The following is a 275,831-nucleotide window of genomic DNA, read 5'->3' as shown; positions in this document are numbered from 1 at the left end:
TGATCTTTAACATCCCTTCCAGCCCAAACCATTCTATGATTCTATACTCCGTGCCGGGGAGGCCCCACCTCAAGTACTGTGTTGCTGTTTTGTGCCTCTCCCTACAAGAAGGACATTGAGGTGCTGGATTGGGTCCAAAGAAGGGCAATAAAGCTTATAAAGAGTTTGAAGAACGAGTCTTAGGAGGAGTGGCTGAAGGAACTGAAGCTGTTTATCCCAGAGGAGGCTCGCGGGAGACCTTATCAGTCTCTGTAACTACCTGAAAGGAGGTTATAGTGAGGTGGGTGTTGGTCCCTTCTCCCAAGTAACTAGCAATAGGATGAGAGGAAATGGTCTCAAGTTCTGTCATGGGAGGTTTAGATTGGATATTAGGAAAACTTTCCTCACTGACTGAAAGAGCATTCAGGCATTGGACCAGGCTGCCCAAAGAGGCGGTGGAGTGACCATCACCAGAGGTGTTCAAAAAACATGTAGATGTGGCACTTCAGGACATGATTTAGTAGACATGGTGGTATTTGATAGACAGTTGGACTTGATCTTGGTGGTCTTTTCCAACCTTATGGATTCTATGATTCTATGATAGTATTTCACAGTTGGCTCACCTAGGTAGGTATAATCACAGCTTTGCAGGAATCTTATGCCTGCATAAGATTTTCTCTTATATTCTCTTTCTATATACCACAGAGAGTTCTATCTATCTTTCTGTAATACTCTCTCTCTGTGTCAAGTAGATAAAACCAGAGCAGAGCTCTGGAGGCCCTGAAAGAAAAATCTCATGGTCTTTTTTGGAATTTTTTGTTTCAGTTTGTTGGGTAGCAGTTCTGCATTTATCCAATGATCAGCATTATTTGAATACAGAAAAGCTGATGCAGGGCAGGAACTTCCTGAGTGATGAGAGGGTATTTTTGTGGTGAAGCTGAGCTTAAGGGATTGGAAAGGAAAGGTCTGCTCTGTGCTTGGGTAGCAACTCATTCAGCATACCTGTTCTGGGAGGATGTTTTTTGGTTGATTTGTTTTGGAACTGGGTGTAACTGGTTGCTTGTTTGTATGACTTGCTTTCTGAAAATTGGAGTTCTTGCACGTTACCCCATAATTAGTTACCTCTGCTCACTGTTCCCCATGAGGGCGAAAAAACCAGAGCAGTTTAAAGGCTGGTAGTGTGGGCTATGCTTACATTTTGTGAGTCATTTCCCTGCTCCCCGGGTCAGGCTGGTGTACACGGGCCCACAACTGCCCCACTTACAGCTCAGTCCTATACAGAGCAGGCTGTGCTATGGTTCCTCATAAGGAAGATCTCTAGTGTGAGCTCTGAGGTAGGTTCTTGCAGCTCTGACTGATGTGTGTCTAGGATGGTTCAAGCAATGCTGTCATCGTGGCCTAGTCAATGAGGCTTATATAGCTTTTTAGAAGCTGTAATTTATGTTTCCTATAATCTGTAAAGATGAGGAGAAAGCAGCCTCATGCTACCTTGTACTTACTTGTACTGCACTGCTTCGTGGGCAGAGGCATGTGGGGATGCCTGGCATGATGGAATAGCGCTCTATGATGATGCTTGACGGAGGGTGTGAGAAACCTCACATGGTCCTGCTGCCTGTTGGAGTGAACCCAGGAACAATCTGACCGCAAAAGCACTCCTGGGGTTTGCCTAGGGAAGGAATCTGTAGTTCCACTCCATTAAGTGATCCTGGCAGGGCTCCAGCATGCAGGCAATGCCGAAGGACCCCTAGGTGACAGGGAGGCCAGCCATGCTAACAGCGTGGGAAACAGCAGTAACTTACAAGGAGCCGCAACCACCAGACATCCACTGTTAAGATGACCTGAGGAGGAAGCCAGCAAAACTAGTGAAGCGAGGAAGAACAGCAGCAAGATGTCCTAAGGGCTGGGAGATGCATGGCCCACCCCACCCTGAAGGAATCAAAAAGGCAGAAGAGAAAGGCTGCCTCTACCAGCTTCACATGGTATCCCAGGGGCTGCGCGGCTTTGGTTCTCCCACTGCCTCTGTTGAGAGATTGCCACGGCCCAGTGGGGAAATCTATCTGTGGTCAGGACAGCGAGTCTCTGAGGGAGACAAACTGGACAACAGTGTGAGCAGAGTAGCTTAGGGACAACTGATCCTGCCTTGGGGGACAGAACCCAGATCAGGGAATGGCAGCGCTTTCAAGGTGTGTCCTTTATTTCCTAAAATAGAGCAGAAATTTGAGAGTTGGGAGTTGCTGCCTCCCAAAGAGGCCAGATGCTGACAAGCCTGGCAACCGCTATTATTACATCTTTCGGTGGGAAGTTCTCACAGGTTCCTCCTCTTAAGATGTCAAGATCTCTTTGTACTAGAGAAGGCAGAAGGTTTCTCTTCAACCCAAGATTTTTTCAAAATGGCACCAGGACCATTTTGAAAATAAAACCCAAAACCCCAGCAGCAGAGCAAATGCTTTGCCTCTTAGTGCAATTGTGTAATTCTACCTTTTTTTAAGTGTCATTTCTTTTTTTATTTGGTAGTGCCTTCGTCACCTTGGGACAGACCCTGGTGAGGGTGCACTCCTGGGCATTGCAGGAGCTCACAGTAGCTGAGATAGTGGAACGGCTTTTACTGCAAGAATTAACGTAAAAAGGGAGAGTGAGGGGTGTGAGCATGTGTCCCGTGAGAGAAACAGTTTAAATCCACTGGCACAGTGTGTATGACAGCCAGCAGCACCATCAGCTGGAGGAGATGTCTCGTAGAAGTGTTTGTTCTGCAGCTGGCTTGGGGTGCTTCATGATTTTGTGTGTGGAAGTTCTTGCTTCTTTCTGGAAAGTTACAGTTTCATTATCCTTTCTTTGATGTCCACTGTCATTGAGTTTAGTAAAGAAGAATAAAGAAACGGGGTTAAAACAGCCGTTATCAGAGCAGGCTACTGCATCAACAGCCATGAAATGAACCCCAGAGCAGCAAGCAGGGGGTTACTGTGACTGGAAAACCTCAGCGACTGCTATTTATCAAGGAAATAAAGGTAGCTAGTGTTTCCTCATTATTATAAAAGATCCACACCCCCCCACCTGCAACTTTAAAAAAAAAATTAAAATCAAGGTATAAAAGTAACTAAACGTGAGTATAGTCAACTCATGAAATCCATCAGTTGATGAAGACTGAGAGCGACTCTTCTTTATCAGGGTGTGTAGTGACAGGACAAGGGGCAATGGCTTTAAACTGAAGGAGGGAAGATTGAGATTAGATATCAGGAAGAAATTCTTCCCTGTGAGGGTGGTGAGGCCCTGGCACAGGCTGCCCGGAGAGGCAGCGTTCAAGCCCAGGTTGGATGGGGCTCTGGGCAGTGAGGTCTAGTGGCAGGTGTCCCTGCCTATGGCAGGAGGTTGGAACTAGATGGGCTTTGGGGTCCCTTCCAACTGAAACCAGTCTGTGGTTCTGTGATCTTCTCCGGTATCTGTGCTAGACTCTCCTGTTTCTGTATTGTGGTTCTGCTAGTCTTGTCTCTTGTTCCTGACTCGTCTTTCCCAGGCGCAGTCAGGAAACAGCATGGTTTTAGAGAAACAGCCAACCTTCGACTTCCTTCTCCCCTCTGCGTGATCAACAGCTCTGTCATAACACGTACACAGGGGCTTGGTATCACATGAAGCACCTGAAGCTCCCCCCCATCCCCCCCATCAACTCGCCTTATACACCCACTGCTACAAGAAATTCAGCCTCCGAGGTTGAAGGCTTTGCCTTCGCCGCGGTGGCCACCGTTACAGCCGCACCTTTCTAGCCCCTACTCCCTACGCCGAGAGGTCTTAGCCAGGGGTTACATCATTCTCGTAGGAGTTACATCACACAGCCCCAGCTAACACACGCGACTGCACCGCTCCAGCAGACGGGGGGCACACGGCGCTTCCGCAGCCTGGAGACGCGACCACCCGGGCTCCGGGTGTCGATCCAGCCTCCCTCGGGGCTGAGCGCGGCGGCCACCCGACGGGAGGCTTTTGCCCGAGTTAAGTGTAAAAGCCCCACACCGGCCCGGGCTGCCGTAAGGGAACTTGCTCAAGCAACGGCCGGGCCGAAGGCGCGATGAGGAAGCACCGGCAGGATGTTGCGGCAACTAACCGCACCACCCTGCCCCGCCGACCCCCGCTCCTGGCCGCCAGCGCTCACGGCCCCCAGAAACCCGCGCGGCAGCAAGGGCGGCCAGGGCCCGGGGCTTGCTCCTCGCCCGGGGGCGGCGGCGGCGGCGGCGCCCGGGCGCGGGCCGTGTCCCGCAGCGATAAGGGCACGGAGGAGCCGGGCGCCTCCCCCCCCCCCCCCCCCGGCACGGCACGGCACGGCGCGGTGGCGGGAGGCAGCTCGCTCGCTCCCGCCCGCCCGCCTGCGCGCGCGCGCGCCGGCGACCACGTGCTCGGCGGCGGCCGGGGGCCGAAGAGCAATCTCGCGCCGATGCTTCCCGCGCGCCCGCCGCCGGCGCCGCAAGGCGGGGAGTCGGAAGGCGCGAAAATCCCGCGCATGCTCCCTCCGCCCATGGAGCGGCGGGCGGTTGGCTTAGCCGCTCCGCCGTGTGCCCGTGCAAGGCACGCTACTCCCCCGTGACGTCAGCGCGCAGCGTCACGCCGGTGGGACGCACAAAAGTGTAAGTTTCAATTTTTTTTCCCCCTGGCAGCGGGGGAAGGGAGGGGGGGGGGGGGAAGGGGAGAAAGGGAGAGCGGCGGGGTCGCGCACGGGGCCCGGGGAGGGGCGGCTGCGCTCGCGTCCGCGCAAGCCCCAGCGCCCCCTCCTCACCCGCCGCCCCCCCCACCCCAGCCCGCCAACCCGCGGTAGCCCCCCGGCGGTCAGGGCGCGGGCCGGGGCAGTGGCAGCGGCGGGCAGGTGTGCGGGGCCGCAGGCGGGCGAGGCTGGCCGGCGGGGAAGGCGGGCCGGGAGCCCGCCAGGCTGGCGACCGGCGGTGGCAGAGGCGGGTTGGGAAGTGACAGCGCGCTGGGCGAGGTGCCCCCCCCCTCCCCCTTCACTCTTCGCCCCCCTCGCCTTTTTCCGCCCTCCCCCTCGCACCGAGCGCGGGGGGGGGGGGGGCGCTGACGGGGACCGGCCCCTCCCCTCCCTCCACCCCGCCCGAGCTGCCGTTGAGGGCCGCTGGTCTCCCGCCACCTCCCCCCGCGCCGGCTCCCTCCTCCCCTGCCCCCTCCCGCCGGGCTCGCCAGGCCCGCGCGCGCGCGCCGCCGCACATGTGCAGTCGGGCGCCTCCGCAGCAGCGCGGCGGCGGGCGGGGGGTGCTCCGCTCCGCGCTCCGGGTCCCTGTCTGGGGGCGGCGGCGGGGGATGGAGCCGGCTCTCTCTGCCTTCGGCCGCTCAGGTGCGGGCAGCCCGGGCCGGCCTGCCAGCGGGAGGAGGAGGATGGGGAGCGGCAGGGCGAGGGGATGGGATGGGGGGGGGGGGGCGCGGGGTGCCGCTGCTACCGCCGGCGGGGCGAGGAGGCTGGGGCCGGGGTGGAAGCGCCCCCCCCCCCCACCTCTCTCCGCACCACCACTCGCCGCCCTCTCCTTCCCGCCGCCGGCGGTGCCGCCTGGCGCGCGGGCGCGTCCCCCCTTCCTCGTGCCCCCGCCGCCTGTGAGGCGATTAGCGCGGCCCCTCGCAGCCGAGGGGAGGCGGCGCGGGGCTTAGGGCTTTGCCCGGGCGGTGAGGCCCTGGTCGGGGGGCGCGGTGGGGGGGGTGGGGGGAGGAGGCGGGCGGGCGCCGGGTGCCCGAGGCGCGGTGGCGGCGGCTGCCAGTCTCTGCGCCTTGGTGCAGCCGCCGGGGGGGGGGGGGGGGGGCTGCAAGGCCCGGGGTGGGGAGCTGGCCCCTGAGGCCTACTTGTGCCTGCTGCTGGAAATGGGGGTGGGGAGGAGGAGGAGGAGGAGGAGGAGGCGGCCTAGGGAGTGATCGCTTCCCCCGCCTCTTCTGCCCGCGCTTTGCTCTAGGGTGTTACAAGGGGCGCAGCTGGACAGGGACCGGCCCAGCGTGGGCTGCATGCTGCCCCGCTGGGATAGGGTACGTGCTGGGGGATGGGCGCTCCTGCCGGGGGAGAGCTCACCCCGGCTGTCGGAACAGGGACTGCTTCCCACGCGTGAAGGTGGTGGGGGGGGGGAGGGGGCGCTTAGAGAACGAATTGGTGATGACAGAAAACTTTTTCCCCTTAAAAAACGGGTTTTTTTTAAAAAGTAAATTGTATTTAGTGGTATTCAGTAATTTCAATTGTAGAAACTTTCCCTCCTTGCATTTTTATAGCTGATGTTGTCTTTGCTTGCTTTCTAGAAAACAGCATCATTGTCTGTGTGTCCTGCAGCTGTCAAGATTTTAAGAGGACTGGTTTCTAGGCTTTGGTAACATGGCAAAAGATGTAAGTATATTTGTAGCACATCATATGTGGAAGCATAGCTTGGAATATTCTTGGCTTTGTTAACAAAAGCAAACCAGGTCATGCTTTATAATAGCCGGCATTAATGAATGTATGAAATGTACTTTATCTACACTGTACGTCAAACCTAGGCTATGTTTTCCTGTGGATGTAAGGGCATAAAACAGCTTTAGGTCTGCAGCCATTTTTTCAGAACAATTAGTCTTAAGAATTCACTATGCTCATAAAAGCGGGGCCATTGGCATTATGTGTATTCACACCGAATGCTCTAACAGCTTGGTTTTGAATTGGAACTCAAAAAAACCCAAACAAACCAGGAAATACTATTCAGATGACTGGGTTGTCGTTGACTAGTCTTGTCAACTAGCATTGCCCTTCTCCTTCAAGGAGGCTTCATTTATTCAGTGGAGTAAAGATAGCTCAGTCTCCATATTTTTATGTTGTTTTGTCTCTTTCTACCAAGAGAGGCTAGTTAGTGCCCAAAAAAGCAGGCTTTGGGGACTTTAATCATAGGCTTCCATTACCATTGAAGTTAAGGTTAGTGGCTTTGATTCTGTGGCCTACTTTTTGTATCATGTTTGCTCTTTACCAATTCCAGTACTTCTGAAAAACCAAAATTTAATCAAGTTCTATATTTGAGCTGTAAGTCATTGTTAACACCTACTATAATTAGGCTTTCACATTCCCATATTGCAAATAACATAATATACTGCTCTGTATTCAAATTAGAAGGTATGTCCCCTTCAAAACCAAACCCAACCAAAACCCCAGCAGCATACAAGCTAAGGAAAGGCGATAAGCTTCAATTCTTAAACAGCAGGTTACGATCCAATGTGGACTGTTGTAGCTTTCAAATAGGGAGAGTTTCCATGAAATAGTGATTGGCTGAGCAAGTTAATCTTGTGGAGACTTTTAGTTGTTCAGAAGCAACTGAAAAACATCTTAATATGCAGAGAAGCAACCAGAAATACATAGTCACTCAGAGCTTGCCTGGGAGAGATAAGGATGGCCAAGTACGTTGCAGATAGCAGAGTTCAGGGAATGAAAGTCCGTGTAAGCGGGAAGAAAATGAAAGAGGAATGTGAGGCTGGGAGATGAAATTGAAACAGTTCAGAGTAATAGAGATATTAAAGTACGTTTGCTTAATATTAGCTTTTGGGAGAGAGAACAACTAGGTGAAGAAGTGCTAGCACCTGGAAATACAGATGAATATCCTGTAAGGTCTTGGGGAGCAGACTGAGGATAAAACATTTAGGAACGAACCTTATTTTTGAAAGGTAAAGCTTATTCTAGAAAAGAGAGTAAAGGGAGGAATAATAGTACGCATGATAATGAACTTCAGAAATTGGAAAAGATGCTGTAGATAGGAAAATAAATTGTTTTCAGTATCTTTATTGCAAGAAATAATAGACTGAATTTGGAAAAATTAGTATCTGGGTCATGTTTTAGGTAAAATTGTAAGTGTACTTGCGCACCGGAACAGGGTAGCTAGAAAGGGTATGAAATCTTAATTGAAGGATTGTCTAACCTGTTCTTAAAAACCTCTACACATACTTAATCCTGCCTCAGGGAAGCAAGATGAACTGCTTACCTTTTTGCAGACTATTACATACCCACCATTACATGATGTCTAGAACGTGTAGCGAATGCTGGGAAATTTTAAATTTCCAGGCCTGATTATGGGCCCTTTGAGGTTTGCCTTAATGCTAGGAAACAGAGATAGTAATTGGCATAACAGTTTTTCTGATTTTCAGAAGGGAAGAGAATGATTCCCCTATTCTTTGTCCAAAATCCAAGTTCTTTTTCCTAGTGAAATAATGTAATTAAACAGGATAGAGACAGTGTCACTCAGTTTCTGGGCACTGAATGTATGAAGGCCTGCGCCACTGGAAATAGAAACACTCTGAGGTGGAAATACTGCTGTGATTAATGTCCTGTGATCCTGCCATGTCACCTATCAACCACACTGACGGTGCGAGGCAGTGGTGAAGAAGGTGGCATAGTTGATGAAAGCCCCCACCCCTTCCTTTTTCCTCCAGCGGAGGGGAGATGGCTGAACTGTGGTGTGGCTGTGCTGCTCTGGTGCCAGGTCTGGGCTTCAGGTGGCATTTGCCTGGCCAAACACACTGGAGCGTCCTGCAGCTGAGGAGCACAGGCTCGGCGTGCTTCCCGCGCGTAACTCTGCGCTGCTGGGGCTGACGCTTCCTCTGCTGAGGGTGAAGCAGGCAGCCCCGTGGGAGAGGAAGGTGTGGAGGAGCCAGGGTGCCACAAGATAACATGCTCCTTACTTAACTCCTCCTCCCACAAGCCGCAGGAGAGCACTTTTCCTTCTCTTGCTCGCTTCCAGCTCTTCTTCTGCTACCTCTTTATAAAAAAAACCCTAACATTTGAAAAGTTAAATGCATGTAAAAGTTTGCAGACTGAGACTTTTACTGGGTAATTGAACTAATGGGGAGCATGATGGAGAATACCAGCAAACCTAATTAAGTCTTTTTTATAAAGGATTTAATAATTACAAAAGTATCGATCAGGTACGCTGGCAAGATAATGCTTACAAACAATTTGATCCAAGCCTAAATTCTGTTAAATATTAACTTCAAAATATATGTCTAATGCTTTTCAAAGTGTATAATAAAGAGGGGGGAAAAAGTCTTTTTTTTTTTTTTCTTCTCTTTTTTTTCTTTATTTTTACGAAATTCTTCCATTTCCTTGGCAGTGGTCAGAAGGCTGGGGGGTTGGGGTGAAGGTACATTCATATGTAGCACCTTGATTAAGAGCTGACAGGTGGAATTTAAGAGCATAATCACAAGTAATATTACAACTGGATAAGTTGAAAAAATAATACTGGAAAAAGAGATACTACCTTGTGAGGATTCAAGTATCTGGGTATAACAGTTCAGTTTTTTTAAGACTTACATAAAGGGTATGGGATCTGGAATGCAATAAATATACAGGGGAAGAAAGGAACAAACTAATTTTCCAGTGTGATCTGGTGGTAGTACTGAGCATAGCCATTTTTGGTTTTATGTAAGTCAGCATTGTGTGGAGCTGAGAAGCGATTCTAACACAATCAGGCAGATTGGCCTGTTAATATCACATTCAATTCAGAAGGTCTTATTTATTAGAAAGACTTTACTATTTATGTAATTTAAAGAAGCAATAGAAAAAAAAAAGCCTGGATGAGAGAAGGCCGGTTACAGTATCTCAAGGACTGGTGTACCTTGGGTGTGGGATCATTCTGTTGCTTGTTGGAGGCTGGATGACAAATTAAGTTGAGGTCAGTAGAGTTTGGTACAGTGTGACATGTATATTTGCACTGTATGGGAAGTTTACTTTGTCTGAAACAGCGGTAGTCCTTGTATGCAGAGAATCTCCAGAAACTCCAGCTTAGCCAGTATTATTCTTTCTGGATGATATCAGTGTCATTCTCTTAAGACTTCATTGAGTATACTGTAAACTCTTCCCCTGCTTATAAATGCAGCACCTTCCAGGCAGGGGCAGGAGGAGCCAAACATATGCACTGAGGTCCTCAGCTGACTTGAACTGCCCACTGGATTTATGGGATTAATAATTTGATGGGGAGCACAGTTCCCTAAGTGGTATGGTGACCTGTCTGTCCTTGGCATGCTTAAAACTAGGCAGGACACAGCATCAAAAGAAGGAAAGAAGGAACAGGAGTTACTGTAGCAAGAAGGTAAATTTGGTAACTTCTGTGCAATCTGACTGCCACTATAAAACTGAGAATTACTTGCTGGCCACTTCTACATTCAGTTATGTATTAGAATTCTCTGTATATTAAGTTGGTAAGTACTTTTTAGTATCAATGGTTTACATGCCTTCCACCACTAAAGTAACAGTTTCTGTAATGTGGCCAGAGATGCACGTTGTGATGTGACCCTGGTTGTCCTCTCAGTTAGTTCTGTTGCAGGTGCACTGCTGAGGCCTCTCAGGCAGCCATGAAGAAAGAGAAGCTTGTGGCTCTCTTACGGCCCACTGTTAAACAGAAGAGAAGAAGCAGGACTCACCTGCAGGAACTGGGTCTATTAGAGGGACTAGTCCAATGCATAGTGTTACAGTGAGTAGTGAGCAGAAAGGGGCTTGACAAAAGGAATGAGTAGGGTTCCTTCTGATCTTGAAAATTAAATATATCAAAATACATGAAATACATAAATGAAATAGTCCACATAGTAGCAGTTGCTTATGATTATTTTGGTTGTTCATTATTGTGTGGTCTATTTCCAATGATTAAAAAAAAAATTGTTTGTGAAGACATGTGGTTGAAAACTAATTTGGTGTTTCACAAACTTTTTAGACTGACACACCAATGTTAGCCTTCAGAATTTCTCACAAACTAAAATACCTTCCCTGAGAGCTGTTTGTGTGGAAAGCTCAATGTGTTTTACTGTTTCTTAGGTTGATGACAGTGCCATTGGCTTTGGAACCACTAGTTCTAAGATTGATTTTTTTTTTTTAATTGCATTTTATTCTGTCATCTTTTCCTTGAATTACTTTGAAGGATTTTTCTCTTGATCTCTAGTTTGCATACAATATAGTGTGTCCCTTTAGTATTTCATGGTGCTTTTTTAATTTCCTTGAGAAGTAGCTGTGGCCTGTGTATGGAACTTGGCAGAGGAAGTCTTGTGTGCATGTGTTATCTTGAGGACACTGTGAAAGGAGTTCTGACCACACAAAATTCAACACCTGATATAACATTACTGCTTAAGAGGTCTGGATTAGCACTGATGGTTTATTTCAATTGAGTATTCAGAGTACGTTCAGGTATGTAGTTTAATCCAATGAAGTTATTTCACAGTAGTACTTAACCATTCTTTGAACAAAATACCTATTAAAGAAACCCCACAGCACACTAATTTCTTACAGCGATTTTATTGGGTAGGCCAATAGATCCACTAGATTGGGGGAAAGAAGTAGATCTGTGCTTCTGTGTAGTAATTTTACCAGACCACCAAAAAAAGGTGTACTTTTTAATCCCTTTCATGTGGTGTTTCTACACCAGTTGTGAGCACATCTTTGTGGTCTGAAAAGGCTACACTTGGCATGTATTAAAAAAAAACCCCAAACAAAACCTTAATAGAAGTAGGAAAAAGGTGTATTTTGGATCTTTCTTACATGATGCGCTTTCATTGTCTAGAAAGTATTGAGAAGCCTTCAAAACATTTCTCAAACTTGTGAAAAATATCAGCATGTGTTTCTCCTTTTATGTTTATTTTTGGTTATGTACTGGGAATTTCAGCAAGGCAGAATGAAGATGTTAAATCTTTAGTGGATCTCAGGTGGTTCTCACACCTTTTTTGATATCATTTTAGTTCAGTGACTTCTCAGTAGCTTGATCTATTTCTATTTGCCTTTAGTGAGTTCTAAGGTATTCAGAAGTTTTCAAAGTGAAGATCAAATAATATTATGAAATTAGATCTTCTATAAAAGGCACATCAGTCTAGGATTTGAAGGGGTATTAATGTTTTTTTAAATATGCTTTTTAGAAGGAAATTGATTTTTGAGCCCTCCTTTTTTACCTGGCAAATACACAATAAGTGTTTCCTTTTATTTTTTTCCCCATGTTGGTTTGTATTTATGAGGCAAAAAATAGCAACTCAGAAGTTGCCTGTCACCTTGCCAATTTATTTGTGTAAATAAAGCATTTTCCTGTAGCCTTCAAGTGTTTAACTTCTTTATTAATTGTGTCAGTTAATGCTAGTTGCTTTATATAGATACGTATTTGTAGTATTACTGAGTAAATACTGTGTGCTGACAACACACAGGACAAAAATGCAGCTTTGGAAAGTTAGGTTACACTAGGGATCACTTACTTTACCGTTTGTATTTGCTTGCCTGGGTATCACTTAATGGAGATTTATTGTGGCTAATTAGAAGTAGGAGGAAAAATGGGCTAATCTTTCCTAAACATTCTCTGTGTTCAAGTGGTTCTTAGCTAGATAGCAGACAACTTTATTTTAAAGGTTGACAGTAGTCTCTATCCCCTAAAATGCTGCTGGCTAGTTCTGTTGCCTTGCATTGCATTCACTAAGCATCCCAGGAGTGCATTAAAGGTTAAACAGTCTTGCTTGAAAATAATGATGTGGGCTGCTGTAGCCTTACAATGCGCTGATAGGGAGGTTGGTGAGACAAATGGTTTTGGGATGAGTCCTGTTTAACATTACTTGTTGATTTCTGCTGTTGTGCAGATGCTGTTAACAAGCTGCTCTAAAGATTTGGTTGGGCTGGAAAAACAAAAGTCTATTTAGGTCAAATCTAGAACAAAACCAGAAGCTGGTTGTGGAAGTAGCTGCTGCTTGTACCTCTCTGCATTTGAGTTTTCAGTGCAGGAGGATACAAACAATGTATTTAATTTTAGGATCTGTTGATGTGGTGGAAGTGGCAAACTAATGCCTCCGTCCTGTTCACCCTAGAAATCTTGTCTTCAATTTTGCTTCATTCTTACAGCTTCACAGTTAGTTTTGGGGATGTCAGTTTTAAATTTTGCAAGAGTGTTATCACTTGGGCAACTGAATTATTGTAAGAAATAACTGAAAATTATTTTAACTCCTGTGGTATTTTGATGTGTGTGGTTGCTTAGACTGGACCACTGTTTGACTCATCTTCAAAGTCAATTCTTCATCTATGGTTCTAGAAAGGAGGTTTTTTGCTGAATTGTAGTTGTGTTGCTCTGTTCAGGAAAAAACAGCCAAGCAAGCTAGTGGTCTTGACGTATTCAGCAATAAGGAGACCTCAGGTGTCATTCTGCTTATACTCCGTGACCAACGCGTGCAGTATCAGTGGAGCCCATGTTCTGACCAAAGATTGACAGTGCTTAACTGAGCTACTAACCTGTGTTTAGTTTTTATTTTCACAGTTCTGTGTGATCCTGGTCTTTAATATGTAGTGCCTTGCTAGTTAAGGTTCTAACAATGCAGTTTACTTTTTGTAAAGCTCATTCTTACAGCACAGCTCATTGCAGAGTGCTTGGCAGACACATTAGTCTTGAAGATGCTGCCATGAACTGAGGATGTGGTATGATCTGTTTCAGAAGAAGGCTACTGAGACACAGTTAAATAACAAGTTTGAGAATTGTGCAGGGTCAGACTGCTTTAAAAAGTTATTTTATGTTACCTTATGCAGTAAGGAATAGTTCTTACTGACTTCATTTGCAAAATGAAATTAAAATATTCTAAATTTCAGAACTTTTGTTCCTTTCCTGCAATCCTCTATTTCTTATCTTAATTGCCATTTAATTCATGTGAAAAGTGAATTGGGTGTCCATAAAAATAGCCTCCTGCATTTACATGATGATTCATTCCCAGAGCATGTTTGCTGTGGTCCCTGAATGAGTCTGGTGGGAAAAATAGTGTATTATCATCTTGTTACAAATGACATTTGTGTATGGATAGGGGTGAAAGAAGAATTAAGGTTGTTTAAGCAGTGTTATTTCTGATTATAAGCTTTCCTCCGATTTGGAGCTGTGTTAATTTTCTGTTGTGGAGTTTTTTGTTGTTGTTGTTGCTTCCTGATACTAACATAAGGAACAAAAAACCTCCTACATTGTCAGTGGAGTGGCACATCATAAAATTGCAAAGCATTGTGGCCTTTCCATTTATTGCATATTCTTAAGAAGGAAGATGAATGGGAATTGTCATTGTGTATGGGATAAGTGAGGTGCAGTCTGCACAAGATGTGTGGTGGTTTTCTAGTAGGCTTTGCAAATACCTGTGGATGGCAGAGGCATCCTCCTGATGCCTTCGGCAAGCTCTGGGTGGACATGTACTCTTAACAGGAACACTTTTCCTTCCCCATTTCTTCATTTTCTGGTTCTGTCTTTATTAACTTCTTCCATTATTTGTTTTGAACTTCTCAGTCTGAGTCCCAGTTTACTTACCCTTTCAGTCATTGTTTAGAGTAACTTGTATCTGTCTTCCTAGTTCCCCTGTTCTTCTTCCCTTCTCCTCACAGGTTCTGATGTCCTTGTCCTGTTAAAGCTGTTTTTTAGGTTTTCATCAGTTCTGATGCCTGTACTTTTCCAGTGACGCCCAGTTTCTCTACCTCAACTCTTAATCTGCTCTTTCATCTGATTTTCTAGCTCACTTTCTGTCTCTTTCCAAGCCAGTACCCAAATCAACTGCTTGTTTTCCTATCTGTCCCGTTCTGGCTCCTGTTGCTTAACCAATGTTGTATATTTGGCAGCCACATCTCTTGTCAAACCCAGTCCTGTGCCTCAATTTAGTGGGCTTAATCTGCTCTTAGCAACTGAGAATTTCTATTCTGGGAAATACCTTTTGGCAAATACCTCTGTTTCCATTTATCTATACCCTTTCTGCTCTTCTTTCAGCTCTTTTTTCAGGGAGTGTACTTAAAATGGGTTCATTACATCAAAGCAGGATACAGTAGATATTTCTGTGGCACAAAAGCACCCTGCTGTTCCCCATATTTACTTATCTCAGTATTGGGTGGACCTTACTCCGGTTAAACGTGATAGACACAGCACATGTAGTTGTTCAGCCTTTTTTTATTCAAACTTCTTGCTCTTGCTTTTATAGGTTCCTTGCTCTTCAGTCTAAATTCAGCTTGAATCTGTTCTGTTTAGTGAATACTTTCATGCCAATTTTTATTAAGAAATTGAGCTGCAAGTCTGGAAAGGCGTGGAAGAAATGATAGCTTGTTGTAAGGGCATTGAATTTCTAGTGCATAACTAGCTTGTTAGTAATACGTGAAAATATTCTGTGATAGTCTGCACTAAGGGATTTTTTTTAATAGGAGAAATTCTTTGCATTTCTGGTAAATTTTGGTTCAGATTAACTTTAGTCCCAGCAAAAAGATATTTCCTGATTTACTGACTTCCAAGCTGAGGGCACTTGTGCTTTGTAAACAAAACAAAAATAGACTTCCCAGCCTTTATGTCTGCTGATGATCTCATAGCAGGCCAAAGCTAACTTCAGTTGATTTTTTTTATGTGTTTAGCCCATCATTTGATTTCTTTTCCTTAGCTCTGAATAGTGTGATGAGACAAAGTCTGGGTGTTGGTTGTGAGTCTCTACTCCACAGTTAAAATTACCAGATTCCCACAGTTAAAATTACCAGATTCCCACAGTTAAAATTACCAGATTCACGAATTTGTCCAGTGGTCTTTAACTTTCCTCTGATCTGTGGAGACCTTAAGTCATTTCAGTTTAGATGCTGTGTTGTGTCAAAAGCTGTTTGTTAAAACCTTTGTGGATTTTGTTGAAATGTGAAAAGGATAAAGGCTGAATCTGTATTTGTTGCCTGTTTAGAATAGTAGGAGTTTCTTCATGTAGCCTTAGAGAAGTATATGTAGCCAACATGTCTCTTTGAAGAGGAAAGCAGCGCTAAATCGTGAAGTTGTGCACACTTTGGAAAGCTTTCAGAATGCAGTATTAAGAGTGTGATACTATTTCAAGCAGCCTGGTGTTATCATCAAAGTAATGCAACTTGAAATTGAGAATCATGAGAAGGTAGGGAAAAAATGCAGAATATAAAAAAAACCCATCATCAGGTGGAAACTCCCCCCCCTCCGAACAAACCAGCTTGATAAGGCTTGAAAACTATGTGTATTTTCCCATCAGAAAACAGAATTTCCTTCATGTGTGAACTCTCCTTGACAGAATGTTAGTTTTCCACTGGGGAAAATCAGGTGGTACTTGCTGGTGTGGGTTATTTTTTGTTATTGTTGTTTTATTTAATTTGCTTGTTAGGGATCTGTGACTCTGCTATACCTAACGGGGGCTTTGGTCACATTTTCCTCTTATTTATTTACTGTATTTTGGGCCCTGCACTACACAGGGAGTGTATATTAATATGTAACAGAATATTATTGTTACATTATGGAGAAGTATTCCTGGTTTCTCATGCAGAATAACCTAGCTTGAAAAAATAGCAGGAATTTCTTTGAAGTACACTGAGTTTGTTCTGGTTTTGTTGTTGGGTTTTTTTTTGATTCTTTTTTTGCCTAGTATCTCCATTTTAGGCCAAAGACACCAGAATATTGTGTGGGATGGAATTTTCACTTTTTAGTTTTCTCTTCCCAAAAGCTTGTATCTGTGACTTTGAGGAGACTCAAAATTAGTGATAAATTTTGATATCTGTAGTATTAGTGTATCCAGAAGTGTGAATGAAGAGCAAACTGAGGCTGGAGTAACAGAATTTTCACCACCAGAAATTGGTTTTCATTATGAATAATAGCAGCTGAGGGTGTTATTTGCTGTGGGATTTGGAAGTTTCATTTCTAAGTAGTTTCTTGGAGTCTTTCCTAAGCATATTCTTATGAATTAGTTGAATATTTACCAGCCATTTTAACTGCTATAGCTGAACCTTTAGTAAGACACTGGCATGGAAAGGTGGTGAAACTGTAACTGCTGTATTCCTAATCAGTGTCATGATTCCTGAGGGGATTCTTCTTGTGGTTCAGTGATTGCTCTTCTCTGATTCTTCCTGAATGGTATTCTCTTAAATGCAGTATTTTCCCCACATGCTCTCCAGTTTGTCAATGAGTTGTGTAATTTCACAAAAAATGTTGTCACACAAAAGCATGGTCCAGGGCATGGAGGGCTAACCTGACCCTTTGTAGAGCTAGGTTAGATTGTGGATTTTGGAGTTGCATGTTGTTTGGGGCAATATTTTTCACTGTATATTTTAATCAAGGTGGAAGGAAGCTTGAAGCTTATGAAATTATTTGATACTACAGTATGGTGGTTGGTTGAGTACTGAATGATAAAATGGATTAATAATGGGAGACCATTCTAGTTTAAAAAAAAAAGGTACCGATAAGTGATTTATTACTGAATTGCCTAATTTGCTAATTGCTGAACTAATGATTTGTATTTAATACTTGAATTTGCTGAACATCACAGCTTAAATACTTGGGTTTCGATTGTCACTTTAACTTGCTGCAAGTTTGCTTTTGCATATTATACTGATGAATGGATTGAATAATTTAAAATTATTAAATTTGTGTCATTCTAAAATAAAAGCCATTATGGATTAAAACAGCTGTTTGCTTGGTGGACCACTAATCACAAACTTAAATATATGTCTCGTGTATCCTTTTGGTTCTCATAGAAAACAGAATTTGCAGGAATCCTTAACTACAAGCCTCTTCCTGCTGTTGAATAGAAACTCAAGTACTGCATTTAAAAAAATTATGACAATGAGATTGCACTTCCTGTGTGGTTTAGCACTTGTGAAATTGAGTATAATAATGTAACACCCAAAAAACTGATGTTCATATAAGGCATTGGGTTCTGGTGTTCTGGAATGTGGCGCTAGCAGCATCTTGGCAATGACACTGATGTCACATTGATGGCTGTACCTTCTCTGATACTGTCAGTTGCCCTTCTCAATTAGTATACCAGGAGTGGTGAGTTAGGCTTCTAAAAAGCTCTGGTGCCTGGGAATAGCCAGTAGAACTGTCGTTGGTTCACATGGACCTTCGAATCCCTACTGTAGGCAAGATGGAACAGGCAGCGTGTGTATGCACTGCAAGTTGTTGCAGTCTCCTAAAGACAGTGCTATTCCATTACTTTTGGGGGGAAATGGGGAGAATGGAGGACAGAACTGCCACAGGCTCTTCATCCTCCCCATGAGGTCCACTGTCTCCTCACATTTTGTTTGTGCCATCAGGTCCTCATTGCCACGCCGTTACAAGCCACTGCTCCTTATGCTTCCCTTAGCAAAACTTCTCTTCTGCTCACTTCTCAGTCTGTCCTCGGTGCTCGGTTATCTTCTTCTCCCCGCACTCCCCGCCCTTTCACTGAGGAGCGAAAGTTTCCCGTTTGGTAAAGTTCCCGGTCTGTCTTAAGAAGTCATTGCTGCCGTTCACCTGGGTAACAGCAGCCCCACAGCATCCTCTAGTGGTTCGCTGGGCTTGCTGAACTTCTGGCGGATCATGAGTAGGGCTCTTCAGGTAAACTTGTAAGGGAAAAAAAGCTTTGCTGCTGACGGGCAGCAGCCCAGCCAGTGGTCTCTTGGAGATGCGCCTGCAAATACCAGCTATGCACAAAATACAACTAGGGGCTTTCAGCCTCTGTCACACGACGTGCTAAATCATGGTTAAGTACCAGTGTTGACTTTCTTGCTGTTCTTTCTAAATGGAAACAGTCTGTGTGTCCTGTGTTCATTTTTTCCCCCCAAAACTGTTTGGAGATAACAAGGAATGGACTGTTTCTATCAAAAAATAAATACTTTTTTGTGTATTTTTTTTAACTTCTACTGTGAGCTTTCTCAAAGGATGGCAATTACTTTATAAACTTTTATATAATCCTATTCACTGAAAAGCTTTATATGCTGATCTTTAGAAAAATAATAATTTAAAAGGTCATGGTATTTCTTCTTAATGCCTTTTGAAACCATTGAAATGGTTTAAGGTTCTGTCTACCACCTCTTTTTTGCTATAATTAATTTCTGTGGTAGGTAAGTTGTATCTGCACAGAGAAAGGTGTAGTCACGGGTCAGTGCTTCTCATTAGAAGGGTCTCGAGCTCTCTGTTAAAGCAGTGCAGATATACTGTAAGAGCTTAGGACACAAAATAGCAAGGTAGGTGTAAACTACATTTTAAGAGTATGTCATTTATAAAATCAAGATTCTAAAATTTGGCAAATACTGTGCCACAAACCAGTGCCATTACATTTGTGACAAAATGTGAGTGGTAGTAGCAGAGACTTGTGGTATGACTTCTTTAACAATCAAAGGCTGTCTGTGTTTGTAAATTTAATACAAGTTACTTTCTTTAACAGGCTGGACTAATTGAAGCCAATGGAGAGCTTAAGGTGTTTATAGACCAAAACCTAAGTCCTGGAAAAGGTAGGTACATGATTTTTAGTAAGACTCCATTTCTTGATCTATAATTGTTATATTACTGGCTTTAAATTACTTCAGTAGCTTAAGTTATATCTTATATAATTGGCAAGCAAACTGTAGATTTCCTGTGGTTTATACTTGTCTTTCAACTGCATGTGAAGCTCAGTGGTGCTTCGTCATCCCATGTGTGATCTTCTCATTAGGGTAGCTTGTCTTCAAGTATGAAGGCCGGGATGGTCTGAACCCGCTTTTGGGGCACTACGTTTCAGCAGGTGGGAAGACTGTGTGATCGTATCACTTCAACCTGGGCTATGACAGAACTTCTTTGGACCTGCACATAATGGCTGTGCATGTGTAATGTAATCAATTTATTAAAACACAGGCTATAGACTTGAATTTGATACATAAGCTCAAAACCTTGAGTATGTAAATATGTGGAGAGTTACACGCTGCACTTCACAGTTAGCATAGTTGGGAGGGAGAAACAAAAGCACTGCTGAGTTCCAGTTGCCTGCAGTTCTGGACAGCTGTGTCATATAACCTGTTCTGTAAAGTGGTGATGCTCTACGTGAAAATGAGGTTTTTGTCCCCTGTATTCTTAGGGGAACGCTGTTTCCATAGTGAAACTGTAGAAATGGGCTTTTGATTTCCAGTTAAGTGTGGTCTTGCCAGTTTATGCACTTTGCTGGTGACAGTGTTATTTTTCAGCTTAATAGTTTTTTCCATGTTAGTATGGAGGTTTCAGTAATACCTCTGTGCAACCTCATGTTTGGTTCACAGCTATCTAACAATAGATTTTGGTGAAGTGGCAGTTTTGCTTTGTTGCTTCAAAATGATGATAGTCTGGTTTATTGTTGGGTGTGACAGATGGGTACTTGGATAGGCTGTACAAAGTAGGGTGAAATTCATTAGGACGGTCACCTATTTCTTGTCTGATGCTCTCATAAACTCTACTGTTGAAAAATCTATTGACTTTATGCACTGTTGGATTATGCTAGTCATCTGATTAAGCTGAAGTCCAGTTCAGGTGAACTCCATTGGTATTACTGCTCTAGTCTTCCACGTACTCTTTCAGGAAACCCCTTTAAGCATTTCATTTCACAGCTTGTGGAGCATCTAATTTCAGTCATCACCAGTTTAAGTCTTTGACATTCCCTTGTCTAAATTATATATTCCTTTATGAAAAGGGGCCATGATCTGCTTTTGATGGAGAAGGCACTGAGGGTTGAATAACTGACACTTAATAACTGGTTCACCTTTATGTTTTTTAAGCACTGTCACATACCCCTGAACAAAAAAGCGTGCAGGTAGGTTACCTGATCTTCAGCAGCAGCCAGACTGTTCTCCCCACTCCCTACGGGCAGTAAAACTGATGGGTTTGTCAGTGCAGATACTCAGCAGGGACGTTTTACATCCATGTAGGCGTCTGTGTCTAGACCTTGTTACAGTCAGCACAGGGCTAGTCAAAACAGTGCAGTCTAGATGGCAAGAACTGGAAATGTGACTCTTCTGTTATTACCTAACTTGTGCAAAACAGAAGACATGTCACTGCTTGTAGAATTTTAAAAATTGGTTAAATGGTTTATTAAAGATTAGCAGCTCCTCTGGCCCGAAGTCTAGCTTTATTCTCAGTGTATACTACCATGAATAGTACAAGCAAACTAAGCTATCCTCAGTAACCTCATTGCTTTTTGGAGAGTTCTGTAAAGTTAATGGAGAGCAACGAATTCTCAGCGTTGAGAAGATACAAGTTGCTTCTTGGCTTGATCATTATATGTTTCTTGCCTCTAACTTTTGTGTTTTATATGCAGGCTCTGTAGTCTTAATCAGAGCTTAAAATAACAAATATTTTATCACTAAAGCATTTGGATATCTATTGGAATTTATGCACCACAGCAGTACTTACTTCCTGTTGCAGCTCTTTAATGATTTTTATGGCTTTTGTGTAGTACTGTACTATGTTCTGTGTTGTGTAGTACAAGTACTTTGTTCTATCTAAAAGTAGCTGTCTACTTGACATGCCATTATATCAGAAAGTCCAATCTTCTGCTGTCTTGCTAGGCTTGTGCAAAATTTCTCTTAACTTCACAAAAAAACCCCAGCTGGACCTGTTGAAGTGTGTCCAGAGGAGGGCCACAAAAATGATGAAAGGGCTGGAGCACCTCTCCTATGAAGACAGGCTGAGAGAGTTGGGCTTGTTCAGCTTGGAAAAGAGAAGGCTCTGGGGGGGATGCTACAGTGGCCTTCCAGTACCTGACAGGTGCCTATAAGAATGCTGGGGAAGAACTGTTCACAAGGGTATGTAGCAATAGGACGAGGGGTAATAGTTTTAAACTAGAAAAGGGGAGATTTGATTGGCTATTAGGAAAAAGTTCATCTGTCTGAGGGTGGTAGATCACTGGAACAGGTTGCCCAGAGAGGTAGTGGAGGGCCCATCCCTGGAGATACTCGAGGTCAGGCTTGATGGGGCTCTGAGTGACCTGACCTAGTGAAGATGCCCTTTCTTACTGTAAGGGTGTTGGACTAGACCTTTAAAGGTCCCTTCCAACCTTACACATTCTATGATAAAAAGGATAAATTTGCATTATTGAAGACAGAATAGAGTGGTTTAATTGTGGAGTAAAATTTCAAATTGACTTGATGGTAATTGTTTGCTTCTTGCATACCTGGGTTATGAAGCAAGGGTAATCTTTATATATTTTAATTGTTACTTGTTTCAATTCTGAGCTTTACATTAAAAAAAGTTAATTCCAAACTTCCTTTTGGAATAGCCGTGTGGTTAATTGCTTAAACCTGTAATTGCTAAGATTCGCCCAGTATAAGGACTTGGGTAATTATAACAAAGAATAATTTTGAGGGTTAGAAATACTTCATTTGGAAAGGGATGGAAAGAATGCTTGGGAGGGATGGAAAGAATTCTTGATAGTCACTGAACCAGTAAAACTTCCTCACAAGTTTGTGTCTTCTAAGAGTTATTTAGAGACTTAGAAATTTTGGTGTTCAGGGAGGTTGCATTTTGGAGAAAACTAACTGTTGTAGTCAAATTAGCATTGATATTTAAGTATGAAATAGAATATTGTATAATAGTAATCAAGCCCCTTGCTTTTGAAGATGTTTAAATGAAGGAAATTACCTGCTTCAGATGAGTGCAAGGGAAAAGATAACGTATTTAATGTTGTGTTGCAGTTAAAGTTCTTAATTTTAAAATTACCAAGAAAGAAAGTTTGGATCTTCTGTCGTGCCAGTAGGTGGCATTATTGGTACATAACCAGAAAGTACTTGTGTAAAATGACCTTTAAATTATGTTTGCACATTTTATAGGCATAAAGAGCTTCAGTTTTGTTTTAATTTCAGATTTGGTAATTAAAAAAAAACCCTCAAAGTAAAATGTTGTAAACTTTTAGGGTGTATTTGGATGCTTACATTTCAACACTGCCCAACAGTAAGGTGCTCTTTACATGACAAGAAACTTCTGCATTGTAATGTTATTGTTAATTCTGTTTACAAACTCAAATTCTTCCTGATTTTTGGCAGTGATTCATACTTTAGCAAACAGACATATGTCTCAACATCAGTTATAAATTACTTGTGTATTATTGCAGCTGAGGTAGCTCCAAACAATTATTATTATCTAAAGTCAAGCTCAGGAAATAAAACTGTTACAAAATAGGAATGGTATTTGGAAAAGTCTAAAATGACTTTTGAAAGTCTCGGGGTAGACCACATAGTTTCTGTCAACAGAGACTTGGAAAGACGGTTTCGTGATAGCTGAAGTATTACTAGTCATGTCTAAGGATGATAAGAATCAGCCAGGAGTCTGAGTTGATGTCAGAAATTACTTAAACACTTGGTAGTACTACACACCAAGGAAGACCGATGTCTTTGTTAAAAGTGTTTAGAGTTCCTGTTTAAGCATGTTTTCTTAGCATGATGGTGGGACTTGTTCAGGAGGCAGAGATACTGTTACCTGACTTAGCCCACAACTTGGAGATAATCAGCTGTGTATTGTCAAAGCTTATGGTAGGCTCATACCCTCAAAGAGCTCAGTGTTTTCTGTTGTGAGAGGCACGTTACAAACTGCAACTTCACAGGAGTGACATCTAAGGAATCAGCTCCTAGAATATAATTGCCACCTCTATCTTGTTTCCCAGATCATCTAAGTGTGCACCCTTTGTATATATTACGTATGTATATGTGTAATCTAATAATCCATTCAAGCTGGTGCTTTTGTGGTAAGGAGTGACATTCTTTGTAGGTGGTTGGGACTGGTCCTCGTTTTGGCTGAGAGTTTTGTTTCTAGTAGCTGGTGTAGTGCTGGGGTTTGGATTTAGGATGAAAATCGTGTTGAGAACGCACTGATGTTCTTAGTTGTTGCTGGGTAGTTGTGTTCAAGGAGTTTCCAGCATCTCACACCCTGTCAGATGCACAAGAAGCTGGGAGAACACAGCCAGGACAGTGGACTCAGACTGGCCAAAGGGACATTCCCTAGCGTATAGCATGGTGCTCCCTACATAACTGGGGCAGCTAGCCTGGAGGGGGATCATTGCTTGGAAATGGACTGGGCATAGGAATGCTTTTTGTTCCCTTCTGCATGTGGTGAGCAATTACGTTTGTGCATCATTTGTTACATATGCATATTTTAATGCTGTTCTTGGTGTTGTTACTACTATCACTATTATTATCATCCTTTTATTATGCTATTAAATGGGCTTTATCTCAACCCATGAGTTTTGTTGTGGTTGGGTTTTTTTTTCCATTTTTCTCCCCATCCCTTTGAGGGTGGAGGATTGAGTGAGTGACTATGATGCTTAGTTACCAACTGGGGTAAACCATGACAGTCCTTTTTCTTGTATTACTTTTTTTTTTATAATAAGTTGTAGCTGCTTACAATGTTGTTTTATTTGTTCTTGGAGTTGTACTGTGTAACACCTTGCTTGCCATATATACTGGTTACAATTGTTGGTGTGGTTTATCGCCTCTGGGCGTTGGATTAGGGTTATAGCTCTGCTGTTTGTTGTAGCCTTATGGTATGATAAAATTATTGACAGTCAGACCAGTTTCTTATTTATATTCAGCAGTGGCTGAATCTGTATTCAGCAGAGGCGGAGTGAGAGCTGCAGTTTCATCTCCATACTTGAGAGCCATCTGTCAGAAGCAATTAATAATTGCACTTTACTTTGTCTCCTCAGAGAGCCAATATGTGGAGGAGACACCTTCCTTACCTTGCTCTTCTTCTCCAGACTAAATACAGTAGCTCGTCGAGAATGTTGAATATCCATCCTTGGGATGTTCAGATAACTTCTGTTATTCCATGCTTCTATTGCTAGGTCTCCAGAATGTGGTTCAGGTCTTGTTTAGGGTTACGTAACTATTAGAGTACCACCCAGAGGTTAACTGTGGGGATAGGCACTGCAGCTGAAACAGAGAGCCAATCCGTATAGGTACCAGTCACCCCAGTACTTAAGAAATGGACACAAAAGTCAGCTTGTTTAGTAAAGGATGAAGAAACAGGGTCATCACAAAAGGGATATTCCATACCATGTGACCTCATTCTCAGTATGTAAAGGGGCTGTATGAGGACCAGGGGTCACTGGTGGTGGATGGGCTGGGCATTGGGCTCAAGGAGGGTGAGAAAATTGCATTGTATATCACCTGCTTTGTGTGTTCTAAGTGGTGATGTTGGGTTTTTCCTCTCAAGTAAGCTGTCTTTATCCTAACTCATGAGTTTTATCTTTTTATTCACTGGTGAGGAAAGAATGAGTGAGCAGCTGCATTGCATGGTGCTTAGCTGCTGGCTGGGACTAAATGAAAACGTGGAGCCAGTTGCCTGGAATTAGGGATAGGGAAGCCAAGCAGCTGGTATCCCTTTCTGGGGAAGGGGGAATTGGCAAGGCAGTGGGAAAACGGATACAAGCCTATGGCCTTTGGTGGTGACTCTTTTCAGGTGTGAGGGAAAGGTATCCCTTCAAAGATGTTACATGTCACCCAGGCATATGCTACATGTCCACCCAGTGGACCATCATGGAGAGAGGTATCAAGTACTGAGGGAATTAGACGTGTGGGAGATGGTTTGTTATGGCATGGACAGTGTGCAGTTACCCACAGAGCCAGATGAAGTCCAGCGTGCCTGACCTGTGTGGTGGAAGTTTATACATCTAATCGTTGGCAGTACGGGCCAGGAAAGATGAAGAGGTGCCGACAGTGAATGGAGTGGCTGTGGCCAACTCTGGTGATACAAAGAAATTACTCTTCCTCTCTATGAGCCTTTGTGTCAGCTGTGGTGAGACTGTCCAAAAACTCCAAAAAAACATGTTTGAGAAGCTGCCTTGGGGAGGTCTGGCAACTCAAACAGGGTATGTCAAGATTCCCCACTTGTATGGAACAGTATCTCAGCTACTAGGAGTTCCTCTGCTCAAGTGAGAGGATATAGAGAGTACAGTACATAACATGAGGCACACCGTGGTTCTACTGGTGTGACCATGGGAGGGACGTAAGGAAATGGGATGGAAAAGTGATGACCCTACAGGCACAGGCATGTGAATTGCAAGGAAAAACAGTCTCAGAGAGGGGTGCTTCCCACTCTAGTCTCCAGTGGGCAATTCCCCAGACAGATTTTATGAAGTCTGATCTTACTTTTCTTATAGAGGGAGATTCTGTTTCATATTTACAAGAAGTATCAAGAATGAGATTTGAACCCACATGTGCCACACTCTTCTCACTCTGCTCTGTTGAAATAAATTTCAAAGCTTATGTAATGACAACAGAGGTTTGTAGCCTTTGTAAGAGTGGTTATAAGCAGTGTGCTGCAAAATGTCATCTGGAAGGTTAATTTTCTTTAGACTTTTCTTAAAATAACCCCCTGCTCAGCTCTTAACCTTTGATCATGTATTTACTTACAACTGGTCTGCCAGATGGAGTTTGGTTGAGGCTGTTGCAGTAGATGGTAGGATTTTCTTGGCATACCAACAAACAACCATCTTCTCATTCAGTTTGTTCTTGTGCTTTTTGTTTGTTTTGTTTTGTTTGTTGTTTGTGGGTTGGTTTTTGGTTAGTTGGTTTTGTTTGTAGTAATTCAGACTGCTTGCAAAATTACCTTCTTACCAAATTCAGCTCCAATACAAGAAAGATGTGGAACTGTTGGAGAGGGCTCAGAGGGCCACGAAGATGATTAGAGGGCTGGAGCAGCTCCCCTGTGAAGAGAGGCTGAGGGAGCTGGGCTTGTTTAGCCTGGAGAAGAGAAGGTTCTGGGGGGACCTCATTGCAGCCTTCCAGTACCTGAAGGGAACATACACTCAGGAGGGTATTCAACTTTTTAAAAGAGTAGAAAATGGCAGGACAAGGGGGAATGGATTGAAGCTAAAGGAGGGAAGGTTTAGATTAGATGTTAGGGGGAAGGTTTTTAGAGAGAGTGGTGAGGTGCTGCAGCAGGCTGCCCAGAGAGGTGGTGGATGCCCTGTCCCTGGAGGTGTTCAAGGCCAGGCTGGATGGGGCCCTGGGTAACCTTGTGTAGATCCAGGCCTGGAGGTTGGTGGCCCTGCCTGTGGCAGGGGGTTGGAGCTCTATGATCCTTGGGGTCCCTTCCAACTGAGACCATTCTGTGTTTCTATGATCATACACAATATTGCTTCTATGCTAGAAGTCAGACTGACAAGACTTCGGTTTTTAGAGACTGTTATCAGGAAATGGACTTGTTTTTCTGTTGAATTTTGTTGTTGGATTACAGCTGTTGCTCTCTCCTTCACAAGTAAAGAAAACAAAGATTGTGTCAGAAAATGGTACAGCACCTAGAACACATGGGGATCACCTCAGGCCAATCTCTGTGGTCTGAAACACCAAAGCCGCTACTGTTGGATGAACTGGAGCAGTCAGCTTTTAGAGCCATGTAATGCTTTGTCTGCAGAGGGCACTGCTTTCTCTAATTTTAGATGTACTGTGTCATCTTCTGTGGCATCTGAAGTTATTTAAAATGTTCATAATCGGATGCATTACCAGTCTATCCTACTGCTAAAATTCTGCAAGAGAATGTTTCTTTTTGGTAAAATTCTTGAAGGTCCAGTTGAAGGAGCTCTCTGTAATGCAGTCTGTGTCCAAAGAAGGCAATTTACTGTATCTACTGTATGAAGAGAGCACATATCTGGAACAGTTCGTTACAGGTTCTGTTTCAGGGAGCTGCTGCTTTTTTTGGTGCAGGTTTTATACAGCATTATTCCCTGATCCCATCTGTACGATTAGCTTCTGTTGGGAGACATTCTGGAACTTCATACTGATGAAGTTCTACTTCCCTTTAGGTTTAATGATTACTTAGAAGTTACTAAAAGTAGTCTGCCAAACTAGAGATGCTGGGGAGACTGAGAATTTAAGTAGAAATTATGTCCTTGATATATTTTTTTCTGCTTTACATGACTTTTTCTCATGGCTTTTGAAGTCTTGAGAAGCAGCAGGGGGAAAAAGTGTCAGGAACTAGCAGAATTAATAATGTGTTTGTTTTGAAAAGGAAGAAGCGTGGGTGCCAGGAGAACTGTTCACAAACATGTGGTTTAGCTTTTACATGCTGCTATGCACACCGTATGCTGGCCGCAAAGTACAGGATTATTTGGATTGCAGTGATTGCTGTAAGAGTAGTGGTAATTAACAAATGATTTGTAAAATTCCTTTGAGAAACCGAGCTGTCAGTCACTCTCAAAGTTGAGTGAATAAAATTATATTTCTGCTTGTATACTTAACAAATAAACAAGCCACACACACAAACCGACTATGAAACCGAAACATTATGAGGCTTTGATGGAAATACAGGGGGACATGAGAAATGTTTGCACAGCAGATAATGAGCAGATAGTGGGATGGGCTTGAGCTAGAGAGAAATTGAAACTACTGTTTTAAAAACAAAACCACACCTTAACCCGCACCCCACTGTTGGACAGCTGCATTCTTTCCTGCTCAGCATCACAGCTTTTATAGGCTGACTTAGGCTTGGTGTGGAACAATTAAGTGTGTGTTACTGTTTTTGTAGTAATACCTGTGTGGTCAGTTTGGGCTGCAGAGACAGATGTAACTTGCACATTTCTGTATGGAGTCAGGTTGGCTCAGTTGCATGAATTAACTCTGGCATGGTACCATGGGGAATGCTAATGTAATTAAAAACTTGAAAGAAGCATAGTGTGTACTCTTCCCTTCATGCAGATGTTCTAGTTGTGAGATAGCTATTTGTATTCATAGATTTAAATGAATGATATAAGGATGCTGGAGGCCATGTGATCTAACCTTAGAATCAAACTAGGGCTGGTTTCAAAGCAGAGCCTTCAGTAGTTGAATTTTTCTGTATATCTCCAGGGAATCCAGTAGATGACCTGTTGCTGTGCTTCACCATTCTCATTGTGATTTTTTTTTTTCTCCTTGTGTCTGGCTGGATTTTGCTGTGCAGCAACTTGTGACTACTGTTGCCTCTTTTCCTTTTGATGGGTCTTCTGTCATCTCTATAATTCTCCACTTGATAGTTGAAGGCAATGATTAGATTCCCACAAATAATACTTCTCACTTCACCTTAATCATGTCTTCCACAGGCTGCACACACCACCTTTTCCTTGTACATTGTATGCTCCAGTACCCTAGGCACATCAGTGTCTTTCTGCTGGAATCTCTCCTGTTAATGCCTGTCTTGCACTCTGAGCCCCAAAACCTAACAGAGTAACCCAGACACAGCTTAAAGAGTGTTGAAATACAAGGGAATAATCCCTTATTGCTGTGTTCTTCCAAATGTAGCTGAGGATGTGGTTGTCTTCATTAGCATAGGGGTGTACTTCTGAGTCCCATTCAGCTTGTTGTCTGCCTGGATCCCCAGGTTCTTTTCTGCACATCTGCTTCCTAACTGCTTGACCCCTGACCTCTGCTGTTGCATGGAGTTATGTTGTCACAAGTGTGAGATTTTTGCATTTGTCTTTGTTGTCTGCAGAAAAATTATTAAGAAACAACATTGATAGCATAACAAATTACTTTATCTTTAAACATACCAGAAGAACAAAATAGCTGAGTGCATTTGAAGAGTAGATAAATGATCAGAATACTTAGAAGAGTCTCATTGCAATACTGTTCTTCAAGAAGTTGTCCTACTAAAGTATTGCTAGGAGTTATCTTAGGAAAAAAACGATAATGTGAATGGTTAGAAACCATTGTGGGCAGAGAATTATCTACCTGCTAACTCCACATATATATAATTCATGTAGTACCAGAAGGATAAAAAGAGACATACCCAGCACCCATTTTTGAAGGCCTAAGATATCTACAGATGAGGAAGCCTGACTTCTGTTAGGCAAATTGGTTGGGTGCATAAGAGAGTAGTAGACATGGATAACTGTGGTAATGGGCAGGAGTTGATGGTACCTTTCCAGAGGTAGAAGGAAAGAGAAACTAGGAAATTAAGTCTTTTCAAAGTCACGCTTTGACAGAGTCAACAACCATGTGGATAAGGGTTATCTAATCAGTGTGATGTCCTTGGATTTCTTTAAAATAAGGACAAATATGCCTTGATTATCAAGGTCCTTAATCAGCCTGTTAAAGAAACTAAGGTTTAATAGAAGGGGAGGGTCCTCCTATGGGTTAATAATTGTTGAAAACCAAACTAGATACAATAAGGACCCCAAGTGAGCTATTAGCACTCAAGAAAGATCTTAAAGTCATTGTAGATTATATTATGAAAATATGGTATTGGTGTTTGGTGGGGAACAAGCAAATTGAATTTTGCTAATTATTTGGAAAGGAACAGGTAATAAAGTAGGAAATGTGCTGTGGAGTAACTTAGGGCATTCCTTTGTCATTAACATGTCCATCCCTGCCCCCTGCAAAAGTAAAGGGTAGAGCTAGAAAATGTATAGGAAACAGCAACTGTTGAAAGCAGCAAGGAAAGGAAATCAAATAGATGAAGTAAAGCAGTTACAACTCTTATTCTATACTGGAAATATAATCTTCAGATTGCTGTGTTGTTTTCAAAACAGTGAGGAGGATGTTAAAGACACTGACCTCCACCAAGCTGCAAAGAAGATAAAGAAGCGCTAATAGCCCGGGTAGTTTAATACCGTGTTACTGCTCTCTGGAGGGGAGGAACATAAACAGCAAGGGCCCTGGTAGCTGTGGGTGTAATTGAAGGAACAGGAAGGCATAACAAACTTAGGTTACCACTTTGATAGTTACTGGCTTTCTGAAAGGACACTGGGACCTGGTTAACAATGGAAGAATGACAGGATACTGCAACCTGTTCATATTTGGGGGAAGCTGTCAATTTGACATGGTGTAGTAATAGCAGCTATGAAATAGAAGTCTTCTGGAAAGCTAGGGTTTAAAGAAGATTTGGGTTGTCCCCAGCTTTCTGAAGACTACCTGAATGCATAAGAAGGGGGTGGTAGGCTTCTTGGGGCCCTTGCTGATACAGCTATTGTAAAAATGCTTACTTAATGCTTCTGTATTGGCTAATGGGAAAAAGGAAGATAAACGGGAATTCTGCCAGGTCCTTCTGCCCCCAGCAGTCCCTTTAAAAGTGATCTGAGGGAAAGAACTGCCAAGCCTCTCACCTGACAACCAAATGACACATGTTTCACCATAATAAATGTCTCTGATACTTTTAAGACTTGTTTGCCCCTTTACTCCTTTTCTGTAGTAATTTTTGTTGCTCCTTTTTTATTTTTTTGTGGGATTTTTGTGTTGTGGTGGTATTATTATTACTATTATTAAATTATGGCATGGAACATCAAATTACTGGAGGATGCCTTAGGATTTTTGTAGCTGAATTTTTTTGTTTTATGCCACTTAAGTCTTGCTTTCCTGACAGTATTGATTATGGGTGGCTTATGAACATGAAGAGAGCGGATTTCCTTGCAGGGTTGGTCTACTGTGTATATATTTTGTTCAGATATTGGATTCTTGAAGACTCCTCTTGTTTAATTCTCTGCCTTCAGCTTAGAGGAAAGATGGAGGTATTCTTTTGGAAGGGCCTGTACTAACCAAACTTTATCCTGCAGACAGCATCCCTCAGAACGATATCCCATATTCTAGGTTGTCAGGTATGTTTTTCAGGATGGCGTGGGAGAAGATTTCAAAAGCCACAAAGGATAAGGGTAGAAGAGGAGGGGAATATGCCTTCTGTCAGATGCCCATTACCTCTATTAACTCTGTTTTGAGAGAAAAACTGGAATACGAGGAATTAAAACATGTTCAAACTAGGTTGTTGACCTGTAAGGTTACATAGGAAGAAGGGTGAGAGAACATATCATAAGTCTTAAATTCCTTTTTAGCTTCAAATGTGTGAATTATCTGCTTACATTGACTCTGCAGTTCAGAACTAGGTTTTATTAATAAGCATTGGTAGTATAAATGCAATTGGAATTGCTAAAATGATACAGTGTGGCTGACCTGAAGCTCTCCCCTTGCATTTGTTTTAGGGGTTGTTTCTCTGTTGGCTGTTCATCCCTCTACAGTAAATACTCTTGGAAAACAGCTCCTGCCAAAAACATTCGGACAGTCTAACGTCAACATTGCACAACAAGTGGTAAGGAGACTCTGTGGGGTTTTTATTGCTTATGCCATTGCTTACACATACTGTAAATGGCTTGTATCTTGGTGGTCGGTATCACACGCTATGGGCAGATAGTCTAACCTTGTTTCTAATTTTAAATAGACTTATGTTAAAATAAGTTTCTTTTGCTTCAAGAAATACAAAGGTGACTGTCAAATCACTGTGCAGATACCTGAATATTCAGGTGGCGTTATCTTTTTGTAGTCTTGACACATAAAAATAGTGGCTCTTTCATATTCTGCTTTAAAATCTAGCATAGGGAAATGCAAGTGAAGTCCACTAGCACATTTTTGAGATTGATGTTAGGTGGAACAACACTGAAAAGGAAACTACATTTCTTAGTGCTTGATTTAGATACCATTTTGCTTAAGCACTTCCTACGAGCTTTGTGTGAGGTACAGGAAATCAGGTATGGAAGAGTCAAGTGATGCAATAGGTAATACACAGGTTATAAGAATTCACTTTAATAGTGATCAGATTTGTTCATCTGAAAAGACTTGGACTCAATCTTCTGGAAAGCAACGGTAATGTGTAAACATCTGAACCTGAGTCTTACATTTGGGTTTCTTCCATGTGCCTTTCCCAACTCCAGGCTCCAAGGGCTGCTCTGAAACTGAGGCTCTCTGAATCTAGGAGCTACCCCGATGTAACGGTGCAGTTGTTGCGATGGCCCAGCCTCTCTGCGGCAGGCAGTGTATCTGTGTAACTGCTGGTTAGCTGCACTTTGAAGCCGTTACCGTGCGCAGATCACTGCTCTGCTGTCACTGTCAGTTTCAAGAGGGAAACCAAAGAAAAATCCCCAAATCTTTGTATCTTCCCACGTCCAAAATTGAATTGCAGATCCAATAACACTGTTTAAATTTTGAGCTTCACACAGTTTGAGGAGACTGAGACAGACTGAGAACTATTGAGTAATGAAATGCCTGTCTAATTGCCGATCATTCTCTGTGCTGTGTTTCCAACCGCGGTGGTGAATTAACTACTTCCAGTAGCCACTTGGATGTTGGAGTGTAACAACATGAGTTTAACAAAATGAAATTGCTCCTTCAGCAGGAAGTGTTTCACCAGTAAATTTCCAAATAAAGAAATTCAGTCAAGTTAGGCATGCTTTTAAGCTAAAATGAGTTTCCAGCAGTAAAAGGAAGATGTTGTAACTGCAGATTGTAGGCTGCAATGACACAGATTGTGAGACTGTGGAGGTACTTAACATTGAGAATGAAATGTTCTTTCAGGTAACCTACAAAATCTTTTCTTACAGTACCAGAACTCGGGGATAGTAACAAAATTACAAATTATCTGATTTTTTAAAAAAACTTTCAGTGGTGTTTATATATAAAAAACAAATTATTGTGTCCTCCATCATAAGTTTAAATTGACAAAATCCTCATCTATATTATCTGTAGTTAATTTTATATGGTAACGTTATTTGAACATGAGCCAGCAGTGTGCCCAGGTGGCCAACAGCAGCAGAGATTAAAAAAAAATAATCTGCTAAAGTAGGAGCTCTGCTTCAGCTAGTTTCACAGGTAAGGTGAGAGCATGGATGAATTAATATATATATTACTCATGATGAGATTACCACATCTTCAGGACTACTTACCTGTAAGCCAGAACAGTGTGATCAGCCGAGTATGGGCTCCTAACATATTTGGAATGGAACTGTCTTGCATAACTTGGTTTCCTGGCAGTGATCAAGAAACTTGGCCCTTATTCTTCCGTACCTCGAACATACTTTGATTTGGTTTTGACTCTGCAGTGGTAGAGACTGCCGGAGAGAACTTGGCCTTTCTAGCAACAGCACTGCATTTTCTCTCTGCTTTTACTGATGTTCAGTTCTTCTTATTTTACATGTTCATATTTTAACTATAATTTACTGCAATATCTTTATATGGAGCCTGGTAGGGTTTTCTCCTTCTCCCCCTCCCTCCTTGCCCCCGCCTTTATTTTTTTCTCTGTCCTTTTTTGGGATGTGTGTGCACATACTTTGAGCTTAAGTTAGTGTAGAACAGTATTAAGAAATCCTGCAAACATGAAAAGCTTATTTAAGAAGGATAAAACATCAATGCTCATTACTTAAGGAGTCCTCAAACTATATAATAGGTAGCCTGAAGGGTTTTTTCTAGTATGTATAAATTTAATGCATCTAATAAAGTAGGTAGAAAAGCGTGTTTGGATAATGCATAATTTGAATAATGCAGTATCTGATTATCTTTGAATATTTATGATCATTTTATCTTTATTGTAGGTTATTGGTACACCTCAGAGACCTTCAGCGCCAAATACTATACTGGTAGGAAGTCCACATACACCTAACACACATTTTGTATCACAGAACCAGACTGCAGATTCTTCACCATGGTCTGCTGGGTGAGCAAAACAAAAAGTTACAAAGGAGTAATTGTTCTAAGTGTTTGTTGGGGTAGTGTATATGCTCTCCAGGCTAGCAGTGTGTGGCACACAGTCCATTTACCTTTCAATGAAGAACTTTAAAGCATACTGTACTGAACCCAGGCATCATCGCACAAGAATGAATGCCCCCTTCTTAGTTTTAAAATCAACTAGAATATTTTCTGCAAAGACTGGGTATTTTTGTGTTACTTGCTTAGAGAATTTAGTTCCTAAAAGGACAGGAATTCATCTGACTTGATTCAGTTTTTAATTTGGTATTTCTGTTTATTTAGTGTATTTCCAAAAAAATAAAACACATTTCAGATTGAAGAAATGTGTCCCGAATTATCATTTGAAATAAGAATGTAGTTTGTATGGGGGGGGGAAAAATTAGATGCAGTGAATGCATTCTTTTGGTGTCTTTTCTCATGCAAGCTTGTTTTCAGGGTGTCTTGTTAAATGTAGTTGCTTTAAAATTTCAGTGTCTTGTTACATGTAAATAGGTTTCTATTTTGGAATTGTACACTGAAATGAGATGGAAACAATTGAGAGGTTCCAGTGCTGATAGTAATTTTATTGATACTTATATTTTTCATCAAGTTACATTAAACTTTCTATTTAAGAAACATGCAGAAAATGTTGTTATACTTCTTGCATCTGTTGTAACTTTGAAGTTTTTGTAACAACTTCACATACTGTATAACCTCAAATCTGTGTTTCACTACTAATGTAATGTTTACTGAAGTCAACCAGTATCAGACATTGTCTGGTTTTAGTGATTATTTGATTTATGCAGAGCAATACCCAATTTAATTTTTTGTGGTCAAACTAGATGGGCTATTTAAATTAAACAAAAATAAAACAGCCATCCCCCCAAAACATTATCTGCTGTATTTCATTGCTCTTAGTTTGGCATTTATCCCCCTGTCCCTTCTTGTCTTGAAGATTGGAAGGTTTTATTTACTGACTTCTTCAAGGAATAAGCCTGCTGTTAACTTACTACCTGCTACTAGAGCTAGCAGAGCTGCCAAAAGGGTGAATTTGTACTGTGTTTCAGCATCAAGATGTTAGAATTGTTAATTATTGTAAATTATAGGGGGGAAATTAGAGGGGGGGGGGGGAGTAATTTTGGGAAGGGGTGAGAAGCAGAACAAAAGGGAACTCTTGGGTTTTGCAGCAGTATGCCTGTATTTGAGAAAGAGACATTAAATATTCCAAAGTTCAAATCTTCTTAAAATATATATTATACATCTATTTAGGAAGCGGAACAAAAAAGGAGAGAAGAATGGCAAGGGTTTACGTCATTTCTCTATGAAGGTTTGTGAGAAGGTACAAAGAAAAGGAACCACCTCATACAATGAGGTGGCAGACGAGTTGGTTGCAGAATTCAGTACCAGTGATAATCACATTTCACCAAATGAATCAGTAAGTATATGGGAGGTCAACTACATTTAGGAACTGAATTGGGGGAAGGGAAGCTTCTGTTGAGACTTTTGCATTTCTTGTCCTGCTGCTAAACAAAACAGCTCAGACATTACCCACGTTTACCCATCTGCTGTAATGCTTTTCTCTTAAAAGATCTTTGTCATGGTATGGTTTTGATTAATGCACTGTGTCTGCAGCAGGCTTATGACCAGAAGAATATTAGACGACGTGTCTATGATGCCTTAAATGTCCTTATGGCCATGAACATTATCTCTAAGGAGAAAAAGGAAATCAAATGGATTGGTCTACCTACTAACTCGGCTCAGGAATGTCAGAACTTAGAGGTACATGTATTAGGAAATTCACAATGCCTTTGTGTTTTGAGCAAATGTTTAGAGCTTGAGTATGTTCTGATCTTCTGAGATAGCAAGGTGGAATTGTATGGTCCCTTTTGACTCCTCTTTAAAAAATACTATTTGTATTTACAGAACACACATTTAAACAAGCAGGCTGCCTAAGCATATTTTCTTCTAATTCTATTTCAGAAATACAACTCTGTCACAGTTTTCTTTTACAGTGTAGGTGAAGTGGCTCTGAGTGGAAGTTAATCAAACTGAAAGATTAATGAGTATTTCCAACATTGCAGTAGTGGTGCTCAAGATTCAAGGAGATTTTTTTCCAGATGTTCTCCAAAGAATACATCTGTGATGGTAGACGTTGGTAGACAGGTGTATATTAGGCATCACTCTTCCTTTGTTGCTGCAGGTCGTATCTATTTTGGACATATGTCTTGTATGAAATGTGAGCCTTCTTTACTACATACCATGGGCAAGAAGTAAAATGTTCTACACTGAGAGGCATTCCTAAGTTCTGGCAGGACTTTTTGTTGTGTAACCTGAGATTTGCAGGATAATGAGGCCACTGGGGTTTATTGAAGTCAGTTTACTTTATCAGATTGCTGTTTTTTCAGGTAGGCAATGATGCAGTTGCAACAAGGTGTATGAGGACAGTCAAATTTTAGGGCCTTGGGACAGCTGGTAAAGGGATCAAGAGCACAACTGGTGTTCTCTGGCCCTCCAGTTGTGGGCAGTTATGAGAGGAGAAGCAAGAAGAGACAGCATATCAGTATCTGTCTCTGAGCCTCGTACCACCAGCAGGATTGTGAGTTTTTTGATCATGATTCAGTCTATGTGATAGCAGGCCTGCTGGCAACAGATGGGGTACACCTGTCTCAAAGGGAGGAAAGGATTTTTGCACAGGCTCATCAGAAGAGCTTTAAACTAGATTTGAAGGGGGAAGGGGATGAAAGCAGGCCAAAGATAAGCCTGGAGGCAGCATGCCATTGTGTGCTACTGAGATCCTTCAGTCTGCCATCTCAGTGATGGTAGGAGATGGAGAGCCACACAATAGCAAAGACATGAGCGTTATTGATCCCTTAGAGACCATGGAGGGTCAGGTAGGAGCTGGGGCTTCTCCCCTCAAAAAGGTGGCGAGATAGTAGTCCAACTGAAGTGCATCTACACCAATGCATGCAGCATGGGCAACAGATGGGAGAAGCTGAAAGCCACTGTGTACCAGGAGAACTATGATGTAGCTGCCATCATGGAGCCATGGTGCAGTGACTCACACGACTGGAGTACTGCAATGGGTGGCTACAACTCTTCTATCAGAAGAGACAGGCAAGGAAGGATAGGCAGTGGGATAGCCCTGCATGTTAAGGAGTGTTTTGATTGTTTAGAGCTTAATGATGGAGATTAGAGGGTTAAGTCTTTATGGGTAAGAATCAGGGAAGGCCAGTGAGGCAAATATTACAGTGGGAGTATTATAGACCACCCAACCAGGATGAAGAGGCAGAGAAAATACTCCATAAACAGCTGGGAGAAGTCTCATGGTCACTAACCCTTGTTCTCATGGAGAATTTCAACTTACACATATCTGCTGAAAACAAAATACAGCAGAGAGGAGGCTCCTGGACTGTGTGGAAGGTAAATTCCTGACACGGCTGCTGAGTGAGCCAGCTAGGGAAGGAGCCCTTCTGGACCTGTCACAAGCAGAGGAGGACTTGTGAGCGATGTGATGGTGTGAGGCCATCTTGGGCATGGTGATCATGAAATGATAAGAGGTCTTGGAGAAGGATAAAGAGGGGTCAGCAGAACCTGGAACTTCTGCAGGGCAGACTTTGACCTGTTTAAGAGACTGGTATACAGAGTCCCTTGAGAGAGTCCTGAAGGGGAAAGGAGTCCCAGAAGGCGAGATACTCTTCAGAAGGAAGCCTTAAAGCACAAGAGGAGGCTGTCCCCTCTGATGTATTTTTTTTTTATACATACCTCCCATGTTCTTCCTCATTATTTTGTTCTCCTTTCTGTAGAGTCCTATTTTATTCACCATTCCCTTGTATGTAATCTGTACCATTCATTACTCTGATTGCTCTTTTGTATGGGTGTTTTTTTTTAAATACAAACACTAGACCTATGGGCTTCAAGATGTAACGATTCTGGGTTCTTACACTGATATAGTGAATGTTTGACTGCTGTCACCTACTGAGCTGATTTTTTTGTAGATACTGTAATTTACAATCTCTACTGAATGTAACTTTCTTTTTAATATTTGCATGAATGGGATTGTGCTTTCTCGCACCACATTTACCAAAGTTAATTGTGATGATGTAATCAGTGCGATGAAAGACTTGGAGTGTGCTTTGTGATAAGCTCTCTTTTTACTATGCCAGGTAGCCCAACATTGTCAGCAGATTCAGTCACCTTGCTTTTATTTCATTGGTCTGTATTAATCTGTCACCTTCCCCTTATTCTGATCCTCTATACTTTGAATAATGGTCTGTAAATTAAGTTTTAGTGGAAATCTGTTGGTGAGGTACCTCCATTGGGAAAGCAGTTTATTTCCTTACATTTTGTTTCCTACCTTTTTTATTATTATTTAGTATGAATTTAATACTGAGGGACTTTACTTTTGGTTCCCCAGCAGCTTCATTTCTTTAAGCATCTTTGATGGTTCTTCTCCTATACCTCTAACATCAGTTGACTACATCAAGTGGATCCTTCTAGTTTACGTGTTCTTTGCCTCCTTGAGAGAATTTGGATAATTCCTTGAGACATAGTTTCTGTTTGCAAAGATGTTTTTACCCTCTCCCTGACTTTATATCACAGTGTTCTAATTTTGCTCTTTGTTATGGTTTCCATCAGTATTACTGATGTGAGTCTTGAGACTTCGATCTCTAAATTATCTGCAGAACCTCAGTGATTGACATAACTCCTAGCTCCAGTTCTCTGGTATTAGAATTATTTTAAAGGATGAAAATGTTGATACAAAATGGTATTAAAACTAACAAACTAACCATTCCTTTTTTCTGTCTTAAGGTGGAGAAACAGAGAAGACTTGAAAGAATAAAGCAAAAACAGTCTCAACTACAAGAACTCATTCTACAGGTACAGTCAAGGTACTCTTGTCTATAGGGCAAGGTAACTTATATCTATATTCCTGTTGTTTTATCCCATTGAGGGATGGGAAACTTGTTCAAAGATGTGGTTTAACCCATTTGGCAGCTAAAAACCACACAGCCATTCACTCACTCCCCTCATTGCAGTGGGGTGGAGGAGAGATCAGAAAGGAAAAAAAAAAGTAGAACTCATGGATTGAGATGAAGAGAGTTTAAGAGGACAGAAAGGGAAGATGATGATGATAAATAATATACAAAACAAGTGATGCACAGCACAGTTGCTCACCATCTGAAGCTGATGCTCAGGTAGTTCCCACACTTCCCTGTCTCCTGGCCATTCCCCCGGTTATATTTGGAGCATGACATCATACTGTATGGGATATCAGTTTGTGTGAGCTGTACTGGCTGTGTTCCCTCCCAGCTTCTTGGATGCCCCCCCACTTTCCTCTTGACAGGGCAGTATAAGAAGCTGGGAAGTCCTTGACTGTTTAGCCACAACTAAAACCATCAGTGTGTTATCAACATTATTCTCATCCTAAATCCCAAACACAGCACCATATAGCTACTGGGGAGAAAATTAACTGTATCTGTACTGAAACCAGGACAGAAGGTTAGAGGTGAATTTCAGGATAAGGCGTATGCAGTTTTAATTTAGCACTATAGTTTAGCTGGAACCATGCAGTTGGCCATTGCTGTTGGGGAAGCCAGCAACCTTACATAAGTTAGGATGAATTTTCACAGTTTCAAGTATGATTAAACAGGATTTCTGCTGATTGGAGCTGTACTTCATGCTGCATCCTCTCAATTTTCCAATGCAGTTCCACTATCCAGAATGTCTTTCTGTGGTGAAGTCCACAGACTCTGACTGTAGAGGTCATCTCATAACTCTCTGTGTTTTGTCTTTCTTGGCCATTGTTGCTATATAACTGGCTTAACTGTTGTGAAACAGTTGGTGAACTGCTTCCCAGATTTTCTCTAGTATACTGGGGGGTAGCAGTGGTCTGATCCAGGTCACCCTGCTGCTGGTTCACTGGAATGTGAACGGTGCAGCATTTTAAAAAGTTAACACACAGTGTTAACACACAGTCCTTAATAGTTGCATCACCTACACAGTAGGAATGAAAATCTCAGGGAGGGCATGCAGAAAGAAAGTACAGATAGCTGTAGGACAGGACAGCAGTCTCAACAGCTGCCTGGTTTTTATCAGCCTCTGTGTTGTTGGCTTTGGATTTTGTTTCTAATTCGTGCTAATTTCATTTGATTCCATGACCAGATAAGTGTTTTTTCTTAGTTTGGTGCCTTACTGTAAGATTTATAGCTTGGTTTGTAATAGTTAACTCAAGATTTTAGTTCTTAAAGTTGCTAATCTTTAAATTATGAGCATTTCATTCTGAAAAGAGGTTTTTAGGTAAGATATGAGAGTAAAGGCACTTACCTGAGTTGAGTAGTTCAGAAACCCAACATCAGACACTGAAACACCAAATGTCCACTGTTTTTCAGCATATAGTTATAGCAAAAGTACAGTTTTAATCATTGAACTGTCTTGTGGAGTGCAGTACCTAGCAGGGAATAGTAAACAAAGTGGAAGTAGAATGCTATATGAAAATTCCTCCTCCCTTCTGTCAGGGGTCTGTCCTTTTGCAGTTACTGGGACATACATTTTATTTCTCAGTGAAGTTTTGCTGCGTTGTGTTTTCAGTGCTACCGCTTGTGTGTCCTCTCGCATCCTAACACAGGAGTGTGCTGAACGCTCTGTCCTTCCCTGCATTTGCTTGCTGCAGCCACCTCTGGTGCTCTTCATTTGAGGGGTTTTTTCATCAGCAGGATCTGGAAGGTGTCATTCATACTCTGGTCTCACTATTGCCTTTTCTAGCAAATTGCCTTCAAAAACCTCGTTCAGAGAAACCGTCAAGCAGAACAACAAGCGAACCGACCGCCACCTTCCAATTCTGTCATCCATTTGCCATTTATCATTGTCAACACCAGCAAGAAGACAGTGATTGACTGCAGTATTTCAAATGACAAGTGAGTTCAAGTTCTTCATCTGGCCTCTGGTGTAACTATGAGTTGTATGTACTTGCCAAAGTGTTCGTCTGTCTTTGTTAAAAATGAAATACAAATGAATTTACTCATGCCTTTTGCAGATTGAGAACATGCGTTTCAGATAGGCAAAACTTTCTCATGTTGAATAGAAACAAGTTTTATAGAGCTTTTTAATAAACAGTAATTGTGCTTGCATTCAAGAACTTCTTTAAGACTTACTCTCTAGAGATGTTAGAAGCAAAGTAATGCAGCTCTGCTGAAGTTTGAGATTGTACTTTACCAGGTTTAACATGATGAAATGCAGCCAGCAGAATTGAAAATGCTTTCAGAACTGCTGTTCTGTACTTTCGGTTCAAAAAGTTAGGGATCTGCTAAATTACAGTTGAACATAGCAGTGGTTTATACTTGCACTATTAGCTTATTAGAAAGGCTTTAAAACAATTTTAAAATTACAAAATAGACACAAAAGAACAGTATTAAAGAAGAAAATATCAAACATGCAAAATGTTTAATTCTGTATCTACTAAACCTGCTAATGATTATATGATATAGTGTGTATAATTGCAGGTTTAGTCACTTGCTTCAAACACATAAATTTTGAAAAATGTGATTGCTTCTTGTAATATGTCACTAGCACTGTGTGTTAAGTTTTGCAACTGCTGCAATTCCTGAAACAGGAAATGTAGCTATAGTAACTGAAACTAATGGAGACGTTTTTCCTTCCCAGGTTTGAATATCTATTTAATTTTGACAATACTTTTGAAATTCATGATGATATAGAAGTACTAAAACGAATGGGAATGGCTTGTGGGCTAGAATCTGGAAGCTGTTCAGCAGAGGACCTAAAAGTTGCAAGGAGTTTGGTTCCTAAAGCTCTGGAACCATATGTGACAGGTTAGTTACTGCAGTAAGAGTTGCTGTGTTTTCTTCCTTAATACAAGAATCAAGGAAAAAAGATGAAAATATCTAAGATTGGTTCATTTCCACTGTTTTGTGATGAAGATTTCTAATGAGTTAGCAATTGTATATGCTTTTTAGTGTAACTTAGGGAAGAATTATCATAGAGATTCATAGGGAATGGACTGTTGCTCTTCCCAGAACGGTTTGCATCATACCACACAAGTAGATGTTAGCAGAGTGTAGTTTTCTAAGAGGACAGTATTATAGTTGACTTACCTTTTGCTTTTGCAGGTATCAAGGGCAGACATGGTCATTGCTTTATTTTATATTGTTTTATCATTTTCATTATGTAGGAATACTGAAGACATCTGACTTGCTTATTTTTTAATGTATTTTGAAATTTTGCTGTTGCACTAGTTTATTTGGGTTTAGATTGGGGTTTTTTTATTATGTTTTGGATACAGTACATCATTATGGTTTGTTTTGGTTGCAGACTCCTTTTTGGGTCTTGAAAATGATTAAACATTACTATTAAGCACTGACCTCAGTGAGTGTTTTGAAGTGTTCTTGAGATACGTGCTGTTCATTTTACAGAAATGGCTCAGGGATCAATCAGCAGTGTATATGTCACATCATCAGGTTCTGCATCGAATGGCACAAGATTTTCAGCCAGGTGAGATGAAATTTTCAATTAGTTTTAATACCTGTGATCACCAATGAAACTTAATCAGATGAAACACTTCATGAAACATGTTCTGTCCTGATTAAATGTGGTATGAGTATGTTTTAAGTTACTCTTAGACATTGCTTTTACTTTAATAGCGCTGCTCCTTACCAGTGTCATTAAAGAAATCTTTTCCTTCATAGTGGGAAAAAAAAAAAACTAGACTGGTGTTAATCTTGAATGTATTTTGTATTGGTTTGAGTTTGTGACAAGAAAACAGATACTTCTCAAAAGATAAAATTTGGGCAACATTCTCCTTGGTCATTAGTGTCTAACTTAAAAACAGATGTTCGTCTTCAGGTTTTAAAGAACATCAAAATCTCCTACAGTGGTAAAACCATAATGTTCCTTTAACTTTGTGAGGACATAGGTAATTTCTCAACTGCTGTTTTTTGTCTTGCTATATAAGACACGTTTCCTTACGTAATCTTTACTTGCTAGTTTTTTGCTGTTGGCATTAATCAAAAAGGTGTCCTTTGGTGAGCTCTATTAAGTTGTAAAATGACTCAAATATCATTGAAATGTTTAACATCATTAGCAAATATGGAATGTAGCAAGCTGATTAGCTGAACAAATTAGCTGCAAAAGTGTTCATTTTCCACCAGTTGTTTGTTGTGTCCAGAAACCTCGACTTGTCTGAAAAGTCAATTTCATTTCTGTTGTACAGGTCACACAACTAAACCAATCTGGGCAATTTTAGAGTCACAGGCTGGTTTGAGTTGGAAGGGATCTTCAAAGATCACTTAGTCCTCTTCCCCCCTGCCATGGGGGCATTGTCACTAGACCAGGCTTCCCAAAGCCCCATCCAACCTGGCCTTGAACTTCTGGCAATGGGGCATTCACATCTTCTCTGAGCAACCTGTGCCAGTGTCTTCCCACCCTTATCGTAAACAATTTCTTCCTTATATCCAGCCTAAACCTTCCCTCTTTAAAACTGCTGCCCTTTGTCCTTTACAAGCTCCCTTTACATACTGAAAGGTCCCAACAAGGTCTTCCCAGAGTTCCAGGCTGAACAACCCCAGCTCCTCTCAGCCTGTCTTCATAGGAGAGGTGCTCCAGCCATTTTCAAGGCCCTCCTCTGGAGCTACTCTAACAGCTGCGTTGTATTGGGATTACCAGAGTTGGAGACAGCACACTGGGTGGGGTCTCATAAAGAAGAGGAGGAGAATCACTTCACTTGACCCACTGACCTTTTGATGCAGCTCAGGATGCAATTGGCACACATTGCTGGCTCATGTCCAACGTTTTGTGCACCAGTGTTCCCAAATCCTCCACAGGGCTGCTCTCAATCCATTTCATGCCCCAGTCTGTACTGGTACTGGAGATTGCCCTGACCTTGTATGTGGCTTTGTTGAACATAATGAGGTTCACATGGACCCATTCCTCTAGCCTGTCAAGGTCTCTCTAGGTGATGCCCCTTTCCTCAGCTGCACCATTCATCCTGGTGTCATCCACAAACTCACTGAGGGTGCACTCAAATCCCACTGTTTGTCATTAAGGAAGATATTAAATGGTATTGGTTCCAGTATGGACCGTTGAGGGACACCACTTGTTTGAGGTTTTCATTTGGACATGGAGCTGTTGACTGTAACTCTTTGGTCCTGGCCATTCAGCCAATTTCTTACCCATTAAATAGTCCATCTATCAAGCCCTTATCTCTCCAGTTTAGAGGTAAGAATTTTGTGGAGGACTTTATCAAAGGCCATCCAGAAAACCATCTATATTACTTCTGTAGATCTTCATTTGTTGATGCATTCACTCCATTGTAGAAGGCCAGTAGGTTAGTTGGCACAGTTTGGCTTTGGTGAAACTGTGTTGACTGTCCCTAAGCACCTCCTTGTCTTCATGTGCTTCAGCCTAACTTCCAGAAGGATCTGTTCCATGATTTTAGTGGGGTGGGGTGAGGTGAGGCTGGAGAGCAGGCAAGTTCTAGATTATTTTGGCTCTTTCCAGAACAATGACTGTTCTGTGTCAGAATCACTGGCAGGCTCTGCCTTGTAAGTTATTTGGGAAATTGGTATACCCTGGGGATTCCTAAGGAAGTCCGAATTTTCAGGACCTTTAAGCCATTTGTGTTTAAAGGCAGAAATCTTCTATTGATGGGATTTCTTGACACAAGGAAATACAGCTTTATTCTTGTTCTCCGAAGACAAGTCTTCTGGCTTCTTTTTCTCACCCATCTGCCTTCTGTCAGGAGTGGAAGCTTCTCCTTCTCAAGACAGAGTATCTAGCTTACTTTAAAAGTTTAATGCAATTGACTTTTCCAATCATTTCTTTTTAAGGAAACACACCACACACCCCCCCAAACAAAACCAAAACCCTACCTTTTTGTAGATGAAAGAGTTACTTGAATGCAAAGGAAAAAGAGTAAGGAAATAACCCACAAGGGAAACAGTTAACTGTAGGGATGTGCATGACTAACAATGGTGAGGAGCATGGTTTGTGCTCCAGCCCATTCCTGCTACCCAAAAAAGTGTGGGGAATTCTGCCTGTTCTGTGCTAGGGAACTGAAGCCTGAGTGAGAACACTGCCCAAGTATATTTAGAGAAGAACTTACACGGTGCATAAAATCTCCTGTTTTTACTAAGGTTCCTTCTGTGATAATGAGCAGGGTGTTAGGGAAAAAGCTCATGGATTTTTAAGACTTTAACATTTTAATAGGCCACTGCTAGCTGGAGACCAACAGAAGACCAGAGGTGACTGTGGTTCATTGTCTTGTTGAGGGGCACAAGAACTACCACTTGTGTTTCCTAGGAGGTTGGGAAAAGGGAGTGACAAATTATATTTAATTATAGTACATATATAAATATTCAAGGCAATAGGCAACTACAAAATGTGTAGCTTTGCTGGTACCAAAAATTTTGCTGCCAAAGCAAATAAAGGCTGTAAGTTTCTTTAGCAAGCTGTCTGAAGAAAGTCTGCAGAAGACTGATACTGCTGCTTCCAGTGCCTTCATCCCAGGTTCTTTATCTTGCTAGGATACTCAGGTTATAAAATCCAGAGGGGAGCCAGTTTTTTGGGTTTGTACTTCTGAAGTTCACAGGAGCACAGTAATAATCTGTTCTTTGTTTTTAAAACTGCTTCTACAGTTAATTATGGAGAACCTGTTCTGAGTCATCCAGCTACTGCTAGACCATTTATCTTAGTATCTTCCTTTTGGGTAAAGTGTGGGGAACAGCAAAGGCTCCTGAAAGTGTCTTGCTGGCTGTTTTCCTTGTGAGCGTCTAGGGCGTGCCTGCCCCTGCAGTGTCGTCCTGACAGACCAGTGAATTAGCTCCGTAGAGCAGCAGTGTGTGTGAGTGAAGATGTGCACTAGCTGGATTAAAAAATGACCTGTGAACACGTTTTTGAAAGCAGTTTTCCAATGATGAATGTCTTTCAAGTTGGAGGTGCCATTTCTGCACTTTCTTCTGAAAAGTTTTGTCAAGAACTTGCGACCAAGTTGAATAGTTTAACAAACTATTGAGAAACTAAACAGTACAAAAGTTGGCAAAGTAACAAGTAATAATCAGGCAGGAATATTCTGACTTTATTGAAAGAAAATACTGCTGGGTAGAACCCAGGCATTTCAGACCACATCAACAGTGTGGGTAAATGCATGTAGGGTCTTCACTGAGAGGGTGGTCGGGCACTGGCACAGGCTCTCCAGGGAAGTGGTCACAGCACCCAGCTTGGCTGACCTCAAGAAGCATCTGGATGATGCGCTCAGTCCCGTGCTCTGACTTGGCTGGGCCTGTGTGGAGGAGCCAGGAGTTGGACTGGATGGGCCTTACGGGCCCCTTCCAACTCAGGAGAGTCTGTGATTCTGTGAAATACTGTGGTAGGAAAAAGAACAGATTTGAGTAAGGAAGTGGATACTCTGCATCTCCCTGCTGATCCAGGAGGTGAATTTTCAGTCTGGGGATACTCTTACAGAGGGGAAGACTAGGAGATGCTGAAGAGCTTGTTTAGTTTTTGTTTGTTGTTTTGTGGGGGTTTTTTTAATTAGAAAATCAAAGCGTGATGAGAAGAAAGTGTCCAAGTTACAAATGGAGCATATGTAGCAATGGTAGCTTACCAGGTAATGACAGGGGATTAAGGAGAAGCTAGTAACTCCTCCATTTTCCTGGGCTTTGAATCCATCCTAGCGCTCTGGGAGGCACCAGTCACTTGGGATGCCCGTGTTCAGTGCCACATAAAAGCGCGTTCAGGGGCGTAGGTGCTGTGAGGCCTGAACACTGAGGGAGCTTCAGAAGAAACCTGGAAAGCACACTTCTGAGGTGCCTGTGAGAGGATTTAACCTTTGTGTTGAGCAGTTTCTGCTTTTGAGAAACAGCTCAGACGTACATTAAAGGCAGTGTATGAAGTAGCAGAGGCAGGCTCGTTACAGGAATGGAATTGATACACGAGTATGCAAGAGAACAGTGAACTGGGGAAAAAAAACAATACCAACTGGCCTCTTTTTTTTTTTTTTTTTTTCCCCTTTTTTCTTTCTCTCTCCAGTGACTTTTCCAATGGTGGAGATGGGATGTTGGCTACAAGTTCCAATGGATCTCAGTACAGTGGCTCCAGGGTCGAAACACCAGTTTCTTACGTTGGGGATGACGATGACGACGATGACGATTTTAATGAAAACGATGATGACGACTGATGCCCTTTGCTTGTAGACTATTCTTTTTTTTTTTGTTAAAATTCAGCAAGCTTCAGGAATAAATTGTTCTAGGGAGAAGTGTCTAAATTACTTTGCCCCATCCCTCAAGGAGAATATTGGTAAGCAGTTCTGAGTTTAGAAATTGCACCTCTGATAAGCAAACAAGGATTGTTTTATGTAGGATATTTTTAAATGTGGTGTGGATGTGTGTTTTTGATACAAGTGTGTTAATGCAGAGCCTTTATTTACTCTTGTTTTAGGGGTTTTTGGTTTGTTGGTTGTTTTTCTGTTTGGGGTTTTTGGTTTTTTATTTTTACTTGAAGGAAAATGGATTTTGCCCCAAATGTTCTTGCAAAGTTTGCTAAAGAAAATGTAGACACATCATTGAGAAATAAAATGCTATCCTTCTGTGGAAAATGAATACACTGAATGGCAATTTATTTGGAGTGTATTTTGATTATGCCACTTTCTGAGGGATAGTGAGCTAATGTAGTAGTGTTTTTTTTGTTAATCACGCAGTGTCCAAAGAACCAAACAAGAAAGATACGTCCTACTTTATTACATGTTAAATTCCAGAAATGTTGTTGTGAACTTATTTTCCCTTAAATTATATCTAACATTATGATTCCATCAAGTTTATATACTTTTCACTGTATGTTGGGACATGTGAATTACAAAGTTTTTGGCAAATGTTTACTGCCAGTTGGTGCAGCTATATAAAATGTCTTGAAGGTTTGGAATGATTTATTGCTTATGGTAAAATTTGCCTGATTTCTTACAGGCAGACTTTGGAAACTTTTTATTATATAGTTGTTTACATACTTATAAGTCTATCATATAAAGACATGTACTGAAACAAATGTTTGTATTTGTTTCATAAGCATCTTCCTGTAATCTATTATAAAGTTGAAATTAAATATAGAGAATGTTTTAAGTTTTTTAACTCAAAATTTGTCAATCATTTTTAATAGTTCATTTTTATAAAAGGAATTTCAGGGCAGGTGGTAGTCTTTTTAAATTTATTCACAAACAATTAACTGCACAAATACTGTCAGCTGCCTATTCTAAGACAGTAGTCTTTTTATTGAAACACAAATAAACTTTTCTGTAATATTTTATGGAATATAAAGAGACTATAATTGTTTGACTTGTTTAACCTTGGCACTGTTAGTTTTTATTAATAAAACGCGCATGGGCATTTTTAACAAGCTCTGTGGTTTTTCTAATTTTAGGGTTATTTTAGAACCGTTTCGCTCCCCCTGGTCACCAGGCCTGGGATTAGCTGCCGCAGGACACTGCACCTACGCCAAGGAGGGCACGGATTCTTGCTTCGCTTTAGTAATTTGGCCTTAGAGCTCTTGGTAACTCACGATGCAAAACCCAGTATCTTCCCCCGTAGACTCTCTTCTTTCACATCTCCTTGTTTCAGTCCTGTTGCTCCTCAGCATGCCAGGCCGGCCTTAGTACTCCAGTCAAGCTTCTCTGTTCAGAATCCCACGCTCACTGCCCTAACTTCTCATCCTGTATTCCTCAGTCCTGGCTTGCCATCTATGTTCCCATGCCCACAAATCAGGTCTTCGTCTGCTTTCCGCGTACTTCCACTTAAACCTTTCTTACTAGGTGACATCCTCTGCTCTCCCCTGGAAGGGCAGGTTACTGAATGGGCTTGGTCACTCTGCAGGCTGCTGCCAGAGTCACCAACTCCAGGAAGTCCCTGCAAAGACAGCTTAGGGTAAGGATTTCCATGGGCACATGAACCCTGTGGTAAATACAGAGTGTGTTACGTGGGGTTTTTTTCCCTGAGAGATTTTTGTCTTGACAGGTCTGTGGTTAAGGGGATGTGGGTGCTGACTGCAGAGCAGTTGATACTCAGTGAACGTTTTCTGATTCTATCAAACCTTGCTGTAATACAAACGAAACAAGCAAATTATGGACTGAGAAAACAATTGAGGGGCTAATTGAATGCTTCGCTTCTCATTGAAAATATGTTATCCTTTGCCATGCTCATGCTAGGAGCAAGGTTCTTGTCACCCATTCAGATTATCATTGCTGTCGAACAGCACTTTGGTCTGCAGAGCCCACAATAGTATAGTTACCAGTGACCTTTTGGCAGTCCAAGGGGGTTATGCCAGTTTTCCCTTGCATTCTAAATCTCCCTTGTATGATCCAAGATTTAGCCACAAAGAGTGTGTGTGGGGATGTTAGGTAAGGAAGGCTGAAAGCATCTGCCAGTTTCCTTTTGATTCTTAACGGTGGGATAGATGTCAGATGGGACAAGGTTGAGGTGTGAGTGAAAGTGTGGCAAAACCTCATGCAGTGCTACAGGCTTGGGAGAGGCTGGCTAGACAGCTGCTAGACAGCTGCAAGGCAGAGAAGGACCTGGGGGACGTGGGTTGACTGCTGACTGAAGATAACAAGATTGAAACCTAAGAAGATAACAGATTGAAACCTATGTTCTTTACAGAGAGGCATAAAGAGAGAAGGTGGTCAAAGTTGGGAAGTAGGTCATGAGAAACAAGAGGACTACTAGTAGAAAATTAATTTTTTAAAAAAGCAGAAAAATGCATAGAACAGCTATAATAATGTCAGGCCTGGCATGCAAGGAACTGGGAAGGACAGAGAATGTAAAACTCTATGGTTCTGATGTCTGAAAAGGGCAGTATCCCATGTGAGATAGAAAGGAAGATCAGAAGCAGAAATGGAACCTAAGAGGCAGTCACAGACAGGAAACTGTTGGGGGAAATCTGTGGGACGAGGAGATACTGTGAGAAGTTAGTAGAATGCAGTTTGAGAAAGCTTAAGTTATGGTAAAGGTCATGGGGATAGCAGTAAGGGCTCGGTTCAGTGAAAAATGCCAGGGAAGAGATGTGCTGTTACTCCTTTCATTTGTCACCACCCTTGTGTGATCTGAAGAGAAGCTGTAAAGTGTGTGTGTCTGTACCTCTGGAGTGGTTCTGCAGCTGAAGCCTGGGAACAGCCTGCAAATTGTACAGTGTTCTCAAGTGATACTGAGCTTTGCAAGGCCGCCTCCCTGTTTTCACATGTGTCAAGTTCAGAAGGATTTCTTGAAATTTTTTTTTCCCACAAAAAAAAAGGAGTTCTCTTGTCTTTAATTAAGACAAGCAGTTGTGACTTTGGAAACCTTTTTTTTTTTTTTTTTTAAAGTATTCCTTCAATGAAAGGCAACTACTGCACAGAAGGAAAAAATAATGGGACTGATAGGGTACTGGCCCTTGAAGATGATAATTTAGGAGATTGTTCATGGAAGGAGGTGACTGTCACAAGATAAAGCTCATCAGATATACAGGTTGTGAAATCTTCACATTAGTGGGAAATCTGAACATTGGACTTTTTTAATATAAAAAGAACAAAACCCCCACATGCTGCCATATCACTACTGGAATTATCATCAGTAGGAGGGAGAGTGTAACAAATTGCTTTTCCCAGGCAGCAGTGCTGACAGCAGACTGAGGAAGGGCAGCAACCACCATGACCTTCCAACACTTGGCCATGCTGGTAATTCTGGTCACAATTTTGGACACAAACTCAGAGTACATCAGCACTCTGGGGGTTGGACCCGATGATCTCTTGAGGTCCCTTCCAACCCCTATGATTCTGTGATTCTAATAACTGGCTTTGAACAGGTTGAAATCCAAACCTAGGCTCAGAGATTGGATCTTCTGTTACGAGACGCCGGTGCGTACGCATCACGGCGCATCACTGTAGGTGCTGCAGTGGCACCAGCCCTGAGCTGTCAGGAGGGCTGGTCGGAGCAGAACGGAAAGCTCCCGCTGCACCATATAGGACCTTTGGAGACCGCAGAGTTGCAGGCTGTGGGAAGGCTCCTGTTCTTCATCACATCAACCTGAGAGAATCTCTTAAATGCAAAGGCACACACTTACAGTTCAACTCCTAATGAAGGTACTTTAAGCTGGGTAGAGAGTGGGTCTCTACATTTCTCATGTTGATTTTAACCTTGAATCCCTGAGTGAGTTCTTGTAAAGGAAACTAATGCTAGAGTGCATTACTTGAGGAAGTCCTGTGTAACCTTGGTCCAGGCAGCCTGAGATCAGCCCTGAACCTCTCATTAGAAAAACTGTTGAAGGAAACAGCTGAAAGACAATTAAAAATCTGGAAAGCTAATTATAAAATTAATGATAAACTACAGAGTAGACCTTACCAAATGAGTATGGTAGCAGATTGCAACTTTGCAGCTGATTAGGGAAACTATGGGAATATTCCAGCATCCCCAAGCCTTTGGTTTTTTATTGTGTTCCCATTCTTAAATAGGTGTTTCAAAATACCATTGGATCCTGTGTTAGCTGCTGAATCAAAAATAGGTTTTGTGGCGTTATTGCTGATTGAGCAGCTGCATCAAAGAAGACTGTACATCTGTTGAACATCTTCTTTAACCCAGAAGAAAACCAAATAGTGATACTGGTTAGAAAAGAAGAAAGTAAGGAAAAAGCCAGATTACTGGGGATTGCTTGGCAAGCAGGGCACAGCCAGAACCCGTTGTGCTTAAACTGCACGATTTTGAACAAAGAGTTCAAGTTACAGTCACAGGAGGTAAGGCAGTGCTGAAGATACGGGATCCTAAAAATGATCTGGGTGTCAAGGTGGATGAGAACTGACTCCAAGTCTCCTAGGAGGCGGTGTTCTGAGGAACTAGCTGCTCTGATGTTGGATGTATAGGTAAAACTAGTCCTGGATCAGAAAGTGGTTTTACATCTGAATATGTACAGCCAGACCAGTCGTTTGCAGCTATGTATTTGTTAGCATCAATGTTTAAAAAGGGTATCAGAAAAATTGGGAAACATTCAAAAAAAAAAAAAAAAGCCCTTCCCTCAGTTATTCAATCCCTGGTGTCAAAATCTTTTAGCAAGAGATCTGAGGAACTCATAGTTTCGTTTATAAGAAAGAAATGAAGTACTGCATTTATGTCAGCTCACATTAAAAGATACCAGTTTTAAAAGGCTTATCAACATAGGAGAGCAGTGTGAGATTTAAGGACTGGAACTTGACATCAGAATAACTAAAACTAGTTCCGTAGATAATAAAGATATTGATAGCCCCCTGAAGCATACTTTGATAGAACTGCTAGAACTCCCACATTGGTAACAGTAGGACCCCACAGAAATACACACATTAATGATGAAACACCTTATCCCAAGTGTCTCCCCAGAATTCCATTCCAATGAGAGAAATGTATTGGGAGCCTAAGGAGGGAATTCTCAACCCAATTTCTAATTTTAAAGAAGAAGGGCTGGGTATCTGTTGCTCTCTCTGGTGTCAAGAAATTAAGAGAAGAACAGTCTTCATCCCCAGTGAGAGTTTTTCAAAGGAAACTGAGGAAAAGGAGACCTGGACTTTTGTGCACACGTTAACTCTACAAAAGAGAGTCTTGTTTGAGCTTGAACCTTTGTATCTGAAACAGCTGTGCAGAGCATCAGGTGCTTCCTGTGCCTGTTACTGATGCAGCTGCTCCTACAGCCGGCTACAGAAAGCAGCACGTGCTCAGGCACCTTGATTTGCTGCAGAATCAATCGCTGCCTGATTTTTATTACAGGCAAGAGATTAAAACCAGGTATGTGAGATGATGAGAGGAACTCCCAAGTGCAATAGCAATGACATCCATGTTAGACCATTAAACAAAGATTTAATTATTAATAGGTAGTGCACAGCAGTTTGGAAAGGTAGAGGGGAAATGTTTTGAACTTGCTGTGGTCTCATAGCACAAAGAAAATGCTTAAGGCACCAGGGAGCTTGTGACCAGTGTTCTTCTGCACTCCTAATTTTTCTTCATTGGTCTTAGTAATGGGCATTGGGACTTTCCACTTTGGTCACTGGCTTTGCTGGCCATATGAGTAGTCATGAGAGTAGGTGGAGGTGCCGAGGGGAAGTTACATCTCAAAGCAATTGCTGTGTTTCTGTTCTCTCTGCGCTGATCCTTGAGAGTTCTGTTTAGCACCTTGGAGGGACAAGTCTGGAAACTAATGTTTATTTGATATAAAAAATCATGGCATCCATGAGACTGGTTTCATGGTATGTTGGTTATCCTGCCGATGCCTTTTCTCCCAGACTTCTCTCCAGAGCCTGGCACTGACAGCCACTCAGTCTCCTAGAAATACCTGCTGCCCCCCTGTTTGCTATCTGCCCTCTCTGACCAATGTCCAAGTTAGTCTGTATGGAGTGACAGGACAAGGGGTAATGGCTCTAAACTGAAGGAGGGCATATTTAGGTTAAGTATCAGGAATAAATCCTTCCCTGTGAAGGCAGTGAGGCCCTGGCACAGGCTGCTCAGAGAAGCTGTGGCTGCCCCCTCCCTGGCAGTGTTTGAGGCCAGGTTGGATGGAGCTTTGGGCAACCTGGGCTAGTGGAGGGTGTCCCTGCCCATGGCAGGGGGTTGGAACTTGATGATGTTTAACGTCACTTCCAGCCCAAACCATTCTGTGATGCTATGGATAATGTCAGGTGGCTGAAAGTTACAGAGAAATCTAAATTCAGGGTGACAGTCTTTGTACTTGAAGAACCAGATGTGGGGGACCTGCACACCCTTTTTTTAACCTCAGATCGCATCATCCTTTGGTCAACACAGGGACGCTTCAGTCCTTCCTTTGAATGAATTTATCACATCAAAGGTCTCTTTGTAAAGCTGGTCTGGGCTGTCCTGAAGCTGTAGCTGTGCAGATACCTGGCCAGTGGGAAATTCCCACATCTTCCTGCGTTGTGTGACCTGTAATACTGCACTGCCCGATGCAACGTGCAAGCTGTCGGTGCTCAACACAGGCAAGCAGAGGATCTGCCTGTGTTAGAGATGCCAAGGGAAGAGGTCTTGGTTTCCTTGGCCATATTTAAGGATATTAAAGTAGACAACCTTTAATTGCTTCTGAGAACAAATTACTATCTTGTCATGAAAAATATTTTATTACTTCATTGTTTTCCATATTATTTTGGAAAGATGCCAAGGGAAGATCTGTGTTCCAGCAAACACATAAAACTGGTTTTCATTCCATGTCTTAGGAGAGGCAAAGCCCCATTGTAAGAATCGAAACTAATTCTCCACCAGAACCCAGCTGTGCAAAACTGTGACACCAGAGGGGAAAAAATACCTCTCTTGGATGAGGATGAGGATGGATTTTCTTACTATTTCTGAAATGCAGAATGCCTAATTTTCCAAGAAAGGCTCAAGTTCCATTTCTGGATTAGCAGGCAGAGAATTCCCTTCCTTACTGATGGCTTTCTGCAAGCTGTCTACCTAAGCATCACTCTAGTAAGGAAGGTTGACCTGTTACCTCTTCCCACTTCCTAAAATGTCCAGGCAGTCAAGGTGTAAATGTATTTCTTCTCTTGAATATCTTTGCTTCTGTGCAATGTTTCTTTTCTGGCTGGAGCATTCTGGGCTTCACTCAACATAAAAGCACTGTACAGGCAGAGCAGTCCTGTGCATCTGTATCATCTGTGGTGGCATTCAGCTTCTCAAATTTCAGATTCACTGAAGGATTTAGTGTTACTTCAGCATCTTCCAGAATATTCCAGCGAACCCAAAATTCATCATCATGATATAAGCTACTGGGAAGAACACCCCAAAAACCTCTTAATAGTTAACAAACGGAGTTCTCCTGACTGTAACTGGGTGTTATGGTCTTACTGGTCGCTTTCATTACATTACACACCACACACAGGAGTTGTAAGTAGTAAAGTAAAACCCATCAACCGGAGGATGGATTCCATCTTGGCTTCTTTTTGCAGTCCTATGTTTGCCAAATAGAAAACTCTGACCAGGCCAACTAGTACAAAAACCCGACACACTGGGACACAGAGAATTTTAATATACGTCTGCAATTTATACATCTTACAGCAGAGAGATTGAGACTTATGTTACTTGCTAGGATTTCAAAGTACTGGTTTCTTTTCCCTAAGTACCTGCTTCTTGGTAGCCAAGATCTAGTATCATACATCAATTACTGGTTGTGGTTTGGAAAGCGACTGAAAATGATGGTTTGATCCTATGCTTATTTTTGTTGGAGGGGTGCAGCCACTCAGTTTAGAGGGAATTTGCTTAGTACAGATTCTTGCCCGAAGGCAGCAGCAGACCGTAGCCTTGGAACAGTAAGCTATGTACATCGAGATAGTCCTTGTCTCCTTCACGCGCTGAGAGCGGTACCTTGATTTGGAGCTATGTGGGTCATCTCTCAGTAGAAAACGTGTCTTTGCACCGGAATTTGCATAAATCTACATGAAAATCATGGAAAATAAATACAGATGGATGTGCTAATAGGTAAGTCGCTCTTCAGGCGTGTATTTCGGAAGTGTCTCTGTTGCCGCTCAGTCTTCTATTTTCAATTTAAATTCCACTTTTCCCTCATATGGGTCGTGAACGTTATCAAAGGTAATTCCAGCTCCAATGATTTTGCACACGATTCTGAGTTCTACGTTCCTCGTGATGTTGAGAAATTTCACAGCTACCAAAGGATTGCTGTAGCTGGGCTAGGAGGAAAGAAGAAAAGCCTGATGAGTCTTACGCTACCCCTTTAAAACCGAAGCCTTCAAACTAGCCTTCTCCCCGGCTTTCATATGGCTGTGGAGATGCCCTGTGCCTTCCATCCAACCCAGAGGAGGAAAACAAGATTGAGGTACAGGAGCAGCCACCCACCTGCGACTTTTTTCCATAGTAGGGGAAGTAGTGCAGGTTGAAGGTGCCATTCACAGGGTAGTAGTCCACCTCCAGCTGCCGAGCCTTGTCACCCTGTTTGTAACACAAGAAAGCAGCTCTGTTGGCCGGGCTGCCCCACACCAGCCCCCCACGGGTGTTTCGCTGCTGCTGCTAAAGGCTGTGCAGTCTGCGTTGTAACTCAGACTCAGCGGTCTGCTTTACTGTTTGCAAAGAGAAGTGGAGATCTCCCTGCTGTTCCTATTGCCCTGAATATCCCTGGGATATTCAAACTAGCATTTTGCTGTTGGTAGGTTTGGTGCAGATGGTTCAGTTTTCGTTATGTATTAAGCACAGGTTTATGAATACCACTCAAGAGTTTTCTCCAAGGCTGGATAATCATGAGTGGCAGGGCATGTGGCAGAGTATGGGCAAGTACCTAGGCACTTTCTCATTTGGCGAGTTGGGGGCCGGTTGAGGCGCGCAGGGCGCCTGAAGGAGCTGCCCTGATGGTGTGAGCTTCGCTGCTGGGAGCTGAACCCAAACAGCAAATGTTCTTCAGGGCATGAGGAAAAGCTATTGTTTTCTAGGCATTTTAAAAGAAAGTAAATGTGGTGGTGGTGGTGTTAAGATATCTGCTAGTGCAAGAAGTTGCACAGAGCTGAGAATATTCCCAGTACTGGGCCAGAAAGATCTGAAGAACTGTTCACGAGGGCATGCACCAAGAGGACAAAGGGTAATGGTTTTAAACTCAAAAAGGGGAGATTTAGTTGGATATTGGAAAAAAAGTCTTCAATGTGAGGATGTTAGATCACTGGGACAGGTTGCCCAGAGAGGTAGTGGAGGCTCCATCCCTAGACATACTCAAGGTCAGGCTTGATGGGGCTCTGAGCGACCTGATCTACTGAAGATGTTCCTGCGTACAGCGGGGGAGTTGAACTAGATGGCCTTTAAGGGTCCCTTCCAGCCTAACACATTCTGTGATTTCCAGAGCTGCAGGACAATCTTTCTGGTTGTAACTGCGCTTCACTTGCAAGAATAGCTGCAGTGCTTGAAATTTTTGAGACTCAGACCTCTTACACTTACTACATATGTGCAGTCCACTCGCGGTGCAGTGCCGTTACCAGGGAGAAACTTGATAATCTGAAATAGAAAACACATACCCGGGCACGTTGGGAAACTTTGGAGAGACAACCCAGCAAATGATTAACAGACCCTCAGATGCTGCTTAAAGTGTGTCCATGTGAGGTGAATGGGTCACCTCAGCTGTGTACCTGGGTGAAAACACCATGCTGTGGCTGGATATTTAAGAAGCTGGACTCTGTGCCACCCATGATGGGCACTGCAGGCAGGCTTTCTCCTGGTAAGCCCAGCTCTTCTCACCTGCCCATACTGCTTGCCCATTGCTGGGGGTCTCTTAAAGCATCCAGTGGCATGAAAATAAAGGAGTAGATGAATCCCTGTGCTTTTCATCACACACCTTCAGCTTTGGCAGAAACTCTTGGACCCATCTGATGTGACAAAAATAGCAGGGTTGCTTCCCATAGCAGCAAAAGTGGAAGGAGGTAAAGCAAACCCCACCCTCGAGCACTATCCCTGTGCCGTTCCCCCACAGTGCTGGTGTGCAGCCTCGCTGATGGAGGCAAAGACTTTGTGGGGAAGAAACAGCCCTGTGTTTCACCTGCCAAAAATCAGGGGCACAGCTCTCCTCTCACAGCTGGACCTTGCAGAGGTTCTTAAAGATGCTCATTGCTCGAGTCCAGGCACCCGAAAACAGAAGGTATTTTGTCTGTCAGGAACCAGTGGAGAAGGTGAACTCTTTGCTTTGTACTCAAATTGAACCAGAAGTCTCAGAACCTTACTTGGGAACAAAAATAAAATGCTTACACCTTCATGTATGTCCTGAAAAAAACTGAAAGAAGAGTGGAAGGCGCCCTTTTTCCAAGTAAAAGGGCTTTACTGTGTCTTTACTGAAGACACATCCATCGGGTTTGAGTTTTGCCTTTACAGGTTCTGCTGAAGATTTTCCTTGCAGCCTGGAGAAAAGAAGCATGTGACTTTCTTTCCCGTCTGTGAGATCACTCCAGCTACTGTCACGTCTTAACACCTTGGCTGAAGCCACAGGATCGGGGTATTGCAGAAGGGAAGCTGCTCTGCGCACTCAGTTTTGTCAGGCGAGAGCGCTACGGGGCTGCTGACAGAACTAACCAAACCCCAGCGCTTTGTAGAGTCTGTTCAGAGCTCACTTTACCTTAAGTTACATCTCAAGGGGTGGTGACCAAGTCTCTGTGGTCACTCTGGAGGTCTCTCAGGAAAAGCACATGAATTTGTCTTCCCAGTACAAAGCAGAGCCCGCAGCAGCAGACAGCACAGCAGCCCCCCGAGCTACTCGAGCTACCAGGGGTTCCCTACCCACTCAGCACCCTGAGCTTGTACTTACCCTGTTCATTTTTATAATAAAACAAGGTTTTCCTTCTGGAAACCCAAAAGTAGGGTCTGTGATGCCAGAGCAGTTTTGAAGCATATCTGAGGTGAATTTGCAGGACAGCTTGGTTTTATTCGGGCCATCGAAGGTGTCCTGGATGAAGTAGGTGTCGCTGGTGCAGTTGATGTTCGGACGCTGAGCAGCTGGGGTATATGCTAGATATGTGGAGGAAAAATACCCTGCTGATGCTTTTCAGATCTAAATTACACATCCTGACATCAGGCTGGAGGCTCTACCACGGGAAACCGTACTGTGAGTGAAGCTGGGGTTAGGAGGAATGAGGCAAGCTGGAATTGCTTGGGGGGAGGGGGTGGGTTTAGAATACCCAGGCAAAGCAAAGAAAGAGATCAAATTGAGTTAAGTCTGGGAATTTGGGATGATACCTCCATAAAATTTCATTTCAAATATATTTTTCTCTCAATATGCGTATGAGAACCACAGAAATTGGGTATTAAGGCTCACAAGGCAGATAGATGTATTGGGATGGGAACAGGCAAATGGAGCAGCAAGCCTGCTTTGCCTGTGCTCCCTGATGACACTGTGCAAGGGCTTTGGACAGCTTACATGGGTATGGATGGTATGCTAATTCAGCTAAGTTTTGAAGGCCGTTTTCCTTCAGCCTTCCTATTAGCCAGTTTTCATAGAATCACAGAATGGTCTGGGTTGGAAGGGACCCCAAGGATCATTGAGTTCCAACCCCCTGCCACAGGCAGGGCCACCAACCTCCAGGCCTGGATCTACACAAGGCTGCCCAGGGCCCCATCCAACCTGGCCTTGACAACCTGGCCATTTTATTACAGCTGTCCAATATAAAAGCCTCCCTAAAAGCCCCTAAACAGGGCTCCGCTTCAACGAACACGTGTGTTGGATTTATAGCTTCCTGGGGTGGTTTGCTCATCCCTTTGAGAAGATGCTTTTTCCACTCAAAACCCGCCGATTTCAGAAAGACAAAGAGAAAATGGAAACTCTGAGTTAAGGTACTCAGACCCAGTAAGGGAGAAACAACAACATGTTCCTTCAATATTAAGCAGGAACCCCCATTTTTACCTGTCAGAAACGTCCGCAGAGTGGTCACTAAGCCTCCCCAGGTTTTATTGTCGGATACGTTGTAATAAATTTGCAGTCCTCTATCCCCATAAACGTCAGGTCGTAACGTCACACCTTCATGGGGGAAGAAAAGGGAAGGCAAAGCAGAGGAGAGGTGCTAGGCAGGGATTTTATTTTTTAAATTTAAATGACAGTAGCGATTGCACTGCATCGGGACTCATTGGGTAAGTGTAGGAGATCCCCAGGCTTTGCTTGGGGGGGTGGGAGGGGTTAACCACGTTAAAACCTGAAGTGTCTGCTGCTGCTAAACTTTTCCTTGATATCCATGCTGTTAATAGAACAGCAAATGCAAAAGCATTCCAGCAATTGTGCTGCTTTTCCCCAGGACTTATTAAAAATAATAGTTCTCAGAGTTTTAGGCTAACAAAAGAGATCACACAGGAGCGTGAGAAACAGCTTCTGACAAAAGCCACTCTTGGAATTTTACAGGAGTAATTTTGCCAGCAAACATTGAGCTTGCTGAATATTGGGAAAGGGAACTTCAAAATCCAGCAGTGGGCAGGTGGAATATTTTCCAGGGCTACAGCTCCGAAGCAGTCCTTGCTTCCTTCCCGCTGCTTCCAAAAACAAGCCAGTGGGGCAGTGAAATTCTAGCAGTGTGTACTGATCATCCCTGGCTGAAACCATCTTGCTCCTTGCCAGTCCCACCCCGTGCCCCACAGGTCTTTATTTCCAACCCTGGGCATCTGTCGTATTTGTACTTGCTTGGCCACCGGCACAGTCTGTCTCCCAGGGGAGGGATTCCTGCTCTCCCAGGGACTTTCCATGCTGACAGCCAGCGTGGAAACACCCACCCCAGGCTGCTTGTCCCAGCACCCCTCTGTCTGGCCCGGCATCCCAAAACCCCCTGGGTGCTTGTGGGGGCTGGGCCAGAAACTAAGGTTTCCTGAGGGGAGAATCAACCTGATGTGTTCTGTGCCTGTCTCCCCTCACACCCAGACTCTGCTGATGCCCAGCCCAGCCCCACAAAGCCGTAGTGGGGACGTGGGAGGGTTTATCCTCCCCCCACCCAGGGCAGCAGCAGAGGGGACTGTGGCAGTACCTGGGGATTTCAGCTGGTCTTGGTAATCCGGCTCGTACGGATTCACTGTCCTCATTAAAGAATAAATGGAGAGCGCAAACAGCCCCGACATCACCACGTAGAAAGCCAGGTAGTACAGGCTGATCCACACTGTGGGGAAAACAAGGAGGGAAAAAATCTCATGTTTCAAGTGAGGCAGAGAGCGCGGTGAGTGTCCCAGCAGTGGTGGCCATCTCCTTTCTGCCCTTGGCCCAGGGAGGTTTCCCCTGTGAAGGGCCTTGGTGTTTTGTATCTTTTTTTCTCTACGCCCAGCAGTATGTTCCTTTAGAAAGCTTCAGCTGTGAACATGTTTGGTTTTACAACGGTTTGTGAAGTAGCAGGTGCTTAGCTCGGATTCTTTAAAGGCTAAAAGGTTGTGTGGCTTCCTGAAGTCACTTGACATGCAAAGACAATTTGCCTGCTCGTTACACACGGGCTGCACGGCACAGCCAAGGTGTTGCTTCAAAAAGCCAAGCTGCTCCTTGGCAGGTGTCAGTCTTCCAGCTGTGTTGATCTTTTAGACCTGTTATCACCTCACTGCCTTTTACACCTGAAGTCACCTTCCCCAAAACATGCCACCTCACAGTTTTATTCTGGTGTGAGACGTGGAATGTGCCGTGTTTCTGTCTGCCTGCGCACAGCGCGTCTCAGAGGTGGCTGGTGCCCTGCAAGCACCCAGGGAGCATTTTGGGGCTGCTGTCAGAGACCGATCCCTGTAATCATTTGTCACCTCATGGCACCACTTTCTCTTCAAAGTGGAAAGGTTCACATTTTGGTCTGATTTTCTGTAAAATCATGGTTCTAAGAATGGCTAATGAGCTACACCTACAGGCTTTGTGGCAGGGAAAAGAACCCCATCTGGAACCTCGCAGCTACTGGGAAGAGGAGGGACCTTCCTTACAGTGGTCAGGGCTGCCCATCCCAGAACGTAGATGAGAAAACACTTGGTCATCGTAGACACAAGTCCGTGTGAGCATGCAGTGACAAGATCTACTGAGCAGACAGTAATGTAGAAATGAATTTTGGAAAAGCAAAATGTGTTTCCAAAGAATTGGACAAAACCCACCACCCGAACAAAACTCTCCGTGTGCCAGAACCCCAGTAGCCAGCAATGTCAGAATGATACCACAAACGTCCCCCTTAGCTATTAATAAATTAATTGCTCATGTGTTACGTTTCATCCTTTTTATGTATTTGACCCCAAATCAGTTTAAAGCTTGCTTATATTTACAGGAGCTACTTGAATCAATGTTTTGATCTCACTGATTCAGCTGACAGGGCCACCCTAAAAGGAGCTCAGAAGGGTTATATGACAGCCGACCCCTCCAACAATCACAGCATGCCTGTCACCACGTTACATCCTATTCATTAGGCTAAACCCCCGACCTGAGACTGGTAAGTACATCAGAAGGAAGAGAAGACTCTTGTGTCTGCACACCTACCCCAGTTGATTAAGGTCCTTCCCATGAAGAGCTTTGTTTCTGGATTCCAGACAAAACGACGGAAATTTTCCATCCGCTCGCTGCAGGTCTTTTTTTCATTTAAGGTTGCCATTTTCTCACAGAACTCCCCCAAAACCCGTCCTCCTCAGAAACTAAGAAATTCAACCAGTGCCCAAACAGTTGCCCAAGAAGCTCACTTGGGTTTTTATACCTTATTGTCCGCTGAAGGTCAACGAGATTACTTTCCATACCAATGAAAGCCCCCTGCACACCATTATCAACCCGCAGCAGATACCATTCTTTACAAAGGGTGTTGATAGTGCTCAACGTTGGGGCTGGCAAAGGAGATTTAGCTCCTATCAAACGCCCTTCTCCTTTCTCTTGGCCACCTCAGCACATCAGCAGAGTTACGCAGTTCGCGAGTGCCTGTGGGGCTTGCGATACCCTCGCTGCGATAGCTGTTATCAGAGCAGATAAAGTGAAGGAGAACTTGCTTCTCTCTGGGTTTTCTTTTCTTTCCCCTTTTTTTTTTTTTTTGTTCCAATTAACCTCCAAATACTGGGTATAATTGTCCCATTACAACCCACAGCCATCTGTTGGGATATACAGGATTGTAGCGGGAGCGAGTGGAGGAAAAGCACCGTGTCCCAGCGTGTTTGTGGGGCTGCACAGTCGGGGGAATTAGGATCAACATTTTCCTGCTTTCTGCAGGAAATGTTTTGAGGTGATCTCTGATGATGCTAGTTAAGTTTCAGGGGGTATCCCCCGCTTTGTTTGCTGCCTGTGTTTGCCTCCCTGGTAGCACACCGCTGGAAAAGCCAGGAGAAAGATGGTGGAGAGGAAAAGAAGAAGAAATAGTATAAAAGTTTTGCCATACAGAGAACATACAAGTGATATTTGATACCTTTTCTACCTGCTTTAAGCTCTTCTATCTGCTTTAAGCCTGTTCTGAGGCAGATGCCTGAGCCTGCACTCACTCTGTGCGCGGAGGAGTGGGACTGAGGAGTGTCCTAAGCAGCCCCCACGGATGGAAAAGCACAGGGTGCAGGGCAAATGGCAGAGCTGAGGGGCTCTCTCAACACCCCTGCTGCAAGGGGACCTTGGGTTTCAGAAAGGCCTTCCAGGCACACTGGAGTCCTTGCTGCTTGTTGGAGTTGTTCACTAGTATTCTTGTTCTCTTCCTGAACCCCAGGAGTGCCTGAGCCCAAAATTGCCTGGTGGGGTTAGTAGTGCCAGTGGAGGGTTCATCCCTTTTAACCAGGTATATTGGTGTGCCCTGCCTCCTCACTTCATGGGATGCACAGTGGGAGCAAAGTCTTTAAAACAGGCACGTGGGAGAAGGTTCACTGAGAGCCTTTGGGTTATTTGGATGTTGAGACAGCTATAACTGAACCTGTCTGCTGGAGTAATGTGGCAGGGGTGTTCTGTCAGCCAAATTACACCGAGTTTCTGAACACAGAAAGAGATTTATTGTGCTTTTCTGCCTGAGATCAGACAGCGATAGTTTAGCCTAATAGCCACCAATTTGGGGTGATTTAACTTGTTTTCAGATGATGAAACAGGAGTCAGGCCAAGGAAAAGAAAAATAGGGTTTCCAGACATTTGCCCGATTTGTATGAGCCATAGAAAGGAGAGGAGGGTGAACAACAAAAGTCCATTCAGTCATTACACTGGGAGCTGACTGATGTCCGGGACAAACGGGGATTGTTTTGTTTTTAAAGTTAAAATAAGACAAGGAGATTGGGTGCTGACCTGAAAATGATGGAAATGAAACAGCTGCCCAGAGGTTAAAAGGCTTGTGGAGGCTCCCAGGTAGGGGGTTCAGAAATGAGGATGGAGGTGTGAGGGAGTTAGAGGGGAGAGCAGGGAGGGAAGCAGCAGGTCTCCAACGGGATCTAACTTTCTCTGTGCTGTGCAGGAGAGCTTGTGGCCTGTCTGATGGAGAGTGGCAACTGGGATCGGTTGAGATGTGGAGTTGGAAGCTTTATGAAGACTTGTGGAGTTGGAAGCTCTGTGCTGCTTGCAGAAAGGTGATAGTTTAAGAGCACATGGACATCAGTAGGTGACTAAATATAAGCAAGGAATTAACTATTAATGATGAAATTAAATCCCAAATTATATCCCAAAGGAAAATGTTGTTACTTCTGTTCACATGATGAAAATGATGCAGAAATCATCAGGGTGCACAGTGTCTATGCAGGAGGTGATGGGGAGCCACTCAAAACTTAGGAGTTTGAGCTCAAATGAAACTGAGGTCAAGGATTTCACATGATCTTCTTTTTGATATTACAAAGAGGGGAAAGGAGGGGAGGGGAGGATTGGATTCAAATGGAGGAGGAGGGCCTGGATGCTTTTAATGCTGCCCATGGTTGTACGTAATCTGCTAGTCTAGATTCAACAGTGCTGGCTGCATTAGGCAAGAGTAAGGAAGCAAAATGATTCAAGTGGAGGATGTAAATTAAATTTCCTTACTCCTAAACTGAGGTTAGTAAAGCTCAGTGAAAACTGAATACAAACATACACCAAGTTAACAGCAGCATCTACAATAAGAGGCAAAAATAAAGCAGACCAATATCACAGATGCAAATCTGTTCTGACTCAAAGGTCCAAAAACATAAATTAGCTAAATGCATTAACCACATTAATATAAAAGGGTAAATAGAATTAGTATAATTTTATTGTATCCTCATTATATTATAAGTTATGCACATAATTTCAACTGATGCACACATTAAATACATAAATATATTAAAACCAATCAATTAAAGAAATGCATTTACCTAAAAACCAGAAGTAAGAAAACCAAGGTCATGTAACAGTGAGCAGTTATACTAAGATGGTTTTTCTCTCAGATTTCTCCTCCAGTATTGCAAATTATTAATGAAAATGTCAGATATTGATTGGTCAGTGAAAAATAAAAGATGCCAACAGATAGGAGCTGAAAAACTTGCACTTCACGGAAGGATTTTGGAGGCAGCATTGAACTTGAAGACCAGACATGCTTTTGGGAGTGGTGCCCTGTGCGCCACCAGCCAACTGCTCATGGCACTCAGGGGGGGAGAAAGCAGGCATTTTCTATTCAACACTAACTAGGTGGATAACAGCAGAAACAGATTTCATTAAAAAACGCATTTTACTTGCACGATGTCTAAATAGAAGTAAAGGAATGGGGTTGCTTAGAAAATAAGTAGCCACTCGTTAAGTACACAACTCTGCTCCGAAGATATTTGCAAGCACTTTTGAAAGACAAGACGGGGGCTGGGATTTACTAAGGGCACACCAGACCCACCAGCCAGGTTTTTCTTCTCCTGTGAGATGTATGAGCTGGTGGGTAAAGGCAGAGGCTTTCCAATTTGACGTCATCCAGGGTGATGTCATCAGAGCTTGCGACACGGCAGACAGATGGGAGCTGCACACTGGCTCGGGGAGGGCTGGGGGATAGATGGTGGCTGAGCATCAGAGACCAGAGCGCAGTGGCCAAGAGGTGGACATCCAGCATGGAGCTGTGTCCCTCAAGGGCCAGCACTGGTGCCTGGGCTCTTTAACATCTTCATTAACCATGGACACCGGGGTGTGGTGGCTGACATCATGATGAGCAGCGTTGCCACTCAGAGAGATGTCAGCTGGCTGCAGAGGGGTCTTGCAGACCCTCCTGAGCTCTGCAAAGGCAGAGTCTGCACCTGGGACGGACAGCCCCATGACACAGGGCAGGTGGGCCCTGCAGACACCAAGACAAACATGTGTCAGCCTGCAGCCTTGCAGCAAGGCAAGCGAACCACATACCAGGGAACAAAGGAAAGAGCATCTGGGAGGCTGAGCAAAGCAGTTATTCCTCTTCATCTGGACTCACCAGGCCACATCTGGAGCCTTGTGTCTGGGTCTTGCTCAGCGGCAGGAGAAGGCTACAGGCAGATCCTGCTGTTCTCTTTGGTGGCCTAAAGGCAGATCATAGGATCGAGCTCTTCTCTGAGGAGCACAGCAAAAGGACAAGAGGCAGCACATGCAGACTGCAGCAAAGGAAACTTGGGTGACCTAGAAGGAGAAAGCCCTTCTCCAAAGGGGAGGTCACTGCAGAAACAGGAGCTCTGAGAGGCGGTGCAGTCTCCATCCTGAGAGACACTAAAGACCCATTGGGGTGCAGCCCTATGCAACCTGCTCTACCCTCAGGCCTGGCCCTGCCATGGGAGGGGGCTGGAGTAGGTGACCACCAAAGGTTCCTTCCTACACAGACCATCCTGTGCATCTAGGACACCTAACACTGAAAACCCATAGTAGTGCTGTCACATGGCAGCACTTTGCATTTCTGCGTTTGTCACTTCTGGAATGAATGAAAACAAGTGTACCCTGCGCTGCCTTCAGTGCATGGACATCCCCAGTGACAGCCCTGGGCAGCTCTGGTGCTCTGTGCCTCTGAAAGCTCTCCTGTCACACCAACCCAACGCAACAGTAGCTGTCAAACCCTTGGTGGCTGCTCTGCATCATGCCCACTGAACCTCAGCGATCACACACACGCCACCACCAGTACCTCATGGGGGGGGGGGGGTGGGGGGGTGGGGTGGGTTCTGCTTTCCTCCCCCTGCAGAGCTGCAGGCAGAACTGTGGAGAAGGGTCAGTTTTACACTCGTGTTTCATGGCCCCTGAGGTTTCTGGATGAACACCTCCCAGCCACTGTGGGAAGAGAAAATTGGGAAGACGGGCACTGTGCTCAGGAGCAGATGGTCTCTGCACAGGGAGGGACCCTGCTGAAAAATGCTTAGGTAAAGCTAAACCTCCCAGGTTGAGAAGGCAGCACCTGAGGGGTACAGCGTGTGTTACTGTGATCCTATAGGCACCACACCTGTCAGTCAGTAAGTGTTGGCTTTGCCATTATGTTATTTCATTCTCTGGTTCTAACTAATACAAAACCTGAATATTTTATTCCAGGCTGCTTCATGCAAATGAGAAGAATTTGTTGTTTGGGTTTGGGTTTATTTTTCCAATTTGATTTCTCAATAGGACAAACAACTTGCTTTTGGCTCAGGACAGATTCGTTGGCACCTCGGTTCGTTGGTACTCGGCATTGGTGAGGCTGCACCTCGAGTGCTGTGTCCAGTTCTGGGTCCCTCACTACAAAAAGGACATTGAGGTCCTCGAGCGAGTGCAGAGAAGGGCAACCAGGCTGGTGAAGGGGCTGGAGGGCAAATCCCATGAGGAGCGGCTGAGGGAGCTGGGGATGTTTAGCCTGGAGAAGAGGAGGCTGAGGGGAGACCTTATCACTGCCTACAGCTACCTGAAGGGAGGTTGTAGAGAGGTGGGCGATGGTCTCTTCAGCCAGGTGACAGGAGACAGGACAAGGGGAAATGGCACAAAGCTGTGCCAGGGCAGGGTCAGAGTAGATGTTAAGAAAAAGCTCTTCACTGAAAGAGTTGTTGGGACGTGGAACAGGCTGCCCAGGGAGGTGGTTGAGTCACCATCCATGGGTGTGTTTAAAAGACGGGTAGATGAGGTACTCAGGGATGTGGTTTAGCATAGGACAGGAACGGTTGGACTTGATGATCTTAAAGGTCTTTTCCAACCTTGCAATTCTGTGATTCTGCTTGCTCTGTGAGACCCCCAGGAGCAGTAATTCCCCAGACAGGACACTGATGCAGACTTTGCATGAATTTAAATGTGTTTTGAAGCATTCTTCTGCATAGCAGCACTGCTTCCATAAAGCTTCTCTTACTTTTTGTGTTGTGGGTGAGGGCATGGCTCAAACCTATTTCCAGGGGTGTCCTGATAGAGGGGAACCATATCTGCTTTGCAAGTATAAAATTTTAAGGTTTATGTTTATTAAACAGCTTGCCTTAAAAAACCCCAACAAACAACAGTGCATGGAATTCACCCAGTAAAGGTAGAATCAGCCAACAGGACTCCAGGTGTGCAACCACTGCTAAAGAAAAGCAGTAACAAGCCCAATCACCCACGTGGCTCAAGCCCATCTGAGCACACAATGGGTCCCTTCTGTTTCATGTCCCAAAAAGCCCCAAAATGGGCTGCCTGCTGCTCAGCCCTGCCTTTATCCAAGACCTAGAAAAGCATGCAAAAATACTATGTCCTTGGTGGAGCCAAAGAGGCACCACAAAGGGCTCAGAGGGGACAGAGGTCAGTGTGGTGCATGCTGTCTACACAGGCAACCTGCTCCTGAGCCAGGCACAGCCTTGCTGATGTCATGGTCTTGTCCCTCTGCCCTCTTCTGCTCCACAGCAGCAAAGACCATGAAAAGAGAAGGGCCATGAAGAGCTGCACCTCCTTACATGCATGAATACTGACTGCAGAAATCTCCCATCATGGGGGTTTCCACCTTCCTGTAAACAAGCTGTCACAGAACTCGGTATTTCCCTTGAAAGGCTGGAAGAGAAAAGTTTGGGATGAAAGGAGTAAATATTTGTAATGACAGATCTTCCTCTGGATTTTTTCTGAACAAAAAGTGATACCAGGCTGCATGGAGCTCACAAAAGGCCCTGATACCTTTATTTGCTCACTGAATTGCACAGAAGGTCTGAGGGACCTCCCTTTTCTTGTCTCCTGCTATATCAGGTGGATGAAATACTGGAGCTGGAAGGCTGTAAGCAGAGGGCACTGACACCTGTGTGTGCAGGTGCAGCAAACACCAGGGACAAGTGCATATGAGAAACCTGCTGGAAGGGGTTGGGGGACACAGAGGTGAAATGGGATCTCCTGCGACATGTTGGCTGCATGGGATAACTGAGCCATGGGCATGATCCATGCACAGCTGTGACAAGTACGGGATTCTTGTGGGAAGCTTTTGTGTGTGAGTGACAACAAGCACTGCCTGTCTGAAGGGGTTTATCAGGGTAGGGTGGAGCGATGGCTACTCTGCGGGCTCTGCTGAAGGGCCTCTGGCCACTGCAGGCATTTTTCAGGACACACATTACTGACTAGTGGACAATCCTTCGTGGCCCTAAAGGAGGGTTTCCTGGTCTAAGCTCCTTCCTGCTGTATAGTCCATCAAGATTCCATCAGTGCCCACTTTCCTCATCTGATTGTGCATCGCCCGGATGCCCTGGCCACACGGCTGTTGCAGCCAGCCCGTGTCCCTTTGCTGTGCCAACCCCTCGGCCTGGAGCCTTTTGTCATGTTTAATGCACCCTGAGCTGCTCCAACAGGGACTGCTGTTTGCTTTCCTCAGCTGGTATTTAATGCCTGCCTTGCTGACCTTGGGCTGACCACTGAAGGGAAGGACGGACAAGGGGGAAGGTCACGCAGGAGAGTGTGGGTGGCACAAGGCTGGAGGTGAGGCCATGGCCTGGTTTCCCCTCCCAGGGTGGGCAGTGCCAGTTCTGAGGGGAGCCCAGGACACACACTCCCCACCCAGCCCAGGCATGGTGATGGGCAGGGCTACACGGGCTCTGTGTGTTTTAGCTCTCTTGCTGATCTAGGCAAGGGCAGAGCAAAGCCTGGCCTCAGAGAGGCCCAGAATCTCCAAAAAAGTAATGGCAGAGGTGTCTGGGAAAGCCATGCTGCTTTAGCTGAATTTGTGCCTACAAAGAGGGGGGTAAAGCCCCTTTGTTTGCCATTGGCTTGCACAACTAGCAAGCCTGAGTAATAAGTTTGAAGGCCTCTTCTAGAGCACCATGTTTTAAAGGTTAGTTCCAAGCTGAGGTGTTAGCCCTTGGAGATGTTTCCCAGAGCAGACATGGGTGCTTCGGCCAGCAGAGGCTAAGCTTGCTTTACCCAGAGCTCCCTACAAGCCATACCTATGTGAGCTGCTTTAGGTTTGCCCAGCACCAAAGGGGAGCTCAGTGTCAGTGTTAAAGAAACATGAACTTCATTCCCTCATCATAACAGCACGGATTCCTGCCTCCCACAGCGGCTGTGCAGAAGCAGGTGATGGTGGCAGAGGAAATACCAGGAGGTTACTGCAGGTTTCCAGAGGCTCCACAGCAGAAATCACTGACAGCACCTCAGGCAGCAGAGTATGGTGAAGGGTCACTTTCACACCCAGGGTTGTGTAGGGATTTGAGGGTTTTAAGATTTTTTTTTTTGCTTTTTTTTTTTTTTTTAAATCTGGATTGTGTGTTTCACTGGCAGTCCCTCTGGTTTGCTTCCCTCCTGTGTTTTGTGGGTTGACCATAGAAAAACCTGTTGGCTTGGGGGACACAGAATAGCTGTGTTTGAGAACAAACACATCCGATCTGCAGCCTGAGAAATTCAGGGGAAGAAAACAGTGAAAAAAATCTTGGGCTTGAACCAAACTGATGTTCCTACTGTTTCCAGGAAAGTGATAAGAGCAAGGAGGAAGGTTGACAAAAACACAATGCTTGACTTAATGGTAGCACAGCATGAGCAGGGCTATGGAAATGGGAAAGCAGCCTCTCTTCAAGGCTGACCTACCACTCACCCCAGTTCTCCAGAAACATCTTGGCTGGTCTCTGCTTTTCAGTCCTGCTCCTGTTAGTTCAAAGGCTGCTGACCCCACCATGAGCCCAGCGAGCTCCGTTCACACCCCTCTCTGCTTCCTGAGACTCTAAAGGAAATTATTGCTATGAAAACCTGCTAAAATAAATGCAAAACCAAGCCTAGTACAACTCAATGATGTTCCTTTCAGACACGGTAGAATGCCATCACCTCCTGTTGTGGGGCCAACACACTATTGCTCGCAGTGTCTTTCAGATGATGGAGAGTCATGGGGTCCTTGGGAACATTAAACATCCCATGAAATATCTCCAGCAGTTCTGGCTTCATCAACGTTCATCAAAGGGATTTTTCTCTCTTCACAGTCTATCACAGGCCATAGAGTTCCATGCAGCGTAGCCAAACCTGCATCTGCAAAGCTGCACCCTCCCTAAAAATCACTCAAAACACTCCAAATCTTGTTCATGGACAAAAGGGGTGTTCATCAAGCAATCCCAAAAATTTATTGTTAGTATAATTGAAGTCTAATAATTTTTACTCCAAATCTAGCTGTTTTGGGAATGAATAATAATGCAGCTAAATCAGTGCACACACTTTTTATCCTCTATCTCCTTCCTTGGTGTTATGCTCCTGTTTCCCATGCTCCCTGGAGTCCTGACATCAGTGGGGTCCTGCTGGTGGGACAGGTGGGGGCTACAGTGAGTTGAGAGCATCTGCAGTCCTGTGCTGGGAGCAAGGTGTTGTCTGTGCTGATGGTTTCTTCAACCTTACTCAAGGAGTCATGTGGGGTCATTTCTATGTTTCCAAACACACTTTTGCACCTTTTTCTTTCCCCACTGGTCTGCAGCTTCACACTGCACCTGAATTTGCTATGCATGTTGCATACTGGTTGTCTTGTTACTGGTTATTAGGCCTGCTAGGCCTGGTTTCTCTGGTCTCATCCCAAAGCCCCTTCTGCCCACCTCTGGGCCGCATGTCCTCACTTGCTCCTCCGTGAGCTGCTGACAGCTGGCAGGACCCTATGTGGGAAACTACATCTGTATCACATAAAGGAAACAATAAAGTAAAACAAACATGCCAAGGACACCTGGTCTATGAGGAAAGCTGCTGCTACAACTAAAGCAATTAAGCCAGAGCTGCCAGCAGGTCGAGACAAGCCCAGAATCAGCATACCCTGTACGAGGTCACCCCCTCACCCCTGGGCAGACCAGTCGCTCCATGGGTGTGTGGCGGGGGGGGACATTGGAGGTGGTAGGGACAGCCGGAAGCATCCCTTGGCTGGAGGGAAATCCCATGGCACTGCAGTTAGAGCGGCTTCAGTCTTCAAACCTGTTCATGAGTGCTGGGCTGGGTTTGACCCCATCATGGCTGTAGCAGCACCAGTGCCTTGTGAGGTATTGCGTCCCCTCACCTCACTCTCCTTCCTTCACGCCTCCCTGCTTCAAGGACTGTTGAGCTACTGCTTAGCCGAGCTATTGCTTAGCCAAGCTATTAATAATTTAATAATTCTTAAATCTGCATTCCTAAGCCAGTTCTCCTGTGTCTGTTACCTCCATTTTCCTTTGAGCTTATCCCAGTTTGTCAGTCTCTTGGGGGCAATAAAGTGCCCAAAATTGAATACTGTTCAAGATGCGGCCTCGCCAACCACAAGCCCACTAAAATCAATGGCAACGTGCCCATTGGCTTAAATTTACTTTGGGATCTAGCCCAAAGAGAAGAATAATGCTTTTCGGCTTGATGTCTCAGCATGAGCCATTCAAAGTGCCTTTGGGTTTTGTTTGGTTTTTTGCTTTAACATAGCCCTATAAAATTGCAGATGTGTGTATATGCACTACTGAGAAAATTCCCCAAACCATTCTGAGTGCTGCTTCTTCTCACAGTCCTTCATCCCTTTTAATTTTATCTATTCATATATTTGCCCTCTGGCTTTGTATCTTGTACTCTGGCACATTGAAATCCAGGTTGTTTTCTACACAAGTTTCTAACCCTGCCAGACCTCCTCGTGCTCTTGCTCTGTTATCAAACTAAGTCCCCCATCTCTCTTGCATTGGTAGCAGATGTGCATTGATTTTCAGATTCGTTTTTAACTAAGATGAAGAAGTAACAACACTGTTACTTCTGTTAAGATGTTTGGAATGATCCTAGTCCATTTGTAAGGGGTACCTCCATTTTAGAGGACACCCAGCTCGATTTCTGGGCCTGGTTGTCAGAAATGAACTCCACACCCAGCAGACCAAAGGCAAACAGCTTCGAAGCATTTCTTCCCCAGCCTCAACATTTGCCTACATGCCAGGGACAAGATATTAGGGGACAAGATATTAGGAAAAATGTACGTAACAGAACTCAGACAACACCTGTCATTGTGCTGCTGCATCACTCCTTTGCTCTGGGGCAGAAGGTCTCTGTACTACAAGTGATATCCTTCAAATTCAGGCCTGCAGTCTTTACCCAGTCTCTGTCGATTATTAATGACATGGTCCTGTCTGACCTTACACATTCTATGCTTCTATGATTAAATCTCCATAGGCTTTATTCCCCCTACTGCTGCCAATGATATATATATATATGAATATATATAATACTTATATATGTGTGTATATATATTAAAATTATAGATAGATAGATAGATAGATAGATAGATAGATAGATAGATAGATAGATAGGTGGATGGATGTGCTTTTTTCCCACACTGATAGAAGGAAACGAGGCCAGCCAGGAAGTGTAGCATTATCTTCTAGTATAACCAGTGGCTGTTAATGAGCTCACTTTAGCATAAGATGTCCTTTTACATTCCCTGCCCCTCTGGAACTGCTCAGAGGTCTTTTAATTGGCCTGGCTCCTGCCGCTACATAAAGAGATACCTGTTTGTGTTGAATAAAGTACTCCAAGCCATCAAAAAGCATGATGTAATGATGCAATGCTACAGGGGACCCCAAACTCAGGCCAGGTTGTTTCTCAGAGTCAACTGTCACCTCCTCTTGCAGCAGTAGGGATGATGGTGGGGCTGTGCTGCTGCCATCCTGCATCCATACACCCAGCAGCAGCAGGAGGATGCTGGCACAGGAAGCCACCCACCGCAGCATCCCTCCAGGGCTGCTCAAGAGGTTGCATGGGGAGGGAACGGCCCCCAGTGATGTCCGTGGTGGCTCTGGAAAACACTATAAATCTCTGCTTATCTCCTGAACTGTGCATGCTGAGAGGCATTTCTAAATGGTGCCTCAATGATTGAGGAAATGGCAGAAATGATGGGTTGAGTCTTTGTCCAGAGGCAGAAATATTTCTTTTGTTCCAGCAGGTGTTGGTAACTGGGAGAAGATGATGAGGTTTTTCCTGACAGTGCGACTGTAAATGCTAAGGAGGGATCCTCAAGAGAAGAGAAGGTGAGAGAAATCTGAGGATGAGTCCTGAGCACAGGCAGGTCTCAGTATCAAATTATCTCCGTGTGCCTACTTGGGGAGCTGTTAAACCACTGGGCTAAGCTACGCTGTCTTTCGCTACAATCTTATATTTAGCAACCTGGCATTAACCAAGCATGTGGGCACGGATTAAACAGTTCCACTTTTGGCTTAGCAGGCTACAAGACTTGGAAAACCGTGTCTTCAGAGGGACAAGGTGAACAGTTCTAATGGAGGTACCGTAAAGACCAATACTGGCTGAGTCAACATTCCAGGGGAAAGCCAGGCTGAGAAAAATCATTCTCAACCTGAGTGTTTCACTGAAACAGGTTAGGACCATTTATGGCCCTTTTATGTCTAGTTGTCATCCTGCTGAGATGGGAACATCTCAGAATATAGCATCAGCCCATCTTTACATTGATCTGGGTGCCTGAGATCAGCATCCATAATAGATAATGAAGCTTGTAATCCCTAGGCACTGTTACAAAGTCCTGGCATTTGGAATTAACTCCTGCTATAAGCAGAAGATATCTGTGGAGATATTTGTGAATGCCAGGCCTGGCTCTCAAAATATATCCCAGTTGCTCTAAGGAACTTTCTCTGCTCCTAAATTGTAAGACTGGCACAAAGATGTAGTCGTTGCAGTTATTGATTGCCTTGTGCCTGTAGCTAGATTTATTCCTTCCTAGAAATAAGTATTTAAGATTGTCAGACCTGGCAGGATCCGTGCCAAAGATCACTGGCTGCTCTGCCAGACATTCAGCCTGATTCCCACCTGACCTTACAGCAATGCCAGAAAGTCAAATTTGTAACCCTGAGCCATCAAATGAAGAGAGGGAAAAAACTTTTTAATTTACCCCAATGGCTCAAAATACCCTTTTTGAGATTCACGATGCAGATTTCAATAAGAATCCCCTCCCCCTGCTGGGTAGGGCTCTTCCTGCAGAGGTTTTCAGTGGGCTATGGTGCATTGGTGGCAGGGCCAGCTTCTCAGCTGGCAGAGTCATATTTCAGTGGGTACCTTTTACTGGAGGAACAGCACATGGAACCACTGTTTGAGTAAGGAAGGAGCTTTTTGATGCTTTGTATTTGTGCTGTTCATGAGGAAATAAGCAATAGATTCAGGAAGGTCCATCGGAAACCAGTGTTGGGTGGTTCAATACAGGATAAAATAGAACCACAGATAGGTTTGGGTTGGAAGGGACCCCAAAGCCCATCTACTTCCACCCCTCTGCCATGGGCAGGGACAGCCTCCACTAGCCCAGGCTGCCCAAAACCCCATCCAACCTGGCCTTGAACCCTAGGTTCAGGTAGGGGGCAGCCACAGCTCCTCTGGGCAGCCTGTGCCAGGGCCTCACCGCCCTCACAGGGAGGAACTTCTTCCTGATATCTAATATAAATCTGCCCTGCTTCAGTTTAAGGACATTACCCCTTGTCATGTCACTATAATCCCTGATAAAGAGTCCCTCTTCCACCTTCCTGTAAGCCCCTTCAGGTACTGGAAGGCTGCAATAAGGCTCCTTGGAGCCTTCTCTTCTCCAGGCTGAACGAGCCCAACTCTCTTGGCCTCTCTTCACAGGAGAGGATCTCCAGCCCTTTTCATCATCTCTGGGACCCTCCTCTTGACCTGTTCCAAGAGTTCCATGTCCACCTTGTACTGGGGATGCCAAAGTTGGACTCAGTACTCCAGGTGGGGTCTCACTGGAACAAAGTAGAGGGGCAGAATCACCACACTTTGTGTAGGAATGTATCTACTGGCAGATTACTGGGGCAGTGAGAAGAGAACTCCCCTCTGCATAATGAGTGAGAGATGCTTGAATAATGATAATGTCCTGGGTTTGGCTATCATCATAGAACTGCTGATATTGGAGGAGAAATTACAGTGGAGACATGCAGGAGGGAAAGGAAGAGATCGTGGAATTATTCACTGGCATCTTTTAAATAAGGGACCTGGATACATTTATTGCTTAAAGTAATTTATGCAAATTGCAGATCAACCACAGTTGCACGATGGCCTACTGTGTTCCAGGCTCACATAGCATCTTTCTACAAGTCCAGTGTCCTCTGTGGTGTGTGCTGCCTACCCCATGACGAGGGGTCTCTCCAGCCAGACATCATGGGTCGTGCTCCCACTTGTGCCAGTGCACGGCAGGAGCCGGTGGCACAGCGGCACCTGACGCTGAGAAGCCGGCATTGGTGTCCTCCCGCCGAGGTCCCTGGCAAATCAGCCATTTTGCTAGACTGAGGAGCACACCCAGGGATCCAGTTTGCTTCCTACATGGGAACCCTCGCACGGCACCCACAGCTTGCTTTGCCTAAAAGGAGGATGTGTACGTGCTTTGGGGAGGGAGGCAGCGCTGGCATTTCACAAGCATGAGATAAACTATGCACTTACAAGCATGGGGTCACACCATGTCAGCTGGCTGCTTTTGGTCCCTCAACAAAGCCCGCCATTACCTTCACGAACCTGTGGAGCAAGATTTGACTCTGATTAATGAAGCTGCCTTAGTCCTAGCGCTCTGCATACTCTTAACAAGTAACAGCACCTCCTCACACACACAACAACAGAGACCCACTTGTGCAAGAGTCACAGACTCACAGAATCACAAGGTTGGAACAGACCTTTAAGATCACCGAGTCCAACCGTTCCCATCCTAAGCTAAACCATATCCCTAAGTACCTCATCTACCCTTTTTTTAAACACATCCAGGGATGGTGACTCAGCCCCCTCCCTGGGCAGCCTGTTCCAGGCCCTGACAACTCTTTCAGTGAAAAATTTTATTCCTAACATCTAATCAGAACCTGAAAGATGCTAAAGCATTCTCAAAAGGAGGGCCAGTGTCCTTCTGGCGTGCTTATAGAAGGGGACATGGAGATGAGGGACATTCATGAGACTTGCCAAAACCCATCTTTTAGACATGACTATGTTTGATAATTCTAGACAGGCTTTTTTCAGCCCTGAAATACACATGTCCAGAAATAGATTTTATCTAGTATTTTAATTTTTCTTCCTGGCCAGATTTTCAGTTGGGCATTAAAACTAAACATAAATTTATCTTTCAAGTTTAGAATGGCAATTTTAGGACTTCTGATGAAATTGTAAGAGTATTATTTATTTGCTCAGTGAGTCTGAGCAGGTAGTCATAACATTTGAATTATTTTTTTTTATCTTGCAGATATAAAACCGTGATGAAGGCCTCAGGCTGCAGTGTGGCAGTGAATCACATGGCATATAAAGAAATATGAGTAGGAAATGCCTTCAAAATCACTGATTTCAGCAGTGCCATAGGTTGATGTCCAGAGGAGTAACAGCATGGGTTCTGTGGTCAGATTGCCCCAAGTCATTGCCATATCTTTGTCATTGTTTTTTCCAATTTGTGTTTAACAATTCCTATTTTTCCTCCTGCCCTTTACATTCCAGTTTGCAATCCACCACTGTGAAACTGTCGCAAGTGAAGTCTGACTTCACACTCGGAATGCAGTGGTAATTAATTTCAATTAATTAATTATTACAAAAAATTTCATTTCAAAAGCGTCTCCTGTAATAGTGCTCAGCTGAAAACAGAGTGAGTGGGATGACACACAGCAGAACCAGGGGGAAATGGGCGCAACAAGAGAGGACATAGCGACTAAGATCTACAACAGGCAACAAGATGCTTCCCAATTAAAAACCCAGGGGATTAGCCAAAGAGTTTCTTCCCCTTTAGAAAGTCGTTAAGGCTTGCCCTAGGGTAGCCATATATACTCAGAAATTCACCAAAAATTATCTTTTCTTCAATCAGTGAAGTGCAGAAACACGGTAATGAGAACATGTGAGGGTATGTGGGGTGTGCTTTTTCATAAGCCTACTGTAGGATAGCAGAGAGGATTACTCTACTCTGCCCTCATGAGGCCCCATCTGGAGTACTGTGTCCAGATCTGGGGCCCCCAATACAAGAAAGATGTGGAACTATTGGAGAGGGTTCAGAGGAGGCCATGAAGATGATTAGAGGGCTGGAGCAGCTCCCCTATGAAGAGAGGCTGAGGGAGCTGGGCTTGTTCAGCCTGGAGAAGAGAAGGTTCTGGGGGGACCTCATTGCAGCCTTCCAGTACCTGAAGGGAACATACAAACAGGAGGGGATTCAACTTTTTAAAAGGGTATATAATGGTAGGACAAGGGGCAATGGACTAAAGCTAAAGGAGGGAAGGTTTAGATTAGATATTAGGGGAAGTTTTTTACAGAGAGAGTGGTGAGGTGCTGGAACAGGCTGCCCAGAGAGGTGGTGGATGCCCTGTCCCTGGAGGTGTTCAAGGCCAGGTTGGATGGGGCCCTGGGCAACCTTGTGTAGATCCATGCCTGGAGGTTGGTGGCCCTGCCTGTGGCAGGGGGGTTGGAACTCTGTGATCCTTGGGGTCCCTTCCAACCCAGACCATTCTGTGATTCTATGATTACAGAATTTCTCCAAGTGCTCCACTGTGGACTGACAGAGAAGAGAGACCCCAGTGAAGTCAGGCTGCTGAGTATTAGTCAGTAGCGATTTCTCTTCTCAGTTACCTGTGCCATATCCTTGGCTCTCCTTGCTCATGCACTGGATAAGCAGACCTCCAACTGGTCTAGCACAGACTCTGCTGTTATTGTGTTGTGTTTCCTATTTGGTGTCCTGCTCTTGCAGTGCTTCAGTGAAACTTACGTGCTTAGGTATCTCTGGGGATATGGATCTTAGGCACGTAGGTGCCCATGCCTTACTCCAAGCAGATAAAATGTGGGTGGCTAGAGGAGGCATCCATGCTGCCTCTCAGCTGGCACAGGGGTGGAGTGCCTACGTGACAGTCAGGGCTCCCTGCAGAGGCAGTGATGAAACCACGCACAATATATCTGCTCTGAAGCTGAGTATGATTGTTCCTGAATTCCCAAGGCTGGACAGAGGCCACCTCAGTTGAATCCTGGCCCTACTGCTTGCTCTGCTCGCTCAGGGTTTGCCCAGGCAGGAGGGTACCTGTGTGTATGCACACCGAGTGTGCCCACAGGGAATACCAATCCTGGGCAGGCATGAGAGGTGGGATCAGTGGCTTTATTCATAGGTTTCCTGAGTCAGATTGGGAAGTTTTCAAGTTCCCACACTGGGAAGCAAGCCCAGACTCAACCTGGTGGGATCCAGCCACGCCTTCCTTTTGCTCCAAGAGGCCTGTCTGACCCCTACATGAATGGCAGCTCCAGCTGGTCATACAGCAGTCATGATCTCTGTTATGTGTGCAGCACCAAAATGTGCTAAACCCCAGCCCAAAGTCTCCCTTCCTCAGCTGAGACAGCAATAGCATCAACCATTACTCAAGGACACTGGATCTGAGCGGGCTGTTCCTTCTTGTGGCCCCAGGAGAGCAGCACACTCTTCAGTAGGGATGCACAGGGCAGAAAGGCTCTCTGATCAGCTTTGCTTTCTGCCTGCTTTATGACTGTGCCCCTGTAAGCAGCATCTTTTTCTTGACTCAATCAAATCACTTTAAATACCAATATAGCAAAATGCTGTTACCTATACACGAGTTGCTAGTGGGCAGCCCTGAGGATGGGCAACAAGAGCATATGGAGTCCTTCAGTGAGAGGTCATAAGACCCGAGCTGAGGCCAAGGCGCTCCCAGGGTCGCTTCACACTTGTGTGGACACATGCTGGGCTCTGGAGCTGGTCATGTGGGGCACTAGGGTGGGAAGGCAGGCTGATGTCTGCCCCTGGAAACTGCGGCTGAGGGCAGGCACAGGCTGTGCTGAGCTGGAGTCCCAAGTTCCCCAATGTTTTGCTGCCCCCCTCCAGCCGGCCACCACAACTGCATGTGAGCTTCCACTCCTCAAAGACATACTGGACAGAAATGGGGTAGAGATGAGTATAAATATATCCCTATCACCAACTCGTCTGTGGTCTCATTCCATTGAAACACATACTGTCTACTTGTTTGAATCCCATGTTGCTGGGAGTTTCCAAGGGGAGGTGTAGATATAGCCTGACAGCACCTCTCTATGTTCATGAAGAACACACGTGCATGTCTCTGCTCCTTCCTAAGCACTGCTGCAAATCTATTTATCTATCCACTTTTAATTTTCCAAGTAGGTATCCATGAAATCCATAAAAGAATAGTGAGGACCATTAAAAAGGATTTAAGGGCTCTAGGACATATGGTGCAAGGATCTGGGGCACAGGTAGAGTAGGCTCTGGGGACATGTTATTGCAGCCTGCCAGTACCTACAGGGGCCTATGGGAAAGCTGGGGAGGGATTGTTTACAGGAGTGACAGGACAAGGGGTAATGGCTGGGACAGATGTCCCAAACTCACCAAAGGGATATTCTATACTATTTGATGTCATTCTCAGCACACAGAGCTGGAGGAATAAGAAGGAAGGGGGGCCATTCGAAGTGATGGTGTCTGTCTTCCCAAGTCACTGTTAGGCATGATGGAGCCCTGCTTTCCTGGAGATGGCTGAACTGCCTGCCCGTGGACAGCAGGGAATGAATTCTTGTCTTGCTTTGCTTGCACGTGCAGCTTTTGCTTTACCTATTGACCTGTCTCTATCTTAACCCACAGGCTTTTTCCCTTTACCCTTCTGATTCTCTCCCCAATCCCGTTGCAGAGAGTGAGCGAGCGGCTGCGTGGTGCTTAGTTGCCTGGCTGGGGTTAAACCACAGCAGTGAGATGGCAGATTGTAGTCAGGTTCTGTGTTTCCAGAACAGCATCACAGGCTCAAAGAGCCAGCATGAAGAATGGCAGATGGAGAACCCTGTCAGGGCATTTATTGAACATGGGAATAATAGCTGCTGTGGGAGGCCCCTCCAGCGAAATTAGACCTGCTTCTGAGGGTGAGGGCATGCCTGTGCACATCTCCTTAGCACACAGCAGGAGGCAGAAAGGAAGAGCATTTTGGTACTGATGTGTTTGACCATTCATCATTGGTCACCTTGCAGAAAGGACATGATTAATAGGAAAACTTCTTTATTCTAAAATAATATTAATGTTCCACTGAAGCTGGCTTTACTGATACTTAGGGGACTTTACTGGCTGGAAGCTAAGAAAATTAATTTTCTCCAGAGCTGGATGTGAAATACTGAGTATCAAGATTTTATGTTCTTACACCCTTCTTGGGAACAGACATCCAGAAAATCCAGGCCCTGGATGCCGCTGACTCCAGCAGGAGTGCCTTTCAGTGCTGCTTTTGCAGTGCTGCTCCATTTTGGCTCTTCGTTTGCCACCAAACTGATGGATTCATTAAATAATGCAAGTCTGGTCATTGTAAAGAGCAACCTGAAGAGGGAATATAAAGTGTCACCAGTGCACACGTGGGGTTCTGAACTAGCTTAATGTGCTCAGGGCCTCAGGAAGGGGCTTGGAGGCTGGGATGAGAAGATGGTCTCCCCAGAACACACACTTTGCTTTCAAATTACTTTTGTGAGGGTTTTTAGGACATTGCAGAACAGCTACAGTGGGTTTTTTCCCCAGCTCAAGTGGCTGAACCCTGCGGGGACCCTTAGTCCAACAGGAGCCAGACAGGGGAACTGCTCCATATCCTGAAACCACTCCCACAGCGAGATGCAAGAGGGGCTCCCTCCAGCCTCATCCAGCCCCACCATGTGCTGTGGGGCAGGAAGCCCCAGAGCATCCCCACATTCAAGCAGCCACCACAGACTGGGCTGGGGGTGGAAGGCAGCTGTGGAGCTCCCGGCAGCCTTTGTCCAGCTGTCTGCCATCATAAATGGTGCAGACCCAAAATGCCCCGAGGGGTAAGGGGACAGAGAGACACTTCTACCATCTGAACAAGTGGCAATGACCCTTTTTTCAGCAGGTCTGGGTGCTTTCTGAGCCCAGGTGGCTTTTTAAGGTACAGAAGGCCTCTGGTAAGGCAGCCCACAGATTAGCTGCACAAGTATGTTTCTGTCCTTCAGAACTGCTGTCTGACAGGCTCACTTGCTGCCTGGTGCTTCTTGGATTAGAACAGGCAACCAGAAACTGTGCCCCACTGCGTTTCCTCCTGCCATTCATGGTCTTACTGATATCCTTCATGCCAACCCCACTCATCTCCTCTTCAAAAACAAAAAGCCCTCCTTGATTTAGCAATTTCTGGTGCAGAGGCCACTTGGTACCTCTGATCACCCTCACTGCTGATGCATCCTGATGCACCCCCACACCTTTTCCAGTTTTGCTGTAGGTTTCTGGACGTAGGGAGAAGCACAAAGCATTCAACTTAAGAAACATCTCCTCTCCCTAAAATCAATCTATCTGTCCACTGCAATATTAACAGTGCCTATCAGTCATTCACAGAGCAGAAAGCAGGATGCATCCAGGAGAGGCAGACAGATATTCAATCCCATTAAAGCCCAATAAATAAATGATAGATTGCTTGGTAGAGCAATCTGGGCGATCAGATATCCTTTCATAATAAGCAAGTGTAAATAAAGCCTTGTTTCCTGCTGGGAGAAGGTCCCCCTGCAAGCAGCATGAATCTGCCTGTGGGGGTATTACCAGATACTGTGTGATGGAAAACTTTGCTTCTCCCTTCCTATACCTGCAGTCCATCATGATTTCCTTCCATGGGCTTCACAGTTTTACCAGGACATTGATGAAACATCATGACACAAATCAGCATGTTTGCTTTGTATTCAGGAGACCACCCAGTACACCATCACTTGTGTTCAGCATGACTATACCATCTGGACTGGGTGGAGAAGAAATGCTGTCTTCTTCTGTATAATGGCATAGACTGAGAAACACAATCCAGGACAGGTTATTTTTTACTAGATAGCCTTTGTCTGTAAGTGGCTGGCTATAAGCACTCAGTAATTGATTCTTGAAGGACACAGTGCCAGGGATGCCTCCTGGACACTGTCTATTAAAATTGTTTGCAGAAGAAGAACAGATCTGATTCTGCAGCTAAAGTAAAACTGATCTGGACAGGAGAAAATCAGCACACCTCATCAGTTTGTTCCTCCTTTGGGAGGCTGAAAGATGGAGGAGCAATTCATCTACCTGCAGGCGTGTGCTTGATGTTGTCAGTGCAAAGAGGCAATCCGGGTTTTTGAAGCTCACACTCCTCAAACAAGCTGCTTCATGATGAGCAGAGTTGGAAGAGGCTGTTTCCCATGTTTCTCTCACAGAATCACAGAATGTTTTGGGTTGGAAAGGACCTCAAAGATCATCTAGTTCCAACCTACACAGGTAACTTCTCCCCAGTGTAACTTCTCTGGTGCCTCCTGATGTGATTGATCTCTCCTCGAAACCCTGCTGCAGTGAATGCACTAACTTAAGTCCCTCTCCCTGCATCATCCTGTTGCTTCTTTCCCCAGCTGTGCTATCCTGGGGTCCGTCCCCCTGACAAGTGTGATTTCATTTGGTTGGTGGGTCCAAATGTTGTTACAGAGGATTGACAGGCAGCGCAGTTGGACAAGTCTCAGCTCCAGGGGAAACAGGGATAAAAATACCCCCAAGGGAAATAAAAAGGAGAGAAGTAACCTGAAAGAAACCCCCAAGCATTCATTGGCTAAAATGTGAGTTAAGCAGGGCTTTCCCAGGCAATGCTTGTCCTCATAAACGAGTGGGAGAACATTCCTGCATTGCAGACACAGTTATCACATGAGGCTGGACCTACAGATGTCACATGGACAGGTATGTTACCTGCATATTGCTTAGCAATAACCTGGAAAAGGGCCTAACATCAAGATTGTAAGATGTGTCACTTTGGTGCCTCTGATGTCCATTGTGAAGTGTGAAAGAGCAGGAGACATCATGCTTAAAGGGGCCTCTGTGAAAGGGGCCAAACAGACCCAAGATTTCAACAGGCAAACCGGTGGCATGGAGGGTTTTCGCTTCCAGCAGCACAGGCAAACCCCTGTTCTTCATTTACTGCATCTAACCCAAGCTCACCAGCCCTGGAACACGGTGCATGTGTGTGCATGTGTAGATGTACTGTTGACACCAGAGATGTACTTCTGCCAAGCACTGGCTCTTGTACCACAGGCCTCATCAGGATGCGTGGATTTGCTTTCTCAGCTCAGTGAATGCAGCTCTGGAATCCAGGGCCAAAGCACCAGAGCATTTCAATCAACTTTTTAAAAGGGTAGGTAATGGCAGGACAAGAGGGAATGGATTGAAGCTAAAGGAGGGAAGGTTTAGATTAGATATTAGGGGGAAGTTCTTTACAGAGAGAGTGTGAGGTGCTGGAACGGGCTGCCCAGAGAGGTGGTGGATGTCCGGTCCCTGGAGATGTTCAAGGCCAGGTTGGATGGGGCCCTGGGCAACCTTGTGTAGATCCAGGCCTGGAGGCTGGTGTCCCTGCCTGTGGCAGGGGCTTTGGAACTCTATGATGCTTGGGGTCCTTTCCAACCCAGAACATTCTATGATTCTATGATTTCTGTATGTGAGCTCTTGCAGCTTCTTGGTGACTGTCTTTCTGGGAGGTTGGGATCTCTGTTTTCACCCAGACAATCTCAGGTTCCTCCTGATACCGGATGATACCTCATTTTTTTCCATGCAACTGATTCCTGCTTTGTGGCTTTATTGCCTCTTTATGCAGTGATGCTCTTTTAGAGCGTGCAGCGTATTGAACCAAGCCTTTCTAAAGGAATGAGATATCATGCCGGATAGTCTTGGACCTCCCAACTGGCAACCTAAGCAACCCAGCATTATTTATAAATGAAAGCCAGGAAATCGATAGCAGCAATACAATCTTGGTATTCAGTTTCCCCTTCTGAAATTTCGTGCACTGCTGTACTCAGCACCATGGCTCAGAGCTGGCTGTGGCTGGGTATTTAGCAAGCTAATAACTCAGCCAATCTGAATTTGATTTTCATTCCATATTTGCTATCTAACTGGGCAGGATAATTGCAGTACTTAGGGATTTCAAGTCTCTTTGGTCCTCCAGAGAAATCTGGCTTCAGTCAAGCTCTTTCTTGCTTGTTTCCCAGCTTCCAGACCAGCTTCTTACACACCAGGTGCTTGCCAGTTTTTACCCTTTCATGATCTGTAATATGAATAGATGGAATTATTATCTCTTTCATTTATGCCTTTCTTCTGCTGCAGCCTCCAAGTGATGGCCTAATCATCTTCCTGGCAAGGAGGGCTGACTGTCTTCTTGAATTACAAAGAAGAAACGTATTTACTTCAGTGACTTAGAGGCAATTTCTGCCTGGCTGCGTGGAGGGTCGGTGTGAGGATTTTCAGAAGGCAATGACTGCATGTATGCAACAGTTCTCATGAGTGCATTTCACAACCTGTGCTGTACACTGCTTATGCTATGCCAATGCCTCTAGACCACAATGCAAAATCATCGCTTCACCTAATGCTGGTGGGCTGGCAGCCCTCTCTTTGTTTTGTATTTGCCCTGGTAGCATGGTACCAAACCTGTGATTCCCATTTTGTAGCTCACAGTACCTTCACTGTTGGGTCTGCTGAGCTATTTGAAGGCTGTCACCACATACAGGTTGTGCTGGTTCAGGGTCTTCATCCCTTGAGACTAGGTCACTAGCACCTGTAGGAATAGGTCCTGCTGTTGGCCAGCATCAGAACCCAAGAAGTCAGAGCTTCGGGCAAGAGATGAACAGCACTAAGACAAGTGGAGCTGCCAAAAATCCTCAAAACAATTTGTTGCACCCAAACATGATGGCAAGTAATTTGGGGCCATGGGACAGGTCTGTTGCAATTATAGAGAGACAACACAAAGGATGAAAAGCAGGTGAGGGATGAGATAGAGCACGATCAGGTGCAGTGGTTAATAATCAGATAGGATGCACAATTAGGAGCGACTGTTCTGTCATGCCAAGTGGGGAACGGGAGATAATCCAATTCCACAAGTGCTGCCAGAGCACCACAACTCTCTGCATGCTATTTATTTGGGCAGCAGGAGACCACAACCAAATGCACATTGTCATTACAGAAAAGAACCGTTCATTTCTCTCTTCTTTACTGTGCAATTAATTAAAAAGTTATCTTTTATTTATAAACTCACCATAAGGTTGAGGCCAATTTCTGTTTTGCTGGAAGCACAGTCACTGTCTGAGGAGTTAAAATGCCTCAGTGTTTACTACCTGTCTCCCTCATGGCTCTTGCTAAAACCTTTCTCTGGCTTTCTTCTTCCTCTGCTGAGGTCTTGCCTTGGCCTCTTGGTTCCATATGACCCTCTGTCCCTCACAGCGTGTCCCTCTGTGCCTGCCTGCATGCATATACACCCTAAACATCTCAGAGGGTGTCCCACCACTTGTGTTGTGTGCTTTGAGCTTCAGTCCAGGCTTGAACCCTTTGGCCAGGGTTCAAAACTTGCTGGTGAGACACCTCCCAAAAAACACTTGCAGGCAGCATGACCACTTCAGCCCCACTTCCAGAGGAGAAAATCAAACCAAAAGCCTCCTGAGTAAGCAGCACATGGCCAATCCCCAAACCAGTTAAAACCTGCATGTCCCGTTTCCCTCTCCCTTCCCTTCCCTTCCCTTCCCTTCCCTTCCCTTCCCTTCCCTTCCCTTCCCTTCCCTTCCCTTCCCTTCCCTTCCCTTCCCTTCCCTTCCCTTCCCTTCCCTTCCCTTCCCTTCCCTTCCCTTCCCTTCCCTTCCCTTCCCTTCCCTTCCCTTCCCTTCCCTTCCCTTCCCTTCCCTTCCCTTCCCTTCCTCCTTAGGTTTAGGTTTTCTAGAGCAGGCACTGGTCCTTCTTTCACCCTCGAATGAGAAGCCCGAACATACCCAGTGCTGCACACACAGCACACAGGCAGCAGACTAACTGCACACATTCTCCAAGAGGTGTCTTTCATCAAAATGAAAAGGACAGAATTTTCCACAAACAACTGTCACCTGTAAATAGATGAGGAGGTAATATTAAGATTAAAGAGCTGACGTCCTCTGCTCGGTAGGGGAAATGCAGGATGCTGTATAGCAGGTAATTTTTAACACAATAAGAAAATTGCAGCTTATAAATCAGCAGGTAGCTTCTAGATACAAACCCAAAGTCTAAGTAAGAAAAAATGGGACAAAGTGCTCCTGGAAGGAAATACTTCGTGTCTGCTTGTGGTGCACTGAGGTTAGAAGGGCCAAAGGACTGTAGGCATTTGTGTCCAAAGCAGAGCTGAACACCCACATGCACACATGTAAAAGGTTTCCTGATACATTAAAAGCCTCTGAAGGTTGGGTTGGATGAAGCTCTGATGTCAACAGGTGGCCATAATCTCCCACACTGATGAAGGCAGTTTTGTTCAACTGTGAGGGAGTCCTCTAGATGTATGAGCTTTCTGTAGTAATTAAAGTTATTAAATGTTTGTGGTCAGAAAGAACAACCTTAGACATCAGAAATTCAAATGATGTGTATTTTTATTTGACTACTTTCAAAAGTTGACTGCATTAGAACAGGAATCTCGGCCTCAGCTCTTGTTTTATTCCCATTGTTCATGCTGCTTTATTACAGTTTTTCATATTAAACATCCTTTTCTTCCCAGTGAGGTGGAAAGTGGCCTTGAGTTTATCATGGGTAAGAACCATGCAGAAGGGCAAGGCAGAAATCTGGTACCACTCCTCTGAGTGATCACTCTTGCTGGGAAGCTATTAAATAAAATGTGGTCACATTTTCAAAAGGCACTTGGGCTAAGGAGGGGTGCTGATCTGCTCAGGCTGCGTATGGCCCCAGAGGTGTGCAGGGATGGCATGATGCTGCTGGAGTCAAGCAAGGAGCTGCCTGGGGTATTTTTGGTTACAGCTTTGGCCATCAGCTAGCCTCAACATTGGTTTTCAACTCCAACTCTTAGGCTGTTTCTTCTCACCCTAAAAGACCATGGCATCTCAGATGTCACAAATCACAACCCCAGTGGTATTTCTCTTCTCTCATGCTACAAATGAGCCAATATGGGGCTGAGTTTCTGCCTGGGGATGGCTGTGCTGGTGACATGTTCCAAAGCCATTCAGGAGAAATAAGCTTTTGTATTTCTGTATGCCACCATCATCAAGGGCTACTGAAGACCTGGATTAAAGATGTGCCCATCATTAATGGGGAGTACAAACTGTAGCCTGGTGACACTGAGCTGTTCACTGCTAAAAATATAAGATTTGAGGGAAAAATTGTCAGCAACTTGCAGAGAGTAAATGTAGAGGTATGAAAAGATGCCTGTCAAAAGGAGCTTTCCCAAAACCAGGTCTTTAGACATACTCTGTTTTACATGTTTCTATATGTAACTCTCATATTCCCATGAGGAGTGGCTGAGGGAGCTGAGGCTGTTTAGCTTGGGGAAGAGGAGGCTGAGGGGAGACCTTATCACCACCTACAACTACCTGAAGGGAGGTTGTAGAGAGGTGGGCGATGGTCTCTTCAGCCAGGTGACAGGAGACAGGCCAAGGGGAAATGGCACAGAGCTGTGCCAGGGCAGGGTCAGATTAGATGTTAGGAAAAAGTTCTTCACTGAAAGAGTTGTCAGGATGTGGAACAGGCTGCCCAGGGAGGGGGCTGAGTCACCATCCCTGAATGTGTTTGAAAGACAGGTAGATGAGGTACTTAGGGATATGGTTTAGCATAGGAAAGGAACAGTTGGACTTGGTGATCTTAAAGGTCTTTTCCAACCTTGTGATTCTGTGATTCTATCACAGTTTATGAGTGGCTTCTGTTGGTTCCAGGTGAGTTCTGAGTGTGCTCAGAAGCCTGTGTTCAGATTGAACCCTGAACACCATAAATACTTCCCTTGTGTTTTTCTGAACTGTGTGAAGTTCTGTTTCCCAAAGACTGTGACTTCAGGCTTAGCTCACTTGACTTTGCTACCCTGAACTGTGCCAAATTCTGACATCATGTTTAAAAGCTTCAGCACAGAGGTAGGAGGGGTCAGACTCAAAACCTTAAATTATCCTAAATGTACTGTCAGGGCACAGAGCTCTTGGGTTTGACACCACTTCCCTTGCACGTGCCAGGCTGGCATCAGGCTTAGCAGGAATTTGGATGCAAAGGAGATGATGCAAAAATCAAGGTCCATAAAAGCAGACTTGGTTTAGGACATAAATGCTCCCAAGTGACTAACAAGTGACACTGGAAATGTACATCCGAAATCTTTGCTCAGAAGCTACTCCAGTGACAGTACCCAAGTGCATCAGTGAACTTAGTGACTACAAAAGGGGTTAGGTTGGGAAAAGAATGCCTTTACTTGAAAGAACCTAAATAAAAACCTAACTTCCAAATGAAGGGCCTTTTGAAAATTTCATTAAGGGAGAAAATAGTAACTACCTATAGCATTTGAAATAAGCTTCATTTATCTTATCAGCATCAACAAAAGCTCAGTTTGTAGATAGCTGATCACACTCTTGTAGATCCTCAGGAAAAAGGGACAGAAGTCTGTGAATCATCTGTTGCTGTTGCATTTATGCTGGAATCAAGCAGTTGCTGTGGCTAAAGGGAGCAACCTGAGAAATGATGTCTTGATCAAAATCTGGGAAAGAACCATAAACAGACTTGGGAGGCAAACCTGTAACGGCCACTTGCCACCTTACGTTTACATTTGTTCAAATGAAGAGACATGTGAGTGGACAAAATTAATGTAGTAGCAGACGGAAACCATCATTCATAGTCTGTGAGGCAAAAGGGTGGCCTCATTTATCAAGGTATCTGGTTTTTATCAAGTCAGCTAATCTACAGATATAACTTAAATTTTCCATTAAAAGTCTGTGAAATTGAGAATGATACTGGGCACCATTTGCACATTTACCTCTCCAGGTCTTTCACTGCATCCAGCCCACACAAGCAGACAACACCAAGTCAGGGGGAAGTGCCAATCTGCTGCAGGGTAGGAAGGTTCTCCAGAGGGACCTGGACAGGTTGAATTGATGGGCAGAAGCCAATGGGATGAAGTTCAGCATGGCTAAGTGCTGGGTCCTGCACTTTGGTCATGAAAATCCCAGGCAACATTACAGGCTTAGGGCAGGGTGGCTGGAAAGCTGTACAGAGGAAAAGGGTCTGGGGGTGTTGGTTGACACTCGTTTGAGCATGAGCCAGCAGCGTGCCCAGCTGGCCAAGAAGGCCAATGGCATCCTGGCTTGGATCAGGAATAGTGTAGTCAGCAGGACCAGGGAGGTGATCATCCCCTGTACTCAGCTCTGGTGAGGCCACACCTCAAATACTGTGTTCAGTTCTGGTCCCCTCACTACAAGAAAGACACTGGGGCCCTGGAGTGCGTCCAGAGAAGGGCAACAAAGCTGGTGAAGGGTCTGGAACACAAGTCTTATGGAGAGTAGCTGAGGGAACCGGGACTGTTTAGTCTGGAGAAGAGGAGGCTCAGGGGACACCTTATTGCTCTCTGCAAGTACCTGAAAGGAGATTGCAGTGAGCTGGAGGTCAGCCTCTTCTCACAGATATGTAGCGATAGGACAGGAGGGAATGGCTGCAAGTTGTGCCAGGGGAGGTTCAGGTTACAAATTAGGAGAAATTTCTTCTCAGAAAGAGTGGTGGTTCCTCACTGGAATGGGTTTCTCAGAGAGGTGGTGGAGTCACTGTCCCTTGGGAGTGTGCAAGGAAAGGTTTAGTAGGTAATATAGGTAGTAGGGGGATGGTTGGACTAGATGATCTTGGAGGTCTTTTCCAACATTAATGATTTCACCCCCTTTTTAATTTTTTCCCCACCCATATTTCAGTGACCATTTTTTCTGGCACTGACAAAGTGCATGATAGGGAGAGCAGGGTTTCCTGCTCTCATTCTAGTTCTCCTACCTACCTCTCTCATCTGTGCATAGGCAAAGAGTGTATCTCTTGTTTTGCTATCCAATGCTGTAGCTTGTTTGCTGAGAAGGAATAGCGCCGCTAATTAAAAGGTGAGCATCTTCAGTGGCTGTTCTCCAGGAGCTGGGAACTCCTTCTGAGCAACTTCAAACCTGTTAAACTGCTTCCTTGCATTGTCGCCCTTCAACATTTGCACCTTGTATCACTGTCAACACTGGGAGGGCTTTCTTCCAGGGTAGCAGGCAGTTCTGCAGGAAGGAGAGCAAGCAAGACAGAAGGGCTCTGATTTTGTCCTACTCCTTCAGAAGCACCCTCTGCACAGCCTTGTGCATCTGGCATCCTAAGGGCTCTGTCTGGGGGGTCCTCAGACTGGAAAGAAGGAGATTTATTAACAGGGTTGCAGGCCTTGCAAATACCACTCATACAGCTGTTTTAATCCAGCCTCAATATATCTATTCATGGCTTAAATGTTGTCAGCTTTGAGAGGTTTCTCTTGGGTTCTTGTGGGTGCTGTCCTGCACTGTGGCAAATACTGTTCTTGTGGTCTAACTACATAAGGCACAGGGTCTCTGATGACTAAGTGATAGCGTCAAGAAATGTCCATGACTGACAACTGAAGGAAACACAAATCATAGAAGCATAGAAACATAGAATCATAGATTCATAGAATCATCAAGGTTGGAAGAGACCTTCAAGACCTTCAAGTCTAACCATCAGTCCTACAACACCGTAATGTCTAAATCATCTCCCAAAGCACCACATCTACTGTTTTTTTCAACAGCTCCAGGTATGGCAATTCCACCACCTCCCTGGGCAGGCTGTTCCAATACTTCACCACTCTTTGGTTGAAGAAATTTTTCCTAATATTCAGTCTGAACCTTCCCTGGTGCAGCTTGGTCCCATTCCCTCTTGTGCTATCACACAGAACAGACCAACACCCGCCTCACTACAACCTCCTTTCAGGGAGCTGTAGCGAGCAATAAGGTCTCTCCTCATCCTCCTCTTCTCCAGGCTGAACAGCCCCAGCTCCCTCATAAGACCTGTCCTCCAGACCCCTAATCAACCTAGTTGCCCTTTTCTGCACCTGCTCCAGCACCTCAGTGTCTTTCCTATACTGTGGCACCCAAAACTGCAGACAGCACTCGAGGTGTGGCCTCACCAGGGCTGAGTACAGGGGTAAAATTAGGGACAGAAGAATGTGATGTCTGTGTGATGTGTGCTTCCTAGACAGGGTTTGTCCCTATCATTAGCATCAGAATATGACAACTTCACAGAACACTTTGGACAAGGTCAGAGAGAAAAAGAGGAAGACATGCTGCGTGTTCCCCTTAACCACGTTGAAAATGAGGGCTTCAAAGTTGGAAAAAAAAAGGGGGGGGGGAGGAAATAACTTTTAAAACCCTCCACTTCTTAAAAACTTTAAGGAACCTCCTTTGTGAAATGCTTTTGGCTGCAGTGCATCTGTGCCTTTTGTCCATTACTTTGATGGTTAAACCTCCATGGGAGCAAGCCAGTGCCCATGTCTTGGATGGTTAAACCTCCCTGGCAGCGAGTCATGGCCCACCAGTTACTTTTAACTCTCTTTGCCTTATTGACAATTTAGTATTGTACAAAACAAGGTGATTGGAAGACTCTAAACCGCTGTTCAAAGTGTCTTGACCCTGAGGGTAGAGATTGCATTTTAAAAGCTGTCACCTTTTTTTATTTCAGCCCTACATCTCCTCTTTATCTCCACAAGCATCCCATGCCACCACATCCCATGTACCATTAATTCTGGTGCTTTCAAATCAAGCAGAAGAAATAAACCAGGCTGTAGCTCTTCCTTTGTGCTGCCATAATGAACCAAGTTCAGAATTTGGAAGACAAAGTGCTGACATTTTAACTTTTAATAGAAGAATTTCTTCCCCACGGAGGTATCAACATGGAATGGAGCATCTTCCTCCCTTTTAAAATTAAAGACCAAGTTCTACAACTGTTTTTGAGCCATGGGTACAACCATGAGTAGGATGGTTTAAAGGCAGCCCCTTTCAGGGCTCCTCATCTCTCCAGCTACACCACATAAAGTCCTCCAGGAAGACTCAGCCCCTAAGTCAGGTTTTATGGCTTTCTTTCTGTTAGACCTTCCCTTCTCTATTTAATTCTAAACACAAGCTTTTAAGAACGGGCAAGCTGCTTCTCTCCTGTGTGAAATAAATGCTGTGGCTGTGATCTTTTCAGTGGATGTGTGCATTGAGATACTGAGACCCTGGACTACTGTAAGTGCCTATCATCTCCTCCTCTAAATAATTCCTTGGGCTGTTCCTAAGGATCTTCTGTGCGGGAGAAAGAGACCCACTCTACTGGGATACCTCTTCACAGCTGGTGCATTTCCTTCTAGAGTGAACATCAAAGGCTAACCCACTCATCTCTGCTCACCCTCTCCCTCCGCTCTCTTCTCCCCAACTGAGCCACACTATCACCTTCTCCAAATTTCACTGTTCTTACCAAGACATTCCTGACTCAGTGGAAACTGCAGTGCATGTCAGAATATTACTCATATTCATATTTCATTGTCCAGAGTTTCTGAAGAGTACCATGAGCTATTTAAGAAGTGCATCAGTAAAATGAAGGGATTACAGTAGATTACAACTCTTAAGAGAGTTCTCAGAGTGGAACTTGGCTCTTAACAATCCTCAGTTTCCATTAAACTATAAAGCAGCTTGTAAAGGAAAAGGAGGAGAACCTTGTAACTAAGGCTTTAAAACTGAACGAAGCAAGTCTGTTGAGAATATACTTTTTTTTTCCAATTAAAAAGCTTTCTGTTGTACAGTCTTCATTGTAATACTAGATTATTTCTATCCAATAGGAATTTCCCAACAATGGTCTGGTATGTTATTTCTACACCCCTCAGTCACTGCCTTAAAACTACACAAAGGAAGTAACTTTAATCTATCAAATGAGTTCAATTTTCAGAGATTTTATTTCTGTATTGAGTCAATCCTTCAGTAGGCACCTGAAACATAAGGTATTCTCATGTATCACTAAAACTGCATTGACTGTTCCATGAAGTAAGATCAGGGAACAGTGATGTCATTTAGTTATTAGAGATTTAAGCAAATCCTTAGCATGTTTCATTTTCATAGCAGCACATTCAGATTGTATGTCTTCTGACATTGCATGCCTTCAATAGCCTGTGTTAATGGGGATATATACTTCTTATGACCCTGAATATGTTATATTTGACATATTTGCATTTTGTTAGGCCTGTCTCCAAACCACTGCCAAAGGCCTTAATCTCTTCTGCCTTCGTGTTACCCCCTGTCATGTTTGTCGTCCTTTCTTACCTCTTTGGAATAAGACAAATTCCAGTTCACTGAGTGCTAAGATTTTCCTGAAGGAAGCAGCATTGGCAACAGCCCAGCTAAAATACAGTTGTCAGTCTTCAGCAAAGTCAAGTCCATTTCTCACAGTCCTGTTGCCTTGATATGGTTATGTGCATCATCCATATGACTTTGCATTATCTAACTTTGTTAAGAGATAAGTAACATAATGACTTTAGGTATCGTGTAGCAATTGTTTTTTTGTAAGGGCAATGTATCTTTCCTCAAGTACATTCTCCTATGACTCCAAATATACTTGACATTTAACTTGACTTTTATCTTGCTCTTTTCACTTTGCTTCTTGCTCCCACTGGGATATCCCACTCCTGCACACAGCACACAGACATCCATGGAGCTCCTTGTCACATGTTGTGAATCCTAAATGTTTATAGAGTTCAAAAATTGACTGCACGAACTAATGGGTGAAAAGTCTGCTGAGGGCAGTTAAAGACTGTAAATCTGCTTTTAACAAACACCCCTGTGTGTCATTCATTTATCTCAGATGCCCTTGAACAATGTCCTGGATAGCTATACCTCCTCAATTCCCCTTATAAGCTGGCAGACAGAGTCTTTTAAAGTTTCTGCTAATAAAACCAAGCCAAACGATGCCATACCTTGGAAACTAGTGCCAGAAGGCAGATTTTTTTAAGTGAGTTGCCCAGAAGTTGCCTTTTAGTAGCCATTGACTATTTTAGTCAAAGACTCAGTGGCCATTAATCCCAACCTCACAGCTACTTGTCTTGATCCTTTGACTTCCTGCATGGCTCCCTTATACTGACCCGCTGAACTAAGGCAATGTATTCCTAGAGGGACTGTACCAGTAACTATGCCAATTAATACTATTTATAAATTACAAAAAAGGAAATCTACTTACCTCATTGTCACGATCCTGTGTGACTGGGCGAGCTGGCTTATTACAAACTCCGAGTTTAGCCCCAGTGATGACCGACTTACCTTTCAGATGAGGGTTCAAATAACAGGAAGAGGAAACAGGCCCCAAACTTCTTGAGGAATACAAAAGCAGTCCAAGTACTACGTTGAGGAATTAAAGAGTATCAGGACCACTTAAGCTGCTTCACATTGTCAGCCTCTGTGACTGGATTCCAGCCAGAGTCTGGGCAACAAATGCCAGTTTGTCGCAGAAGAGGGTTGGAAGGAATAAGGTTTTTTTATGCTTTGAATTTCACTGAAAACAAGCAAAAAACCTTCTCCTAAAGAAAACACCACCACAAAAGGGGTTACTGAGAAAGTAACCCTTTCAAGAGAATGAAGCCAATTTAACAGGACCTAACACCAGTCCAGATCCTCCTTCAGAAATATGGGAGAATGGCCTGTATTAAATGATGCATCCCAGAACACATCTGTTTAGCAGGCTTTGCAAGCACTGCTGGTGATACACAGATTCCTCTTCAGTTTCATGAACCTGAGGAGTCTCCAAAGTTACAGTAAAAGCTCTCACTGTCAGTTTTCAAGTCTTCAAGCTCCACTATGACCCGCTTCTAATATGCTAGTATGCTCCTGCTTCCTCAGTCCTCAGTAAAACCCAAGTCTAACAGCTTTGCGATGGTGACATACTTCATAACTACAGATACACTCCTTAAACCAAACAGCACCAGTGATCTTGTCTCCAGACTGTGCCCTCAGGTGCGCTTCAGCCTGCCTGTCAGATTCTTGGCTTCTCTCAGCAACCTCCATACCTGATGGTGACCTGTACTTGGACCTGTCTGCTCCATGTTAAGTCATTTTCTCTGAAGGACTCTATTAAATGCCTAGCATAATACACAGATTTGCTTCACTGCATTCCTTTTGCCTCAGGAATCGCTTACCTTATCAAAGATCTTGTTACTCTGACATGATCTAGCTTTGATGAATCATGCTATATTTGAACTTATTTTTCACTTACCTCTAAGACTTCCCCCAGTCAAATTAATGGGGCATGGCGTTGCTGTTCCCCTCATGCCTTTTCTATTCCACAGTAGTAGTGCTTCACCTCCAGCTTGGCTGATGAATTGAAAACATTGCTCCGGACCCAAAACCATAGCTACTGATTCTGGCAACATTTGGGGTGTAATTTTCCTAGGCCTGTCACAAGAAACAGCCGAAGTTAAGCTTCCACTTCACATCTGCTAATGTCATCACGTACCTTAGCCCCACTTACTTTAAGTTCTCTGCCTCATATGAATAATTTTTGATTGAAAATGGAGGCAATGCATTCACTCCACATTTGAAGCAGCCTCAATCTTCATCCCATTCCTGGCATTTAGTGACCATACATCTTCCTTCCTTGAATTTATTTCATTTATATGGTTGAAGAAGTAGTCCACCATGTCTACAGTTGTTGACCTATTCCAACCTCTTTTATGAGATGAAACTGCTATATGGGATTTTTCATCTTTGATTTAAATTAAGTCCATGATTCTTCCACATTGAAACGCTTGAGTTTTTAGGTCCAGGCAGCTTCCTGGTAATTTTTCCATAATTTCTTAATATTTCCATAAATCCTTAATGTTTGCTCTCTTATACACAGTATTGTAGGACCAGATCTATTTTTGACCTTCCTGAAATTTGCAGTGAAAAACATGAGTCATTCATCAAAGGTTCTTTTCTATGATCAAATTATTTTTAAAAAAATACTTGTTTGCTGAAAAGAACTCTATAGCAGCTTCCCTTTGGGCTTTTGTGTCTGTTCAATAGCTGCTAGTAAAAAAAGTTTATTGTCCTTCATACTCAAGAATACATGCTGCATATGATATTTTTCAAACTGTCTGGGGAATTAAAGCCTTTACCCTACCCTACCTGTCATTCAGTGTTGATGGGAATTTCTATCCATAGTCATCCCCAAATCTGAAGGTCCATACCAGATTTTGGGGCTTTTTTATCACTCTTATCCATACCCACTTTCGAAGAAATATTTTATTTGTACCATTACCCCTTCTGTCTTCTCAATTCATTACTTCGTTAATTTCTATTTATAATTAGTAATTAAAAGATAGCACAAATACTACCTCTATCCTCATTTTTCCTCTTCCTTGGTTTCATAGACCAGGGGTGGTACTTCAGAAAGTTGTCTCTTTCCACCTAACCATTTTCTGGGAAAATCAGCCAAAGTTAAATAGATATACACATACACATTTAGAGGTTTGAGCAAATGAAAACCAAGAATGTTAAATAGTTACATTTATTGTAAGTGGGACAACACGCCTCAGTGTAAGCAAAGCTCTTAAAGGCTGTCTATCAAAAAATCTTGCCCACAGAAAAATTGTCTTCATGTTCCCTACTATGGGGAAGTCCAGCACAAGGAACAGCAGGCACCAGAACAACATGGTGCCTGCTGGCTGTTTCTTCTCAGTTGTTACCAGGGTCTTTCTGACAGAAGTCCCACATCCCTGCAGTCAGTAGCACCGGGAGCTGCAGCCAGCAGTTCCGACCTCCACTGGGTGACAAACTGGTAGAACATACTGGTGTGTGGAAACTGACTTCACAACTCACAAGGAGTTATACAGGAGGTATGTTTATTCAGCGCTGGGTGCACGGGGGATCACTCCACCACAGACGTCCACAGCAAACACGGCAATTCACCTTAACTATATACAGTAGAATGTTACATATTAATGGCATTTCACAAATCACCTATACAAATGCATAACCTGTCCTGCTTCATTTCCATAAACTCCTCCCTCCTCGTCGGGGGGTCTCAGCGATGAAGGCTCGAAGTCTCCATCAGGTTGAACTTTTCACCTCCTTCCCCTGGTACATGCGTAGTTGTGACTGTTCCAGATGGGCACAATTATCCTTCCGATGTTTCCTTCTTATCTATCCCAGGCACCACCTTCCTTGGGATGCTTCCTCCTTATCAGTCCTGGGTCCACTTGAAATTATCTCAAGAACACTAATCACTCAAGGCTGTTCAAGTGAGGCACTGTTTATACAGGGTCATCTCTGACATAACCACTATGGCACTTCATCCTGTTAGCAAGCCCCCCCGCCCTTAACAAGCATCTTGTTAGCAAGCACCCTTTAACCCTTTGCAAGCATCTTGTTAGAAAGCCCCGTATCAATACAATCAATCGAGTTACTGGCTGTTGTGCGAATCACGCCCTAGTCTGTGCCCGTCCGCTCGAAAGTCACCCTGGAAATGAGCTGCCCGTGCTGTGCCCAGGCAGTCAGAGGAGAAGGATGCCGAACCGAAACGCGAGGAGATCTCTGCCTCCTGAAAGAGAAACCAGAAGGCGGTGAGGAAATGGACCTGCACCCCAAGGGCGACCTGTGGGACTTCACGCCACCTCTGTTTTCGGGCACAGCGGGTGGATGCAGAGCCCGGGGAAGGCGGGACTGTGTGGGACCCGGGGCTGAGGCACCCAGCGTGCCCGTCCTGCCGCGGGGGCCACAAAGAAGCTCGCCCTTTTTCGGGCATGTTTTACACAGACCATTGAGCGCGACCCTCCAGTACCGGCTGAAGCGGTGCCTTCAGCGCCGCGGCAGGCCCCGGGGGATGGGGCCGAGGACGCGGAGGAACGGTGCTTAAAGTTCCCCCCGCAGGCTGCGGCTCCAGCCGCCCTTATACCCGGGCAGGGCGTGGGGCAATGGCCGCTTCGGCCTCAGGAAACGACAGCAGTCCCCGCCGGCGCCGGGGGCAGCGCCGCTCGCCCCGCCTCCGCCCCCCGCCGCGCTCCCCCGCGGGGCGGGCCCGGCGGGCCGCAGGGCCGTCCGCGCCCCGCGGCCACCAGCGGCTTCAGCGCGGCGAGGCGCGGAGCGGAGCGAAGGCGCCCGCGGAAGATGATGGCGCCGCCGCCCGCCCCCGCGATGTCGGGTCCCCTGGCCGTGCTGGACCCCACAGGTGAGCCCCGGCACCTGCCCCGCCGCAACTTTCCTTCCTCGCCGGGTGCCTGAGCAGCGGGGACACAGCGGCGGGAACGCGGTGCGGTGCGGGGACACCCCGGCGGGAGGAGAGGAGGAGAGCGGGAGCCGTCAGCCAGCTGCGGGGGGAGCTGGACGGTCGGGAAGGGCTGGAGGGAAGATGAGGGCTTCCCCCGGGGAGGCGCGGCTGCCTCTCCCGTTAGTTAGCGGGCTGGAAAGGCAGGAGCTGAGGTTTTTGCCCGGGCTGTGTCCCGCAGAGCCGTAGGCACCGTGGGATTTCACCCTGGGCTTGCCGGCGGTGGGCAGTGCTGTCTCTCCTGCTGTGGTACTTAAAAATACCCGTTTTCCTTTGGTGCTTTTCTGCTGTGCTTCAGGAGTAGCCGTGCCGACGGCCGAACCATCAGGACGAATAGCTCTACACGGGACGCGAACAGGACAGGGACGTAGGAGGTTTCCTTACCTGCTTGGTGCAGCTGGCCAGGTGCTGTGCCGGGGCAGGTGCAGAGCTGGCTCCGGGCGGGTTGGCGGCCGTGACAGGCTTTGGGTTAGTTGGCGTCCGACGCGGGGTGCAGCGGGGGGCCTGTCGCCCACTCCTGCTGGTGGAGGGGTTCACTGCTCCAAGCACTGTGCTTGCGTCTACTTACAGCGGGCGCCCTGGAAGAAAAGTAGAGATGCCTGGAAAAGAAAGGATGGGTATTTCATTATCCCAGTGAAATATTCATTGAATTCCCGGGAATACTTAGTGCTGGGAGTTACTCTGTGTGGAACTTAGTGCTGGGACTTGGTCTGTGTAGTGTCTGAAGGGGTGAACGGGAACTTTGCTAATGCACCCAGGGGCTGTGACAGCCAGTTACAAACATGTATTAGATCTTAATTTTTGCCTTAAATTTCGAGGAAAAAGGGTGTCACTTTTGAAAAGGTAGCGGTGGAAGATGTGCTGTAACTTAAGAGTGCCTGCTTTAAGCTAGTGATTAGCTGCTCGTTAAATTATTTATTAGTGAAACAGTGCTGCCAAAGCAGTGAAGTCATAAGGGATACTGAGTGATACCACTTACTGCAGCTGTAGGACAGAGTGTAGCAGGGTTTGTGGTGGGGGTATTTTGTGGTTTTGTTCGGGGTTTTTATTTTGTAGTAGAATTGTGAAAGAGCACAGCAGTGTTCCCTTGGGCTTGAATATATAACACGCTCATGGATGCTTCTTCAACAAATTCATAAGAAAGATAAGAGGTGGGCCTGATAAAAACGGCTGTCTTGTGGCTTGCGACGAATGCTCTTGCATCTGGTTTAATTAGTTCAGCACTCTGGACAAGTCAAGCATTTAATCAGAAAAGGGAAAGTAATCACCAATAGCAGGTGTGAGTATCTCTTTTAGGCACCTCAGTCCATCACGTTTAATTTTGGGAGGCAGTGTAGGATTAATTCAATTTCACCAGCACAAACCATTTTTGAAAATACACAATGAAAACCATAGCCAGGAAAGAGATGGCACTGAAGTGAGCACTGCAGTAATTAAAAAATATTAATTTAGGTCCAAACCTCATCCCTTAAATGTATTCTTGATAGCAGCAAAGCAGCAGCTAGCAGTAGGGCAAAGCCCTACTGTTTGATACTATATACCCTCTGCCTGGGGTGAATTTCTGCTGAACTTATCTTGCTATATGTGGTTAATGCTGTGCTCTGAAGCATGTCACAGTTCTTAGTAGCAGTCATTAGGTAATATAAATGCACCATTTTTTTTCTGCTATAACATTTTCCTCCCTTATTTTTTCTTGTATTAGGGTGCTAATATACCTTGGGCTGGGGCAGTATTTGAAATAAATGTTTCCATTTAGATCACCTTGAATAGATCAAAGAGGAAGGTATGAAATTGTGTGGCGCTATTAGTCAGGAAATACGATTGTGATCCCAGAAGATTGCTACATCTTGCAGCAGTTCTTTCCTTGTCCAAAATCATTCCACACTTTTTAATAGATTTTATGACATCTGGAGCTGGATTTTAAAAGGAGCAGTGAAGTTAACAAAGTACAGTTGCCTTAGTAAGAGTAGATGGGTTTTTAAGTTAAATTGCAGATCATATGCAAGTTTTCCAGAGTTGAGAGATGCTGTTTTACTCTATTTTTTCTTTCACTTGACCATTGGGCGCATTCTATACTGTGGATATGTTCATCATAAATTTCTTTGTTCTCCTTCTAAACTCACTCTTTGTGCCGCTCGAATCCACACCCTACCACTCATCATTAGTTCCACCACTTTGCATCCTACCAGCAATCTGAATCTGTACTGTCCCCACAAAACCATTAATTTCCTGTAGTCTTCCTACAAACTGCATTCATTGTCCAGCTGTCACGAGCAGAGCATTGTAAATAGAATTAATTTTCTCCAACTGGTGAATGGACAAAAGGTTTGGTTAAGTCCAGCAGAGCTTGGTCTTCCGGAGGTGCCTCTTGTTGCTCTCTGGATCATGGTCTCAAATTCTCTCCTCATGTGCCTTTCTCCTTCCCAAGGAGACAGGCAGTCTGGTATTGCTCCTTCTTGTCCTGTTCTCTTTCCTTCCACAGGAAGGCTCAAGCAGGTACTTTGCCTGACAGACATTAAGCAAGCAAAGCAGAGTGTGTCTGGGACCGCTCCTTTTTGTGCACCGTTTAGGTCCGTGTAAGGCAGAGCACGAGCCAGTGCTGTGAAGAAACATTACCCTCTCTGATTTATCTCCCAACTTGCAGTGCCCGTTGCTGTGGTATCAAAACTCATTTAACACTTCACTGGCCCAAACTGCTGAAGAATATTGCCAATAGGAGTTAGCAACAGGCTCACACCCTCTATTGCCTGGCATTGTGTTTTGACTGGTAGGTATTGTAAAAGCAGATCTGAAAAAAGCCACATGGCAACTGCCACAAACACCAGTAAACAAAGAAATTTGGCAAGCCAACAAGACTGAAACAGCAGAAGGGAGCTAACAGGAGGAACCCTTTGCAAGCTGCAGCCTTTTTCATCTGAAGATGTTGTGCTGCTTTACAGATATTACTTATGCTTCACAATATCCTGGTGACTTACATGCATGTAATTAGACACATTCTGATGGATACAGCAAAGATTTTTATCGATTTGACTAAGGAAACCCAGACAGACACAGCAGAAACCAATTTAGACCGTACCCATCTTCTGTCAGTCCTTGAGATCAAGGACCTGCATCAGTTTCTGCTCCAGAAAGGGCTTTTCTATGCTCCTGCCTGTAAGTCACCTCTCCTGGTGTTTATAGTTTATAGCTAACTAACTACATGTAGTTAAGTACATGAGAGTTTCTAAACTAGAGTATGAAAAAGAGATGTGATTGGATGTTTGTATCTGATTTGAGATGCAGCTGCTAATAGATCAGTGAATGTGAGGATTGAAGGGTATCACATACATAAATTGATTATGTTTTCTGACACATACACATTTTGAAGTTAGAGTGTAGTTCAGCACAAAAATGACCCTAAAAATAATGGCATCCTTTTCTGTTTTGTCTTGCTAAATCCACATCTGATTTACTCCAATTACAAATAAGAGCATGCTTTTCCTAAGATGTTTTTTCCAGCAAACTCAGTGTGTGCAAACAATCAATATTTTTCTTTTCTTTTGCACATCACTATTGATAATCAAAACTCTGAAGGGCAGGGTGAACCCTTAGTTTGTCTCCATTGAATCTGATTAACCTTTGTCAGTACAGGTGTTACTTTGAGAAAAATGTGGTGGCTTGGCTCCTCGGGCACTTTCCAGAAAAGCAGACATTCAGTGCTCTCAGAAACACTTGGCTTGGGATTGTCTGTTCCATTGACTTTCAGAAGTTTTGTGTTCCTGCATCCCTATATTGTCTACATTGCAGCTGCAGTGAATATGAACACACCTACCCAAGCCACTTTTAGTCTAGCTGTCTTGACTGTGATGAAACTGTTGAATAATTCAGGTGGGAAGGTACCTCAGGAGACTGCAAGTCCAACCTCCTTCTCAAAGCAAGGTTAACAATGAGGTCAGACTAGGTTGCTCAAGGCTTTTTCTGGTTAGATATAGAAAATTTCCAAGGATGGAGGCAGCACAACCTGTGTGTGCAACCTATTCCAACCTTTGATGGACCTAATGTTTTTCTCCTTATACCCAGTCTGAAGCATTTCTTGTGTGTCAGTTCACCTTTACTGCCTTTTGTCCTCCTGCTGAGCAACATTATGAAAAGCCTGAATCTATCTTCTTGAGAAGCACCTCACAGGCAATGGAAGACTGCTAGTACCCCTGCCAAAAGCTGTCTCATCTCTAAGATGAGCAAACCCTGTTCCCTCAGACTTTCCTCATACAGCGCATGTGCCAGCCCCTGGATCTTCTTTGGGATTCTCTGTTGAGTTCATGGCATTTAATTGATGCATTTCCTGTACTGGGGGCCCAAAACTGGATGTAATAATATATGTGATTTCAAATGTGCTGAGTAGAGGTGCATACTTACTCCTGTGATCTACTAATGATGCTCCTGTTGACGAAGCCCAGGATGTTGTTGCCAGTCACAGTGCTGGTTTATGTTCAGCTCATTGTCTACTAAGACCTCCAGGTCCCTTTCAGCAGAGCTGCTCCCCAGCCTGGCAGTCCCTTAACTGTATCATTGCAAGGCATTGTTCCTTCCTTTCCTCAGGACTTTGCATCTGGCTGTTTGCTTCTGTAAGGTTTCTGTCAGTGCATTTGCCCAGCCTGCTTAGATCCCTTTGAATGGCAACTGTGCTGTCCAGGGTGTTGACTGGATCCCCAGTTTTTTGTCATCTGCCAGCTTGATGAGCAGATGAGCAGGCACACTACTACTTTCACTAGGTCCCAAGTCAGGACCAAAATGGGTTTGGTCCCAAGACAGACTCCCATGGTACTTCACTTGTTAAAGTACAATCCATTAACCACTGCCTCTGAACCCAGCAATCCAGCTCATTGTTTTAACCATCTGCTTGACCACCCATCCAGGCAATGACATCTCAGCCAGGTTATGAGAATGTTGTGGGATAGCATGTTAAAAAACCTTGCTAGATTTGAGGTAGAAGACATCCTCTGCTCCACAAGCCTAGTCATTTTGTCATAGCAGGCAGCAGTGGGTTTGGCCAGGCATGATGTGCCTCTGGTAAAGCCATGCAGACTGTTGCCAATCACTTTCTCCTTAAGTGCACAAAAATGTCTTAGAAGAGGATTTGCTCCATATTTTTGGTCCCAGCCTCACAGGAACCAAAGGGAGGTTGATTGACTTGTAATTCCCCAAATTACAATTTTGTCCTTTTTTAAAGATAGGTGGATCATTTGCCATTCTTCAGTTTTTGGGGATTCCCCAATCTCCCTGACTTTTCAAAGGTAGAGTGTGGCAAGGCTGTCAGATATTATTTAAAATCTGGTAGATAAGTCAAATGATTCATTGGGGTTTATGGGGAGGGCAGCTGATCTGTGGAGTTACAAGTCTGCTTTCCCCTCTTGGCCATGTGAACTGGCTTTGCTGAAAGAAGTGCCTTAAACACCACATACAAGATGAAGAACTGATTGATGATGAACCACCTCTGTTTCCGTGTCCTCAGTGACTCTCCATGGCTTAACAGGGACTTGCCAGAGGCAGACAGCTGGGGCCCAGGGTGGAGGGGAGATGTCTGGAGAGTCTTATGAATTATTCCTTGATCTTTACCAGGAAGACATTGTACATGCAGGTGAGACAGTAGATGATATTTGTCTTCAGTAATGTTACTTGCATTTCATATGAAAAGACTGGACTCGTTTTGGCTGGTGGTTCTATTGGAGAAATGTCAGCAAGCATACAGGTTTTTATTATAAATGCATTTATTTATTCATTGAAATTATTTGACTTGGTTTGCAAACATCACTAATCCAGCCTGGCTTTTGAACTGTAAACATTTAACCGAGCTACCTGACTTTAAATTGGCCACATAACTCAAGTGACTCATGGCAAGTGGCTTCTGTGTGCTTTTTGTCTTTCTGGCATTTCCCCTGCTTTTGCTTACAGCAGCACCCTTGGGGCCTGATGCACACAAGGCTGCCTTCCCCCCTCACTTACCCCTCCCCAGCAAGGGCTGTCACCTCCAACATTCACCGCAGCCCCGCAGCCTCTGCCTCAGTCCGGGGCCCAGCGTGCAAGTGGCTTCACCAGTGAGTGGAGAGGAGAGATTTTGGCCTTGTGCTGTGGGCAGGTTCTGCTCTCTCTGGATCTCCATGCAGCCCAGTTGCAGCCCAAGGTAGCACAGCATTGCACAGGCCGGGGCTGCAGGGGTGGTCCCGCTCACTCTTGCCTTGCCTTTCAAAGGAAAAAGACTGAGAAAGGAGGACTGCAGACTCTTTCAGTTTGATTCATTTGGGTTCCTCTTGTTAGTTAGAGTCATGCTATCGGTTGCTGTTTAAAAGAGGCCTTACCAAAGCCTGTGCTATGTGCTGTGGCTCTGATGTTAGTAACCTGTGGTAGCAGCACGGATGCACCTCTGCCATAACAAGTTTAAGTGACTTGAAGGCAGTAGATGAGCCTGCTGTTCCTCACTTTTGAGTATCTGAATCCAAATCCCAGGGAGACTGAATGTATTTCACGGAGCGGCTGCTGCTTAAAAGGGTAGTCACGTATATCATTACCTGATCAACGATATTACAGCTTTGCTTCAGAGACAGATTAGTTTGCTTACCCTAGTAAATATGAAAAGCACATGTGTTTTCTTGATAGCATGCAGAGATTCTGTTAAACTTGTTTAAAATAGAAATCGTTATGTTCCGTCCGGGTCGAGTCATATTGGCACTTCACGTAGGTGAGCGTTTAAGGCTTGCAGGATCTGTCTTACGGATGTGAGCAACGCCTAATTATAAATGTTACTGGAGACAAGGCATAATTACCATTGTCACTGACTTTCAGTTCAGCTTAATAAAAACTCACCTCATGCATGTACCCAGCGTGTGTGCATTAAGCTATGCCGAGCTCTATTAACTCTGCGGTGTTTTAATTCCCTCTGTTGTCTTCCAGCTCTTTTCCTTAGTGGGCGAAGGACAGGTGAACAATAGAAAAGATTAACAAAAGAAAATCTTCTGTTATTTTGTATTTGTTCTGCCATGATTCAGAGTAGTAAGGTGCTGGAACATGCTGCCCAGGGAGGTGGCAGATGCCCCATCCCTGGAGGTGTTCGAGGCCTGGGCAACCTTGTGTAGATCCAGGCCTGGAGGTTGGTGGCCCTGCCTGTGGCAGGGGGTTGGAACTGTATGAGCCTTGGGGTCCCTTCCAACCCAGACCATTCTATGATTCTATGATTGCAATGAAAAGCACTCTTTTTTTTCTTTTTTTTTTCCCCCTCCCCACTCCCTACAGGACAGTTTGCAAAAAGGAAGAAGACTTCGCTTTGGTTCACCGTCTCTCTGCTGGTGGTATCCATTTTCATACTGACCATAGGTCTGGCAGCTACCACAAGAACAGAAAATGTTACTGTGGGAGGCTACTACCCAGGCATCGTTGTGAGTAAAGAAACCTGTTTTACTTTATTGGGTACAACCAGCTAAATTATTATCAGCTGGTTATGGGAAGCTGTGATTGAAAATTCAGTCCTGTTGCATTTCACAGAAGACAGATTCTCCTTTGTTTTGATCTAATTTTAATATCTGATACGGTAGGGGGGTAAAATCTGTTTTTCTGAAGTGCCCCAAGAGGCTGTTAGGGGTCAGAAAGGGGTCAAGGTTGCACTGCAAAGCAGTATGCTGGGATCAGGAGTCTATGTGATTACCTGTGCTGAGGCCATGTAAGTGGGCAGTAGGCATGGAATAGATTTAAATGAACTTTTAGAGGTTTACTACACTTTGATGGCAGAAAGATCCTCTCCTCTGTTATGTCTGTGTGCCAGGAATTCTGCTGGGTCCATCACAGGGAAGGTCCTGTGAATAGGAATGTGGAAGCTTCTCTCCTGGAGCCTACCTAACACCATCTTGTAGGGCTACAAAGGTGATTAAGGGCCTGGAGCATCTCCCCTATGAGGAAAGGCTCAGTGAGCTGTGACTGTACAGCCTTGAGAAAAGACAACTAAGGGGGACCTTATTAATGTTTATAAATATCTTAAGTGTGGGATGCAGGAGGGAATGGCCAGCCCCTTTTCAGTGGTCTGTGGAGACAGGACAAGGGGCAATGGCTGTAAGCTAGAGCATAGGAAGTTCTGCATCAATATACAGAAGAACTTTTTCACAGTGAGGGTGACAGAGCACTGGAATAGGCTGCCCAGGGTGGTTGTGGAATCTCCTTATCTGGAGATATTCAAGACCCATCTGGATGCCTATCTATGCAATATGAGCTAGGGAACCTGCTTTGGCAGGGGACTCGATGATCTCTTGAGGTCCCTTCCAACCCCTATGATTCTATGATTCTATGATCTTGTGTAGTCTTGCTGTCAGTATAAGATCCCCTTCAAAAATCCTTAGTCTTGTTTTTACCTTGGGAACAGACTGCTTGAACGTGTTCCTGCATGGAACACAAGGTTTGGGTTGTGTTGACGTACCCCTGAGGTGCCTCTGTGATTTCTGGGGAGGGGTAGCCTTGCCAGACCCCTGCCAGTTCACCCCTCACAGCCCTGTCTGAGCTCACAAGAAAGGATTGGTCATATCCAAAAGTTGGAAACTGTTCCAGTCAAAAAGGTTTTTTTGGGATAGCTGGGCTGAGATATAGAAAAGAGGAATACAGGCAGCAGGTAGAGAAAGGCTCATCTGCTTTGTTTGGTCTCCCCAAGCCGAGCAAGAGGAGGTGCAAGGTGAAGAAAGAAACTCATGTACTTAGAGATAAGCACCTGCTTAGGTATGTGGCTCCACCACTGCCAAATGTGTTGTAAGGTACTGTTATTTCTTGTTCTCTATGGACTGAAATGCCCAGAGAAGAAAGGTATCTGGCTTGTAATACTGTGCATACGTTTTGCATTGCTATGCATAATTCGTGAGTTAGGACTCTTCCTCCTAAGCAAGTCCTCCTAGATCTTAGTGTCGTGCTGAGAACAGGTCTTTCAGAAAGATAATTTTGGGATAATGATCTATAAGGAGTGGTGTTTTAAAAGCGGAACAAAAAGTAGTTTCAAGAATAAAACCTTAAAAGAATGAATTTTCCTTTCATTAAGCTAAAATAGGTAGATTAATACTGATAATGGTCTTTCCTTCTTCTGTAATTTGAATTAAAGTATTTTTAAAGACTGTATTAGCTGCATTCATCCCCTTGAAAGAAGTTTCATTTTTAAACTGTTGTCCTTATGAATATAATAAGTAATAAAACCATGTGCCAAAACCACTTTATTTCAGCATTTAGTTTTTTTTTTTTTTTAACAATAACACAATGTCTATTCGCTCAGCTGAAAAATATAACCCAGTAAAAAATTGCTTAAAAATCTTGGAGTCATTAATAACCAGATAGAATAGCTAGAATTTATTGGAATGCTTTGAGAACTGAACCTGTTATTATTCCCCCCCCCTCCCCAACAAAAAAAGATTGTCAGAGAATTTCTATAAAATTCAGAATTCATTCAGTGCACGTGTGATGGGTCATTGAAGTAACTGAGAAAGACTGATGGGTAACTTCATTAATACACTAAATGTCCATTTAGGAAGAGTTCAAGGCGCTGCACAAACCTTACATGACACCTTGCTGGCAGCCAGGACAGCGGCGTAGGGCAGCACTGCTGTGCTCCTGGTTATGGACCCCAGTGGAGCGTTGGCAGATGCCCTGCGGGATGGCTGTGGGTGGGGTGGCCTGTCCTCCACCCCTGAGCAAAGTCACCCACCTCTTCCAGAACGAGCCGAGCAGCCCTTGAAGGGGTGTTTGTCTTCTCTGCTGACAGTAGAGGGAGCTTAGGAAACCAACGTACTGCTGATCCCAAACTTTGTGATACCTCAGGCTAGAAGAGTGAATTAAACACCACATATTTAACTGTTAGGCTCAGAGAAAGGAAAGATTATGAGGAGAGGCAGTGTTAATTGCCACTAAAAATAAGGGCTAGTTCTTGTAAAATACAGCAGTAACATATTAACTTCAGAGCTGGTAGGTGAGTTCTGAATCTCCACTGGGCATAGGTAAAGGATTTTGAAAAATGGAAAATGAGGCTCTACCTTACAAACACCCACAAATGTGAGTAAGACTGTCCACTTGCATAGATTTACTTGCTTCTAGAAGCACTTAGAGAGGAAGGCTTTAGGGCTCGATCCATAATATGAATTTGGGTTTCTGCCACTGGCTTCGAGAGTTAGATGCCTTAATCTCTCTGCCTATGTGACCTTCTCATTTGTTTTGGAAAAAGCTTTTTTTCTAGAGATATTTTTATAGGAGTAGGTATTATCTGCATTTGTGCGTCTAAAGTAATTTAACATAAAATATTTCTGTTCATGGCTGAGATGGTGTAATGTTCCATTTTGGAAGGTGTCTGCATTTAGTAGAATACCACTTCAGCATCAGTTTGAGTTTAGGGCTGTCTTTGTGGAATGGGCTTCAAAAGCCAGACTTGGAACTTCTTCAACCTCATTTTCTTATAAATATTGTTTATACTTAAATATTTAATGTCACTTCTCTATGACTACTGCTTGTATTATTTCCATTTGCTATTTTTACAGTCTTTCAACTAGGTGTCTACAGGGTCCAACTGTCCCAGTCACCACACTGACACGGGCTCCCAGAGCTCCCAACCCAAATAGCCTATTGTCTAAACAGACAAAAAAAGCAGTGCATATGACCCTTAAACAATCTCAGCAATGCCATGGCTTACATCCTGATCTATGTGGTTCTGCTCCTTCCAATCTGATTACTATTCTGTATTTTCTCATTTTTTTTCTTCCCTCTGTGTCCCCTGCATCAGCCATAAATGGGGCTTTATGGATTGTTCCCATCAGGATGAAAAATGGAGCTTGGAATCAGGAGTCGTTTTGGTGTAGTTGTCTTAATTGACGAAGCTGCTGTTGCCTGAACTGTCCTTGCTCGCGGTTCCAAGTCTGTGTCCTACTCAGCTGTCAGCACGGGTGCACTTGTGCACTCTTCTCCAAAGTCTCTGCTTTTAGTCCTTGTGCCTCCCTTTCACATAAATCTTCCCAAAGCACTAAAGAGCAAAACTCCTTTTCCTACATTTGTTTTCTTGAGAGGGAGTGACAGATTCCTGTTGTGATACTGAGCGAATAAAGTGCTTACAGGAGATTTGCTTTCTGCCATGAGTGGTTGTGCATAGCAGCAAGGAGTTCACGGGCATTGCTCAAGACCTTGGCTGGGACACATAGTCCTTAAAAACTCCTGCTTGGAGGAGAGGCTCTGAGCTAGGGTCAGAGACCTCATGCCAGAAGGGGGCTTAGATTCCTTAGCAGAAATGTCATTGCTGCCCAAGTGACTGGAGGCGTGTCTGAGCAGGGAGGAATGTCAGCCCTTGTGAAGACAGGAGCAAGGAGCGTGACAGTGACGGGGGATTGAGACTCAGATTGAGCTCAGACATCACTGTAATGCTTCACTATGTTGACCAAATAAAACTAACCTCATGTGTTTCTGTTGGTTTTGTTCTTTGCTTTAGCTTGGCTTTGGATCTTTCCTAGGGATTGTTGGCATCCACCTGGTAGAGAACAGAAGACAAATGGTAAGCAACATCCCTTTTCATTATATTTTTTTTCATACTAGAGTGTTTTAAAAACAGGCAAAGCAGGAATTGCCATTTCACTTAACACTGCTGGATCTGCCTCAAAATGTTAGTAATTTGATTTACTTTTTCTGAGAAGTTTCAGAGAAGCACGAATTATCCAGTGACTCCATCTGATGGGGCAAGGGATGGTTTCACAGAAGACAGTAGCAGCCTACTTTTTTTACCAAATTATTTTCCTGCTGGTTTAGTAAGTTGAATCGACCCAGAGGAATGTCAGATGAGTGCCACAGCCTGGCTGAGTGCCATGTAGCTAGAAAAACAATGGGGAGAGAGACAAAATGTGCCAGTTTGGGCAGCAGTGAGCCACACAACCAGCTCAACCTTCACTGGTGATGTCATCCTAAACAAGAACTTTAAGCCAGGCACACTTTCTTCAATCTATGTGCATTAAAAAGAACAAAATAGCCCTCTTGCTATCACAATTCCCTGGCTGGGACAGACAGGATCTGACGACACCCGTGGTTTGTTTTCAGATTTAGCTTGGCTTTGCAACCCCCTTTCTTTTATTTATGTGAGGAAGTCATATAAAGTTCTTGGGGGTATCTGGGTAAGGGAAGGTGTATGGGATTGGATTTGTGGAAAGTCTTACCCTTTCCTTGCTCTTGACAAAAATTAGCAATGCCTTGGTTGAATAACACCATGTCCAATGTGTACTTTACAGTGGAGTGATTGTAGCCAAGCCTCATGAAATATGATTAATTTTGTAATGCCAGAGCATCTGGTATAAATGAAGAGTGGTGTTAAGCTCAGAGGAGGAAATTTCCTGTTTTGTCTTTGTAAATGCAGACTTGTTACTATTTGTAGGCAAACTTCTTTCATAATACCACTTTTTTTTTGCCTTTTAGTTTCAGTGACATATTTGCAACTATTCCCCTGGTTTTAATTTTTGTTTCTAGCCACGTTTGCCCAAAGGAATAAGATTTGTAAAGCCACAATGTTTGTCTGGGTCTTTCTCTGTTCCCCATTCCACTCTTTGGAATGTGTTGACCAATTTCAGGCAAATTCAGCAAGCAGGTAGAGGTTTCAAAGGTGTGCAGTTCCATCCAGTACCATGAAGATGCACAGGTGGCCAAAGGAGAGAATTATGAATTGCTTTCCCTCCACGGTGAGAAGGGCTGAAGTTCCAGCTTACCTCTTATTTAACACTAGAGAATCCAAATGGAACATGAACCATGAGACACAACTCTGCAGCAGGCCAGGCCTCTTTAGTTTTGCTCCTAATGAAACAGTTTATATGTTTTTAAGAATTGTTGCCCCTGGTCTCTATGTCAGAGACCAGGATGAACAACAGGTTCCAAGTTGCAAACCCAGTGGTAGGCAACCTTGTCTTCCACAGCATTCACACTACTTTACTAACAGGCGTAATGTTTTAGGGTTGTTTTATCTTTCAGTATTCCTCTAGTCTGCCTCTTAGTGTTCTATTGTTTCTATCCTTAGCAGAAAGTAAAATGGCTGAAATGGATGTAAGGTGGGCAAACAGTGGTTAAACCATGTAACACTCAATGTGTTGTATCATTTACACAAGGACTGGGGAGAAATAAGCACCTGGTATGTGTGCTGTTAGTGCCTGTTTGCATTTCCCAGCAAGAAGAAGGAAAACTGCTTTCTGCAAATAACACTTTGTGATCTGGCTGGTGAAAGATTTGGTTTCTGAGGGACAGACCAAGAGAATAACTAGAAACTTTAATTATGCTTCTTGCCTTGAGTACCATCTACATTGCCTTTTAGCACTGTCCTTGCTAAGGCTGAGCTGGTTGTTTTCAGATGTTACAGAAAAGAGGTTGAAAGGGTTTGCCGTACCAAATTATTCCCTGGAATGTAACTTGAGTATATTTGATTGTAAGGGTTATGGGGAGCTTTAAGAAATTTGCATCCATCAGTATGACTTTAAAGACTTCTGTAAGCACAGAAATGTAACAGAAATGTCTTATTCCTGTAACTAAAAATTCTATGCATGGAAGCAGGACAAAAAGGAGAAGAAATTGTTTATTCAGTACCTACTGTTTTAACTGGACTTCCTTTGAACACTTACTGCAGTGCAATTGGAGTTTAACCCAGTGTAGTTCTGACAGTTGCCTGGGCCTTGTAATGACTCATTGCTTTGGTTTTGTTTTTTAAATTGAAAGAGAATGTAGATTCAATTACACTAGGAAAAAAAATCTATTTTAGATCGACCTTTTATCAGTAAATCTATTTCTCTTTTTGACTTGACATTCTACTTCCTTGTGACCCATCGTCTCTAAGTCCAGATTTATTAATGGTTGATGAAATGCTAAGTGCAATATGAAATACTTAATGATTAGCAGAATGAGTACAACAAAACCCCAGGACTCAATAAATGCGAGCAGAGGGTTGGAGAAAGAATGAAAGCATGGTTAGGCAGAAGGGACAATGGTTTGTTCTTAAAACACAACATTAATAATTTTGTACTTCTTTGACCTCGTTCTTGGCATCCCAGGTCCCACAGTTGGAGTCCAATGTGCTGACCAAGGTATAACCCTTAATTCAAAGGAACTGCTGCTTGCAGAGGCAGGCTCTGCCTCATTGACTAGCATGATTTCACTTTGCTCTTAGCCTTTGTGCTTGGCTCTGCTGTGCAAAACTTGGCACCAGCAGAACAAAATTTCCCTTTGACTAAAGATTTGCACCGATTTGGGATGCTTCTAACTGGCAGACAGCAGAAATTGAAGAATAATGTGTTGCTGTCCCTTTTTGCCTCTCTTGCCCCATACAAAGCAGATCACGGATCAAAGAACAGAGTGTTTCATTCCAAAGGCACACTTAGTCCAGCGGATGGGTGGAAAATCTGATACTGCTCAAATCAAATGGATTTGATTGTACGACATGAAGTGTCCTTGCTTGTTTGCTTGCTCCCCATCTCCTCACATTACAGTGCAATGTATTTCCAGTTAGGAAATGAGATGCTGAAACTACATACAGAGGTGGGGAGGGCTGTGAATGTGCGGGGTGTTCAAGGCAGCAGAGCTGAGCTGAGAGCAGTAAGTCATGCTAAGGGAGTGCTGCAAAGGGTTTATCCTCAGATAAACGTGGGGGTGGCATGAGCTAGCACCCAGAAACGAAGCACTGAATGTGTAATGTTGATGAAGACAGCACACGTAGCTGTAGCTAACCCGATGGATAAACTGAGCACTGGCTCACAGTTTGCACTCACACGTCTTGCCGATGCCAGGCTCCTCAAGCCGTGCTCTTCAGAGGGCTGGAAATGAGCAAACTGCAACTGTGGTGCCTGCAGAAGTGGTTGGGAGGTGTGATGGGGAGATGAGAGGGCACCATAATAACTCTCAGGGCTGTGAACATTTGCAGTGTCACAATGCTGCCTGCCAAGAGCTCTCCGTAGGTTTGTGGGAGTCGCCCCAAGAGCAATGGATCTGTGACAGAGAGTGGCAAAGGACAGAGAGAGGAGGGGGATGAGGAGGGGTCAGAGAAGCACGAGTGGCCCCTCCGGAGGTGTAAGGTAGCACAAACCTTGTTACAATTTAGGATGAGGATAGCTGTCTGCAGCAGGTCTGAGACCTGATTCCATCCATTGCTGAGTGTTGCTTGTTTCCTCTCCACGCTAACACACAGTTAATTTTTCCACTGACACATCGAGGACATACTCAGATATAAACCTGATGCTCACCTGGCTCAGCATGGTCCTCGACTTGCTCAGAGAAATAATTGTAATGATTTTAGCTGAGGAGGCGTTGCTCCTGACAAAAGCTGATTGTGATAACATGAGGGAGGTTAAAACATGGAGCTCTGCACAAAATCAGAAAAGGCAAAGCTATTTCTTCAGGCTTCTCAGGGGACGCTAAGTTTAGGTGCCTTAATATGCTTGCATCTTGATCTATGTCAACAATAATTAGATTTCAAATTAAGTGCTGAAAAGCAACTATAGCAGAAGTTGGAGAAACAAAGCAATAATTTTCTGGTTTTAGTTGTCAGACTTCCCTGACAATGCGTGTGTTCTTACCCTGGTTGAGAAGTATGTGAGGCAGTATTTCAGTGTTAGCTCTGAATATTTTCTTGCCACTGGACTTTGCATCTGATTCCTTTTTTAAAGGAGTTGGATCTGTGAGTCAGTTTTCAGAAAGGTCAAACCTCTTTCACTTTTCAAAACTCACATATTGTGTAAGTAGATGATATCCATCAAAAACTGCCCACTGGACACTTTGTGTAAAGGTGGGGGGGGGGGGTTAGTATGTACACCAAAAAAAGACACTTATATGGATACCTACTCTGCTCTGTTCAAACATATTGTGCTTCACCTACTTTTTCATGCAAGTGAAATATTGTGGAAGAAACTGGCTTTAGTGCAGATTTTGATCCAAGATGCTACATGCTGGTGGATTCCATATCACATATTGAGCTAATCATAGCAGCTTGTCTACATAAAGAGAAAAAACATTAAAACTCTGTAGATCTCCTAAGACTATCTTTGATGTTCCTGCACAAATGAGTGGGAAGAAGTGTTTATTGTAGTGCAGGGGAAATGCACATAATGTAAAGACAATCTTTGTTGTTACTTCTCCCCTGAACTCAAGCCTCAGAGAAAGTCAAGTTCAGTGGTTATTTTTGTGTGCTCGTATGTCATGTAGTTCAGGGGAAAACAATTAATGATGATATAAAAATGCTGATAATGGAACAAATGAGCAGTTAACCTTGCCTCGTTTAGCACCTTTAAAATGATTAAAACTGAAAAGACCTACTGTGGTCTTTTCAGTCATAAATATGTGCTAGATTTTGTGTTGCAATGTGACTGCACATTTCTGAAACAGGCAAGGAGATTTATGTAAAAATAACCAGGACAGGTTCACACAGATACTTTTAGGAGCTTGAGCATGGCTCTTCTCTAGGTATCTGCGTTCCTTTCAAAGTATAGCAGCATCATATTCTTTGAAATCATTTTCCTGCTCTCTTATGCCTAGTTCTTAGACCCCTGTAATGTAGTACCTTTGGAGGCATCTCGTTCTCTCCTTAGGTTCTGGAAGGAGCAGATCTTGAAGGGTGATTTAGGTTAGACTAGATAGGTGAAGTGCTGTCGGAAGAATCCCATGTGAACTGACAATTAGATTTCTCTTCCATAATACTGAGGAGATACCAAAAGGTATCATGCAATAGTTCTGCCCAGTTTTGAGTTTGCAGCAGAGCAGCCTATAAATAGAACCTCCAGTCTCCTTTTATGCTATAAACATGGTGTAGTCCTGGGTAGTAGTTGTTCTGTTTGGCAGGAATCAGCTTTGTGAAGCCTTTTTAGTTCTTTTTTGGGAAGGATTTTGAGTGTGGTCTATACATGGTAGGTCTGAGAAATCTGTGCTATTCCTTGTAATGCAGCAGAATATTCAGCAGTCATGGGTGGAAGCCAGACAAAGAACTGGAGACACTTTGAAGGCTCAGCTACTTCAGCTGAAGAGGAGGAGGACAGGTGTGTGTTTGTGGGTATGAAAGCACCATCCAAAGTGAAGGCAAGTGAAATTAAAAGAAGAAAATTTTATGGGCAATAAAAATGTAAATAGTTGAAAAGTTGCTTATAATTTATTTTAGTTAGTATAATATTATGAGAGACATTTTTGCTGTTACTAGTAAGATGTATGGCATGAATGAAGGACCAAGGAAAATATTTGGGATGTTTTTAATGGATTCTTTGACCTTGTGGATTTGAAGTGAGGATTTCAAATGTATAATAATTATAAATATCCACCAACACAGAGAGGTCTTCCTTTCTCCTATTCCCTCCTCTCCTCCTTCCTCTGCCTTGCTGATTCCTGCTTCCTTGCCCCATCCAAAAATAATTGCCACTGGATTAGGGAGTTGAAATGTTCACAGCCAAGTGAGTATTAGGCATAGCAAAAGTAACTGGTGAGGCTGCATGGCTGAGAGTAGAGGAGTCTGTGGGAGGAGAGAACAGGGCTTGTCCCTTTTGCTGGGAATGAAGTGTTACGTTGACTCACTATACCATGAAACCGTCACCTAAGTCCTGTCAGTGAGTTAAATGCCTGCAGTTAAATAGTATAAATTCCTCCACAGTGTCTTGAGAACTTTGAAGTTCAGGGACTCAAAGACAAAATAGATGCTCTCACCGTATAAATTACCAAAGGAAATGAGTGTGGGGCAGTATGTCAGCTCTTCTCCTGCTGGTTATTTATGGATCAGTGTTTCAGGTCACATACCTGCAGGTCTGTGCTTTCAGACTTTACCAGTGAAGATTCGTCAGCTAATCATGCAACCATTTATTTATATGTAAATATTGTAATACATAAATATACTATGATACTGTAGAGCATATAACATGCAATAAATGTTCACATATATAGAGAGGTATTTACAGCTGACATTCTGGCAAATACCTGGCATAATGAAAAAAAGTCTGTGCCACTATGCCGCTGGCACTATGTCTTTGTTGTGCAAAGTGCTTTTTGCACTCTTTAGGGATGTGTCTGCCAGAATGGTTTACCTAGTAAAGCTGTAATGAGAAGTGGAATGGGAATAGAATTAAATCTGGCCAGGTATGTCAAGAACAAGAAGAAGAGTTTCTATAGGTATGTCAGTGATAAAAAGAAAGACGAGGGAAAATGTGAGTCCCCTGCAGAATGAAACAGGAGACTGACCTGGTTACCCAGGATATGGAGAAGGCTGAGGTACTCAATGACTTTTTTGCCTCAGCCTTCACCAGCAAGGGCTCTAGTCACACTGCCCAGGTCACAGAAGACAAAGGCAGGGACTGGGAGGATGAAGAACCACACACTGCAGGAGAAGATCAGGTTCAAGACCATCTAAGGAACCTGAAAGTGAGCAGGTCCGTGAGACCTGATGAGCTACATCCGTGGGTGCTGGGGGAGAAGTTGTTAAGCCACTGTCTGCCATATTTGAGAGGTCCTGGCAGACTGGTGAAGTTCCTACAGACTGGAAAAAGGAAAAAAAAAAAAAAAAACAGAACATTTTCAAAAAAGGAAAACATGAAGACCCGGGGAACTATAGACCCATCAGTCTCACCTCTGTGCCTGGCAAGGTCACGGAGCAGATCCTCCTGGAAACTATGCTCAGACACATGGAAAGTAAGGCCATGATTGGTAACAGTCAGTGTGGCTCCAGGAAGGGCAAATCGTGCCCATCAAATTTGGTGGCCTTCTGTACCGGGGTTACATCGCTGATGGATAAGTGAACAGTGACAGACATCATCTACCAGTGCCAAAGCATTTGGCACTATCCTGCACAATATCCTTGTCTCTAAATCAGAGACCTGGATCTGATGGGTAGACTACTTGGTGGGTGAGGAATTGGCTGGACAGTCACCCTCAAAGAGTTGTAGTCAACAGCTCAGTGTCCAAATGGATACCCATGACGAGTTGCGTTCCTCAGAGGGGACCGGTACTGGGGCTTGCACTGTTCAACATCTCTGTCAGAGACATGGACAGTGGGATTGAGTGCAGCCCCAGAAAATTTATTGATGGCACCAAGCTGTGTGGTGCATTTGGTATGCTGGAGGGGAGGGATGCCATTCAGAGGGACCATGACAAGCTTGAGATATAGTCCCATGTGAACCGCATGAAGTTCAACAGAGCCAAGTGCAAGGTCCTGCACATGGGTCAGCCCAATCCCAAGCACAATTAGAGGCTGGGCAGAGAATAGATTGAGAGCAGTCCTGAGGAGAAGGATGTGGGAGTGTTGGTGGATGTACAGATCAACATGAGCCATTAATGTGCTCTTGCAGCCCGGAAAGCCCACCACATCCTGGGCTGCATCAAAACCAGCATGATTAGAAGGCCAAGGGAGCTGATTCTCCCCTTCTACTCCACTCTGGTGAGACTCCACCTGGGCTACTGTGTCCAGCTCTGGGGTTTCCAGTGCAATAATTATAGGTTGATGGAGCAAGTCCAGAGGAGGGTCATGAGGATGATCAGAGGGCTGGAGCACCTCTCCTGTAAAGGCAGGCTGAGAGAGTTGGGGTTTGTTTAGCCTGGTGAAGAGCAAGTTGCAGGGAGTCCTTACTTCATCCTGACAGTACCTGAAGGGGCCTACAGGAAAGCTAGAGAGGGACTGGTTACAAGGGTGTGGAGTGATAAGATAAGGGGTAATTTCCTTAAGATGAAGGAGAGCAGATTTAGATTGGATACTAGGAAGAAATTCTTCCCTGTGAGGGCGGTGAGGCCCTGGCACAGGCTGCCCAGAGAAGCTGTGGCTGCCCCCTCCCCAGCAGTGTTCAAGGCCAGGCTGGATGGGGCTTTGGGCAACCTGGTCTGGTAGAGGGTGTCCCTGTCCATGGTAGGGGGGTGGAACTAGATGGGCTTTGAAGTCATTTCAACCGAAACCAGTCTGTCATTCTATGATTCTAAGTACCGTCAGTTCTGTAGTAACCTTTCTGTTCTACTATCAGGGCTGTGTCTCCCACCTAGAGATACCCCCAAGTACATCCAGTTGCAGCCTAGCTCAGTAGCTCCCTCCCTCTTAAATGACCCTATGCTGGTCTAGTGGTTGTACCAGTCCCAGGTCTTAACCATCAGCTTGTGACCCAACATAGCATTAGCTCAGTCGCAGATAAAAAACTATCATGTTTTCCCTGTTACCATCGGTAGAAAGCAATTGAGAAATTGCTGCAGTGGGAAAAATTTGGAAAAGATAGACTTTGGCTTCTATTTGGAGAGTTTTCTTGGTAACCAAAATGGCTTCACTTTGGTTTTGGAATCTTAAATTCTATAAAGAAAGAAGGGAGATACATGCATACGTGTATAAATATATATATATATATCTCAGCACAGTTTATTTTTGACACTCAGATGTGTCAAAGCCTGGTTCTGTTCTTCTGAGTCTGAGACCCAACACACCAAATCAGTTTAAATTCTCCCATCTTATTAAGCAGAAGTCTTTTTGAGATGTGGTTCCTTTAAGATCTGTGCTTGGAAACAGCCCCCAGAATTAAGTGCATAATAGAACACTTTTAAGCTGCCAGTTTGTTTTCTTGTGCTGTTTATGTAATGAAAGCCTTACTGTCACACAGCTGAAAACAAAAGTAAACTTTATGACCCATGAAATGTGTTTGTGGAACAATAAAGAAATCAATTACTCTCCCTAGCAAGCAGGAGCAGGGGATAAAAGATCTTGTTAAGCAATCTGGGGTAAGTGTTTGTGTGTGCATGGTGGAGAAGGTGAGGTGAGGTGTGCCCTATGGAAAGGACAAGGTTCTGATTGCCTTTTTGAAGAACTGAGATCAAATAAGTGGGTGAGTGTCCCTGGTGGCCAGATACAATCTTCCACACTCTGCAGGTGGGGCTATATGAGAACTTGTGAATTAATTGTAATGTGTTTATGTAACACCTAAAGAGTGTGTGTTTCTTGATAAACCAATGCAGTCACAAACGTGAAAGAGGATTTGTAAAGATACTAACAGACTTTAGTGTAAAAAAACCCTGTTCTTGCTCCTAAAACAATGTCATCCTGTAGTAGTCTTGATCTATCTCAGTTCCACCATTTTTTACCAGGAAGCACAAACTTCTATGGCACCTGGTTTGCTATTTATTTCTGGTTTACTGTTGTCATACAGCTTTGAACAGCTGTCTGTGTTTAAGTGATGAAATGAGCTTGTTCCATTTTAATCAATAAAGGAGCATCAATGAAGGGAAGTATTTGATGGATTCCTCCAATGTTAGCACTGCTGATCAGTGAATCTAAATTTATATTTCACTTTCATCCTCTTTTCTTTAATGCTGTATTTAGGTTTCATTTCTTCACTGTGTTTGTTACCCTTAAATCTGTAATAATTTTTAACCATTCTTAGATAAGTGCTTTTGTTGATGTTTGCAAAGGGGAATTCTTACCAGTTTGAGTTGCTTACTGGATGAAGGCTTGCTTAGGCTGGTTCCAAAATCATTAGTGTTTTTCCACCTGTGAAATCCAGCTGATTTTTTGTTTTCTTCTCTGTGTAACATCACTCCCTCTTCATTATATCCCAGGCATCCTTCTCTCCTTCCACATTACTCCCATCCCTCCCTCGCAAGTCTGAGGCAAGTGACTGAAGGGAAATACTGAAGAGAAAGCAAATACCAGAGCAGCCAGCATCAAGGGGGTGAAAGAGGTATCGACAAGACGTGGGGTTTGGCAGCACAGATACTTCCTCATCTAGGCTCCCTTTGTAGCCAGTGGGGAAAAAAAAGGCAGGTACCATCAGAAGGGAATTCTTCACATTCTAGGGTAGGTATAGAAGGTATCTGGGAGCATCTGGTTCTCTGATGACTGCAGAGGAGCACAAATAACTGCCTAAGAGAAATATTTACATTTTAAGCAGATGGAATTTTGTGTGATGAAATCTACCCCCAGAAGAATTATCTTAGCAGCTTCACCACATACAGAACACCACTCTTGGTACCAGCCAGCAGCATGGATCAGAACTACCGCTTCAGTTTGGATGGAGCACTGCACCATTCTCCTTTCAGAAGTCTGTATTGAGGCTTCACACCCTGTACCATTGAGCAAAGCCTAGCTCATTCCCAAATACAGGGAATGCTTTGTGAAGGCATGCTGTTCCCATTTTTTTGGTATCCCTCAGTCTATACTTGTATCTTTACAAATGAATCAAGACATGAGGATGTAATACCAAATACTCCAATAATTTTGGTCTCAAAAGTCACCTGTTCGTGTGATTTGCCACAGCAAATAGCTATATACCCTAAAACCCATACAGATACGGAAAGATGTAAATGAATGAAAAAGTACATTGCCAAAAGACAGCTCTTGAAATAAAGCAGGAACTTGGGGGTGCCAACTCTGATTCTAAAACTGACTTTGGAGTAGGGAGACAAGGACTTGCAAAATCAGGAGAAGGTGGCTGGAGAGCAGTGTTGCCTGGAAACTCACATTGCATCTGAACTGCCTGGGGAAGTCTCAGTGCCCCTCAGTATGAAGCTGAAAAAGGGGAAGAGGTTTGACCATATAGTCAGCACCCTGTTTAATGGGCAGAGGGAAAAACAGAGCATCTATTTAAGCAAATATCTTTAAAAGCAGCTAAAACATGGTTGGAGCAGAGCATATGTATTGTACCTGCTCAGACTAGAGAGGATCGGTCATTAGGGTGGTTGTATCAGCTCGGATTAGGGAGAAAATACAGCCGTGCTGTTTGAATGAGCTGAGTGAAGATGAGATGTGACACTGCTAGGAGGAAATCAGTAACTGTGTGGTAATGGTTACTGGGATATGAGCAAGGGTCATCAGATGCTGTGAGAGCTTAAAAGAGCACCGATAATAAAACTAACTCTGCCCCTGGGAATTAGAAAAAAAGGGGAGGGGGTATTTTTTAGCTTGCCTTCTCTTTCTAGTCTTCAGAAGTATGAACTAAGTACAACTTAGTGCTTCTTCCAGTGTTGTTTTAATAATATCTGCTGGACTCCAGTAGCTGGAACTCTCCCAGACTCCCTGGGGACCTGAGAGTGCCTCTTCAGCAGTGACAATTTTAACTGAGTCAAGACAAGAATTTCCTCATCAGTGAATGAATTATCTTGATTTTAATGTGTTTATTTACACATATATCAAATTCATTCCCTTCTTGCAATGTAACAGTGACTCCAGTTTTGAAGTCTAAACTGCTTGATACAGGTTATTTTGTTCAATAGGTTGGTCATTATAGTAAAGATTTGCTCATAAACCAATTTGAAATAATTTCCTTGCTGTTTTAGGTCTGGTTTTATATCTAATATTTGATTCCAAGAGAAGAATGAATATATTATTCAGGTAACCCTTGTCAATAACTTCATGTTTCATAATGGCTGTTGATTTCATTCCTGCCATTCTTTCCTTGCTTGAAGACAAAAATACAGGAATATTAATCTTTATTTCATATAGGCTCTTTCACAGTGCCCTGGTTTCAGTTGAGAGAGAGTTAATAGTGAATAGTGAGTAATGAACTGTCTGCAAAAGCTGAGCATCAACACCACTGGAAGAGGAAAAGAGAAAGCAATATGCATTAACTATGCCTACATGTGATACAAATAAACTGTGAGCATCTAAGGCATAACAAAAGACACTGCAAATTCTGCCGTTCACCATTCTACCCTCCTGGATATGGGGCAAGAAAAAAAGGAGATGTTTTCTGAATGAAAATTCTGCCTTTATTTTGAAAGTGGATTTTGATCTTGTTTTTTTCTTGATACCTCCCATGTGGTTTCAGTATTCTTTCCCAGCATTTGTTTATCTAATTAATTCTGCCTTTTTATGCATGTGAGGTTGCTTTAATTTCTCATAGGACCTCTCCCCTGCCTGTGTTACACCAACTGGCCTTTTCATGTTGCTACTTTTCTTAATTATCCCTGACACGATACTGAAAAATGGGAAACTTATTTCCAGGCAGTAAAACAAGAGTCAGGCAAGTAAGAAAATAAAAGCAAAGCAGGAGAGAGAGCTGGACAGCAGGGAAGGAAACCGAGGGGAGGAGAGCAAGATGGCGGCGAGCAGTCAGAGGCTCAGCTGTATGCCCTGAGGCGCTGTTAACAGCCATGAAGTCTGACTCCAAGACCTGTGTTGTTGCTGATAATACTCAATGGCTGGACTTGCTGAATCCAGCAGTGATGTACTGTGGAAAGGCTGTAGGTTTCTCACCTGGTCACTTGGTCTAAACAAAAGACTTTATCTGAATGCCTGACCATGTCACGTGTGCAGTGTGTCTGTCTGCAGGTCTTCCTGGCTGTATGGGAGTCTGGCCTGGGCACTGGCCACGTTATTAGGTGTATTACATCCAGAAGCAAGCTGAAGGCATGGGATCCCTGCTCCACTCCTTGTCTTCATGAGCTGTACCAAAACTGGTGCTCTTAAAAACAAGAGACATTCAGTATTTACTTTGTTTCCCCTCTTCATCTGGAAGCCAGTTTAGGAAATAGTTCTTCACCCATAGGTTGAGCAGTCATAAAAGCTTTTCATTATTGTGAATTCATGTTGCTGTAACTAGTGTTATGACTGGGATTGGCACTAATGAATAACAAATGTTAGATAATACTATATCCTGTGGTGTGACACCCCTCCAGCAAAGCCTCAAGAACAGCAGTGCTCTTAGTGAAGAACCAACCTGTGGAAAGAACAGGTTGGCAGGCCATAAATTGTGAAGCACATTACATGGTGTAGTGAGAAACCTCTTAATAGCCCTGATATAGTAGAAGCATTGCTTGAGCTTAATTTTCGTCACAGCAGCAAAACTTCTGACCCAAGGGCAGGAGAAAAATTGGCCATAGAAGGAGGGGAAGGGGCCACACAGGAGAGGACTTTCCAAATAAGAGAAAAGGAATTCATAATTAAAAGTACTTTTATACTGTCCCACCTCACAAGGCAGGCAGCATTTAGTTGATAGCAGCTTTGGAAAAGCAATGCAATGAATTTAATTGACTTAGTGTTGTGGGCTGTTAATCTACAGCCCTACTGTAGATGCAGCTCCTGGTTGAGATTGCACAGGTGTGGGGAGTCATTCTCTGGTTTGGATTTGTGACACAGGTTTTTGTGATCTTCCTCTGCTCTTACATTTCCTTCCTCAGCATTCTGAAACAGTGCAGCAGCAGATTTATTTAAGCATGTATTATGTTCAGAGCTTAGAGACACAGGGAAATAAAACCACCAAAAAGGCCCACAGAATTGCACTGTATTTTGGCGAATGTAATGTCAACAAACTGTGCCATGCATTTGTTTTCTAGATACATTTGCTCAAACGTGTGTGGGCATAAAAAGGGCTTTGCAAACCTGTGGCATAACATTTACACAGCCTTTTACAAAGCCTTCCCTTTCCAGGATGGCAGTGTTTGTCAGTTTGCATTGGTGAGGAGGATTGTGATTATTCCTTTGCCTGGAAAAAAATTCCCAGAGAGACCTGATCATCAGCACAATGCTTAGAGACATTGAGGCTGTGCAATGCAGAAATACCCATTTAGCATGAACAAAGTGAGTCTAATAGATGTAATGTAACTTATATCTAATACCGAGGTAATTTTGAAAACAAAAACCCACGTGTTTTCCAAAGTCATGGATCTACTCAGTCAACACCAAGAGAATAAGGCACCTCATGCAGCATCTGGTGCTAGAAGTGACTGACACTATCTGAGCAGTTGTGCTTTTTGACTGAAGGCAGCAAAAGGCTAACTTAGAGTCATGAGGAAACCAGGTATGTGTGTGAAGGGAGGCCTGGAGCCTAGCGAGCCATTTCACTGGGCTGCTGAGAACAGCCAGCCAGCTTCCAGGCTGTAGCAAGCAGGAGCTTATGCTGGGGAGCCATGTGACTTTCTGTGGGTCTGCTGGCAGACACTGGCTGCACGTCTCCCTGTGTCACCTTGCAGGGACACGGTGCCAGCGGTGTGTGATTCAGCACACAAAGTGCCTGGGAACCTGCGGTGTGGTGGTTGCCTGAGAGGGTGGCTGCAGCCAGGGTGGCCACATCAAAGTGCCTGTTGGGTCTGGTCTGTGGCCAACTCTGAACTCCAAAACCGTGCCTGGGAATCATTGTGGGAGACTTAGTTGCCAAGTACCCATGTCAGGTGCATTTCTGACAGCTGAACACTGCCTGTGACCAGCTTTTGTGGCCGTGGGGTGTCCCCTGGCTCTGTTGCCATCACTAGGCTCGCTTGTACAGGAGGATGACACAGTGGAGCCAGTGGTGCTGTATGCCTGCTGAAGGACAAGGGGTAGTTGAAGATGGGTGAATCATGCCATAAAGACACTCCTTTTCTGAAAGAAGGCAGCATGCAGAATTTAGCAGTCCAGTTTTGTATTCTTGAGTGTTTCCATATTTATGTGACATGACTGAGGATAACAGCTCTGCAATTAATACTGTGTGCTAAAGTCCCTCATTCTAAGTGCTGTTTTGCTCTCCTTTTTTTGGTGTAACACGTCTGGCATTTTGGTTTGGATCATTCAGCCCACACAGTGTAGTTTTCACAGTTTAATTACTGGCTTCATGGTTCCCTTGGACACAACCAAATTATTGTATTCTGTACCAGAACCAGGAGTAAACATACTCTGATGATAACAGCTATAGAGAAGCCTGGCTGCAGAGCAGCAGAACAGCAAGAGGAAATCTGGGGGTTTTGTGTGTTTGGGTTTGTTCTTGGTGGGGTATTTTGTCTTCTTCTTCTTGTTTTTTCTTTTTTGTTTTTAAATATTTTTTGTTTGTTTTTGTTTTGGTTTTTTTTTTTTTAGAATCAGAAAATAGTGCTCTGCCTCCCTAGGGCAGGGTAGAGGAGGAGGATAACAACCTCCCTCATCCTGCTGGCCATGCTCTTCTTACTGCACCCCAGGATACCACTGGCCTTCTTGGCCATGAAGGCACACTGCTGGATCATGGAGAGCTTGTTGTCCACCAGGAATCCCAGGGCTTTCTCCAAAGATCTGCTTCCCAGCAGATCAGCTCCTAACCTGTACTGGTGTCTGGAGTTATTTGCCCCTAGGTGCAAGACCCTACAGCAGTGAAGTCTTCTGGTGTGTCAGCCACTCTTCCCAGTTTTGTGACATCAGCAAACCTGCTGAGGGTAAGCTCTGTCCCCTTGTCCAGGTCCCTGATGAAGATGTTGAATAAGACTGGACCAAGACCTGACCTCTGGGGCACACCACTGGCCACAGGCCTCCAACTAGACTCTGTGCCACTGATCACAACCCTCTGGGCAATGCCATTCAGCCAGTTCTCAATGCACCTCACTGTCTGCTCATCCAACTCCCACTTCCTAAGCTTGTTTACGAGGATGCTCTGAGAGAAGGTGTCAAAAACCTTGCTGAAGTCAAGGTAGACAACATCCACTGCTCTTCCTTCATTCACCTAGTTGTGCAGTTTCTTGAGTAACTGTTAAAATATATTTTAATAAATGATGAATACTTTTTCTGAAAAAGACATACTGCTATTAAAAATGGACATGAGGTGATGGATCAATAGTTTCTTGAAAGTGCTATTTTTTTAACTATCAACAGAAATTCTCTGAGTTTAAATGAACTGTGCTGTTTTTCTTTGTAGACAGTATAAGGCTTGTGAAGTCACCAATCCAGCAATCACCTGCTACTCAGGAAAATTAGCTTTTGAATTTCCAACAGCTCTTCATTTGACTGTCTTCGCTGCAATTTTGTAGCATAATTAATTTTGTATTTTGTTTATCTGTTTCTCACACTCTCAGTGAGCAATGGGATGTTTGAGAGAGGATATAAATCCATAGCTTTATGATAAGGATTTCTTTATGTTGTTCTTACATATAAAAGTCAATTTAACCCCTAAGAACCCGAGTGTCATACTCTGCCACTTCAGCATTGTAATAGGTATTACTTCAGTCAAGAAATGATCCTCTTTGTTTCAAAGTGACCTCCCAATGAAGCAGTTGCTAGTAGGCATGGATAAGAACAGCAGACTCTGGCTGACAAGCTTTGACTTGCACCCAACTCCTTGAATGGATACATGCTCACCAACGTGACTGAGGAGTGTAAAGCCAGCTCCATAGCTCCTGTCTATCCTACAATTTACTGTGCACCTTTACATGTGGTCTTTTATAGCTGTATGGTGAACTGAAAGGCCAGCATGCTCATTAGGTAATTTAAGCTGTCTCCATGAGTGGAAAATGTTGGTTTGGGGATGGTAGAGCATCAATAAGTTGCTCATGTGTGAAATGAAAAGCCACCTTGAGGTCAGCTCCCAGTAAATTCGTCCTGAGCTCAGGCAATTTGGAAACACCTGGTTAAGCCCACTAATTATTTGATTGACTACTATGGCTTGAAAAACAAGAGGGGTATCAGACAATAATGACTCAATCTGAACTTTCAAACACTGCTGCTTTTTCCAATAAAGAAGAGGTCGGGGTCTGTAGCAAATGCAGCTGGCACAGGGCAGCACAGCCCACTGGTCTGCAGTGATACTTGCTCTCTGTAAGGACCCCACAGCCTTCTTGATCTGGTGAGTTGCATGCCAGATCATTAGACAGTGGGATTCTCAGGGCATGACCCACTACACTGGGGAGCCCAGGGACAGCAGAGGTTGAAGGACGATGCAGCCAACAGGGCTCCTGTAAGGCTTCTGCCTCCTTACAGCAGGATGGAGCTGGCTGCAGGGGGGGTGCAGAAGGATCCCGGGATCATCCTGTGCCACCAGCCTCAGCCACTTCTGCGTGCCCCTTTCCTCCCCACGCTGAGGAGTTGGACTACACAGCAATCCCTGTGGCAGTTCCTGCGCACTATTGATTACACGATCTAAAAGCCACGACCTAATGAGAGAGAAAGAGCGAGGATCAGAAAGCACTTGAAAGCTGCGATTATTCTGCTTTTAAGTAGCACTTTTTGCTGATTCCTCTGAGAGCTCTTCTTTCCAAATGTTTGACAGTGCTTTGATCAGAGAGTCCAATGCCTTGGGCTTACAAGGCTGTAATTTCTTAGCTGCCCAGTATGTGTTTCGTGGAGGAAGTCTCCAACGCTGGTTTCCCTGCTGACACTACTGACATTGTACCACTCTTAGCCTAATGTAAGCTAAAACCTCAATTTTTCCAGTGGGCTTGTGATGCCTTACAGATTTTACACATGTGAAAACAGTATTTAGGTAACGCAGATGTGATTTTTGTGTGCAGGGCAGAAGGGATATAGGAACTGCATGGATGTAATGGATGTAATTTTGGTATCTATTCCTGAGCATTTCTGAAGTACGTGTTGTGAAGGAGCAATTAATGACTGACAAATAGCAAAGACATTCCAAATTCTGAACTGAAAACACGGTCCATGTGCTCAGTCAGTTAAGCATTCTGTTCTGTCACTTCTCAAGGGAAATTTTTTATGTTGCAGTTATTAACTATCACTTAATACTGTTGTAAATTAAAATTAAGTGATCATGTAGGATGTTTCTGAGGGTTTCTCTCGTGACTTTGCTTCAGAAATACCAGAGATGTGAGAGATGTACATTAAATGATATTAAAAACATAGCCAAAGGCTACATGTTAGGTTCACCTCCTATGCTGCAGGTACCCACTTATCCAAACTCAAGGTGCAGAGTCCTCAAAGTCCCCTCTAATCTGAGTGAGGAAGGAGTGAAAGCATCTCTCTCTCATCTGATGGTGTTTGGGCTAATGAGCTCAAGGGGAGCACCTTGCTACACTTACTCAGGGTTTCTCTTCTAGGAGTCATTCCATCTCACCTCTCTTACAGCACTGCATCCTCCAGCATGTCCTCAGAACCAGCCATCTCAAGAGCATGTACCAGCAGCACCCTGACTGGTCTCTGATGGAGATGCATATCAGTGCTCAGCCTTCCTGAGTCCTGTTGTTCTCTTAGGAGGGAATTGGGCAGTCTACTTGTGGTTGTGCTAGCCCTGCGCTTGCTGCTAGAGGGGCAGCTGTAGTCATCCTCAGAGATAAAGTGATCAGGGCTGACAGGGGGCTCAGCATGCCCCACCTGTTCCCCCGAGCCCTCTGTACCACCACCGTTTGTGCTACAGCAGTGCTCTAGCATTATGCAGTCCCGTTGATAAATAATTAATAATGCTTAATGAACAAAGCAGCTTGGGAGATAAAATGAGGTCTGAAGCTATGGCTGGTAAGCTGTCAAAGGCAGTGTGCTGTCTGTGCTGCAGCTGGGACACGCACTGGGCTCTGCTGTGCTCTGCTGTGTTCATGTTGAGACTGAAGGGCAGGCTGGGAACCCTAAAAAGGGCAGGGGCCAGGGAGGCATGCCCCAGCCCATCCAGAGGCACCAGTCCTGTAAGTCTCTGATTTTGCTGTGGCGTAAGGTATCACAAGTTATTGGGGGTGATAGAAGTTTTCCAAGAGTTCACGGTCTAGTTAGAGACTTGCTACAATGTCTTTTTCTGTATGTGGGAACTACTACCCCTGTAGTAAAGCTCTAGAGATTAATGTGAGCCAACAAGAACGTGGCTTTTTGCCATACTTCCTATGGACACCGCTGCTGTTTTATTGAGCAAGTTGACTTAGAAGAAATCACCATTGAGTTTAATAAGACTTATGGCTGACCTCATTCTCTCTAGAAAGATTTAAGCTTTTCTGGTAGACTTGATGGTATGTCAACTCATCATCAAGAATTTTTTTTACTCTGTGACTGGCATCTTGCCACACTGATCTAAAGTGAATTTCAGCAGGGGTAAACACTGTTTAACAATACTATAAAAAATCATGTAATTGTTTTACCTAAAGATTTACACTGAAAACGTTACTTAATCTGTTTTTTTCTCTTCTCAGTTAGTAGCCTCCATTGTGTTTATCAGCTTTGGCGTGGTAGCAGCGTTCTGTTGTGCAATAGTTGATGGAGTGTTTGCAGCACGGCACATAGTAAGTACTGTGATTTTCTGTCATCTTTCATTTTTGATTACTTATGTCATTTCTAGCAGGAAAGCATTTTCTTTGGGTTTATATCTAGCAGCATATTAGTCCTTTTGATGTTTCTTCTTGTTGGAAAAATGTCTTTTGGCCAAAAATCAAAAGGAAAGCCCATTGTGCCAATACCAAGAGATGGTGCCAGTTGCTTATTCATCTCTCAGGGAGTTCCAAATAGAGAGGTGATGTAAGATGATGTAATGGCAGGCGTGATAAAATGCATACATGCTTAGGAAAGGGAAGACACTTCAGCCACTGCCAGTATCCATTTCTTCCCCTAAACCTATTGCCACCTCTGCTTCAAAAGGTCATTCACAGACATTCCCAGTGCTGCAGTTGCAGTAGTGTTACTAGTAGTTCATTAGTGCTAGGAGTGTCTAGGGGTCTTTTCTCATTACCTTCTTGTGCAAGAATTAGACAAACTTAGAACAAAGGTGGCTTTTTTTTTATTTTGGCTCATGGAGTTCAAATTAAAATATTAGACAAAAGGGATCAATAGAAGAGCAAGACAGAGTTGGTCATGGGGTCATTTGAATATGCCAATTTATATGTTAGATACATGTTGTCTGTTGTGATAGAATACCTACCAATGAGTCTAAACCCAGCCTTTTAACTGAGTTTTCATTTCCAAAAGCATCAGGAAATAATTAGTTACATGTTTGAAAAGACACGAGGACTCAGATATAGTGTGCTACATAATACAGCAAGTTTGATGGTCTATGACCCCCTTGCTGCTCTGAAATGTTGTGGGCCTGTTCATCTTTCTGCTTCTGTTCATTGAGGGGCAGCGTAACACCACTGGCTTCAGAATAACTCTATTGAACTTTCTGTTAGCAAATGCATCAGAATAATTAGGCTTTGGATCACCTGGAACATAAAGCTGTAAACTGGTTTCTGCTGATATTGAAGAGGACTTTAAACCAAATGTGGGCCTCAGAACCTCACCTGCATTGCACAAGGAAGGAGACATTCGTTGGTATAAACAACTGAGTTCTGCAGTGTGAGCATGAATGAACACTCTGAACTGGGCTATGTGGTTGGCCCTACATGGTGCAGAAGTGGCCTGTGTTTACTTGGGTTAACCCTGCTGTTGCTCTGGATGACACCTGGTATCACTTTGCCTCTGATTAGGGAGCCTTGCCATAGGATCTGCTTAGAAGAGGAGGGAAACAGATTCCTAATTAGGTTTCCTGCTCCTGAAAATTTGGTGGTTCTACCCCAGAAAACCATTGCCACTTACTCAAATATTAGACCTCAATTTCCCAGGTACCAGACTTTTGTCCCACTTCGACGTGATCATTAGGAAGGGTTTGGGTGGCACTTACACTGTCTGACACCCTATAACCACAAAGCAACATGCAGCCAGAGTCCCCCACTGCTGAGGTTAGACACAGTGTCATCTTCTTTGAGGTGAGTTGCTATCTGAGAGGACAGTGTGTGTGCTGAAACACAGACAGGTGTCACCCTTGTCACCTTTCTAGGTGTTTCCTTTGTCAGTTTGCAGTCTTTGGCCTTCAAGTTCCTCTCACACATGTTACTTAGCTGTTCTAGAAGTGACTCTGCTCCCTATCTATATCAAACAACAGTATCGTATTAGAATATTATTATACCTTTGTATCTGAAGAAACAGCATCTCACACATAATACCTAGAGTTTATATTCTCCTCCTCTTTATTGTAGTATAAATAGCTGCTTGGCATTGCATACTGTCATGGCATGTCCTTGATGCGTTGTTATGAACAAAGAGTGATTCAGTTCACCACAGTGCTTTCTGGGTAGAAAGTGGGACAGCGAGTTGTAGGGGACTACCAAGGCACAAAGTCATTGCATTCACCCAAGAAGAAAGCATCTGACAATCTTGGGTACAGCTCTGTATCTGGTCAGGTCAGTGACTGGGTATGGCTGCATCATCTGTGCAGAGCTGGAGACTGGAAAGGGCTGGTCACCATCTAGCCCTCCCTCAGAGTGCTGGAGGTGTACAACACTATGACATCAACCTGCTTTGGTCATGGCATCCCATGCTTCATGGAGATCTGTTTCCAGCTGTTTACTTTTGGGCCAGATTTCATTTATCACACCTGTCCTTTCTGGGCTCCTTCACATATTACACAACAAAGAAATAGTGGCACCACTTGTTGAAAACTATTTTTCTTGTCAACATGGTCACACTCAGTTCATCTCTTTCTCTTCCTTTGTCTAATAAGGAGTTTTAACAGGATCAGGTGAAATAGAGGTGTACATAGGTCACCTTTTTTCTCTAACACACCTGGGGAAATCTGTAGGGGTGGTAATTACACTCTCAATTTGATTATAGAAAGGTTTGGGCCTTATCAAATGAAGCCATGTCACACAGACTACAGAGTTGTTGACACTGTGCTAGGTGCCCTTTCTGTCACAGCTAATTTCCTTCAGGGAGAGCAGTAACACCATGTTCAGTCCATTCCCCTCACATCAATATCAACCATTTTTAGACCTGGTTTGTGTTGTTGCTGCTTTGGCCCCTGCCTTTGGGGGTAACGGCTGGAGAATGAGGCTGAGCTCTCCTCCGCCCAGGGAAAGGACAAGCTCCTGGCAGGTCAGAGCAGGTGCCCAGCTCTGCACCAAGGCCATGAAATTTTCATAGGGAGAAGCTGGGCAGCCTTCACTCTTCTGCCTCCTGTATCAGGGTGCTGATGCCGAGGCTCCATCCCTTTTCTCCTGGAGGGAGAAGTACTAGCTGAAGCCAAGCAGGCTTCAGACTGACAACAAATAGTAATGTCCTTCACATCAATTTGGATTACGACATGTCTCCTGGTTTTATTTTTAACTTCATTTGAGTTGTGAGGGATGTGAAGAGGACAAATCACATTATTACAGATTTTTCTTAGTGTGTGCCTGCTGTGGAATGGAGATGATTACTGTTGCACATTTTCTCATGCTCTTCTAAAACCGTGGATAGAATGATAAAACACTTTCTGTGGTTTATTTTCTTCTCAAGAAGGGATAAAATTGGTGAAAATTATTCCAGGAAAGTGATGTCTTTCAGAAAAGAGATATTTAAATTATTTAAGACTCATTTTAAAACACTTTGCTTAATAGAAAGCTCTGGAGCACGGCACTTATAAAATTAAGAACACTGAAGAAACAGTAGCTTGATTTACAATAGCAGTAGCTTATTTAAAAAATAATGCAGATGTAATTTACTGTGTAAAGTTAATTTTGCCACTGGTCCTTTCAGCTGTACTTTTCACCTTCAAAATAAAAGAGAAAAAAAAAAAGCCAGAATCAAATTAAACAAAATCAAAGCTGGAATTAATGTGCAGCAGTGTTATTTCAGAAAAATAGGGTGATCATGGGAATCCATTATCTGCATTTGTGTTTGCTTGAGATATTTTGTTATTTAGCAGATGAGAACAACCCAGTTGTGCAACAGCTAATGGAGATCATTCAACAGCCTCTTACCACCACCCAGGGAGACCCCCCTGTCCTGCCTCACATGCACATTCTCTGCAGTACCTACTACATCCTGTCCATGGCTCCAAGCCTAGACCATTGCCAAGTGATCCTTAACTTTGTAGTTATCCCCCAGGCAAAACCTAAAATAGGCAGGAACAAGAAATCCAGTTATGAGGTGAGAAAATTGCTGTCGAGAACTTCTTGAGGAGGTCAGGAAGATGACAAGTAGCAAAAGCATGGGCAGATATTTTAAGCTGTGGAGACAAATGCTTTGTATTATCCTTTTACATACTTGGCTGGGAATCACAGAACATCAGTACTGACACATGGTCAGTTACGTTTTCCTGAAGTATGGGATAAAAAGACACTTGGACATGCCTGAAAGCTCTAGGAGAAACCAAGGACTCAGTCAGGGCAAGTCCTCTCTGCTTGACTGTAAGAACTGATTTTTGATCTTCTTGAGAGGAATTCATAGACCATACCCAGACAGATTTATTAGAGGAGATCCATTAAAAAGAAAAATCAGAGCTGGAAAGCTTGGGATAATACCACTGAGAACACTAGAAGATACAGCAGTGAAATTGCAACTCGGGACTCTTGCCGTTATCCTTTCTTTATGCACCTCCTTGGCTTTGTCTTCTCTATAACAATTTTTCTCAATAAATATACTCCTAAGCCTTCCTTTCTTCTCACTGAACAAGCCTAGTTCCTTTAGCCCATCCTAGTAAATCCTGTCCTTCAGTCTTCTGATCATTTAGCAGGCCTCCACTGGTCATGCGGTTATTTGCTATGATTTAACTTATATTCACGAGGGATTAAAATTGGACACCAGACTGAGCTTTGGCCTCATGAGTGTTCAGCAAAAAGAAGTAACCACTTCTAGCTTGCTGGTGATGGCTTGCTAATGCAGCCCAGTATGCAGTTGGCCATCACTTTTGCAAAAGAATCCCACTAACATAGGGGTTTCTTTGCAAAGCTGCTGTCACTATCTAGTCAGCTTGAACTGTTGCTTGGGGTTATTGCAGCTCAGATGCAGGATTTTATGTTGATGCTGTACAAAAAATAGCAGAAGACAGTAAAAGAATTTAGATTCAGATTGAACTATTTTTAAAGATGCACTAGATTTCTAAATTTATGTCAACATCAGAAAAGAATAAAAAGGCTTGGATGCTCTACTAAGTACCATTTCATTACTTTTTTGGCTTTCATTTAAGCATGACATGAACTGGGCTAAATTTTCTGTGTTTATAGGGCCTAAGACTTCGATAATGACCCTTCTATACCTTATCATTAATTACTGATACATCCTTTTAGATGAAGTTCTGGTTTAATGCAGTTTATGGTCAGGCATGAACTTGCTTTGAAAGGAACTGATTTTTAAAAGAGTCTGCTTTTATGTGGTGCAGTGAAGGGACAGCATAAATCTGTGGATCAGAATATCTGCACAGATGCACCGTCCTGTCTCCTTGTGCCCAGAACTGGATTCCTCTGCCTCATAGAGCTGTAAGGTCCAGTGAAAAGCTCAGCCAAGGCCTGTGTAATTTAAGTCCCTTAGAAGTGTTTCTGAGACATTCCTCTGAAATAGCGAGGGCCTCCTAAAAGCAACCTCCATATTTTTTATCTGGGGGGTTGAATGGACACATCTTTGAATGCATGCTTGGATGGTGCAATGGATGGTGACCCTTCAGGAGACTATACACTGCTTACATCTTCTGATTCGGAATGGTGAAGTGACAAATGGACAGAATGATCTGATGTATTTCAGGTTAGCTTTTACAGGTAACCAGCAGCAGGTGGTACTTCATTATTTTATTCCTACCAGTTTGAGAAAACACTATGATAAGGTTCTGTATTAGGAACTGAAACCTGAAATTGGCTATGCTAAATGAAACCGCATTATAAGAGCCTAAGGAGAGGAGTATCTTGCTCTATTGTTCTGCAGTTTTAGACTTCTGTTTTCATACAGATATACCCTAATCCATTAAGGAATTTTCTTTGGTCTTCACAGATAAGAAACTGAGCAAGTGGTGGAATGTGAAATGTTGGGAAAACTGGTTCAGAAAAAAATAGGCAATCCATTTATCCATAAGGTTGTTCTGCCCAAGATCAGTGGGGGTTTCCCCATCTTCACAAACACAAACGGTTGCTTTGCTTATGGAGATCTGGGGACTCTTCCTAAAGAAATCTCTCTGCAGACTGCCTTGGATCATAGCAGTGAAATGATGGAGGAATAAGAGACCATCTGTAGGGTTTTTGTGTTGTAGGATAATTCTGCTAGCAGTTATTCTGTATGAGACAAGATCCTAACTGTGGCACATCTGGGATAAAAATGTGTCACAGTGGGCTTGAAATTGTCTATTGTATATACACATAAGAAGTGATCTTGTCTAGCAGAAGCATTTTAATGGAAAGGAAAGGCTTCTTGGTGCCTTAGGTAATGACATCACTCACTCAATTCAAGTTGAAATTCCCATCCTGCCTAAAAGCAGAGGCAGCATGTTAGATTCTGAATTACAGTAGCAGATTCTCACAAGCTGTTCTGAACGCTTCAGATGTGCAAGAATTGGAACAGAGAAAGAGACAGACTCCAGCCCTGGGCTACCATTTTGCACTCTTCCTGATTTTATATCTGTGTGCCAGCTTACATTGATGGCTGAAGTTATCAGAACTCATGTAGGTGTTAGAGGGATATGTGTAAGGGGAAAAGGAAAGTGCTGCGGAAAGGCAGAGTTGCTTGTCCGTCATGAGATGTAAAATCCACATTAAATGAGGCAGTATGAAGTTGTCTCTTGAATTCATCTCCTATTCTACAAAACCACTTTGGTGTCACATTGATTAAATTTTATTTTCAGCTAATCCAGTTTCTTCCTTTTGATAGAGGTAGCTTAAGGAATTAATTAAAATAGAGCTTATCATTGGGCTCTAAGGCCTGAAATGAACCTGTACCTGAACTGGAGAACACTAAAACACTTATCCCTAGCATTGGATCTTCATCCACATGGTTTAAGTGCAACTTGTGGGCTGCTGATGGGTATCAGTTGGGTAATTACCAATAAATTTCTGAGTTTAGAAACAAAACATAAGGTATTTGTCTTCTCTTTATGTATGTTAACTCAAAATGTTTTTACTCTGCCCTGGTCAGGCCCCACCTGGAGTATTGTGTCCAATTCTGGGCTCCCTGGTATAAAAAAGACAGGGATCTCCTGGAGAGATTCCAGCAGAGGGCTACAAAGATGATTAAGGGCCTGGAGCATCTCCTGTATGAGGAAAGGCTGAGTGAGCTGGGACTGTTCAGCCTAAAGAAAAGAAGACTGAGAGGGCATCTGATCAGTGTTTATAAATATCTGCAGTGTGGGACACAGGGGTCTGTGGGGACAGGACAAGGGGCAATGGCCTCAAGTTGGAGCACGGGAAGTTCCACACCAACATGCAGAAGAACTTTTTCACAGTGAGGGTGACAGAGCCCTGGGACAGGCTGCCCAGGGGGGTGTGGAGTCTCCTTCTCTGGAGATATTCAAGACCCATCTGGGCACCTCCCTGTGCGACCTGTCCTAGGGAACCTGCTTTGGCAGGGGGGTTGGACCCAATGATCTCTTGAGGTCCCTTCCAACCCCTACGATTCTGTGATTCGGTGATTTAATGAGTGGCTTTATGTAAACTCACCTTCTGGGAAGCAGAGAGATGTAGCAACAGGAAAGTGGAGTCTTGCATCTGAAGGATGCTGATGCAAATAGAGCTTTGGTTGGTAGAGCTCTGCTGTACTCATTAATACCAAGATGTCAGCTGCCATCCAGTGAACAAATAACCACATTATAAAACTTCAGTCCCAGACAACCCTGACAAAACAATGTGAGGGGTTTAGTTCCTTCAGCTTGTCTAAAGGATTTAGATCGGGGCAGTTTTGTGTTGTGCCTTTTTGGGCTATAAAAACCAGATCAAGAAGGTTTATCACAGAAAGCATCTGTAAAATACTCTCAGTTATATACTAATTTATGCATTTCGACTGAGAAGCTGCAAAATAACCATGGCTGCTTGGTGCTCTACCTTCCTTCTCAAGGAGAGAAGCTCCTGAAGAGAACAGGGAAGCTGCATTAGCACTGAGGTTTATTAGCCTCAGCAAGCATGATGGCTTTTGGTGTTTTATGGGTTACAGAGTACAGGTCAGCTGTCCACAGTAACAAAAATATTGTGATACCCTTCTAACTGGTTTCATGTTTTTATCTCACCTCTTGTGCTAAGCTCAGGAGCTCACCTGGAGCAGGCTGAAGGGAAGACACCCTGTGTCCCACTGCTGGGCTGGGCCCCAGAGGGATTGTCCCATCCATATTATCTCAGGCAGGCAGACAGACAAGTGTGGGTGCCATCCCATGGGAAGGTGTTGCTGGGAGCTGGAAGAGCAGGACCGGGTTTTGGGGCTGCAACATTCACTTTAGCTCAGCTTAAAGCCAGAGTCAAGCCAAGTTAGAAGTGGTGAATCCAGTGATGACTGAAACAGTCAAGCATGAGACCTCATTTAGTCAGAGAAATACAGTCTGAAATGCCATGAATGTTTGATGGTTTCCAGTGAAAGCTCAGGACCCCAGGCAGGGACACCTACCCAGCAGTGAGCTGCAGGTTCCCCACTGCTTCCCCAAGCCTTGGGAAGGAGAGGCAGGTGGTGGATGTGTGCACTCAAGAATTTGATGCAAAATTGTGTTGCACATACAATGGCCAAGAATATCCATCCTCTTCCCATCTTTGAATCTTCCTGTGCAGATTACAGGCGCTCAGTGAAGAACTGCAGCCGGGGCAGGCCAGCAGCTTCACTAACAACCATTGTATTTTACTACGTAAGCCCATGGGTCACCGTCACGCTCCAAAGCCTTGCACATTTCAAGCCAGATCTCCTAAAAACCCATTTGAAAATGTTCTGAGCAAGTCTGTTTGACCTTTCCTTTGAAGAAAAAAAACCCAAATAGTTGTATTCCTTGTCTAATGAAGTTGTTACCTTAACGACTGGTGGTGGAAAATGCAAGTCAAAGAATAAGTATTTTCTTACTGCAATTAAGTTAGCTGGCTTCTCTGGAGAAGAACACTAAATGCGTTTCAGTTTCTCCATGCTGCTGCATGAGTCAAAATTACAGCTAATTACATTTAATTCCATTTCCATCCTGTATGACTCATTAATATAATAGCATGGCATAGCACATACCATAAAGGGTTTTGTTGGGGTTTTTTTTAACAGAGCCACCTCTGACACTTGTAACTAAAAACTAGCACTAGTTCAATAGTGATTTTTATATTGATGGTCCACCAAGGTGAAATTTTCTTTTTATTGATGAACTTAAGTACAAAGTGCCTAAGTTTGCAAGCAGTGTGTTTTGAAGCCAATGGTCAACTATCCCACTGTGTTCATACTGGTATTAGACCTTGCTCTAACACTGAGATGGGTAGCACGGATTGCATTGCTACAGTACCAAATAATTGTAAGGGAGGAGTCATTATTTTTTATGGACTTAATTTGAGGGTTGGAGCAAAGGAGGACTCTTGCGACCAGCTTAAGCCAGTCTGCTAAGATTGCTCTGTTTTGGAAAGCAGCAAGTCTAAGGAGGGATAAATCATCAGTGTGGTAAAAATGTGAATGTAAAGTGATGTTCCACAGGGATACTGTAGATAATTGAGCTGACATAACCCATGAGTTAGTGGACAGTAGTGCAGTAGTGTCTAGTAGCAGGATGAAGCTAAGTTACCTATAATGACAGGCGTTTGGGAAGCTATTAGTGGCCTCTGCTGCTGTGGAGTAAACTCAAACATCAGATCTCTGTCTAATGGTTAGCTTCCACTTGAACTGAGTTTCAGACCTCCCACACAAGCTCTCTTGAAAACCTGAACTAGAGGGATAGTACTAAGGTGTCGTGTGAGTAGTGTGGATGGGCCCATGTGGACTCAGGACTGGAGACTGGTCTCTGGCTTTTATTTGGCAATATAGGTATAGTTAGGTTACTGAGTCCAGCTCTGGTGTTTATTTGTGCTTTACAAAGGACATTATCAACTTGGAAGGACCTCAGAGAAGAAAAATCTGACATTTGGAGTGGCGCCTTTTAGGAACAGTACTCAGAAGTTTGATTTATTTTGTTTATCAAAGAAAAGGTTGAGAGGTGAATTGATCTTGGCTTCTCTAAGGTATCTACATAATTAAAGGTTATCTGATAACAGAGGGCTTTTAGTCTCTAGCACAAAAACACAAGGAAGTGCAGAGGGTTGAAGTCAATGCTAAACCAACTCAAGCCATCAAGCAGATACAGTTTTGACAGCAGTGAGTTACAGGAACAGCTTTATCAAGGGTATGGATGGTTCTCCAAAGTTGAAATAGTTAAATCCCAACCTTCTTTTTATAAAATTTCATGAAGCTTATCCAGAAGTTGGCATAGATCATAGAATCACAGACTGGTTTGGATTGGAAAAGACCTTCAAATTCATCTAGTTCCAATCCCCTGCCATGGGCAGGGACACCCTCCACCAGACCAGGTTGCCCAAAGCCCCATCCAACCTGGCCTTCAACACTTCCAGGGAAGGGTCATGCACAGCTTTGGACAACCTGTGCCAGTGCCTCACGATCCACGTAATGAAGATTTTTTTCCTAATGTCTAATCTAAATCTCCAACTTTGGTTTCAGCAGAGTGGAGTAGAGGGGGAGAATCACCTCCCTTGACCTGCTGATCATGCTGGTTTTGATGTAGCACACGATTTGGTGGACTTTCTGGGCTGAAAGCATGCATTGATGGCTCATGTTGATCTGTACATTCACCAACACTCCCAAGTCCTTCTTTTCAGGGCAGCTCTCTATCCATTCTCCACCCAGTGCTTGGGATTGCACCAGCTCATGTACAGGACCTTGCACTTGGCCTTGCCAAACTTCATGCAGTTAGTGTGGACCCACCTCTCATGCCTGTTAAGGTCCTCTAGATGGCATCCCTTCACACCAGCATGTCAACCTCAGCACACAGCTTGATGTTGTCAGCGAACTTGCTGATCCCACTGTCCATGTCTCCAACAAAGATGTTAAACAGTGCAAGTCCCAGTACCGATCCCCATACCAGTCTATAGTTCCTTGGGTCTTCCTGTTTTCCCTCTTTAAATATGGGGGGGTTGTTTCCCCTTTTCCAATCACTGGGAATTTCACCAGACTGCTAGGACCTCTCAAATATGATGGACAGTGGCTTAGCAACTTATCCCACCAGTTCCCTCAGCACCCATGGATGTAGCTCATGAGGTCCCATGGACTTGCTCACTTTCAGGTTCCTTAGATGGTCTTGAACCTGATCTTCTCCTGCAGTGGGTGGTTCTTCATTCTGCCAGTCTCTGCCTTTGTCTTCTGTGACCTGGGCAGTGTGACTAGAGCCCTTGCTGGTGAAGGCTGAGGCAAAAAAGTCATTGAGTACCTCAGCCTTCTCCATATCCTGGGTAACCAGGTCAGTCTCCTGTTTCATTCTGCAGGGGACTCACATTTTCCCTTGTTGGCCTCTCTGTCACTTTGAGGAGGAAGTTTTCATCAGTGCATTCCAGGAACTTTCTGGATTTCTTGTGTCGAGCTGGTATTGGGGTTGTTGAAGTCCCCCATGAGGATCAGGGGGTGTGAAAGTGAGGTTGCTCCTCTCTGTAGAGGGCCTCACCTGCCCCGTCTCCGTGGTCAGGTGGCCTGTAGCAGACCCTGACTGTAGTGTTCCCTCTCCCTGCCCTCCCTTTAATCCTGACCCATAAGCTCTTGGTGGGTTTCTCATACATCCCCAGGTGGAGCTCCATGAACTCCATCTGGTTATTGACATAGAGGGTGACAGCCCAGCCTCGCCTCCCCTGCCTGGCCTTCCTACAGAGCCTGTATCCTTCCATCCAACACTCCAGTCACAGGAGCCATCCCACCACCTCTCCATGATGCCAATAAGTTTATATCCCTGCAGGCGAGTGCCCGTCTCTAACTCCTCTTGTTGTTCCCCATGCAAGGTGTGTCTGCATAGAGGCATTTCAGTCACCCCATGATGGTGACTGGCTGGAGTTGTTGGAATTCCTTTGATGTGCTTTACCACTGTTTCCCTGTTGGTTCCTATTACCTCAGGAGCCCCGGGCTTATCTCTGCTGGACTTCAAGTATGCTGTAGTCTGTTGCAGAGGGCCCTTGCTGGCACCCTGTCCCTCCCACAGCTTGTCACAGGCAAGCCTGCTATATCCCTCTCCCCCTTCACACTTAGTTTAAAGCTCTGTTAATGAACCTGCTAGCTCCTGGGCAAAGATGTTTTTTCCCATTTGAGGTACGTGAGTCCCATGAGTTGCCACATCAATTCTGGTAAGTGCAGAGATGTCTTGGGGTGAAGTTATTTAGCCAATGTTATTCAGAAGGTCATTCTAGAGTAGGGCCTTCAAAGAAGGGTTCTGTGAACTATTTTTCTAGTCAGGTGGAAACTCAATTGCTTCTTATCAGCAGGTCTCTCTGTGTGGTGCCAGGACCTGTTCCCTGCTGGAAAACATTTAGGGGTTCTCAGATTAAAACCAGTTGAAAATTATTTATCAAGATTTCTAATCCAAGTTTGCCAGTCTTCAAATCTGCAAAGGAAATACAATGTTTAACTTATACATAACTGAAATAATCTCTCTACTAAAAAACACTGTTCCTCAGATATTGGATAACACAGAAGACAATCTAATGTTGCATCCAAGGGCATGTCAACAAAACTGTAATCTCATTAATGTTTTCTGGGCTAGAAATGCAGAGAACGGGGGAGGGCTTTAGGGTGTTTGTCCAAATGAATCTGCAGTCTGATATTCCTCTGTTTCCAAACAGGAAACAGCTATGCATCCAGCCTGAATATATTGATTACAGAGGAGCTGGTATGATGCTTTGGTTTGGTTTTCAGTTTTTTTCCAGTAAGAAAAAAGATAGTAACCTTTTTTTTGCAGAACCTCTTAAGATGCCCCCCTGCAGTTTGCAAAGCCTCTCACATTGGCAGGGACAAAGCCACAAACCTCCCTGGTTATACAGTCCTTTCTTTCTTTTTGGGTTTGTTTTTTTTTCCCCACTGAAATTCCTTTTAGGTTTAGCCGAAGTGCAAATTCTTTAAAACCCCCCCTTTTTTTTTCCTTTCCTGCTGTGACTTGTTTTCCTGAAGGGAAAGGGATGATATTGTGCCAACCAACCAGAGATGTGTTAGGCAACACACACTCCGTTTGGATGCCAAAGAACAATTTGCTTGTTGACGGGAAGGAAGAAGAGAGATTCTCATTTCCTTTCTCTCTACACCTACTGCATGGTCTCCTTGTGCTGTTCTGCAGCCCCAGGACAGGGGCAGAGATAAGGATGTCTCAGACCCTTCCAGCTCTTCATCTGTACCACTGAGTAGGACAAAAGCCTTCAGTGCTGTCAAAACCAAGGATCAGTCCAGCTTGTTCTTGCCCCATGATACAAACAGTGGTCCATTGGCTTCCCTTGGTGAGATGTAACAGCCCACAATCCCTTGTTAGTGTCATTTTGGCCATTCAGGCTGCAGTAATGCAGCTTTTGAGGTAAAAATTCCACGAAGATGCTGTAAGGGACGTCTTGCTGCTAAGGAGGGAGGAAGACTACTTTTGTATTTTAAATTAGGAGTTTATACTCTGAGAAAATGTTAAGGGAATGACCCACGTGTTTAGGTATCCAAAAGGTAATGGTTAAGTGCTACTGTCATTTAATTACATGATGTCATCTCACAGAGAGCACAATATCAATGCACAGCAGGGCACAATTTTTAGTGCATTGAGGTAATAGCAAATCTGGCACTTCCAATGCCTTTGGCTCTGAAAATTAAATCATTTTCTTTTAGCTTTGCTTCCAGTGTAATTAGGTGTGAACTCCACTGGGTGTATTGTAAATCAACTGTAGAGATATGGAGGAAAATTGTACACGTTTTACTGACATTAATAACCATAATATTAGTGCGAGAAATAATACGAGAGGTGAAAATAATGATCAGGATTTGATCCATGTTTAAAATGACATTGGTGTTCTAGTTTTCATGTATTATCTTCCACATCTGTACAGAGATCATCATCTATAATCTGCATCAGTTTCTACATATGTGTGGTTCCTATACATGCAAAAATCAGGGGAGGCAGGGATTTATTTAATGATGTAAAATAACAGCTTGTATCAAGGGAGATTTACTGTCAGCTTCCATCTTTAACCTGGCTTTACAGAGCACTAGCCATGATGGAATTTACGACAAGCATACCAAGCAAGTTAATTGCAATTTGAGCCTAAGAAAGGTGGGTGATTGTGGCAAAGGGCTGCAGTCTGCTCTCAAAAGCATAATCTGCTTACCTCTGATGTGCTGCCAGCAGAAGATAATTTCCTTCATTGTTTCCTATTCTCAGAAACGTTTCTAGACTATCAACAGATGTTTCTGTTCGATGAAAAAATTCAAAGCTGCTACAGAGATACATAGAAGGGAGAGGGAGTAGCCACCTGCAGCCTTCAGGCTACAGCAAAAATACTTGCTTGTTTTTTCCATCATTTGTCAAAAGAAAAACAGTGCTTTGAGTTGCCCTGTGTAGACCCTAGTGGAACAAAAATTAAAGAAAAGGTGCTGCTTATTCACATAGATCTAAATCAGCAAATTATGTAAAAGTCCTTAAATTCTACTACAGTAAAAATTTAGGGTATTTAAGTATGCTCCATTTTGCCCTAGGAAGAGGTTTCAAAAAGCCAGAAGGTTTATTTGTTGAATCTTTTAGAAGAAACCATTATTAGCATTAATAATAATTATTATATATATATCACAGAAATTTCTTTCACTGTAGGTGGATGATTATTCAACTGCAAACAAAATCCATGAAAAGTATGTTCCCGGATATCCAATGAAGTTGTAATTTATGGTGATTTATGGTTCTATTCAGGCCTTATAAAAATATGTGTTGTATCAGCATTGATAGATTATGAAAGTTCACACTTTTAATATATTTATTTAGTCTTTGATGAGAAATTGCAACTTTGAAAAATTATGTTTTTAAGATACCATAGCTATTTTTCTTTTAACTGGACCAGCATACAATTTCCTTGTGTCTATACCTCACACCAAGTTCTCTCCACACTCCTAACTAGCAGTTTATCCAGTGGCCTTTTTGCCTCTGGAGAGCTGAACACCATGTATTTGAACATGTATTTGAACATCTCTGATCTTCTGAAGTGCATGTGAGCTTCAAAATGACAAGCCAGTGGAAATGGGGAAAAGCTTGTTATACCTGGGCAATCAGAGAATGTGTGAATCATTTCACTATGAGTTTAGACTGTCTTAATTTTATAACTCATGTATTTCTATTTCTCCTGGGGCTTCTCTCATGGTCTCTTTTCTCTCTTATATTTTGGGGTCTGGTCCCACAGCCCTTTCTGTTTGGATGACCCCTTTCAGAGTGCCTTCTAGTGTGCTGCGATGTGTGTCAGTCTTCCCTTCACAGGGGTGATAGGAGCCTTGATAGCAAATTGCTGGGCACGAACACCTACTTTCTGTGGGTTTCTACTCAATACCTAACATAAAAATTTCCTACACAAAGTTATTACTACATTACTTAGATTATAATGGGGATATTTAAAGGCCCCTATTGTTGGTATGCCATGCCCTGAAACTTAATATTCACGCTGCAACATTAATTAAGCCTTCAGTATTATATTTGTATATGTAGATATTCAATGCATATATTCCTCAACTAAATGAATTTAATGCATCCTCTTTTTCTTCTTTTTAGTGTAAAATAAATCCATAAGAGCATTTTAAATGTAAACTCCCTACATTCCAGTCAGCAGGATATTATTCTCCTTAGGAAGAAATTCTTCCCTGTGAGGGTGGTGAGGCCCTGGCACAGGCTGCCCAGAGAAGCTGTGGCTGCCCCTTCCCTGGCAGTGTTCAAGGCCAGGTTGGATGGGGCTTTGGGCAACCTGGGCTAGTGGAGGGCGTCTCTGCCCATGTCAGGGGCTGGAACTAGATGGGCTTTGAGGTCCCTTTTAACCCAAACCAGTCTGTGGTTCTGTGATTCTATATTCAGTATTTCAGATCTATAAAGCTTAGTCTCTTGCAAGATGACATTTCTTTCAATAGTATACTTAGAGACTTACATATTTTTCTTACATATTCTGATAGCACTGAGGCAAAAGGGAGAAGATGGGTTACATTTCATGTATTTGAGCTACATTAGCAGCAACAGAATAAACAGTTTTTGCATTCTTGTGGAAAAGTTAATTACTCACTTGGTGCAACATCATTATAATCAAGACAGAGCAATCAGTTCATATAACAAACCCTATAATCAAGGTAATGTAATCAATGTAAGTAATCAACTATAATAAGCAATTAAATATCTAACTGCATCAAGCAATAGGTAAAATTACAGCCTTGAATAATATCAGCTAATCACATCATTAGAAACTTGTGTAAAAGCCAATAGTAAATCTTAAATTTTGAACCACACAAAATAGCTGTGGCAGGTGTCATGGGAAGGTCTACAGCCTCATCCTGAGAGATGTGGCTGGCAAACTTGACTAAAGAAAAGCAGTCATGTTCCAGGGCCAGGCTTGGATTTGCTAGAAGTGTTGGTATATTTAAGGCAGGAGTAGGCTTCTACACAGAGGCCTTGTGTGTCCCCAACTCCTCTGTACAGCCAGAACAACTGCCTCTGATGACATGTGGGTTTGCAGCACAGCAGCACCTGAGCAGACAGGCTCAGTGTCACTCAGCAGCTCTATACAGAAGGCACCGGGACTGCTGAACCTACATAGGGATGTGCAGGGGAGTCAGCTCCTGTTTCTTCTACTTGTCCCACTGCACCACATGTGCTGGTGAAGGCTGATGATGAAGGCCTCTCCTCCCACCTTTATGCCAGCAACAGGGTAGCCAAAAGTCAGGGAAAGAAAAAAAATGTATTTGAAAAGGATTTGACTTCTCCAGCTGAGAACAGACCTATATGTCCACATCAAGAATACATCTGACTGTGCACATCATCTAGCAACGGGGCAGCTCCAGCATCTGGAGCTTGTTAGTTGACTGTAGAAGTACTACCAGCCCATAAATCTCCCCCATATAAAGGAGAGAGAGACTCTAGCACTACAAAATATTTTAAATAGAAGAAAAATCAGTGAGGAAATACCGAGTAAAACAGATCCATCTGTGCATGTTTTTTGGCCATGGCAGTATACACCTACTCGAGTATTTGCTGGTTTGAAAGAGCTAAAATGAATACCTACAGTTCCCAAGCATTAAGTCAATTCTGCAGGATCTAGTCTTTCAAATTAAATATAATCCTAAAAAGAGCTCCTGGAAAGCACAGTGTGAAGTAAATCTGGTTTGTGAGTGTAAAGAAGTGTTCAAGCCACACCAGCTGTGTTTCCTATTTTCAGCACTGGAGTTGGGTGACTTCAGCACTGCAGGCAGGACAGTCAGGGTTCCTGGGCTGGAGCTCAGCATTTCTAGAAGAAAATTAGCTCCTAAGTTAAGTTTATGGAGGGCAGATGGAGAAAGGGTAAGTGCTGACTGCACTCTAGAGTGAAAACCCCCAGCATTGCTCTCATGGCTTGACCTCACCCAAAGCATGTAAACAAATACTGCTCTAGCAGCCTCCTAAAGTATTTAAACAAAACTGGAAATGTGTTATTTGCACTAGGGGATCACTAATGTCTTGTAGTTACAGTAGGAGTATGGCACAGACAGAAGCATCCTGTCCCTCATTCTACATCACCTTGAAGGGTTTGTTCAACTGTACATTCGGGAACCCTTGATTTTTAAAGCAGGGACAATACACAGAGAAGCTGAATCAACATGCACTAGCAAAGTGTGAAACCTAGGTCAAAAGAACATGTCAAAAACCTAAAATTCTAGGACTTCCAGTTTCTTAATATAGTTTGATAATTATTGGCTGAAATTTGAAAAAATGACCAAAAAAACTTGAAAACCTTCTGTTCCTGATAGCCCAGTCCATCGCAGCACTTGGCAGTAGTGTAACCTCAGGCCTAGGCTGCTTCACAGACGTAGGCCTGTGGGAGTCCTGAAATGTCAGTGCTCTTTTTGTCTGCACTCACCCTTCCCAATCCCAGTGCACTCCACTCTCCCTGACAGATGGGGAGATTCTGTATTGTTAGTCAAGGTGATGCTCTCTCAAGAGAGAAAAAGTAGGAAACAAGCACTGGTAACACAGGGGAGGAAAATTGCTGGCAAGCTGAAAATGCAAGACTTGGAGGCCCACTTGATGAAGTGAAGCTAAATTGACATTTGGATTCAAAAGCTGATGATGAGCTTGGTGGCTATGAGATAAAAGCTATTAATAAGTACAAAAGACTCTCTTCATGCATGGTCAAATTGTGAAACAGGTAGGCATTATCATAGAAACATTTAGGTTGGAAAAGACTTTTAAGGACATCAAGTCCAAGGATAAACTTAGCACTGCCAAGTCCACCAGCACAGTTTATTTTCTTGCCATAGCTTGCATCTCTCCATAGTGGTCAAGACTTTATTTTTTAGCATCCAGAATTCCTTTTAGGGTCATAATTTTTTTATAACCTGGATGTTTGTACCAAACACAACATTCCAGATTGCTGCCAGCCAAACGCTTAAAGACAATTTATTATGTGTTTTGAGTTTCTGAGTGAATGAGACAGACATGCAGTGGCTAGTTCAAGTACCAGCCCCTTTAGCATCACTGGCACTGACTGAAAGAGCACCCAGTGCAGCAAAGGCCAGGAGCTGATGCCAGGAGCTGAAGCCTGGCACTCCCATGAGAGCAGTCCCTGATGTTGAAGGGAGGGAAAAGAAGCCCACTGAAGCCCATGGTGGTGGGCATTGGCCTGTTCAAGGAGTCACCTTTTCCTGCTCTGTCCTGCAGTTGACCCCTCTCTTCCCAGCTGCTCTCTGAAATTCAAAGGTTATGAAAATAATGACATTACTTACAGAAATAATTTTCAGTGAGGCATAGGAGGCATAACTATATGTAAACTATGTGTACAAAAAATTAACATCTCATAAAATTATGGGTAGGTTATTTAGTTGGTCTACCAGGAGGCTAAAGATTCTTTATCAAGCACAAGAGTAGATATAGGTCTGTAAGAAACTAGCCAGTTTAAAGTGGGTATTGTAATTACTTTATTTTCTTTTCCATCAGTTGATGTGGGTTCAATATTTGGAAATCTGGAATTGGAGAGTACAAGGGGGTGTTATTATTTCTGCTCTTTTCTCAAAATAGCGTAATTATGCAAGAGAAATTGTATTCTGAAAGCCTCTTCTCTAGAAATTGCAAACTGAAAACTGAATTGCATATTTAGCTGCCAAAGACTAAAAGCCCAAAACAATTGTCAAAAAACCCATCCCTCCTTCTAATTCCAGAAGGTATAATCATGTGCTTTATGTTGGAATTGAAAGGCTCAGGAGCAAATAGAGAAGATGTTTTGTTTCTTGAAGTTTATACTCCCTCACGGCACTACTGGCGACACTCACCTGTAACTTAGACTCACATGTTTCTTAATACCCATCTTGTCACAGCCAATATGGAAGCTGTTCATAACATTTTAAAGATGCACAACTTTGGGGGGTTTTTGTTTGTGATTGAAAGCCCAAAGATGTTTGTATTGATTGCTCCTCAGAGTCCCTGGCATCTCCTAGCAGTGCTCTTCCTCAGGAGACACCCATCTCCTTGTTGAAAAAGACAGAAACAGCTCTTGGTCAGAGAGACAGGAATGACAAAAGATCTGTAGCATTTCCTATCATTATTTGTACAGGAAGGGATCCAATCAGCCCTAGCTCGGGTCCCCAGACAGTGATTCAGCCTGCCTGCTTTCCCAGACTCCTAGTATGTTGGCACCTTCTTTCATGCAATTCTTCTGTCTTTGGTCCTAAAGCTTTCTGGTCTGTATGCTCCCATGTGTTCTCAAATAGTGTGAGGCAGACACAGATGCCTATGCTCCATCTAGCCCTCAAGAAAAGCATGTAAGTTAATTGCTAATAACATAGTTTTGCTCATATTTGCATGCCTCCTTTCTGAAAGTTAGCAGAGAGGCTGTTCTTAACAGGAGTGATAATCTCCAGAACACCCAGTTGTTGGCACAAGGCTGAGCTGGCACCAAAGGGGTTATGTTTTGGTTTGCTTTTAGGATTAAACTTGAAATATGTTGGCAGGTTCCTTTCCTATTCATTGCTAGCTATGCTGTAGATGAAAAGGACCTACAACAATGTCGTAGGAAGAAAACAGAAAATGAGAAACTTCACATTAACGAGCCACTAAAAACATTGGTCTGGTTTTGGGCTCCTCAATTTTATCTATATTTATCTTTTACATGTGCCCAGGACCGTTCTGTGGTCTCCAGGCCAACTGGCATGGTGAAGCCCACGTCCTTACTCTTAAAGTCTCCTACAGTTGCAGGCAGTATGGCAGTGTCCAAGTTACTCACTGGGAATGGTTCTTGGCCCATGCTAATTTCCAAACCATGCCCAGAAATTGTTTTGGAAGAGTGATAGTTTGCCCGGGCCAAAACCATCACAGGCACAGTTCTAACAATTTAATGGGCTGGATGATCAAGTTTCAGGTCTGGGAACATTCCCTGGCACTGATTAATCTACACTTCTATCGATGCAGCCATGGAAGCTAGGGCTAAATAAATACTGTAATTGGAAAAGAATAGCCCTCACTGTATAATTATTTCAATAAATTATTAGTTGTGGTTTGTGTCTGTAAAGTACTGCCTAAATTTCAGTCAATATGGGTTACACTGTATCTCAGTTTTCAGAAAGTGGATTTACACATAAGGGAGATGGAATTTTCCCTGTTATCCAAAATATATGTGTTCTCCAAGGAAACAAAAACTGGAATAGAAAAATCTTTCCATACTTCAGTTAACAGCCATACAACCTCCTCCCTACAAATATTGTGTCAAAGCCACCAAAGATAGCGTTCAAAGAATACTTTCCTGACACAAATAATGCAGTGCAATGCTCCCATCATCAAGGAGAATGGGGGTTTTATTATATACTCTTAGACAATCATAGAATGTGTAAGGTTGGAGGGGACCTTTAGAGGTCATCTAGTCCAATGCCCCTGCAGTAAGCAGGGACATCTTCACTAGATCAGGTCACTCAGAGCCCCATCAAGCCTGACCTTGAAAGTCTCCAGGGATGAGGCCTCTACCACCTCTCTGGGCAACCTGTCCCAGTGATCTGCCACCCTCAGATTGAAGATCTTCTCCCTAATACCCCACCAGATCTTCCCTCTTCTAGTTTAAAACCATTACCCCTTGTCCTATTGCTACACGCCTCGTGAACAGTTCATCCCCAGTTTTCTTATAGGCACCTGTCAGGTACTGGAATGCCCCTGTAAGGTTCTCCCAGAGCCTTCTCTTCTCCAAGCTGAACAAGCACAACTCTCTCAGCCTGTCTTCACTGGAGAGGTGCTCCAGCCCTGTCATCATTTTTATGGCCCTCCTCTGGACATGCTTCAACAGGTCCATGTCTTTCTTGTGTTGAGGGCTCCAAAGCTGGACACAGGACTCCAGAACAGAGCAGAGGGGCAGAATCACCCCTCTCCATCTGCTGGCCACATGTCTGGTGATGCAGCCCAGGATGCTATTGGCCCTCTGGGCTGCAGGTGCACATTGGTGGCTCATGTCCAGCTTCTCATCCATGAGCACTGCAAAGTCCTTTTCCTCATGACTGCTTTCAAGTACATCATCTCCCAACCTGTATGGATAATGGGGATTGTCCCAACCCAAGTGCAGGACTCTGCACTTGGCTTTGTTGAACCTCATGAGGTTCACCTGGACCCACTCCTCCAGCCTGTCCAGATCCCTCTGGATGGCATCCCATCCCTCTGGCACACTAACCTCACCACTCAGCTTGGTGTCATCAGCAAATTTGCTGAGGGTGCACTCAATCCCACTGTCAGTATCATTAAGATATTAAACAGCCCCAGTCCCAGCACAGACCCTCGATGAACTTTGCTTGTTCCACCAGTGAGCCACCAACTTGCATCTGCAGGCCAGAAGGCCAACCACCCTCTGGATGCGACCCTCCAGCCAATTCCTTGTCCACTGAACAGTCCACCCATCAAATCCATGTCTCTCCACCAAGAGAGAAGGATGTTATGGGGAACCATGTCAAACGCCTTGCAGAAATCCAGATAGATGACATCCATATCTCTTCCCTTGTTCACTGATGCAGTCACTCCATTGTAGAAAGCCACTAAATTGGTCAGGCAGGACTAGCCCCTAGTAAAGTCACGCTGGCTGTCATGAATCACCCCCCTGTCTTCCACGTGCCTCAGCATAGCTTCTAGGAGGATCTGTTCCATGCCAGCCCCTTTTCAGTGGTCTGTGGGGACAGGACAAGGGGCAATAGCTGCAAGTTGGAGCACAGGAAGTTCCGCACCAACATGCAGAAGAACTTTTTCACAGTGAGGGTGACAGAGCCCTGGGACAGGCTGCCCAGGGGGCTGTGGAGTCTCCTTGTCTGGAGATATTCAAGACCTGTCTGGATACATCCCTGTGCGACCTGTCCTAGGGAACCTGCTTTGGCAGGGGGGTTGGACCCAATGATCTTTCGAGGTCCCTTCCAACCCCTACAATTCTATGATTCTATGATCTTCCCAGGCACAGAGGTGAGGCTGACAGGTTGGTAATTCCCAGGGTCCTTCTTCCTACCTTTTTTTAAAGTGGCCTTGATGTTTCCTCTCTTTCAGTCACTAGGGGCTACACCTGACCACCGTAACTTTTCAAACACCATGGAGAGTGGCTTGGCAACTACATCAGCCAATTCCTTCAGGACTCTGGGATGCATCTCACCAGGTCCCATGGCCTTGTGTATGTTCATGTTCCTCAGATGGTCACAAACCTTACCTTCACTTACAGTGGGAGGGACTCTGTCTCCCTGGTCCCCATCTTCCAGGCCTTCAACAAGAGAGCAGTGAGGAGAGGTCACTAGTGAAGACTGAGGCAAAAAAGTTGTTGAGAACCTCAGCCTTTTCTTCATCTGTTGTCACCAGTTCTCCATTGTCTCTCATCACGGGGGGGGGGGGGGGGGTACACTTTATTTAACCTTCCTTTTCTGGTCCATGTACCTGTAGAAGCCAGGGACAGGTGTCTTACAACCTCTCTCAGTCAACCAAGCCAAAACCCTCTATATTTGCACCAATCTAATTGGACTTTTTCTTTCTTGGCATAAAGCAGTCTGTTCAGCACTCCCAGGTTCCAAGACATATGCAAGCAAAATACTGAAATAAAACCTGTGTAAGAACCAGGAGAGCCTTAGTTTACTCTGTAGGTTTCAAAGTGGAGCACTTCTGATCTGGCTGAAATTAAAGGGAATTACTGGGTGTCCAGGGCTGGGTTGGGTTTTTTTTCACACCTCTGAAAATTTTAACCCAGATTCTAGTATGACTAATGTTGAGCCTTGTAGGATCTATGAGAGTCAAATCTGAGAGGGTCACAGAGGTTCTTCAGTAGCCCGATCTTAATCTGTTTCTCCTGAATTCAGCAGATACCCTTCTTTTGACTTCAGCACATCCAGATTTCATACTGAATGCTGTAAGTTCAAAAGTATTTCCCAGTCCAACGTATTACAGGACCAAATTTTACAAGGAACTTCCTCAACCACTGTTACTAAAACAGTGCTGTGCAATATTTCCCACTAATGTGTAATATACTATATTAATATACAATAAATAATGCATTCCCCTGTTCTGCTTTTTGGAGTGACACTCTTCAACTGGGAACAGGCAGGTGGGAAGAATCTGTTAGTTAGAACTCTGCTCATATATGCAGAGGACAAACACCCGTAGGCTGGCAAAAGGACAGCGAATTCTGTATAAAAATATGGTTGTATGCTCAGGTTGATTTACTGATGTAAAGGAAAAATGGATTGGTTTCATTGACTCCTCCTGAGCACTGGAAAATAGGATTTCTTAGCTAATTGTGCTGGGTTTGTTGTGGTTATTTGTTATCTTTGTTACCTCTGGGCTCGAGTGGAAGTCATCTTTTCTGCTCTGTGTCTGCATATCAGGTCTTGTTTTATTATGTCCTGTTTCAAAGGCTGAAAGAACTGGGGCTGTTCAGCCTTGAGGAAAGAAGACTGAGAGGGGATCTGATTAATGTATAAATACCTGAAGTGTGGGACACAGGGGGAAATGGGCAGCCTCTTTTCAGTGGTCTGTGGGGACAGGACAAGGGGCAATGGCCTCAAGTTGGAGCACAGGAAGTTCCGCACCAACATGCGGAAGAACTTTTTCACAGTGAGGGTGACAGCCCTGGGACAGGCTGCCCAGGGGGGTTGTGGAGTCTCCTTCTCTGGAGATATTCAAGACCTGTCTGGATGCGTCCCTGTGTGACCTGTCCTAGGGAACCTGCTTTGGCAGGGGGGTTGGACCTGATGATCTCTTGAGGTCCCTTCCAACCCCTACGATTCTGTGATTCTGTGAATCTGATGCCATTTTGACTTAGTGTCTGAGTATGCATATAATGGGCAGATACAGTCAGATTGCCTTCAGTCTTAAATTTAGAAAGTACTTTTTAATGTAACCTTACTTATGTATCCACTGTGATAAGTAGGGATATACCAGAATATTGTTGCTGTATAGTTTAAAGCCGCCATTAAAAGATGATTAATAGCTATATATACTTAGATATATAGTATGTAAAAACTAGCTCTGTCTTTACCAGTATTGCAATAAGCAGTGCAACCAAATAGCATCAAGGGCTGACAGGTAGCCTATGTTCACATGCAGCCTGCAGCGAGCAATATGTAAGTATGTTTTATAAGCTGTCTGTCAGAAATACCTCTATAGCTTTGATGTATGTCTCACTTGCCTTTGTTACTGCACCCAGTAAAATCCAGTGGGTGCTAATGCAGCATGACATACCCCTGGGTATTTTTTAAATGCTTTTTAATGTCTGTGTGTCGCCTTAGTAGACAGACAGACCACAGCACCTCTGTGGCATGGAAATCTCATTCAAATGGGAGCTTTTACCAATAGAACCTTTCAGCATCCCCAGTGTAACGCCACTTAAAAGCTGTGTGCTTTAGGTGTTGATTTCTGTGGGTGTCTGGATAAAGTCAGTGTTATCTAACCTTTGTTATTATTATACACCCAATCATCGCTCCTTTATCTTGATTAGGGGTGGCCAGACTGATTGATGCCTTTAGAAGAACAGACAGAAAGTTGGCTTTCCCAGTGCAGCAGGCTTGCTTTTTCAAATCAAGTACATGAAGGGAAGTACTAGTTTGCCATGACCGTGCACGCAGATGTCTTAACTGCATTCGCAGCGATCGCTTCCATGTCACTGCTCTGACCTTTGTGCTGCACAGCAATATGAAGCAATAATAGCTGGTATGGATTAATCAATCACCTCTCTCCCCAGGGATCAGTGCTGCCTCCAGTCACAAGCAGGCTTGGTTGAAAAGCGTGCTTGTCTTCTCCCTCAAAGACCAAACCACTAAAAGGAGCAATTTCTTTTTCAAGAGGCCGGGAGTGTACAGGATGGGAAAGCTGCCTGAGCCAAGAGATCAGGGCCAAGGTGAGGGTCTTCCTGAATTTGATGGAGGCAGATTAGAAAGCTCTCTCTTTCAGAATCTCTCTTTTGCTCCTAATACACCCATAGGAGCCCTTCTCAATTAAACTCTAGGTGGGCTTTGGCCCGTCCTAACCCTGTCCCTGCACAGTCATATACTTTCTCTATTTTCCTTCCTAGTGACCTGCCCTTGATTGCACTCATCGTACACTTCCTTTATATGCCTGATTTATATGAGGAATTCCTTGTTCATCCATGCAGGCATCCTGCTGCTTTTGCTTAGAATTATAGAATTACAGAATCACAGATGTGTTTGGGTTAGAAGGGATCTCAAAGCCCATCTAGTTCCAACCCCCTGCCATGGGCAGGAAGACCCTCCACTAGCCCAGGTTGCCCAAAGCCCTATCCAGCCTGGCCTTGGACACTGCCAGGGAGGGGGCAGCCCCAGCTTCTCTGGGCAGCCTGTGCCAGGGCCTCACTGCCCTTCCAGTGAGGAATTTCTTCCTAATATCTAATCTAAACCTACTCTCCTTCAGCTTAAGGACATTACTCCTTGTCCTGTCATTACAATCCCTGGTAAAGAGACCCTCTCCCACCTTCCCGTAAATATGAGGTCCAACACAGCTGTTGTCCTTGTCAGCTCCCTGATCACCCAGGTTAGGAATTTGTTGTTAAAGCACTCCAGAACCCTCCTGGATTGCTTGTGCCCTGCTATGTTCTCCCTCCAGCAGATACATAGTGCCCCCGCCCCCCCAGATACTGGGGTAAAGTCCTTTACTAGTTTGAAGTAGTAGTTAAACTTTACTACTACTAACCTGCATGAGCACCACAGCCTGTGAGTGCAAAGCTTCTCTTAGTCTGATGAAGCCTCATCTACTTTTTTCTGATCAGTCTATAGCAGACAGCCCCCACACCAATGCCCACCTTGGTCTGGCCTCTAATACTGACATAAAAGAAGCTCTCAGCTGGTTCCTTATCTGACCCTAGGCAGACCTCCATGCATTTGTGCTGCTTTCTCTCACAAAAAGCAACTCCCCTGTCTGCCATCCTCCATGTCCTTCTTGAAAAGTTTGTATCCATTGATGGGAGCACTCCAGTCCTGTCAGCTATCTGACCATGTCTCTGTGATCCCAGTGAGATCATGGCCCTGTGACTGCACTCACACCTCAAACTACTTGTTCTCCATGCTGTGTGTACTGGTGTTCAAACACTGCAAGGAGTACTAAGTGTCCCAGAAAATGGATGAGAGGTTTCCTTGTGCTGTCCTATAATTGCTTCATTATCCACACTTGAAGTGGGCCCCATTTAGGCATGTTTTGTTGATTATGAGATTGACTACCTCACTCTGTTTACTTCATTTGTCTCATTGGTCCACTACTTCCTCACTTTATTATTGTTCCTCATCTTCCTCCCCCATTGCTCCTAATGTAAAGCTCTCATCACCAGTTGTCTAGACTGTACATAGAAATGCTTTTGCCTTGAATAGTTAGGAGGATTCCATCTCTTCCAAGAAGTTCTTGGGTTGTGAAATATGCTCTCATGGTCATGAAAGCCAAATTCCTGTTCTCAACCCCAGACGTTGATGTGCTGGATCCACCCAGCCCTCCTCAAGCCATTTCTCCTCACCAGTGGGATCAAGAACACCACTCAGACACCATGGCCTTTACCATCATCCCCTTCCAGGATCTTACAGGGTCAAACTGCAACTTGTTATTGTTGTGCATATGACTGACAGCAGTTTTTAATGGATTTGCTCCTCATGGTAGAAAAAGACCTTTGTACTGCCCACTCCCCTTCTGTCTCACTTCATCCCCTTGCAACAGGTGAAATTGGGGTTCTATTAGGATACTCTGTGAAAAGAGGACAGCACAGCCTTTGGCTGATCCTGTGCTTGCTCTGCTAAGAGAGAAACTACAGTCCTGTTAGTCCCCCCAACCAGATCTGTCCTTGGAAGCCACGGCTAAAGGCTAATGATTTCCCAGGCCTATGGAAGAATGTTGCCCTGGTTCAAGACGTGGCACACCGTTTGTGTGGTATTTGCTTTTCCTCTAGAGAAAAATTGTTACTGAACCATTTTTTTTCTAACCCTTGTGTGATATAAATAAATATTTTTGGATGCAGGAAGCTAACCTTTCCCTAACCCTGGGGAGCTGGTGTCCAAACATGCTTGTGTTTGCCAGAATAATCAGTAAGGCAAACAAGCTGGTGGATGAGTTTTATTCATTGACCTGTCTGCATTCCTGCCTAGCTCTGCATTTTTACTGATCATATATTTTGTGTCAGCAGATTTACACAGTTCACACTTCATTATCCAACCAGCATAGAACACTCAGAAGTGATCTTAAGTAATGCAGATCTTTCTGAAATTTCTGGGCTATTTCTGGATGGGTCATAAAAGCTCTAAAATGTAGTGGGAGGTAATCAGCACAGATTCCTGCTAACAACTTTAGTAGTCCTTTGCTGGTAAATTAGCATCCGAAGGGCACATAGTGGGTTTTGATCTCTCTTGGAAGTGGTCTGACTTTACTGTAGAGCACCTGAGTGCTTTTGAAGACACAGATAATGACCTAGGACTAAATAAGTGACAGACACAGTTGAAAAAGACTTCTTTTGCCAACATAAATCATTCCCACACTTCGCTTTGGGATAGCTGTCTGATCATAGGGGACTCCTGTCATCAAATCCTCCTTCAGAAAATATGGTAGGGGGGTTCACCCTCTAGCCTTAAGGGGGCCATTTGACAAGTTCAGAAACACAATCTTCCATCTGGCCCAGGATATTTCATGGTTTTCTTCCTTTATATCGACTTGTGGAACTGTTACAAGCAAAATAAGAAACATGGGCAGCAAATGCATCTTCTGCAATAAGCATAAATGGAAAATAAGGCAAAATCAAACTTAGTGCAAATTACTTTCCCTTTATGCCTTCATTTCTTCATTATTCTTTGTTTTGCTTTTGGGATTTGCAGCGTGTATAGGGAGTGGAATGCTTAAAGTGTTAGCTATTTTACTCTGTTTTCACTATGGACATTGTTGAAATCCTTTAAAAAGAAAGCCCTTTGTCTTGAAGACAAGTAGCCAAGTAATTCTCTCTGCTAGATAAGAAACCAGGTTGGACCATTCTCATAAGGAAGTGGTGAAATGCCGGGGGTGATGTCTTCTTAAAAGAGGTGGCTGGAACAGAGAAAAGTAAATGATACTCAACATAGGCTGGTGGGAGAGAGAGGAAAGAACGTAATCCCGAGGAGAGCCATTCCGAAAAGAAAGCCGACACGGGGGTGTGTGAGCTGCTTACCCAAGTGTCTGCTTTGGCTTCAGCTCCACAGAGCTGTAAGCATCTGGCCTGGGGACATGGGACACGGTGCCTTCATGCTTCCTCCAGACTGAGTACTGGTTTTGCTGTTTTTCTCTTTACAGGAGCCCAGACCTTTGTATAACAAGAGGTGCCAGTTCTATTCAAGTGGCATAGGATTCCTATATGATGCCTACCAGACAGAGGTAAACAAACCTCATCACGTGTTTGCTTTTGCTGTGCTTCGAGGGGCTGGGGAGGAGGGAAGCAAGTGTTAGCATGTCTGTGCATGTAGGTCATGGGCTGATAGAAACCGGATTGTTTTTTCTCCCACAAGTGACTCTCGCTTGTCCAAGCCTCTGCTGATTGTAAATCATTAAAGCCAGTGAGGTTCTGAGTCATCATCCATGTTTCTATCCAGTACATTACTCCGGGATTGGAATGATTCCTAGTCCATCTATACTGTATAATAGCTGTCTGGAATGTATTTGTCACATTGGCATCTTTCTCTAAGGAGGTTTTTGTAGACTTCAAATGGAATAGGAAATGTCTAAATAAATCCATTTGCATTGTCCAGAAGACTTCAGATCTTCTCTGTATTTATCCAGCACAGGCCAAGAATGTCAGTGGTTTCAATGAAGCTCTTTTAGTATCTCAGTGACATTAGCATGGTCAGAAAAGTGCTCATACCCCAGTGGCTAGCCTCCTGAGAAGTCCAGATTTAGCCTTCTTTTCCTATTTTTCATGTTATTATTGTGGTAAATTGGTGAGAGTGAAAAGGAAATCAAGCAGAGCAGGACTGAAAACAGCTAAACAGTGGTATAACTTACAAGAAGCCAGATGTCCTTCATCACCATTCCTTCTGTGGCTAAGAAAAAGTGTATGGAGAATGTTACCATGAATAATTCAAGACAGTTCAGCAAAGTATATTACTAGGTTAAGCAGCTAATACTGCTTAAAGCTGGCTGCTAGGCCACCCTCTTATTGATTCCAGAAAATGTATGACAAAAATATTTCATTGACCTCCTTCCCTAAAGACCTACCCAGACAAAGCTAGTATGCATGACAACACCCTTTCCTAGAAGTTTTACTCCATCCTCTTCTAAAGTGTGCCTGCACACTCAGACACGCATGGTCTGAGAAACGCTTCTGATTCCTGTAGTAAGCATGTAGCTGGCAGCGCACTGACCACAACTCCCTGCAGGTGACACCAGCCTCAGGCTGCTGGCCAGACAGGTTTCCCCAGCTCTGCAGATTCTGAGAACGTCTGAAGTTGGGCCGCCCAGAGCTCCATGCTCTTGTTTTGGCAAAAACCCCTGTATCTTTTAAAAGTGCAGTTAGTTTGTAATAACATTCTTGTGTGGTTGTCCACTGATCTAGAGTCAGCATGTGCTAATTCAGAGTTAATGATCCGTGGCATTTGAACTTGGCTTTTGCTTTTCCAAAGTTAGCCAGCTAGCAATCAAGGGACTTGCTCTGCATGCCAGGTGGACACCTAACTTGGAAGGCAGGTTGTTTACAGAGTGCAAGTTTCCTTTTGATGCCATCTCCACCCTGTGAGTGGTCTTCAGCTTATGTATTTTGCCTGTTTCAATTATTCTTGCTTAAAGCAGAAAGAATTGGATTTTTCTTGCAATTACTATGAGATGAGAACATCTCTTCAATCGGTGCTCAGGGGATAGGCAGGCACAGGCAGCCAGAACATGAAAAAGCTAAATGTCTGTCCATTGAAATGAAAGAATAGATCTTGACATGGAGAATACCCACAAATGGCCTGTTTCCACCACCCCTGCTCACACCACACAGTAATTTGTTTATTTTGGTTTATTCACTGTTTTCCTAAAAAGGAAAGCCTTGCTCTTTGATTGTTTCAAAAATGCAGTGATAAAAATAGACAACTACAGTAACTCCCTTGGCCAATAATTTAACGTGTCTTGCAGCTTAGAAGCAGCTAAAACCATGTTTAAGATCATGCCGATCTCCCTCCTTTGTATTTCTAGACTTCCACAGTAAAAAGGAGCAAACTGGCCTCATTGATGCTTGGAGAGGGGAAAAATGTTTTTATTTCCTATGAGAAGTGGTGCCCAAAAGCCATACATCAGAATAAACCACCTTTTTAGCAGCCCACTCCACTTTGTAAAGCCCTCCAATCCCAATCATGAATCTGTAATGGGAAAAGGGTATTTTAACTCTGCAGGTGTGAGGCAATTTTGACCACATACAGGGGGTTAAAACCAAAGTGCAAAAGCACCAGGGCATCCCAGCAAAATGGCTGTGATAGCAATCTGCTCCAGGATTGTTTGTCAGACTTCTCTGAGCAGTAGCCAGGTGTGATGTTTTAGTCACTTCTGAGCTGGATCTTGATTAAATGAACACAGTCACTGATGGCAACGCAGTGAATTGCACTCAAGCTGAGGATGGCTGCTGCTGAATGTGACATGAGGCCAACACAGCTCATATGTGAAATTCCAGTGAGTTCAGACACAACAGAACAAGGTGAATGACACGAGGTCCTATCTCAGGGTGAGATATTCTTGTGACAAGTGGGATCTGTCTGTATCGAGCTGCGATCTCCATTTCCAGATTGCAACCCAGACTGAGACCGTCCTTTTATAGCCTAACTTCCACTGTGGGTTGGAGGAGCTGATTGGCATGAGGTACAGCCTGGTCCTGGGCACCAAAGCAAGAGCAGGGCATGATTATAACATCCTTTTAACTGTAGCTTTGTCACCCAACTTCCACTGCCAAGCAAATCCCATGAAGGACGAGTGTGGCAAGTCTAAGACCAGCTGTTCTGCACATGGGTGCTTAGGGCTTTCCTTTTTGCCTGGAACAAGCACGTGAGGAGTACCAGCTCCTCAACAGCTGCAGTGTTCACTCTAAAAAGGGTGCACAGATCCAGAACTCAGGAGCTGAGAAACATAGTTTAACTAACATCTCCTGTGGAGAATATCCCACAGACTAACACAGTCATGGCTAAGCAGAACTGTCTGACAGAACTTTTCAAAAGCAGGCATGTATACCTAAGTGTGCTCCTTCTACTTTTTCATTAGGAGGAATTTTCCATTTGATAATGCATTTTGTTTTCATTTTGTAAACAAAACACTTCTTGGTGGTTACAGTACACTTTTTCTATCAAAACAAAAACTACAGCATGAATGTATTTTCTGATATGCTAGCTTCTAAAACCTGTCAGTTCTCCTGGATTTCAATATCAATAAGCTAAAAATCTTAGGGAAAGAAAAGCCTTACACAGAAAATATTTCGCTTGGTCTGTAGTGCCAAACAGAAGTGATTAATGCTTACCACACTTAAGGAGTCATTAAAATGATTAGCTGTCTGGATGGAGAGTGGCTTTGCCTTTATTGTTCTAACATCTGCCCATCCCTGCAATTCCTGCTCACACAAAAACCTTTTCAGTTTTACGTTCAAGAGGCTGCAGTAAATGGTGTTTATTTGCTGGAGTGCTTGTGTCTTTGCTGAGCAGTTTTGTTTGTGTGTTCAGAGATTGTTCTTCTTGTTGTTGTTCCTAATTATTTCCTTCTTCAGGAGGCTGTTACTGAGAGAGCTCCCCATTTATTGGAAGCTGTTCAGATAAATTGGCTTCTTTGCCCATTTCCCCACTATAATGGAGTGCTATTTTTGTCCACTTCAGTGGCTTACTGGGGCGTATCTCTCGGGACTGACGGTCCCTGAGTCACAGCTGTAGGGATCCGCGTCTCGCAGCTGCGAACTCTGGGTCTTAGCAAAACAGCACCAGGCTCTGCAGCAAAGTGCTGGAAAACTCTGTCAGCCCTGCCTGCAGGTTGGTGCTGGGGGCTCTGGACTCCATAATGCAAATGCCCCAAATCTTGGGCTGATGTCCCCAGTAAAACTCCTGGGAGCTCAGGGATGTCCTTCTGCTCTGCCATCACTGATTTTGGCATCTCAGGATCTTTCTGCACAACAGTAAATAAATCCAGATGCTGAAGTAGCTGCTTCTTTGGGGTCAGTAGGATGATTCACACATTACACTGAAAAACAGAATAAAAGTCAGCCTCTTCTTTTTTGGCAGGTGACATGTTACACCTTAAACAGCAAGTGCCAGCTGAAAGTAAAGAGTAACACGTGCTATTGCTGTGACCTTTACAACTGTGAGAAGTAAGTACCTGTGTGCAGTCAACAGCCTCTGAGAAATCTTAGGTTGTCCATCCCTCCTCTTAAGCGTCCTTAAACCTGGAAAAGCAACACAAGGGGCTTGTGTGCTGAGCAGTTTGTCTGCAAAGTCCTCATGCCAGCAAAGAAGTCGGGAGTTCAATATTAGTGGTGTCATTATTCCAGTTTCTTTTTCTTTAAATTTGTCCATGAGGTCTTTACTGTGTGATCACATCCACCACTCAGTCATGGCCCTGTCAGGATTTGCTGTGGTTCTTGCAATGACATTTTCCCATTAGATTTAATGAATATTTTTTTTTTTCCCTACCAAGCTGCAGGAAGGAAGGTGAATAGGACCACAGGTGTCCATGAGCAGAGATCACGTTGCAGGCATATGCAGAGCTCTTTTGTTAGCAATAGCCTCTTTAGGCATGGGATTTTGCTAAATTGCCACGGGATAGATAGAAAGGGTCTTGTGAGTGTTTTCTGAAGCTGTCCATTTGACTTTATCATTACCAAAGCATGAGATTTCAGAAGATAAGGAGAGGTAATGCCTGGATATGCTCACAGAGATCAGCTGAAAGTTAGCACATGGTTTTCATGCAGCAATTTAACAGGAGCAATAAAGGTGGTTAGGAAAACTACATCACAGCAAAGTCCAAGGGTTTGTAATGTGGAAGAAAGATGAAATGAACTTGCAGAACTGACTGGCCACCTGGCAGGTAGAGATTTCAACTTCAAGCAGCATCATGTCTTGAAAAATACAAGAAACTGAGGAGAATTTCCCAGAGCCTATCTTCTGCCTGATGCACCCTCTACATGCCTCAGTGTTATCTTACTGTGCACTCTCATGCAACCTTTGTAATCTTCTACATTTCACCCATGTGTTTCTCATCTTTCTCCCTTCCTGCATCTCCTGTTTTGTTTTGGTTTTGCCCCCTTTTCACCTGCTAGCAGCCCTGAATAACCCTGGTCCTCTGTAAGCCCTGGTTAGTGTGCTGCCAGGCATAAACATTTTAAGTGTAGGGGAATGAGGCTTCTACACAAGGCTTCTGCCTAAAAGACTAGGTCTTGCCCAGAACCTGACTCAACCAAAGAAGCAAAAGGAAATTTGGGACTGGGGGGAAGTCATCTCTGTATGTGTATTTCTCATGCACGAGAGATGCAGAGTGAGTGCAGGTCTGTAGAATGGATCCCTGTGAACGCCAGAGTCTTTGGCTTGTATCAAAAGTGTTGAATCTGGACATGATGAGAGAGTTGTGGTTGTTCAGCCTGGAGAAGAGAAGGCTCAGGGAACACCTTAGAGTGGCCTTCCAGTACCTGAAGGGGACCAACAGGAAAGCTGGGGATGTACTGTTTGCAAGGACATGTAGTGGTTGGACGAGAGGCAGTGGTTTTAAACTCGAGCAGGGTAGGTTTAGATTAGACATTAGGAAGAAGTTCTTCACTATGAGGGTGGTGAGACACTGGCACAGGTTGCCCAGAGAGGTGGTGGAGGCCCCATCCCTGGAGACATTCAAGGTCAGGCTTGATGAAGCTCTGAGCAACCTGATCTTGTTAAGGTGTCTGTGCTTACTGCAGGGGGTTGGACTAGATGGCCTTCAAAGGGCCTTTCCAGCCTCAACCATTCTCTGATTCTGTGATTCTGATTCTATTATGGAGGTATGGAGAACAAATTACACAGAAAGCGAAGAGTATGCACAAATTTGGTTTCTAGTCTATCACAGATAAATGAGGGGACATGATAGTTACAGTGCAATGCCTTTACACCAGGAATGCTTTCTTTCATGGTACACAACTAACTGCTGCATGTTAACACTGCATTGAACATTTCAACCTAATTCAGAGCAGAACAGGGGTCTTAAAGGGGTGAAAGCATTCAGAGGTATCAAATACAGTGACTGAAACTCTGCTGTTTGAAGCATAAGGTAACAGCAAGAAGAGATCAGGAATACTCCCCCTCCAGATGGAGACCTCCAGTGCCATTTTTCTAAGACATTTGATTTATCTGAAATACCTGAGACTGAGCATGGCTGTGACAGTATTCAGTGATGTAACTGAATGTGTGTGTTCTGCTTTTATTAGCAATCCACAGTGGACAGAAAGATCTTATGGTACTGGCCCAGACAAATCCAGAGTAGAGAAGCAGTCTTGTTTCTCTACAGACTTGACAACTGCCGTTCATAGAATGACTAGAGAGAAGGAGGAGGGGACACAGTCACACAAAGTGACATGATGCCAGCCATGCAATAAACTGGTACACAGGCAGGATTGCAAATCAGATTTCCTCAGGCTCACAGAAGCTGAAGCTGTAGGTTTATTTAGTTAAGCAACATCTGGGCTTGTGATAGGGCCCAGGTGAACTCAGCAGCAGCAGATCTGCAGTGCCAGAACCGTGACCCGCTAGAAATGATTGGGTATTTCCAGGAGTTCCTGTGTTTGGCTTGGTTCTTTGCAGAAATGTTGTGGGTTTCCCCACACTGCTACCTTCTGCAGAGCTTTCTCTAACCGATACCCCCACTGCTGCCCCATGTGCTGGAGATGGAGGAACGAAAGAGTGAGCACAAACTGCTCGCTTCTGGTTTCCACCATAGTCTGGTGGCAGTTTCCTAACAGTGCAAAGAAACAGACTTGGCATTTAAAAAAAAACTTTCCAGTTCAAATAGTTGCTGTAAGAGCTCATTAGTGGGCTAGCATTAAGGCAGGTACTGGAAAGAACTTCAGCTGTGGTTTCAGATTTTGCAGTGGGATATTCTCACTTCTGGCAAGGCAGTGAGGATTGACATCACAACACACCTGATTTACAATAACCAGTGTGGTGTAGAAATGTAAACAGAGATTCCTGGATAGTGCAATCCATAGTGTAAGGGCTCGTCTTTATACTGTACTGTGTTGCATCTGTTAATTAGGAACCGCTGACACCGTGAACGAGTGTAGCCAGCTGGCAAACTCTCCCTTCCTGTGGTTGAATTAATGTTTAAGCAGCTTGCCTTCCCCAGGGTCAGAAATGCCAGCAGAAGTCCAGGTAAACTGGGAAAAAAAACCCAACAGTGCTAAGGATGCTTTGACTGGTAGGTAAGTGACAAGGGCATCCATATGGCAGGACAAGGCCTGTTTTCAGAGACCCTGGGGGAAAAAGAAAGTCTCTGCTGGTGCACAGCATTCAGCCAAGCTATGGTTGGTATTAGTTGGACCACATCCTTAAACTGGCATTGGCAGAGCCAATTTTTGCCTACAGTAGGGATTTCTGCAGTTCATCTGAGCAGGTTTTGGTGGGGACATAGAGGAAGCGCTTTGGCAAAGAGGAAATGAAGCAGGAGGGATTCAGGTCTTCTGGTGCTCTGTGTTGTGTTCAAACCCATCCCCAGAGCAGTGATGTTGTCCTCGTTCCCTTTCAGCTCAGAGCAGTCCTCCAGCTACTACGAGTTTCTCGGCGTGAGCAGCTGCCAGGACGTGGTTCACCTGTATAGGCTGCTGTGGTCCTCCACAGTCCTCAACATCATCGGGCTGTTCCTGGGGATTATTACAGCTGCCATTCTTGGGGCCTTCAAAGACATGGTAAGGCTTTTGTCTCCTATGAGGACTTCTGTGGTTGTTGAGGTTAACAAATAGGTTAAAAGCAAGGAAGTGTAAGTATACAAAGGAGGCACTTTAAACATGTTTCCTGCCTGATCTGTCAGTCTGGAGTCCCATCTTTAAGCTAAGCTGTTGCCAGCTGCTGACAGCTAAGTAGGTCAAGCCAGGTCAGTGCACGAATGGAAGGGAAAAAAGTGCATGTCGGTGAGCAGATGCTGGCGATTCACTTAATGGTTCTGGGTGTTTTTGATTCTAATTCAGCATCGAACATGTGGGCCAGCACAGAGTTTGAGGATGCTGGTTGGTACCTGACATGTAAAATGCAAGTCCTGGGTGTGACTGTTTAACTTCATGTAGTTCTTTTCCCAAGAACGGGGATTAACTCTGAAGTACCAGTCAAGCTTTTATTTAAACAGTTGTATTGAGGTCACATTAACCTCCTCTGATGTTTCACTGAGGAATGCCACCCTCTAACTGGCCTCTGTTCCACATCAATGTGTTGTGCTCATGTGCACCACTACATTCAGAAGAGGCTGTGCGCTGTGAGGGAAGCTGCAGTACAGTGCTTCATCTGCCTGGATTTTCTAACATGTTAAAAGGGTGAAGTAGCTGTTCCTGGGATCATCACTGTTTGCTGCAGCAGTGTGGAACGCCCATGTGAGGAGGGGAATGCAGGCATCACCTACAGTAAGACCTTGGTAGAGCACTGCAGCTTTCCAGCGCTGCTAAGTATTTCCCCCTGCCTAGCAGATGGGTGTGAGCTCCTCCAGCAAAGGCAGCTAGCTGTAGGAGTTGCTAGTGCTCCCGTGAGGCGGGTAGGCTGTGGAGAGACATCCTGAGTCCATGTAATTGTCTTGCACAACCTGAGGCTTACATGGGATTTGGGCTGATGCTTCACAGCAGGGCAGGCTCCAACCCAGGCACACCTCTGTTCTCTGCGAGGGCCATTACTGCACTGCTTGCGAGGGTCGCCAAGTCGAGGAGATGTTCCTGGGAGAACTGGGGTGTTCACAGCCTGACACATTCCCTTGCTGGGAGGCAGAACCTGGGTCAAGGTCTGGGTCCTCTGGGTGGTGCAGAGCTGTGCAAGGGAATCACAGCAGCAGTGGATGTGCAGCTTCCCCCCAGGCTTGGCTGGAACAAGTCTGTCAGGGCTCCAACTAAAAACCTGATCTGAACAAGCTGTTTAATGTCTCCTGTGTAACAGGAGTGGAAAAAAACCCTCACTAGCTTAAGGGAAGGATGAGTTTGTGTCAGTTACCTCAGCACAGGAGCCGTGCTATGCTTGTGAAAGTGTTACAACAGCAGCACTCCAAAATGCAGTGGCCGCTCCCTGCTCCCGCCTGTGCTTTTTCAGGGTCTGCTAGCATGCTGCTCACTTTTGTTATGAAAGAACTCCTGGGAAAGACAGGGCCAAGAAAACATCAAGCAGAACAGGGAAAGAAAGGGGCATGGGACTGAAGTAAGGAAAAAAAAAACCAACCCAAACCCTCACAACAAAACCTGAATGTGTGGGAGAACAATTTTCTTTCTTTCAGGATGTCACCTTCCCACAGAAATGCTCACTGGCATTTTGCAGGAAGAGCTGCAAAGCCCGCTGAAATGCCTCAGGGCACTGCTCTGAGGTTGACTTCCAGTAAACATAGGGCCAGGCTGACTACTCAAACAAAAAAACATCACGTTTATCTCTGCGGAATGCTGGCAGCCAGAACATGTAACAAAGGGGAGAGTTTGCAAAACAGTGCAGGGGCCTCTAAACCCATCATGTTTCCTGGACAGAAAAAAAGAGGAAGAAGAAAAAAAGAAGTGTTGTTTTGGTTGTGGGTTTTTGTTCTGGTGACAAGTTCCCTGCAGACTCTGGCACGCTCCCTGTGGTTTTGCTGCCTGCCAGAGGTCCATGCATGCTCAGTGGGAAACATGTCATCCATTCCTGACCCCCAAGATGTCAGCTCTCAATGGCCTCTGTGTCACCCATGGGGCTGCCCTCTGTGATCTGCTGGGTGCTGGGAAAGCTGCAGCAGTCATCACAGTACACTCCGTTTCAAACCTACCGTGTGCTTGGATATGGGATGCTGGCTAGGCATCCTATAGACACCTTACAGACACCCTTAACAAAAACCAGGTTAAGATACAATGTAAATAGAGGTATGTACTTGGAGTAGCCAAAATGGTAAAAACTGTTTCGTTAATCCTAAAAGTTAATCTAGAAACTCCCTTCCCTGGCCTGGTATTTATCTGATCATTTGTAGATGTTTTCCTGACACACCTCGCCAAGGAATCTGCCTGCCCTGAGTTTAGGGTTGCATTAATCAGAACTACCTATGGTCCCACTGTGGGGGGCTACTGCCTTTTTAAAAATTTTTAATTAGGCTCCTTCTTGGAGTCCTTAAAGGAATCTGAACAGATTAAATATAATTCGTGTCTCTCCTCTTCCCTCACCCTGCTCTAAAAGAAAGGAAAATATACCCCATATTAACGAACAATGTGTTTGTGTCTTAGCACTTATGCAACTAAAGGTGCAGGCTGATGTTAGAAGTAGCTGTGGCTCAGAAATAAACCCTTGTGTCAGGTCTGTATCGGATCAGCAAGCTGACCTGCCCTTCTCTGCAGCCGCACAGCCCAACACACAGCAGGCACATCTGGATGGGGGGATGGCCAGCATGGCATTGGCAGTGCTCCCCAGCCAGTTGACAACTCCTTATCTCTTTGACTTGGGTGGTGTTTCAGTTTAAAATGTCTCCACCTACCTTCCTCTTTTATGTGTCATTACTGGAATACTTGATAAAAGCATCTAACCAGCTTCAACACCTGGCTCCAAGCTGAGACCAGATAGCCTGATAATAAGGTACTTTGGTCAGTGGATTTGGGATGGTTGACTCCCCAGACCTGTCTTTTAGGATCACTGCGATGTTCATCCTTAGCAACTGGAGAGCATTACTGCTGCTGCTGGTGAAGACAACACCACCAGAAAGCTGGTGACAAATGCAGAACAGGCACCCGTGTTTCATGTTAGGCAAAACAAGTGTTTCTTGCCATGTTTATGTCCATAGCCAAAAGGGCCTCATCCTCAGAGAAGGGGTGTGCTCTGGGCAGGGCCCCGGCCATGTCACTGGCCCAAACCTTTGGTTCTGAGGCAACCTCATTAGCTGCTTCTCGCTACTGCTGTCTGTTTGTCCTCACCATATCCACCCAGCAGGACAGGCAGAAAAGAGGTGTTTGGAGAAGGGTACTTAGAAGACAAGAGACTTGCCTTCTTGCATGAAATAGGCTTTCTGCTTTTGGACCCAGCCTTCCTCTGTGCCAGCTCCTGGGGTGTTCAGTTTCTCCAGAGAGCTTAGGCCTAGACTGTCAGGTAACCTCATGTGGTACACCAGTCAGCTAGATGATGTTTTCCATGTAGAGACACAATTAAAACACCTTTTTCATGGCCACAAGGGAGATCTCACACTATCTCCAAAGGATTCAGTGGTTTACTGAAAGAAATTACCACACACACCCCCCCCAGCAACCCTCGCTTTGCAAAGCAGAGGGTCATTAAAATCTTTCACAGAGCTCTACTGTCCTTCACAAATGGTTATATTGCACAAGGTTTTAGGTTTTAATACAAGGCCACTTTCATATTTAGCTTTTGAGGTTTTTTTCTCCTCCAGTTGTATCAGCTTGTTTAATATGAGCCATTACTTTTTCCTGCAAACCTCATCTCACATTGCAGTTAAAGGACAAGCACACAAACCCACAGGATCCGATGAAGGATTTTATTCAGTAGGAAGGAGTTGTGCACAAGGGGGCTGGTATCGTCCCACTGGCAGCAAACTCCATTTCGCAAGTGAGAGGGAGCTGCGAGAGAGCAGGTGGTCTGGAAAGGGAGATGGAGAGCAGAGAGAAGAAAACCAAGAGGGCATCAGGGAGCTGCTATTGGAAAGAGTCTGCAGTGAATGGTGAAGGACTGGGTGTTTGGTGCTGGAGTGGATAAGAGGATGTGGTCAAAAACTGTATGCTGTGTTCTTCAGGGTGTCTCGTCTGGAGTCCCGCCAGTGCTTCTGTAACTGGTGCTAGGGAAGCACCAGCAGTCTTTTTCCAAGGGAAGAAGATTAAAATAACTCTGCAGTTCTAGTCATAAAATTCACTCCAGATACACCCTCCCCTCTTTCTGCTCCTTATTTTTTTGTCATACTGGTATTGTGTTAGAAAACAGAAAGTTTTTTAATTGCCTAGTAGTTTATGTTAGGACCACTTACTGCTCCAGCCCCCTCTGCACTGTGCTGATACATTGTCTTCTGTGCTCAACAGGTACCTCTGTCCCAAATAGCTTTCAGTGCTGCACCTCCTCCTCAGATCCTGTACAATCCTGCACAGCAGATCCTGACATATGCTGGGTTTTGTCCTTCTGCAGCAACTATTTCTACATATCCATCCTACCCGTTACCTCTCCAGGTACAGTACCAAATGACAGCCTTCTTACTCTCTGAGAAAAGCATAAACTGTGACTCTGAACAAACTGTGCAGTGGTAGAACTTGGCTCCTGTGGGTTTGAAATGAGGCAAGGGAGTTGGATCCCAACTCACATCTCTGGGATGACTTAGTCTGTGCCTAGTTCTCAGATCTCAGGCTTTCTCTGGTCATCCTTTGGGTTCTATCTGCTGACCAGGAACCCCAGTGGGGGATTAGAGCTGCACTACAAGTAGTCATGAAGGTGAATGCAGCCCCTGCGCTGGGCAAGAAAAAGAAGCAGCAGAGGTGTGAACAGAAGCCAGAGGAAGCATATGATACATACAGGATTTGGCAAAGGTTCACAGACTGCAGTTTACCTTACTCTTAATGTGGAGATAAGTAGGCTCATCAGATGGAAAGGAGACAAGAAAGGTAAGGAAGTAAGAGGCCTGAAATCAAGTGATATGGAAAGGATTGTAACTGGGTATTAGTGATACCTGCTCCACACACAAAGGTTTGGTTGTCCCAGGTGGCAAGATGAGACAGAATATGAAATATTTTTACACATCAAAGATGATTCAAATGCCACAGGATGTTGTGGAAGAGTATAAATAAGGGGTTAGGGAATGAGTCCATCAGCTGTGATTAGGATGGGAATTCAGGTGTCACTTCCAGCCTAGCAAGTCCCCAGATGGCTTCCTGCCACATGAACCTCATCAGAAAATTAATCCCTTTTTCTTTTAGTCTTCCTATAAGCATCTGCTGCAGGCTTCTGCTGGGAGACAGGTCCAGATCTGCTATGGCAGTTGGCAGTAAGCAGAGCCTTACTGATCAGAGGCAGCTGGCCTGAAGGCGGAAGGGAAAGCTGCTGAAGATGCAGCTTTCTTCCCTCGCAGGAGGGGATACAGCATGAGCAGAGCCAACGCTGCTTCATCTCCTTCAGAAGGCTGAGGTGCAAGTAGTGCTCCAAGCCTGTGCTGCATCCAGCCCAGAGCTGACCTGGAAAATACAAGGAGTGCTGCTGAGGATGGTGTTTGGGTTGGGATATATTTTTGCCCCAGAGTTAGGTGAAGACTGCAGGGGGAGCTGATAAATGCCTGAAATGTCCTCAGGCCCTGGACCAACCATAGGAGCTTTTAGATTTTTTTTAAAGCACACTAGGAGTGTTCTGTTCAGTCCAATGGCTTGTTATACTTTGGCTGTGTAACATAAACTTAGTGCTAAACCGGTGGGTACCATAAGTTTTGCAATACTTCTTAATTGACAGCACTGCATGTTTAGTATGAGCAAGCTGTGGACCAGCTCCCCACAGCCTCCTGGCCTCTTCAGGGCCAGGAAGTTCCCAGTCACAAATACTGGAGCATGGTGATCACCCAGATCAGTGAACTGTTGGGGTGTTCCTGGTGTGGGTTTGGCCCATACCACCTAACATCTTCCCAACAATGCCCAGGAAGGGGTCAGGAGATAGCAAGGGCAACAGACAGTTCCCAGTAGGTAGTATGCAGACAGTCACACTGGTTTGGTGGTAAGAGTTCAGCTGTCAGGGTGTGATATGTGCTGTGCCAGTTGGCTTCACAGCCAGAGAACAGTCCTTGGCACAGCTTACTTATTAACATAAATGGGGCCAGGCACTTTTGGAGACCATGGGTTGAGAGGGAAACAAGAGCACACTCAAGATCTCTTTTTGTTTGCTTTCAGCTGAAAAGCTGTGCTGTTCTGCAGCATTCAGTTAGCACATAGCCAAGAGTAGAGAGAGAAGGGGATTAAAACATGAAAGCAAGCAATTAAGCTGAAAAGATGCATGTAAGTAGTCATGAGGATCAATTGTAACTGCTCAGTGCTGTGTCTTCTGAGAAACAGAAATATATCACATTTACCCCAATTTTTTAACCACATTCCAAAATAAACAGTTCTTTTACTAGATTTCTACTTTTTCTAAGAAGTGTGTTCATTTGTCTTCTCTCCCCATCATAACATTCAGAAGCAGACACTAACAGCTGTCTCCAAGCCAGGAGAGGTTAGCAAGATGATTTGGGCTCCAAAAGGGAAAGAGTTTTGAATCCTTTTCCTGGGAAAATAAATTATAAAAAAAAAAAACCAACCCAAAAAAACCACCAAAACAAACAAGCTGCCTGCCTGCATGTATGAGTTCATTATGTTGTAGTTTGGAGAGAACTCATTTCTGCATCAGTATATGAGTTTAAAAATTGTAACAAACTTACTCTAAGCTACAGAAGGGTGAATGTTAACCAGAAGCTTAACTGTCAGCCACTGACATTACTTGAGAGCTGTGGGCTGAATCCATGGGGCTGGAGGTCTTCAAGATCCATCCAAGTGCTCCCAGCAGTGCCCAGCTGCTGAATTCAGGCCTTCACAAAACTGCTCAGCTGGTCCTGGTCCTTAGGGCAATTACAGGGCCTGAGGTTGCGATTCACTTGGCCTAAACACAGGGGCTGTTGGCCTGTCAGGATCTAGTCCTGCCTGATAATGAGACCAGGTAGCCACCTGGCCCCTGCTGCGCCTCTGGGAGGGTCCAAGTCCTGGAGATCCTAGGTCATATCCATATGGATGCCAGGGGTATCCCATGGCATCCCAAAAGGTCTGGACACTTACACGTGGGCAGCCGAATTGAGCTCTAGGTGTCCATAGTGTAGAGGACTCTGCCTGAGCTGCTCTATCCTTTAGAGTCCACAGAGTCACATGTGAATTACCTCAGGCTACAGATACATGATGTTAGTGCTACAAATGTACCTAAAGGCCTTTCTGCTGATTAGGAATGGGATTTAGGTACCACATGCCACTGTGCTCTGCACTTAGATATAGATGTTCTTGAGCTTTCAAATGAGATGTCAAAATCTGAGGATGAACCCTGTATCCTTGGGATGCATCTCAGTTGCCTAAAGGTACGGCATCGGAGATGGCCTGATGTTCACAAGACATCCATACAGGCCTGACTGAAGTGGGCCAAGGTCTACATGAGACTTGCCCATATTTCTGGAGGAGCTGGCAGAGGGTGCCCTTGGGCATCTCAAAAGGCAAAACTTATTTTCTTCCACAGAGCCTAAGATCCACATAAGGGCCCCAGGCTGTACCTCCCTTCTCAGTACTCCCATTTGGCTCAGCACTGTTCCTGAGCACCTGCATTTCACACTGTCCTATTTGGGGCAGGGTCACACACAGGGTGGTTCAGTACAACAAAGTGAGCACAACCTTCTTCACCTAAGAGCTAAGGGCATGGGGGAGGGAAGTGAAATGATGCTATTTAATGAAGTAGAGCAGCTAGCAACCAATTACCAGGTAATAACTCTAGCTGGAACCCTCATCTCAACCAGAGGAAATCCACAGCCTCCTGGGAACACATCTGACAGTCTGGCATGCAACATGCCTAGCCTAAGTACTGCCTGCACTTGCATGGACTGAAGCTCTGTTAGCTCAAAGACTATGAACCTGAGTTCACCTGTGGCTCCTGCCGTTGAGCAGGTTCATTCAAACCACTCTGCTGAATCCAGTATCTACAGAATAACTGCTTGGTGGAGGGACAAAGGCTTTAAAAAAACAATCACAACCTGAACTGGTGGTGAATGCTCCTCAGTTCACCTCATACTTCCTTGTCCACAAGCAGAAACCAGTCAAATGTAAGAAAGAAAGGGTGATAACAGGAATGCTTTTTGACAAGGATGTAACCAGCATTTATTTGTTTACTGTGGCATGTGCTAGCAAAATCATTCTTACTGGTACAGTTCAGTCACAGCTAGTCTTGGTAACGAGCCTGCCAAGTAGTCAGGTAAATGATTAGCTGCACAGGGACTGGTGGTGATGACAGCAGTAAGGGTTGTGCCAGTCATTTCTGCCAGAGGAGAATGCATTACAGAAGCAGTTCTAGGCAGACAGATGGAAATGGTGGCTGCAGTTTGATGGGGAAAGGAAGCAACAACTCCAAAATAAATAAAAAATCCAAATTGCTCAAATCCCTAACAACTATGGTTGAAGCTGACTTAGCTAGAAGGTCTGTCAGTATATCTGCACTGCCTCCAGGAGAGTTACAGAAAGGGCACAGCCAACCTTCCTGTCAGAAAGTCATGGACTGTTTACAAGGGCAGGTACAGATAGGACAAGGGGTAATGGCCTTAAACTAAAGGAGGGCAGATTTAGATTAGATACCAGCAAGAAGTTCCTCCCTGTGAGGGCGGTGAGGCCCTGGCACAGGCTGCCCAGAGAAGCTGTGGCTGCCACCTTCCTGGCAGTGCTCAAGGCCAGGTTGGATGGGGCTTGGGGCAGCCTGGTCTGGTGGAGGGTGTCCCTGCCCATGGCAGGGGATTGGAACTAGAAGAGTTTTGGAGTCACAAACCCATCTGTGGTTCTGTGATTCTATGACGTCCCCATTCTCAGTAAGTCACCCTGTGGAACAAATGCAGGACAACATTCTTCTCGCTATGGGGATCTGACCCAAGGTAGCAGGCCCTGCTGACTCGGAGCCCCACAGAGGCACTGTGTCCACCAGCCCTGGAGAGCTCTGAGATGCCATTGTCCAAGTGCCAGCTCTCATATTGGCCTTCTAGGTGATGACTATTAATTTCTTCAGCAGAAGGGAGCAGTGTTTACTTGCCTGGACCTTTCATTTCCCATGAAAAAGATCAACAATTACTATTTTTTGTTTTGCTTTTTGAATTCCTGGCACTTTAGGCCTGAACCTGAGGGGAGCTGAGCACAACTCATCTGACGAAGCCCATGGACTGGCATGTGTCGGCATATACGGGTGGGATGGGGAGTGAAATCCTGACACTTTTGAAATCAATGGCAAATCTTGGTTTAAAGTAGAGGTTTATCAAAAGTATTAGTCCCTACATGCATTCTTTTGTTTTAACAGACTACTTTTTCCTGAACGTGGGCTGCTTCTTGAGCTTCCTAAGCTCTATTTTTCATGCCTCTTCCACCCAAAGCCCTGTTAGAGCTGAGACACACAGATTAAAGACCCACAGGGACATGTGCCCACCTGTAAAATCTTCTCTTAAGAGGAACTTGCATTTGGCACAGGAATAAGTCCATGAGTTTATGCAAGTATCATAACCAAGATTAATTACATCTGAGATAATTTAGGTTTGTTGGTGGGGCCTGGAAAAGAGCAGCTACCCATAACCTAATCAGGTGAGGCAGGTGCAGTGCCTCACCCAGGAAGCCAGAGCATCTTTTCCTGCAGAAATTCCTGTCCTGCCCAGCTGGATGTGCAATGCCTATTAAATGAAATCTGTCTTGTTTCACTGGGCTCCGTCATCGCTGTGCTTACGCCGGCGATTTTAAACTGGAGTGGGTGTCGTGCTGCAGTGCATGGGAAATTTAATCATGGGGCTTATTATATAATACTTGCCTGAGATACAAGGCAGAGCTGCAAACGGGGCTGTAATCCTTTCCTGAAGAAGGTGTTTTTCTCTGTCTGTGTGCAGCCTGCCAGCAATTTCCCAGGAACGTCGTCTACTGACATTTCTTTATCAGAAGACACTCAGCCTCCATCGCAGTCCAGCTCCAGCTACGGCCTCCCCCCCAACGCTCCCGCCCTCTATACACCGACCTACTTCTTGCCTGGGGAAAAGCCTCCACCATATGCACCATAGAACAAAGCCTTTATTTTAGGTAGCTGGTAAGCTTTTGTTTTCATTTTAAGAACCCTCTGAAAAGTGTGCTGTGCAGGCACTAGGCTCTTCCAAGGGACCCATCGCAGAGTGTGCTGTGACCACTCTGCTTTTACCCGCATCTCACTGTCAGCAGAGCAGAACCCTGAACACTTAAGGGCAGGCACATCACCAGCGGGGTGACCTCTTACTGCCAGTTTGCCTGCACTCAAATGCATAAACAGGAGGGGTTTTTTTTCCTTCTCCATCTACTGGAGAATGATACCTGTTCAAGAGGAGAAATGAAGAAAGCACCCCGGGTACTTGTTCTGCTCTCATGAACCAGTGTAGAGGGGTTTTAGCCTGTGTTGTTCCGAGTGGGTAGTCTGGAGCTCTCAGAGTCAATCATTTCGGGTAGGAGAAGACCAGGTGTTTGTTTGCTTGCAGTATTTATTTAATAACCCTTTTTGGTGAAAGTGTTGTACCAATAAAAAAAAGTGTGGCAATTATTTTACAATAAATGGACTGTGTATATTTATACTGCACCCAAGGCTGTGCCTGTTTGTAAGGACAGGGAAACAAAAGAACGGAGGACAAAGTGCCCTACTGAATTGTTCCCTCTTTCCTGAATTGTTCCCTCTTTCAAGCTTCAAACAGGAAGCTTAATTTTTGGGACTATTTCATCTGAACTTTGTGCCAGTCTAGTGTGTGTAGTAAAACGTCACGTCGGTGTGCTAAAGATGGAATTTTCAGACAGGTATTTAAGCTGCACTGGAATGTTCAAATTAATTCTTTCCTATTCACGAGGACCACAACCAAACCCACTCTATGTTAAACCCCAGCTGGTTATTTTTAAACTGATCAAGACCTGATCTACATGTTTTACCATGACTGAAAAAGAACAGCTGAAGGGTCAGAATGCCAGCTTATCAGTTTGTTTGCTTGTTTTTAATTTTCTCCTATGGTATGGAGAGAAAAGTACAATGACAAGGCTAAGAAGCCATATCTGTAGCAGTGCCATTGACAGGAACAGAGTCTTGCCACTGTTGTGTGCAGCCTGCCCCTTTGCTATGCGTCACATTACCTGGGATCCCCCCCATAGCACATGGCTGCCCTGTTTTGAGGCAGGAGCAGCTACACCAGCCTGAAACCCCATCAGACTGCTGCATCCTTCCGCTGAGTTTTGCTCTGGCAGGAAGGGTGGTGGTGCTGCTTGCTCTACAGATCCTACAGTCTAGACAGCGATGAAGCTATAGAAATTTCCTGAAAGGCCAAAGAGCAAAGCAGGGAAAGGAAGGTATTCCTCATTAACTTTTTAAGCAGCTGCTTCGTATTACAAAAATGCTAAAAAAACCCACCCTATGTAAACAAAACCAGCCTACTTGACAGTTTCCTTTGAAAGGAAGTGACACCATCAGACCAGCTGAAAATAGAACAAAGAATGATCAGCTTTCTACATAATATTTTCCACCTTTCAAGAAATGTGTTCATTTATATACTGTATCTCTATGTATAAAAGGCAGGTTCGGTACCAACACACCTAAGAGAAGAGGTTCATTTATATGGGCAGCAAAAAAGATGTTTTGTTTAATTAAAGAAGGATTTTCTGAGATGCAGAGTTTTAGGCCAGCGTCGTTAACATCAGTGACAAGGTGCCTTGCATGTATTGTTGGCAACAAGAGCTATAGGAACCTGGTTAAGAGAAACGGAAGATGGAGAGGAAACCGTTATTTTTCCTTGAAGCATGAAGTTTACACATCCAGAAAGCTCAGTTCTTGTGCAAGTGTGTGCTGTGCAGAACACAGTCACCCTGATCTTAAGTAGAATGACACTTTTACTTCTTTTTCTTCACTACAAATTACTACTGGGGGACCACCAGGGTTCATTTGGGGGGACTCAAAGCCTAGAACAGACTTGTTCCATTTTAAGTTAAGCACCTAGACTGCTAATAGAACAAAAATTAAATCAGTATTTCTCTTGGGCACAGGGACTGAGGAGGAATGAAGGAATGCTTTTTCCCCCTCTTTTCAGTGGTATACAGAAGCAGCCGCAGTACCAGGCTGGAGGAACAGGCAATGAAGTATTAAAAACTATCCAGCTTGACACAGAAGACCCCCCCCTGGATTTCTGTAGTTCTCCAGACTTAGGAACTGTGGCTTTCTCTTCCAAACCACATTTTGGGTTTGGGGGCATTGTGGTCTGTGCAAAATACTTTTGCATGCATACACACATACACACACACACATACACACATACACACAGAGAGGCATAGGCGGGGGGGGGGGGGGCAGCTTTTGCTCTGAATTAGATTGATTTAGAAAATGGTCTTTTTTTTTCTTTTTCCACATAATAATATTAAGTCTGAAACTGTCAGCATTTTACAGGATTCACAATTCGAGGATGCAAAATACTCTGGCCTCATAAATAGTATCACATTAACACAAAGGTCAGACATGTTTGTGATTCATTTATGCCACAAGGTAGTTTTTTGGGAACTACCACAGAAATTATACAAAAATGCCAGACACAAGACTATTTTGCTAACATGCTTCCTTTGAAAAGAAGACAGCAAAACAAGGCTTTTTTTTCATCTACTTTGTTTAAAAAAATAGTAGGTGTCGTCCAACTTTGTACTGTTTTCATTAGGGCTACTCCAAGTTAAAAAGATGGGAGATGTATTTTGATAAAGGACTAAAATAAACACAGCCAACACACAGAAAGCAGAGCAAAGCAGTGTGGAAGTGGTGTTAATCGCAGTATCTTCAGGTTTCCCAGCTCTCACTGGAGATACTGAGATGTTTCTCAGGTTCTCCATCATACCACAAGTTGATCCAGACTCATTAACTCTAACACAAGCACTCTCAGGAATGATATGGTTTCCCTTGCTCTACAAAAATAGCAAAACCATAGAACTACCTACCAGCTTTTCCTATCCATGCACACTCCACCAATAGATGTCACAACACACGTGGACTGTTAGGCTCACCTGCCATCTCCATATTTGGCTAGGCAAAACATGACATAGAATGACCAGGAACAATTTATAGAAGACCTTGCAGGATTAGGCATTTTCCATGTTAGTCCCCTGAAGCACAGAGTAACCTTAAGCTACCCAGTATATAGATTTCCACCCCAGCATTTGGATTTCCACCCCAGCATATACCTTTCTCAGTTCAGTAACCTGATGCAAGACAAGGGCCAAATAAAGCAAGATTGAAGTGTCTCAAAGCAGGCTAGGCAAAGCCCACCCCAACTGCACCAGGAGAGCTTAAAAGCTGAATGCATTTTATGGCTCTGCAGCCTCTCCCGAGTAACCCCCCACGCATATTCTCACCACGCTGCAATTCAGCCTGGCTACCTCTCAGTCTCAAGCCTCTCTGCTCCCACTAGGCTCCCAGTGGATGATCCAACTTAAAATTTAAGCAGCAGAAGTATGTCATCGCCAGATAATATTCCCCAATTCTTGACACCTCATCATTTGCTTCAGTGGTTATTGACACAAAAGACACATGACTTATGGAGTCCTGTCTTCTAATTGTTTCCTGCTGACCCAACTTTGTTTTCCTTTTTCTGTTGAGCAAGAGTTTTTCTAAAGGTCACAGCTGATTCTTCTATCTGTGGTACCAGAAAGAGAAACTCTAGCAGTAAGAATAGCAGCAACCATTTCCTTTCCATCCTGGAAGATATATAAGCACATAAATCCCCCCATCTCCAAACAAAAAAAAACAATCCAGCCAAACACACACACACACACACACACACACACACAGAGCGCTAATATAATCTCCACATCAGGCATAGCCTGAGTCATTATCACTGAGTAAGAGAATGCAAAATAATCTGAGTACAGGTAAATTAAAAACTTGTATGTAAATATTTTATTCTCTCATATTTTGCAAATCAGAAAGCAGTGTTTGGTAATAAAAAATAATACAGAATTATTATTTTTCTTCCAGTCCACGCTCATATATTCCCAGGTTTTCCACATTACAGATAAAACCATCCCTTACAGTCTAAAGTTAACATTCACTGTAGGTATATCCTGTAATTTTGGCATATTTAATATTAGTCTTCTGAACTATTTACAAATATATTACAACCTTTAAACCTCAAAGCGAAGGAGTATTTCAATGATCAATCTGACATAAGGGTCAGTAGCTCCTACATAACTTCAGTGTTTAAGAGAAACTATACACGCAGTGCGGTAGGTCTGAATAATTTATATCTTTTTTTTAAAAAAAGAAAAAAAACCAACAAAATAAAAGCATTGAAAGTTTCCAAATATCAAACTTTGGCATTGCAGTGGTACCTACTGCCCTGCCTCAACTGGAGGACAGGAATGTGAGGTGATATCACTGTGTTTGTAGAGAGCCTCGTCCAAGTCCAGTGCCTTGCTGCTCAGCTTGATGGTCATGCAGCCATGGTAGGATGCAGTGACTGGAGTGGAAGTCACAGGAACATCTGTGTGAAGGGGAAGACAAGCAGTTTGATGGCTGGTTTTTGAATAAATACCTGCCCTAACTGTATGCAGATGACTGTCACTTAATTGAACTCAAGCTCTCCGCTTCTCCATTACAGGATTTCTACTTCCCCCGCCTGGCCCTCTCACCAGACAGCAAAAGCACAGTCCCAGGCAAGGGGAAAACGCCATCTGCTCTCCTGCAGGAAAGCCCTTCTCCTAGGCTGGGTCATTCCTCAGCTGCTCTGTGTCTCTGCCACGCCTCCAGCCCTGATGAATCTGTGTGCTGCACAGCAGGGAGGTTTCACTCCAACTGCACGCTGCATTCATGGTGCTTCCCACCTTGACATCTCCCTCCCTCCTTCCAGCTCTGAACCTTCTATTGTAGTGGAGTTGCTATACCTTCATCTAATGCTCTCTCTCCCTCTCCCTTCAAAATACCTGCCAAAACATTATAGGCAGGAGTTCATGGCAGGAATGGTCATCCTGTATGCAGCCTCTACCACTTGTCAAGCTCAGCATTACTGTGATTAGCTCATTGATGCCTTTCTGGCATTCATCAGAAAGGTGCTGGAATACATCAGTGGAGTTTGTAAGACTAACAAGACTAATTCTTACTATGGAGACCAACTGGTGACATACTTCAGTTTACCTGAGGCAGAAAACAGATAGCAAGGAAGAAGACACTAAGTACAATCAAACAGACCAGAGGAAATTAGTCCATCATATTACTAACTTCTGTAACACAGAACCACAGATGGGTTTGGGTTAGAAGGGACCTCTAAGCCCATCTAGTTCCAACCCCCTTGCCATGGACAGGGACACTCTCCACTAACCCAGGCTGCCCCAAGCCCCATCCAACCTGGCCTTGAACACTGCCAGGGAGGGGGCAGCCACAGCTTCTCTAGTCAGCCTGTGCCAGGGCCTCACCGCCTTCACAGGGAAGAATTTCTTCCTGATATCTAATCTAAATCTGCCCTCCTTCAGATTAAGGCCATTACGCCTTGTCCTGTCACTCCTTGATAGAGTCCCGCCTCATGTTTCCTGAAGGTTCCCTTTAGGTACTGGAAGGGTATATCATATACAAACTGACCTTAAATAAACAAAAATCCCTCTGTATGTAATAAAGTAATAACATGAAAATTTACGTGAACTGTGTCCTCTGCCCTTCCCCAAAAGTTATTACTTTATTTACAACCCAAAGCCAGACCAATCAAACTGGTCATGCAATGGAAAGCAGTGAATATCTCGAAGACTATTTAACTTCACAGTGATGGTGGTAGCTAAGTAAACCCCTTATCTTTATACTGAAGCAAGGACAGCTTGAACAATAGCCTGTCCTGGTGACCTGAGATTATATACAATTCCAAGGGTTCTGCCTGGAGACACATTGGACCAAATCTGAAGCTGATGTGATCAAACACAGCTCAGACTGAGGACAGACTCTGAGACTGAGGGAAAGTTGAGTGAGGTATTTGTGCAGGATCTGTAAGTCACAACAAGATCCTATCAATTTTTCAGCTCCCAGGTTGAAAAGTACCGTAATTGCTTCAACACAGTTGCATCTTAGCTATTTCCTACTCCTCCTGGTTTATCAAATTTTATCTGTGAAGACTGCTTAAGAGAAGGGGGCATCTGTGTTGTAGTGCTGCATATGAACATAAACTAGGTTTTTGACTCAGAAGTTGACAGTGTTGGCTTAATGGCCTCAGCACTCATCTAAGGGATCACACGGATTGCTGCCACGTGTGCCATGGGGCTGACTGGAAGACAGTGGGGGCTCTGAGATGGATTTGTGAGATACTACCAAAAATAGTTTAAAAAAAAATAATAATTCTTTGTGTATAACTTCAAATCAGGAAAAATACTTAATTTTCTGTTATGACCAGGAAGAGATGTCTGAAGTGTGATCCTACAAAGCCTCAGAAGCCTTGTTTAGAGGTTCCTTCAGCTGGTGGTATACACATGGCCTGGAAAAACACCTATGCATTATATAAATTACCTAATTTAGGATTTACCAAAACTGAACAAACTACAGAAAAGGTGGCAAATGCCTATATGTTCCCTATGATTTCTTGAAACTCTGAATACTATATCTGCAATATTAACTGCACTTAGGTTGGGATATACGACATATTTTGACCCAGAATTCTTTCTTTAATTGTGACAAGCGGAATAAAGACATTAAGTATGAGCACTATACTTTGTTTTTCCACAGGGTATGGAAGCAGAGAAAACCAAAAACAACGTAGTATTTTCAAAATTTGAGCAAGCCAACCTCAGATCTGGCCATTTGGTATAGCTATTTAACCCAGGGTGATGAATCTAACCAAAGTGTTGACAATGTTTATTCCTTTGGCATACGACAAGATTCCTCAATGCAGCAAGTGCTGGGTTCCTCTCAATGGCAAAAGCAGACCAGAGGCAGGAATTCCCTTTGCTGTGCAAAACAGCTCAAAGGGGGGAAGCAGCTAAGCCTACAGAAGCCAGCTGGGTCTAAACAGCCGTAGCTATGACATCTCCCCCTTAGTTCTGGCTAATTAAAAGCCGTCCTTCACCCTGCACAGTTAGTCAAAGTGAACCACAGAGAACTCGGGCCAGCCACAGATTGGGATTGTTTTATGAGCTGTGGAAGTCGCTCCTGTGCATTTGAGAGCTCCTTGGAGTAGAGCAGGTGCGATGCCTTCCTTGTCCTGCAGCGGCCAGCTCGGACAATTCAGTCTGACCCTGGAAGGTGCCACATATGGGGATTCATTGTTGTTCCTGCCAGTGTGTGAACATCTGAAATTGTCTGCGTCCCCTGCTTTTAGGTGTGACCAGGAACATACACACTCAGTGAACTCTTGCTCCTGGTGGGAACCGTCACGCCGTGTGTCCTGGCACACATGGCCCAACAGTCACCCTGTTCCAGCCTGACTGCTTCAGGACCTACCAAGAGGCCAGCGCCGCTGCTCCTCCCTCACTTGGGCAAGTAAGGGCAAGGCTCTGCTTAGCTGCTGGCAACAAAATAGGATGTACTGCTGTGCATCAGAGGCTTAAGTGTTTCCTTAATTGCATTCCTCAGCAGTAGGGATTGATAAACCAGTTCAGCCAGAAGGAAAAAAAACAACTCCCAAACTTGGCCAAAATTCATAATTCCGATGAAAATTTGATCTTCCGGGTTCAGAAGAGAGGAGCAAACTGACCTCCCACAAGAAGTGCTGCTGCTGCTGCTGAAAAGCCAGCAAAGCTATAAATAGTGGCAACCCTTTGGCTGTGTCCTGCGTACTTTCTGCTGGGAGGAAATCTGTTAATTGCCTAGTGCTGTGGTCAGTTCAAAGAGAACATCAGCCAGGGAGAATTATCACATTGAGCTTCCTGAGCTTCAGGCAAACTGATGTGAGGCCCTGGCACTCCCCTCAAGGAGAGCTCGCACATGTTCACTGCATTAATGGAGCACCTGTGGTCCAGGTCCTATGGATTTTACCAGGTTTAAGATAATGACCCTGCTGACAGCTATCCTTCAGATAAATCATTCCAATTGCTGACCAAGCAAAGCCTCCTCTTTCAATTTATGCCTCCAGCTGTCCTCAGAAGGACACAATTATTCCAGGAAAAAAACCCACCCAACATGTTGAGCAGACCCTCACGTCTGTTAAGGCCAGAGGCCTGCACTGCAGGCAAAGCCAGCGCAAGCAGAAACAGAGGGATGCTCCCAGGTTGAATGACCAAGACAGCCAGCTCAGGAAGGTGAGTTGGTAGTCTGTAGTCTGTGTTACAAAGCTGAATGCTCACCTGGCAGTCCTCCCACATAGGTCTTCACCGTTGACTGCAACGAGCTCTCCAAGATAGACAGGCTGTCCTCTAACTCAGACAGGCTTAATTCACTCTCTCCATCTATCCCATCGACGCTCAGGGACAAGTGATCTTTCTTGAGGAGGATGTCCACAGAGTGTTCCTTCTTATCACAGAGATTTATTGCCAGCCTGGACACAACTGTGTTCTCCAAGGCCACGATGATAAACTGGACAGCAGGGCAAAGAATATAAAAAAAGAGGCAATGAGCAGAAATATACCTCATCACGCTTATCCAAGACTAGGATAACCCAACTCCGGCCTCATTTACAGAGATTTTGCAGAGCCACCAGTGAATTAGCTTCACTACTGGTGCTGATCCTGTTCTGAGCTCATCTGCATAGATGGCAGACCAATGAACCAGTGGGACTAATTGTTAGTTGCAACCACTGTCTTCTCGGAGAGAATTCTTAGTGAGTCTTAAAGAGGTTGCTACATGGAACTGGAACCAATTAGATTAGAGCTGCCTGTTGGCTCTTGCATTTTAATGAAATCATTCCTGGTTTATGATCATGTAGTGCCAGAATATAACCCTTTATTATGAATACCATTAAAGCTGCAGCTTCAGCACTCCCATCACAAATGGCCTTTCACAGCACCTGGAGCGTCGCCTAAGCCTATCTCTTGACTGCTTTGGGACTGTCACTGACGAGCTCCAGAGAATGGAAATTATTGCTTATAATAGTATTAAGCAGTTTCTGTGCTAGAGAAATATAAGAAAATATACCTGCACTCAAGAGACCAGTTCCATCTTTTACCTGGGCATTTGCGAAGAGGTCCCAAGTAGTGTCTGCCACATACCCATAAGAGGCAGAACTTTGGTGTCAGCCAAGCACCGCAGTCTCAGACCTCGTTCTGAACTGGTGGGTGCAAAGAAACAGGCAGGCAGCAAACCTGACAGCTTTCAGTTCCCAGGAAATAGGAAGGAGACTTCTCTAATCTGTACCTGCTGTTTCAGTTTCTTTGTGGAGTGATAGTCAATCAGAGAGAGTGATAAAGGGACAGATGCTTCTTCTGTAACCAGAGCAAACAGCACGCCAGTATCTGTTGCTGGTTGAATTGCAGCATTTAATTCTATTACCCAACTTGTCTCAGTGTCATTTCCAGAAGAAGGTTGCACTACAAACAAATAAAAAAGAAATGCATAGCATGACAAAACTAACAGGTCAAATGGTAGGCTGTGAAATTTCTGCCTGGAGAAGAGAACAAGTGGATGAGAGCGTGGAGGGACTGACTGCCACATTTCTTTTGCTCAAACAAAATTTCCAAAGCACCTGGCCGTAAAATCAGAAGAAAATGGTATCAGTTTTCTTGTTACCTCCTGCATTCTGCTGCCTTTCTGCATGCCAAAGGACAAGGTTAAGAATTTTTTAATCACAAAGAGACGTTCAAATTCCCATGGCTGTCAATCCAAGACATTCAAAGAACTGCTGCAAGATGGGGCACACATTTTTTACATTGTTCTTAACTGTTGAAAGATCTCTGAGGAACCCAAATCCAAATCTCACATATAGGAAACATTTCTATGAAAACCAGTGTTAACTGGAAAGGATATAAACCTAATAATAAACCTAATAGCTTCCTGATCACCAGCCTGTCAGAAGCATGGGGTGTTTTATCTCACCTGCTGAACTCTGAATTAAACTCCAGCATCTTTCTTACTGCCCCAATGCTATTGAAATTTAAAAGGTGCCTGCTGAAGCCTCGAAAACCTCACTTCATAGTAACATTAACCACGCTGGCTCACCACATCTGAAACACACTAAATAAGTTTTTTTAAAAACCTTACTGTTACAAAACAAGCAAAACCCCAAAACAACAACTAAAAGGGAGAGGATTATTGTCTGTAGGGAAAAAAAAGTATATAAAAATGCAGGTGCTCAGGATTCATCTTTGCTGAGTGTTGTCATTTGTATTGCAGATGCTGCTTTGTTTCTACTTTGCAGCTTCTGAATCCATGTGGGAAGCAAGACAACAGACACCTGATACTCGCTCATTTGCAATAGCACAGCAGAAAAATCCACATAATGATGCACAGAAGGCTTCTGCAGAGGAGGGCTTGCACACAAAACTAAAATAGATGGCTGGCATTCATATGGTTTTAAAAATACTGACGGCTGATCGCACATATAAACAAACAGGATGATGCAGAATAAAGAAAAGGTGCCTTTCAGAGTGTTAAATTAGTATGTCCAGGTTTGTTTTGAAGCCTGTTATTACCCTATCTAGGCCAATTGCATTCAGCTTGTATCAGAGATACTCAGTCTCTTTGTTCCAGATCTAACAAAGCCTACCCAGTGATTAAAAGTGAATCTGATCCTGGACATTTTGCCATGGACAATATTGATTTTCTGCCCACCATCAACTCAAGATACAGCACTCACTTCCTGTTTAGGAGAAACCAGGGCATAGTGCCAGAATCAGCTACGCAGCTGAGAGAGGGATGCGAAGCCCCTAATGCTGAAGATGAGCTGGAGCCAGCTTGGATGTGCAGTGTGTTACTGGAGCTACACAGAAGGAACCTGATCCATGCTGGTCATCAGACATGGGACTTCCTTCACTGTGAACCACAAGTTTAGCTATTCCCTCCCCATCCGCAGCTGCCAGTCAATCAACACCAAGGCCAGCATATATCTAAGTCTTAAACTGCATGGTTAATGGCAAGACATTAGAAAAAAAAATAATAAAAAAAAAAGACTTACTGTAAGTAAGATTAAACATAGCAAAACCTCGTCCAGGATAGAAAGACCCTCGTCCTGCTACAGCAAAGCACTGCATCTTTTCATTCATCTTTATGGTCTCTTGGATAGTGGTGTCCTCCCCATTCAGCCAGTTCCATGCCCGCATGCAGCCATCCAGCCGAGGGTTTATCTAGGGAGATAAAGCAGCATCTCACACCTTAAACAACTGCCCAGTGAAGAATAACTGGGTTTTTTAGGTGCAGAGGAATACGGAGTTACATTACGATGCTGAACAAGAGAAATCATTTTGATGAGTTATGCAGATGCAAACCAACTGATGGGGATCCCAATGCTGCAACCCCAAGCAAGCAAGTGGTCAGTATTCTCCAGAAAACTCCCCTGAGCTCAGCTTGACACTAGGCACAGAAAGGGAATTAGCTAAGGCAGGTGCTGATTTGGTTGTAGTGGTTGTGTTAGCTCATCTACATGCTGCACATCATTAATGCAATTTTCTTCTAAAGCTCTGCAACTCCCCTAGCTCTGCTGGAGGCTAACTTGAAGTTAAAATAATCCCCAGTCCTTTCTGTCACTGCAGACAGCCTTCACAACACATGAGATGTTGGACCTGGTCGTGATCTAAGTCACTGGGCTCTGCCTTAAGGGAGGGGTGCCTGAGACACCAGATGGGCACACCACTCCCCCAACACCTTAGTCCTTCCAGCTTACAGCTATGCCATCCCATACCAACTGTCAGCATTAGAACATGAGACCATATGTAAAGAGCAGGCTCCTTGCAAGCTGTCTAAACCAGCACCATTGCCCCCAATTAACTGAGGCAGAAAGAGAATTAAGTGTCTGAGCCAGGATAAAAACCTCAGGAGTTTTTGGCTCTCAATCCTATATCCAGCCCACACCCCAAGCTTAAGTTTCAGACAAGCAGTGGCCCTGAATGACTTCTTGTGAGGGACAGGGATCTTCCTCAGCTGCCCCACTCCCAGTCAGAGCCACAAGCCTGTCACCTCATTTAGAAATGAAGAGACGCCAATTTGGGTTTCAAGGTGCCAACTCTGTGTGCTGTAGACATTCCGAACAGCCTGAGCTATTTCAGACACACATCCAGTCTCACCCAAAGAGTGCCCTAACCTTCATTCCTATGCCCTATCTACTTGAATTAGGAGGAAATAAAGAAAAATTAGTTTCTGTTCTTCCTTCAATCTTGTGGAAGGGAACAGAAGCCAGCAGCAAAACAGTGACACAATATACATGAAGCACAAACTTCGGTCGCAACACAAAAAGTGTCCCCAGCGCTGTTTCCAGACCTTGTAGGCACAACAGTTCCCTTATACATCAGTGTGTAGGCTGACCCTTCAGAGCCACTCATGATCTCCAAGCCAGTCTGACCACTATTAATTGCAGTGTGCTCCAGTTTTGCTGTGTCCTAGCTCTGCAGGCCAAGGGTGGAATACATCTCACCCAAATCTTTCAAACAAAAAATCAGGTGTCTCACCTTTGCTACTGCCTTAGGCTCCCTCTGTAGTCAGTGGAGACAAAGCTGTGTCCAGAAGGTGTTAATTCCACCTGTTGCAGGGCAAGCTGAACTGCTCTCAGGAGGGACATACAATACCCCAAAAGGAGATGAAATCAAGCCTTTCAGGCATGTAAAACATCATAAGGATGCTGCTATACTTACCGGTAGAATAAGGTCCTTTGTTTTGAAAGGAATGCCTCCTACTGTCAAGTTCAGCTGATAAAGTCCTTTGTCTAGAGTAAACAGATCCCCTGAGACAGCTATTTTCATAACTGCATCCCTGTTGACCTTTATAACCAAATTTCTTTCAAGTTCTTCAACAGAGATCTGGAAAAGTAAAATTGCAAATAGAATAATTCAGTACAAAAAAAAAAAAAAAAAACAAAAAAAAAAAAAAACAAGCCTTAATAACTGCAGCCTCAACTAAAGGACAGACACCGCCAACAAAATCCCCAAGATCACAGATTCACACAGAACTGTAGGGGTTGGAAGGGACCTCCAGAGATCATCGGGTCCAACCCCCTGTCAGAGCAGGTTCCCTAGGACAGGTCGCACAGGGAGGCGTCCAGACAGGTCTTGAATATCTCCAGGGAAGGAGACTCCACAACCCCCCTGGGCAGCCTGTCCTAGGGCTCTGTCACCCTCACTGTGTAAAAGTTCTTCTGCATACTGTTGTGGAGCTTCCTGTGCTCCAACTTGAGGCTATTGTCCCTTGTTCTGTCCCCACAGACCACTGAAAAGAGGTTTCCCTTTGTCTCCCAAATGGAGATGGAGAAACATTTTCTGTCCCCAAGCCTCTTTGTCTACCTTTTACATTACATTCTTCTTGATATGCAAATCTTTACTCTACAAAAGCAACCCAGGGTTGCCCTAATGACAAAGACAGCCCAGCTACTTCAAAACAGCTACACAAAAGCATGAGTGGATTAGCTACATGAAATTTATAGGTTGCCCTATGCAAAATGTAAATGCAATAATGAGTTATTAATGAGAAACTTCCTATTGTAATTGCATGTGAAAGGAAAAGCTGGAAAGACATATCAGAAGATAGCATTTGTTGGAGCTGTGAAAGATAAAGAAGCCTTCCAGCCACACTAAGTCTAGTCTTTGAATACTGACCCATGAAAAAATCACAGAAGATGCCATACTTCAGAAGCTAATAAAAATGTGTAATAGGTAATAATTTTTCTCTCAAATGGTCCCTGCATGTTTTACTTCTGTATGTCTGAAGACCTACTTCTAGGAAGATTTCATAATTTTAATTTTGACCAGACTACACAAAGAAGCACCATAAAGCAGCCAGCTTTGTGGAGGAAGAGGAGAAGGCAAACACAATGCTGACACATGGCAGCGTGGATTCTGCACCTTGGGACCTGGGTCCTGCTACCAATGGGACACTCTGTGGCTGTAATGGAAGACAACCCCTTTCTTCCCACAGAGAAGAAAGGCTCTCACCTCTGCTATATCAGCATCTTCAACACAATACTCCCTCCCACTCATGACAGACACTCCACCTACTGACTCAATCCGTATAGATGGTGTTCCCAGGGACACTCAAATGCTGTCTCCATCAGTGAGTTGGTGTATAGAACCAAATATCTATTTCAGTGGCTGTTTGGACTTGTTCTTCCCTCTCTCTGCTGATGGGCCAGGTCATGGTTATCTTTCTCTTTGCGTTTCAGGAGCAGCTGCTGATTGTTCCCACCAGCCATGCTGATCTCTCAGTCTTTGGTTAATGGAAAGGATGAGAGGGCTGAGCAGGATTGGTGGCAGGGTTGGATGGAAATGGTTGCAATCCTTGGATTGCAGTCTTCAGTAATGAAGATTAAGAGAATTTGATAGTTGAAAAGATTATTCAGAGAATATTTTTTTTTCCTTCTGTGGATTCCAGTCCTGTCTAATTTATATTGCTGAATCAGCTTACACCTGGTGTGTTCCCTGCGCTGTATCCTTCAAGATATGACTTTACTTGTCTGAAGCCTGCTTGTTTAAAGTGGCACCTACACCTCCCCACTGCGTTCCAGAGAGACACACAAGCCAGTCTCAGACAGGCTTTTTTGGGCATTGGCAGGTTGCAAAGTCCATGCAGTGGGTGTGAACATAAGCCCACATGTCCTGGCAGCCACAGCCCAACTGGCTTAGGGACACTGGCTATCCAACTAAAACTCACTCAGACACCTCTGCTTGTCATGACAGTCACCACTGCCCTAAGGCACTGGGGTACAGAGTGCCACAAGGAGCTGGCACAGACCATCTCCCTGCTCCTAGCACAGATTGTGGGCAGCCATGGAGCAAACTGGAATGGGAAAAGCTGGCTGCAGCAACGCCCCTACCTGTGCGTCCTCAGTGAAGAAATTCTGCCTCTCACAGACCCACCAAAATTCAGGGCCTTCTAAGACAGTATTAGACTGCATAGTAAATAATAGCATGCACATTTTTAAAAATTAGTTTAGGAGTCCTTATCTCATTCTGTTCATTAATATAAACAAATCAATGGAAACTTCCATAGGAGAAGGAGTTAATCCCTGTAGAAGCTCTTAACGAATTCTACTTTAGGAAATGACATTCTGCCTACATCACTGCCCTCTGGCAGTTTCATTGGCAGTCCCTTTTATTTAAAGCTTTGTTGCTGGTGCACCACCATCACCTACAAAAGAAGGGGAAGCATCCAGGTAGTTAGCAGGCCCCTGTAACTCCCTCCCTACTGTTGCAAGGCCTACCTAGCTGCAACCCACCACAGTGACAGGGGGACAGTCAGGTGGGTGGCTGTCCGGGCTGAGGGTGCCCGTACAGTGAGCCCCAAGGGCAGTCAGCTTTGGATTCATGCTCCAGACAGCTCATAGCACACAGCTCTGCTTGCTGTTGAAGAGCAAATGAACAGCACTGGAAAGGGACGAGCCTGCAGGCAGGCACAGGGTTACAGCCAACCACAAATCTGCTTGCAATTGCTTAGCCTTCGGTTCTGACATTTAACAGCACAGGTAGGTTATTATTTTTGTTAACTGTGCCATCCTCATGCCAGGACTAAACCACACACTGAAAATAAGAATAAACAGGGACTTTTTTCAGAAACACCAAACAAACAGAAGGTGAGTGCGTTCTCTGTCGCCATCCATCCGTATATATCACATCATCCAGCTGGATGGCACGCAAATAACTATATTAGAGGTTTTTCCTGAGACTTGCTTGTTTGTGTTTTCAACGCTCGGAATGATCATTTAAAAATAGATGAGGAGGGATCAGCATCAGAGAAAACACCTAGGTAGAAATACTGGTCTCAAGTTTTGCAAATGCCTTTGCATTTGCCTAAAACATGAAACTTCTACTCAAGAGACCAAACACTTCTGGTGTTGTTTCTCATGTTTTGCTTTTAAATAGCCATTGTTTTTTTTCATCTGCTGAAAGTTAAATAGTAAAATTACTATTTTCTCACAACCCCTATAAAGTTGCCACCCGAATCCAAACTCCACTCTTCTAGGTCTCACCAAAACTAAGGGTTTGGTCCTGGGCACACTGAAGTCAGGACTAAAGCTCCCAAACTGCATTTGAGTCTGGACTGTGACCTCTGAAGGTTGTTGGGGTTGTGCTTCACGGAAAGTGAGGTTGAAAAGTATACACAAGTCTATACTTAAGTGTGTGGCTGCATGTTTTATAAAAGGAGACAGATAAAAAAGGAGTAACTCCTCCTCAACAAGATTTGCCAAATTAAAAGCCATGCTTGACAGGGGAAAAGGTAGGGAGGGGATAAAAGAGAAGAACAGATTTGTAGTTGTTTTGCTCAGCCATATGGATTAAAGGGCCTTTAGAGACCAGGGTGACACTGGATGTCAAGCAGAAAAGAACAGCGTACCTGTAGGGTGGAAGCAAGGGGTAGGAAAATAGAACAGAGAAAGGGGAAATCAACAGCACCCCAGCAATGTGAGCAGAGGTAGGTCAACCACGAAGTCAAGAGACTACAGGCTCCTTCCTCCTACTGCCATTCGTCTGTGGGTAAATCCTTCTGCCTCTGCTCACCATCAGGCACAGCATTAATGGTGTCACTTTGGGAGACAGTCACCAGAGCTGTGGCCATGGGCCAGCTCCAGGTGAGCACTGCTGTGCTGGCACCGCACGATTCTCTCTCCTCTGCTCACACCACACCATGCCTCCAGCAACTGCCAGGCCTTGCTCAGCCCACACGTAGAGCCACACTGCTGGCTGCAGGGACACCTCTGCCCCTGCTGTGGTGTGGCTCCCCTCTACCCACACCACACCGCCCACAGCTGCCTCTGCCTTGTCCCAGAAAGCCTCAGGGAACAGTTTCCATTGGATTTGTAGAGTCTCTGAAAAAAGGTGCAAAGTGGGCATTGCTGCAGCAACTCACCCAGGCAATTTCTTGATTATGATGGTGCCTGGGGACAAGAGCTGTGATGTGTCTGGCTGGCAGGACACTGACAGCTCTTGCCTAAAAATGATATTTAATTTATCATACTGCCTTCTCTCCCTACAGAAAGCAAGCACAGCTTTTGTTTACCCTGTAACTCCTGTGTGTTTGAGCACTTTTGGATTACTTGAAGAAAGAATCACAGAATGACTAGGTTGGAAAAGACCTTTAAGATCATCGAGTCCAACCGTTCCCGTCCTATGCTAAACCATATCTCTGAGTACCTCATCTACCCGTCTTTTAAACACATCCAGGGATGGTGACTCAACCCCCTCCCTGGGCAGCCTGTTCCAGGCCCTGACAACTCTTTCAGTGAAAAATATGTTTCAGGTATTTCCCTGAAAACTAAGATGGGGAAGTCTGTAATGAGTTCACAATGAGATCTACCACTGTATCTAATGCTGCTGTGTTAAATGGTTTAGTGCAGTAATGTCTGCTTTTTGTGACTCCAAAGTTACCCCACTGGCACCAGCTCTGCTTTTCACGCCTTCCATCACCATCCTCCCTCTGCAGGCAATTCCAATCACCATATTTCAAATTAGCAGAACAAATCTTACAACAAATGTAGGAAGAACTGGCTTGAGGCTATTCCTACCTGTAAAGGTACAGCATGACATGCAGTTTATCTACAGCTTTGCTGAACCTCTACATCTCTCCATTTGGGTTCTAAAATTGCTTCAGTGACAGTAAAGGAACTGAATTAAACATCACCTCATGTTACCAAATGTCACTAGTTGACAGTGAATGCACTCGAGGACTTTTTCATTCATTCATTAGAAACAAAATTTTTCCACTTTGCTTTTTCTATAACATATAACTCTGATTTTTTTTAATACCAAAAAGCTTTAAACAGAAAATTAATCACAGTTACCAGCATCTGTATTTGTGTCACATGCAAGTTAGCTGACAATTTCCCGCCCACTCCCCAAGAAATACATAAACTTAAAAGCCAAAAAATATAAATTAAGTAACAAAAAACGGGGGGTAAGACACAAGTGAGAAGATGCATATATAAATTGCTAATCTAGTGTAGATCATACTACAGGATGCTTTCCCTGATCGTGTCGCAAATAGTAACATCAATGATGCTTCCAGAATCACCAGGAGATGTTCAGAGGGAGCATCGGGAACATGAATCACAGAATCACAAGGTTGGGAAAGACCTTTAAGATCATCAAGTCCAACCATTCCCATCCTATTTTAAACCATATCCCTAAGTACCTCATCTACCCTTTTTTTGAACACATCCAGGGATGGTGACTCAACCACCTCCCCGGGCAGCCTGTTCCAGGCCCTGACAATTCTTTCAGTGAAGAACCTATACCTAACATCAAATCTGACCGTGCCCTGGCACAGCTCTGTGCCATTTCCCCTTGTCCTATCACCTGTCACCTGGCTGAAGAGACCATCGCCCATGTCTCTACAACCTCCCTTCAGGTAGTTGTAGGTGGTGATAAGATCTCCCTTCAGCCTCCTCTTCTCCAGACTAAACATCCCCAGCTCCCTCAGCAACTCCTCATAGGATTTGCCCTCCAGGCCCTTCACCAGCCTGGTTGCCCTTCTCTGGACTCGCTTGAAGACCCCAATGTCCTTTTTATGGTGAGGAGCCCAGAACTGGACACAGTACTCGAGGTGCGGCCTCACCAATGCCAAGTACAGGGGCACAATCACTTCCCTAGACCTACTGGCCACACTGTTTTTGATACAAGCCAAGATGCCATTGGCCTTCTTGGCCACCTGGGCACACTGCTGGCTCATATTCAGCCTGCAGTCAACCAATACCCCTAGGTCCTTCTCTGCCTGACAGCTCTCCAGCCAGTCTCCCCCAAGCCTGTAGTGCTGCATGGGGTTGTTATGTCCCATGTGCAGCACCCTACACTTGGCCTTGTTAAACTTCATCCCATTGGTCTCAGCCCATCGGTCCAGTCTGTTCAGATCCCTCTGAAGAGCCTCCCTACCCTCAGGCAGGTCAACACTTCCTCCCAGCTTAGTGTCATCTGCAAACTTACTGAGGGAGCATCCAATCCCTTCATCCAGGTCATTGATAAAGATGTTGAACAAGACCCGACCCAGGACTGAGCCCTGGGGGACGCCACTCGTGACCGGCCTCCAGCTGGATTTGGTTCCATTCCCCACCACCCTTTGGGCCCGGCCATCCAGCCAGTTTTTAACCCAGCTGAGGGTCCACCTGTCAAGGCCAGTGTCAGCCAGTTTCTCAGTCAGAATGTTGTGAGAAACCATGTCAAAGGCTTTACTGAAGTCCAGATAGACCACATCCACAGCCTTCCCCTTACAAGCTCCACGATGCAGTGCATTGTCTCATGAGATTGCTGGGATTGTGTTACTAGTAAGCAGAGATCCACTCAAGTTTCTAACAGACCCCAATATTTTTACAAGGGAAATGGACTGTTTTGTATTTTTAAAAAAGCCCAAGGAGGTTTTCTTTAAAAAAAAAAAGAATACTGTAGCATAGGAGATTTGTCAAGGGTCTCGGAAAAACAAACAGATGCATAAGCAAAACCAACCACACACTCCATATACCAAACAAGCCACCCTTGGAAACTTCCTTGAGAGAAAAGCTACTGAGTTCTTTCCCTCTTACTTCCCTCCAACCTGCACCCAGAAGGCATCTTCTCCAACTAGAGATGAAGTCATCTTAGCACTGTTGCATCCCAGAGGCACTGGGTTTGCTCTGGTCAGACTAGTAGTACACAAATTAGTGATGCAGTCTAGTTGAAATCTGTAGGAAAATCATCTTATGCTCACCTTAGGATGTAGAATGTACTGGCACACACTGAATGCATTGCAAAAGCATCTGCCCAGAATACACCAAGTCTAGCTGCACTCATCAGAAGGAAGCCAAGGAAGGGTAGGACCTCAGCAGTGATCTGGACTCACCGTTTGCCACATGCCATGGTTGATAAGCGGTCCGCTGCTGGTCATGCGGCCTATCCCACTGTACTTCAGCTGCAGCTCAAGCCGTCCTTTGCGCAAAGCCAAGACAACCCATGTGCTGTCTCGATGGCCTCCAGCAAAGAAAAGGATACCTTCAGGATCAAAGGTTCTAAAGTCGAACTCAGCCACAAGTCTGACCGCACAGGTGCCAAGAAATAAATTAGTTATGCAGGGTTCAAAAACCAGGGAGTACTTTCCATACAGATAGCATCAATTCTAGCAGTTACAAAGCTCTGTTAAAAATAACTAGCTTTTAACGTGCTCCTGAAAGACTTGAGCTGTGAAGATGAGTATTAAAACAGCATCAAGAGTAAAGACTACATGACAGTACTTCAGTAATTATCGTAGGAGCTCTGCAGACAAGGTTGCCTTTCTCAGTTACTGGTTTGGATAATATTTCACCTTACAGGACTCCACAGCCCAAACAAATAATGATGATCACAGGACTAATTGTTATTGTAACTTGGACTTTAATCCATTGTGTGCATTAGAGGCAGAGAGCACATTTGACTGTCATGCTAAATTGTCCTCACCTCGTCGGCTGTTTCCTCTTGAAGCGCAGCCTGATAACAGGAGTGCCACTGAACATCCTCCCCAGGTACAAGGATTTAATACTTTTTCCAACAGCAAAAGGCACACATGGCATTATGTTCTATAACCAAAACACAGTTTTGAGTGCTTATTCTCTTCACACAGCAGAAAGAGAATGAGAGGGTATGCCTTATCCTCTTTTCTCATGTAGCTGCTATACATATAGCAGGTTAGGGCACTTGAATGTTTATACTGTCAAAATACAGTTGTTTTCATTCTGAGAACATTTCCTCTTTCCTTCCCTCCTCCCTCCTACCCGCCTCGGAGGGATGTTTTCCTGTTGCAAAATGAAATCTTATCCATGAGGTGTAGCAAAATGCCTTTTACTGCACCACTGTCCCTGCAGCAAAAGATGTGCCAAGAACTTGCTGTTGGTGGGTTTCTGCAGAGGCACCCAGTGCACCTCAAACAGCTGGAGGACAAGTGTCAGGTGCAAGTGCTGGCCCATAACTTGCACCATGAATCCTGAGACCTTCACACCACCCTACCAGGTCTAGCTCAGAAAAGCTTGTGCAGCCAGAGGTAATGCACAGCCGAACAGTGGCTGGCAGGGCTATCGCTGTCACGCTTGTTTTGGAATGGGAACAGGACAGAGAAGAGAGACTCCAAATGGACTTGCTCCCCTAGAAGACGAACAGGACCCTTCTTTTCAGGAGACCTACTGCCCTCAGCAGTGTAATTCCCTCATGCTGGTCACTCAGCTCAAATGGCTTTGGTCCAGAGCTTCATCTGTTATTCTTAACTGCAAAGTAAAATAAAGGTTATGGCAATGAGGGCTAACATACCTCACACGTGTTCATGTCCTGGGAAAGCTTCACTCCCCCTCTGCCATCGCAATGACAGGTGTAACTCCCAGGCAAGTTGACACAGGTCTGCTCACAGAGCTTTTCTTCACATTCATTTATATCTACACAAAACCAGCAAAGAAGAGAGGAGATAATAGAAACTGAGTTTGTTTAAACATTAATTGTTTGGGGGGTGTTAGGGAGGGGGGAAGAAAAGTCATCAGTGCTGTTTTGTAGCACCTTTCATTTCAGCACACCCGAGTACTCTGTCAGCCAGTACTTACCCTCTGCCACATCTTTACAGGAGGGAAGAGTTACAATTAGCATCTGCACAAATCTATTTTCACAGACAGATTCCAGCTGCCCGAAGACACACAGCAAATCAGTGGGAAGGCTGGAAGCAGAGCCCAACTCCTTGGCTGCTGGTGCAGAGCCCTGGGCTTTAACTTCTAGACAAGACTTCCTCCCTTCAGGCCCCTTCTGCTACGCCTGCGCTGACTGGCTCCTGCTCTTTCAACTCAGGTTCAACTCAGGGACTGCTTGCTTCATTGCTACTCGGCAGCTGGATCCTCAACAGACAAGTAAAAGCTGAGTTTCTCATTCATTATTTTGTTTTCTTTTCTTTTTTTTTCCCCTTTCCCTTCAGCTTGTTTTTATCTGCTTCGCAAACAAATGGAGGAAAACAAATTGCAATGGCCCACAGGGATCTCTACAGGCAGAGATAAACACTTAGAGCCCTGTAGGTTTGGCTGGTGTGTGATTCAAGTCATTGCATTAACTTAGACAAAAGGCAGGGAACAATGCTAGTTCTGGAATACTTTCAAAACTTACTCTGCTGAGAAAGCTTGCAGGCAGTGTAGCCAGCAGAACTCTGCATGGTCCCAATGCATATTAAGCTCCTAGTTCAGAGTAATACCACAAGACAGGTTTTGAAAGAACAACAGCTACTGCTCTGTAACTTTTCTTGTCCTACAAAGAGAGACAGCAACACGCAGATGCTTCTGAGCTTCCACTAGATCTTGTATTTGTCATAAATTCAAGAAATCTCAGTACTCTGGCATGTACAGCTTGATTCATGTCATCAAAGATGACTGCAAACTCAACGAACTCAGTAACAACTGCAAACTCAATGAACTCCAAGATGACCGCAGACTGCAAACTCGCTCTCAACTAGGGAAAGGGGACAGAAGTCTAGAGCATAAGCAAAGTTTTATTTTAAGAAAAGAAGCTTTTCCTGAAACCTGAAATTAAATTTCTGGGCTTTTGTAGCTTTACATCATCTAATAAATGTTAACCTGATGTTAGTGCATGAGCTTACCCTGACAAGTCTTCCTTAAGTCATCGTACTTGTAGCCTGCATCACAAACACATTGGTATGAGCTTATTAAATTTTTACAGTGAGCTTCTCCACAGATGTCTGCTGATGTTGTGCATTCATCTATGTCTGCAAAACAAGCAATTAAACAACACAACTTCAGATGAGTATAATCACTACTCACACACTGGAGCAGGCTCATGGTCAAATGATCCCTTTATTATTTTAGTAACTAAAAATACAGTATCGCCAAGAATCTACCTTTAGGGTTAGCTATAAGAAGTGACTTCAGGCTTTCAAAACCAGTTTGAAGATGGTATTTCTTTCTTTAAGGTGTTAACCACTATCAGAAAAAACAATCCAAGGTGAGCCAGGACAAGAACTGTAAAATAAAATAACTCCCACAAAACAACAACAAAAAACTCCCACTCAGTTCTGTGGGCTGAAACTAGGTTAAAAAGCAGTAGTGACGAAAAGCAGTATGCTTTTTACCAAAGCACATGAGGAACCCATAGCTTGTAGGGCATCACAGTTTTCTCTGTTCTCCCTCCTCAGACAAGCGAACTACCCCTTTTCACACATTCACAAAATTAAGATGTAAATCTGGTGATCAGTAGTGGTAAAGGTGAACTGAAGTAGTTTGATTTGTCACAGAGAACAAGTCATGTTTGGGTGGTGTTGTGGGGTTTCACCACGAAGGCAGGCAATGGACTGGAACTGGAGATCCATAAAAACCGACAAGTGTTTTTCTAACGTGTTAACTAATACCCAGCAAAATCCTGGTGCTGACAAAACATTTGCAGTGTGCTGAGAGTTTAATATTTACTTTTGCTTTCTATTACCTGTTAAAACTACAACATGTTATGCTTTGTGATTTTCCCACGCACAAGGGAACTGCCCTGTGCTTCCAGGCTACATTCACAGTATTCTAGTAGATAGTACTTGGGTATTATACAAATATAATGTGACAAATGTAGTTGTGAGCCCACTCGCCATCCTCCTTGCCATGCCAACTGGCACCAGAAGTGAAATTGGCCCTTCTAAGTGGCTGCTCCTCTTAGAAAGGAATACCATCTATATATATATATGTATACACAAATATATACACACATATATATACACACACAGAGACATCCACCTAGATCTCACTTCCACCTTTAAACAGTGGAACTGCTCTTTGTCTTTTGCTGGCAGCATTAATACGTTGTTCAGATCAGGTACATAAGCTGTTTAATATGATGTTGCCTCATCCATCTCTAAGAGGTATGCAGGCAGACTTGCCTTTTTTTCCCCATCTGTATCTATCTGCATTCATTAGCTGCTGCACACATCCAAATTTAGGAAAATAAATTAAAGCAAGAAACAGACAAAAGAAAACCAAACGTCTCATATGCTGTGACACTGTGAGACTGGAAGGAATCACAACAACGCATCGGGCTGGCCCTTCCTCCTCCCGATGTCAGGACATGAGGACTGATCAGCTAAACCAATTTAGCACAGTCCAAGCCACAAACCCTCTGTGAATCACTCCTGTGTTATGATATTGGAGAGCAGCACGGTGCAACCGCTGACAGAACAAGCCCAGGCATGTAGTGCTGGCCGGAACACACCCTACAAGCCCAGCTAGAAGGGGCTACCAGCAGGTCTCTGCTGGGCTCGGGAGTAGGCCAGGGCCTCTCAGCACAGCCCAGCTCTCTGGAACACAGCCACGAGTTGCTGTGAACTGGGCCCAGCGAAGCTTACCTACACATGTCCTGCTGTCTTTAAGAGCATAACCACTGAAGCACGAGCAACGGTAGCTGCCTATCTTGTTGAGGCAGAGCTGGTTGCAGCCGCCGTTCTGCACTCTGCATTCATCAATATCTATGTCATAAGAAAGGGTTACACAGTCAGCTTTTCACCTCTGTAAACAATATCAGGAGGGTGAGAGCGGGATAGGCGTTGGGAAAGAGAAAGACCAAACAAGAAACACGATTGCAGCTGCAACACAATGGTAACAAAAAGCACAAAGGTTTCATTCAGACAATTCAAGTACATTAGCTCAAGTTCATGTAATAAATAAGAAAGGACAGAGAGGGAACTGTAACTGAGTTATCTCCTTCACAGCGCTGAGATTGCAGAAAAGTTCTTCAGTCGCTGTGGAGGTGAAGAAGGTTGCTTACCAAAGCAACCTGATTCTAACTAATGTATTTTACATCATAACTTACTTGAAAAGCATACTGTGACCTGTGAATTCAGGATGAAAGGTTTAAATAAAACAAGAACAGTATATCCTTACTACTACAGGACTCAGGAGAACACAAAGTAGTTTTAAGGTCACAGCTACTGAGCACTGTGAGTTAATAGTGCTCCACCAAAATTAGCAGAAAAAGCCCGTTAAATCTAGCAGAGCCTGGATTTCACGTTTGATGTGCCCTACCTGCTCATTGTGTCCTGCTTGTATATGGGTCTCTAGAATCAGCTGATGGGGAGAGCAGCATATTTCATGGCATTTTATAAGAAAAAGAGGGGATATGCTTCAGACTGATGAGTTGCTGAGCTCTCTGAGCCGATTGTATACTGACCAGACAGTGGTCTCAAATGGCTTAAATAAGGGGCTTGTGGGTGACCCTTACATCTCCTCACAATATTTACATCAGGAGAGGCTGTCTTGGTTGCCACAACCATGGACTGGCTGAATGTGATTTCTGGCAATTACTTAATGTGGGCAGGCAGAAAAGCAGTGGCCCTGACAGGAAGCCTTGCAGGCAGCAGGACAAAGAAACCAAAAAGTGGAGGAAAGAGAAGTTCAGGGTTTCATAAAGGAATACAGAAAGACCTCTTGGGGCCTGGAACTTCTTGCACAAATAATGTCTGCCCAAATGTTGTCTTTGGAGTTGGTGGAAACACACAGTGGGATGTAAGTGGATGTGGAATAAAGTTCCTACAAGCAAAAAGGCTTTAACAGACAGATTTCTTCAGTCAGACTCAACTGCCTGCTGAAAGTCACTGTTTCCATTGCAGGGGTGCTAGGAAAGAATTTTGGGCTCTACAGTCTGCAATCTGTTACATCAGGGTTAACAGCAACAGTTGAAGCACTTCTGCCTGAAAAGCCACTATACCTCTACTTCTGCTGCCCCTTTCAGATGGGTAGGACAGAAAGTCAGTGTAACTTCTTTGATTACCTTGCCAAGACCAAGCTGAGATCCATTAAAGACATAAAAAGTGTTGACATGACAGAGTTTGGGATTCACTGGAGGGTAAAGTCATGAGCAGCGTGTAATCCAGATGCAAATCTGCGACACTTGAACTGTGCAGTGAAGTATCAGTTACCATCTGAGAATACACCTTTGTTACAGGTATAAAAGATAACAACCCCCCCCTTACCTTTTTCACATGTTTTTCCCTGCCAGCCATGCTTGCATTGACAATAGAAGTCGCCCTTGAGATCTTCACATTTGACAGTTCCCTCTTGGTGACAAGGGTCCGGAGAACATTGGTTTGGCAAATCTGGTTTATATAAGGAATAAAACAACCAAAACAGAACAGAACAATACACTGAAGTGACTGACAACCAGGTATTTCACTCTCATTAAAAGTCAAGAAACTTAACCAGCAATGGGGAATCACTATTGGAAATACACTAGGCAACACGGGAAGCTTAGTGCTCACATGCCGAACAAGCTGTGCCAGAAATTTTGCAGAGCACATGCAGTAGAATTCATTTCATTGCAAAAGGGAGTGAGCTGCCACCCTGGTATCTGAAGGGCACCACCTGAGAGAAACAACTCAAAGTAGCTCATTTTAAAGACAGTTAATTCTACTCTCCCTAGTTTTGGAGAAAAGAGAAAGCAGGTAGCAACTAAAGCACTCAAGGAAGGACATGTACTATTTTCAATTACTTTTGGTAGCTCATCAGAGGTTCTTACCAGGGCTGAGAGATTTGTTGCTAGAAAAGGTCTATATTTGAAAGTTTTGTGAAAGCTATCCAACTTAGGCTTTCCTATTACGTAGAATAAAAAAGAAATACCGATGTGTTAACAGCATAAGAATAGCAAACCACTAATTCAGTTCACAGACAGCACAATGTTCCTCTGGGACCAACACAGTGTAAAGTCTGCCACTGATTTTCAAGCCAAGTTCCAATAGTTGGCAATGGATTTTCTCCATAGGAAAGTAGTGGGAGAGAGAAGTCACCATACTCCGGGGAGAATTTAAGGAACAAGTAGCAAACTTCATGTAAGTACTCAACAAAAGGAAGACACCTGTCCAAATTCACCTACCCACCTATTTGTAAACACCCAGGGATGGTGCTTTGCAGAGATAGCTAAAGGGAGGATGAGAGAATACCCTTGTGTCCTCAAAATATGAGTTGGTGGTTATCATGTAGTATTAACCTGTTACACTGGTGTTCTAGATCAGTGATCTTCAAAAAACATTAATGTGTTAACTGTTTCAACATCCTTAACCAGAAGGAGTAGCACAGAAGCTCATTCTGTATATTACAAAGCTGATGTAATCTGGGGGCTTTTCTGTTTACATCTCCACTGCCAGCAGTGGGGTTCAGGAGAGTCAGGGTACTTCTGCATTCCTTCTATATTTGGGTGAATTTTAGAATCATAGAATAACTTGAGTTGGAAGGGACTCATAAGGTTCATCAAGTGCAATTCCCAGCTCCACACAGGCCCAGCCAAGTCAGAGCATGGGACTGAGCACATCATCCAGATGCTTCTTGACCTCAGCCAAGCTCGGTGCTGTGACCACTTCCCTGGGGAGCCTGTGCCAGTGCCTGACCACCTTCTCAGTAAAGAACCTAATTTTAATCACAGTCCAGTCTGCCATGGATGTCACCTTCTACAGAGAACATTGGAACCTGACCAGAGCAATAACAAACCTGAATGAACCTGTCCCACTGTGCTGCTGCAAGGGAGGAGGGAGAGAAGATCAGGTTTAAAGAAGGGAGGGGTGAGGGATGGTGTTTTAAGATTTTTTTTTCCTCATTACCTTACTCTGATTTAATTGGCAATGAATTAAATTAAGCCAAATCTGTTTTTCCCATGACAGTAATTGGCCATATCTGTCCCTGTCTTTATCTCAACCCACAAGCCTTTCTTTATAACTTCTCTCCCCTGTGCAGCTGAGGAGGGGAGTGATAGAGCAGCTTGGGGGGGAACCTGGCCTCCAGCTGGCAATGATTATGCCCATTTCTTTTTGGCCATGATACAGGAACTGTGGGCACCTGCTGCAGCTAGCAGTCTTTAAAGGAAGAGCTACTATATCAACAATGCCTTCTGCAACCCTACACGGGAGAATTTACAAAAAGTGGACAGATGGGTACATTTAGAGCACCTGATCAGCAACAGCCCTCTGCAGACCAAGTCTGGTCTGTGATACCAGATTTGCAGTGCAAGAAGTGCTCAGTAGGTTCACATTAAGTGAGCAACCGCAGTAATGACTGCTTTTCATACACTGGTTCTGCTGAGACCAACATTTAGTAGGCCAACATCTAGTTCAGACACTTTGTGGAGTCTTGAAACACGACCATGTGAAACGATGGGCAGGTGGGGTGGCAGGCAGGCATGTAGGGAAAAGAATTGTTTGTACATCAGTAGCCCCATGGACTTGTCAAACTGGGAGAAGAACTTGATTAATTCCTACTTTCATCAGCATTATATTGCTTCTACCTGTATCTTCTTAACTTCCTCCGTGTGACCCTGAATGTCACCTTCATGACAGACTGCTTTGAAAGAAATCTTTAACTAATTTCTGTGAGTTTAGATGGAAGCAACTCCCTTTGGGGCCTTATAAAGCATTGAACAGCATTTTTCTGCGTGCTGACTGCCTTGGATTTGAGTCTCAGTAATCCCAGTCTGGCTGAGACTGGCAGGCACCTCTAAAGGTCATCTTGTCCAACCACTTGCCACCGACAGCCTGTTGCCCAGGACCATGTCCAGATGGCTTTTGAGTATCTCCAAGGCTGGAGATCCCAGAACCTACCTGGGCAACCGGTGCCAGTGCTGGGTCACCCTCACAGGGAAAAAGTGTTTCCTGATATTCAGATGGACCCTCCTGTGATTCAGTTTGCCCTACTGCCTCTTGGGTTTCCAGCTTGCCTTTTGGACAGCCATTAAGATTGGTGCTATATTAAGCATAAAAATAAGGCAAGAACACATGCTCAAAGGCTGGATAGCATTTGTGCTCTAGCTAGCAAGAAAAATTGGTCAGATTCTTGGGCTGCACCACACACTGAATTACCTGAAGACTGAAATTAGCTGCACAGTGTCGTGGCTTATTCAGATTACCACTACATACTAATTTCGTATCTCTTTACATTTGTCACATTGTATAATACAAAAGTTTTCACCACTTTTTGTTATTTAATCGAGCTTTGGATATTAGGACTGTCTGGTGCAAGTTCAAGCCTGTGACAAACATACCTGTTTTCTATGCACATGTATAACAAAGACTCCACTGTTCCTTCTTTAGAGGGCTAGCAGGTGCCAGAAATCAGCAGATGGTTTGCCATAGCTGTCATTAAATATAGTGGGCTGAATCAAGCAGGACAAAATAGATGAGGCAAAGAAAGGAGCTCTGTAAAGGATCACAAAGGATCACAAATCTCGACAGCTGAAAGCATTTGCATTTCAAGCTGTGATTTCATGTACTTCTACCAAAACACAGCAGTTCCATCCAGTCTCTCACTTCAGGTTCTTCTCTGTAAGCAGCACAGCTCCAACCTCTACCTAAGGCTGTGCCTTTGAGGAGATAAGCATTTATCCAGAGCCTTAGCAGCGTGTTCCCTCATGGGCATGGGAGGAGAGAGCCAGAGGGCTGACCAGGAAGGGAGTGTAACTTGGCCAAAGAAATACCAGGTTTCAGTATTTCCTACTGATGCCCAGGAGCTACTGCCTGAGAAGACTCTACAGGAAGAGCATGGTAATAACCATCCACTCACCGCAAACAAGGTCTAATTAATTATCCTTCTTCCTCACCGCTCTAGGTGTGCAGACCTGGGGCAAAGCCACAGCCAGGCCACACAAAAGAAAACACAGCTTACATGGGTTGTCTGAACATCTACCCGCTGGAATACCTCCCAGTAAATCACTTTCAGGTCAGCACACCGCTGGAGGTGGAGGAGTCAGGGAAGGAGAGGCCAGGTTAAGGGAGAGATGAGCCACCAAGGAGCAGCTCTGATCAGCATGTTTCTTTTTCTAGAGGTTGTTTACAGTAAACAGAATGGTTTAGGTACAGTAAGCCAAGTCTGCTTTTTTGAAGCAGCACAAGCTAAGCTTCCCAGACACAGCTGCAGTTTCAAAGTCACTTGCTAACCAGAAAAAGTCCGCAGGGCAATGCGTGGCTTAGCTGCTGTATCCTCACACTTCTGAGTCTTTCCCTCATGCTGGGTTCTGACGTGCCTTGCCAAGCCGTATGGAAGTGACGCTGCCCAACCCTATAGCAACACACAATAAACGGCAGGAACAACCAGGGACAATTCTATTGTATTAATGCTGTGCTGACAGCTCACTCCTTGTATCGTGAGAGTTTGAGAACCTAAGTCGCAGCCTTATACTCTCCTGGTGGCTTTGCAGCACTGTAATTCTGCCAACTTCATAGAGGGTGCTCTATGAATTTATCTGTAGATTTAAACCACTGCAAGAAAAATGGAGCTTTTCTTCCCATTCCATGACAGATTTTAGTAAAGGTATTAAAAGTCAGGAAGAGCATGACCTTCTTTCGTGCTTTGAGCTGTGTCTGATACCACATACATAGCTTTTAAAGTGCAGGCAGAGAATAGAACTACCAGTTCCATTTTGGAAGTCTGTATGGAAACAAGACTTGAGCTATGTACACTGACTACTGCTTCCAGTTTATTTCTCTGTATTGGGATTTTACTTTTTCATATTCACAAAATGGTGTGGATTAAAAATGCATTGGGAAAAGGCTAGGTTGTGAGGATAACTGAACAGCAGACACGCAGCTTTTTCTCAAAAAATTCCTGTACAGTTTTTCAACCTCTTGCAGAACTAAATCCCTAATTCCTAGCTGACCTACATTACCTGTTTGAGGAAAAAAACCCAAGATCTGCAGCCCAAAGCACAGATATCTATGCATAAGGGAAGCATCTGTCTGCAAAGCGACTGTCTTATATTCTCACTGTAGCCAGTGGAGATCTAGTCAGTACAACAAATGGAGCCCAGAGTGATTCAGCTCTCCCCAGGGCAGAGGCAGCTTGGTCAGTGGCATCCCTCTGGAACCACTGACTGCAGATTAACTCTCCACTGTGATGGGAATACTGCTCCTGTGGGCACCTATGCCACAAACACTGGCATCTACCTCTGAATCTGGAACTGAACCCTACCTGTAACTCTGATTGAAAGATCTTATGAAACTGAGAATCCTCAAATACTCCAGGAAACTGTCTAATCACTGTCACAGAATCACTGTCACAGTTGAGATGCTTACCTTATTTCCAGTATAAACTAGTCTAGTTAATCACCCTGCAGTCCTCGGGTTGCGCAATGCCTTTGTGTGCCAGATTAAAAAAGCCTTCTACTACCTTGTTTTCAGAGGAGAAAGACTCTGAAGAAACAAACTTTAAACACGTTTTGCAGGCACAGCCCCACTGAGCTACACAGCCTTTTGGCAGCCTCTGTGAAAAATTAAGAGGCACACTGGAATTGGCCAAGCACAGAGCCTGTCACTCTTCCAAGCGCGTTTTAGGCTCCTTCTCCGGTACTTCTGCTGTGAATTGACAGTGCCTAGCCAAAACTTAGCCATTTAAAAATATTTTAATGGGGGAAAATATTATCTTTTTGTTTCCAAACCACTGCATCTGCAATGGGCAAAAGTCCTAAAAAACAATTATTCGGCTTATTTTTAGGGGTTTTTTTCCAGATTTTTTTCATCACTACTCTTCAGACTTGCACTTTTGAGACACTGATGAGCTGTTTGAGACACATGTTCCCAGTTGATACCACCATTTGCTGCAGGAACTCCTACCTCTTTGCTGTGCCATGCACATGAGCAAAACATCCCACAGCCTCACATCCCGATTTGCTGGCATACCAGAGCCAACACGGGTACCCCAGGTCCAAGAATTCCTGATTCAGAGGACTCTAACATCCACAGGTGATGCTGCTGCATTGTACCAGGGCAGATCTTCATGTACCATTAACCTTGTTACTCACTTTTCAGAACAGTTTATAAACGTGAAAGCTTGACTAAATCCTGATCCTGCTTTAGTTGTGGTGGTATGAACACATGACTAATCAAGCTCTATCACAGTAAGAGCCTTAACCACATGGGTGAAAGTGGAAATAAATATACAGAGGTGTGTTTTTCTCCCCATTTGAACTGATTTTCTCCCAGAATGTATTTAGAATATTTATGCAGCTTTGTATTTTTAGCACTGCTAACCTTCAAGAGGGAACTAGAAAAGTATTACAAGAATTAATTAAATCCTGATCTCTAATGTTAGTGATGAGCAAATACCCCTTCCCCTTCTACACAGATAGCGGGTTGACTTCCAAATTGATTTTACTTTTTAAAAGGTGCAGTATTTAAACCACAGTCATGTGATGCATGAAACTGATCTTCTTAATGTAAAGAGTCCAAAACCAGCCTGGGTTGGACTCTAAGTTTTTTATAAGGTTCCTCAAAAGGGGCAAGCCAAAGTTAGTATTCAAGAAAAGAGAAAGTGAAGGCCAAGCATAGTGTACAACCTTCTGGAAAATCCTATTTCTCATCCTTCTTGCTTCTCAGATTATTCAGACCTTGGGAAACTTGTAGGAAAGAAACACCTTGCATGATAAAACATCACAGCACAGAAAGATGACAGCGAGATGGCAAGGGAAAAGGTCTTGTTTTGTGGCTCAGACAGAACAAGCGATACAGAATCTCAAGCCTCAAGAACAGAAAGGCCAGCACTAAAATACTTTAAAAAATGGAGATGGCTGAGGTGGTGTCACTCCTTCAGGTAACATGAGAGAACATTTAACTACAATATACAAAACAGAAATGCTTACTATGAACGCATGTAAGGAAATCTGGACTTCTTGTATACGGCGACCCATATTTCTGAATGCAAGCTGAAGGACAGAAAATGAAATCGTTATTGTTATGATGATGACATGGCAGCTGTTCTAAGCACGTAAAATCATACCTGCCCTGCTGATTCATTAAGCAAGGATTTGGAGGGAGGTTGCAAAATCTGTGCAATGCTACAATCCCCCAGATGCCTTAAAATTCTTAAGTTCATCAAAATTTTTTAGTTCTGATGTACAGTAGCATTATAAGCCATCTGAAGAGGATGATCACTTTACCAGATGCTACTACGATTCTAAAAGCATGTCAGTAGCTCCTCAAATTTGACCTACTAAATCTCTTAAAATATAATCTAAAAAGCACATGGAGATTTCTGAAATGGTTAGCATTTGTGATCTTAAATACTACATATTAAACACAAATAGAAAACAATATGATGCCATGATGATACAGGCAATAGGATAAGCTAGTAGATCAATCAATAAAGGCAATATTAATTTTTAAAATAAAATTAGCTAATAGCTATGTTAATTAAGAAGGGGGAAAGTAGAAGTCTTCAAATTGTTTATTAATGCTGCAAGCTACAGATATAAATGCAACATCAACATTTTAACATGCAGAAAACACATAGAGGATCTCTGTATGTAAATCTATACATAAGTAAAAACCAATATCACATTAAGAACATACAGTCTATCTTAAAAGTTAGAAATGCATGTTTACTGCAATCAGATTGCCATCACTTCCCTTATCAGAGACCTCAGCTGTGACAAGCTCCAGTGTTAGGCACCACACACCAGCACTGCCACAAAGAGAAAGTAGAAGCTGCAACTCACCCAAGTATTTCGGGTAAAAATAGTCCTGTAGGAGGGGAGGGGGGAAAAAAAGAGCAAAGATTTATTGAATAATATTTGCTTATGCTATCATACTATTTAAGAGCTGCTATTAAGTTTGGTGGTCTTTCACAGCATTTGTTTAACAAGGTACGAAGGCAAACATCCTCACTTCTTGTTTGGAGCCAGAAGCAGCACAGCATCATGCATGCATTTTGACTTTTGAAAGGGAAGGAAGCATTAGCTCCAGTTTCAGGGTATTTTTTGACAACAGCTGGCCTGGCAAGTGGCAGTGACTGAGCGTGATGCCACTTACCTGCTATCCAAGACATAAAGGTGCTGATGGGTGCACAAGGCAGAGGACGGAAGAGCAATCTGGGGACAAAGCCCCAAAGGGACAGTACAGAAGCATTAAGTCACCCAGTGCCTCCTCCTCAGACCTCTGGTGAAGCAGGGTACAGGCAGCACCCTAATACCACAGCCACTAAAGTTAAAGGGTACAATTTACTCTTTATAACAATGAGCACCCTACAACTTCCCAGCACCCATTGCCATACCCCACGCTCCAACCGCATCATGGAGACTGACCACTCACAGAAGGGAATGTGGAAAGTTTGCAAGTGAGGCAAAAACTGCCTTTCATTGACCTCAAACTGAACTGCAGAAGGCATTCCCAGTCCTCTCATGGTACATGACTACGTGTCACACTTCCCTACCCCGTGTCAGTAAAGAGTAGCCCACACAGTGAGAGCCGCAGTTTGCTGATGTGACGTGGATCTAACTTTGCATGTTAGAAAAATACTCAGCCCAGTGGGATCTTGCCACTTGTGTGACTGCTTGCACCAGCACAGAGAAACCAGCAGGAAAATGCAGCTGTGCTGCATGGAAGGCTGGGAGTTTGGCCTAAACCCATTGTTAAACCACATTATTAAAAAAATAGAAAAAAAAAAGTCATAGCCAGGAAAAGGATTTATTTCCAGCTTCACTTCATACTGGATTTCACAATGTCTAAGTCAGTAGTTCAAGTGCTGTTAAAATTGTAGCTGAGATGTGCAGTGAGGGAAAACTCGTGGATTGTATCAGTGCTTTTGGTTTGTTTTGTTCAAATAAACCTTTTCTCAGCTAATTATGAAAGCATGCACATAGTATAATTCTTTTTCATGCAACGTGAGCAATTTGCATATACCACTACCTGCAGTGAGACCAGAACAGGCAATATCTTGTATTCTACAAAATTCGTTTAGTCTATACTATGTGCAAGAAAAGCTATTTTATCTTATTACAGATGCTTGGATAAGCTCATGCATATAGATACAGGCATGCACATACAACAAAGACAGGCACACAGCATGATTCGATTTGACCTGGACTGACCAATGCAATCAATTGATTGACAAGGCCATATAATCTAAAAGTTTTACATTTCTGTCAGTCATAAGAAAAAACAGTTGTTTCTGGCAAATATGCTGCAGTTACTGAAATGCACCATGTAAATATTTGGCCTAAATCACGAAAGCATCAATTAAGAAGAATTAGTTTGCACTTCTAATTTTCAGTTCTGATATGAGTGTGATAGAATGGGCATCTTTGGGGGTTGAGCTTTGCAATATCCCTTTGGGTTAACAAACCGAGTGAGGACCTCAGAACTCACTACAATTCATTCCCCCCACCTCCCTCCACCTTTTTTTTTTAGGTTTAGTTTCGGAAAAGTCAAGTCAATAAAATACAGTCAAAATAAAAGGAAATCTAAACAGTCTAAGTATTCAGATGAGTGCCCAGCTGCGCTATAACCACAAACTGAATGTCAGCCAGCACTCAAGGAGAAAAAGATAGTGGTGTGATGAAATATTCCAAACATTTTTTTCATTATTTCCCCTTTATTCAATAAAAGTCACAAGAATGTGCAGATGCATTTAACTACCAACGGGATAATCCAGACACTGGCAAGAACAACTTCTGCTGCACTCACAGGACAAGAAATGAGAGCTTTCATATTCATGGCCACCAGCCTAATTGCTCCAAGTCAGTGATGGCAAAGGCATGAAACTTCATTTTCTCATTGGCCTCTGATGAACGAGTCGAGTGCTAGAAAAGCTGTTACAGAGCTTACTTTTGAATGAAAGATTAAGGTAACTTGTTCTTTTCTTTGCACAAATAATCTTCCCAATGTAACCTGGCTGCATATTGATACAATACCAGCTGAACAGCAGAACAGTGAAACTCCAAGACTCTGTACCACCACAAGCTTCATTTCTCGAGCTATGTAACAGAGGTAAGTGATTTAAACTGGAGGCTGTTAACAGAAATTTAACCCTTCTTTCCCATCTTCCTCATTTGCTTATGTTATACAAAACATCTTGCTGACTAGTGGGACTTCTCCAGGTCTACAGGACCTGCTGATACCATTCTAAAATAAAGCAAGGTGATTGCAGGTTCTAGCATTAGTCATTCTTGTATGATTAAGTTTTCTTTGTAACCAATTCTCCTTACAACAGGCTTCTGGAAATACAATGACAACATTCAGCCAAAAGATTAATCAGGAATGAAAATAAAAGCGGGAGCAATGGGGTTTTTTTAAATAAAAAGCTATAAACAAACACATATTGGACATAAACATCCTTTGGATAATCTGTTGTACAGACACTGACCTCACCAAGCTTTCTAACCATTCTGTCTAGTTGTAATGTCCCAGTGCATGCAAGAAGAAGACAATACCTTACAGAAGCACCAACCTCCACAAGCAACGAACCTTCACAATTGTAGTTTCAACAATTCCAACCTCTGTGCCTGTTCCTACCAAGAAAACTTTAATGTATTTCCACCCCTGCTTCTTGTGACCCAACACACTTTCTGTCTGACTGGTTCCTATGTATCAACCAGTATAGCTTGGACACCAGAAACTTCACTCATGAAGGGCCTGGCACCAGGACACTCATTGCCTGCAAACCTGCTTGGAGTATGTCCTATACCACCAGAAGTTCACTTCAGCAGATATCTCAGGTAAAGAGGGAGAAATAGAAGAGACTGGGAAGTGCTTCACGTCTACAAGTCTCCACCCTTTCAGTGAAGTGGAAAATATGACAGGAGGCCATCCCTCCTGGCAGGTCCTGGCTTGCTTATTTCAGCTCAGTTCAAGAGACCTTTTCCTTGCTGCCCAGGAGACAGATCTGCACTTTAACAGAAGAGATTTAAGCTCTACAGCACCCATCCCTTCCACATGAAGGCATAGACATGCTAGAAACAAGTCTTTTGAAGCATTAAACACAACTATTGGTTTCCACAACAGTAGTGTATGCTTTTATTTCAGGGTAGAGTGACACTGAACACTTTTTCATTTTCTTTTTTTTAAGAACTTCCTTTTTCACATACATCCAGAGCTTATTCCTGCCCTTGTAACCCAACCACTACAACACGTAGTGTGGATATATAAAATGAACAGTATAAAAGTGTCCTCAAAAAAAAATAACCCAAAACAACCAAAACAGAGCCCCTCCAAAACTCTACAATGTTCATTTATGCTTTTCCTCCAAGTGTGAATGCTTGCAGTGAAATAGTTAGGAAGAGCATCTGTGGAGACACTCCCACAGTACCCTGCACTGAAACAACTGAGGAGAACAGCAACGCAAAGGTGAGAATTCAGAGCAGGGCTGTGGAGTTGAAGGGGCAGCAGAATTACCTATGTCAGCTTCCCCACTAAAGGAGACCTACAGCGTGATTGGGGTCACCATATATGTCAACCTTATGGCCAAACTCTCCCTTAGTGGTAAAATCCCAAAGTTAGTGAAAATACACTCAGTATGCATTAGTCCCGCTACATTTTCAGAGAAAATGGAAAAACACCAAATCAGAACAGGCGTTAACATGAGTCACTGTGTAAAAATATCCTTCTGAAAACATAACAATGACCCTGTCAACACTAGGAAAATGTTCTCACTGTTGCTTAAAGTAATTGGCAACACTGGGAACCTCAGCCAAAAGGACCTGCCAACTGCTTCTGTTTGTTTTGTCCTGAGTACTAGGTCAGGTAAACCTGATCAGCACTGAATCTAATCAAAATCATGACTGAGCTGTAGTGGATGCAGGTAAAAGATGTAGTCTGCAGAAGGACTGTTCAAGTTCCTGGGCAACAGGCTCTTGGTGGCCCTGCCTGAGCAGGAATGTTGGACCAGGTGACATCCAGAGGTACCCTCCAGCCTCAGCCACCCTGTGATTCTGCAACAGCAACACCGCTAACGTGGAAGATCTCACAGACTTCTGTTAGCAGTGGCAATTTCTAAAAAGCACTTTCTTGGTTACCTAGTTACCTCTTAGAGAGCAGCGACAACTCCCACATTATGCCCTTTTCTCATTTCCATCTGACTCTCCCTTTTCCTCTTTCCTTCAGGACTGTTTGTCTTGGGCAGGGCCTGACCTCCTTGTTTATGAGTGTACTTCACGTTTCCACAGCACTATCCTCGCGAAGAAACGGCCAGCACCTGCTGTGTGACCAGACATATAGAAGCTGCCATACAGTTGGCTATAGCTCTGTGTTTGACTTGGGCTTGCTGTTAAACCAACAGTTGTTCAACTGTTACAGCCTGAGAGTGCAGATCTCATTAGTGCTCAAGCGCTCTCTCCAGTATTTTAAACTCAGGCCTAGGCTTGTGACGCAAGCAATTGTCATGTTGAATGGTTAGGCCTTTCTCCCACACAGTGCAATTAAACAGGCCTACAGACCAGAGTTTTACATGTATGGAACCTATAGGCATAGATTTACACTCAAATCAACGCCATGATGCTTGCATGAGTTTTCCTTCACATTGTGAGGACCCCTATGCTCAGCAAGGTTAGTTTGTTTCCTGTTTTGCTTTGGGGCAATCACTATTCTCTGTGCAAGGAGCAAAGACAACCTCTCTCCACAATTTGGCAAATGACGCTAGAGAAGCAAGCGGGTCATGTTACAATCCAAGAGCGGTCTCAAAAATCTCATCTCCCACCACGACAGTTACTGTTGTTCAGGGTGGCTTTTAGCTTCTGTCCCACTTGCAGAGTGCCCATTTCACTGTCCAGCTAGTCACAAAGACTCCTGACATTCCCCTCTGCCAAATTGCTGGTCTTTCCAAACAAGAAGCATTCGACACGACTCTCTCTAACATCAGCTGTGCCATAGCGACTAGACATCTCTCCAGCATCCCAAAGACTTGAAACAAAAAAACATCTATCATCATAGCTTCCTTCACCTTCTCCTGAGAGGCAGGAACACTTCTCAACAGCTTACTGAAGTGCCACTTCAGCAACAGACTTGCTCTGCAATGGGGAAAACCCCACTGATGATTCGATTGCCCAATTACAGGGAGAAAGTAATGAAAGGGGAGGGAAAAGTTCTTGTATGTCATAGCCAAACAAAACACAGATACTTCACGTTTGTGAAGATGTAGGAGGGCACAGAGAGGTAATTTCTACATGTGGCCTGAGGCAGGGTTTGATTGGACAGTAATGGTGTGAAATGGATGCAACTGGTGCCAAGGGCCAAATGCTTCATTTAGAGTGTTTCCAATGAGGCAGTTGCACACACTTTTAAGTTATCCTTAATGCAATCCAATCATGAATGCCTTGAGGTTTCCTCCAAAGTCTACTTTCCCTCCAGCTGCATTAATTTGTAGTGTGGAAAGAAGATCTCAATTTGAACAGATCTTCCTGTGGTTTGAATCCTTACTCGGTGCAATAGATTTCTACATGTGACATTAAACTAACACTCACTTGGAAACTTCAGTCAATTTAAGCAAACCAGAATCTGACTAAACACCTGGCATAACTAAAAGTCTGTCTCCCTTCAACATCCTGTATCATGTCATTACTCAGCATTTAAGTTGTATTTAAAACAGCACAGATTTTATATCCTACCAAACGTGATTACAGGTTCTATAACATTTTATCCACCGAAGTGAAGAAACGCTGTATTGTTCCCCCTTCCTGCAACCTAATGACATATTTTCCTAGGATTATGCTTACCTGTAGAGGCTTCAGCTCACAGTCACAGCATTCAGCCACTTTAAGGCATCGCTGGATTTGGCCTCAGAGGGGACAGGCAAGCAAAGAACAGGGAAGTGACATCTGAAACAGCACTAGGCCCTTGTGACAGAATCTGATCTCATACTTCCCTGTTCATTATTTTAATAACTAAGTAACTTTTGCTTTTCTGTTCCTGTCTTAAATGTTTTCTGGAATTGAACCAGGACTCCCTGTTCCAAGAGTCAGCAAAATGTGGTAGCTCTCCAGTTCCAAATGATTTTGTGCAGTGCAACCATGACCCATGCTCCTTTCACCTCTTCATTTATGTGTCCATCTGTCCTGGCAGGTAGCATGAAATAATGCAGAATGAAGACACCACCAACACTTGTCCCCCTTCCTGGGTACCCTCCTTACTTCCCAGTTTTGCTGTTTCTCTGAGTCCAACTGCTGATGCAGGAACAGGAAGAAGCCCCAAAACAATAGATAAGGAAACTTCCCCACAGACATGGTCTTATGTGGTGACCCTCTAGAACAGCAGGTCATAACACAACAGTGATGAAGGTACAGATATTGAAGAGAAACCTGCTAAAAAACTTCAATCAGATTCTCCAAGGCTTGGGTCTTCATTCACTTCGTTGACAGCAGAAGCTACAATGACACTTTCCTCTTCTCCCCCGGCACATGGCCTTCCCATGCGAAACCTATGCTCTCATTTGCAATGTGTTTGTGCAGCCCTTTGTGAAGCTGGATGATGACCTGGACCAGGGAATCAATTCAGCTGCAGAACGAGACTTTTCCTCCCCAGACTACTTAAATCCGTCCATGCAGTTGCACAACTTGCTGCACAGGCAGTGTGAGCAGAGTAGGCAAGGGGGTTACTTATTCTCACCCAGATCAGCTGAGCTCCCAAACGTGAAACCAAAGCCTGTAAAGGTTATAGTGTAAGTGGAGGAGATGTGGACTGGAAGAATCCCTTCCCACCCTTTTCACTGGTTCTGTTTTCACATCGCCATGGTTTTAGTCATTGAGTACTTGCTCCATTACTTCACTGGGGACTAAAGTATGACAGAATTAACACTTTTGCTGCTCCTTTAGTAACTGCCCTACCCCAAAGTTTTCCCTGCTTTATACCCCAGCTCTGTGTCCCAGAGTTTCCAGAGCAGCTGTGCTGTCCGCAGCTCCCTTGCTTTGTCCATTCCCAGATTCTTCCACATCTCTGATGCTGGTTCCACTCCTGTTCTTCATACGTATTGGAAAGAAATTGCTTTTAATTCATTAAGTTCACTAAAAGTTTAGAGCACACGTGACCTGCCAATTCATACAGATTCAATACTTCTCTTACCTGATGCTCCTGCAGCTATACTAACACACTCTGCATAAATTCCCAGTAGGATGCTTCTTGTTGACTTGTTGTGGTTATTTTAGAATTGAAAAGAAATTTAAATGACCCCTTGGCCATAAAGCAGTTTTCTTAATTTTTAATTGGCTCTTTTCCCCCCTCACATATTTATTAAAACCTATTGGATTCCTCTCAAAAACTGACTTAATGACTTTACCTGCTTTTTCCATTATCTTCCTTCTTGACACAAACTTGTATAATTCCCCTGCTTCAATTTACCATTCTTAGCACCTTTTTCCATCCTGTCTTCAAACAGGCCCTCAGTGTAATATTCACCACTTTGTTTTCTCCTGTTCCTTCCCTCTTGCTGCACGGGAGGTTTAGCATGTAGGATTTTACGTGCTGTGGTGTTTCAGTATTTCCAGGTCTCTTCTGAACTTCTGGTCTAAATTCAACATGAGTGGAAACAGATAAGGATAAAGTAGGCACGAGTCCAGCATAGTTGATGGAGATGTGTCCGCTTCCACCACCAGCAAACTTTGCTCACCCTTCTCAGTAACGTTTGATAAAGCACCATTTAGCTATGTACCACCTGCCTTCCAAGGCCCACAGGAGTACTTTTGTCACCCTCCTGCTACTGAATCCCCCACCACAAACAAATGATATGTCTATACCACCAAGCAGGTAGATGTATCCCAATCTCCTTTCCTTCCAGATCAGTTAGACCCACTGGGGTTTGGTACAACTCTCTCATCCTGTGTTTCCTTTTTAAGAAACTGCAGGGAGAAGCGAGAATGGGAAGGTAGACACTCAGATCTCATCCCAGCAGAGAGCTCAGATGCCATTGTGGCATATCTCTAGGCACTCAAACTTTTCTAATTCCTTCTTCTTTCCTTCAAGCCATTCCTGGACAAAAGTCTAAATCTCCCTTTATTTCGTTTCTCACAATCTATTAAGCAGGTACCACTGTGCCTGGGAATCCATTCTTTCATATACTGAGTCCAAGGTTAAATCATCAGCACAGACTTCTCCAGTAACTATTCCCCTCTCTCAGATTAATTCTGCACCAAAAAAAGAGATACAGAAATTTATACCAGCTATAAATCTATCCCTTCCTCACACTGCCAAAATTCCATAACAAATTGGTATATTGAGAAGAATTTTCACAGCAAATAAAACCATATTTTTTGCCTGGATCTAGAAAGTAATGTTCTATACAGGGATGATGACATCTATATTTAAAGATGGTATCAGCATTTTTCATGTCTAGACTACACAACATTCACAAAATTACTCAAAGAAATTTTACACCACTTAACTCTCCCAGTAACTCCTCACCTCTCCTCCCCCTACATGCCTTCATACTTTTCTGATTAGTATTTACAAACGTGTATCTACCCTGCTCTTCTTAGAAATAAGACCTAAATATTGACTACTGAACACCCCTCCTAGAAGATCAGAGTAAAGCTTGGGTGACTGTAGTCCCTTCATGCACTTTATCTGTTATCATGACCATGTCATGTAATGGAAGAAAGAAAGAAAACCAATGAGCCAGTAACGCTACGAAACACAACCCAACGGACCGTTATCACACCCTTATGTATTGCTTGATCTGCACTTCAGCTCTTCAGTAAACCCAGCCTGGCAGAAAGAATGCTGACACTGCTGGATGTTTTGCTAGGGTGAGTAATTTTCAAGATGTGACTGCAAAAAGCCCTGAAGACCCTGGTCTGGTCTTACTGCTGCCCTTGCCATGAGTGGGAGACAGGACTAGATGAGTAGACCAAAGACCTCTTTAGTCCCCTTCAGTCTGAGCTACTCTGTGATCGTCTGCCAGTGTTCCGTGTATCTGACTGGACTTTGGATGCAAGTCCCTCAAAAATCAAGAGAACATTTCCTGTGCATGCCTGTGAATTAGATGTTTGTTCTGCTGAAGCCCAGCTGGCTTTCCAAGGTACTCTACTGAGGGACAAGTTCATAAACAGTAACCACAGGTGGCCAGGCTGACCTACAGAAGTGCTTCTGGTGGGTCCGACAGCTTTCAGAGTACCTGCCAGAAGACCAGCAATGCTTCAACAGTAACAACAGCAAGCAAGATGTGCGGTGAAAGACACTGTACTGATAAACTGTGGTACCAAGTGAGGTACCAAGAGGCTGCATTCAAACACCTTCTCCAAGCTGAGCCTTTCAGAACAGAGAGACTCCTTGCACAAGCACACTTTTCTGCTGTGTTTATTCTTTAGTGAAATCCAATATTTCCAAGAACACCAGCAACTACACTCCCTTCTGCTCTTTGTTTTACATGCTTGGACAGCCACATTTTTAGAACAGGTCAAACAAATTCCTGAGCAGTTTATCAGTAGGTTAACGAGCCATAATACCTTGACTGCATACCAAGGTCAAATATTTCTGCAGTGCTGATTTTATAAGGCCTCATCAACATTTTAAATGAGATAACATTCTTGTCTCTATATCCGAGGTATTCTGTGACTTCATCCCATCTATCATGCCTAGCAGATCTTTTTAATACCTCACATTTCGAAATAGTCCTCATGCCTCCTGCGAATGGGTTTTCCATCCTCACTTTTTCCCTACCATATTATATTTTCACTTTTCTGTTTGGTACCTCTAGAACAAATAAAATTGTAAAACAGGAACCATCCCAGAATCCTGCAGAAATATCTAAGGACATTATAATCAGCTACACAAAAAAAAAAAAAAAGACAGGCTGCAAGACCCATTAACCTAGGCTCACACTTGTTTTTACCATGTATAGTCATACAGACCAAGTTTTGCTCTGCATCCTAAAAAAAACCCCAATCTAAAAACGTTTCAATTGATCTTCCTTCCTCCTGTCTGGGCAAGCTGATATTTATATTTTCCGTAATATAAAAGACAAAAGCTGCTCTGGCTGCAAGTGAATGGCTATTTAGCCCTGCCTAATAGGCTATTCTTAGCGGTTGATGTAAGTAATCCCACATGTGGCAACACCCCGCATGCAGGTTTCAGAGAATGTCTATCTTCTGCTCAGGGCTTGCAGACGTTTACTTGGGAAAGCTGAGCACTGAAGCAAAGGAAGGCACAGAAAAGAGGTGCTGGGCTGCAGGTGAGCGACATTTCACTCCTATTTACTGGTCTGTCCATAGGAATGAGGGAGCAGGAATGAAATGTCGTTTGCTTGCACCCGAGCACCCTTTTTCTGTGCCTTCCATGGCTTCAGTAGGTATCTTTTCACTGAATGTTATTCTTGGCTAGATGTTAGAGTTGGCTGAGTCAAGCTGTGTTTTGACCTGGGAAGCATCACATCAGCTGCATGACAGCCTTGCTTCATCTTACCTGAACTTCTGAGGCTGTCTGACTGAACTTGCTAATGTGATTTCATGTTACAGCTTTAAGTTACAGTCTCAAAACCAGGCCTTGAAATTCTCTTTGCACAACCATGGGAGAGAAATGGCAAGGTTTGCAAGGCAGAGTCCTACATTTCCTTAGATCATATGATGGGGGGGGGGGGGGGGGGGCAGGGAAGAGACAACTCCTCTGTGCTCACATCACAAGCCTTTATTGAGCTCAAACAGAGCAGCAGCAAGCCATTAACTAACCTCAAGGCTTTGGTTGTCAAGGCAGCAAGACCGTTGCTCCCACGGGACAATAACCACCCAGATACCTACATACATGCTCACCCAGTGCTTTAAAGCATAAAACCTGGGAGATGCAATGGCACAGATGAGGGGTGTGCTGATGTGTTCCCTGCAGCGTGCCTACTGTGAAGTTAGCCACAGGGCTCAGCACATGGCAAAAAGCACTGTGTCTGTTTCTGCTGTGATCCAAGTCATTAATCCCTGTGACCAGGTTCAGCAGACAGAGGTGAAAATGTCAGCCTTCCTAAACTACATGGAATCAGCTGCCAACCATCATCCACAGGTTTCCCTGTCCATAAGAAGTCCTCACTTTACCAGCATGGACCATCTAAAGTTACATCTGCAGTTACTGCAGCTCCCCAAACTGCCAGGCATTCTTCATCATTGGTTTTCAACTTCCCTGACTCAAGCCCATCTCAGCTAGCTTCCTCCTTCTGTCAGTTACCAGAACGGGATGCACAAGGCAGCATTGGCGACCTGACAGCACAGTAACTTCCCAGCGTTTAAGAAACACTTCCATTACCTCAGGTGCATCTTAAGGAGATGTGAAAAGATCAAGTCAGATGAAAATGCAGATGAGGAAAATAACCTGCCCATCAAATCCACAGATGCTGTCAGAGGAACAGTCACCTGTGCCTGACAGAGCGCTGAAGGTTTCCAGCCTGTAGGTAATAACAGCCCACGTACATGCCCTGTGCCACCACGCATCAGAACACTGTTACTGAAGAGCAGCTGCTGCCTTCGTGTCACACACTGATTGCAAAATGCATTGGAGGGGCCACAAATCCCCCTGATAGGCAGTGGCACGCTTGAGCCCAGCCACACCAAAGCGGAGGAGCAGGACATACTGAAAGGAATGAACAAGTTCACAGCTCCTGGGAGTTTTGTGTCTGGAAAAGGCAGGATCTTATGTCACTGCAGACCTAAAAATATTATAAAATGCTGTACTTTGGTGTAAAAGTGCATGTAAAATAAGTAAGGGGGCACAAACACTAGCTCGTCTTGCCATTCTGACACTTCTTCAGAGGTCTTTGGAATCAGAGAGAGACCCAGCAGCAGTAATGAGGGAAATGCACCCCCCCCAAAAAAAAGAAAAATCCATTGCAATGACAGGAAGGTTTGTTTGTCCTGCAACACACACTTAAGTGGCACAACTGGATCCTAGAGAATTTACATTGCAAGGGAGAATATTTTAGACCGATCTTATTTCACTCTTTTCATTACAATAAGAGAACTGGGTTATTTTCCAGTGTATGAAGTAATACTGAATATAGTTGGAAGCTCCTGACACATTTACACAGTCTGATACTGAATCTAGTTAAAAGCTCCTGACACATTTACACAGTTACCACCCTCTAAACCGATCCATCACTGTCTCCCATACCACCAGCCTTTGGCTGCTTTCCTGGCGAGAAGCCAGCTTGCTAACTGCTGACCTCACATCACCCCTTTTCCAGAATGCTACAAAATCCCATTTGGGATGCATTTTTCCTGCACTTGCTGCTGTGCAGTGAATACTTACACAGAGCTTAAAGGTACTACTCTTCAATGTGAATATGGAAACAGGGGTGCCAGCCACTCTCACCGCTGTAGGATCATCCCTGTTCCGCATTAGCTCGGCTTTACAGGGCAGAGGCAAACGCCATGGCAAGCAGATGTATGCCTGCATTGGAAGAGTACCCTTAAACACTGCCTGGGCAGGAGCTCCGTATCGAGCTGTAAATCACAGGCTGTCAGAAAGAAAAGGCAGCACCGCAGTGTTTTCACCGCACTTACTTCTCCCTTGTGACAGCCCTGTACACACAGCACTGCGCCTGCTAACGAAGCATGCATGTCAAGACTTGTCTGACTAAGCATAAAACATCTCCGCAGATGAGTCCCTCCCTTGCCTGTGGTGTGTGCCTCTGTGTACAAACACACACACGCTCCTGCTCTCTCTCTCTCTCTCCCTGTCATATCTTCTCCCTAGAACATCATACCATCTACAGGAACACGCTGTGCAGGATCAGACTTGGGTTTCAACACCAGGAAAATCCACTTCCCGCCGCTAAATCAATGCCAGACAATCTCTGCAATGAGAACAGTCTATCCAAAACAGCACAGAGAGGAGGTGTAAAGTAACTGGCAGAGTAAGCCAAGCTTAGTACAGCAACATAGCTGCATGCACACGCTGCACAAAGTGAGAAGACGACTAAAATCCAAGTCAGCCTTGAGAGGACTGGAAAAGTCAACCCCGCATGAGGTATGCAGGCTGTAACTGTGAGACTGCAGACTCAGTGTCAGAAGCGCAGCAGTACCACATTCCCGTACACAGGCTGTCACAGTGACAGCTCCTGCACCTACTGATTCCAAAATGCTAACCAAGGTGAATGTGACCCTGAAGGATTTAAGTGCATTTATGACATATTTCTTCTGAGAAACCCTTATTCTGACATAAGCCACAACATTAAGGGGATTTTAAATACAACTGGGATGGGAGGCTGAAGGGTAAAGGGATGGTAAGGTGCCCAGACAGAGAAGACATTGCATGATATCACACCAGTCTCCCTTCATGGATTTATATCACGGTCAAACAGGACCCTTCCACTCTCCAGAGACAGCAGTGATGCCAGCAGGCACCAGGCTGGGCCACTTGACCTGACCATCATCACCGAGACATTTCTAACTGGACAGCACTGCCGTAGCCCTTGTGCAGGCTGAGTGCTAGTTACACGGAGTGCCTTGGAGTCATCCAGCTCAATGGCTCTGGTTCCTCCTCCTTCTCCCAACAGCTTCCCCAGCTGTGCAAGCAGCTGGCACCCAGCTGCGGATGGACAGAGGGGAGGCAGAGCCGGACAACCCACGCAAATCTCTGCGGTGGGTCTGCGCCCTTACCGTCTCGGGGTCGTTCTCAAACACCTCCCGGGCCTCCTCCTTGCTGCAGTGCTCCTCCACGCACTCCCTCTCCAGGTGCCCTTGCTTGGTCTCCTCGAAGATCTGGTAGGCTCGCCGCTGCCTCTGCCGCAAGAACTGGGCAGCCTCCGGGGCGCGCAGCAGCACGGCTGGGCCGCCGGTCGCCGGTGGGGGGAAGGACGGGGGGGACGAGGAGGAGGAGGAGGAGAGGAGCAGGAGGAAGGGGAGGCAGCGGTGAACAGCTGAGCCCTCCTGGCCGCCCCGCACACACACACCACACCGCCCTCCCGCACACCCAGCCGGCCCGCCGGGGGGCACCGGGCGCCCTCCTTGCCCTTCGCCCCGCCCGTGGGGTCGCCGTGGCCTCGGCGCGGCCCCTCTCGGCGGCGACCCCGCGGCCGCCGCACCGGCATCCCCCCGCTGCAACCGCGGCCGCCTTCCCCGCCGCAGCCCTGAAGCCACGCATCCCCCCACACTCCCCCCCAGCACCAGCCCCAGCAGCAGCCCCTCCACCCCGCACCCGGCGCGGTGGGGGATGCTCGGCGGCGTGCGCCGATCCCCCCAGCCCGCCCCCCGCAGTACTCACTCTGCGAGGAGTCCGCCGCCAGCAGGACGAGCAGCAGGGCGGCCCCGATGGGCGCCGCGGGATGCGGCATGATGCGGCGGCGGCGGCGGCGGCTGGGGCCGGGCCGGGCGGTGGCGGAGCGGAGCGGAGAGGGGCGGGCGGGCGGCGGCGGCGGCGCGGGCGGGGAGCGCGCTGCTACTGCGGGAGCGCGGCGCCGGGGAGCCCAGCAGGGGAGCCGGGGAGCCGCTCGCCCGTCCTACCCAATCGCTCGCCAAGCCCCCGCCGAGCCGCGGCACAGGGACACACCTCGCGGCGGGGCAGCGGCCCGGCCCCGCGTACCTGCCCGGCCGCCGGGGAGAGGCCGTGCCGAGCTGCGGGGCGGGCGGCGGGGTGGGGAGGGAGTATTTACCGGGAGCGGGGCTGATGGGCGGACAGCCGGTGGGGAGGGTGCTGCTCCCTTACCTCCGGCCGGGCGGTGCTAGCGGGCACCGCTCTTTAATAGCTCCGGGGCTCATCACTGGCGAGGGAGAAGCTGGCAGCAAACCCAGCTCTGTCTTAAAGTAGAAACTTGGGTTCTCCCCACACCCCGGGACGTATTTTCTTCACAACTAAGTTTTCAGTGGATAACGGCATTTTAAGACCAGCTCCTCAGGAAAGAGAAGGATGTACTGTCCCTTACCATCCCTGTCCACCCGTAGTCAACGCAGGGCACCTCTGATGTAGGAAAAAAGCCCCGCTAGCTGTAGCAACCCAGAGCTCAGAGCTACTCATGCAGCCCTTATAGCTACCGCTTTAAAGCTATCCCCCTCTTCCCCCCACCGCTCACCCTCCCGCCCTGTTACCTGTACTGCCCTGCAGATGGGTAAATCTGACATCTGAGTAACACCAAACCTGTGCAACCTTCAAGGTAACTTTAATCACAGAATCACAGAATTACAAGGTTGGAAAAGACCTTTAAGATCATTGAGTCCAACTGTTCCCATCCTATGCTAAACCTATGCTAAACGCCTAAGTACCCGATCTACCCTTTTCTTAAACACATCTAGGGATGGTGATTCATTCAACCACCTCCCTGGGCAGCCGGTTCCAGACCCTGACAACCCTTTCAGTAAAAGATTTTTTCCTAACATCTAATCTGAACCTGCTCTGGTGCAACTTCATGCCATTTCCCCTTGTCCTACCTCCTGTCACCTGGCATTACCTGTGTGAAAAAAAGAACTTGTCTAGTTTAATTTTAGTATTTAATTACATCTAATACAGGCTTTGTGTCTCCACAATAAATTACTGCAACTGTAAGGTAACAAATATAGTCAATTTTATATTACATATAGCTGAAATCATGGACATACATGAAAACATGAGAGACCGCCTACTCATTCAAAACAACCACCCCTAGGCTTTTATCTTCAGCCTGACAGCAGTCAATCATAGACATATAGGCAAGAGGTATGAAAACATGTAACCTACCATGGAGTGGTGGTGTGGTTTTGCATGGCCTTTTCTTTCTGTTTCCAGCTTTCTTAGGCAAAAGCTGTGTCCACTGTCTTGCCAACAGTCAAAAATATCCCTCTTTTCCATGAGTTTGTCAAATAGCTTTTTGATCTGTTTGTACTTCTGGCCTCCAGGAGTAGCAGCAAGGTCCCAAATGCACAGAAAGGCTGGAGAGAAACTTTTCCCCATCTGTTTTAAATCCAGCATTTAATAATTTTATAGGGTACTTGAGTTTTCATCATCTAAGAAATAGTGAATTATTATGCCCTATTTGTTTTTCATCATGCCATGAGACCTCTCTCATACGCTTTCAGAACCATCCATTTTCCTAAGCTACAGAGCTTTGGTCTATGGTTTGTTTCCAACCCCCTTTGATCTGGTTTTCCTCAAAGAAGCAGTCCCACCAGTCCTGGTTTCTTCTTCCCGTCCTTTGGTCGCATACGCTTCTTGTGCGGGTGTGCAGCAATCCCCATCAGAGTCACCTACCAAAACTGGTTACTTTTAATCCAGATCAGGTCTCCCTCTCCCCAACCAGTGCTGAACCGCTGCTCAAATGCCAAAAGGGAGAGGCTTTCAGGGGTGGCAGCGAGTAGCCGGCAGCGAAGGGAGCGTGGGCCTGCTAATGTCAGTGGCAGTGCTGGCTGAAGCAGCTTATGAGGCTGTAGCTGCAGGCAGAGGCTTCCTAGGGCTCACTCCCACTTTCCTCCCTCTGTCCTGCTTCCTTCTGCCCGCCCATGTCCAGAGATGTGGCTTTGCCACTTCAGCTCGCTCACCTGGCGGGAAACTCTTCCCTTTTTTTAGTGTGTGGGTGCCAGGTTACTGCGCTGAGCCGGCTCCGTGAGAGGGCCAAGAAGCTCAGAGTGAGACTCACAACAGTGAGTCCACAGGCTGCTGGGGGATTGCAGCCTCTGCCCCCCATACAGAAGCCGTTTCTCATCTTTGTTTTCATCCTTCTCTGTATCTTTTCTATTTATACTTCGTTTCAGACAAAGTGGACGAGCTGCATCCAATAGTCAAGATGTGGCCTTACAGTGTCACTGTCCTTCTTTTGTCTTATTTTGGGGTTTCTTCTTACTATTTCCAAACATTGTGTGAGTTCCCTGTTGCTTCCTGACCTGTTCTTTTCAAAGGGCTGTGAACAAAAGGTCAGAGGCCTCTTTCATGAGTGCATTTGCTGTTTTACCAGTGGATACATATGGCGAGGGTTGCCTTCCATGGATGCATCACTTTGCATGTCTGCATACTAAATTTCACTTGCTATTCACCCTGCCCCACTAAAAGTGGTGTCAAACTAATCTAACAGCTCCTTGCTACCAAACCTAATTGTTCTCTTCTGCCCCTCTACAATTGCACCCTATCCCTGGATGCACAAGTCTCCCTTCCTGATCTTTGTATGGTTTTGTCACTGATGGGATCTCTCAGCAAGTCGATTCAGCTCACTAAAGCAACAGAAAAGCATCTCTTTTTTCTAAAAGTCTTCTGAAATTCTTGACTGCTAGTTTAAGATTCAACTGTTAAGAGAAATTTTGTATTATCTGCCAACCATCCTCATTGCATTAAACTTCTCCATGAAATTTTTGAAGGTGTTGGACAGCAGAGACTTTAATGGGTTACGGAAACTGCTTTGTATTGTGCAATCTAATGTCATTTCCTTTCTTACAGATGGGGTTTTTTTGGTCCTTTTTATTCCATGTGAAGGCACTTATGGATAAAGACCAGGTCAAAAGCTTTTTGAAAATCCAGGTATGTAAGATTATCAGAAACTTCCTTGTCTACATAAAAATCATACCTTAAACCTCCAATGGGTTTGCAAAATATGACATCCTGCTTAAGATGTTACACTGATTCTTCTCCAACATGGCAGTTGGTTTACTAGTTCTATTCTTTGTTGTGGCTTCCAGTAAGTTGCCTGGCACAGACATCAAGCACTGATTTGGGTGAGCCCAGTAGTGCTTTTAACAGTCATACTTTCCACCTTCCATTCTTTTGGCACTGTAGCATTCAAGGTGGGTTTAAGCACTGAGTTGCATAAAGCAAGTTTCATTGTCTTCAGAATTCATGGCTTTATACCGCCTGATCTCGGCTATCCCAGTGCGGTCTTAGGGAACCATAAAAAAACAGAATAGAAAAATGATGCCAAAAATATTATAACAACACTATATGAACTGCTTGTACTCTCTGCATATCTCATTTTAGGCTTCCTTTTGACTTTTAAGCAATCAAGGCAGGGAGATTTCCAGATGTAAATCTGGACCTGTAGGATTAGATTCCATTAGTTTCCAGGTACTAACCAGAAGTATGTGATTAAAAAAAAACACTAGAAGGTGTTTGTTAAAGACCAAAAATCAAAAACTTATTTGATAGGTAACAGAACTTCAGTAAGTTATTCTGAATTCTGATGAGCACCAGTTGGTTCATCTTCTTTACCTAATCCCAAAACAAAAGTGAGGGGAGCATTCACCTTATGATGCAAACCAGTGCATAGTATGTAGCCAAGCTGCAGAAGTATAGTGGAAGAAGGTGTCACTTAGCAAAGTTGCTTTAGGTTCCCGCAACTAATTACATTTGTAGGTAGCAAATTGTAGAATGAAACTATCCTAAAAGGAGTAAATAGGCCTCACAACTTCAAAGACAGTTTATTTTGGAGAAGAGGAAGAGATTCCCAAATGTGCCCCTCCTACGTTCCATCTGACATTCCTTCACCATGGAGGGGATAGTTCTTACAGACTTCTGAGGAACCAGCCCTTCCATGTAATGTATTTGTTTGACCTCAAGGAAAAACAGATTAGACTTCAGTCCCATGGGTTGTCCCACACTGACAAAGTATCCTAGATTTTAGAGACAAAGGGTTGTTTCACATACATGCCAAGTTTATTTCTTGTTCTTTTTCCTTCAGAAGTGCTCCAAAGATGACATTCCTATTTTTTTTTCCTATTCTGTGAGGAGGGAGGAATAAGCGGATGTGAGATTACATCAGAATATTAAAAAGCTAACTGATTGTGGAAGGCAGCATATGTAACCAGCAAATCCCCGTGAGAGTAAGCGAGCTGATTCTGTGATCCTTGACCTGAGTGCACTACAGGCTGGGCACATGCCAAATGTGCTCAGCACATTAAGATCTGGAACTTGCTGCTTAGTTGTGCGAACTGCAGCCTGACCACAAGAAATAAACTGGAGGCTTCAAGGACAGGAAGCTCTGAACTGTTGTTGTCCTCTCCGTGCCTGTCTTGGTTCCAGGTCAATGGGATTTCTTTGCATGAGAAGTCAAAATGGTGGCTGAAAATGGCTTTAGGCACCAGCAAAGACAAACTGCTCACCTGGGCAGTGGCACTCTGTAGCAAGCAAGGCAATGTGCAAATTCCTGGGCAGAACTTGCCACCATCCTCCACGGGTGATCCATCAGACTATGACACTGGGCAAAAGCGCTGGATCTCCTACCCCAGCCTACAGTACATAGTGACTCGCTGTTCTTTAGATACCACTGTGGGTCATAGTAGGGATGAGGTGGGGATGGGGATGGGGGGTGGGGGGGCTCTGTTTTCTGTGCAATCTGAGCCACCATGATGGAGTTAGCACCGAGAGGGAGGCAGGAAGCCCAACCTGTTGTGATTGTCATGGCAAGCAGAGGTTGCAGACAAGAAGCAGAAACTGGAAGAATCACAGAATCACAGAATCTTAGGGGTTGGAAGGGACCTCAAGAGATCATCGGGTCCAACCCCCCTGCCAAAGCAGGCTCGCTATCTCATATTACACAGATAGGCATCCAGACGAGACTTGAATATCTCCAGAGAAGGAGACTCAACCACCTCCCTGGGCAGCCTATTCCACTGCTCCGTCACCCTCACTGTGAAAAAGTTCTTCCGCATGTTGGTGCGGAACTTCCTATGCTCCAGCTTACAGCCATTGCCCCTAGTCCTGTCCCCACAGACCACTGAAAAGGGGCTGGCCAAATCCCCCTGCGTCCCAAGTCTAAGATATTTATAAACACTAATTAGGTCTCCCCTAAGCCTTCTTTTCTCCAGGCTGAACAGACCCAGCTTACTCAGCCTTTCCTCATAAGGGAGATGTTCCAGGCCCCTAATCATCTTCGTGGCCCTTCTCTGGACTCTCTCCAGGAGATCCCTGTCTTTTTTATACCATGGAGCCCAGAACTGGACACAGTACTCCAGGTGGGGCCTGACCAACGCAGAGTAGAGGGGGAGGATCATCACCAAGAGGTCCTTACATAACTGACTCTGCTTTTTTATTTCTTGTTCCCTTTGAAAAGAACAGTTTTGCTTTCCCCTGTTTGGTCAAAGACTTCTGTATCCCTGGAAGGGACCCCTGGGAAGTTAGATGCTTTGTTGATGAAGCCCAGTTCCTTTACCATGCTCCTGCCTTTGCATATTTGTTGTCCAGTTAAGGGTATTAAGTTCAGGTATAACAAATTTCTTGCTTGAGGATAGCCTGTCCATCATACCACCACCAAAAGCTTCTCTCCTATCTCCATACATTGTTATTTGGCATGAAAATTCTGTAGAGGTTGAAAACATCTGGATTTTCACTCATGTGTGAGCAGGCAGAGAAGGGAGCCACTGATAGACTATAAATAACTCTAGGACATCCCTGGCAGGTGATTTACATCAAAAAAGCAGCATCCAAAATATCCTTCACACACATACATGTGATTTTGATTGTATGGAAAATTGCACACAAAACCCTTACTGAAATGGTGTCTTTTTGAGGAAGATCTGAGGATTTGCATTTCTGCTTCACCCAAAGATGGAAGAGCAGTATGTCAAGCTTCCTGAGTTAATGAGAAAAAGTATGGGTTCACAGGCTAAAAATTTAAGATTTCTTCTCATCCTCATCAGGAATTGAACCCAGAGTGCAAAACAGGAACCTTTCGTGGTACCAATGCAACCCCAACTGCTTGGGAAACCCATGTGGTGAATCAGGCTGGAGCATCTCCTAAAGCGTGGCTGATGCAGCTGAGCTGGGTCTTTTTGCAGAGGCAGAACTTTCTTTTGTAAGAAACAAGAGTTCCACACAGATCAGTTTCACCTGTTGTCTGGCTGCAAAATGAAACGAAAGAAATCAAAGTTGTAAAGTGTTCGTATTAATGAGAAGGCTTGGAAGGATGAACAAAAATAGGATGGAGCCCTCTTAAGAAGGTTTCAAGACAAGGCACTCAGCATAACAATAGATAGGCATGCAGCTCCCTTGGAAGGTCTTACTAATTTGTGTGTGAAATCTTATTGAGAGATAGAGATTGATGCAGAGTGAGACTGGTGATGAAAAAGGATCTGTCAAAAAGATGAGGAACTGCAACTAAAACCAATAAGAAGCCACGCTTTTATTCAGGCTATTTTCAGGTCCCTGGATAAATAAGAAAAATGACTCTCCCCTCTTCCAAAAATATAAATCCTTCCTGAAGCCACATAAACATGTATCTTTGTTTAGATCAAGCCATTGTTTTTGTGGGAAGATGTGAAATTTCATCCGGAGGTCTCCAATAATGTAATGTTGTAAAATGCCTCTTATCCATTATGTTTGAACTAAACATTTTCTAATGGAACAATAGAAAAGGTTCCATTTTACTGCTTAACTCTTTTGAGCAATTAGCATATATTGGCTCAAGAAGAAAAAGATTAACTTTCAAAATACACTTAATTTTAGTGGATGGATGAGAAGAATAAGCAAATGTAGATTAGAGACAGAAAAAAACCAGACTTACATAAAGAAATGGAACTGGATACACAGAGAGAGATGTAGAAGAATGGTTATTCCAAAGGTTAGTCTGAAAGATATTCAATAAAAGACTCCCTAATTAGTATCTCTTCTCAATAAGGAACCCAAACCCCATTTTCTGATGGTGATGCTGGAGGGAGAAGAAGAGAAAATCTTCCTTTCCTGCAGGAACTGATCACACCCACATCCATATGTTGGACTGACTGACCAGAGGAGCAACCTTTGCATGGGACCAGTTCATCATCAGGGCACCAGCATGGAAGGAGCTGTTTCCTCTTGCCTCTTCCCTGTCACCCTCATCGCATTGGAAGCAGGCTGAATTAAACATTCTGATGTTGAAGTGACTTGTCCAATTGCTGGGAAAGAGTCAAGAGAAAGGGCGATGTCAGCATATGGAGCTCATTTCTGACTTTATCAAGGACAGGAGTTCAACAAGCTTGAATCCCAAACCAGACTTGCTGAATATGAATGGATTTTTGAGCAATGTGAATTATTCCATAAATATTCCTAGTGGATGTGATTCGTGTTTACTAGGCCAGCTGTATATTAATATAGGGTGTATGAGGTCGTCGTGGTTTCTATTCCTATGATACCACATGTGATTGTTTTCTGGGGGATTTTTGGTTGCTTCAATAAAGCCTAAAATAAATATAAATGAATTCCAAACTGCATCTACAAAACTCGGCATAAAGGCTGAGTTGACAAGTGGACTTGCTGAGAGATTATATGAGTATGAGCTGTCTCTCGGAGGCGGGAGGATGTGTACAGATACCCATTACTGCCTTTGAAATGGGGCTTCTTATTGGAAGAGCACAATGTGTCCTTCCTCGTGCTTGTGGATGCAATAGACATGTAACATAAAAATTGCTTGAGTACAGAAAAATGTTGTCTTATTGCAAGTCAGTGGCTAAGCTCCTGGCTATACGATGGGATGATGAGAGACAAAGCCCTAATTTCCATGAGATGCAGCCTGTGCAAATGCTCTGAGCTCTGAGAGGGTACTCCACGTGGAAGCAGCCTCCACAGACCGATCTGGGTTTGGAAGATGGGGGAAGAGCTGTCACTGTGCAGTCGCTCCCAAGCCCTGGTCCCTGGGGCAGCTGTGGGTGGTTGGGGAGAGTTGCTTGGTAACACAGAGCTGCCGCCTTCTCATTTCTAGCTGTTGAAACCGCATTGAACAGAGGTGAATGAAACCAGAATAGAAACCCAGCTTATCGTCTGCCAGGTTTAGTATAACAGAATGGGGGCCATTTAATGGCATCTCTAAGTTGTTTACCAGGATAATGTAGTCCCTTACAGGCAAAGCAAGCAAAACGGGGTTTCAGCCTTTTGCCACAAGGCCCCTTTCTCCTGCAGATGCATTTTGTCTTAAAGCAGGTAGAAAATCTGGCAAGCCATCAGTAAGCGCTTGTGCTCGGTTTTGTCCCTCACCCTTTCCCTATTAGCAGCAGGAAACACTGACCTCCCTGCCAAAGCCAAGAGCATCTATTCTTTTTTTTTTTTTTTGTCCCTAATTAAAAAGCAAACAAAGGGGGTGACATAAGTAAAAATTCCACAAATGTGAAGAGCCCTAAACAGAAGCCAATCGCTATTTTCCGTGTTACACACACGGACACACACGCCCCTCCCCAGCCTCCTGTTTGTGTGTGGGTATGGACATACACATTCAGTGGCTGAAAATATGGTTACTAAATGCGGTGAAGATGACATTTTTGCCCTCTGGGCTACATCTGTATTTGTTTTGTATTCAAAGGAGACGAGTCATTGCAGCGAAGTTCCAGCCAGTCTGTGTTTCAAAGTGAATGTAATCTCTCATTGATTAGCTCCTTGTTCCAACAAGATTTGTCAGAGGGATGCTGTAACCTCTGGCATGCATGAAGGATAGGGAAAAGGTAATAGGATTGTACCAGAGCAGGACTAGAAATAAATATAACAGACACTGAAAGTCATTTGGGGAAGGTACGTGCAAATAAGTGCATTAAAAATATCAAAATTTAGATTTACTTACTGAACGGAATATAGAGCGTCTGATGTGTTGGTTTCTGCATCCGAATGGAAATGTGTGTATTTATATTTTGGTGATGATGATAATGATAATGATAATAATATAATAACAGCAACAACAACAGTAGAAGATTTGTACAAGCTAAGCAAAGTAAAGGTTCTGAGTTTAATCCTAAACCTGAATGCATTCTGTATTAGGTCTGTGGGGTTTTTTCTGGAAGGGAAATTCTATCAGCCCAGTTTGGGAAGGAATGAGAAGCGAATCAGACCTTTTAATGTCTTTGTGGGAGACAAAGAAAAATGGAAGTGGTGGTCAGGTCGGAGCAGATGGTTATCCCGCTGTAAGCCTGCCATTGAGGGAAGGAGTTCCCAGATGTCGTGTTTCTGCGTAGCCTGTGATTGACTGCCATGAAATTTCCATCTCCCAGAGGAAATGAGAATGCTTGCAAACCCTCAAAACAGCAAACCAAAAGGTGGTGTGGGGTACGGAGGACAGATCATAAGTCCTGAGTGCAAAAGGTGGCATTGAGGTGGGCTTGGGTGTGGGAGGCAGCCCTGCAACAGAAAAAAAGAGAGATCTGTTTTGGTTTAAATAAACAAATAAAAATCATAGCTCATCAACTTGTTCATTAAATTATGGAGGGAGAGGCATGTCTAGGTGAAGTATTACTTCCCTTTTCAATTATGGACTGCTCTGAAAGATGTGTGACAATACACTGCCAGCAAGAGCTGGTTTTGAGCCTGTGTTCTGCCACATCTATCAGATAGCAAATCTTCCCAACACTGGCACTTAAAGTGGGCAAGAAGTATATGTCCATGGGCAAGTTGGTCTTCAGGTAAATGTCTTGATGCATCTGTAAGTGTTTTAGGAAGATTGTCCTATTGTGAGGAGGAAAACTAGGATGCACACAGAAAGACATAAATGGTTTGTACCTCCATCTGTAGATACATACAAATAAGCACACATATGTGTATCTCCATATCCACACCCTTATTGCCATGTCCCAGCACCCTCTACACATGGATCAATTAAGCTTCTTGTACCACATCTCTGAGACTGGAAGGTATTATTCCTGTTTACAGACTAGAAAGCTGAAGCTTCAAGGTGAGAAAGTTCAAATGTAAAACCCAGGAAGAGCTGGAATTGGTTTTATTTTTTAAGTCTAAGTTGCTGGGGGTTTATGCACAAAGTTTACAATACCATCTTTTCCTTCCAATGTTTGACTTTTTTTTCAAAGTTTCTGTGGTAAAGAGAGAAAAATCATGGGATGGAATACTGTACAAGTAAAAGGAGAGAATTGTTATTTCCTTTAAAACTGAGAGAGATTTTTTCCCCCATATTATTCCATTTCAGAACAGTAATTTAAAAATGAAGGTCTGAGTCTTCAGCAAGCAATGTAGTTTTGCTGTCATTGATGCCAGCTGTATGTGCAAGCTGTGCCACCAGTGAGGGGAACAAGATGGTGAGAAAACCTCTGAATGAATTACACTCAGACCATGATAATGAAAGCCCTTCTTGGATCTTAAGTACCGTAACCAGAAAAACAGTGCTCCGAAAGACCCAGTTCAGCACTATGGCTTTTTGATGTGGGCAGAGCACTGTGCCACAGAAAACACAGCAGCAAGGCCCCATTAAAAGGAACAAACAGGACAAAGAAGGTCTGGACGGGCAGCAACTCCTTTTACAGACTGGTGCAAGAGACAGATTAACCCATCCCCACCACGGGACGTGGTTTGGGGCATTCCTTAGCCTGTGGTGCCAACCCCTTGTCTCTGAGGAATGTGCCCTCCCTTCCTATAAGCAAAGCTATGAAGCAGGCAAGACGATGGAGAAGGGAACTGTGATGCTGTGGCATATGGAGAGGACACTCAGCAGGGAACAGGGTATCTATCTCCTACCTCAGCTGCTTTCAGTATTCATGCTGTGACTGTATATTGTAAGTAGGTCCCAGCTTAATATTTGGCGCTGGGCTCTACAGCAGATTCTTTGCTAGATTTACCCATAAATGACTTGTATTGACTCTGTCCAAAGGAAACCTAATTACTCAGTGGTTGCCCTTTGTCTATAATCACTTTGCATTCATCTGTGGTTTGACACCAGCTACACGAGGAAAAGGTACATAATTACAGTTTGCTTCTAAGTTATTTAACCAGAAATCCAAATTTTAAGTCCCAAAAATTACACATTGGTTATAGCTAAGAAAAAAAAATCATGTATCCCTTTAAGGAGCCAGTGTTAAGCAGAATACTCAAGAGTAAGACAAATGTATCGCAAGAAAACACCTTAATGTCTGAAAAAATCCCACTTTAAGTCATTATCTGGCTAGAAAATTAAGTGCAGTTGTTTTCTTACTGAAGTTTTCCAGTTCTTATTTTTATCAAGTGTGCATTGTTTATACACTGCACTCTAGAAATATTTTATTGCATAAATGTTTGTATTGAGGGAGGGAGGAAAGGGTGGGAAAAAGCCAACAAATGAATCCAGCCCACAGAAGGCTTTCGGTGTGTACGAGTGCCACAAGGAAGAGCCTCATGGCATGGCTCGCAAGCTGCCAGGTGCATTTGCTGCCTGGAAATGCAGCTCAGCTCTCCAAACTGCCAGCAGCTCTGTCAGGACTCTTTGATATGCCACTCGCTTGTGCAGATGCCAGCTCTGAGGGTGGGTGCAGTAAATGCACAACTGATGCACATTTTGGGGATGAAGCCCGCTAAACCCACTGCACAGTGTCCCAAAAACAGGGCACTCGCTGTATGTGGGCTGTACAAAGTACACATCTTCATCAGAGCCCATGCCATGTAACCTGGCCAGCTTGTAGTAAGTCCAACCAGAGCTTTTCACAGAATCACAAGGTTGGAAAAGACTTTTAAGATCATAGAGTCCAACAGTTCCCGTCCTATGCTAAACCATCTACCCCTTTTTTAAACACACCCAGGGATGGTGACTCAACCCCCTCCCTGGGCAGCCTGTTCCAGGCCCTGACAACTCTTTGCATAAAAAAATTTTTCCCAACATCTAATCTGAACCTGGCATTTTCAAGGCATTTGGTGGGAGATAAAGGGGAAAGATGCAGTGCCAGCAGCACTTCTGTTGCCCTGTCTCTCCCACAGGTAGTGCCATGCTGTAGCCTTCAAGCAGAAAAGGGTTCGTGAGCTCAAAGCTTTGTGTTAGGTGCTAAACATGAAGTTGAGAGGCTGGGGCAATGTCACTGGTGAGGTTCCTGCACGCCAGTTACCTGTAACACACATGACTTCATGTGTGGTCCCACGCGCAGGCATCCTGCACACTGTACGTGTTCTCTGCACATGGTGGTGCTTCAAGGCTGCTCAACTCAAGGTGCTCAGCTGCAGGGAGTGATAAAACCTGACCCCAGAACCTCCCCAAGCATCAGCACCTGCTTACCTGAGTGGACAGAGGCAGCCATCGTCCAGCAGCCCTTTCCTTCCCCCTTTCCTTCCCCCTTTCCTTCCCCCTTCCTCCCCTCCTTCCCCCACATGCCTGGGTATCTTCTGAGTGACCCCCCCAGCCCTGATAACCACAGAGAAGGGACCCACAGAGAAGCTGCAGCACAAGCTGTTACCATGGGATGATCGCTGCACCCCAGTCCTCTCTCCCCACCCCTCACTGTGCCAGGGCACCATTGCTTTCATTCTGCTCCCTTGGGGGGCATGGGAGGCTCCCTTGAGACCAGCCAACTTCAAAGGGGATGCTCAGCTCCTCTTGTTGCTTGTGGGAAGGCTGCCTCCACCCCAAAAGGGCTCTCTCCAGGTGCACTCCCTTTTCCTCCTCTGTGCTCAACTTTAAATACATATTGCTATAGCATTGTGCAGCTTCCCATAGGTTCTGATAAGCAGATTACAAAGGCTCATTTTTATATATATATTTTTTTTTTCTGGAAAAAGGCAGAAAACTAATACAAATAACGTCCACTGTGGTGTTATATATGTGCAGTCTGATGCTTATCACCCTGGTTGTATACCAGGGAAAGAAATGGCAGGATTGTTCTCGTCACCCTACAGGGAATTTAACAAGAGAAACTGTGAAACAATTTGTGTTGCAGACAAGCGTAACTGAGGTTTTCACATTTCCAGAAGTAAAGCAGGTCCTCTGGCCAAATTTAAAGAAAGTGGAGAACTGCCAAAGAAAACATTTTTGTCCAGCTTAGTTTATCTGATGTTACCAGCATGTAGTGATACTTTATAGTAGCGAGTTATTTCCTCCGTTAAACATAGAAGCAAGAGCAAGTATGAATAAACAATGCATGCAACCCAACCCCAAACATTTAACTGTTTTAGCTTACCATGGTGGGAAGTTGGGGGGGAGGAAGATAAAATTAAGCATTCTTCAAATAGCCCAGCTACTGTTTCTGTGTTAGAATTGTCTCAGTCAGAAAAGACAGCCTGGAGCACAGAGAGAGTGGCTGTACTGTAGCCAAAAGCTTTCTCAGAACCCCAATCTGTTGCAAAAGATGGAGGCTCTGCATGGGTTTGGGGTGGGTCACTTGGGGAGACACATCTTTGCTTTGAGGATTGGGCTCAATCTCTGGAGGTCCTTTCCAACCTCTACAATTCTGTGATTCTGTGATCTCAGATCTTCTGGTGTGGGAGGTGCACAGGAGGAAGCAAACATCCCCTCTGCCTTTAGCCATGTCTGGAGCAGATGTTTGTGTCTGATCCACTCGCTGTGAGCTTTCCTCATGGCAAGCAGAAGGATGTAGACACAGTTAGGGGCAGGGTTCGTTTGAACTATTTAGATGTCTGCTGTGGGGTTAAATGATGCACACCTTGCATACATACTCATTGGTTAAAAAGAGATTACTCCATACTGGATGCCTGTGTTATAAACATTGCTATTTTATGAGAAGACCCCATAAGTCAGCACAAAGGACTTTCTTGTGGTGATTGCCATCAGCCATCGTCTCTTGGCCCTGGGAATTGTATGGTGTTGTCCACCTGAGTGGCAAAGGGAGGAGTGGGAAACCAGAAACCTTCCTTTGTCCAAGTCAGCTCCTGACCCCCCAAAGCACGTGTGTAAAGCTGCACTGTGACAAGGAAGAGTGGCAAGGATTGTCTCCCTAGATAATGCAGTTTCACATTTATCCCTTCATCCTTGAATCCTACAATTGAAATATTTAGAAAATTCCAGTGCTTCCCAGGCCAGGAACCTCTGAGCAGAACAGCACCTACCTGCAGAAGTATTTAGAAAAGGAGGTATATGGTAAAGTAAGTGTTACTAATTCCCACTGTACACTGCTCTTTAGCACAAGTTTTGCTGCAGAGCTGTTCATTAGAAGCAAGATAATACACAAAGAGCCAAATGGATTTCCCAGGGTGAAGGGCTGAAATAGGTCTGTGTGACTGAGACAGGTTTCTTGTGCTGTAGCACCCCATTATCTCTGTGGCTGGAAGAAGAGAAACAGATCCAAGTGTCTTTAACATGTGAGGACACTGGGAAGTGATGAGCACTGCAATGAAAGGGGGGGGCAGAGTGTGAGGCCACAGTCAGTATCATTTGATTTATGATTGCTTGAACCTCTTCTTGGTTAATTATGATTTAGTGTGATGTGTTCATGGTGAATTATGTGGGGTTATGGAAGGACAGCTCTGTTTGAATGTCCAGAACAAGATTTTACAGAATCACAGAATCACAAGGTTGGAAAAGACCTGTAAGGTCCAACCATTCCTGTCCTTTGCTAAACCATATCCCTAAGTACCTGACCTACTCTTTTTTAAAACACACACAGGGATGGTGACTCAACCCCCTCCCTGGGCAGCCTGTTCCAGGCCCTGACAACTCTTTCAGTGAAGAACTTTTTCCTGACATCTAATTTGACCCTGCCCTGGCACAGCTTTGTGCCATTTCCCCTTGTCCTGTCACCTGTCACCTGGCTGAAGAGACCATTGCCCACCTCTCTACAACCATCTTTCAGGTTGTTGTAGGCGGTGATAAGGTCTCCCCTCAGCCTCCTCTTCTCCAGGCTAAACATCCCTCAGCCCAAGGACTCGCTTGAGGACCTCAATGTCCTTCTTACAGTGAGGAGCCCAGAACTGGACAGTATTGGGCTGTAAAACCTGTGTGGTGGAGCAATGACAGCTTGAGCTGACCTTTAGGACTGGCTCAGGTAAGGCTGTGTCAGCACCCTGCCACCCGTCCTATTGCCTAGAGAGTGAACCATGACCTGGGACCTCATTTCCTCACTGATAATCCCTATGCCAATGGGCATTGTTTGCATAAAAATGTACTTTAATACACAAAGTTCCAGCTCCTGCCTATACCTTCTCCATTAAATTGGGCAGGGTGAGATAGCATGTGGTGATGGTTAAGCTAGGACGTTCACAGTAGCCAAAAAACGTATTTGCTAATCCTTATGCACATAAAACAGGTGCTGATGGCAAAACGTTGTTCTGCAGAAGGTCGCAAGGAACCTCAAGGCTGAACAGAGTGCTGCAGAGCTCTCTCATTCCCTGCCAGCAATCATTCAAAGCCATCCAAAATTACCTGTGGCTTCTTGAGTTGAGTTCAGTTGGAACTGAGAATTAGTGAGTGAAGCGTGTGTAAACATCTACGTATGCAGAGGTAGAAAAAGTAACATACAGAAAACAGTATCTTGGTAGCCTACATAAAAGTCCAAAGGAACACTATGAAGAAGATATTTATTTAAGCATTAATATGTTTTCCAGTTGTCAGTTTTTGCTGAGAGTCAAGAGGCCTTGACTCAGTACAAGATCAATAATCAGAGTCTATGTCCAGAGCTGGTGCTGGGCATTTCATTGCATTGTCACACAGTGGCATTGAGTTACATCTTTTCAGGCTCTCTGAACTAGGCCCAGGCTAGGAAAGCTCTCACTTGTGCTAATTTAGTCATACAAAAAGTCCTTTGTGCATCTGTGGTTTGATCGGGGCTACTTAGTTGCTTTTGTGGTGCAGAGCTGTACAGCTAGATTCATGAGGAGGATCCAGATCCTAAGAAAGGATTGAGAATGTCAATGCCTTTGTGAAATTAAACCTCTCAGTCAAGTCCTGGATATGTTCCTCTGGATAATCCCCAAAACTTAATTTTAGAAAGAAACCAAACAAGTCATTCATCTTGTTGCAGTCTGAGATTTTGAAAAGGACCTCCAGAGATCACTGAGTCCAACCCCCCTGCCAAAGCAGGTTCCTTAGGACACATACATGCAAAGATAGGTGCTGAACGAGGTTCCAGCACCAAATGAAGATCTTACAACCAGCAGTAGTAGCGTGCTTAGGGTTACTTTTATGTGTGGGCTTCAGACTTCACGCAGCCTATCTCAACTCAAAGGATTTTATGGCTCCCCGCAATAAGACTGACTAAACTTTTCTGCAGCCCTGTTTATATTTACACATTCTTGTCAGGTTAGAAATTTGTGGTTTTGTTTTTGTGGGTCCTTTGTGTTATGTCTCTGTGACTGCAGTGGATTTGGAAAAAAAAACCCAGCAAACCTGAAAGGTCAACTGTATCCAGAGGAGACAATGGTGTCTGTCTAGGATTACTCCAAGCATTTTATTTCCTACAAAATAAGAACAATAAACTTATATCTGCTTTTATACAGTGGGGGAAACAGCAAAGTTTGGTGCATTGCTAAGAGGTGCTTGTGTCTTCAGAATGTCCTGGAGACTCATATGCAGGAGTAACTGATCTCCCAGCTTCTCCTTCCATCACAACCACATGGACCTTCAGCAGGAGGCTTTACTTTGGTATGGAAGTCGCATGTCAGGGCAATGGTCATGTGGCAAGGTTTTGAGGGTACTCTGTTTTTCAGACAGGCTATCGCAAGTCTCCCTCTCCTCTTCCCTCTGTGGCAGAGATCAGGGGTATTTGGCACATCTTAGAGTAGTCACAAAGTTTATATCTACCTCTTCATTTGGAACAGTTGGGTTTCTTCTTATTTTTTTATCCTTCTCGTTTTAAAGTTGATTTATTTTCCAAAAAAACCTGTGTGACAGAAACATTTACTACTCCCATTATAAAATCGTGTTTTCTCATAATTACAAACATCTTACAGATGAGCATGTTTCTACATAATCTATGTTAATTAGTGACATCAGCAAAACTGACATAACTTCTTCATGTTGGGGTTTCCTCTCTCTTGACAGCCTTTCCACTGTTATTTCACCAACCTCGCAGAAATAATCTGGCTCAGAGCACACTAATGGAGACTTCTTTATCTCCACAATATAAGTGAAGATCTAAAACTAAAACACTTTTCTACCCTTTGTTGAAAAGCCATACATTACCACAAAGCTTTCTGCTTCTGTCATTTTTACCAAGAATGATGTTTTTATCCTTGCTTAATTGTCTCTTGAAACTTGTTTTACTGTGTTCTATTCCCCCTTCGCCTTCCCCATCTGCAATCTGCAAAAAGCACTTTCCTTTCCCCTGCTGCCTCTGTTTTACTTTCTCTTCTCTTACAGCAGGTCTCTGGTGACTCAGGAGAAAAGGAGTCTGTCATCTGTTGTACAGAAGAGACACATGCAGCCCAGTATACTCTTTATATTTTTCATAACAGCTTGAGAGTGTTGATTCATTGCATCTTAGAAATCACTGAAGGTTGCAAACCTGACTCTGAAACTTCATATTCCTTGTACTGAATTGTTGATTTCCAACTAGGATGCTCGTTTATTAAGAATTCCAAACCTGTTCACTGAAGTGCTTGCTGCCCTTCCCAATATGGTGGCCTACAAAATGAGAAGTACTAAACATAGGCTTTAATGCCTTAATGAAGTTATTCATTGAAAGATTGAATTACAAAAGACTTACGCCCTTGTAAACATCCACATCACACATCCCTCTATTCTGCTCACAGATCACTGATTAAAACTCTCAGAATACAGTTTTTCAACCACATTTTATTTCTCTTGATAGAATGTGTGTATGTAATGTGCATAGGATACCATGTGAGCTGGTTGCAAGACCTTGCCAAATTGAAGAGATATTGCACCTCCTCTACCTACAAATAATTTATTGGAATAAATAAGTCAATCTACTTGACAAATCTGTGCTAAGTTTTAAGTTTGTCTTTTTTTTCTTCTATAAGACTTACAAATGACTGGTTTGTGTCTGGCTGTGAAGCCTTTCATGTGTAAATGAAACTGGTGGTTCAAAGCCAGTCAGAAATAAATGAGAAGTTTTTCCATAGTTGAATTGAGTAAATTGTGCAAAATAAGCAAGATGGTCTCAATCCACTCTCCAGTAGGCAGGTGGTCTGTGGTTGGACTTGATCATCTAAAGGGTCTCTTCCAACTCAGGCAATTCCATGATTCTGTGTGTACACTGATGCACAATAGGGTGAAGAAGCAGAGCAATGATGCCAATAGGCATCACTTCACCTGTGTCTCCTCAGAGCTAACCTTTTTGTCAAAGCATGATGTGTATAATCACTTAGTATTTGCCAAAATACCTAAATTCCTAATGCCTAGAGGTTGTTTGTTTATATTTGTCTTTCAAATTGCAGCTGTGGTAGGAAGAGTTTGAGAGTACACCATATGGGAAGGACTTTGAAGTCCTGCAGTATTTGCATCCCTCTATGCCAGTAAAACCCATGGCAAAATGCTCACTGACTTTGTTGAAAATGAAGTTGTGTGATCTCTCAGTGTGTTTGGAAGTTGTTTCGTACTTGATTCACTCAGTTACCTGCCTGAACAGTGCATATGTTAAATAAGGACCTGCTGGTTGGCTCTTCGCTCTCACACCCCACTCCACAAAGGATGGCAGCAGATGTAGGAAGCCCTGCAGTCCCCGACGCAGCCCTTCCACCAGACCCCAACTCATCCTTCCTGCTCACTTTGCTGTTCCCACCAGGTTCAAGGGCTGCAGGGCTGCTCCCAAAGGGACATCTCTCCTCCCAGAGAGGTTTCTCACACCAGGTTGGGGTTAGGAAGGTTTAAAAATGCGAAGAGTGTGACTTCTTGTCCTTAAACCACCCCTGCCAATCGCAGCTTCATGATTTACTGTCCCCCTGAAACGAGACCTGTCACAGCTCACATCCCAGCCAGCAATGCTCCAGCAGCAACTCACAGCCAGTGTAACATGCATTTTGTACCCCTGGAAAGGGACACAGCCTGCTCACGTGCACCAGAGCTGGCAGAACTGCACTGTACACCACAGAGCTCCTTTCTGTGGGGTCATTTCCAGCCTGTTTCTGATTTTAATGGGACTAATGGTAGTACTAAATAGTCCCCCTGGTAGCAAGTGAGTCTTGCCCATTCATTTGACTTAACAAAAGTAAAATAAACATAACGTTTTCCTTCTGAAAATAAACTGGAATCATATCTTCAAAAATGAACCTAAAATAGACACTGAAGTCATGAAAAAGACTTTTCCTTTTTGTTATTTCAAACCATAATAATTTGTTTTAATTTTGGCTCCTTCAACAGCAGCTAGTGGCGATGGAGCAACTGAAAAAGAGAGTAAATCACTGAATCAGACCTTACTAAGTCATGTAATGTCATGACCTAGATATTCATATTTAGGTGACTTGCTATATTTGCATGGTTGCAGGTTGAAAGGAACGTGTGTTTCTTTAGGAACGTATAGCAGGGTGGTTGGAACAAAAGCATATTGTGGATAATCATAAAAAAAACCTGAGCTGCTGAACATGGAAAGACAAGGCTGTGAGTTACTGACGTTGTTCTTGAAATCCATCTGTTTATCATAAATCTTCATGTCTGTGCAAGCATATTAAGAGATATTCAGTGATGTGGTAGCTATTGAAATCATGACAAAAACAACAAGCCTGAGGTGAAAGCCAGTTCTTCAGCATTTTATTTACTATATGGGACAAGCCATAAAACACACTTGTAAAATTTTGAAGCTTCAGCTGTACTGAGCAAGCACTTGGTAAAGAAAAGCCTAGCTTTGCAGCAGGTTTCAATTACATCTATAAAGGATTTCAGGGCAGTTACATCAGCTCCTATATGCCAGGCAAATCAAGATGCTAACTAATGTGCAAAGAGACAACTTGTGAATCTTCTCTTGGTTGTTTCACCTCCGTTTTCTTGTGCTAACACAAGGGTTCCTCAAGAAGCAGTCTGTTTTCAAAATACCCTTGTAATGAACTGTAGGCATGATTTTGCCTGTTAGGATGGTGCTGAGTTTGCCTTTCCTGAGAACTTGGGAATCTATGAACAAGTTGGCTGTGCATTTGGGTTATCTATTCAGATATATTTTAAGTTCTTACTTTATGCAGGCACAATTTGTATTCCACAGTATTTGTGGAATTCCCAGTTTGATTGTCAAGGAGCAGACTTTGATGTTTGCAGAATAGGTTTTAAATGGGAGGAGGAGACTTCACAAAAGGTTAAATGATTTGTTAGCTAGTGATTTTTAAAAGCAAACTGCTGTAGTTTGGGTTGTTTTTTTTTTTAAACCCAACTCAAACCAAGCAAATATTCCCCAAAAAACCATAGGATAAATATAGTCTGTATGAGCTTTAAAAACCCCAGTGGAGAGTCCTGCCAGACCTTTAGGAAGACAATTGCAAAACCAGCAAGCCAAACACCATAATCAATTGCTTGTGTAGACATAGTCCTCCCACCTCTTTTCTAGCCCTCTCCTCTCTCTATGGCCATTCCTGAAATACTTGAGCAGCGACTGCCTGCACATCCTTGCAGACAAGCAAGAAATTCCCCTGTGACAGTCCAAAGGTCCCAGCAATATATTTCTTCCTGACATTTGACTCGGGGAACAAGTTTCCACAGAGGCAAGGGGAAAGTGAGGAGGAAGCATAGGTCTGGCACTATGTGCTGGCCACAGGAAAAAATGAAAGCATGGCAGGAGGTATTTTTTGCAGACCTGAGGGGGCCAGTGTGCGTGTGGCTGTGGTGGAAGGTGCTAGTGAAGATGGTGAGCTTGCTGAGCCACCCAAGGAGGGGCTTAAGGCTGCCTCAAACAGTGCTCCCATGTTGCTATGGGAGCCATGAAATGTCTGTTAAGAGAAGGTTCAAGCAGCCATAGGAGGCTTCTTCAGATGTGCTCTGATGTCCTGGCCTTCCCACTCTGCTCTCAGCAAATGTGGAGGTGAGGAGAAGGCTGCAGGAGCTGCAATCCAATGATGCAGCTGAGGTGGAGGCAGGTGTGGTGGCTCCTCTTGCCCATGGGAGTGTCTGGCTATGGCCATGGGCGACACAGTGACAGCAGCAGATCCCAGCTGGTAGGGAAGGGGTGGATGGGTGGAGGCCTGTTTCCCCCAAGTGTTGTAGGGATGGTGGACAATATGGTTTTTGTGTGGGCACTGGGGGGGGCAAGAGGTTGGTGGAGGTACACAGCTCTTGAAAGTCAAGGAGGCTGTGAAAGATGTGCTGGGAGCTGGGGTGGAGGGCTGCCTTTGCTGGAGCAGGGGGATAGGGATGTTGTTAACCAACAGAGCCATCAAAAGAGAGTGCTCTGAAAGGTCCTCCATCAGTTGAGGACTGCAGAGGTCTGGTGAAAAGCAGGACAAAATCTCATCCTGTTGCTGCATGGTTGGCCAGTGATGTAAGAAGAGATTCAGAGCAATTCCCTTTCCAAAAGAAGATATTGTTTTGAAGCAAACTTGTATGAGTCACAGATGTGCCAATATACTGGCTTCCTATTCCAGAAGAATATATTATTTCTTCTTGATAGGAGGTCAAATAAAGAAGGGAATTGACTGAAACCACATTCCAGTATATTTGTTGTTTCCAAGCTCCTAATTGAGAAAAACAGAGTTGCACAACGCTTTTTGCGATTTCATCCATGATTGTTCTCCGAGGGATCAGACATTACAAGAGACATTCATGTGGACAGGCTGGGCAAATGCCTCCTTAAAAATTCCAGCAGGATGAAGAACAAGATTTTCTGGAAATAACTCAAAGCTAAAACACTGTCCAAATTCCATCTGCAGGAAAAGGCACATCTGCAAATACGCGGTCAGCTTTCAGGCTTCAACAGTGAGTTTTGTTTAGCTCAACCTCTGCTGTCAGGTGGGGAGGCCCCTGTACTCTTCAAAATGCTATAAGCACCAACACGTCTCTTTGCTCCTGACAGGATCTTGGGGTTCAAGCTTCTCAATTTCGGAGTCTTCAGCATGATATGTTATGTGAATGACATCTAATTTGGTCTGCAGAAAAGGGCTGGGGAATCAACAAGAGCCCTGGATGTCTGATGTCTGCAGGCGTCATGTTTAGCCACGGGTTGGGCTGCTTTAAGCAAATCTGTCTGGCATGAGCCTGACCTAGAAGAGCCCTAAGTGGTACCTGACCCCTTCAGTGCTCCTTGACCTTGGTACAAGGCTCCCTTTAGATTAGCTGTGAAGAACTGTCCTTCAAATCCTGCTGAGCATCCACAGCCTCCACGACAATCGTTTCCATGGCATGAATATACGGCAATCAGGGACCCAGAACCCTTCGTTTCCTTTGATGTGGCTTTTTAAAGAAAAGAGAACTCTGCTCTGTGTATGGAGGATGTGGGGTTGATGTCCATCTTTTCTTTTCACACTGTAGTTCAGTGCCCTGTTGAAACACAAGGCTCTTCAGAATTTAAGTTTTGGGAATCCAAGACAGTTCACTACTCTGTATCCCAAGATTTGACAAGGAGTGACACCTCTTAGCCACTTTCTCAGTCAGCCCAGTCTCATCATAACACTCCTCAGCTGGAGCTGCTGCTGCGGACATTTCCCCAGGAGCTTTTACAGAAGAGGTGAGCTACATCCCAATGCTTGGGCATGGATATTCAAGGGACACCAATGTCTGGTTCATATTTCTGCTCCTGCAGCACTTTAAAAACTTGTCTCGAAGTCACTTGTTTCTGTCCCATGCAGAAACATGCTCAGATGCCCCTAGGCTTTGCTTTTTTTCCAAGACTTTTTTTTCCTGGGTTCACTCCTCTGGCATTTCTACTTGTGTTAACATTTAGTTTTTAAGAATGAATGCAGTTTTTGACCTCACGATCTGATCCTGTCCCACAGATTTCATGCTAGTTAAAGAGATGACCTTTTCCCTCAACCTGAGTCTTTCTTAGTGGTGCATCCACAACAGTGTGCCATTTACTCCTTTGTGGAGAAAACACATAGGTTGTGGCCTCTCACCTCTCACCATTCTCCAGCTCAGACTGGACCATATTCACTCTGCAGGGACTACCTGACTCAGGTGGAAGGAGACGTGGTGTGAATTGGACTTCTGCATTTTCTGCTTGTGGTGTCATCTGCCTGGCCCCATACCACAGAGCTCAGAGGAGAAATCTGCCTTCTTTGCACAAACCTGCAGCCATCTGACTCTACATGTGTCCCACAGCTCAGCCCTTAGGGATGAGATCAGTTCACAAAGGAAGGATGGTTGTTCAACAGGCAGCCGTTTTGTCCCAGATACAGGAGGAAATGCAGCGAAGCACGGTAAGCAAAGGAGTCAAGCAGGGGGAAGAAAAAACTGCAGCACTGTAACTAAAGGAGCCAAAGAAAAGAGAGTTCTGGAATGGTAGTTATTTAAATACAAAAGCTCATATAAACACAAATAATAATAAATAATATTAGGCATACTACCCTGATTTCCAAGTGCAGTGTGATCTGCAGGGCAACAGTGCCCGTTTGTCTTTGGTCTCTTTTCAAACAGATTTTGGCACGCACATCCCGTGCCAAGTCTGGTTAGACAAGACTGCAGGTACCCTTTCAAAGACAGCAGATGCTTATAAAATCAGCAGCTGTGTAGGGGAGAAAAATGCTGTCATGAATGGGAAACCAGAGAGATCCCCATCCGTACTGTCTCCGTGCCACAGCAGCCAGGGTATGTGTGATGTCAGGCAGCACAGCTGGCAGGGTGATGGTATAAACAGGTACAGGTGACATGGGAAGGAACTGGGGAGAGGTTGGGAGTCTTGGAAAAGACATAGGAATAGTCCTCTCTGTTTTAATTTTAGAGCTATAGTTCTCCCTCTTCTTACACTTTGTGGCTTTATTTTTTAGAACTAACGCTGTATGAGCTACACTGTGTGTGGAGTAGGTGAGAAGCATGGCCACAACAATAAAAGAGAATGAAAGAAAAGCAAGTGGGGTAGGGGTAGTGCAGGGGTAGTGCAGTAGGATGCAGAAGGTCACTGAACAGGAAAAACCCACAACAAATGTGTGAGGCAAGGCTGCGAGAGCTGGGGCACTTAGCCTGGAGAAGAAAAGACTGAGAAGGGATCTGATCAAGCTTATAAATATCTCAAGGGTTCGTGTCTAGACGAAGGGGACAGACTCTTCTCAGTGACAGGACAGTCACTCAGTGTCCCAGTGACAGGACAAGGGGCAATGGGCACAAAATGGAACACAGCAAGTTCTGTCTGGACATGAGAAAAAGCTGCTTTATTCTGAGGGTGACAGAGCACTGAGATGGGCTTCCTAGAGCCGTTGTTGGGTCTCCTTCTCTGGAGAGATCCAAGACCCGTCTGGACACCATCCTGTGCAGCCTACTCTAGGTGATCCCGCTCTGGCAGGGGGATTGGAGTAGATGATCTCCAGAGGTCCCTTCCAACCCCTACCCTTCTGTAAAACTGTAAACCAGGCTTTGTTGGCTCTTCTGCTCCCAGAACCAGCTTGAGCTCTTTCTAGGACTTTTTTTTTCCCCTTTTCCCCATCTTATTACTATTCATGCTAGTTAAATTTCTCAATAACTCCTCAAATTCAAAAGCAACTGTGGCACATCAGCCTCAGCAATCGTGGAATTGCACATTCTTGTTTTCCCTTCCACCACCACCAAACAGGCCTAGGTCACAAAGTTTAGGCAATGGCTTAGATTTTTGCACTGTTCAGCCTATTCCAGCCCTGGGGCTTTGTGACACAAGGATGTCAGCCTCAAAAGAAATTACCCAAACCAAAATGGCTTGAGGCATCATTGTTTGGCATTGCAGGTAGTCATGTGCATCCTGCAGAGTGAGGGTAAAAATGTCACCAAACCAGAACATCGCAGCTATGTGATCAGGAGGTGTGAGCCAGCAGAGAAGCCGCCTCCAGAGAGCCTGGGGCAGGACCTACACCTCTTCTGAGTAGCACTGCCTTCTACTTTTTCCACAAGCTGTTCAGAACTCACCTACTTTTAAACCTACCACAAAAATTACCCTTAAATGACGGCATTCATGGGGCAGTGTTTACAAGGAGAGATTCACAAAAGTTTTAGAGGAGCAATAGGTAGAGGAAGATTTAGGTTTGTTCTTCCTCCTGGCAGGCAGCTGCCAGATACGCCCAGCTGATCATCTAAGAGGTTAGCTCCACTGTGCTTTCCCCACAGGTCCCCAAACCTTATCTTTTAGCAACCCAGTGAAAAGCATGTTCAGCTTTGCCTCAGGCTACCTCATTACCCAATCTCAAACATCATTATTCCCTCAGGCACAGGCCATCCACAGGCAGACCCAGTTTACAGGAACTGTCATCTCAAACCCTGGAGATTGCATCATGCTGGGTGTTTAGTCCTCACGTTTCCACCCCTCCTTAGGCTACCAATATTTCTGTGTACGTGTTGCCGTTGCTGGGGGAAAGCCTACCCCATGGGCCCGCCCCTCAGCCTGCAGCTACAGCAGCTGGCTCCTGCTCCCCAGTCCTGTGTCACACCAGTAGTAGCACTGGGATCCAGTTTGTCTTATGCCAGCAAGCAGGAGGAACAGTTCTTTCTCTCCAAGACATACACCAAAAGACTCTTTCTTAATTCTGAGGCTGCCTCAACAAAGGAAATGACCAAAAAATTACAGTATTGCGTGTTTCACCTCAGGGCAACTGTGTCTTCACCAGCTTCTCCTGGGAGAGGGCAGACCTGCGTGGAAGGGACACTGTGTGCCTGGAGAGCAGCGCAGAGGGGAAGGACCTCATGGTGACTTCAGTAGCTGCCTCTCATTTACAAGAACAAGAACCAACACGGGCTGTAAATATTTCCTGTGCAGTACAGCCTGATGAGCCCTCCGTTCCTCAGTGGTTTCACATGTTCAAGGTGATCTGGGGGCTAAAAGGCACCGCTGCCCTGCTGCTCGCAGAGGTGCGAAAGTCAGTGACGGCTGCTCCTTCACAGCAAAGAGAATGATTATTGTTTCTGACTCAGCTCAGAAGGTTTTGTCCTGTCTGATTCTGCGGGAGGCTGCAGCCCTTCGCGCCAAGTTACGGTATCGCATAGCAAGAACAGCTAAACAGCCCCAGATGGCCCGCTGGGTTCGCGTTAGCCTCCTCGGTTTTCAGCGGCACTGTCATAGCCCCTGTTACTCTTGGACAGCGCAGAGGTTGCTTTTCAGAGCCAGGTTTGTCAACAGCCTAGGTGGACTCTCCAGGGCTCTGTTCTGGGACTCGGCGCGCTTTGGCTTGGCACGTGTTTAAAGTACACTCTGGTTTTGAATAAATCACATCCCCATGTAGTGCCATGAGGGAATGTGGAGGAGACTCTCGCGGCTGTCCACAGTGTCTTTGCGGAGATCTGGGGAAGAAAAACAAATAGCACCCTTCCAGATATTTTGAAACGCTACCTCTGACTGGGAGGGAGAAAAAGTTTAAAGAGAAATTAAGCTGTCATGAGTTGTTTGGATTAATAACCATTGGTAGAAGAATAAGCTAGCTTCTAAAAATATTGTTCAGTTGAAACCTCCGTGGCCAACCCACACGGTAATGCACACACTACAAAGAAAGGATTAACCTTCAGTGACTTGATAGGTGGTTACTGAGCTCTGAAGTATGGTTTTGTCACAGAGATGTTGGCCTGCATAAACTGGAAGACATGGCAAAGCTCCTACTGAGTGCTGTGGGGAAGCATCATCATCCATCAGGTTTTAAGGTGGCTCATTTTTCAGCCAAGAGAAAAGAGGACTAAGGGGGGGACCTTATTAATGCTTATAAATATCTTAAGTATGGGATACAGGGGGAAGTGGCCAGCCCCTTTTCAGTGGTCTGTGGGGACAGGACAAGGGGCACTGGCTGCAAATTGGAGCACAGGAAGTTCTGTACCAACATGCAGAAGAACTTTTACATAGTGAGGGTGACAGAGCCCTGTGACAGGCTGCCCAGGGGGGTGTGGAGTCTCCTTCCCTGGAGATATTCAAGACCTGTTTGTACGCCTCCCTGTGTGACCTGTCCTAGGGAACCTGCTCTGGCAGGGGGGTTGGACCCGATGATCTCTCAAGGTCCCTTCCAACCCCTATGATTCTGTGATTCTACGATTTTATTGGTAACAACTCCAACTGTGGTCTCAGTCAAGGCACCATCTGTCTGCAAAGGTTGAACAAAAAGGATCTGCGGAGGATTCTCTGTGTGGTACAGTATAACAAACTTGCCAGATTTATTGAAGTGTTGAGTTTGGGATTTGTTATTCAAGCACTCCTTCATCAGGACCATCAACAGATACTTTGACAACTTATTCAAAAGAAAAATCGGATTTCTGTTACGTACAAATGATGTGTCATATTTAGCTCAAGTAGGAAGACACCATTCTGTTAGCTCAGTTTGGCTCATTATGACTGTATCCTGCCACTGATCTATATCTGGGTCTCCAAGCAATGTCCATTAAGAGGCCTGGAAAAGTATCAATGGCAGGATGTAGCCCTTTGTTCTTTCATGTTACAGTCACAAGGAATTGGAGTGGGATCTGGCTCCCAGGACTCCGAGCTGGCCTGCAGCTATTAGCTTTACGAGAATGGCTTGCATCCCTCAATGAGAAATGCCTTTGGAAAAACAGGCCATCATCTGAGAGCTTCCAAGCTCTGATGTTGCCAAGTATCAACTATTTCCTCATTGTATGAGCATACCAGCCGTTGCACAGCTTTGGTGGTGGCCTGTATTTAATAACAGCTTGTTCTTGGGTCTTTCTGGCAGCACCTCTTGACCTGCCTCCATTTGTCATGTTTTTATCATAGAATCATAGAATAGTTTGGATTGAAAGGGACCTTAAAGAACCTCAAGTTCCAACCCTCCTGCCATGGGCAGGAACACCAAGCCGCTCAAGGCCCCATCCAACCTGGCCTTGAACACTTCCAGGGAGGGGGCAGACACAGCGCTGGACAACCTGTTCCAGGGCCTCACCACCCTTGTAGTGAAGATTTTTTTTCCTAATATCCAACCTAAAGATATCCTCTTCCAATTAAAAAACATTCTCCCTTGTCCTATCACTCCATGCCCTTCTAAAAAGTCCCTTCTCAGCTTTCTTGCAATCCCTTTCACGTACTGGAAGGTCACTGTAAGACCTCCCTGGAGCCTTCTCTTCTCCAGGCTGAACAAGCCCAACTGTCTCAGCCTGTCTTCATAGCAGAGGTGCTCCAGCCCTCTGATCACATTCATGGCCCTCCCCTCGACCCATTCCAACAGTTCCCTGTCCTTCTTCTGTTGGGGACTCCAGAACTGGACACAGGACTCCAGGCAGGAGTAGAGGGGCAAAATCACCTCCCTCGACCTGCTGGACTCCTTTTGATGCAGCCCAGGACACGGTTGGCCTTCTGGGCTGTGAGCATGCATTTTTGGCTCATGTTGAGCGTCTCACCCACCAGCACCCCTAAGTCCTTCTCTGCAGGACTGCTCTCTGCCACATCGCCTCACAGCTTGTATTGATGGCAAGAATTGCCCTGACCCAGGTGCAGGACCTTGCACCTTGCACGTTCTTTATCCTCCATCAAACAGATGTTTGATTTCCCCAAATGCTCTTGCACACTGCATTAGCCCTGTACAGGCAGGTCTGGCTGCAAAACAGCAGAGAGGAAGGAGGGAAGAGCTCAGAGCATGTTCCTTTTTGAGTGCCCAAAACTGCCTGGCTGCCAAGGGCTCCTCAGGGTTCGTAAACTCCCTAATATCCTTGCCATAGACCCCATAACCTTGCAGCATCTGTGAAAAGAACAGCAGCAAACATGCTTTTGGTAGTGTCAAGGAAAGCTCTTTCTCACCAATGTCAGGTCCAGCCTCCACCCAGTGCCAGCACAGGGTAGGACTAGAAACACTTCAAACCCCAAACGTGCAAAATACGTTTGTTATAGCTAGGTGTCATGGTGTCAGCCTAGTAAAGCAAGATTTGATCCGCTGTCATAAATGTCTCTGTAGAAGCAAATCTAGCCAATCACACACAATCACACAGAATCACAAGGTTGGAAAAGAACTTTAAGATCATCAAGTCCAACCATTCCTGTCCTATGCTAAACCATATCCCTAAGTACCTGACCTACCCTTTTTTAAAACACACCCAGGGATGGGTGTGTCTCCTGTCACCTGGATGAAGAGACCATCGCCCACCTCTCTACAACCTCCTTTCAGGTAGCTGTAGGCAGTGATAAGGTCTCCCCTCAGCCTCCTCTTCTCCAGGCTAAACATCCCCAGCTCCCTCAGCCGCTCCTCATAGGATTTGCCCTCCAGCCCCTTCCCCAGCCTGGTTGCCCTTCTCTGGACGCTCCAGGACCTCAATGTCCTACTTACGGTGAGTGGCCCAGAACTGGACACAGCACTCGAGGTGCAGCCTCACCAATGCTGAGTACAGGGGCACAATACTGAGCCAAAGAAAGGTGTCAGCCTTGCAGTCAACTGTCATTCACAACCTGTTCGATGTTTTGCATTTAATGCCAACCAGAAACCCATCAAACCTCTTAAAGTACTCAAGTATGAGTAGTATTTCAGAATGTAAGCCAAGTAACTCAGACTAATTAATTTGTCTAAATATTGTTCTTTCATAAATTTATCCAAACCACTCTTGTGAGAGTTACTTAGGCATTGTATCTGTTCTGGAAAAAAACCTGTTCACTACAATTCTGGATTCTTTGGGGTAGTAACTTAATATTGAATACTATTCATAGACCAGGTTAAATAATAAATGCACCCTTTTTAAAACTAGCTCCTGCCACTAATGGAAGGGATCTAAATGAAGTCTTTTGGAAGACACGCACAGAAGCTCAGGACTGTATGTTTATGCATATCATTTTATTAAAAGATTCACACTATCCTTCTGAGCCATTCCAGAAGTCATTTTTACAGTGAGATATTTCTTAATGAAGGGGTGATAATTTTGATTATGATTTCCTGGACAAATATTTTCTAACCACAGAAACTTTGTGACTTATTTCTAAAACGTAAATTGAAACCCCTTTTTTTGTCGTATGTATATAGGTATGTCATTAATGGATGTGAAGAACAATGCAATAAAGGAGTGTCCAGAACAAAAGGTCTTCAAGCACAATGTTATGTAATGCTCCTACTGATTTACAGAAGACTATTGTGATTTCTCACATGGACTTTGATTCCAGAGGACTGACCAGCCTGCCAACATAAAACCAATACTAATGTATTGGTCATGTCCAACTGTTAAGGTACCCATTTTAAAACATTTTGTAGTTTAAAAAAAAACATTAAGAGGAAAGCACTTTGTGTAACACTTTAAAAATAAAGTCTGTTTCACTAACACTTGCATATTACAGTCATCTGCACTGTGCTAACATCTATAACATAGAATCATAGAACCACAGAGACTGGTTTGGGTTGGAAGGGTCCCAAAGCCCATCTAGTTCCAGCCCTCTGCTATGGACAGAGATACCCTCCACTAGCCCAGGTTGCCCAAAGCCCCGTCCAACCTGGCCTTGAACACTGCCTGGGATGGGGCTTCCACAACCTCTGACATGTAGGAAGCCGTTTTAAAGCTGTCTGCTTTGTCAGGTGTGAGGCCCAAAATCCACTGGAATGGGCCCTGAGAAAGGCAGACCTGGAGTTCAGGTGTGATCCCTGCTCACCCTGTCTCTTTTGACACTTGCACGTTTGTTTCTGCCAGCCCCAGATCTCTGTGCAGTTCACCCAGTTTCCTTTTGTTCTTCCTTTCAATCGGTTTGGAAGCAAAACCCTGCTGTCCCCAAGAGCTGGAGGTCATGAGTCCTTCAACTCATTCCCCTTCCAAGCCTTTCCCTTCTGTCTCATTGAAGGAACCTCTGAGGCAAGCAGGAACACTTTTAAATGTGACCACAAAGAGGCCCTTGATCAGTACAACACGTTCACACCGAGCCTCTTCCCCTTGCAAACCTCCTTAGGTAAGTGAAGATGTAAAATAACTGTCTCCTGCTGGCTCCAGCCACCCTGTGTAGGATCACAGCTCTGAATTCAGTTCCCACAAGGGACATTTCTTTTTCTTTTACTTGGAGAGTGGTTAAACACAGTATTTGGGTTTCATGTTTCTGCCCTGCCTGAAGCAACGCCTCCCCTGTATGATGGAGAAGCAGCACACAGGCTTGGACTACTCATGGCTTTGGAGGCATTCCGTGTCTCATCACAGCTGATGCTAGGACTCAAAGCTCTCCTATGTTGTGCACACTATTAACCAGCCAGCAATGTCTAAAATATTTTTATTGCTGCTAATTACCCTTCAGGGAGACTGTAAAATAGAGTCTTTATGGGAATCTCTGGGCTGCCTGTGCCTGGAGGAAAAGCATGGGAGTGATTAGCTACATTTGCTAACCAGAGCGTCACGGCGCTTGTCTCTATGTCCCTGTGCCCAGCTTGTGCCAGGCTGCTGGAGGGATGTTTACATCTCACCTTCCCACAGATATTCCGAACACTGACACTCACTTGGGAGGGAAAAGAGTCATAAATACCTTCCTGTTCCTGAAATTAGCACTTCATCCAACCTTCCAGCAGTGAACTGCAGACATCCCTGTTTAAAGTGGCTACACTGCAATGGCTGGTTCCTAAGGCAGCCGAGGGCAGTGGTGGGGTGCTGTGGGGAGGGGCTGTCCGTGCTGTGCTGAAGCTGCAGCCAGATTTACTCCGGGTGCCCCTCCACCATACTCCCCATGACATCTGTGGGAGCAGAGTGCTGGGGAAGGAGCTCCTGTAGATCTGCCCTGCCCCATGCTGCCCTGCCAGGGCTGCCTCAGGCCAGTGTAAGGCTGTGTGCAGCCAAGAGACAGTCCCCTACCTGCTCTATCACCTCTGGCCATATGAGATCTTCCCCTTCCTTTAGTGCCAGAACCAATGCTTCTAACACCATGGCTGGCATGTGGCAGGAGGTGAGTGAAAGAAGGGTGAGTGTCCAAACGGATGGGGACTGGAGGGTACATTAAGGCCCCCCCTTCAGCCACTGTATAGATTGTATACAAACCTAGAGAGAGAGAAAGAGACAGGTTGAGGCTGAACAAGGGTGTCCTTGAGCCACATACCAGGCTGCAGGTCTGCAGAAGAGTTGCTGTCACCTGGGTTCATGTGACAGCACGCTGAAGGGTAGAAAAGATCCAACACCAAAGGCTGCTGCGGCAAAGAGAGGGCTCCTCTGTGTTTGAAAGGAGAGGAAAGCAGGGGACATGAAAGAATTTACACTCAAAAAGAAGAAACAAAAAGGAAACAAGTGGGTAAAGGCGTTTGCTCAAGGGCCTTCTAAGGTCCTGAGGAAAGGAGAGATGAGAAGCTAATGGGAGAAAGCAATCTTGTCTCAACAGCAGCACAAATCCATGGAGATCCTGGCAGGGGCAAGGCTGCCCAGGGCTCCTGAAAAGCAGTTGGTGGGTGGCACGAGGCTGGGGACATGCCTTGTCCACACCACGCTGCCATCCTTGCCCCTCTGGGTAGGCTGCCTGCCTCCCTGCTGTCCTCAGCATCAATCAGAGATGCAGCCACTGGTTCACACTTCCTCTTGGCCAAAGCACAGACACTGAAGACAAGAAATGCTGGTCCCTATCTCCACCCATGGAAACCTGGATCTGCTTCTGGGCCTGGCCCAGCAGTGTCACGCCAGGCTGGTGGTGAGAATAGCACCTCATTTTGTGGATTTGAACGTTGCAGGGCAAATTAAGGATAAAACGTTTGCTTTAAGCTTAAAATGACACGCTTTTGCTGGATTTGAGTCACACTTGAGCTATTTTAAAACTCTCTTAGAATGCTTTGCTGTATTATTTCAAGAGTAATAAGTGAAGATGGGCCAGATGAAAAGCTGTGGCTCAAACAGTGCTGAGCTTGGGTGGGGGTCAATAGAAAACTACGGTGCAATTTTCCAGTTTGTCTCATCCTGTTGTAGGAGACGTTTGGAAACTCTTGTACTCCAACGCTCTCTGTGCTCAAGGTTTTCCTTCCACAACTTCACTTCTTTTGCAGCTCATCAAAGTGCGGTTTGACTGAGTATTTGCTTCACTGTGGTGAGCTTGATTTTTAAAGGAACAAGGCACAAAAGGCTGAAGATCTGTTAGATCCCTGCCAGACTGAGCTGTGAAGTGGAGTGAAAAGCAGCAATGTTGATGGGAAGTCCCATAAATAAAAATCTCTCTATCCTGGGGGACCTCAAACCCAACCATCTTTCTCTTTGAAGGAGCCAAAAATTTCAGTGTGAAACCCTTCCTGGAAAGACTTGGATGTTTGAGCTGATGTGATCATGTGAAGAAACTTTGTCTGTAACCACAGAAAATGAAAATCAGAATACATTTGCTGACCTTTTGTTTGGTCTGGACGCTTGCTCCTTCTCCATCTGAGCTGTCCTTGATGGTGTGAGTAGAGTTCCACCAGAAAAGAGGTACCTGACAAGTGCCTGATATTGTCCATGGCAATTAGGGAATGATGCCCCCCTGGTCCTTATGTCACCTACTCATCCTGGTGCCTGGTGTTTCTTGAGATCAGGGCAGCAACCCAGCAAGCTCTGAGGTCCCAAGTGGTGAGCAGCAGTGTTTCCAAATTACAAAGTGAAACCACTGGCATCCCTTTAGGATACATGACCACTGCTGCCACCTAGAAGTGGGTGGGAGGTGTTGGGTTGATGCTGTGCCTCCAGGGTGTCCACACTCCGAGGCTGGCCACTGAAACCAGTTGGCAGGAGCAGGACAGTGAGGTGTGCAAGTGGGGCTGGTGCAGCTGCAGCATGGGAGGCAGGGGTGGCCATGCAGAGGCAAAACAAGCATAACAGAAGGTCTTGCTGGGGTGGAAGAAGATACACACACAAACGTACATGTACACATCCCCTGCTGCCCACATCACACTGAAACGTGCTGACATTCAGAGGTGCAGGGGCTCCAGGAGGCTTTGTGGGCTGGAGACAGAAAAGCTGGGCATCAGTTGAAGAAAACACAGACTGCTGCCCTTGGCACAGACATTTCAACCCATATTCCTTTGTGCCCTTCCCCCAGAGCAGGTAGCCCATACATAACCAACTCAGAGGGTGATCTTTCTCTTGACAGCCTTCCAGGACTTAGCTTTGAAGCCACAAAACGCTTCCAAGCGATGTCAAACACCAGGGAAACAGGTATCTGCTGCTGGTGCTTGCCTTTTCGTGACAGGCTTTCCCGACACACAGGGGTAACTTTGGGTGCAATGTTGCTGAAGGCAGCACCTTCTTCTGTTTGCATGCATTCTTCTGGGCTCTGTAAAAAGCAATGACTGAAGTGTTAAAAGAAGTTAATTTAAATGGCTGCCAGGAGGCAATTGCAGACAAGTCTCGCTCATGACGAGTCTCAACTCAGGTTATTGATTTGTGTGGTACACACCTTCACGTTTCAAAGGCCAGGAAAGTTTTTGCAGCAGTGCCAAAGTATGAGCAAATAACACAAAAATTAAATATCCACAGGCAGAGGTACTATATGGGAGATTCATGGTCTCAGGGGGTGCTCCATTTTTGGGTCCTGCCCAGCATGGGCTACCAGCCCAGGCTGCCCTGTGGGATAACCTCATTCAGATAAAATGATGGATTGCTGCACAGTCTTTCCAAGGAGGTTACACACTTGCTATGAGCTTTTTTCAAAGTGAAAGCCCCCCCCCCCGAATCATCCCACCAAGGTTTTTGGATCAGGCCCTTCAATCTTGGAGGTTAAAGGAGCATGGATGAGATAACTTTCGGCAGGAGCACAGGAGAGGAGTAAATGTCTGGGTCTCATTTTCCATTACGTTTTTCTATATGGGGATTGGAATTCCTGGGCATGAGACCTCCAAAGTCATTATGTTTCATTTTTGGAAAATTATGAAGACAAAAATATTTCAAACTTGAGTCACAAACCAGTTAGGTACCTTCCCTGGGAGTAGTATCTTTCTCATGCAGTTCCCGCTTTGATATCAACCAGTGAGGTGAGCTGGTTATACACAAATCTCCATTTTCCATATTATTTGAGTAGACAAGGTCCAGGCTGGTATAGCCCTAGAAGGTAAGACTTGATCTGCAATTTGAGATCTTTCTTCTCATCCTCAGAGCTAAAAATATGGCTGAAATCCTGACTTTATGGTAATGAACGTCATGAAGTCCCTGTAGGTGAGAGATGCCAGGTTGTAATTTTAAAAGCCTACCAGTGCAATAATAAACAGAATAGAAAATATTCCAGCACAGGGTAATAAACTCCTTATGGACACGGTAAATTCAATCCCAGAATGATGCAATAATTTAGACAATAATTCACAACAGCCAGCAAAATCAGACAAAGTTCCTGTTGACTTCAGCAAGGGCAGGATCACTCCCGCAAGAGACTCTTGCTTTGGCCAAGAGCTTACAGTATTTAACCTCACGTTTTCCAGTGGAGAGAGCTGTACAAGCTCTTACCTCACTGTGTGTCAGGGCACTGAGGCTGCTGTAAGAAAACATCTGCTGAAGAAAGCACAGGAGGAAAGGACGGGACACAGTGCATCTGATTTAGGTACCAAGCTTATGCGTGTGTTTAGGTGCCAACTAAAGCCATTCTCCAGCAGACAACAAAACACCCTTTAAGAGGTGCAAAACACCCTTTAAGGGTGTTAAGGTGGCTTTGGAGGTGGGTGCATACAGAGGACCTGCCAGCCAAGAAGCATGGGTGTATGAAGTGAAACTATGGATGCTGGTCCTAACCTGCAGCTGTGGTGATGGCTGGATATCACCTGGCCCTGAGCAGGACAGTCCCCTGTTGCTAAACAATCTCTCCTGTGACAAACCCTCAGATTTTACCACAGAAGGTGAAGTTTCCTCCTTGCTTTAATCATAGAATGCTTTAGGTTGGAAGGGCCGTCTAGTCCAACCCCCCTGCAGCAAGGAGGGACATCGTTAACTAGATCAAGTTGCTCAGACCTTCACCAAGCCTGACCTTGAATGTTTCCCAGGGATGGGGCCTCCACCACCTCTCCGGACAACCTCTGCCAGTGTCTCACCACCCTCATAGTGAAGAACTTCTTCCTAATGTCTAATCTAAATCTACCCTGCTCTAGTTTAAAACCACTGTCCCTTGTCCTGTTGCTACATGCCCTTTAGATTCATCTAAGTGTGGGGTGCTGCTGATGGGAACCATCTCATTCTCCCCTTTGACTCAGGGCCGGTTCCTGCCCTCCCCTGTGCTGCTGGGACTACTCATCGTTTTGTGGTTTTGGTAGACTTAGCTTTCAATCAGGACAAGTCCCCTGATTGAAATGTTCAGCCTCACAAGCCCCAGGTCCAGGAGAGGAAAACCTGACCCTTCAGTAGCATTGCAAAAATACAACCTGTTTGTGAGCAGTTTGTGGAGCTCATCAGCACCACAAGTGAGGGTGTTTTGCAGTTAAAGGGCAAAAAAATTCTGTGACAGACAGGATGTCTGGAGCCACACAATGCAAGGGTAAACAGAGGAGAAAATGTAACTGCTGCCATTCAAAGTGGGGGTAATAAACTTTGTGGATGTGGTGGATGCCATCCCAGGGTACCACAGTAATTTAATAATTTACGCCTTCAGAAGCCATGCAAAGTTGTTTGAGCTGATCATGAAACCATATCCCACACAATTGGGAATGGCTGTGACCTTACCAAAAGTATTAAAATAGCCTAGTAAGGAGGGTATCAACTTTCTCAAACTGTCCCTTGATTTATGTTCACACAAACTGTCCTGTGTGGAGGCTGAAGTCTTGATTATCCTATACCATCCTGGGAGGTGTACCCAGCAGCTCAGGCCAAAACCTGACCTGAGCTGGACCACTTGTGCATAGCACAGGGGTGCCGAGGGACACACAGGGGGACAGGGCTGCTGGTAGAGGCTTAACACCGTCCCCAGGCTTAACAGGCTTAGTTAAACCAGGCTCCCAAACCTGAGAAGGATCAAAGGATTTGGAAGGCAGGAACATCTGAGACCATGTGGAGCTGCAAAAAAGCAATTTAGGGAGAAAATCTTTGTACATGCACCATCCCGACCGCACATTCAGTCAGATGGACCAAAAGCATGAGCAGGACGTTGTGCAGGCCTGGCTCCATGTCCTCATCCAGCAGCACAGCCAGCTGGTGGGTTCTGGGGATGCTGTGGAGCCTCCACACCCGCTGAAGCAGCGCTGAAGCACTCTCCTGTAACATTGCTGGTGATATAACGAACTAGGGGAAAGAAACAAAACCAATAGCTGTGAGTTTAAACAGGGAAACAGGCCTACCCCAGAGTGGCCACCGGGCCTCTTATTCCTTTATTTTAGGACCTTGCAGAGGCAGCAGCTGACGGGTGTTTAGGGTCCTGGTTCAGGGGTGGGGCAGGCACTTAGAGGAGACAGTGAAGGTATTTAGCTCCCCAGGCAGTCCCGGGGTGAAATTCTGGCCATAGCAAAGCTAGCAGGAAAGCTGCCATTGCTTTCCACCGAGCCATGATTTCACCCCATAGGTATTAGTTTTTCCTCTCCTCCCAAGACCAGTAGAGATACTCGAAAACCGCAGCTATCAGGGTGCTGCAAATAAATACTCTTTCTGTGTCACAGACCTGTTTGTTGGGTTGGTTTTTTTTTTTTTGTCAAGAGGGACAAAAATAACTGAAGAGGACAGGACAGAGAGCAGGGAGGACACGACGCGACGGAGCACAGTTAACACAAGGTGGATCAGGAGGCAAAAAAGCAGCTTCTTGTCCTCAGTAGGAAATAATATTGAGTTCTGCAAAAATAATCAGCTGACACACATAGCTTAAACCATGTTATGAACTTTGTTTTCCTCCTGTTGTAAGTAACATCTTTCAGTGACACGCTGCGTACGGCCTTCAGCTGCCTTTCTGCCCAGGAAGCACACAAACTGGCCAAGCTGATTTATGACTGTCATGACAGGCAAAAAGGCCTTTCCTGACAAAAATACTGTTTTCTTGCTGAATTGAGTCTACACTCAAGCCAGACACTCCTTCCATTGCTGCAGGGTGATAGAAGGAGAGAGGTGGTGGTGTGTGGCATGGGACTGGGCAAACAGAGATGCTCCTCTTACCTTTACTCTTTCTCCAGGCTCGTCCAGAAGATGCACCAGGTCCAGTTTTCAGTTAGGGAGAATAGCTACATTGACTAAAACTACTTTTTTTTCTGGTTTTTTACATCCATGTGACACCACTTCAACCTCGTCACAGAGAGGGACCGAGTGATGGTGCCACATGTATGTCACACAGGGTCACAAAGGTGCTTTCCATGGATGACCCTCACAGGCTGCTCCTTTGGGTTTTATCTGAGATTCAGCTGAGTGTTTTAAAAGGCAAAGTAGTTATGAACATCTGGCCCTGAGAAAAGCTGTGTAGTTAATGTGGCTGCTTTCTAAAAGCATTTCATCGTAACCTGGATGGCTGCCTGTTTCTGTTGAACATGATAAGGAGAAGAGCTGCTGTAGTGAGTATAAATGAAAGTAAACAGGAAAACAAGACCAATAGTAACATCAAAAATACGGGTTTGAAAGGATGGCTTTTTATTTAGACACTTCTCTTACTGTAGCCCAGAGGAAATCAACTGTGTCCTATATTTTTTTAAAAAAGGGTTCAGACTCCCAATCTGCCAAATGACCCAAAAGCCATGGAGATGGAGGAGAACACTGTCCACTGTGGCTGCCAACCCACAGGTATGGAGGGAATTTTGCTAAGTGTTGCATCTGGTAACATGGCTGGGGAAAGAAAAACAAAGTTCTTCACAGAAGACAGCTTGCTCCTGATAAAATCTGCTGAAGACTGATGACCTTTCTCAAGACAATTGCCAAAGATACGAATGCATTTACATGCTGCAGTCAAGGTTTCCTTCACACTTGATATGCACATGAAGTACCCAGTTATGCTGAATGTTCCTGTCTGACCAGCCTTTGGGAATGTACATGGACAAGAGCCCAGCACTGAGCCCCTGTCAGAGCTGAGCCTCCTCTGCTGATCCTGCAGGAAGCCAGCGAAGCCAGTCAGTGGGATGTGGGCAAGGAGGAGTCCCTGCTTCGGTCACCACTGACTTTCTAACCCAGAGGGAAGTTCCTCTACATGGAAACTACTAGGAACTTCAAAATAGTTTGAATCTTTGTTCCCAGTCTCTGCTGGGAAGAAGGCAATTTTGTGAGAAGCCTTGCTTTTTGTCTCTGAGTAAAATAGAGTTTGAAAAGGAGAAAAAAATAGCCTCAGCTTTGATCAATTTGCTTAAATTTCAGTGGCCACCAGCACTGATCTAAGGGCACGTGTCTGGCTCCAATGTAGGGAAACCATTTTCCTGGCTGCTCTCACAGAAGGGGCTGAAGTTGAGAAACCAGTTCTGCTAAGGGGGTGTCCAAAGCTACACTGGGTACCCTCTAGGACAGGAGACTGGACAAAAAGCATTTCCATACCCAGATCTGCTCAATCCTGGGAGGAAATCTCATATGCGGCAGTGATTAGGAACAGGAGAGCCAGATGTACCCAGATGCACATTAGACAACCCCTGAGATGTCTTACAGCAATGAGGATCCTGGCACAGGAAGGAAGGAGAAAGGTTTGCTTGAAGGGGTTTTTTTTCCCCTCAGACCTGCAAATTTTTGGCTTTGTCTATGACTGAAGTGCCTCTGGTTCAGAAACTCCCTCAGCCATCACAGCATTTCAAACAATGAGTGGAGCAATAGCTTTCAAACTGGGCAGTAGTTTGAAAATGCTCTGAGAAATACCCAAAGAAGTAGTTTGAAACTTCAGAGAGAGATCAGTAGGCTGAGGAGCAAGGGACATACAACAGTCTCCCTCATGTGAAAGCTGGCAAAAGTTCTTGTTGATGGCACCTCCTCTCCCAAGGAGAGGGATCCTGAAGGAATTTCTGAACCAGAGAAGACTTTGTACCGAGGGGTCTGTGAAAGACATACTGGAGTTAGCCTGAAGACAAGTGGGGACTGGATATCCAAGCTGTGCTTGGGCACAGGAAGGTCAGACCGCTTGAACAATGTCAAGTCAAGTTCCAACCAACCCAACACCATTTCTGAGCCATTCACTAGCAGAAGAGCTATGCTGCCTGTTTTGAACCTTCCACTTGTTTTGGATGCCCCAGATTCACCCAAACACAAATGTAAGAGCCATGGGCCTCCCAGGGCCTGAGATGGCTGCTGAGGGCCAAGGCAAGGTGCTGTGCCAGTGGGGCCATTATTTAACCTGACGGTCCCTCTCACTTGTACTTTTATGGCTGAAACAACTCTGGATTTTCAATTTTTCATCAATATGTAGGTCCCTCCATCTTTGCTGTATTTTTTTCCTGTCACTCCTGCTCTATTATGCTCTGTTATGCCTTGAGTTTATACACCCCACCACATTTTTCTTTTGGGATGGTCTCTGAGCTTTCCAACGAGACAGCCACAAAGATTGGAAGGGATAACCAAGGAGTTAATGTCAGACTGCTACCTGATGGGGGTGGGGGGCAGCATTCGGAGAGTTAGGCTGTGAAATCTGTTGTGGCTTTGAATGTCTACAATGACCTGAGAAGATGAGTCATGAGCTGGGGAGACATCTCAGACTGATTGCGATGCAGGTGAAGTGCAGTGGCCAGGCAAAGAAGGTCACAGTGTGCAGCATGCCAGACCTGATCCTAACACAAACATGCCTCGACCTGAGCTGGTGTGGGAGGGCTGTTCCCGCAGAATAAGGCAGAGGCCCTCAGAAGGGATTTCCTCATTCAGAATTGCAGGGGAAGCCGCCCAGACAGCTGTCCTAGCGTCAGCAGCTTGGAAAGGGCGTTGTGCTGATGTAAAAACCCAAAGGAGAAAAGTAGGATTGTCACCCAGTGATCCTCATCCAAAACACCAAAGACCCCACTGGTCCAGCACACTGCAGCGTAGCATCACTGGACTGTGAGAAAATATGTCCCCATCCCACATGTGGGGTCTGGCCAGGGCTGTCCTAGGGCAGCATCATGTGCAAACTCATCGCAGCGAGGATGGGGGGGATTTGGTGAGAGAAGTGTCTGTAATCGCTGGGACTGGCTCACGCAGCCTGGCTCCACTAGCCATGCCGCTAACTCAGGACACCAGCCTTTTCTGATCCCCAAAAGAAACCAAGAAATGTATTTAAAAGCTAATTTCTTTCTTCTCTGGAGGGTGTTGATACGTATTAAAGCTGGGACGTTGTTGAAAAATAAGATGTCCAGCTCCCAGGGGCGAGACCCCTTTATTCTGCAGCGCTGCAGACTGGGTCATGCCGCATCACGGCTTTTGTCACTACGAGTCCCTTCCAGAGGATGATGGTTTCCACAGGATGACTGGCTCTAGGGAATCCCTGAAAGACAGCCAGGAGAAGGCAGGCTATTGTTTATGGCAGTAAATAGATGCAGGGAACCCACGCTGCCGCAGGGAATTGTTTAGGAGTCAGAGACATGAAACATTGGCAAGCGGTGCTGGCAGTGCCGGGGAACACGCGGTTTGTAATTTCTGGCTGCTGATCCTGTGGCCTTTGTGGTGCTTTGGGGTTTTTTTTCTTTAATACGATATTGCACATTGTTTGTTTGGAGTGTCACAGAACCACAGAATCACAGAATCAATGATTAGGTTGGAAAAGACCTTTAAGATCATCGAGTCCAACCGTCCCTGTCCTCTACTAAACTGTATCTCCAAGTACCTCATCTACCCGTCTTTTAAACACATCCAGGGATGGTGACTCAACCCCCTCCCTGAGCAGCCTGTTCCACATCCTGACAACTCTTTCAATGAAGAACCTTTTCCTAACATCTAATCTGAACCTGCCCTAGTACAGCTTGAGGCCATTCATGTTGCTTGGTGTAGGTCTGCACCGGGGACCTGCCAGCAGACAGCGGGATACAGAGAGATATTGGCACATCCAAACAAATTGCTTACACACACTGTCATGGTAAAGGCTCTCTGCGTGTGTTCTTCCATCACAGGGGCCTTGGAGATCCAGATTTATTACAAAGTGCAGTGATACTGAAGAAATGTCAGAGCTGCCAGTTGATCTTCACTTGCTTTACAGTTAACCAGCTTTACTATTCCCTGCTCGCTTCATTGTTTTGGTCGCTATGAGCCACATCAAAACAGAGAGATGTGAGAAACCAGGAAAGCCCTGTTCTCAACTCCAATATCTTGAGGTGGTGGGCGGGATTTTTTTATACCAAGAGCAACTGGGTCATATTTTGCAATCTAGACTTCACTGGTTTATTTCCTTCAGCTGAGGCTGACGGAACTTGGCACTTCCCTTTCCTAGAGAACCTGCTTTGGCAGGGGGGTTGGACCCAATGATCTCTTGAGGTCCCTTCCAACCCCGAGGATTCTGTGATTCTGTGACACCAGGAAAAAGGAGTCAAGCTGACATTACATTCATTCTCTCAGAAGCCTGAAGCTCTCTACGCCGTATGTCAGCTGAGAGCTGCCGCACGAGCAGTACTGCGCCTCTTCCCTGGGGCTTTCTAGTGACTTAAACTTGTCAGTTTAAATTTATATTTCTGAGCGTTTTTCAAAAGAAAAACATGCCAAAAAAGTACTTTGGCTGCATGGATGTGCAGAGCCAGCACCTCTCCAGCCAGACACCGGCTCGGTGCCTCTCACACGAACGAGCTCACAGATTCTTGGAAACCCTGCATCTCCACCACCAGGAAACAAGCAGCACTGGGACATTGTGCAAATCTTCCTGTAAGTCACCAAATGCTTCTTGGAGGTCCCCAAGCAGGGAGGGGAGGAGCCTCCCTCAGGCTAGTAAGCCTCCATTCACATTTAGCTGAGAGGCAACCCTTCCTTGGCCTTCACGGATCCTCCCTTCCAGTGATGCTGCTCTAGCAGCCTCAGGCTTGGTTGGGGAGAAGATCTCCAGGGCTGTCTACTGCTTGTGGGATGGACCACGGAGCTCCTGTCAAACAGAAGCACTTGCTTACAGATTGGCAAAGGCAATAATTTCAAAGAGGTTGAAGCCTTGTCCCCAGGCCTGTTCATCATTCTGTACACCATTCTCTGGCCCCGTGCCTCTGTTGGGAGGATGCTGAGGGAGGCAGAGTGGGTCCCTCTTTGACTATTTTCTCTCATAAATACCTGGTGTGTTTCTGTCACTGGCACTCAAAAATCTTGCATCTTATCAGCTCCAGTACGGTGTATGTGGGGCTCATTTCACAACATGCTGCTCTATCTTTTACAGAACCACCAGAGGAGCTTCTGGCTCACTTCTTGCATATAAGGTGGACAGTTCTTACCTTGTCTGCCACCCTCTAGAGAAGAAGCATTCTTGACAGGGCTCTCACAAGGGCTCCCAGAGGGGCTGCAGCCAGCCTCAGTCATTGCAGGACCATATCGGGCATCATCTCTCTGGGGAACACACTCCCACTTTCAGTGTCTGGCTATAAATCACCTTGGGGGGGGGGGGGGGGGGGGATGGGGGGACGGGACACACACTACATTGCAGGGCCCCATGTTATTCCTGACCCTTCGCACCAGAAGGATACAGCAAACCCAAAATACATCTTTGGGTCAAAGAGGGACCCAGGCCAAGTGTGACACAATGTGAAAGCAACCAGCCTGGCTTCAATCTGCCTGACATGGGGCATATAAGAGGCGACAGCCTCATGATGGGTCTCCAGTCCTCTTTATTTGGCTGCAGTGGGGCTGGAAACAAGGTGGTGAATGGGAACAAGACATTTCCAGGTCAAACCAATTTTCTATATCACAAGTCTCTTCAAGTATGTTTTGATGCTTTTTACGTGGCATTGATGGTGGTACCCAGTGGGGGAATGGGAAGGGGGAAATAATCAGGTATCCTCTGGCAACTAACTGAGAAGCCTTGAGCAGTTTGTTTATGGCTTGTTCTCTAGCTTGGCCTTGCCCAAGCTAAGGCATGGGGTTTGCAGGGACAGTAGCAATGCCAGCCAGATGTGGAGGCTGCACCACTATGGCACCTCCTGCGGGGAGATGGGTATGATACTGCACCAGGTAACAGGAGAAGGACAAACAAAAACTTTATATTTGACAAAAGTTCTTTATGCACCTTTTAAGCTTCTCCCTCCTGCCAAAAAAAATCCAACCAACCTCTAATTGACAGGTGATAGGACAAGGGGAAATGGCACAAAGCTGTGCCAGGGCAGGGTCAGATTAGATATTAGGAAAAAGTTCTTCACTGAAAGAATTGCCAGGGCCGGGAACAGGCTGCCCAGGGAGGGGGTTGAGTCACTGACCCTGGGTGTGTTTAAAAAAAAGGGTAGATGAGGTACTCAGGGATATGGTTTAGCTTCAGATGGGAAGAACTGGATTCAGTGATCTTAAAGGTCTGTTCCAACCTCATGATTCTGTGATTCTGAACCCAGTGTATACATCTGGGCATGTAAGATGTGCTTGGAGTCTGTGTCCAGCAGTAAGAGACTCCCGAAGGAAGAGTCTCTCGCAGGGGAGATAAAACCCAAAAAGGAGCTGTGGGAGCAAAGCAGTCCCCTGCCTGGCCTGGAAGCAGCACCAGTCACAGCTGACCCCAGAGCTGACCTGCCTCAGTGTCACAGCAGCACTGCTGGAGGCACAAGCTGCTTTACACTGGCCAGCTGCGGAGAGAGGTCAGACACTTTAGTTAGGTGATGAGCCGGGCCATGCCCACCGCCCCTGGCTGGGTTTCCTCCCCCTGCCCCATGACCTTTCCAATTTCTTACATGCAAATCAGCTTGCCATTGCTCATACCCACAGCCTGCCCTTGCCCAGGGTGTGCCCGGGCCCCTGGCAAGCACTGGGGAGCGCTGGCTCTGCCGGCTCTGAGCAGGCGGGTGCTCCCTGCGGCCAGCCCCACCACAGAGCTCCTCATGGGACACAGGACGGACAGAGAAAGCTGGGCAGGCTCAGAGGGTGAGGAGCCCTGTGCAAAGGTACAGATTTGAGTGGGGAACTGAATTAGAGCTCCTAGTTTCAGGCTGTAGCCAAGGGTTAATGTGGTTCCTGGTCAAGTCCACGAAGACATAGATAGAAACAGGGAAGAACTGGTGAGTCTGTTCCTGGACAACCGGGTCCGATTATGTTATCCGCCCTTTGAAGATGTTGAAGAATTGGAGAGGAGTGCGGTTTGCTGCCAGAGACGTTGTCTGGAAAACATCAGACCGTGGCCTACAGGACATCCACCCTCCTCCAAGGCAGCCTCTCTGCATTGTTTTTGTACGCCGTTGCCAAGCAAATCAGTTGGTCAGCAGAGGGTGAAGAAATCCAGCTTGCAGAGCCGCCTTGCTGGCCCCCTGCAAGCCCGTTGCTGTAAATGACATATTCCCTCCAGTAACAATGATCTCAGGGAACAGAACAGAAAAAGAGAGACTGTCCGGTGAAAAGCTGTTTCCATCTGCAGCTGCAAGGTTGAGGAGACCTATTCAAAAGCAATTAAAGTGACACCACCCTTAGCGCTTCAAGGTGGCTGCACGAGCGTCAGAGGAAGCCCTTCAGCCCTAGAAGACATTTACATCAGAAGGGAACGCTGGTCTCCAGGTCTTGGGGCACAGGCCATGCTGATATCTTATGAGTTTTACCCCCCTGTGCAGCACTGCCAGGGGCACTGTAGGCATTGCCTGGTATTTGTGGCTGACATATCCAGCGTACAGTTGGTTTGACAGTGGCAGTGACTGATTTGGTTGCAGCAAGAGACAGTGATGTGCTTTTGAGGAATACAGTGGATCTCCCCATGAGCATGGGAAGGTGGCCATGGATGCACACTGGTTACTTGGAAGAAAAGATGTAAGCCCTGCTGATGGAGGCTGGGCAGAGAGGGGAAAATGGGGGAAAACAAGGGATATCACTATTCAGCAGCAAACCTCATGCTTCATAGGATGGAAAATGACCTGTATTTCCAACAGACACCACCGGGCTGCTGACCTGGATGCAAGCCCTGTGGGAAGGAAAACTATGGTGACCTGGGAATATTTTTTGGATGCCTCAGGCTGAGCTGGAGCAGCTGCACTGCAGACAGCCCCACACCAGTGGTGACTGAGTGGCAGCCCTCAGGGTCAGGCTCTGCAGCCCTGAGGCAGCCTGTCTGCCTGAAGGTTTGCTGGGAGGCTTTGGAGGAAGGCAGCTTTCACATTTCTTTCACCCTTCTTACACCTGAGAGGTATGGTGTCTTCAGACCCCCCTCACCGAAGGGCCAGCTGACAGACAGAAATCCCACACTCTAGTTCCCTCTAATACCCCAGATATCTCAGTGAAAAGCTGATACCTCAGTCTTCTGGTTTAAATATGGCCACAGCTCCCTGCGATGCTAGTTGACATGTACTGAGTGCAGACAGTGGTGGTGGTGAGGAAGCATTAGTGAACGCACACGTGTGATAGGGGCATGTAAACATGCCCTGTCACAGCATTCTCCTGCATCTGACTCTATTGACCTGCGACTGACAACAGCAGCAGCAGCGTCTGTGGCTATTTTTGCACTTTCCAAATCAGGGTTTTGCAGACATGACCTCACATTGCCCAGAGGGTTTGCAGCACCAGTGGCTCAACAAGAAACAGGCAACAGCGAAGTTTGGGAACTGCTGTGCTGAGCTGAGAGGGGTTTTGGGGTGTTATCTTTCAGCTTCATGTGCCAACTCTTAGTTTTGGTAGGATTTGAAAGGGTGTGAGACCACACAGACAGGGTGCTGGGGGGATTACCTGGGTCAAAGCATAATCCACCAAGCCCTCACAACTGAACCTGAGTCTCCTTTTTTTGCTGATAGTTCAAAGCCCTGAGGATAAAGCTTTTGCAACCCATTTAACAAGAGAACGTGTGTGCGACTCCTGGGCAGATGTATGTGTTCCACATCCTCACTGCATCAAAAACGCCTCTCAGAACCCACTTCCAGATCCCTACTCCTGAGCAAGTTGGGAAAAGTCCTCTGTTAGTCAGTCCTAGACCATTGGACAGCCTCGCTGACACTGAGGTGCATCTGGATGGTGAGTGTTTGGGTTTGGGCTCTCACTGCCTGAGGAACAGGGGGTGGGGATGGGGGTTACCAAGTGCATTACGCTGAGTGCTTAAAGCAACCACTGATCCACTCCTCCAGCACGTAACCCTGCTCCTGCTCACCCACCAAGGCAGCAGCTCCGGGGAGTGCCAGAGGTTTCACCTCCAGCTGGTGTCTCACAGAGTTTGCTCCCATCCTTTCCCTCTATCCCAGCTGCCAACCCCCGAGGACTTCTCTAGCCACAGAAAAGCTTCCTGCAGAGTTTTAGCCCAGAGGTGCCTTCCTTGGCCTGTGCCCAGTGGGGACAGTGACACAGGGCTCTGGTCAGCAGGGTATGGGATACGGCCTCTCTACTTGCCCTGTTGCGTGGTCTCACCTGTGCCTGCAGAGAAGCAGAGCAGGCAGTGGGGGGGAGGGTGTCCTGTATTTAACTACACTTTCTCCCTTTCATAGATTTCTGTGCTTGCAAGGAGGTGTTTTGAGAAGAGCTGTTCGAGCACACCTCTACCCCTCTGGGGCAAGAGGAACTCTCTCTGCGTGGCATTACAGGAACAGGACCCCGATGAAAAGAGCAAGGTAAAATTTAGGCCATGGGAAACAGGTGAGAGACAGACCAGCAGCAGGAACCTGAGAGGCAGGGAGGGGTGAGAGCAGAGATTCACCTTAGTGCAGAACTATGTATCGAAAGAAAAGGAGCGTGACTTCAGCACAACCTCCTTGAAATGGCCACTGCAGGTCACAGAGCAACACAAACACACCCCTCGCTCCCCCTGCACTAACCCTAGTGTCACCTGATGGGTGTTGGTCCTCTGCAAAAGGCCACCTGGAGGGATGAACAAGTCAGGCTGGAGTTCTCCTGTCCTGTTCTAATAGCATCTGCTGCTCAGCTGGTCCTTGTCAGCCCCCACAGCTGAGAGAGAGAGAGATGCTCCAGCATCTGGAGACAGACCTATCTCAACTAGCCAGTGCATAAAGCATCCAGTCTCTGGCAACGTAGCTGAAAACAGCCCATGCATGCCACAAACAGGCAGCTCCCCACCTCTGGCCAGCCCTGCCTCCATGTTTGCCCAGGCACAAGGCACAAACCACTGCAATTTATTGCTGCTGCTGCTGCTGTGGAGGAACTGCCTGAGAAGTGCTCTACCCCAGGTCCCTGCATTGGCTCCAGCCTGAAGCAAACATTTCTTAAGAAGGGAGATCTGCATCACGTGCCTTCCAGGGAAAAACACACAGCACAAACAAAAGGCCACACAGCTGGCGTGACATCTGCTGCCTCTTCCAGGATGTGCCCTGGAGAGGGGCTCCATGGCTGCACGCTACAACCCGGCCAGTGCCAGCACGTCTCTCCTGGGCAAAACTCCCTGGGCTCGCTGGATCTTGCCAGTGGTGGCTGGTAGCACATGGGGAGCAGGGGCTGCTCCTCTCAGGAGAGTGCCAGCAGCACACACCCCCTCCCCCCCACCCCAATGCCAGGGAGGACAGTGAGAGCAGAAGGGACTGGAGGAGGTCAGGTTTGGGTTAAGGTGTGCCAGGGAACAGCTCTGAACACAAGGTGCTGAGGAGGAGACATGAAAGAAAGCAGGTGGAGAAAGCTTCTGTCCAGCTGAGGTCCAGATCCCTCCTCAGACCAGACCTGAGCAGCTCCAGAGACAGGGCTGTCTGTTTAGCACCTCTCCTCCTCTCTCCTGCTTCTCCCACCTCATCCAGCCTGGGAGGCAGCCCAGCCCCTCTGGGGCCTGGATGCCAGGAAAGAGGCAGGGAGGGTTTGCCAGCAGCTCCCTGCCAAGGACTCTGTGCCAACAGATAGCCCCATCTGACCCCTGCAAACAGAATGGTAACGTACAGAAGATGCTTAATCCATCTGAAGGAAGTGCTTGATGGTTGTTCTGGGTCAGACAGCCAAGGGGCTCTAAAGAAGTCTTCACCTGACTATATTTCACATGGCTGATCAAATATAGCATTATTCTGTTTTTTTTGGTACTGCTTGCAAAAACCAGAGGAGGACACCCCTGCTCCCAAAGTTAAGAATGCCAGTATCCTTCACATTTTTCAGAAATCTCTTCAGACCTGTTTCCTAAGCATAAGTCCTTTGTGCCAGCCCTAATGTGGATGTGATGGTTGTAATGCTGTAAGGCCCTGTGGCCTTGGGTTTTTCTTCCCACCCATCCCAGAAATGACTGTGGGGCCAGCTTGAGGTCTATGGTTCCCAAGCTGTGATCCACACCACAGGAATCACGTGTGGTGCTGGAGAGTTACATAAAACAAATACAGTTGTTTTCCAGCCTGAGTTTAACAATAAGGATGTGCAGCTCACCTGGCCAAGCAGGTTTCCAGGTTTCCCTTCCCAGGTTGGAAAAGAGTAGGGAGCAGGGGGAGCCAAGGTTCCAAAACCGCACTCGGATCTCACACACAAAGAGGTAAGCACAAAGTAAACTGTGAGTAGTAACCAGGGAACTTGTTGCTGCTCAAGAGCCCTAGACCTGAGCCATACCAGATGAGAACAGCCACCCTCCTCGTTGTTATCCCTTTGGTGGTGCTGGGGTGATTTACCTTCCGCTGCCTGCCCTCCACTGAGCAGCCATACCCTATTTTCCAGTCCCAAGGACCCAATGGAAAACCACCGTGGGGTGAGGCTCAAACCTGTCTGCTCAGAGTCACTTGTCTGGGAAGGGACGCTTTGTCCAGGCAGCCTCCACGGAGCATCAGGCGCTGCGGGAGCAGACAGGGCTTTGCACCAGGCCAGCTGCCATCCTGTCCCGCCGCAGCAGGCAGAACAACAAGCTGGTTCAATGCTGTGGGGTGCCATCTGGCCGGCTGGACCCACGGTGGGCTGTCCCCCGATGCTGGTGCTCACAGGAGAGGGCTCATGAGCTTCTTCTCCGGGTTGGCACTCCCTGCCAAGCAGCACAGGCAGGGCAGCGGTGCGGGGCTCGGGACGATCCTGCGTGAGAGCACCCCCATCTAGTGGCCTGGCCACCCCTCCAGCACCCGAGGCGGGAGGGAGGGAAAAGGGCTGTGGGAAGAACCAGGGCTTGGGAGCAACCGGCTGCTGCACAGTGAGGGTGACTGAAGCAGGGTGCCGACGCAGCTGGGCTCCTCTCCTGTCACCCTGGGCAGGGGTCATCTCACCAGCTTTGGATGTCTTTACTGTAAGCGGTCACACCAGCTACCTTGTGGTCATTAGAAGGGAACTACCTACAACTGCCCTACAACTACCTGAAGGGAGGTTGTAGAGAGGTGGGTGATGGTCTCTTCAGCCAGGTGACAGGAGACAGGACAAGGGGGAATGGCACAAAGCTGCCCCAGGGCAGGGTCAGAGTAGATGTTAGGAAAAGGTTCTTCACTGAAAGAGTTGTCAGGGCCTGGAACAGGCTGCCCAGGGAGGGGGTTGAGTCACCACCCCTGGGTGTGTTTAAAAGACGGGTTGATGAGGTACTCAGGGATATGGTTTAGCTTAGGATGGGAATGGTTGGACCTGTTGATCTTAAAGGTCTTTTCCAACTTTGTGATTCTGTGATTCTGTGAACTGGAAATTTTTAGGGTTTGATTTCATTCTAAGGTAGACATGTAAAATTGTGAGTGATGCTTCAGTGGGGCTTCTTTCTTTCCTCCTCACTATTAAAGGAGGTTGAGTAACTGACTGGAATGGAAGCATCTACACAGTGGACATGCAACCATAGTCCTGGTGATAACAACCAGGACTAGAGCAGTCTCAGACAAGAAGTCTGAGACACAGGAAGGGGCAGCAGGCTGGGCCTGACACGTGGGTCAAGAGGAAGGCACTGACAAGTGGGGGCTGACCCCATCTCTTGTCCCCGGGCAATGAGAGATGGGGACAGTTTCGGGAGGTCAGGGGCAAGCTGATGTATTTATGGGGAATGGAAGGGCAAGGATTGGCAGGAGTTATGCCAAGCAGAGCAACCTCACTCTGTAATGCCAAGCTGCCCCATCCTGCAGCACCCACCTGCAAAGAGCCAGGAAAAACGCACCCCACTCACCTCCTTGCTGGCCCCACACAGGGGGACAGCCACTGCAGCTGCAGGGGGTCCATGCACATGTGGCTGTGTGGTGGCTCATAGGGTTTTCACCCAGATAGTGCTCTGAGGAACACAAGAGAAACCAACTGCTCTCTCCTGCTGCAGAAAACAGGTGTGAGAAGCAGGCAGAGAAAACGAACTACTGAATAGCCTGATTAAAGGAGAATCGTTCAGCTTTGGGAGCCTGGTGAGCAAACCGAGGTCCCACTCTTCTGCTTGAGCTTGCCCAAGGCCTCTTGCTTTACTCTGAGTGTGTAAGGTCCCACCCTAAGAGCCAAGTTGGCTCCCAAACACTTGGCTCCTGCCTGCCCAGAGAAATGGCTGACACCTTCCTCCAGCCCCCATGAGGATTTCCAGGCCTTCCCCCTCTTAAGTTTCTTATCTGGCTGACACTCTCCACCTGCCCAGGCCTGCCAGCTTCTCCATCCCCTCTCTTCTGCACTCACAAGTGCTAAATAAAGCAAAAGCTCCAGCCATCTCCTTCTGACACCAAAAATAACTTGGACACCAGTTACCCTCTGCTGAGAACCAGTGCCAAGTCCCCTCAGAGGGCTCTCCACACTGCTCTGCACAAGGGCTTTATGCTTATTGTCCTCCCCTCCTGGTACCTTCGATAGAAATGATGCCAAGGGGGCTTCTCTGGAGTGAAAAAAGGCTGACATTTTTCAAACAAGTAAGGTTCAGGCTTGACTCTCCAGTGGGGAACCTGCCTTGAAGCCCATCCCAGGCTGCTTCAGAGCAGTAAAGAGCTGGCAAGGAGGGTGCCGGAGCCACTACCATGGACCCAGCTCCTAGGCAAACCCTGAGGAAGCATGGTACTGTGCCAGCAGGAGACACCCCATCTCAGAGCTGGATTTCTCTCTGATTTTGCCTGGCCCTAATGCTGGAAGAACAGCAGGACCCTGGGGCATCTGCCAGCCTGCACACGTAGACGAGGCAAAAGAGGACAGGGATCACCTACTACCTCACGTGCTGTTGGTGGTAAGTAACAGCACCATTTCTTGTGGTGAGAGGACATGTACACAGGCAGTGCTGGCTTCAGAAGGCCGTGTCACAGGTGGTGCTGTGCACTGGTGGTGTGGATAAGGAGCACTAGGTGCTGGGAGC

The 275,831-nt window shown here is 44.7% G+C and overlaps 4 protein-coding genes across 4 annotated transcripts; 2 read left to right on the top strand and 2 right to left on the bottom strand.

The window, feature by feature from the left end:
- The first annotated feature begins 6,272 nt into the window (after window positions 1–6,272).
- Window positions 6,273–48,504, top strand: TFDP1 (transcription factor Dp-1). Its single transcript, XM_084276802.1, has 11 exons — window positions 6,273–6,328; window positions 19,105–19,171; window positions 31,597–31,703; window positions 33,976–34,097; window positions 35,378–35,543; window positions 35,744–35,887; window positions 38,918–38,986; window positions 40,871–41,022; window positions 41,768–41,934; window positions 42,535–42,613; window positions 47,147–48,504. Exons 1-11 carry the CDS (start codon window positions 6,317–6,319, stop codon window positions 47,292–47,294), a joined length of 1,233 nt encoding a protein of 410 aa, XP_084132928.1. The 5' UTR covers window positions 6,273–6,316; the 3' UTR covers window positions 47,295–48,504.
- A 7,118-nt stretch (window positions 48,505–55,622) lies between these two features.
- On the bottom strand, window positions 55,623–62,153 carry ATP4B (ATPase H+/K+ transporting subunit beta; the record flags this gene model as incomplete). Its single annotated transcript, XM_084271526.1, has 7 exons — window positions 55,623–55,784; window positions 55,951–56,043; window positions 57,034–57,090; window positions 58,388–58,587; window positions 59,480–59,593; window positions 60,582–60,710; window positions 62,042–62,153. 7 exons carry the CDS (start codon window positions 62,151–62,153, stop codon window positions 55,623–55,625), a joined length of 867 nt encoding a protein of 288 aa, XP_084127652.1.
- Window positions 62,154–98,644: 36,491 nt separating this feature from the next.
- On the top strand, window positions 98,645–175,699 carry TMEM255B (transmembrane protein 255B; the record flags this gene model as incomplete). Its single annotated transcript, XM_084270980.1, has 8 exons — window positions 98,645–98,705; window positions 106,068–106,210; window positions 110,263–110,325; window positions 129,558–129,647; window positions 158,075–158,155; window positions 162,004–162,089; window positions 165,482–165,641; window positions 175,532–175,699. The coding sequence occupies 8 exons, from the start codon at window positions 98,645–98,647 to the stop codon at window positions 175,697–175,699; spliced, it is 852 nt and encodes a 283-aa protein (XP_084127106.1).
- A 3,980-nt stretch (window positions 175,700–179,679) lies between these two features.
- GAS6 (growth arrest specific 6) lies at window positions 179,680–223,639 on the bottom strand (the record flags this gene model as incomplete). Its single annotated transcript, XM_084266604.1, has 15 exons — window positions 179,680–180,157; window positions 183,930–184,158; window positions 184,936–185,108; window positions 186,692–186,860; window positions 188,361–188,525; window positions 195,520–195,709; window positions 196,110–196,228; window positions 196,953–197,074; window positions 198,271–198,396; window positions 200,011–200,130; window positions 201,634–201,756; window positions 208,272–208,334; window positions 209,127–209,151; window positions 222,966–223,132; window positions 223,570–223,639. 15 exons carry the CDS (start codon window positions 223,637–223,639, stop codon window positions 180,006–180,008), a joined length of 2,013 nt encoding a protein of 670 aa, XP_084122730.1. The 3' UTR covers window positions 179,680–180,005.
- Between the last annotated feature and the right edge of the window lie 52,192 nt (window positions 223,640–275,831).

Source organism: Gallinula chloropus (genome assembly GCF_964237585.1).
Source record: "Gallinula chloropus genome assembly, chromosome: 1".
NCBI lineage: Eukaryota > Metazoa > Chordata > Aves > Gruiformes > Rallidae > Gallinula > Gallinula chloropus.
Note: the sequence above shows the minus strand (reverse complement) of the source record. Positions and strands in the feature narration are given on the sequence as shown.

Coding starts and splice junctions, on each gene's coding strand:
- TFDP1 (XM_084276802.1), top strand. Junction 31,704..33,975: donor TCAACATTGCACAACAAGTG/GTAAGGAGACTC, acceptor TCTTTATTGTAG/GTTATTGGTACACCTCAGAG. Junction 41,935..42,534: donor TCTGGAACCATATGTGACAG/GTTAGTTACTGC, acceptor TTCATTTTACAG/AAATGGCTCAGGGATCAATC.